Below are 288358 nucleotides of genomic sequence, written 5' to 3' on the forward strand. Positions count from 1 at the left end.
AAAAGTGGGGACTTTATTTTCTCTCTGAGAACACTGCCAGTAACAGCTACCCTGTGACGTAGAAACTGTGTGGTAGAAGATAGCAGCCTTCCCTAAGACTCATCTGTTTTGCATTTAATGGCTCGCGGATGCAGAGACACTGAGGTTTCGTCCCTTTGTCCCAATGTGGCATTATTCAGAATGGCCATGTCAGCTTTCGAATACCTCATGATTGCTGAAGCTGTTCTTAGGGTATCATACCCCAACTTTCCTTGCCTTTGTCCTGCTTCTATCTCTTGCCTCAAAACATACTGCAAGTTCAAAGATGCTCCCAGATAAAAACTTGTATACAATTTTATCTTAGTCACCTTCCTTGTGGACCCCTTCTATAGTAAATTACATTTGAGCCCAGGGAGTGGCAGCATCAGTGGAGCCAACATAGAATTAAAAACAAACAATCATACGTTAAGTAGAAACAGAGATCGATCATTCAGCATCGGATGCAAGAGGGAGGCCAGATCGTGACTTCACTACAGGCATCTGTTCAGTGGAGGACTGGGAAGCCAATGGTACATCCATTAAGATGAATAATAGTAAGAGCATAGTTTGAGGAAGAAAAATGACCAGATGCTTTTTAAACATTTTCATTGTGTACACAGCAAAAAATACAACAGCATAATATATGCGAAGTTATTTAGCTAAATCATATGAAATTGCTGTTTTATAGGTCAAAATAGTTAAATATTTGCAAATTCAAAAGAATTGGTCTAATAATTAAATATTGGCTTCTTCATGGGAAAATTTACTATTTTTATTAAGACATATATAGGCCATATAAGATTTTAGAAAGGTAATATCTGTCAGATTCAAAAGATAGTCTTTTGGCTAATGGTAGATCATTTATATTTAAGCAAGAGCAGAAGTCACATATTATTGCTTTAAGACACATTAGGGGATCTTGATGAGACTGGGAACTTTGATTTACATCAATTTTCTTGTAGAAGTTGAGACATAATTGCCCTAAGTAGACCACGGAAAGGTCACAGACAGCTTAATTTCTATGCCAAAGCTTTCTAAAATATGCCATTATCTGTCATAGGGGAAATTCTAGGACAAATTTGGTTTCCTGGTAGGACTCATTGTCTATCAACAGGCTCATTTGCAGAACTCTAAATGTCTGTCTGCAGGTCTTAGGTGTCTAGCCAGCCAGCATCCTACAGCTTTACCAGGAGCAGAATGTATACCTGGCATAACATGTTGGCTTACTGTCCCATGGTTGTAGCATGTATCTCTGCTACTATAGGAATACAAACATGGATTTAAGGTTTCATTTTGAAGGGCTGGTACTAGAAGAGACTGTTCTGAACCTAAAAGAATTGTTTCCATTCTTTTAAATAGAGTTACAGTCACTAGATAAATATTTGTGTAACCAAAGTAAGGTAAATTGTCACACTGGTAATACGTCAAACTCCTGACACGGAGAGATAGAACACACAACATGAAATCAACCACCACTGTCTTTGAAGGGTAGTGTAAGGCCCAGGATAGAGGCTGGGACATCATGCCTCAGAGATGTGGGGACAACTATTGATCCAGGTAGCAGGTGGAGAGGTAGGTTATTCTGAAGTAACAACAAAAGCAATAACAAAACAAAGCGAAACAAGAACTTAAAAATCATCACGGCTTAGAGCCACAAAGTTTCAGCTCACATTGTAGGTCCATTGCACCAGGATAAGGTTCTGCTCCCTCAGGTGTTCACTTAGGGATCAGCCAGCCAAGGGGAGTAGACAGGGTGATGAGTTTATACACGGACTGCTAGTATTCAGGCACTTACAGGGGTCTGCCCTCCGGTACCGAGAGACCAGAGACAATAGGACACGTTGGCGCAGCAGTCAAGATGCAAGACTGCAGTCATTGCTGCCACAAGATGCACACTATGTGCATGCGCTTTATCCTCCTGGAAAACAGCCTCAGGTATTCCCGGGTGGTCTCTAACCCAAGTACTAACCAGGCACGACCCTGTTTAACTTTCGAGATCAGATGAGATCAGGTGTGTTCAGGGCGCTTACGGGCTTCTAAACGACCTTTGCAGTCGAATCTGACCCAGATACCCCTTAGATAATCGATCTAAGTGCCCACCTACTGGCACCCTAGATACCAACACCTTACAGGGCCTTTACAACTTTGGCCAGGGATCAGGTAAGTGGGAGGAGGTCCTCTTTGTTCAAGCTTTCTCTTATCTTCGCTTAGAATGGTCCCTCTGTTCTTCCTGTTCCCCCACTCTGCTCCCGGGAGCTATGAAGTCTGAACCAGAGGAACCCCCTACTACACTGGCCCTTTGCTAAGAAGACCTCAACATTCAACTCCTCTTCTTACAACTTCTTGGTCTCTTCGACCTCTCCAGGACCAGGCCACTCTACCTATCCCTCTCTAGCTCCAATTTCACTCCACCAATAGCCTTCAACAATCTCCCCCCAGCTCCCCCTCCACAGTGGGACCCACTTTATCCCAGGCCTAATCCTGTTGTCACAGTTCTCCCTCTATTGGGGGTTGCTGGGGCGGACCTGCTGGTCAAGGTCCAGGGCCCGTTTTCATGAAGAAAACTCTCTCTCTTCCTTCAGCTCTTGCTCAGAGGCCCCCTCTGCACAGCCCTGCTCCAGTAAACCTCTCACATGAGCCCTGTTGCGTGGTGTGACTTCGTGATGCTCCTTGGCTCCAACCCTCCAAAGTACCTTCCACTGTCAAACTGGTACACTGATCTCTTGGGTATAAGGAAGTCCACAATAACACCCGTCCAACTCAGGCTTATCTGGCGCAAGTTTAACGTCATGGACAATTCCAAGAGGAATGAGAAATCACAAATGAACAAACACCCAGAGTAAGCAAAATGGGAATGCAAAGAGGCACTCACAACAAACCAGGGTGCCGGCTTCCTAATGTGTATTGAGATAAAATAACGGCAGTGTTGGAAGAAGTACCTGCAGAAATGAAAGCAGTCGTGGATAGAGTACATGACATAGTGACTCTAGTCAGAGGAAGGATGTGAATAAAGAGTTGAAGTTCCGGGTGCACAGCAGGTTTTTTTTTTTTCCTGGAAATATAAGAGGAAACCATTTTTCAGCATAGAAGCATAACTTCTCAGGTTTTGCTATACACCTAACTTTTAAAAAAAGTATCTACAGTATATTTTAATAGCGATGTACAGCTAACACCTCGTTAAGGAGAAGAAACACGAGTGTAGGATGAAAAGTAGTCAGCATCTTGGAAAACAATGATTCGTCAAATCCCTGCTTCTTGGTAATGCCGAGTAACTCCCAGGGTTTTCACTTTTCTCCAGTGAGCCTCCTTTGACTAATGTATTGCCAGGAGCTACCCACTGATTAAGACAGAATTTCAAAATATGCAAAAATTTACTTGTGTTCTGATCTTTGCTCAAAGTTCTACTTTTGTATTAATTCTGTATTTCTGTTGACTTTTTCTAGAGTCTATACTCATGGCTATGATTTATTAAAACAATTATACAGTCAATTTTTGGGCAAGATATTAATTTGTATGGATTTGGTGTATCAGGATGTCAGCTGCCACAAAGAAACAGACTTGGAAGGTACAAGTGAATGTAGGTACTGTGAGGAAGCTGTGGGGGGTGATCCCTCTGCAGGATGCTGTGTGTGTGGGGTAATCCCTGTGCAGGATGCTGTGGGAGGGGATGATCCCTCTGCAGGATGCTGTTGGGGGGATGATCCCTCTGCAGGAAGCTGGGGGGGGGGTGATCCCTCTTCAGGAAGCTGTGTGTGTGTGTGGTCATTCCAATGCATGATGCCGTGGGAGGAATGAACCCTCTGCAGGAAGCTGAGATTGGGGTGACCACTCTGCTGGGGGGGAGGGTGACCATTCTGCAGGAAGCTGTGCGAGCGCGCGCGCGCGCGCGCGCGCGCGTGTGTGTGTGTGTGTGTGTGTGTGTGTGTGTAGGATGATCACTCTAGGAAGCTGACCACGCTTCAGCTTCCTATTTAAAAATTGTCACAAAATAAGAAGCATTTTATGTTTCCTTCAGGTTTAAATTTGATTTATGAATAGGAATTTTCAGAAGCAAAATTATCGATATGATTATTAAATCCTGGAGTGCTACATTTAGGTGTACTTGTAAAACAGATTATTAAAATTTGGTTGATAAATGTTCCGACGAAAGCCAAGTCTAAGATATCTACTAAAAAATCAAATTAGGTATTTCTTAAATAAAATAAACAAACATTGTCATGCCCTTTAGTGCTTCCTTCAAATCTCAAGCCCAACAGCAGCTTCCTTGCTTTATTTCTTTACCCAGAGACACTGTCTCCCTGCATACTTGAGGCTGGGCGGCCAGCAGAAGTCACTGTGAAGAGTCACGCCCTTTTCTCAGCCTCCCAAGGGTTAGAATGACAGGTGGCACCAACAAGCCCAGATAAACTAAATGTTTGTAACTTAAACATCCAACATGTCCATGATACAGGTAACAGTGAAGACATATCTTAATGTGGGAAAGTGGATGGCTGTTTTCTTCCTCACAGTAACTGTGTGAAATTTGTCAATGAAAGACAGGAAGTCGGGCAGTGGTGGTGCACGCCTTTAACTCAGGAGGCAGAGGCAGACAGGCAGATCTCTGTGAGTTCGAGGCCAGCCTGGTCTACAGAGTGAGTTCCAGGACAGCCAGGGCTGTTACAACAGAGAAACCTTGTCTTGAAAAACCAAAGCAGGGAGGGAGTAAGACAGGAAAGAAGACAGGGACAGAGAAAGAGACTTTTTATAGTCTGAATTATTCCTGTTTCTAAAACGCCATGTTGTACATATTCAGTCCTGAATATGTGACAGGAAGAATTGAGCTCAGAGTTAAGGAATACATATAAAATCTAATATAAATTATTATACTTATTTAACTTATTTAATTGAAAAAAATTAAACTTAATTGGTCATTTTAAGCTTTTCATTTTTTTAAAAAGACATTTTTTTCTTTGATTTATTTTACGTATGTGTGTGTGTGTGTCTGTGTGTGTGTCCACATGTGCTATCCAAAAGCCCAGTGTTGCAACTCTCTCTTGAGAGGTCAGAGCTTCCTTTCAAATGTATACTTGCGACCTGTAATAAAGCAGTCCTAACCTTTCCTCACTCTGATTTCTTTTTCTGGAGGTTCCAGGCACCTAGAAACACTCTGCTCTAGCTCTGAGACTTCAGCCAGGAGCTTAACTTCTACCTTCCCTGACATATGTTCTAGATAGACCCAGGTAATTCAGACATGTACAGAATATAAGCAAGCATCAACTCTAGTTACAGGTAGAGTTCATTTTTGTTGTGTTTAAAGTACTTTTGAGCTCTCCTTGTTTCTTCAAAGACTCATAGGATATTTGGAAGGGTGTTATTTAACTTCAAAATATGGGTTTTGCTCTTGATTTCTAATTTGATTTTATTATATTCAGTGAATAAGGTCTATTCAATTGTAATTCTTAATTTAGACAATCCTTAATTTAAACAATAAGAATTGTTTAATGAATCCATTTATGGTCCAGCTTGGTGAATGTTCCCTTTATGCTTGAAAATAATGTTTCCTATGGTATTGTTAAGTGAATTGTCATATAAATGTCATGGATCTAGTGCAGAGTACTCGCCAAATCTTTGATGTCTTCCTGGTTTTATGTCTTCTGTGACCTGGGAAGAACTGCAGAAAATCAAAAGGTGAGAGTTGATGGCCCCATCATATCTCCACTAAATTCACCATTTTGACTCCTAGACAACACATCTGGGTATATTAAAGTAGAGCAGCATAAACTCAACCATGTAGTCCAAGTAGTCACAAAACCTAAGAGATTAAGGCTCAGAACTTAAGAGCACTAGTTACTCTTTCAAAGAATCTGGGTTCAATCTCCAGAACCCATATGGCTGTTCATGAATGTACCTCCAGTTCTAGGGAATTAGATACTCTTTTCTGGCTTTCAAGGTCACCAGGAATACACATGGTGCTGCCTTACATGAGACAAAACACCCATACATGTAAAACAAAATAGAATGGTAGTTGTTATTTCAAATCTTTATTAGAGTATACTAATATACTCTGGGTATATGAGATAAAATCTATTCTAGAAAATATATCCTGCGGTTGTGGGGACGAGGCAGAAATCCTTAATAAATAAATAAATTTAAAAAAAAATCTCTATTAGGCCTGGGTGTGGTGGTGCATGCCTTTAATCTCAGCACTCAGGAGGCAGGTGGCTCTCTGTGAGTTTGAGGCTACCATGGACTACATAGCAAGCTCCAGGACAGCTAGGACTACATAGTGAAATATTGTTACGACAAAAGAGAACAAATCTCTATCAGAAAAGAGGATCAGTGCTGTGGAATATTTGTACACTCTGTAAAGATATATTTCAGTGAATGATTTAATAAAGAGCTGAACGGCCAATAGTTAGACAGGAGGTACATGCAGTACTTCTGTGTAGAGAGAAGAAATAGGAAGAGATAATTGAGAGGCAGAGGAGGCACCAAGGAAACATGGATGGAGTTGGACATACAGCATGAAAGAAGGTTAAAAAGTCATATGATATAATGGAGATTAATAAAAGCAGATTAATTTAAGTTATAAGAGCTAGTGAGACCTGTAGTAATAGGGGCGGCGGGGCTGTGTCCCCAGCACCCCAGCCGCCCGCACGGCTAGCTTATGCCCGAAATAACAACACACAAACTGTATTCATTTAAACACTGCTTGGCCCATTCTCTTCTAGGCTAATTCTCACATATTAATTTAGCCCATTTCTAATCATCTGTGTATGGCACCCCAAGGTGCGCCTACCAGGAAGATTCTAGCCTATGTCCATCCTGGGTCGGAGCTTCATCCCGAGAGCGGGGCATGGCGTCTCTCTCAGGCGTCTGCTCCCGAGAGGAGAGCTGTCGAGACTGAGCTCACTTCCTCTTCCTCCCAGCGTTCTGTTCTGTTTACTCCTCCCACCTATCCTCTAACCAATAAAATGGGCCAAGGCAGTTCCTTTATTAGCCAATGACCTTCCTCCATCAGAGACCAATTGAGCCAATCCTGTTAGTGAAGGTGTGGGTAAGCCAGTCCCCAAGATATGAGCATGGGAGAGCTGCCACATTTCTCATCTTTCTTAAGGCAGCACGGTGGGGGAAGGAAGCCCTTCCTCCCATCCACCCATCAATGCTTCAGGCAGGTGGGGGAATTGACCTGTTGTCAAGTGTTGGAGAGCCATCCCTGACCTCCGCTAGCTGCAACACTCAGGAGAGCATGTCCTGCATCTCACTTGGGCAGCACATCTGAACTAACACTGTTGGTGCAGGTGTGAGAGAGCCATCCCCAAAACTGTGACCATGGGAGAGTTGTCCCAATTACCTATCTGTCTTGTGTCTGCATCAGCAGGAGAGAAGTGCTCCCCCATCAACACTGGAGGCAGCTGGAAGAGAGGGCCCTGTGGTCATAAGAGTGGGAATGCTTCTCCCACCTGCCTCAGGTGTTGATGGGCAGGGGAGCAACTCATCTCTGCCCATGCCACCACAAGGCATTTCTGTAATGGGGACAGCTGTCTCATGCTCATGATTTGGGGTCTGGCTCATCCATACCTCGCTAACAGGCTCTGTTGTGCTGCCCTCGAGAGGTGCAGGACCTGCTCTCCCAAGTTTTGAAATTGGTAGGGGTCAGAGACAGCTCTCCCTCTCTTATGACCACAAAGCCAGCTCTTCCACCTGTACCAAGCATTGATGGGCATGCAGGTAAGGGGAAAGTAGGTCTTCCCTTCCTGTCCATGTCACCACAGGACAGATGGGTAATGGAGACAGCTCTCCCTTGTTCACATCTTCAGAACTGGCTCACCCACACCTGTGCTAACAGGGTTGGCTTTCTTGTGCTGCCCTGCCAACTCATCCCTGACCCCCAGCAGCTGCAACACTTGGGAGAGCAGGCTCTGCACCTTGTTAGGGCAGCACAATGGAGCTAACACAGTGAGTAGTGAGTGCAGGTATAGGTGAGTCAGCCCCAAAATCATGACCATGGGAGAGCTGTCCCCATTTCCCATCTGGCAGGTCAACCCTACCACGTCCATGCCCAGACATAGGGTTGTGACTTGAGGGGCCACAACATCTACCCCATCTATGATCTCCTGGAGCATGTGAGCAAAGCTTCAGGATCTGCACATCACAGGCACCAGTACAATGTCCATGAAGTGTCCTAGTGGGATCCCAGCATTTAAAATGTAGTGAAGAACAGGGACCTCTAACTATACCAATGACTTTTTTCAATGAACACTTGCAAGTCAAGAGATATGAACAAAGAGGTATATGACATGACTTGTTCTGTTGCACTGAAGCTTCCATGATGAGATTTTTAATTCCTTCTTTTTAAAAATTTCTTCCTAATTTTTTCTTTATTTTTCTCATTTTATTTTCTTCAGTTTTTTTCTTTAGTTTTCTTGAATTTTGTTTCATTTGGGGAAGGAGTACAGCGACAGAGGGCAGATATGAAGGGACAGGGAATGAATGGGCTCAAAATACATGATGTGAAAGACACTGAGAATAAATAAGTTGATTAATTTAAAAAAGGGCTAGTGGAACAAGCCTAAGCTAAGGCTGAGCTTTCATCATTAATTAAAAATAGGTCTCCATGTTAATATTTGGGAGTTGGATGGCAGGAAAGAGAATGACTCATTACATATCAAAAACAGTTTTTTATTCATGGGATTAACCTCTATGACTTTGTTTCATATCTTAGGTCAGCAATTTGTTTTTATTGGGGGCAGGTACTGAGGAGCAAATACAGATTCTCCTGTATGCCATGCTGTTGAAAGGAGATCTCTTGTTTGTTTCCCAGCCACCAGACTCCTGAAATAATGACACATAACCATATTATTTAAATCACTGCTTGGCCCATTTGTTCTAGCTTCTTATTTGCTAATTTAACCCATCTCCACTAATCTGTGTATCACCATGTTGCAGTGGCTTACTGGCAAAGTTTTGGCATGTCTGTCTCTGGTGGCAGCTCCATGGCTTCTCCCTGACTCTGTTCTTCTTTCTCCCAGCATACAGTTTAGTTTTCCCCACTTACCTAAGCTCTGCCCTGCTATAGGTCCAAAGCAGAAATCACAGCATACAGAGGGGAATCCCACATCACCATGCAAACACCCTTAGCATCTATTATATCCACAGCTACTAGCTTAACCTTTATATATCCTAGCACATTTTCTGGACAGACATGGAAAGGTGAATACACTGGAACTACACATTAGTACCCTGCATTTCTGGCATTGTATTGTTTCAACCAGATCATCCAAAAGTAATGAGGTCAGTGCACTAGAAGAATAGGTAAGACATGTTGGGGTGTAGCTGAATGGTAAACCACATGCTTAGTATTTGTAAGACTACTGGTTTAATAACTTGCTCATATATATTTTTAAAAAAGCAAACATGTCCTAGAGCTCAGATTGTTTTGAAAAAATTTATTGTTTGATTTTTTTCTACTACCATTCCTTGGCATGCATAAAGTTAATGTGTCTTCATATTATATTGTTTTAGAATGATTGATTTTTAAAAATTCCTGTTTGAGTTGCTGACTTCCATTTCACACACACACACACACACACACACACACACACACACAATCTTTAAGGTTAGAGAGATGATTCATCAATTAAGAGCATTTGTTGCTCTGCAGGGACTCAGATTCCGTTCCCAGCACCCTCTTGGAGGTTTACAGCCATCTAGAACTCTAGTTCCAGGGCATCCAGTACTCACTTATGGCCTCTGAGGACACTAGGCATATATGCAATATACACACATGTAGACAAAACACTTATGCACATAAAATACTTTTTAAAGAAGTATCAAATGGATTTTTAAATGGGATTAGAACAGAATTTTCAACAATTTCTGAGATCTTCCTAAACATACTTCTGCCATATTGTATCACATATTTAGGAGAAGTGGCATTCTCAGTGTTGACTATTATAAAATCAAAATATCAGTCAATTAAAAAAAAGACAAAGATGCTCTATGTCCGAAAGTATGAAATAGTCAGCCAAAATTAATTATTTATGTAAAAATAAACAAACACATCAGCCTTATAAAATTTGTTCTTGTCTTTAATAAAGGGCAAAACTATATGTATATCAAAAAATTAACTTAAAATAGATTTCTTTATTTTGTATCATCAGTAAATGTTTTATTTGTAAATAATTCTATTTTTGTATACTACCAGTAGAGAACTCTTAAGAAGCCCTGCTCTCGAGGACCCAGAAAAAGACAGAGGAAAGCCTAAAGGGGTTGACTGCCTCCTCTGTCATCCATGCAACCTGGGCATCAAGCTTGGGTTGTCAGGCGCCTTCACCAGCTGAGCCATCTCACTCTCTGTCAAAAAGAGGTTGTTTATAGAGGTTGAGGACATGCTCCTTAAATTCTCAGAACACATAAGCGACTTCCAGGAATCTTAATAAGCACATGACTTTTCAGGCTCTCAATGGAAAACCTGAAAAGAGTAAAGATTTTCACAAAGAGCCTCATTAGTCAAGGTGTGACATGTTAGACAAGGCGTGGAAACACCGAGGAGATTTGCAGAAAATCCACAGAATTTTGAGAAACTGCGTCAGCACAAAAATATTGCCACAGGTATTGTTGCGTTTGCCTGTTTCCCCCAGATTTCAATCCTAAAGGCAAGAGGATTAGTAATTTCAAGATAATCTTTGGCTATGTAATGAGTTTGAGGCCAGCAAACAAAGGAGAAGTCAGTGAGATGGCTCAGTGGACAAAGCTGCTTTTGATCAAGTCTGATAACTTGAGTTCAAATTCTGACACCAACATCATTCAAGGAGAGAACCAACTCCCAAATGTTGTTCTCTGACCTTCATACATGTGCCATGGCATGTGTATGCTTAAGTGTACAATAAATTCAATAAAAATTAAAACAAACTGTTAGCAACCAACCAACCACTTAAAAGCTCAAATTAAAATAATGTTACCAACAAGAATGGGAACAGACAAAAGATCAGTATAAAATCCATCTTGACCCAGATTTTTCCCTTTTGAAATATGAATATTTATGATACCTTATGTCTACTTTGCAACTGTTTTGGGAGTGTATGGGGGTGAGACAGACAGCCTTTTGGGGGATAAACAAGCACACAGACATAGAAGAAAAGTATTCCTGCAATTGTTCGTAAGACACTATAGTCATAGGATCAAGACTGTTCATCTATATTTGGATACCAAGTGAGAAGATGCTTGGCTTTGATCTGATGCTGTTCTCCTACTTTTTTCTTTTAATCTTAGCAGTGATCAACTGTAAAGGCTACAGAATAGAGTTCAGAAGGATCATCCAAAAGTATGCTTCCATAGTTGAACCAACTATGAGTATGTGTGGTCTATGCTATCACTCAGAGTGTCCCCATGTAGTTTATCGAGCTATAGGGGATTACCTTGATTAAATTAATTGAGATGGGTGAAACCACCCACTGTGGGTGGCCATCTGAAAAGGAGAATTTGAGTTTAGCACAAGTATTCATAACACTCTGATTTTTGACTCAGGGTGTACATTGATAAACTACCTTAGTTTCCTAATGCTGTGATTTCCCCACCATTATGGACTTTACCCTTGAACTGAGTCAAATAAACCATTCTTCTAAACTTGGTTTTGTCATAGCGTTTTATTGCAAAACATAAAAATAACTAAGACACTAGTATAAAAGATAACACTGTACAACTGGAGGCCATCTGTCCAAGAGCTCCTCTCATTGAATCATAATGATGGCCAAGTACATTGTGCAGGTTCATGTTATATTTATATGATTAATGGTATCTTTACGGTTAAAAAAATTTAAGACAAAGAAGGAAATAATAAAATAAAGACTTTTCAATACTGAGATGTTTCATTATCCTTTCAAACAGTGGGAAATCCTTCAAAGGTCCCTAAATAGAAGGATTGGGGACCAGCTAATGAAAGCCACTTATTTATGTAGTCGGCAGTTGAAAACTTACTTTTAAAAGTTCATTTTTGGCACTTCAGCCAGGGAAGCAGGAAGCCTAACAGATGATCTTCACCTCTTCCTCCTGTCCTCCAAATCCAATGCCCCAGTCTCACCCCGGCTTTGTAGCAGACCCTCTGCTGTGGCCTCCCCCGTCTTCTCTGCCCCCATCTCCAGTGGACCACTCCGATCTTCTCCTCCAACCTTCAGCAGGAGTTCTTTGGGAACCAGTCAGCCAAGCCTGCCAGAGAAACAAGTAGGACAGAGAACCAGGAAGGCTAGCTTTACGTCTTCATTCTCCCTCCTCTCCTCCATATCCAGTCCCTAGTCTCATCCCAAGCTTTGCAGCAGACTACTGGTTATGACCGCCCCCTCTCTCTACTTTCTCACTGTCTTTTAACCAAGAGACTGAACAGATTTTGGTGCAAAACCCTATTTTCCTCTCTCCTGTGGAGTCTCTCAGCCCCTGACTCCTAGCGCATCCTCAGAAAAGTGTCAGCTCCCAATCCTTAGAAACACATCTTACTCAGAACCCCTAGTGACCACATCTATAGGATACCTGGAAGAATTTCCTACCAGATTCCTAGGCTCCAGCATAAAAACACAATAGCAGCCACAGTCAGATAATACATCTCCACTAGAGTTCAGAGACCATACCATGTTGGCCCTAAATATTCAACATAGCTGAAGCACAAGACAAAGACCTTATAATAGCCTTTATGAACATGAAACAGGTCCTTAAGAAGGAAATAAATAAATCTCTTAAAGAAATCTATGAAACACAAGCAGCCGAAGGAAATAAATAAAACTGTCCAAGATCTGAAAGTGGGAAAGCAATCAAAACAGGAAACTCAAACTAAGGGAGATCTGGAAGTGAAAATTTTAGGTGCTCCAACAGGAAACTCAGAGGCAAGTGTCAACAACAGAATGCAAGAGATGGAAGAGGGAATCCTGGTGTGGGAGGTCCTCCTGTATATGTATCGCTTTATTGGTTAATGAATAAAGAAGCTGGCTTGGCTCTAACCAAATAACTATGTGCCTACATAAACAAATTGGTTAGATCTCATACTAGGAACTTAACAGCACATCTAATGGCTGTAGAATACAAGGAAGAAATTACACCCAAAAAAGAGCAGATATCAAGAAATAATCAACTTAGGGCTGAAATCAATAGAATATAAATAAATGAACATACAAAAAGTCATTGAAACAAAGAGTTAGTTCTTTGAGAAAATCAGTAAGATTAAATCATTATCCAAATAAACTAAAAAGAGAGAGAAAATCCAAATTAACAAAACTACAAATGAAGAGAGATACATAATGCAAGACACCAAGGAAATCCAGAGAATTATAAGGACAAACTTTAAAAATATGCACATCACCAAATTAGAAAATCTTAAAGAAACTTATAATTTTTTCAATACATATCACTTACTAAAGTTAAATCAAGATCAGATAAGCAATTTAAATAAACCTATAATACCCAGTGAAATAGAAGCAGTCCTTAAAAATCTCTCAGCCAAAAAGAAGCCCAGGGACAGATGGTATTAGTGTAGAATTTGATCAGAATTTCAAAGAAGAGTTAATGCTAATATTCTTCAAATTATTCCACAAAATAGAAACTGAAGAATCATTGTCCAATTCATTTTATGAGACCATAGTTATCCTGATACCCAAACCAAATAAACACCCAACCAAAAAAAAAAAAACAGAATTACAAATTTTCCTTATGAACATAGAAACAAAACTTCTCAATAAAATCCTTGAAAACAGAATCCAAGAACACATCAAAAAGATCATTTACCATGATCAAGTAGGTATGCTTCATCCCAGGGATTTGGGGATGGTTCACCTTAAGTAAATTGTTAAATACACCATATAAACAAACTGAAAGAAAAAAATAAAAACTAAGATGGTCTTATTAGATATAGAAATAGACCTTGACACCCCTTCATGATAAAAGTCCTGGAGATATTAACAATATAGGGAACATGCTTTGACATAAATAAAGGCAATATACAGCAAACCCATAGCTAACATCAACTTACATGGAAAGAAAGAAACTCAAAGAAATTCCAATAAAATCATGAACAAGAAAGACAAGATTGTCCATTTACTTGCTTTGTTATAGTTACTCCAAAATAATTTATATTATTTATATATATAAATATATAATTTATATTATAATATTTATATAAATATTATAATATAAATTATATATTTATATTATTATAAATATAATAATTTATATTATAATATTTATATATATTGAGAAAGGTGTTGTTTCCTTGATTACTTTCTTAGTCTGTCATTTTCTTACCAAAGGGCTGTTGATAATTTTGTATCCAGCTACTTTCCTGAAAGTAAAACAAACAAACACAATTGACAGCTCATGCTGGTGAGGAGGTAGAATAAGGTGAACACTCATCCCCTACTGTTGGGACTGCAAACTTGTACAGTCACTATATAAATCAGTGTGGCAGTTCCTCAGAAAAATGGAAATTGATCTACCTTAAGACCCAACTAGCCAGGAGGTGGTGGCACACGTCTTTAATCCCAGCACTCAGGAAGCAAAAGCAGGAATATCTCTGTGAGTTCAAGGTCATCCTGGGTCTACACAGCTACTTCCAGGACAACTAGGACTATTACAAAGAGAAACCCTGTCCTCAAAAAACAGAAAATAAACCAGATAATAATACCATTCTTGGGCATACACCCAAAGGATGCTTCATCCCACCACAGAGACACTTGCTCAGCCATGTTTCATGTTGCTCTTTTCATAAATAGCAACCAAAATACTCAGCCACTAAAAATTGAAATCATGAAATTTACAGGTAAATGAATGGAACTAGAAAAAAATCATCCTGAGGGAGGTAGCCCACACCCAGAATGACAAATATGGGTTGTGGATATGGGATGTTGATATTATATGTGGATAACTCATGATAGCCAAACTAAAACTCACAGAACTTCAGAGGTTAGGTCTAGAATAAGGGACTAGGAAGACAGATAGATTTCCTTAGGAAAAGGAAATAGATTAGATTAGTTAGGGGTAGCTGGGGCTGGGATGGGAGGAAAAAAGTGGAGAGGAAGTCCAAGTAAGAATGATGGGGAGAGACAGTTAAAATTAAGAACCTTTTTAGGGGTAGTATGGAAACCTAATACAGTAGAAGTTTCCTAAAATATATATGTATATGAAGGTAATCTAAATAAAATTGCCAAATTTTGGGGGAGATGGAACCCCAACTGAGGAAGGATAGATACTTAAAAGAAATCCCACACTAACTCAGAATTAAGTATAATAGAGAGTTATTTATTTAGGGGTAGATACACAGATCACATTCCTCTGCTGAAACGGTGAACAGCAACCGAATCCCACAGCTGGAAAAGAGGCCAGACATGTGCTTTACATTGGCATATATAGTATAAGAGGCTGTGCCCAAGTGGATGGGTAACTTAAAGGCTACTGTTGGTAGGAATTCCTACCAGCACCTCCCCATTTTGTTTAAATCCCCTCTGTATGTTGTTAATATCATTGATTAATAAACAACTGCTTTGGGCGTATAGCAGAGCTATAGGGGAACAGAGCTAGGTAGGAAAACTAAACAGAATGCTGGGAGAGAGGAGGAGAAGTTAGAGAGAAGCCATGTAGCCCCAACAGACAGAACTTAGGTGGTAATCTACAGCCACATGGAGATACACAGATTAATAAAAAATGGGTTAAATTAAGATGTAAGAGTTAGCCAATAAGAAGCTAAAGGTAATGGGCCAAGCATTGATTTGAATAATATGGTTTCTGTGTGATTATTTCAGTTCTGGGCAACCAGAATGAACAAACAGCCTCCTTACTACACCCAACTGGACAGCCCATCACCAAATGAAACTTCTAGGATTGGATTACATTTAAATGAATTGTTGACCAAATGAATCCTGTGGGAACACCCAAACAACCCAAGTTGTTCCAAAGACTATAGGTTGCTGTCCACAAACAGACTGCAAGGGCCCATTACTGACAACAACACCTATACAACTCAATGGACATGTAGAAGTTGAGCTGGTGCCTACATAGAGCCTTTACCTGTATGTGCTAGAGCCCTTAGTACAGGCAGGTTGACTGCATGCTACCAAAGGAAAAATATAAACCACAAACCCAGCTAAAATCTCTTTTGATCTACAATGGTGTCCTGCCTGCAAGACATGCTTGTGCAGGGGTGGCACAAAGCTTGTGGGAATAACCAAACAATGTCTGATTTGACTTAAGGTCCACTCCACAAGATGAAACATATTGGATACAACTTGTGTGACCAAGAACCCGAGGCTGGATAGTCTAAGGACCTAGGGTAAATTCAAATACTACTCTTCCAAAAACAAACAAGCAAGTAAACACACAACCTAAACCAAAAATGCAGCTATAAAATGGCTCCTAATGACATTCTGCTATACTCATAGATCAGTGCCTTTCTCAACCATCAATCAACAGAGAAGTTTCCTCCTGCAGCAGGTGAGAAACAAATACAGAGAACCACAGCCAGACATGATGTAGAGAGTGAGAGACCTGGGAACACTTAGCCTCAAAAGAAATGTCTCCATCAAATCCCTCTCCTCAGAGCTAAGGGAATCCCATAAAAGAGGAGGCAGAAAGAGTGTAGGATCAGGAGAGGAAAGAGAACACCAGGAAATCAAGGCCCTCTGAATCCACATGAGCAAAGCTTGTATGAACTCACAAAGGCTGAGGCAGCACGCATAGGGCCTGCCACGGTCCGCACTAAGTGGGTTTCTAGAGCTGAAAGGAGAAGTAGACACATGTCCCCAACCCTAACCCAGAAGCATCTACCACTGACAACCATTCACAAATGAAAATCTGCTTTCCTCTAAGGGAGTCACACCAAGGAAACAAACTACCCTTAAGGTAGGCCCCATGTCCAACAGTAGATGGCCAACTGAAAGCAAACACTACATCATCTTTGGAAGTTCCTTGTTTCACAATGTCTTAGAAAGCCTATTTGTATTGTAAAAAAAAAATTTATCTTATGTTTTTAGTTTATTTTGTTTACATATGTCTTTTTTAATTCTCTCTCTTTTACCCTACATGTCCTTTGAATAGTTATTATGGCTTCCAGTTAGTGTTTGTATGACATTCCTGCGTTTGCAAATGAGTAGGTCTCTGTTTCTTGTACCATCTCTTGGTCTCTTTTCCTTCTGTTTGTTTTGTGCAATTCCAATGTATTAGTTTTCGCTTTATCTAATAATATTTTACTTTATTATAACTTTATTTTGCTTTTATCTCTTAGAAGCCTTTGGTTTTCTAAGGAGAGACAGAAAGGGTGTGGATCTGAATGTAAGGTGAGGTCAAGAGGAACTGGGAAGAGTGCAGTAAGGGGAAACCACATTCAGAATCTATTATGTGCGAAAAACTTTTCAATAAAAGGGAAAAAATCTTTTTTGCAATTGCCTTCTGAAGTGGCTTGTGAGCTCCAAGAGAAAAGCAAGCTGATGACTGTCCCTTGCCTCATTTCTGAAACCCAAACAGTATAATCCAATTTAACCAACTGCTTTATTCATTCGTCTAGACTTTTGGCAAACTCCAAGAAAAAAAAAATCAAATCCCTTGTCAAAGGATGGAGATTTGTCACTATTGAAGATAGTCAAAAAAATTAGCTTCAGGCTCTGAAAGCAATTTCAGGAGAACTTCTCAAACTACGTTAAACAACAGCTCTGCTGTTGGAATAAGTGTGTCTCCTGTCAGGGTAGCTACTTGGAAAAGATACAGCAATTTGGATCTGTAATTTCTGCTTTGTTTCTTGAACAGTGGAAGCACATTATACATCAAGTGTGCAAGAAATAATGGCCATCTATTCGGCAAACAACCATAACAATAAAAACTTAAATAGTTTCAGTCAGTATACTGATCTTTGCACACCAATCGACACCCAAGATTTTGGATGGAGTTCTACTGCTCCTGTTAATGGCTATTTCAGGCTATCTCACCCTTAACAACAGTTCCCTTGGTAACTATCAATTTCTTTAATAGTATACTTTAATATAATAGTACATATAAATTAAACTCACAGTTACATGGACTATCATCTTTCCAGCCCAATCATTAGGTCATTCCGTATATTTCAGGTTTTTTTCCACGTTCATACACGTTCATTTATATTTGCATTGTAACCATTTGAGTTTTATAGAATTGATTCTGAATTTTAAATAAAACTTTAAGTCTGGGCATGGTAGCACACACCTTTAATCCCAGCACTCAGGAGGCAGAGGCAGGCAGATCTCTGTGACTTTGAGGCCAGCCTGGTCTACATAGCAAGTTCTAGGACAGTCCAGACTAAACATGGAGAAAGCCTGTCTTAAAAGCCAACCAAACAAAAATGCTCCAGTTCCTTGTCCACCTTGCTCATTTTTTTAAATTTATTTATTTATTAAAGATTTCTGTCTCTTCCCCACCACCGCCTCCCATTTTCCTTCCCCTCCCCCAATCAAGTCCCCCTCCCTAGTCAGCCCAAAGAGCAATCAGGGTTCCCTGCCCTGTGGGAAGTCCAAGGACCATCCACCTCCATTCAGGTCTAGTAAGGTGAGCATCCAAACTGCCTAGGCTCCCACAAAGCCAGTACTTGCAGTAGAATCAAAAACCCATTGTCATTGTTCTTGAGTTCTCAGTAGTCCTCATTGTCCGCTATGTTCAGCGAGTCCAGTTTTATCCCATGCTTTTTCAGACCCAGGCCAGCTGGCCTTGGTGAGTTCCCGATAGAACATCCCCATTGTCTCAGTGTGTGGGTGCACCCCTCTCGGTCCTGAGTTCCTTGCTCATGCTCTCTCTCCTTCTGCTCCTGATTTGGACCTGAGATTTCTGTCTGGTGCTCCAATGTGGGTCTCTGTCTCTGTCTCCTTTCATCGCCTGATGAAGGTTAATATTCAGGAGGATGCCTACTTTGCTCATTTTTTGTGGTTACCTGGGGCACAAATTTTGAGGTAGATTCCATGACTTCATATGGACTAAGTGGGAAAGAATTCCATGCTGTTCTATGTTGTCATGATCAAAAGAATAGTATTTCATATTTTATTACTGCTTTGATATTTTTGTAATACAAATTCCTCTAGGCTGGTTAATGATCATCATTTTTATCTAGGGAAATAAAGGATTCCTGCATTGTGTGGGGAGAGAGCACAAAGGGCTGAGTTTATATTATGAATGGGACAGGTTATCAGAGGAGAAAAGAAAGCAGAATTATGGCAAATATGGACAGGAGTACCACATGTCTGTTGTATCCCGACTCAGTCCTAGTTGCTTTTAAATGTGTCTTTAGGTTCTGTCATTATCTCTTCTCACTGTAATGGACTTTATAAAAACGGAAACATCCATATTACCATTTTTATGTTCTTTGAGTACTGGTTCCATTGTGCTAAACCAAGTTTTTTCTGAAGTTATCATTTGCCTGGGGTAAAGGGGCACATTTATCATAGTCATAGCACATGACAGACACCCTTAGCAAAAGGATTTTATGATACTGCTAGATGTTGACTTAGGAAGTAATATTACACTATTGTATCTTGCTCATGTCTCTGGTCAGTATTCCATCTGTGGTTCCATTATTTCCCTTCCCCTGCCTAGATAGAGACACTAGAAACAGGACAAGACTTCTTTCTCTTAATTGTTGTGTTTGCTGTGAACACGAAAGTAAGCAGGGAAGAGCCAATGCAGATGTACTACAACCCGGAGTCAGCTCATAGTCTCCTAGGTTGACTCTAATGCCACTCCTTCCTCCATTCACCCCTTCCCCCTCTTTCAAAAGGTTTCTCTCTCTCTGAACCTTCTCTTGCTGTTCCTGTCTTTGTCTTGTTTTTCTATATCACTTAGATGTAGTCATTCAGAACTAAATAGAGTGCCAACCTCTGAACTAATCTATAGTATATTGCTGTGACCTGAATCCTATTTTCTCAGTTACCAATAAATTGAAATTCATTCCTCACAGCTTCCCGACATAACCTCTGACTGGTTCATACTAAATCTTTGCTGTATCCCAGAAATATAACCTGATTTAGATGCTGGTTCACTTTCATGGTAATTCAATAAGCCTCTCTAGGCGGAGCTATCCAAGGTGGTATTATCTAAAGTTTTCTTAAAGTTTAAGACAATATTCCAAAAATAACTTGAAAAGCACCAAAGTATGTAAATTTTCACAATTCAAGACTTTGCTTTGGTGTGTTTATGCTTTTATGAACCCTTTGTGTGAGAAGTAATTGGATGTGTACCTAAGAGAAATCACAGTTCAAATCAGCCACTAGGCGCATACCAACTGACGTGGCTAAAATATAACTAATGGATTAATGATAGAGCTTCAAAAATAAGTTTGGAAAAGTGAGGTGGGAAAAAAATCTCAGCTGAACACATCACTGCTTATTCAGTGTGTCAACTTGTTTGTGTAATTGAATATTTGTCAGTGATACAACACAATTGCACTTATATAACAGACGGGAGACTTTGTGCTGTGAAATATTACTTCACACCATGCTCACAACCGGCCACCACCAATGAGAGCAACTTTTCTCTTAAAAATAGAAAGCTTGCTCTTAATTTTATGTAACGATGCTAGTTACAGGGATTGATGAAGATCTCAGGTAGAAGACAGGTTATAAATTACCTGGGTTGGGAATGGAAGACAAAGACCAGTGGATAGCTCATTTCCACACAATTCTGGGCTAGCATAACAAATTGGTATTATATATATACGTCTCCAACAAGTTAGCTCTGGTGGAAAGTCTTTGTTAGCCAGTTGTCTTTTCCCAGGGATTCTCAATTAGTGCGCATTTTTAAAATAGTTGCTTGACTAGGAAAAGCTTAAAGACCTTCCAAAGTGGACTTTCTGTCTGCCCATTGAATACTAGTATGCTTTAAAGTGGATAATGAAATAAATATTCTGGAGGGTAAAGACAGAGCCTAGAAAGCCCACTGTACCTTTCTTTGAGCAAGACGGTCTTGGCTAAGGGAAGTAGACCCAATTGCCGGGGAGAAAATTAGGATCTTGGGGGTGGGGTGGGATGGGGGTAAGGGGAGATGGGGAGAGAAAAGGTAGAAGGGAAGGAGGGGGGACTTGGGGAATCAGGAGAATTGGGATAAAGGAAAGGTGGATAGGGGAGCACGGAACCACAATTCTTAGTTAAGGGAACCACTTTAGGGTGAGCAAGAGATTTGACCCTAGAGGGGCTCCCAAGTGCCCAACATGAGGTTCCCAGTTAGTTCCTTGGGTAGCTGAGGATTGGGAACCTGAAATGACCCTATCCGAGAGCAATACTGACGAATATCTTGCATATCATCATAGAACCTTCATCTGGTGATGGATGGAGACAGAGACAGAGACCCACACTGGAGCACTGGACTGAGCTCCCAAGGTCCCAATGAGGAGCAGAAGGAGGGAGAACATGAGCAAAGAAGTCGGGACCACGAGGCGTGCACCCACCCACTGAGACAGTGGAGCTGATCTACTGGGAGCTCACCAAGGCCAGCTGGACTGTGACCGAAAAAGCATGGGATAAAACCGGACTCTCTGAACATGGCGAACAATGAGGGCTGATGAGACGCCAAGGACAATGGCACGGGGTTTTGATCCTACTTAATGTGCTGGCTTTGTGGAAGCCTAGCCAGTTTGGATGTTCACCTTCCTAGATATGGACGGAGGGGGGAGGACCTAGGACTTACCACAGGGCAGGGAACCTGGACTGCTCTGTGGACTGGAGAGTGAGGGGGAGAGGAGTGGGGGGAGGGGTAGAAGGGTGGGAGGAGGGGGAGAAGGGTGGGAGGAGGGGGAGGGAAATGGGAGGCTGGGAGGAGGTGGAAACTTGTTTTTTGTTTATGTTTTTTTTCTTCTTTTCTTAATAAAAAAAATATGGATTAATGGAAAAAAAAAAGACGGTCTAAGTGGTCACATCGTGTCCATTTACACTGAGAATGAGAGCCATTGGAAGAAAAATCTAAACAGGAAAGCAAGGCATAACAAGCACAATCAAAGAGCAAATACCAAACAGCACGGGGAAAACCTGCAGACATAGCAGAAATAGCACAGAAGACACAGACTATCCAAAAACTAATAAATAATTAAAACAAGTGGGCAACAGAAGTAAATGTGTTAATATAATAGGCGGCAATTTTAGAGAATCAGAGTAACAACCAAAAATCAAGCAAACATACAAGGATTTATACAAGAGATGACAAATGCCCAGAGAGAGTGATTCTGTACCAACACTATGATAGTGTAAAAAGCACATGTGTCATAACAGGGATATGAATATAGATAAAAGCTCTTATAAAACTGGGTGGATGGTTTAAGAGAAGGGATGAAGTAGGGTTTGGTGAGAGAAGTTGAAACAAAGTAGGTGTAGAGAAACTCAAGTGCCTTCGGACAATGTCCAGTTAGATTCATGATAACTTGCGCCCTTAACACACACCTTCTAGAGCTAGTGAATTTCAATTATTCCAGTTCTAGGAAGCCCAGTTTTGAAGACACATGCTGAATATTTGACCCAGGGGGGTATGAGTCACATCTCTAGCTCTTCTTCCTTTGTTAGGCATCTCTTTGATCCCTCTCTTCAACTGTGTGCCTCAAAGACAAGGAAGGAATGTCCACCTTTCTTTTTACAAATAAACCGTAAAGAAGTTCTAATTGGATTTCCTTAAGCCCTGTATTTTGATGCTGTGTTTTAAATGCTGAACACTCTCCAAAGTTGTCATACAAACCCTTGGGCTCCAGAGTGCTGAGGCTGGGAAGTGTTGTATACCTTTAAGAGGTGGGGTCTAGTGGGAAGTTCTTGAATCCACTTAGAGAGACTCTTCCCTCCCTCTCATCTGCCCTCCCCCCTCCTCTCCCTCTCCCTTCCTGCTCCTGTTTCAGATCTGATCACTTGGTCCTGCACACATTTTCTGTTTCTGTTCTTTGTTTTTTTTTTTTTTTCTATTTGGTGGCCAAATAATCTATGAATTTTACCAATTTTTAATCCCTCTTGTTTATTTGTGTGTGGATTTTCTTAGGTTATTTTCTCCTCTCATGCATACTTGTTACTTTTTGTGCAGAACAGTTCAGAATAGACATAATCCTAAGCCTTGATATCTTTGTTTTTCTCTCACTGTCTATCTAAGATATGGTCTCATAGCAACTGTAGCAACTGTAATAAAAACCCAGAGACAGAAATTGGGGTTCAACCTGAAAACCAGAAAAGCAAAGCAACCACACCACTTGAGAAGTCTTACCTCCACCATGACTGGGCCACCACACACCAACCAGACTAATCAGACTAAGCAGCCTAAGCTTCTCCCTCCTCCCATTGCATATTCCCTCTTGTGCTGGGATTAAAACAGTACGACTCCGACTCCCTAGGACTGGGATAAAAGGTGTGAGCCATCACCACCTGGGTGTGTTTCTGCATTGATCTTGTGTAGCCCAGGATGACCTTGAATTTACAGAGATCCACCTGCCTCTGCCTCTCAAATACTGGGATTAAAGGTGTGTGCCACCACTAACTAACCTCTAGTAGCTTAGCTTTGCCCTTCTGATCTTTAGGCAAGCCTTATTTATTAAAACATAAATAGAATATTACTATAGTCAACAGATAAGTCTACCCCTCTCTCTGAATGGTAGTCAAATAAGGTTTGATTTTTTTGTTGTTTTTATTTTATTAATAGTTAAGCTAGCACACAAAATAGTGGATTTCATTATAAGACTTTTTCATAGATACCAGTGTATCTTGCTCATATCTGCAACACCCCAACACCCTCTGACATTCCACTTTAAAAAAACTAAGTTTATGTATCGTAAAAGCATTGCCATTTGCACAGTCTGAATCATGAAGAACTTGAAAACAAAAATTACTGTCTATGAAGTTTGGATCAATATCTTTCATTTCTCATATCTCTAACTGAGATATTTTAAACTGAGTCTGGAATGGGATTGTAAACAGCCACTACAAGGCCATTTCTTTTTGTCTCTCATAAGGGTTGCTATATAAGGATTTTATTAAGTTCTGAACTAATCAGTCAGCGCTGCTGAGAATCCAGCCACCAGTAGCTCTCCGCATCATATTTCCTCATTTTACCTCCCTGTCTTTAAAAACAAACAGGGTTGAGGACGAAGAGTTCAGCAATACCGTGCTTCCCTAGCTGGGGTGAGGCCCTTGATTCAATCTTGACATCACAACAGACAACAACAACAAACACTACATGAGTGAAACCTTCATGCTTTATTTTTAGAATACCTTGAACATGTTTGTCTGGGAATTTATTTTTCTCACAGAGGACTCTCAAGTAAAGAAAGTTTCAGGACCGTATGGTTTCTGTGAGTTAATCCGATGGGATTTGAGAATCCAGTTGCCTACTCCTGGGGTGTGTTAGCTGGGGAATTAGGGCAGTGGGAATGATTTAAAAGCCTGCTTTTAATTAGATGATTGAAAACTGCTTTGTTATCACCTGGACATACACAGATGTTACAACTGATAAAGAATAAAGACTAATGACCTCCTTTCCCATACAGGTGTAATGAAACTGCTGGAATTACTGTCTAGACTAGGGGATGGGCCTTCAGAAATTGACAGATCCTGCTAACATAGAATCACATCAGTGGAAAGAATTACCACAAGGAGAGGCTGAGGCAAGGAGGAGGAAGATTTAATGCAGGATTTGGCAACATCACAGAATAAAATAACTGTGTATGTATTTAAATTCTCTTGACAAATCAAAAGTTGTTCACCATAAGATTTTTTTTCCTCCAAGAAATGGCTTCTCTGTGTAGCCTTGCCTGTCCTGGAACTAGTTTTGTAGACCAGACTAACCTCACAGAGATCTAGCTGCCTCTGTCTCCCAAGTGCTGGTATTAAAGGGGTGTGCCACCACCACCCAATCATAAGATACTTATTAAATTATTTTCAATATAAAAAGACAAATGAAGAACCCCAGTTTAATATAGTATTGTTTGAGATAGGGTGAGATGTAGCTGTAGGTGTAATAGTTTCAATGTAATTGGCCCCCATAAGCTCATAGGGAGTGAGGAGTGGCATTATTAGGAGGTGTCACTTTGCTGCAGTAAATATGGCCTTTTTAGAGGAAGTATGTCACTATGGAGGTGGCCTTTGCAGTCTCTGAGTGTGGGACAGTACACTTCTTGCTGGCTGCAGATCATGATGTAGAACTCTCAGCAAGTTCTCCAGCATGATGTCTGCCTGCATGCTGCCCTGACCTACCGTGATGATATTGGACTGAATCTCTGAAACTGTCAGCCATCCCAATTAAAAACATCTAATTCCTTATAAGAGTTACCACTGGTCATGGCATCTCTTTTTAGCAACAGAAGCCCTACCTAAGACAGTGGGTGAAGTATTTGCCTCTCAAGCCTGATGATGACTTGAGTGTGATACCTGGATTCACATAAATTTCAAAAGATTAAAAAAAAGACTTAATACAATTGCTTTCTGACCTTCACAATACACTTAAGCATGCTCATGGCCCCATCACACACACACATACACACACACACACACACACACACACACACACATAATAATAATAATAATGATACAATTTTTCAAAAATTAAAAAGAAGATAAAAGGGGGAAGATTTAGAATTGGTGTTGTAATGAAGGTCATATCTCAATATCTTTAAAACTTTGTAGAGAAAAAATTGGCAAACTCTGCACTTTTCACATGCCGGGAGATGGCTAAAGTGTAGGAATTAATCATAACTGAGAGTCACTCTAAGGAACAAATGGGAGTCAATATTAAAGACTGATGTAATTATTATTCAGATGGAACCTTTGGAGTAGGAAGGAAGCTAAATGTTCCTCAGTGTGGTTATGGGACTGGGGAAATACCAGGGGCATTGTGGCAACTATGAATGTCACGATCAGTCCCCAACTTAAGGTTGTTTTTGGAGGGAGTACCATTTCACAATGGTGTTAAAGCAATACGTATTCGATAGAAACTGTGTATGAATTTTAATTTAACTTAAAATTTGAATTTTTGTCTTTTCTCAAGGGAGTAGCATATCGTACCTGCTCCCTTGTGATGACCCTGGGCAGTGGCAACAAGCACAGCTCCCCAGCCATGCCACCACCGTGTGAGGAAATGACAGTGATCTGCAGTGCTTTGAGTTGCTAAGGTATTCTGTAAGCTAGGTGGCAGTGGACGTTGAGTTTTCCTGGGGAGATGGAAAAAACATCCATTCACTTACAGCTGAAAGAAATAATCCTGACCCAGTGTAGCCAGGTGAGCCACTGAGTTTACTGGGTTACCCAGAGGAGCATGGGTGATTCAAAGGCAGATGTATCACTAGGAGGTCCCCTGAGCCACAGGCAGCTGGGCCGTGGAAAATTCTCCCCATAGGATGGATAACTCACGAAGAGCTGTGGCACTAGAGGCCCTGGGCAACTAATGGTCTCTATACAACAGTCTTTTCCCACCATTGCTTACCACTTATATAACCTAGGGGAAATAGGGAGCTTGTGAGTTTCATCAGGATCCTGAGTCTTGTGAATCCTTAAAGCCCATGAGATTCTTGACTCTGATAGACCTCCTTCATTCCCCAACTAGGGAATCTTCATAGCATCCGGCAAGGGTGATCACAGCTGCTGGTTCAAGATATTCTAACCCCTGAGAAACAACTACAAAGCTGGTATATTAAGTGTCTTTTCAATTTATAGTATTTTCAATGTATAAGTTTATCAAAATGTAACTCGCAACTTGAAACTTGAAGATCCTACTTTTTAAAAATTATCAAATATGCTAAAAGAACATTAGACTAGGAGGAGGAACTATTTGGGAAGGCAAAGTGGAGAAGGGGAGAGTGGGGACAAGACACCATAATGGTAGGAAGAGATGTGACCAAAGTACATGCTGTATGTGTGAAAATGCTACAACAAACACAGTCCTAAAAAATATCAGGCGTGTGGTTGGGAAGTGTAATGGGTGGCCCTGTATTAAGGCTTGCACCAAAGTTCATATGATTAAAAAAAATGGTTAAATATAAAATATACTTAATTTCAAAATCCTATTTTCAATCTTGTACAAAAAGAGAACATCTGGAGGTATCACCATCCTGTATTTCAAAAAAAAAAAAAACAAAAACAAAAAACAAACAAACCCTTATGGTACTGGCATTAACCCAGACAGGTTAATCAGTGGAATTGAATTATTGAAGACCCAGATACAAATTCACACACCTATGGACACTTGGTTTTTGATAAAGAATCCAGAAATACACAATGGAAAAAAGAAAGTATCTTCAGCAAATAGTGCCTGTATTACTGGATGTCTGCATGCAGAAGAATGCAAATATGTCTATGTCTATCACCCTACACAAAACTCAAGTCCAAGTGGATCAAATACCTCAACTTAATCCAGTCACACTGAACCTGATAGAGAATGTGGAAAATAGTTTTGAATGCATTGGCACGGGAGACAAAGTCCTAAACAGAATACCAGTATCACCAAAACTGAGATCAAAAGTAAATAAACATGAACTCACGAAACCGAAAAGCTCCTGTGAGGCAAAGGACACCATCAATAGGACAAAAAGGCAGTCGACAGAATGGAAAAAGATTTCTACCAACCTCACAACTGACGGAGGGCTAATCTCCAAAATATATAAAGACTTCAAGAAACTAGACATCAACAAACCAAATAATACAATCAAAAAATGGGGTAAAAATATAAACAGAGAATACTCAATAGAGGAATCTCAAATGGCTAAGAATGTTGAACATTCTCAGCCATCAGAGAAATGCAAATTAAAACTACTTTGAGAGTCCATTTTACACTCATCAGAATGGCTAAGTTAAAAAATACAAGTGACAGCTCATGAAGATGAGGATGCAGAGCAAGGGGAACACTCCTCCATTGCTGCTGGGAGAGCAAACTTGTAAAGCCAATATGGAAATCAGCATGGGGGCTCCTCTAAGACTGGGAATAGATCTACCTCAAGACCCAGCTATTCTTTTGGGTATATACCCAAAGAACGTTCCCTCTTACCAAACAGTTGATAAAATAATTCCTAATTATATTCTGCTATACTCATAGATTGGTGCCTAGCCCAGTCATCATCAAAGAAGCTTCATCCAGCAAATGATGGGAGCAGATGCAGACACCCACAGCCAGACATTATGTGGAACATAGGAGCCCTTAGGAAGAGTGGGAGGAAGGATCGTAGGAAATAGAGGGTTTAAAAACACAGTCCACAGAATCAACTAAGCAGGGCTCATAGAGACTGAAGCAACACTGACAGAGCCTGCATGGGTCTGCTAGGCCCTCTGCATTTATGTTAGAGTTGTACAGCTTGGTCCTTTTGTGGAACTCCTAACAGTGGAAGTGTAGGTATCTCTGACTCATTTGCCTGCTCTTGGGACCCTTTGTCCCCTATCGGGTTGTCTCATCCAGCCTTGATATGAGGGTTTGTGTGTAATCTTACTGTAACTGGTTATACTGGGTTCAGCTGATATCCTTGGGAAGTCTACTCTCTTCTGAAAGAAAATGGAAGAGGAGTGGATCTGAGGAAGAGGGGAGGTGGGGGTAAACTGGGAGGAGTGGAAAAAGGGGAAACTGTAATCAGGATGTAATGTATGAGAGAAGAATAAAATAAGTAAATAAACAAATCCTGTTATCATTTGCTGTGCCCAGTTGAATACATGTGAATGATATTTGGCCTCTTCCAGGTTTTAAAATTGGTATACACATGTCAATTCAGATTTCTGAAGAAAGAGAAAGGTGTGAGAAACCCACATTCCTGCAAAACATCAGCAGTTGGAGATGTAAACCAACTGTGCCTTCTGCAAAAGTACACATATTCATTCCACTTTACCATGGTCTCCAGTGGCTCCCATCTCCCACCACCAGTGACACCTGTCTTAGTTACTTTTCTATTGCTGTGACGAGACACCACAACCTAAGGCAACGCATATAAGAAAGCATTTACTGGGGCTGATGATTCTAGAAGGTGAGAGTCTGTGATCATCATGGTGGAGACAATGGCAGCAGGCAGGCAGACAGGCATGGCACAGGAGCAGTGGCTGAGACCTGACATCGATCCACAAGTAGGAGACAGAGTTAGAAAGAGAGCTAACTGGAAATGATGTGGACTGTTTGAAACCTTGAAGCCCACCTTCAGTGGCACACCTCCTCCAAAAAGCTATGCCTTCTAATCTTTCCCAAATAGTACCAATAACTTGGGGACAAACATTCAAATATATGAGCCCATAAAGGCCCTTCTCATTCAAACCACCACAACACCATTCATTACTTCCTTGAAGTCTGAAAACTTCAATACATGGTTCTCATTTCAGAGTGCCATATTTTTCCCAAGTTGAACAGTTTTTATTGGATATGTATGTCATTCAAACATTCTTTAATTATAACGATCACCTCAACTGCAACACAAACCTGTAAAAATACTGACTCCTGACCCCTCTTGTGAAATGTTCCCAAGCCTTAGGTGCAGGAGTGTTTTGTAGGTGTACCCACCGGTACTGAGCTCCACAACCCTGCCTTTTGTGGGTTACGGTCCCCATCTGTAGTAAAGGGAAGTTTCCCTGATGAGGGGTGAGGGATGCACTTATATGTGGGCATAAAGATGAATATTGAGAATGTAGTTATGGATTGTACTGGTTTAGCAAAGTGGTTGTAGGTTCTTCTCAATCTCATGACTTCAAGCCTACAAAAAGAGCTACAGGTAACCAAGGAATGCTCAGAGTAGGAGAAATATTTTTTTTTTAGGGATGTGCACAGCAACTGGTAATCCAATGTCAAATGGCCAACCTTGAAAACACACACACACTTGTAACATTATGCAGACTGAGTAGGTTATATTTAGAAATATATAAGCATATACATATATGCATGCAAAACAATTAATGAAAAAAGAGGTCATGTATTTGAAAGAGCAAGAAGAGGTATATGAAAAGGTTTAGAGGGAGGGAAGGGTAATGGTATAATTATATTATAATATCAGAAGTAAAAATAAATAATAACAGCACAACACAATCCTGAATTCAAGGACATTGCTTACCACTAGCAATGGCTCAGAGCTGTCCTTCCTCACCTATTCCACGAGGTAAGTAGCTGCCTGTTTCACTGATCATCCTGTCACAAATCCTGGGCCTGCTGTTCCATTTCAAGCTTCGGATATGGAAGTTTATTTTCAGGCAAGGAGAATGGATTTAGTGAGAGATGGGATGATCATTGGAGCCAAGTGGAAGAGTTCAGACAGGTGCTGGGGAGGCTGGAGCTGGGGGCATAATGCAGCAAGAAGGTACCCTTGAGGTGCCCTCCTTTGAAAGGCACAACACTTAGATATGCCTTCTCTTTCAATACTTGTACATGACCCACTGCCATTGATGCTGAACTTCCCTACTGAAATCACCCTAAGCTTCTTTTTTTTCCCATTTTTTTTTATTGAGAAAAGGAGGAAAAAAAAGTTTCCACCTCCTCCCAGCCTCCCATTTCCCTCCCCCTCCTCCCACCCTTCTCCCCCTCCTCCCACCCTTCTCTCCCTCCCCCCACTCCTCTCTCCCTCCCTCTCCAGTCCAAAGAGCAGTCAGGGTTCCCTGCCCTGTGGTAAGTCCTAGGTCCTCCCCTCTCCGTCCATTCCTAGGAAGGTGAACATCCAAACTGGCTAGGCTCCCACAAAGCCAGCACATTACGTAGGTTCAAAACCCTGTGCCATTGTCCTTGGATTCTCATCAGCCCTCATTTTTCTCCATGCTCAGAGAGTCCGGTTTTATCCCATGCTTTTTCAGTCACAGTCCAGCTGGCCTTGGTGAACTCCCAATAGATCAGCTCCACTGTCTCAGTGGGTGGGTGCACCCCTCATGGTCCTGACTTCTTTCCTCATGTTCTCCCTCCTTCTGCTCCTCATTGGGACCTTGGGAGCTCAGTCCAGTGCTCCAGTGTTGGTCTCTGTCTCTATCTCCATCCATCACCAGATGAAGGTTCTATGATGATATGCAAGATATTCGTCAGTATTGCTATAGGATAGTGTCATTTCAGGTTCCCTATCCTCAGCTGCCCAAGGAACTAACTGGCGACCTTGGCTTGGGCATCTGGGAGCCACTCTAGGTTCAAGTCTCTTGCCAACTCTAAGGTGGCTCCCTTAACTAAGAATTGTGCTTCCGTGCTCCCCTATCCAACCTTCCTTTATCCCAATCCTCCTTTTTCCCCAAGCTCCCCCCATTCTCCCCTTCTCCCTTTTCTCTCCCCATCTCCCCTTACCCCCATCCCACCCCACCCCCAAGATCTCAATTTTCTCCCCGGCAATTTTGTCTACTTCCCATAGCCAAGAGGACAACTATATGTTTTTCCTTTGGTTCACCTTCTTACTTAGCTTCTTCGGGATCACCAATTGTAGACTCCGTGACCCTTGTTTATGGCTAGAAACCAATTATGAGTGAGTACATCCCATATTCATCTTTTTGGGTCTGGGTTACCTCACTCAGGATAGTGTTTTCTATTTCCATCCATTTGCATGCAAAATTTGAGAAGTCATTGTTTTTTACCGCAGCATAGTACTCTAATGTGTAGATATTCCACACTTTCTTCGTCCATTCTTCCATTGAAGGGCATCTAGGTTGTTTCCAGGTTCTGGCTATTACAAATAATACTGCTATGAACATAGTTGAACAAATGCTCTTGTCATATGATCGGGCATCTCTTGGGTATATTCCCAGGAGTGGTATTGCTGGGTCCAGGGGTAGGTTGATCCCGAATTTCCTGAGAAACCGAAACACCGATTTCCAAAGTGGTTGCACAAGATTGCAGTCCCACCAGCAATGGATGAGGGTACCCCTAAGCTTCTTATTAAGAACATTTTTGTTTGTCTGAAGACCTGGTGTGCTAATCTCAAGGCTCTTTTTACTCTACACATCTCTAGCATCATTGAAGAGGAAGCTGTTCCGGCTGTCAGCTCGCTGTACGACAACCTGTTCCAAAGTAGAAGGCCACATAATAACAAGCATGTTTGTGCCTGCAGATCTGGCAATTGGACAAGACCTCTGCAGGGATGGCTGATGGGTTAGGGCCGAGAGCTGGGGCAGTCAAGCTTGTCTGTCTCTCTCTCTCTCACGGTCTCACAGGCTCTGTAAGTGTTCCTCTCACAGAGTCTGCCAGCAGAACGGCCTCTGGGATGTCAAGATTTTTACACGGAAGCTATGACTATGAGAGCGGAGTACTAAGCTTCTTATATCCCCACCTTAGGAATTCTAAAATGTCATTTCTGCCACAGCCTCTTATTTAATAAGTCTCTAAGGCCAGTGTGCATTGAGCAGTAGAGGTATTAAATCATGTCTCTCAATGAGAGAGGTAACAAACCATTTGTGGAAATACGTGACCCTTCACTGTGACCTTCTGAGCTCACTGGGTGTACCAGGACACAGATTTCAGGACTTTGCTGGCATTTCAGAAGGGCAGCTAGAAACTCTGAGGGATGATTTGCAGCATGACATGGTAACTCTGAAGGGAGAGCATTCAACGGAGACAGCAGGAATAGACTTCAAACATTCCTAAAAGGGAAAAACACGCTGCCACCAGGCTGGGGATAGGAGGAAGGCTGAGTCAGTTCCATGAGACTGCTGAATGGAAAGCAGGGAATACATTGAAATAATGTCAACATCACACTGCACTGACAACTCTTAATTAGCTTGCTCCACCATATGGCACAACACTGAATACAGCTGATATGACTTCAGCACAGCCAAAATAGCAGTAGAAGGTCTAAACATTCAACATTATCTGCTTATTCATAAGAGGGCCAGCCTGGCCTGGCTCAGAGCACATTCCCTTTTACCTGACACACCATTAGAAGAAATGCAGTTTGTGGTGTTTCAGCAGATAATACATTGAATAATCAATTCTTAGAAATGGAGATGTAGCTAGAGGTGAGTCCGTGACAATGCTAAGAAGTAACTCAGCTGGTAAGCCAAACAGCTTGCAGACCCCATTAGCTCTCTCCCCTTTTCCACAGTCTATTATTTCCCACTGTGCAAATCCCCAAAGCCAGCTGGTATTTCTCTGCAAGTTCAGCTTCACTACCAATTCTTAGGCCAATAGAAACTTAAAAACCTTACGCAAACACCTTCTGAGGTTCAGCGTTTTGCCATCTTCACAGTGGATCTGACGCTGAAGTTTTTTCTTGAATTATATGGGACCTTCTCTTCCTTGAGGTCCTCCCCAAATTTTCTAATTCCTAATACTTGATTTCATGATCAAGTTCTGTTTTTAGAGACCTCATTTTGCTACCTTATGTCTAAAACCTTCCTAATCAAAGTCCAGGGTAGTAGTAAGTTGTTGGATATGCACATGAAATCGGCGGGCTCTGTGCCCTATTTTGTGTGGGATCATTTATAATGCTAAACTCTTACATGGCCCTAATCCAACTTATCTGCATGCCAGGATGACCTGCTCCTTCATAGTTAAACTACATTGCCAATTGTCTGGGCCATATCTGCGGTACTCAGAGCCTGGCCACTTCTTAATTGCTTCTGTGCTTGACACTGTGTCGGCCTCTGTATCTCCCCTTAGTAATAGTCTCATGCTGATGACAAAGGTCACTTTCCTCTCCCTGCCTACCCATCTTGCATCAAATGATTGGCTTATATCCATATCCTGTAAATGCCCAAGTTAAGACCTTCAGAACCTCCAAATTAAAAAGGAAGAAAATAAATACCTATGAAACAAACACAAAATTAAAGAAAAAAGATTTTGCTAATAGTGATAACAATAACACTTTTGGGTACATTTCTAAACATTTTACATATACAAACTCATTTCACCCCATGTCAATTTGGTAATCTGGCTCATTCTGTGGATAAGGTTATCTAGTTTTATTCAAATTTTCATTGCTTTAGCAACATACCTGAGTTAATATTCATGAAAAGAGGAAGAGTTGGTTTTGGCTCACTATTTCACAGGCTCTAGTCTGAGTTGACTTTGGGGGCTCAGTGAGGGAACACATTATAATAGGTGAGTCTTCTAGATTAACCCCCTCACCTCATGGTGCCTCGGAAGCCCAGAGATGCAGAGGAGGGTCTAAAGTCCCATATCTACTTCAAGGTTACACCCCCAGTGGCCTAGTTTTATTTTATTTGGTCCCAACTTCTAAAGATTTTACCATTTCACCTTCGTATTGTGAGTGGGAACCAGACCTTCAGTCATTGGGGGCTATTTAACATCCACACATAGCAGACAGAAAGAGGAGGGTGACTAGCCCAGGCTGTGCAGGTGGGTAAGTAGGAGATTAAATTATAAATATCACAGTTTTGTCCAAGTATCCTCCATCAAATTGATTCTCAAAGTTTTCTTCAGATGTTAGTGTGTCAAAAAAACAAAAAAACAAAAAACACCATAGCAATGGTAATGCAGTTCTTTCTTGCAGACATAAGGCTATTGTTGTTTTCACTACATTTATTTAACATATGAATCATAGTTAAGGTAATCACTTTTCAATTGCTGTGATATAAAACACCACAACCACTGCAGCTTATAGAAGAAAGAGTCTTTGGGGGTTTACAGTTTCAGAGGGTGAGTTCGTGAACACCATGGCAGGCAGCATGGCAATAAACAGTGGCTGAGAGTTTGCATTTTATCTGCGAGTAGGAGGCTGAGAACAAGAGCCTGAGAACGACACTCGCTTTTGCAACCTCAAAGTCCACCCCTAAGGACACACCTCCTCCACCATGGCCACACCTCCTAATCCTTTCCAAACAGTTCTATCAACTGGAAAGTAAGTAAGTTTCAAATACATGAGGCCTATGGGGGCAATTTTCAGTCAAACCACCACAAGGGCTCAATTTTGATTTTAATGCAAATCTTAATGTTTCTCAAATATAGCAGGAACACTTTAATTCATGGATTAACACATTTCATACCATGTATACCTTTTCAAAGTTACAGTCAAGAATCATTATAAACAGTGTATTAAGTCCATATTTAAAAGACAACAAACCCCCCAAATGAAAATAACTTATATATTTCCCCTTAAAATAGATATAGGATTTAAATGCAATTAGTGATTTCATTTTAATAAAAGTTTATCCAGGTGACTAAAAATAATTCTGTCTTCTATATTACATTTCTTTTAAAAAAGTAAATTTCATTTACCTTCCAATTAAGGCACAGTTAGCTTGTTACAGGTCATGATTTAATTGCATCAGTCTGCAGTTTATTGCCAAATTATCTTGTTAGCATTCTGAGCCTTTAGGCCTCTAGAAGTCTAACTAAACAAAACATGTTGTCATAAATCCCTACTTAGAAGGGACAAACAAGGGTATTAAAGCCACATAAAAATAAAGAAAGAATCAAGACATCCAACTGTTTCTTCTTAAGAAATACTCAGTCTTAGCCAGGCGAGGAGGTGTGCACCTGTAATCTTAACATATGAGGCCAGCATGGGCCATATAGAGAGCAAGGCAGTAAGCTACCTAAAAACAACAAACAAAACAGAAAACAAAAACAAGCAAGGAAACAAACACCAGATGCTGGAGCAAGCAGTAGCTCACCAGTTTGGTGGAGTGGTTACTTCAGAGGACCTGGGTTTAATTCTCAGCACCCCTGTGGCAGTTCACAACCCTCTGTTAACTCCAGTTCTGGGGAACCTGATGCCCTCTTTGGGTTTCTGTGGGAACTGCAGGAACATGGCACCCATACACACAATGCAATTCATACATGTAAAATAAATAAAAAATAAAACAGTTTAATTTTTTTGAAAAGTATTTACTTATCAGGTAAGAACTACATTGCCATTGCTATGGTGTTTTTTTTGTTTGTTTGTTTGTTTTTTTGCCAATGCTATAAAGGCCATGTAATATGTGGGAAGCATTTCTCTGCCACAGCATGAGCTGAGAATAGCCAGACTTTTTGACAAATACTATATTCAGACTCTACTTCAGTGGCTACATGATGCTTAGGGAGTTGGTCATGGACTTACAAACACTTAAAAACTCCAGAAAATTCAGTTGTTGCAGAACGTTGAAAAGGTAATCTAGGGTAGGCACTATCTCACAGGGCTGACGACTTGACCACTTTGTAAACGAAGTTTTCTTCCCCTTTCATTAAGAAGAGATTTTTCTCTCACGTAATATATGTCAATTATGGTTTCCTCTCCTCTACTCCACCCAGACCCTCTTCACCTCACTTCCTGTCCAGATCCACCCCTTTTCAATATCTCAATAGAAGACAAAAAGACTTCTAGGGGCTAATAATAATAAAAAAAAAACCTTACACATCTGAACTGGACAAAACAAACAAACAGAAGGAAGAGAGACAAAAAGAAGGCACAAGAAATAGAACCACTTGTTTGAAGACTCAGGAATCCCATAACAACGCTAAACTGGAAGCCATAATGTGTACACAAAGGGCTACCAGGGTAAAAAGAGAGAAGAAAAATATATAGATAAATAAAAAGGAAAAGCCCCCCAGTAAACTCCATAGATCTCACTGAGTTCACTTTCTGTTGGCTAACTATGGCTGGGCATGCAGCCTACCCTTAAGGGTAGCTTGTTTCCCCAGCGAGACTTCCTTGAAGGAAAGTAAATGTTCATTTGCAACTGGTTATCAGCTAGAGACAGCTTCTGGGTAGGCATGGCGGCATGTGTTCACGTCTCCTTTCAGCTCTAGGACCATATGGTGCAGACCCATAGGGGCCCTACAGATGTTGCCTCAGTGTCTTGTGAGTTTGTATGTGTGCCCATCTTTGGATCCAGAGGGCTCCCTCCTTAGTGTCCTCTATCCTCTAGTTCTTACACTCCTTGTGATTCTTCTTCCGTGGTGTTCCCTGAGCCCCGAGGAGAAGGATTTGATGGAGACATCACACTTAGGAATGAGAGCTCCGAGGTCTCTCACACTCTGTATAACATCTGACTGTGGGTCTCTGTATTTGTTCCTGTCTGCTGCAGGAGGAGCCTTCCTTGATGATGGCTGAGAAAGACACTGATCTATGTGTGAGCGTAGCAGAATGCCATTAGGCGTCATCTTAGGACTACTTTTGCTTGGTTGGTTTTAGAACAGTTTTAGTTGGTTTGCATTGCCAGGCTATCTAGTCTCAGGTTCATGGGCATCCAAGCAGTGTTGGGTGTCCATGGAGTGAACCTTAAGTGAAGTCAAATAGTGGTTGTTAACTCCTACAACCTTTGTGCCGCCATTGCACTAGCATATCTGGCAGGCAGAACACCATTGTAGGTCAAAAGGTTTGTTGCTTGACTGGTGTTTATGTTTCTCCTTTGGTAGTGTGCAGAGAACCTTCCTGTGCCAAAGACACTAGCAAGTATGGTGAAGTCTCTATGTAGGCATTAGCTCGACTTCTCTCATCTCTTCTGAAAGAACAGAACCTCAACTGCGGAAAAAAAACAGTGCTTTCATAAGGCCCAGCTGTAAGGCATTTTTTAGATTATTGATTGATGGGGGAAGACCCAACCTATTGTGGGTGGTGCCATCCCTGGACTGGTGGCCCTAGATTCTATAAGAATCTAGGCTGAGCTATGGGGAGGAAGCCAGTAAGCAGCACTCCTCCATGGCCTTTGCATCAGCCTCCATGTTCCTGCTCTGTTTGAGTTCCTGTCCTGGCTTCTTTCAATGATAAACAGTGATATGGAAGTATAAGCCAAGTAATCCCTTTGCTTCCCAACTTGCCTTTTGGTCATGTGTTTTATCACAGCAATAGAAAGCCCAAGTAAGTCTGGGTGGCAGAGGCACACACCTCTAATCCCAGCACTTGGAAGACAGAGGTAGCCAGATCTCTGTGAGTCTGAGGCCAGCCTGGTCTATAAGAGCTAGTTCCAGGACAGGCTCCAAAGCTACAGAGAAACTCTGTCTCAAAAAAAATAGAAAGAAGAAAAGAAAAGGAAAAAGAAAAGAAAGCCCAACTAAGGCACTTACTCTATGCTTAACTTCTGTGGTTCTATGAATTGTAGCTTGGTTATTATCAACTGAGTAGCTAATATTTATATATAAGTGGATATATACCATATTTGTCTTTTTGGATCTGGGTTACCTCACTAAGAATAATTTATTTTAGTTCCATCCATTTACTTGTGAATTTCATTTTTTAAAACACAATAATACTGCATTTTGTAAAAGTATCACATTTTCTTTATCCGTTCATCTCTTGAGGGCTATCTAGGTTGTTTCCAATTTCTGTCTATTCTGAATAGAGCAGAAATGAATATTGCAGATCCAATGTCTGTGTGAAAGGATGAAGCATCCTGCAGGTACATGCCCAGGAGTGGCATAGCTGAACCTTGAGGTGGATCGATTCCCATCTTTCGGAGGATCTGCCACGCTGCTCTCCACGGTGCTATACAAGTTTGCAATGCCACCAGCAATGAAAGAATGTTCCCTTACTCCATATTCTCACCAGCATGAGCTGGCACTTGTTTTATTGTTCCTATTTATTCTGATGGGTGTAACATGAGGTAGATAAAGTTTTAGAGGAATACAGCCAAACTGTAATTATTTAAATTTACCCCCAAGAATGGGATAGTTGAGATGGAAAAGAACAGATATGAGAGCAAGGAAAGAGTTATTTTGATTGAGGGAGCCATTATGGAGTTAACAAGAAACCTGGCTCTAGAAAAATGCCCACGAACTCACAGGGATGACCCCAGCTAAGACCTTAGCTTAGCAGTGGAGGAGAGGGTGTCTGAACTGACCTTACCTTATAGTCAAACTGATGATTATCTTAAATAGCACCTTAAAACCTTCATCCAACAACAGATGGGAACAAAGGCAATGACCCACATTGGAGCACTGGACTGAACTCCCAAGGTCCAGTTGAAGAGTGGAAGGAGTAAGAATATGAGCAAGGAATTCAAGACCATGAGGGGGGTCAGCCACTGAGACAGTTTGCTTGAGATAATGGGAGCTAACCAACTCCAACTGGACTGGGAGTGAATGAGCATGGGAACATCCAAGCCCCCCTGAAGGGGATTGACAGCTGGGGCAGACTGAGGGGCCACTGATAATGACACTGGGTATTTCTCTACTGCAGATTCTGGCTTCATGGGATCCTATTCTCTTTGGATGTAAACCTTGCTCAACCTAGATGTAGTAGGGAGGGCCTTGGACTTTCCACAGGGTGGGGTGCATGGCACTCCCTTAGGGTTGGAGGAGTAGGGGAAGGGTCTATGGAGGGATAGGGAGGGGACTGGGAAGAGGAAAGGGGATGGGAGGAGGAAAGGGGATGGGAATTTGGACAGGTAACTTTTTAAGTAATAATAATAATTAATAAATAATTATACCCCCAAATTTATAGCCTCTGTGGACACCAAACATATATTCATAGCTGCCGAAAGCTTAGACAATACTGATTATTAGACAAAGTGTTGAGTGTTCTTTAAGGATTTGGGTATCAGCATACTGTAGAGAACAAAGATCTTTCAACAAGCCAGGTGAGTTTAGCACTGAAGACTCAGGCATACCGCTTTCTACCACCAACCTTTTGCATGACATCTACTGCCACCATTTGATTTGTGTTCTTGTGTCTTTGTGTCTTTCCTCCACATTCACCTATCCGTTTGTTCCCATAGCAACTTCCTCCCTCTACCCTTTAGGACTGAGAACACATAGACCCCATTGCAAAGTCAGCATAGCCCACTCTTTGTTCAGAAGGCAGAGGGAATGGCGTTTAAGGCAATGGAATAAAAAGTGCTTTTCTCCTGTAATCTCTTTCAACTTAGCTTGATACTTTTATTTGCCATTTAATGTTTTAAATGGATAACATTAAAAAACTTTAATTATTAGGCCAAATGTTGCCATCTATTTTTATAATGTAAAATACCAGCTTTAAATGTAAATTTTTAAATTGCAGAAAGGCCAGAATTATGAGCTCTGTATTTTATGACCCGTACAAGCACAGAAGCTTCATAAAACCAAGTCAGCTGCTTGTATGTCACTTCTCGGTATGCATATATACCGCTAGCACTGTAGTGGTTGAGCTAATGTGTGCGCTCCCCCATCATTTCCTACACACTATGGAAAGGTGGCATAACTGAGAGGGACAAACCTGGCTCCCTGGACCTTCTTTTCTTTCTTTAATTTTATTGATTTTTATTGAGCTCTACATTTTTCTCTGCTCCCCTCCTTGTCTCTCCCCTTTCCCTTCAACCCTTTCCCCAAGGTCCCCATGCTCCCAATTTACTCAGGAGATCTTGTCTTTTTCTACTTCCCATGTAGATTAGATCTATGTAAGTCTCTCTTAGTGTCCTCATTGTTGTCTAAGTTCTCTGGGATTTGAAAACATCATATTGAGTGAGGTAACCCAGACACAGAAAGACAATTATCACATGCACTCACTCATAAGCAGTTTTTAAACATAAAGCAGAGAAAACCAGTCCACAAACCACAATACCAGAAGACCTTATTTTCTTTAGACACTAGGGTCTACTTTTCTTCTTTTGAAGCAGCTCTGCTCTTGAGAAACAAAACCCAAGCCTCTGAGGGCAATCACATGTGTAGAAATTGCATACTCTGTGAGTGCTTTGAGTCATGCCCCGTCCTGAATACTGTATGTACACAGTCCAGCAGACACAGAGTCTGTAGTGTTTCAGGATGCCTTTCTCTCAGTTACCATATGCTTCTGAGATTCACACATTCTACACATACCAGAGTTTCAATTCTTGTACTCCCAAGTAGGATTCTAAATACAGATGTGCCCCATTCTGTTGAGTCCATTCAAGGACTGAAGAAGAGTTGGTTCCAGTCGTTTGCGGTTTGGGGCTATTTGGGTTGTGTTTTATGAACATTTGCACATGAAGCTTCTTATTGGCATGTTTTCATTTTCTTAGGCAGTTAACTAGAAGTGAAATTGATGAGTCGTGTTTTGAGTTAATGTTTAACTTTCAAATAAACTTTCAAATGGTTTTCCAAACAGTTTTGTATTTCTATCTGTGTGTGTGAGAATTAATAATTGTTCTATGTCCTCATATTTTACATTTTAATTATATTTGCCCCTCTAGCAGTCTGGCTATGATTCTTTAATTTATGTTTTCCTAATGATTAATGACAGTCTGTTTACTTTTGTCATAATACTTTCAAGTTCTTGTAGAACATGCATCTTCCTGTACATCCTCTAATAACAGAAACTGTCTTTCTCTCTCTCCCTCTTTCCTTTCTTCCACTATTTCTATCTTTTGAACTTCTGTATCACCATTATCTTTGTTATTTTCTTTAAAAAAATATCTTAGTGCAATATTTCAAAAGCAACCAAAAAAATGAGTCACAAAATCTCAGGAACTAACTACCCATGTGTAACATTTTTTTTTTTCGAGACAGGGTTTCTCTGTAGCTTTGGGGCCCATCCTGGAACTAGCTCTTGTAGACCAGGCTGGTCTCGAACTCACAGAGATCCGCCTGCCTCTGCCTCCCGAGTGCTGGGATTAAAGGTGTGCACCACCACCGCCCAGCACAAATTTTTTTTTAAAAAAAATCCTTCAGGTTTTCTCTAGTAACAGTTCCTAATCTACCCCACACTCACATGGGTTAATTTAATTTTATTTCGTCTTATTTAGTTTTGTTTTACTTTTGGTTTTGTGAAACAGGTTTTCGGCCAGGCTGGTGTCAAACATGCAATCCTCCTGAGTGTTGGGGTTTACAGACCTGTGCCATCATATTAAAGCAAGTCTGGGACTGTATGTTTCTTACTATATATATATATATATATATATATATATATATATATATATATATATAATTTTAGTGATCGGAGACATGTCCAAAATGTGAGGGGTATGTGATATTTAGTGAATGACCAAATATTCCATTTATATGCAAATTATTTTATGTTCTTATGGCTTAGATAAACTATTGCTTTGAGTGACCTAATAAATGAATTCAAGTTTTGTGGTCAATTTAAATATGAATATCATAAGCAATTCCAAAAACTATCAATTTGGCTTTTATATCTGTTGTCAGTGGGAGAGTAGGAGCCCAGAAACACTAAAATAAAATTTTTCTAAAGCTGAATATCTTTTGATTGGTTTCTGGGATTCTTTGGTCATGAAGCAATATCTATGGATAAATCAGCCATGAGAATGGCATTCAACTATGGTAGATTTCTAACCCTTAGAAGCTGTTTACTAAAATCTATCTTAGGCTGAATACTAAAAAGTCCATCACACCCATAATGGGCTAGAACAGAATTGCATGACTCTGGTTCAATGCTACTTTAATACACGAGTCATAAAACTGGCTGTCAAGGTGGAATATACAATCAGGGTAGCCCGTAGCATAAAAACATTCACAGCCTGGTGATCGGGAGAAAGTAAAGCAGATATAAGTCAGTTTCTGGAGCCCACTTTTCTAAGGCACATTTCCAACTGTAGAGAGCCTCCAAGAAACTAGTTTGAAGAAGTAAGAGACAAATAAGACTGCCCGAGAAGCCAGGCAGGTAAATATTCCTCCCACATTGACCCACCTTGCTCCTATAGCAAATTAATTCTGAAACTAAAATGAGTCTGAAACTTCTGGGAGTTTTGTTAGACTAAATGCCGGAGAGAAAGACATGTTTGCACAAGTACGGTTGTTGTCCAATGGTTACAGCTTTGTTTTCTCCGAGAAGCGCAGTCACATGAGTCAAAAAGCTCGATGAAGAGGTGACATGTGTTCGTGACTTTCAGTTCGTTTCTGAGTTTCCCCATCAAGGTGATTCAGCTAATGTAAGTTGTGTGTGCATTTGTTGACACAATTCTCTTACACAGCTGGCTTTTCCTGCCACTAGCTGAGGAATACATCACACAACAGTATTATATTAAAAAAAAAACAGCAGTTTAACTATTTTGGTTAATCCTTATGTTGTGGTTAGATGCCAAAGCTCCAAGAAGGTTACAGTTTAAAATAGCAATTATTTTAAAGTATATCTCTTTTGTGCACCACAAGTAAATTGGATTATGTTTTCTGAGCCTCCCAGGAGCATTAGCCAAGCTTTTTCAGTATTATAAATCATCTTTATAGGCTCACAGATATTTTATAATAAAGGTCGGGATTTCCCTAATCTTTTTAATGTGAAAATCATGTTTCTTTCTCTCCATTAATCCTTATCCCATTTCTATGACTCCACTCACACAATCAATTTATCTAGGCTATCACCCAAAGTGGAACACTTGTTTACTTCCTTCTGAAAGCCAGTCTCTTTATCCAGGTTGCTCATGGTAGAGTAGCCCTCTATTCTGACCTTGGTGCACAAACAGCCAGGTAACCTGCTACTGTGGACTGGGAGTAGGTGATAGGCTCCTTGGGCATTATCTGTGTGGGTTGCTGGGTAAACCGAAGAATGTTTTTTCCAGAAGCACATGCTAAAGAGAAATAACATCAGAATTTTTTATGTATCTGAACTGAGCCAGAGGGTAACGTTAAGTGGCACTGGACAAACAATGTAATCACTGGCACTCTGTAGTTTGTACTATTGGATTTATGCCTTTCCTATTGCACACTATATTAATTAAGCTAGGGCTGGATGACAGGAGATTTTAACGCTGAGCTCTATTTGACATCATAGATGGCCCTCTCTCCCTACCCACGTCCCTCCCCAGCAATAACAAAATCCAAGCAAATAACCCAATTCCCTTCTACAAGGAGCAAATGTTATTAGATTCTGAGTCTATTTAAATAAGATTCTTCACATAAATCTAGAAAGATAATCATCATTTCAGAAGTTCCTTATTGTTTAAGTAAGAAAATATTCCCCATTCAAATACATAACAGAATTTTAGGTCAATATTCTTTGCTATGGATATAGTTCTGTGATACCTATCAGTTAATATGGAGAGTTTTCTACTGTATGTTTTTGGGAAGAAGTAATAGAAAACAGCTTAGTTGACTCAGCAAAACCATCACCTTATCCTAAAAGAATCCTAAAGATATGTTTTCAGGATTTGTTCAACAGAGTAATGACATCATAGTGGATTCAGGTCTGTCTGTATTGCCGCTCTCAACCCTTAGAGTTCTGATTCTTGGCTTCACTTAATCTCTTGGTTCTAAGAGTGCATTTGTAGCTTAGGTGTGACACGTAGAAATGACATTGTCTGCCAAGAAAGATGGAAAGTTTCCCGCTACATCTTAGCAGAACAGAAAACTTTGCTCAGAAGCTGTCTAGCAGACTCTCATGTGGATCTCTTTTACTAGAACTGGGTCACATGCCTATGGCTACCTGCAAGGAAAGTTAAGAATATGCTGTGTGACATTTTGTCAGTTTTTAGCAGAATGATATCTGGGCCAGGAAGGAAAATTTGGTAAAAATGGAAAATATAACAGTTGAGGACAATGACAGCTGCCAGTCAATAATTTATAATACATTTTAAAAATTTATTTTTAAATTTTGGATGTGTGTGTGTGTGAGTGTGAGTTTGTGTGCATGAGTACAATGTACAAGGAAGCCAGGAGACAGCATTAGCTTTCCTGTAACTGAAGTTACTGCAGTTATGAGCTTCCCAAGATGGAGTTCTGGGAACCAAATTCAGGTCTTTTGCAAGAGTAGTATCCATTCTTCACCTCTGATATATCTTGCCAACCTCTTATAACATATTTTTTTCACAGTTTTGGTGTGTGTTAGTCAGTTGTCATGAAAACAAATGCCCAAGATAATAAATTACAAAGAGGAAACAAAAATTATTTGGGCTCTTGGCTTTAGAGATTTGTAGCTTGAATTCTAATTGATCTTAAAAATAAAAACCAGAATTCAGGTATTAGGGGATGAGAGCTGAAAGATCAGAGAAACAGAGCCAGCCACTAGAGTTCTTACCTCTAGGAAATCTCGGACCGAATGGGGGAGATCCATTCTCTATGAATCCTCAGACTGAATGGGCCTGATCCTGTCTCTATGAATTCCCTGATTGAAGAGGAGTGTGTGTCAAATCCTCAGACAGAATGGGCCTGAGATCCTGTCTCTATCTGCCTTATATTTCTGTTTCCACCTCCCTAGTGCTGGGATTAAAGGCGTGAGCCCCTCAAGTATTGGGATCAAAAGCTTGAGATCAAAGTTGTTCTGTTTCTCTTTAGACTGGTTCAATCTTGTGGCCCAGAGTGGCCTTGAACTCCTGATCCTCCTACTTCCTCCTCCCAAGTGCCTGGCCTCTAACTAGTGGCTAACCCTCTGATCTTCAGGCAAGCTTTATTTGTTAGAGCACAAACCAAATATCACCATAGAGATTGCAGTATGTGATTGGGTGGTATAATTATTTAGGGGCAATTGTCAGTGGGTCACATCTGAAGAGGAATACAGAATAAAGCAAAATAATGTACTACATGGCCAGAGAGAGAGAGAGAGAGAGAGAGAGAAAGAGAGAGAGAGAGAGAGAGAGAGAGAGAGAAATAGGTGATAGGTAGGTAGATAGGTAGATAGATAAATAGATAGATGATAGATGATAGATAGATAGATAGATAGATGCATGAATGCATACATACATATTAAGATTAGCTGTCTATTATACCCTTAAAGGACATGTCCCCAGTGAGATTCTACTCTCCACCTGCTAAAGGTTCTACCACCTCCTGGCAGCAACATCAGGTGGGAACCAAGACATTAGCACGTGGTCTCCTTGAATATGTTGCATATACAAACCATAGAAGAGTAAGACAAAATTACTCAGGATTAAGTATAATTTTGTGTAAAATAAACTTTTACTTGATTTTTGAAAGGAATTTGAATCATTAAGTGACAGATAGGGTTTGCGGAAGATTCATGGTTTAATTCTAATTAAACCTTTTGAATTCCTCTAAAATGTTAGATCCCCTTTAAACATTCTTAGACAAAGAAACCATATTGTGATATTACAATTCCAAATAATAAAAACAATAAGATGTGATGAATTGAAAAACTAAATCACATTCTTTCAATGGGACGTGGCAAAGACCAAATGACTAGTAAAATGATGAGGATACAAGACCTCAACACAGACAAAGGCACAATGGGAACCAATCAGAGGGAAGAGACAATCAATGCTGTAATTATATTCCTCATCAGACATAGAACTGAAAACATCGGTGCACCTGTTTTGCACAAGCGAAAGCTAGATTTGATGGACACAGTTGCAGAGGCAGAGGGCAACAGAAAAGAATCTCTCTTCATTTGCCTTGATTCACTCGAGAGGCAAGTTAGATTTTCCCAGAGTGGGACAATTCCATTCAGGGAAAAGTAACAACACAAGTGAATCAAATAATAGCAAAACAAAAAAATATTCCCTCTTCCGAATCTCCCCTTGCTGAAATTTTCCGAAAGCTTATTTCTTTGGTCATGGGCTTCTAGTTTTATTCTAAAAGAATACAGATATTCTATCCCAAACAAACACACTTAATGTCAGTCAACAGCATTGTATCAACAGGGATTCGAAGATTTCTTATTTTGTTGTTTATATCTTTTGACCAGAAAGGAAACAATTCTGAGAGTCGGGAAAGACTTAAGTTCGCTTAGAAAGTGCCTAACTAAAGGGACAGAAACCTAAAACTGTCTATATTTTCTCCATAGACGGGGAATTGTCAAAGTTTCCCCAAAGTACCCAAATACCAGCATCCCAGCTGTATTTAATTGAGGATTAATAGAGAGCATAGAGCTTAGAGTACACAGTTTAGGATCCATTCCACCTACTGAAAGAAAAGAGGCTTTGCCCATCAGAACAAGCACAGTGCTTCAAAATTTATTTTAAAAAGAAAAACCATCCTAATGAATATAGGGAAATGCCATTTTATTAATCTATTAATTTTTCAAGAATAAAGGCTCTTAATATTCTTCATTATGCTGAGTCAAAATCTCCATTTCAATGGAGCATTTTTAAGGGAAGATGAGGGAAGTTCTCATGAATATTTATGTCTAAATCCACCTAGATTTCCTTGGCGACAGGACACAGAGCCTTTTTATATGCTTTCAAACACCATGTGGAGCCAAACATGTTAAACCAAGATGGAAATAGTGTTCAAGTGACTGGAGTTGGATGCATCCCAACAGGACATTCCAGAGCTCTTAAGGCAATCACTATTTATCATGGGGACAAATGATCTCCCTCTAAGACACAATATAATCAAGCTGTACGTATTGTATTGTAGCATAATTGAGCTGGATGTATTTGCTTTAAGCCTTTGAACCATTGAAGTCAGCACCAGTCATTAAGAATACAGCCATTGGTTACTCCATATGTTAGTCAGTAAGTAAGCAAATGTTTATTGAACACCTACCGTATACTCGTGGAAATTGGAACACCAGTAGTGAACTGGTTGGAGTTTCTGCTCTCAACTTCCAATCATTTTTCTCTCTTTTATCATTTTCTTTAGGGCCCAGTGGAGAATTCTGAAAACTGTTTTGTGAAAGATTCTCCAGTGATGCTGATAAACTGAGAAAAAGATGCATACCACATAGATATGTACAGTTGCTGTCAGTTTCATCCTAAGTGTGACTTCATGTCGGGGTTAGTTTGGAGCATCCAACATCACTTACTTTAGTTAAATTCCATGGAGTCTCATTTTTAAAAATATTAGCTGCCTCTTTAAGGCCTTCATCCATTTTGAGTTGACTTTTTAAGATTCATTTTATGTGTATAGCTGCTTTGTTTGCCTGCAAATCTGATCACCATGTATGTGCCTATTGCCCAAATTGGTCAGGAGAGGGTTTTGAAACCCCTGGGACAGGGGTTACATAGTGTTGTAAGCAGTCAGGAAGGTGCTGGGAATCACACTCTGGTCATCTGGAGCAGCAGACAGTGTTGTTGACTGCCTAGCCTTCTCTCTGGTCTTTCTCCTCAGGTTTGTTATTTTTGTAGGTATGATGCCGTCAGGACAGTGTTGTCTAGGGTTGTAAGAAAGAAGAGAGAGAGAGAGAGAGAGAGAGAGAGAGAGAGAGAGAAAGGAGGAGAGACAGAGAGAGAATACTATTTACCTTAAAAACAGCACCCTTCCATCTATGACAATCTGAATGAGGGCAGACATAATGCTTAGGGAAATCAGCAGGTGCGAAGACAAAATACAGCATGATTTTGCTTATATGCGGACTCTGCAGCTTTGACACTTGCAGGCACAGGAAGGAGCCCAGGAGTTACCAGAGGGTGTGAATGAGGGTGGGAGGAGTGGGGAGATGAAAGGTACAAAGACTTTGCTTGGTGCAATAAGTTTTTGAGGTCTCCCGAACAACATGGTGATGAGTTAGTAAAGTGTATCTCAAAAATCGTTAGTAGAGTACATTTCATACATTACCCCCACAAAAATATAAATTTATGATGAGATGTCTAATTAGATTCATTGACTCATCCATTTTATGCATATATTAAAGCATCCCATTGTATACCATAACTATACAAAAAACATAATTTATCAATTAAACATAAAAAATTTAAAACAATGTCTCCAATCATTTAACATCAGTAGAAAAGATAAGAAAAGAAGTAATCCAGTTGGAATCTACCTCCAATCCACATATGTGCCTATCAATCTCGGAATGACCTTATTTGTTATTCTTATTGCCATTCACTTAGATATCATTGTTTTCACATGCAGGCAGTGGAGTGACCTGAGAGGAATTCAGTCTCTATTGGAATGGGTATAAAGGAATGGGAATATAGAAAATGGTTTCTCTATTCTATGAAAAATGACAATGGGTGGACGATGATGTATGTGTTTATCTAACAAATCAGATTAGAGTACTTGTCTAGGCAACATTCTAAGAACTGGGTACACTGTGATCCATAGAGAGGGGTTAAGGAGATGGCTCCTTCAGCAGTGTACCAGCTGCACAAGCGTGAGGACCTGAAATCAGATCTCTAGCACCTATGTAAAACCTCCACAGAAGGTACAGACACAATGGAGTACTACACAGCAGAAAAAAAAATAACGACATCTTGAATTTGGCAGGAAAATTGATGGAGCTAGAAAGCATCATATTGAGTGAGGTAACCCAGACACAGAAAGACAATTATCACATGTACTCACTCATAGGTGGTTTTTAAACCTAAAGCAAAGAAACCAGACTACAAACCACAATCCAAGTGAATTTAGACAAAAATGAGAACACTCATAGATCTAATCTACATGGGAAGTAGAAAAAGACAAGATCTCCTGAGTAAATTGGGAAGGCTGAAGTGGAGAGGGGAGGGCCATGGAGGGGAGCAGAAAAAAATGTAGAGCTCAATAAAAAGTAGTATAAAAAATAATTTAAAAAAGAGGCTACCCAGGGCTGGCCAGCCAGTTTATCTTATCTGTGAAGATAACTAAATCTATTCTGTGAGCTCCCAGGTTCAGTGAGAAATCCTGTCTCAAAAACAAAAGTGTTGGGGTCAAACCCCAACATAAATTATCTCTCTGGACCAGCGAGGAGATGCAGGAATAATTGTGAAGGGAGTCTCAGGGTACATTCAAATCCTGAAGATCACCCGCGTTTATTCCCAAAACAGCTTTTATATCCAAAAGTAAACCGAGGGGCAAGCTCATTAGTATTCTGGTTCTGGGGTAGCAGGACAAAAGTCAGCTCCTCAACTATGGCTGCTCTGTCACATAGCTTGGATTTACACCTCTTCCCAGGTCATCTCCATAATTACAAGGAAGGGAGCAGAACAACATTAGCATATCCTGATCCTGGAGACAGCCTGTGGGTAAGCACTAGGTGACCACCTCAGGTGCGACCTATGTATGGCTTGAGAACCTGGCCGCCATACAATGTAGAAATATGCGGCCTGTATAATATTGCCCAACAAAAAAGTAAATAAGTGATTGAGGAAACCACATGTATATACAAGCACACCTACTGAGGAGGTTTGAATAAGAACGGATCCCATAGGCTCACTTGTTTGAATGCTTCATCATCAGATAGAAGGGGACTAGGAGGTGTGGCATCATTGAAGGAAGTGTGTCACTGGGGGTGAGCTTTAGGTTTCAAAAGCTCAAGCCAGGCCCAATGGTTCTCTGTCTTTTTGTTGCCTATGGATCCAGATGTAGAACTCCCAGCTTCTTCTCCAACACCATGTCTGCCTGCTTGCCACCATGCTTACCAACATGATACCAATGAACAAAACCTCTGAAGCTGTATCCAAGTCCCAATTAAATGCTTTCAGTTATAGAGTTACTGTGGTCATGGTATCTCTTCAAAGCAATAGAACACTAAGATACCTACCCACACATGTAGGCTCTTCACCCTCCCCAAAGAACACACAAGAATTAACAGGCAAACTAGAAGTACGAAAGGTACCTTCAGAAAATGATAAACCTCAAGGAAACAGGAAGGAGCAATATTGGCTAAAAAGCTGCCAGCTTTTGGGAACTAGGGAGTTCCTCTGTCTGAATGATGAGAAACAGCCTCACAAAACCTGACGCTTGTCATCAGGGTTGGGTGAAACTCAAGCTTTGAAGCAAGCAGTGGCCCTGAACTTCTGCAGGCTCCTTCCATTTATCCTGGCATTGGGAAAAGTAGTGGTGGCCTATATGACTGTACAGGAGAAGTTGAAAATGAGGTCTTAATGAAAACTTTCCTTCTAAATGTTCACACATAAAATATAGGGCATTTGCCAGCCGATACTACACCACTAGGAACTATGTCAGAGTTCTGGATGAGGGTGCAGTAACACCAAGGCTCTGGAGTTTTCTTCTGCTCTAGATAATCTTAAAGATAGTCTGATAAAATATCACAGACCAAAATGTTTAAAGCTAACACTGGCATAATGTCTGTCTCTCCCAGAGGTGATATTTACCATCTAACCAGTACTTTCAGGAATATGACCAGTATGTCACACTGGAAAGAATTATTCAACTCTCACCCCTCAGGTTGTGACTATAGGACTCTTTCACTCCCCTCCTAGGAATACTCAATAATACAAATTGGTTAAGATTATTCAGAGACTTTATTATGGGTTACGTTATGGGTATATTTAGGAAAGTGATCATTTCTCAATTATAGCCCTTCTCTGTCCGAAATGAAAATAAATGGGAGGAAGGGATGTGCAAATGGTAGACACTGGTTCTCCAATTTAATAAAGGAGTAATCCACTCTATAGCTATTGTTTAACTACTCTAAAAAAATAAATTTAAGCATATGCTTTATGGCAAAAGAAGATAATAATTGAATGTAGGAAGGCTCCTTTGGAAGTTCAAGTCATTTCTCCATCACTTCTTTATCCAGCTTCACAGAGCAGCATAAATGTCAGACTTTGGCTATGATCCCAGGGGAAACCATGCACACTGTGCTAATGCTCCACTTCTCCTGAGAGTCTTTGTTTCTACCCCCGAAACCAGGGCATCCCAAGCGAGTCTCTATTTACTCTTACAGACAAGAGCTACATGTTTGTACAATTAAGAACCTTCTCCGAGCCATTTGACCAAGCTGTTTTTCCCTTTAAGTGTAAAACATTTTAGATCCACACATGCTGATGAAAAATGTGTCGCATCATAAAACATGCTAAGTGGTGGAATATTTTAGAATTTCTTAAAAATAATTAGGTAATAGCTATCCAAAAAAAAAAAAATTCTTGGACCAAGGAGATGACTCAGCATGTAAAGACGCTTGAATCCAAGTCCGACAATCTGAGTTGAATCCAAGTCCGACAATCTGAGTTCAATCCCTTGGATCTCCAATCCCAGTCCCACAAGTTGTCCTCAGACTCCCACTTGCCAATGGTGACACTTGACTTGTGTGTTCATACACAGTCACAAGCACACACGAGTAAATAATAAAAAATAAAAGAGGAAGGCTATTTACACGTTTAGGATTTATACTGTATTTATTTTAAAACATAGCCAAAGGTCTTATTGCAGAAAGGAATTATCTTCCACAGAACAAATCTCAGCAAGGAGTCATGGCTGCGAGAAAAGGCCATCAGGTCGTTTTTGGTGCTAAAGTCAGCATGGTGACACTGGTGACGGAGGCAAGAAATCAAGCCTCCCATGTGGTAGCATGAACTTGGGATATGAACCAGCTCCCTTTGAATTAAGCATCTGAGCGTCTGCTGCAAGACATAAACAGTTATGAAAAACACACTTAACTCAACGGTTTTCCACAGGTCTAGTTTATTTGTTATAATTTCTTATCTTTCCTTTTTTGTCCTCTCTGGCCAGTCCTCTGGGCAGGAGAGGTGCATACTGTTTTAGCCCCCTATTTATATCCTGGATTCAAACCATTCAGAAATTACCTGTGCCATGTTTCATTTTTTTTCCTTTGAAAGTCTTGATGAATGTTATGTTGTCTGAAGAGGTTAAAGCACGTAATATTGACTCTGGGAGAAAAGTACTTTCTGCATAGACTTTGCTTTCTGAGAAACCGGAGAAAACTGTTTGTTCTTGAACAATGGCATTTGACCTCCCCCTTAAATGTCTATTTGGAGACATAATAAACCGCAAGCTGTTCTTTCTGCAAGATGAGCTTGTTCTGGGTTAGGTGGCAGTTCAGGGAGGGATGTGTGCAGACCATTTGGGCAGATGGGGATCCTGGAGGGTGTGAGCTTGTTCTGGGTTAGGTGACAGTTCAGGGAGGGATGTGTGCAGACCATTTGGGCAGATGGGGATCCTGGAGGGTGTGAGCTTGTTCTGGGTTAGGTGACAGTTCAGGGAGGGATGTGTGCAGACCATTTGGGCAGATGGGGATCCTGGAGGGTGTGAGCTTGTTCTGGGTTAGGTGACAGTTCAGGGCGGGATGTGTGCAGACCATTTGGGCAGATGGGGATCCTGGAGGGTGTGAGCTTGTTCTGGGTTAGGTGGCAGTTCAGGGAGGGATGTGTGCAGACCATTTGGGCAGATGGGGATTCTGGAGGGTGTGAGCTTGTTCTGGGTTAGGTGGTAGTTCAGGGAGGGATGTGTGCAGACCATTTGGGCAGATGGGGATTCTGGAGGGTGTGAGCTTGTTCTGGGTTAGGTGGTAGTTCAGGGAGGGATCTGTGCAGACCATTTGGGCAGATGGGGATTCTGGAGGGTGTGAGCTTGTTCTGGGTTAGGTGGTAGTTCAGGGAGGGATCAGTGCAGACCATTTGGGCAGATGGAGATCCTGGAGGGTGTGAGCTTGCGCGCCAAAATGCAGTTGCCAGGCACATTTGGGTCTTTCTGGGGAAGCAGAAAGGACTTGTTCTGGTTGCTGGGAATATACCTTGATTTTTCTTTAGTCACTTAAAGCAATCAGGACAGGAAGATTGCTCAAATGGTAAAGATGCTTACTGTTGTCAACCCTAGTAACCTGTGTTTGGTCCAGACACACAGTGGGGGAAAGGAGAACCAACTTCCATGGCACAGAAGGGAATTCCGTTTTCTTCTTTCTGTGCACTTTCTAGTAGTAATGACCTTTTCTCCTGAAAATGTTCCCATCAACTCCAAGCTGTCCATCCTGTCCCTATCAAAGGAATAACTAACAATGCATTCAGCACACACATGGCCAATAGTCATGGGCTATTGAGAATCATATAATTTCTGACAACACAGTTCAAAATTAAGGTACATTTTATGGGCTGTGATTGATGCCATTAATATTTTATGACATATTTTACTGCCCTTTAAGCAGTGTAAACAAAATAATTTTAAGATGTGTGAGGTAAATGACTAACATTGTATGTCCTCTATGGTCCTGTTACTAAATGACTGACCATGTATCGTTGAGATCATTATTATTCACTATTGAACTTGGCCCGGCCTCTGAAGCACTTGCTCAAGATGAAGGCTCCTGAGCTGACAAAGCCAATTTCTCCTATCTTTGTAGGCTATAAAGAGTTCAAACAACAAATAAAAATAGTCAGTGTCCCTTTTTGAAATAGAGAAACCCCATGTAGTTAAGGTTTCCATAATAATCCTCCAGTACACACACATCTGCACATTATCTCCATCATGGCTTCACCAAAGCAGGGGAATGCTGAAGGAATGATTTACTAATCCAGATTTCAGACATAAGCAAAGATCCAGCCTCAGAGTCAAATACTTTAGATCAATCATCCATTCTATATTAATTCTGATTATTGAAGCTGAAAGGTAAAGAAGTTTTAACCCAGCAAAGGAGATTCAACAAACATTTGCTAAGTGATAGGAAAAAAGAAGGTTCATGTCACAAATATTAAGTCAAAAGCAAATAAATAAATAAATATATGGCCCAGCATGGTGGTGCATGCCTGTAATACCAGCATTTGGTAGAGGCAGGAGTATCTTTGATCTATATATTGAGGTCCATACCAGGCCAGCAGAGCAACATAGTTTTCTCAACACACACACACACACACACACACACACACACACACACACACACACGAACATTAAAAATAAAATAAGCAGGAGAAATCCTTGCAGTGCAGTTTGGCACAGTCATTGTTTAAAGCATTTCTTGTGTCTGGCACAGGGTCCAATAAACCCAAGCAAGGTCAAGTCCATCTTCTACACCTATGAGTAGCTTATGTAGATTTGACTGAAACCAACTCCCCTTGGCTAAGCCAATGTTTATCACGCAGAACTGGTGACACGGTGGTATCAGATTGGGTCATTTTTAGGAACCCAAAATTTGAGTTTCCAATGAAATATTATAATATGATATATTGACATTTTATTCTTTCTGTAACAGTATAAATGAGCTAAAATTCATTCTTGAGTAGAGTTGTTTTCGGGTAACTATAGTCCTGTTTGTTGAAAATTCTTTAGAGTATATTAGTCCAGTTTTTCACATGTAAACAATGTAGAACTATTAATGGTCTCCTTCAGATATAGTATCTTTTATTGACCAGTATTTCTTTATCTATCAGTTTTAAGATCTGGGGGACCTGATAGTGAAACAAGTCAGGACTTATCTAGCATGTGTGAATTTGAGAGTGGATTAGCATCTTCCTTTGTAGATGAGTGTATACATTAAATGTGTGTAGTGTAGAGGTATGTGTGTGGTGTGTTTGAGTACACACAGTGTACATGTGTGTGTAGTGTACAGGCACATGTATACATGTATATGAGTCCACACAGAAGCCAAAGGACATTGGGTGTCCTGGTCTACCCTTGTTCACTCTATTCTCTTGAGACAGGATCTCTCACTGAGCCTGGAGTTAGGATGGCTGCCAGCAAGTCCCAGTGCTTCTGTCTCCATTTATATCCTGTGTTTATAAACACATATGCTATCATGCCTGGAAGTTTAGACAGTTGCAAGAGATTTGAACTCAGGTCCTCATGCTTACACAGTAAAGCACTCACCTGTTGAACCATCTCCCTACCCCCATAAAATTATTTTTAATAATTATGATTAGTAGCTGAGGAAGTGAATTCTCTTTATTAGAATGTATGACCAAGCTTTGATTCCCCACGAATACAAAAAATATCTTGAAATAAATCTGATAAAATATCTATAAAGTAATAGAAACACTACAGATTTCTTTTTTATTAAATCTTATAGTTATATCAGCTAAAATTAATAAATTTAAATGATAAAATAAATATCACCAACAAGGAAGAAAGCAATGATGCTTAATTACCTTCATCCAGTGTTTAAAAGGAAAATTAACAACTAGATATTGGTCTTTCACTTAGTGAATAACATCAAATAGTTTTCACATTCAAGTCCCCTGCAAATTTGTCAATGACTTTATCATTTTTGCATTTTTAAATTCATTACCATGGATAGATCGATTATTTACTCTATCTTCACTCTTAGTTTATCCAATAACATGTTTTATTAATTTTACTTTCAAAATATTTCTCTGATGCAAAATAACAGTTACACAAATAATAGGAAAAGTTTTAGAAATAAATTTAACTGAGATTTATAAAAATCTCATTTCAAAATAAATTTGGGTATCACAATATTTCTCATGTGTTTCTATCTTTCAGATTGATTGCAGCAGCTTTCAAATGGCTTTGCAATAAAAATGTTAAACACAGAATGCTTCACTAATGTGTGTGAGGTCCTGGGTTCCATCATCAACATCATAAAAATAATTAACTGGAAGCTGAAAAAAAAACTTGGTAGCAGTGCGCCTGCTTAGTATGAAGGAGGCCTTGGGTTTAATTTCCAGTACTATATAGGAATGTGTGTATGTAGGTAGTAGGTAGGTAGATAGATTGATTGATTGATAGCTGATAGATAATTTATGTTACAGTCCAAGACCAGAATTAATTAAATTTGGAATTTATGAATGGCAGGTCTGGGTGGTTTCTTGCTATTTTCTTTTCAATATGACTTACTTTTATAATGAATATGTTGTAAGAGGTATCACATTTATCTCTGTAACAATATATATTATTGTTTCTCAAAACATGGTTTGGTGCAGGCAAGCTAGCAAATTGTCTTGCAAAAAAATAGACTGGATTATTTAAAGAACATATGCACAACATTTTCAGAAAGGAGGAAGTGCAAGAACAAAGAAGTCCTTGGTAAAGAAAGGGAGTTAGGAGTGAGATGCACCTGGTGGCTGCTTGTAGGAGTGGAATGTTCTGCTCCAATGAGAAGCATGGCTCTCAGCAGGAAGGCAACATGATTCAGCAATGTGCACTGGGTCAAAAGTTTAAATGGGGTATAGATGTGATTGAAGTTGGATCCCTTATATTCTCTTAGCCTGTGCTTTGGGACACCTCAGTTGCCTTTACCTACCAACTTTAGCTTTTCCAAAGCATCAACAAATATATTAGTAAATCCCAGTAGAAACCATATCAACCTGTCCGAATTTAGCACTGTGAAAGATTGTGTGTCTAGTAACAGTAGTTAGTAGTTGTGGACTTTGTTTAGAATCAAAGACACCTATTGGCATTATTACTATTTTAAAATTTTCTACAATTATTGTGTCTTAATTTTGCCTGCCTGCAATGATAGATCCTACTGCCCAATTTATTTTATAGTGTTTTTATTAGTATAGATTAATTATACAAAATAATGGTTTTCATTATGCCATTTTCCTACATGTATGTAATATACTCACAGCATACACATAACTGCATACAAATAACACACACACGTACACACACACTCATCTTGAGCAACTGAAGAAAGACATAGTAAAGGAAGAGGAAATACAGATGAGGAAGGACTGTCCTGAACACACCTGTCTGCCCCCTACACTGTTGGCTGGTACTATTCCTGTGCGTACATGAGTAAATGTCTACTAACGACGGATAGGATACCAGTGACAGACCAAATTAAGGATTTTCTGGTTCAAATTGGTGAAGCAGTGAGTTTTACTGGGGTTACTTACAAGAGTGCATGAGGAATTGCTTAAAATTACTGGAAGAGAGTTGTATCTCCAAAGCCTACCTCAGAATGAGTGACAGCTCATGAGAGCTGAAAGCCTGAAGCACACAGCACAGCCTGGCTCAGCAAGTTGAAAGAATGTCTTCTCAAGCAGCTCGGGTGGTGTGACCTCATTCAGCAATGCAAACAGTCAGAGTGACTGACCTGATTGTCTCTCCGTTGTCTTCTCTGCTTATATAAACCTGGAGAGGGAAAGGTCTCATGGATCTAGTCAGTTTCAGGGACTTCCTGAAAGCTTTGAGTTGTTTGCTTCTTGAGCTTAATAAGGAACGGAAGATGGAAGGAGGTGAAGAGGGAGCATTAATTGGAGTGGACTCAAACGTCACCTCAATGCTATTTGAAACATGTTAAGTTTTAAGTGAGATTGTATAATAATCAATGATTTGAAACTCAAATATCAACAAAATAACGTATAATGTAAATTTCTGCTATTTTATTCTTTTCAAATATTTTTTGACTTAGCTATATGATTTTGTCTTTATTAAATCATAACTCTGTTGCTGGGCGGTGGTGGCACATGCCTTTAATCCCAGCACTCGGGAAGCAGTGGTAGGCTGATATCTGTAGTTCAAGGCTAGCCTGGTCTACAGATCAAGTTCCCGAACAGGATCTAAAGCTACACAGAAAAACCCTGTCTCAAACTCCTCTCCCCCAAAAAATTCATACTCCCTCAGTTTATATTGTATTCTAATAGTACTTTCATATCATATTATAGTTTTGCTTAAATCAAAAGATACTTAAACTTAAAAAAAGAGAGGTCATTCAAAGTATTGCTTGCTGAAATATGGCAAGGGAATCTCAATTTTTCTGACACCCACAGAAAGAGGCTTGCATGTCTGCGTTGCCACTTTGACTAAAGGCATTGACTTAATAAGAATGCTCTCTCTCTGTGGTAGTCCCTGCTTACTGATGCATCACATAATGCCTTAACGACTTAATTGGATTGCTATGGCAGCTTTACATGATTCACACATGACACCAAGACAAAGCCTCCTCCTCAAGAACAGCGCAACGTGATTCATAGTCTGTATTATATTTTATGAAAGGAAGAAAGAATAGACCACAACTGCAAAGCAGATGGGAGAATCACTTGAGAAGCTGTTTGGGAACCTCAAAGTATTGCAGAACTACCTGACTAGAAAATTTAAACGTGAGGGTTTATCATGATCGTTTTAGCTTTCCTATCTGGGTGAGAGATTGGGCATTGTTCTGAAAACAATGACTAGGAGGGGAATCATCTGTTTCTTTCTGTTGTGTTTGGCAGTTGAGTCTGTTTTTCAGCATTAGTTTTTAAAAATGGTTACAAATATAAAGGGTAAAGGATAATTTGATTTTTACATTGTTTAGAATCATTATTTGATTTCTCTAAAAGCTCTTTCTTTTTCTAGCTGCAATTTGGTGGATGATTATAATATAAGTTTTCGTGGGATCTGTATGGAGGCAAAGCAATTTATAATTCAATCGGTAAAACCAAAGTCCAACACATTTAATAAGGCTCTGGAGTTGCATATTGCTTTTGAACTTAAGTTTTTGGTAAGATGACAGAGCTGTGGTTTTCAGCATTGGCTACTCATTACAAACACCTGGGAACTTCAAAAGCCTTTGCTTTCATGCCACGTTGTTAGTAATTATTTAATATACGTATAAAAATAATTATATTTTTAAAAGAGTGAAACAGACCAGTGTAATTTCTCCAATTAATTTCAATGTGTATCCAGAATTCTAATACAGAAAAATGCTATAATGGGGGCCAGAGATATGACCCAGCTTTTGGTCCTTGAGAAGACTAGGGTTCAGTTCCCGGCATCCACAGTTTTCAGCTTCTAACTCTAGCCTTGTAAGGATTGGGTACCTTCTTCTGCTCTTCAAGAGCACCTATATGTAGATGCACATACCCATGTACAGACACATAAATATATATAAATAACAAAATAAATCTTGTTTTTTAAAAAAGAAAATGCTATACTTCAGGAAGGATGCCTGAAATAAAGTTCTTCCCCTTATAAAATACAAATATAAAATATAATATTGTGAAGTTCCAACTCAGATTTTGTGGAAAGGAAGGTTGGATAGGTCTCTTGGGAATTGTTTTATTTATTATTTATTCACCTCTAATTTAGGTGGAAATTTGCTCAGTTCAAGCACTCCCTGCATTAGGCTGAGTCAGTGTGTCTAGTTTTTGTCTATGGTTTTGTTTTGCTACAGAGCTTTTGGTTTATTCTGTCCGTATGATGTCACAGGAATAGAGACTGTTCCCAATAGCACTTTGTGTTAGCTGACGAACTCACTAATCATTAAGCTGTTCACTGTTTCAGTGGCTAAATACGATCATCAATCCTTTACCAATTCCAGTAACGTTAATGGGTTTCATGGAAGCCTTCTATTCCTATATAGAGTAATGCATCATTTGCCAGGAGCATGTCAGCTTAAATTTTAAATACTTAAACTTGATTGAAGTTTGGTTTGCTAGAATGTTTGTCTAGCATGCCCAATGCCCCAAGTCTTATCACAGGCACCATATAAAGCTGAATGTGGTGGTACATACTTGTACTCCCCTCAGGAAAATCAGAACTTGAAGGGCACCCTCAGCTACAAGTTCATTGCCAGCTGGTGTAGGAGGTCCTTCTGCATTTTGTTGCTTTCATTGGTTTAATAAAGAGACTGCCTTGGATTTTTGATAGGGCAGCCCTTAGGTGGGCGGAGTAGACAGAACAGGATGCTGGGAAGAAAGCAGGGTCAGAGAGCCACCATGGAGTCAGCCGCCAGGTCAGACATGCTGAATCTTTCCCGGTAAGCCACGAACACGTGGTGAACCCGGATTATTAGAAATGGGTTAATCAAGGTGTGAGATTTAGCCAATAAGAGGCTAGAAATAATGGGCCAGGCAGTAATTTAGTTAATACAATATCCGTGTGGTTATTTTGGGGACTAAACTAGCTGGGCGGAGGGATGTAGCCTGTACCTCACACAAGAGCCAGCCTGTGCAGCATGACCCTCTTTCAAAATACATGCTCAAACAACACAAGTAAAGTTAGGTAAAATTAAATATGCCAGTTTGTATGCTAGTGGTTGTTTTGTTAAACAACATACAGACATAGAATACGTCTATCATGCCAGAAGAAACACACAGGATAGTGTTGTTACAAAGTTTGCCAATTTATATGTCCCAGAGACTGGATAATTTTATTAAATCAGCACTTAGCCCGAGTTTATACTTTTGAGGCAGGGAGTATAGGGAAAAGATAAGCAGCCTGGTCTCCACTTGGTTTGGACTATACACATTCATGTTTTATGAATACAGTTGTTGGCTTCAGATTCTTACCTGCATGTGCTATTTACCCACATCTCTTTGAGAACAATGCACTCAACAACCTATTATCAACCCAGAACTCCCACCTGTATTGAGCTACATGCATACCCCACAACAATGAAATATGGTTTTTTTTCTCCCCTTAATGAATAAACACAGACAGTTTTGATCCTATGCTTCATTATACCCGGGTATGAAGGTAGAAGGTCTACACCAGGGTGCATGTGCAATTAAGTGAGCTATGTCCTCTAAGTAAAGTTTTATTTTTTAAGTAAGTGTGTGTGTGTGTTTGTGTGTGTGTGTGCTCGCACACGTGTGAGTGTAGATGCCCTCAGAATCCCAGAGAGGGTTTTGATCTCCCAGAGCTAGAGTTTCAAGTTGTTTTGCGTCACCTGATGTAGTTTCTAGAAACCAAACTCAGACCATTGCAAGAGCAGCAAGTGTTTCCAATTGCTGAGCCATCCTGTCTTGTATCGGTGTAAATAATTGCAAAGGCAGATATTAAAGGATATAATATATATATATATATTTAATATATAAACAAACTTACAGAACCGAGGTTCCAGCGTGGAGCCGTTTTCCCAGGAGGCAGAAAAAAAGGGAGGGCGCAGCCTCGCGTGCTCGATTTATCCGTCAACAAACGCCCAAGGCAAACCCCCCCCCCCCAAAGGGGCTGACTTAACCCTACACTGTCTTCCATAGTAAAATTTGGCTTCAGGAGGTTTCTTTGGTAAAATTTTAATTTTATTATTATTTTATTTACTATTTGGATGTGTGTGCACACACATGTATGCAGGCTCTGTGACATGTGTGTGGTGGTCAGAGGACACTTCCACTGTGGGCTCAATTGATAGAACCCAAGCCATCAGCTTTGTGTGACAAACACTCTTTGACTGACTGGACCATCTCACAGCTCAGATTTTTCTTTAGGAAAACCCTATGCAATGATGATGTTAGTTCTGCATCCATTATTAGCTCGCTGAAACCAAGCCATGACACAACAAGGTTAAAGACGACTATCATTACACAGAATTTCCCATCAGGCCACACTGAAGCACTTTTGACATTCATTCAATCCTCTTCAAAACAAAACAAACAAAACAAAAACATAATAACTCATGAGAGAGATATTAGCATTTATTCTCATGCAAAAAAAGGAAGAAATTGGCTAGAGTGATATTGAGGAGAGAGCAACACTGACATGTCCGAGCATTTGTTGGAAATACAGAATCCTGGGTTCCATCCCAGTCTTATGACCAATACCTTCATTTTAATAAGATTTCTAGGTGATGTGTGCGTACTCTTGTTTGAGAAGCAGTTTTCTAAACCCCTGCTTTCTGATGCCCCTCTGGTAAGACATAATCAACCTTTTGAGTGCTCCCAAAAGTGGGGTTGAAATGAGTGTTCATGTGGGAGAGATGTTGGCCACAGTGGAGCACAGACACAAGGCTCATCCAATTGTTCTGTAAACAAGGCTTCTTTAATCCCCTTGAAGGCAGAAACTCTGAGATTCTTGCCAAGAAAACAATTTATTCCCCGATCGCCAACTGACTAAGTCAGAAGCTGTAGGCATGTAAGCATGTATGTATGTATGAATGTATGTATTTATACGTATTTTAAAGAAGGGGCCCTAAATGATTCCTAGATGAGGGAAGTCTGGAAACACCGCATTGAGTTAAGCATGAAAAACAATAAATAATGAAGACAGAAAATCACTCCACCTGAAAAACTATATCTTAATGCAAACTGCTATATTATCATACTTAAAAGAAATAAGTGCCATCAAAAAGAGGTTTGTTGGGGCTGGAGAGATGGCTCAGAGGTTAAGAGCATCTTGAGTTCAATTCCCAGCAACCACATAGTGGCTCACAACCATCTGTAAAAAGGTCTGGTGTCCTCTTCTACCCTGCAGGCATATATGCAAACAGAATATTGTATCCATAATAAATAAATGTTTTTTTTTTAAAAAGAGGTTTGTTGGCCAGAGAGACAGCGAAAAAGATTGCTGTGGTTACAAAGTTTGGTGGAGCTGGAGGTCCACTCAGTGGTGACAAGAGATTTCCCAAGGATGAGCTGGGGTCTGGTGACAGGTTATACTAACTGGTTAATGCAGGAAAGGTCTACCTAGGTGACCTACCATAGCCTACCTCTTGTGATGCTGTTGTCAAGCAAGGATGCTCTAGTGCAGTGGTCCTCAACCTTCCTAATGCTGCGACTCTCTAACGTACTTCCTCATATTGTATGATCCCCAAACATGAAATTACTTTCACTGCTTCTTCATAACTGTAATTTTGTTACTGTTCTGAATCTTAATGTAAATGTCTGATATGTAGGATATCTGGTATGTGAACTTTGTGAAAAGGTTATTGTTTGACATCCCCAAAGGGGTCGTGACCCACAGTTTGAGAACCACTACTCTAGAAGAATACAGATAAAATAAGTACATGTTTATTAGACTGGCTTAACCAATGTGAGCTGTGTGACCCAACAACTGGTCTCTATCTACACGGAAGAGGCTGAGAACCCAACAGTTGCTCATTCCATAGGTTGGATAGCACAGTAGTCACAATATACTACTGAAGGCTTGGAAGATTTTTCAGTCTATGTTGGAAGGCCAAAGAAACTGGACTCTTGTGTAAGTGAAGGATGACAAAAAGCAGCAATAGAGTAGATCCATCCACTAGCAAGACACTTAGTTCATCATGTGAAAAGCAGCTGTTTATCCTTCCTACCTCGTTATACCTGAGCTCACACTGGAAGGAAATGTCTACTCTGTGAGGAGAGTCTTCTTCCCTCAGTTATTTCCCCCAGGTAAAACCCACAGACTCACACGGACGTATGACTCTTAGTTTTTTGCAGATCGAGTCAAGTGAACTATAAGACTAACCATCTAGATGAGTAGCTGTTTTCTCCCGATTAAAACACTCTCTCCTGAAGAAAAGATGAAGGCTACTAGACTAAAAACCTTAGCAGACCCACAAGTCCTCTTCTTGATCTTGTTTAAGCAGCAAGCAGTTGTTGTAGATGCCTACAACACAAAGGGCTTGATGATGCAACTTTCATGAGCTGTCATTCTGCCATAGTTGGCTTTTAGTAACATAGTTGCCCAAGTCATCCATACTCCTGTAAGTAGTCTCAACACTCTCCATGTTTCACCAAGCTGGTTTGGACAGAACCATGTTTTTGGTCTGTTGGTGTCTTACATGGGTGAATTGTCATTTCTTCACATCTTGTCAGGAAATATGGTACAGCAGATACTTTTGCTCACCTGCTTTTTTAATTATGTAGCCCAAGACATTTATCCGTGACACGTTAAAAAGTCCAGAAATAATAGAAGAAGAGGTCAGGTAACTGGAAAATTTCCAGGAAAAAAAAACAAAGAGGAAATCACCAAGGTAATTCATATTTGCTTATGACAAACATTATTAACAATATGCATCAGGGAGACAATTATGAAGGCTGAAGTGCTGGCTGAAGAATTTCTGTGAGGTACTGGAGAGATGTCTCACTGATTATAAGCACATAACCCAAGTCCAGTTCACAGCACCCACATAGGCCAGCACATACTTGCCTGTAACTCCTGCTCCTGTACCTCATCTTCCTTTTCCTCTGACCTCCATAGGCACCACACACACACACACACACACACACACACACACACACACACACACACACGTGTACCAACACACACAGGTGCACATGTGTGCAGACAACATAGCTACTTCTGATTTTTTTTTAAAAATTGATTTCAAATTCTTTGGTTAATTTCTTGTTTTTTTTTCCCACATACTCCTTGTAGTAAATTAATCATCTAGCTCAGGAAACTGTAAGAATGATCTCAAGATTCCTAACTGTATCTAGAGGTCAGCTTGAGAACCTTTCTTCAAATATCTGCTTCACTGTATCCCATTTACAAAGAAATGTGAAGCGGCTTTCTGTGTTCAACTCTGCTTCTCCTTCACAGAAGGAGGTGGCGCAGGGAAAGCCCATGTGTTCCCTCTTCTGGGTCTTTAAGCACAGGGGTAGCTAATAGGGTCTGGATGGACACAGTACTACTTTTTATGTTGGGGACTTTGATGTGAAAATATGTGGCCCGCTATGTTAAGCAGGTGTCAAAGGAGTTTACTGCAAAAGGAGAGCTACTCTCCAGCGCTCTAGGGTATGACACAGAAAAAACAAACTGAACTCCACAAGATGAAACAAGAAGGGAGGCCTGGGGCTTCCACCAAGCTGCCTGCAGTTGAGCAGACCATGGTCACTGACTTGAAAGGAGATCCGTCACAGTACACCTTCTGGCAGAATTAGGCGACCTCTGAGGTAAGTGTGAGCCATCATGCCCATGGGAGAAGGGGAAAGTGTAACAAATATCCAATAGAGATCTGGAATCAACTGGGAAAAAAGCCAAAAAAGAGAACAAATTGTAATTATGTCAGTCCAGACTTGAGTCATTCATGGGAGAGAAGACAGACCAAGGGAGAGCGGGCATTGTCTACCCCCAAATGAACCAGAGACAGAGGATATTATGTCTGGCAAACCTGATCATTTTCTGCCTAAACTAGAACAAGTAAGATCCCTTTTCCATTAGTTCCACTACCATCCCACAACATCACTCCCTCTCCATTGAAGAAGCCTGTTATGCACTTCGTTTCCCTCTCTGTCCAAATTTTTACTGAATTCATCCCAAAAATTTTCTTCTTATGATTTCACAGAAACTTCTCGAGCCAAGGTCACTCCTGAATATGTCAAACTCAGTGGTCAATTTTTCAGCCTTTTTTTTAATCTCACAAAAGCAGCTGTCTAGACAAGGTCAGCCACTCCCACCCTTTTAAAGCCATTTCTTTCCTTGCTTTACATTTTACACATACTTTCTGGACGTCCCTTCTCCACCCCAGAGAGACTCTCTTTGGCCTCTCCCTTTCAATTGTCTCTCTGCTATGGTCATGCTTGACTTTCTAAGTAATTTCATCTAGATTGTGGCTTTTGTTTCGTGTTTTCTTCAGAAGGGAACTTTACCAAAATTCTAAAGATACAGACCAATGGCTCACTCAACGTTTCCTTGAGAATGTCTGATCAGCATTAAAACTTAATGGACTTTAAACACAGCCCTCCATCTCTCTTTGCGTCTCCTGTAGTCTCATTCTCCTGTTAGTGACATTTTCTTCTATCCAATTGTTCAAGTCTCAACTTTTGTATTCATTCTCTTTACCCTTAACTTACACGTTCCTCACTAATTTGGCAGCAAATCCCATTGGCTTTAGCTTCACAGTATACCAGGACTTGACTACTCTCCACCACATCCGTAGCTACTACCTTCTGCCACACTGTCTTCCTAGATTGCCATGACTTATCTCAACTCTCTACCCTCTTTGGCTGCTAGAGCAGACCTACAGGCTTGATGGATTCTATAGTCAAAGAACAATGACAGAGCCGGGTGGTGGTGGCACACGCCTTTAATCCCAGCACTCGGGAGGCAGAGACAGGCAGATCTCTGTGAGTTAGAGACCAGCTTGGTCTACAAGAGCTAGTTCCAGGACTGGAACCAAAAGAGCTATGGAAAAACCCTGTCTCAAAAATTAAAAGAAAAAAAAATGGACAAAGACAAAACCACCAGGACCATTGGACTTTCTGCTTTGCTTCTTTTGCTTGGCTTTCCTAATTATGCAAACTCGTTGTGTGTTCTTGATGAGATGGAAACTAGAAACTCTAGACTCATCTTCTCCTTGGTTAGCAATTCCAGGAGGAAATGTCTTTTCTGACATTTCAGGGATGAACGGCTAACTTGGCATGTATCAGTCTCTAAGCTAGTTGAAGTGGTCAGGAGAAATAGGACAGACATTATTACCGTGTTGGGTCAGATGCCTACTTCAGTTTCTGGGATGGGGAGACACTACCATGACTGACAGTATCAAGCTAGCCTATCATAGGAACGAGGCAACTCCAGACATCAGGAAAGAGGAAGACTAAGAAATAACTTGGAGTGGATAAAAATATGACCATCATAATCTAACACATTTTATGTATTGTTTTCACTTGTTTAGTTTCTTTGACCCTGTTTCCCTTTTCAGGGATAATACTTTATAGCATTAAGTTGAGGTTAAAGTGATTGTGGATGTGTAGGTGTTTTTGAAAAAGTTAATTCACTATGTTGCCTATTAAATGCATGTTGTCTATTGTAAAATCTAGATTGTTCCATTAATAGCTGATGAAATATGGATAGACACAAACTGTGTTCTATATATTTCATGATAACAATGAAGATGTGGGTGAAAGGTAGCCAAAGATGACTTGAATATGTATTCAACATATTACTGGAAATTCTAGTTGGAGAAATAGACAAGGAAGAAAAATAAATATCATGAAAATTAAAAAAGAGAGAGATATAATGACCTTTTCTGAGGGATATTCTAATAAGTGTAGAAATCCTAAATATTCTATAAGAAAAATGTTGGAATTATTAGATCAATTCATCAACCCATAGACATGAATTACTATCCTATAAACTAATGATGGAACAATCCAAAGAGAAAGTGAAACAATTGCATTTAGAATAGAATCTGCTAGGGTTGGAATCCCCAGTGGGTAGGATACCTTACAGGTGCTTACATCGTAGGAACAAAGTCGTTGAGAATCAGGGCTTTGGGTCAGAGTGATCCTAGAAGAGAGCTATGGAATGCTTCTACTTCCCTCCCACAATGTCCTTCACTCCTGAAGGCTATTCCACAGAGAACAGTGGAAGCCAGAACACAAGCAGTATGAGCAGCACCAGAGACGTCCATGCCAGCCGCACAGGCACAGTTACAGCTCATCACTAAAGTGTGGAGAAATCACAAACATTCAAGTTAATGTATTCAGCAATAAATATTTGTAACATTTTAATAGATATAACACATATGACCCAGCATTACACATGTAAAAAATCACTAGTAAGTAGTCGATATGGTTGCTTTAATTATATATCTCTTTTTTACTTTAGATTTTTTTCCCACTTGTCCAAATGAGTATGAATTTATAGCAAGTAGCCACTAGATCAACTGTGTCAAAGAAAACACTATTTTTTTTTCTTTTAACTTGCTGTGTTACGTTGAAAAGTTTTGGTTAGTGAATCAAGTAGGCCCCTGAGTTCGGGTAGAAGTAAAAGGGTAGCAGCCTGCTCCATCTTCCCCACCCTCACCCCACCCAGGACATACTCACCCATTTTTGGGGGGAGTGAATTAGAAAAGCAGAGGACATTTTGGGAAAAGACTGTGTATATATCATCTTCCAATTTTTTCTTATTTTGTATTCAATGTTTTGCTATCATGAAAATTTAGTTTTGTAGATGAACTGAAAATTGCCGCAATACTCAGAGGTAATACAAATAACTCATGGAAAGAAGGGAGATTCTGTACATTTTATCAAGAGTGGAGAATCCTCCTCGGAGGGTTGGGAATTCTGAAAACACTTGCTCTGTTGTGGAGAGGCCCACAGGAATACAGAATTAAGTAAATTTTCATATGCGTCCCTTATTTTTATGTGAAAAGGGAACCGTGAAGCCCTTATGTGGTCTACCCCAATAAAAGAAGAGATAAATGTGCAACAATCTATGAAAACATGGCATTAGAATTCTGATTTCAAAGATGTTATCCAAGCCCGCCCATCCCAGAAGATTTACTGTAATATGGCAGAAAACATCGTTCTTTTCTCCCTTTGTCTGAATAAGCTATCTCATGGGAAACTGCATTTCAGAAATTTAAACAGATTCAGGATGTGTGGTTTCCATGCCAACCACACCAGCTCCTCTTTTGTTTCTTATTCATTTATTTATTCATATCACCAACACATACGTACTAAACACCATAACGCTTCTTCTATGTGCAGGTAGGTGGTGAGAGTGTTAGGAAGATCAAAACAGATTCTGTCTTCACTGAGTTTCAAGTCTATTAAGAGACACGAGTACCAAACACTTAGGTGAATGTGCAGTTGGAGGAGAGGCCAGGTAAGAACCACCAAAGTGCAGATTCAGTTGGCAGGAACTGCTAACCCATGCCCTAAGATGGTTAAAAACTCCAGTCAGCACATGCCCCCTTGTCTTTTATTTTTCTTTAGGCTCTTCATTCTCTGTGAAGGCACCTCATCAAAGAAGGGGTTGACATATCCATTCCTTAGTTTCCGCATTCATTCATATAAAGCATTTGTGAATGTGGTTAGTTTTAATGAAGATGTAATGTTAATGGGGCCAGTCTACAATGAAGCTGCCCAGTGAATGGATGTGAAAAAAATTAGAATTTTCTTCATTCTAAAGGACCATTTAAAGCTTTGATTCCCTCCCTACCATTTCTTAGAAACAATCAAGCAAGCAAGAAACCTACCACAAAAAGGGCAATTTCCAGTAGTAAATTTTTTTTTTATTTTTCATGGAATCTGGGACTGAAGACTCCCATGCCCTCAGAATTAAAGTTTCTATTCTAAAAGATTATAAATGTATCATTTTATAATATAAATAAAAGAATATGTATGTATATATAGACAGATATAGGTGTCCATATATAGCCATTTTTTTTAATATGGACTGTATCCAGGGACTCGTATGTAGTGAGTACTTGTTCTAGTATTGAGTTAATTCCTTTGTATTTGTTTATGAGATAAGGACTCACTATGTACTTCATGCTGGCCTTTGAATTACAAGGTAGCCCCAGTTGTCCTTGAACTCATGATCACCCTACCTCTACCTTCTGAACTCTGGGATCATAAGCATTCCTGGCTTTTAAGGACATTTTACATTTCCTAAAATTGTGTTACTATCTGTTAAAAGACATATCGAAAGCCTAGATACATGACAAATTATGATACAAGCTTTCACACAAAAGTGGAGTGGCAATGTAGTATTAGAATGGAGGAATCAGATGTACGCTGAAAAAGCAAGGCGGTAAAGCTTCCCTGGGAAAGTGTAACATTGCTCAAGACTGTCAGATGGACACAGTCAGTGGAGACCAAGCATTTGAATTAATGGGTCATTAAGTGAAAAGCTTCAGACATGGGAAGGAGTGTAGAGCATCATGGGAACGGCAAGAGACCAACAGGACTCAATCCTAAACAAGAAGGGGAGATGGATGCTGATGAGAGTGACAAAGGAAGCAGGGGTCAGGTCACATGGAACCTCATAGGCCATGTGTCTCCTAACTGCGGTCCCTGGCTCTTCCCTAGCAAACAAAATGGCATCATTAATAGCTTCTTTTAAACTTTGAATTTATTGGTCATTGAAACAGAACAGTTGTGTCAAAGCTGGCAAACGTACACACACACACACACACACACACACATTCAAAGGGTATGTAACTTGGCATTATCAAGTAGTCTATCTTGTAATCATAGATATAATTCCAAGTCAACCAGAGAGATAGTAAGCTGAAAAAAATATTTCCATATTAATTTTTCTTTCACAGCAAGGTTTCCTGTGTAGAAACTAGAATTGTGAAGGTTTCTGGAAGAGCTTTAAAAATGTTGCCTGCCAGCAGCATGTGAGTTCTCTACGGTTTCCAGGATCTGCCCAGCTGACACACCTGTCTCCTCTCAATAAGCAAGAAGCGTCTACTCCGTGTGCCTTACATTGGCCAGGCACAACTGGAATGGATCTAAGTTTGGTTTACCACCAGGGTAAACTGGTGTCTCATTGTATTCTTACCCTAAGGCACATTGCGGGGCTCACCATGGCCCCATGTATTCACCGGCACTGAAACTAACACGCACCTCCTATAGTGACTGTGCTCACTGCTTTCTGTCAATGTTGATCCAGTCCTTAGCACTTTACACAAAATACTAGATTCATGGGTTAATGCTATTTTCTAGAAATAAGTTATTTTGTTTGAGCACCTAACTGTCTCCCCTCATCCACCTTACTTTTCTTCTCTGGCCTTACTTTTTCAACTACTAATACCCATGTTTTTTAAGCTGCCCTTTTATTGAAAGTAATAAATTAAGACATCCATCGTGAGGTTGACCATTTGCATAAGGATCACCGGCATAAACATTGCATGCTCACTGTGTTGAGTACAGGGCTATTGTTTCGGGAGCAATAACATTTGCTGGTATCCATTTTAATTTGTCAGTCTCATGCTGTGCACTTGTGTGCAGCATAACACTTTTAAAGGAAGAGATGTTTTAAAAATGGAGTCCTCTTGGAAAGGCATCCATCAGGCATTTGCTGAAGTTGAATCTGCTGCTGCAGGTGCTAAGACTCTCTCTGGCCATCCTGTGAGTCAATGCTTATGGAGGAACCATGGCTGCTGGTATCGACATTTTCATAGGATTTTTGGTCTTTGGCAAAGTTGATGAAAACCTGAGTTTTTTAAGGGAATGAAAGACATTAGTGCCAGGTAAATAAAAGAAATAAGGCTCTCTCTCTCTCTCTCTCTCTCTCTCTCTCTCTCTCTCTCTCCTCTCTCTCCTCCCCTCATCTCTCTCTGCCTGTCTCTCCATTCCACTCTCTCTTGCTTTCCCTCCTTCACTACCTCCCTTTTTTCCTCTCACACACTTAAAGTTAAGAAAAGATTTCTCCAGGACATGCTCATAGGCTTGCATGTGCATCCTCCCTAGAAGTCCATTTATTCAGCCAACTTCAACTAGACTTTAAAATGTATGCTCGTTTCTGTGACTATGAGTACATTTTTGCCATAGTCTAAATTTAAATCTATGGTTAAGGATCTATAGCCATGCATCTATAATCCACATGATCCCCACTGAAACCTTCATCACATATGATAAGGATCCCAGCCTGATCCCCTATCAAATGTTTAAATAGAAATATCAAGAGAGAATTCACTAGTTTCAGCAGGTAATACACAGAATAAAATTTGTGCAGAAAACTCCCATTATGTTAAGTTTGCCAATTATCTAGCAGGAAGACCTTTTTATGTGATTAAAATCAATAAACTTATTAATTGTAAATTTGATCTCAATGTCACTGAGGATCTAGTTTTCCTATTCATGTTGTTCAATGTTGGTCAAATAAGTCTAAGAATAAGTAGGTCCTCAGTGTTAGCAAAACCATAATTGACTTAAGTCCCTATAAAACATTAATCCATAAAATTCAGGACAATCCATTGTCTTACTCTCCAGCTTACTTCAAAGTCAAGCATAAAGTTTGTTTTTTGTACGTTGCGTTGGCTGAGCTGTATAACACTCAGTGGAGAGATGGTGGGTGGATGACTTAGGGAGCTGCCTTCCACTCTGGAGTGGAAAGGTAATTAAGATGTGTAAGGAAGAGGAAGAAATTCTCCGTTTGCTGTATTAAGTGTGTGAATTTAATGAATGTAAGTGAGGGTCTGTACACTCTCGGTCTCTCGTCCCGCACACGCTAATTCAGGAAACTGAGTAATGGAAACCTTCGTTATAAAACCCACCCAGAAGAAAGAAGAGGAAGCATTAACAGTTAATTATTTCGTAGGTGACGAGAATGGTTTCCTGCTCCATGCACACGTAAACATTTATGGAAGTAGATGTCATTTACACTGGAAAAAATAACTTCATTTCTCCACTAAAAATAGCTACGAATGCTTTTCATATCTATTTTTTAATATCTAAAATGCAGTTAGAAATAAATTAGGCTCTTTGCTAAGGTTTTCAGGTGCAAGATTAGATACTGACTTAATTAAAAGTAAATTAAATGTCATTAAAAAGAAATAAGCAGGATGCATAATAACTAATGTGTGACACTTGCTATGGATTATGGCATGCATTTTACCTCTTCCAGAGTGGTCTGGCTCACGAGGAAATTTGTGATATTTAAAGCAGTCTTGTTGGTTTCCAGAAGGTCAAAAATGTTTGCTACTCCTCCTGCTGTGACCGGCACATGGTATTCTAGCATGCTAAGATGCTGATCCTGCAGGAACCAAAGGGAAAGACCTGTTTGACAATGGCAAGGTAACATCGACTTGATCAGATTTCACTTTATGGACAGCTGGGGAAAATGCTGGAAGTTTTTTCCTGGGAGAAACAGTGCCATGGTGTAAATAATGGGCAAATTTTGAAAGTAGCAGCTTATAGAGATGAAATGAGAAGTTTTACGGACATCAGAGAGAAAACAAATCAGAAAGTGAGTGAAAGTTCCAAAGCATCCTGGGCCCATGAGCATTTCCAAAGTTACCATCTCATCTGGGGGCAGGGGGACCCTGTAGGATGCATCCCATATGCTCATCTTGTGGGTCAATTTTAACTGATTTGCTGTTCAGCTGATATGAGTTTAGGATGGCTAGGCTTCAGTAGTGTTGAAGTTGTCTAGAAACCATTGGCTACTTTTCTCGACTCACCTTAAAACCTGACAAGGCTTTTCAGTTCTTAGGCTTTAACCATTAGGATCGTGTACTTCATAACCCAGTGCCATTTTCTTGGAGTGTCTCTAACACCCGCTCTTCTCAATGTTTTGCCTAGGTTTTTTTTTTTTGGGGGGGGGGGGGCGGTTGGTTTTCTTTAACGCATCTCTCTTTAAGATGGGAACTTAAGGAATGTTGACCTTTCCTCTCTGTGAGCTCCCTTCACACAACTGACTTGATGCTCCTTCCTCCACAAATGAGTTACTGCAGCAGGCTCCTTGGAAGCCTAGGAACCAGACATGCTGATTCATTCTGCCACAAAGCAGCTAGAGAAGCTGAATGCTAGCTTGGTCAGATGTTGTCTCGTTGCGGGATCTACTTCTGCGGTGTTTGTAGCACTATCAAGTTGGTGCGTCTCAGCTTATTTTCCAGACTTTCTCTTTCTCCCCTCCTTGTCTGGAACCTGCCCCCCCCCCCGATAACCTTTTACTCTCATTGACCCTGTTCCTGTAATCTGATTGTCTTGCATGTTTAATTCTGATCGGCGCAGGTATTTTCCATTTGAAGAGATATAGACATTATTGCAAAAGTATAAAGGTACTCTCTTGGGGAGAAATGGACTTTATCATCAGCTCATTTACTTTGGGTAGCTTTTGCCCCAGGAGGCAAACACCAGGGAAAATGGAATCTTGACTCAGTAAATGAACATTACAACCAAGCAACTGACTCCTTGTGTAAGACGAACACCATTTGTAGAAGAAAGATGGGCTTTGACAAGAGACTTGAAAGCTAATATTCCTAGAGAAATTATGCGAGACCTGGGGAGGCTGAGGCAAAATAGTTTATGAAGGTAAAACAATTATTTTCAAAATGTGTTCCTTTGCTATCTAATATTCTCGCACGTTAATATTATGCCCTATAGTTTGTGAAGACACCAGACGTTTTCCATGCCTGTTGTGTAAAGTAGGTGTTTAGTCTTGCTTACAAATAAGAGAAACGAAGTTCAGAGTTCTTACATGACTCCTTGGATATCTCCTCCACACGGGCAGGCTCAACTCTCAGCTTTCCAATTTCTTTTCATGATTCTATTTGATTTCCTTTTAACAACAATTATTTGTCATCCTCAATTTGTACAAATGACCTGTCTGTCAAAGATGTTATTCTGATGATTTTTCTGCTAAGTACATTAAATATGTGAGACACAAATGTGCACATCCCTGTGTGTCCATCTGGTCGGTTTTACTGCATAAGCAAGAAGGAACCAGCTTTAAGACACTTCAATCATTTTGTGAGCAGAGGATTGCTCAGACCTTTGTGGGCTTACTTTTCAAAGGAGAGGAACAAAGCAGATAAAAATCTCCCAGCTGCAGAATTCTGAGTCCACTATTTTTTTTCTGTAAGTAATGCCGTTGGTCATATAATGCCTGTCAATCCTTGGCTCCCTAACGTGTGTATGTGATTATTAAGCTGGCAATGTATACATCTTGAAAACAAATTCAGTAGATTATAAAGACTTTGTAAGGAAGAAATTAATATGCAGGTATAAAATAACTACATTAATTTAAAATACCTACAACATTATATAATCTGGAGGCTTTATTTATTTGTATAAAGTTGACATCTTGAACTAATTGGTTAGGATGAATAACAACACTGTGATCCACTAAGAAATAGCAAACATCCACTTTGTTATTACTCGAAAAGCCAGTCAAGGTCAAAAAGCAGAAACATCACTTACTTTTAAGTATGTTTTTGGAAAGTGCAGCTGCATAAACCTTGTGAGGTTTTCCATGCTCACTTTATTATTTTTCAAGTGAACCTTGACAGTAAATCCACGTCCAAACCTAAAAGTGCAAAAATACAGTGCGAATTACATTTTGCCAAAATAGCTCCTTTGGAATTCTAGATAATGAAATATGTCCCAGGCTGACCATTACAGCCCCTTATCATATATAAAGACTCATTTTGCTATAAAAGTTCAGCTCATGCTGCAAACTGGACAGTTCAATGCCATGTTTTATTTTTATGTTTGTTTTTAATTTCTACCTCTAACTGTTTCAGAATCTTGGAGCAAAAGCAACACTGAAATGAAAGCACACAATCTTGGTTTTCTTTGACAGTCGTCAAGTGACAATGATAGATGCCAACTTTTGGAGTTAAATTCTTTCTAAGTTAGATCAAGGTCTTGAGAGGCAGGACATTGGAGATTTGATGACAGTCACGAAGGTTAAAGACACTGGGATTCCAACACTAAGTATGCAGTCAATCAGTATCCTGGTGTTAACTCTGCTAAGAGCAGAGTTCATGCACAAGTTATGACACCCTACAAGCATCTCAATATCTCTGTCATCATTTTGTCTTTATCTCACATAATACTATTTTGATAAGACAATTAATTTTCTGTATGGAAATATATAAAGTATCATGCTGTAGTTTAGAGATTCACACACACACCTACATATATACATAACTTGGGAATATAAATTAATAATTTAATTTTAATGTGATGCTAATATCATATTTATGCATCTTTCCCCAGTGTATTCTTGATTCAAAGGCCTTGAATGTGGTGAAAATGTTAAATAGCTTACAGAAAGCTTGAGCAAATGGCAAACAACATGGTAGATTTAAAAATCCATGCCTTCACGTACTTGTCAAGTCTAATTTGTTATTGGGTATACTTGTGAAACTACTTCCTGGGAGTATTTTGGTTGTAAATGATTTATTATTATGACTATGAGGAGCTTCAAACTTTCTAAGACTTGGAGGTTTTTAACTAAAAATACAATAAACCTTTAATAAAATAATTAAAATTTCAGGTGGGTTAATGACTACTTCCAATGAGGAGAGTCTTCTCAGGTTTTCTATCCATTGCACAGTGAAGACTGGGGTAAGCAACAGGCATAACTGCTGGAACAATTCCCCTACACAATGTGCAAAGCCGTATCTATTGGTTACCTGCTCTTTATGTGCTGCAAAGATCCAATGCACTGGAACCTTCCATTCACCATAATGGCCAGCCGGGTACAAAGGGCTTCACATTCTTCCATGCTAAAAGAGAAGGCAGATTACTACTAACATCCAGGACACAGAAACCGGGCTAAAGTGGTAAGCATACGTGTAACTAGTTTAATATGGTACTGGAGCCATCTCCCTTGAGGGTTCCTGTTGAAGGATAGACTAGACTCACAAACAAAATGACAAGAACTCTCTCTTGAAAAAGAACAAAAAAAGTCTTGAAATATAAAGTAAGCATATTCAGACGGGGTTTATTCCTGTCCTCTTACACTCAAGGACATCTTTCCTGTCTAGACCATCTACTGTCCAACCCAACAGTCCTTCCCAGCTCACACAAGCTCTAACTCAAGACCTACATTTTTCCAAAACCACCCAGAGCATCTTCCTTGCTATCTCATACTCTAGTTGGCTTTCTTTGGGGTTTGTACCTGATGACAAGCTCTCTCGTTTTCTGGGTGATGGTACCTAGAGGGAGTCCCAGTTATCACCCTGTTCAAGCCATGCAGAAGTCCATGGGAGTGCAATGATTAGCTTCAGGGTGACAGGCTCCATGTTGGCATACACACAACTCTCAGAATAAACACATCTAATTATTTTCTGCTGTGCGATCGTTATAATGAAAGGTGAACTTAATCCAAATCGTAACAATAGGCCAATGTCGTCAAAGAGGCATAGATAAAATGCTTCAGTGTCTTCGTACTTAGAGCCAGAGGGCTAAGATATGCTAGAGAGCAGTGTGGGTGGACTGACGAGGTGAGGACCTGCAAGGAGTTGGTGGTGACTACTTCAGGAAGAAAACATACGTAAAGAGATGCATGGAGACAGAACATCCGGCGAGGGGGTGCAGAGTCAAGAGGCACTCAGCCTGACTAATACGAGGAGGAGACTAAGGAGTGTGAAACCGTTTGAAAGGCAGTTGGGAACAATAACCAAGGATAAGTCATGAGAGCTTCACAGTAAAAATGTCTGCTGAGACCCTGTGCCCTGTCCTACCACACTATCGTCACTGTGAAACCCAGTCTTGACTCACTACAAACATACAATACTCCAACTGGGCTGATGGGAGGGCTCAGTTGATAAAGGCACCTGCTTCCAACCTGACTACCTGAGTCTGCTCTGTGAGACCCTCATGTAGAAGTACACTGACTTTCTCAAATTGTCCTCTGACCTCTTCAAGCAAACAGATCTCTCTCTGTCTCTGTCTCTCTCTGTCTCTGTCTCTCTGTCTCTCTGTCTCTCTCTCTCTCTCTCTCTCTCTCTCTCTCTCTCTCTCACACACACACACACACACACACAATTAAAAAGAAAATACTCTGAGCACTGATGAGTACTCATGTTCTATATGCGTCACAGCAGAGTCCCCAGGGCCCTGACTCGGTTTACCTGTGAGATGTGAGGATGACAGAGCACTTGTTCTGCACCTCTTCTGAAATGATCCTCCAGAGGTGTCGTTTTGACTTGGGATCCATCCCAGAGCTCGGCTCGTCCTTAATAGAGAGTTAGCAGAAAAAAATGTATCAAATAATGTTTGATGAGGCTCTCTATAAGAATCACCACTTCTCAACTCCCTGGGAGCAGAAAGCACTTTTCGAGGTCCTGTGACTAACTTGTTTTATACATGTATATGTTTTATAAATAATAAGCTTTTTTTCTGCTGCTGTCAAAATCTCAAAATTAAGTATTTAAAATTGTCAGTCTGTTTAAAGAAGTGTTTCGGTGAAGCTGACATCCTGTTACTTTATATCCGCCTCTTAGCTTTCCTTGGGAAAAAAAAAATCTACTTCAATTACCAGAGAAGCAGAGTTTTTACATTTAATTCTACGTTCTCACATATGTATTTGAAGCTCCATCAACGAGATTGCCATCTTCCCCCTGCAAGTGGGATTGTGGCTGCCAGCGATCCTGTGCCGTGCGAAGCAGAAGACAACACAACTTGACATCTCCGTGACTATGCTCTGCATGTACTTTTAGTGTTTTGTTATTAATAAAAATTTAAGACTCTTTGGGAAAATAAAAATGAGATTTGTAGAAGTCGCCAAAGTGGAAAAATCCACAATAGTCTTCAAAGTCAATGAGATTTCTATAGATTCAGACAGAAGATACTTTTAAAAACGAAATAACAGATAATGTAAATAAGCAGTAATGGATCCCAACAGGTGGATAAATGAAAAAAAAATATAGGTCACAATTAAATAAAAATTTTCAAAACGTATGTGCAATGGAATAAATGAGAACACCAGAAGTTCATCATGCGTAGCAGTACGCTGAATCTAAATAAAGCGGTGAGAGCTACTTTGAGGAGATGACAAAGGAGGTATTGTCACTGCTTCTATTTTATGGAGAAAATGTAATGAATATGCAGTGTATTCATACGGCAGGGCCTTCAGCTTGTAGCCTGTATTTCCTCAGCTCATTACTACATGCATTTACATGGTACTTTTTCATGCAAACGGCTCTTCATCTATTATCTCACAAGGGGGCCCCAGGATTGCTTTGTTCAGCTTAAGGGATGCTTACACAATAGGCTTCCATTATAAACACTGACTGGCAGCGATGTAATGCATTAGAAGCTTCCGGTATTCTGGAAATATGGTCTGTCTAGGCAGCTTAAATGATTGGATCCACTGTGTGACTTAATCCCTGGAATAATGTGCTGATTTATAGCTGGGTTTTACTGCATGCAGTTAAAGTTCTTTTTAAACTCAGAGGTTCTTGAATGAAGGCAATCTTCCAAAATAGGGACACGTTTATTTCTCTGGAATAAAGGCCCTTTTGCTTTGGTGGGCCTCGGGAGCAGAATACTATATCACTAGTGTGGGCAATTTGCATTTTCAGGTGATCAATTAAATTTTGCAGCTCTTAACCAAATATAAATGTGGAATGTATTTTTTGGTCCTTTACCAAATGCATATGAAGCAACACAGTGTTTTTTCCATAACTTCACATTTTTAAGCTACAAAGGAATATAGTTGTAGCTCAACACTGTTCTAAAATGCACCTCTTTCCACAGTAAAAAATTGGACACTGCTAGTTCACTTGATCAGGACCTAACAGGAAGATGATTTCATCAATAAGTGGGAATTAAATCTGAACCTCTTCTAAAACATATTTGAACCCCTGAGTTTTTTTTTGGAGCTATTTCCCAATCACACGCTGAGTGCTTTCTCTGGAGTCTCCTGCGTCATTGCTTCAGACACATCTGTTTTTCTGAGGACCCTGACACGATCATAAATTATTTGTTAATACAAATTCTCATTATGCCGTAGTCCTCGTGCTTTGACAGTGATTGGCACACAGTGAGACTTCACTAGATGCTGGTGGCGCTGCCGGTGGAACAACTATTCCACACAAGCCTGGATATCTTGCTCTGATCCTTTAGAGTTTGATTTCCAATGCCTCTCTTACCAGCAGGAGGATGGATGGTTTCCCTATTAAGGCCAGGGCAGTGGACAGCTTTCTCTTTGTGCCATAACTGCACATGGAGGTAGATCTGTCCTTGTAGGGCATCAAGTGAAGTCTCCTAAGGAGTTTATGAACTGTCTGTGGATAAGAAGAAGAGGAATTAGGCAACCCACCCCTGAGTCAAGACCTTAAGGCACCAAAACATGCCAGTGCCAAGAAATGTTTCTAGGGGAGAATACAGGTCTGGAAGAAATGAAAATATTTAAATTCAACACAGATTTCATTTTCATCTTTAAAAGATTGATTATAAATCAACACTTCATCAAAAAGAGAAAAACAATTTCCTGGAGGTGTGTTTTCAAATGTTTGTATGTGCTTACAATTACAGACTACCTTATGCTGGTACCCCAGCATTCTCCTGCAATGCTTAAAAGCCAGAGACCTAAGGCAGAGGGGTTCAAAGGCCAGTTTCCTGTTGATTGCCATCCCACTTCATCCTTAGTTTTTACCGAGCTGTGAGTTGCCAGAAAGACTTTAAGGCTATTGAAAACTGACCTGCTATCAAAACTGCCATGCATTAGGAACCCTGGATTCTTGCAGTTATTTCTGCAGTAAAGCAACCCTAGCAAATGATGAAATCCTAGTTGGATATTCCCATCAATTCTCTGGAATTGGAAGAACAAAGGAATGCCTTTCAAGTGTTTAGTCAGTCCATTACAAATAATAAATTGTTGAGTGGTACACAGAGTTACAGAATAAAAGTCAAAGTTGATATTACAACTTAGTGGTAGGTTATATACTCAGCATGTATGAAGCCTTGAGTTCAATTCCATGCAGTGATAAGTAAAAAATAAAGAATAGAAAAAGAAGTAGAAATGGAAGCTCTTCTATTTCACTTGGAGATTTTGCAGAGAATCGTGTATACCAACATTTATTTGAACAGTTAAACAATTACTAACATCACCAATCAAGGTTCAACTTGGAGTCAAACACGGTGTGAATATCTACTTACTAAGAGAGCTGAACAAAGTAAGGCCAAGGCACTTCTAAAGCTTCGCTCTTAGGCAAGTTTGGATATAGAATATACAATCAAGCCTAGTTGGGTCACTGATTAGAAGGGCATGTTATGGTTTCCTGCATGGCGCATTGGCTTTTCCAGGCATACCGTGAGAGAAGGGGTAGAGATAGCAGTGGTCTTCAGAGTAAGCTGCTTTCCGTATGTGTACTCACTTCTTTGATGTCTTTCTCTGGAATTCCATGCACCCTAGCGTAGAAATACAAGTGTTCTTCCACAGTTACCAGGTCATCCAAGGCATCCTCCTGAGGGCAGTAGCCAACCAATGAGCTGTGAGAGTCCACGTGACCCAGGGATCTAAATGGAGACGATCAGCACACATGAGTTTCTAACAGAGTGGGTCACTAGTATTGGGTTAGTCACTTTGTCTTGGTTAATATAGAGAGAATTTTGATAAAAGAGGGAAAACTTTTACTACCAGAGTCATAGTTAAGGTTTAAAATAAACTTCAGTCACTTTAGTGATTCCCCTCCTTAGGTCACAAAGACGTCATAATGCAACCATGAAACTACATAAAAGCTTGTTAAAACTGTGCTGTGCTCAGTAAGTGTAAGTATCCATTTGTACCCGCTCTTGTTCCTGATCAGGATGTTCCCACTCGAAGGAATTACGTCTCCAGTCAGCATCTTAAATATAGTAGTTTTCCCTGCTCCGTTCACACCGAGGAGACCAAAGCACTAAGACGGGGAGAGAAAGAAAACAGATGTGAGCTATAGAGACATGCTGCTATTGTAACTCCCTCCTCCTCCCTGGGTGAGACACCTTTCCGGAAGAATATATCACTAGAATTATATCTGGATAATATACTGCTCCACTGGCATTTGGTAGGAGTTTCTCTTCTAAAAAAAATGGGGGGTATTATGTGCTTTCTTTCCTCTAAGCACCAGAGCACCTGTAGATAGAGACACTCTGCTTTACATGTGCTGTGGTACCCCTTATGTGACATGATAAACTACCCCTCAAGTAAGATGTGCTAACTCAAAGAAGTAATTACAGTTATAGATTTCACATACTTTACACAAAATCACAACATTGCTGAAAGAGCCACTGATGAAATAATTTATGTCATTGAATGAATTGATGCTTGCACTCTCCAGCTCTGCTCAGCAAACTAAAAAGAGGCAGCCATATTCTTTTCCTTCTTGCAAAGCTACCTCAATTTCATGTCGGTGGAAAACTTAAGAACAGAAGTGAATTCATGCTAAGATGTCCCTCTGAGAACAGCTGTATTTCTGAAGGACTTTGAATGAGAGATGTCAGACAGCATCTTCAAGGATGATAGTCCTGCCAATGGTCCATCCCAGAGACAGCAACAGTGGAAACAGGCATTTAGGACTTTCTGTGTTCTGGGGGTAAATCTTCCCTGACAACAAAACCAAATATTTATACAGCACACACACACACACACACACACACACACACACACACACACCCACCCCCCACACACACACACGCACGCATGCACACAGATACTCGGGGCTTGAGTTTTCTATTACTAGAAGACTAAAACCATGGTCCCTACCTCTCCAGCGGGTATCCCAAGGCTAATGTTATTAACAGCTATTATCTTTTTGTGGATAAGTTGGTAGGTCTTTGTGAGACGACGGAGTTGGACCAGGTCAAACTCAGCAGCACCACTTTCAACTCTCAATCTCTCAGCCTGTACGTCTTCATCTTCATCTACTGTCTCCATGATAGGTGAGGATACAAATTTTCTGAAGAAGAGCCTAAAAACCAAACCCAGTGATTTTATGCAATAGATTCTGAAATGACGCCACTCAGCCTGCAAATTTCAATGCTTTCACTTCTCTTGGAGCATGCTGCCTACGATAAGGCTGCTCTTATATTTGTTACGTTATCCTGTTAAAATGACTTAAGTGGCAACAGTGGTGCTCTTTCCATATTCTATACAATGAGTGTAAACAGTGTTTACTTTCCATGTATAAAATGCTTACAGATCCACTGTTAAAATTCAAAATACTAATTTCAGTAACAATAAGATGGATTTCTGAAAGTCAGCTTCTAACAAGGAGTTCAGAATCTTTATTAAACTCAACAGATGTAAGCCCAAGATCATCCATCACCTTATCACTATAACAACTGTCTACTGCTCCCTCCCCTCCACCCCTCCCTTCTTTTTTCTCTTGCTCCTTTTCTTTCTTCAATTCACCTTCCTCCTCCTGTTTACTGTGATAAGTCTAAAGTGAGATATATACTCAACAATATTCTCTTTTCTTTCCTTATCTTTTCAAGGGGAGGGAGATAGAACCCAGCTCAGTACTGCTGTCGATTGGCAAGTCTCTCCTCTTCAGATCATCTGTAATTCAAGTGTTACTTATTCTGTATTCTGTTTACAGCTAATCTCTCAACTAAAATCTAATCTAAATCCCACTCTTGCAATCAGTCTCCAAACATTAAAAATGCCTTGGAACTCTCGGTCATGGACCATTTTTCTGCCTGTTTCTATCTCTATGATAAGCTTCAGTCTTATCAGTAACCTCAACTACTCCTGTGTCTCTGACTCTTGCATTCTAGTCTGCACTGCTCTGTCAAAATTATACCTGTTAACCCATCATGCAATCACAGTGTTCTCTGGTTACTAGCTATTATTAGATTGCCATTAGTTTCTCAGATAAAGTCCAAACCAGATCTCCCTACTAAGTATTCAAGAGATACCATAACCTTCCAACTGTACAATAAAGTTAAATGACCTACTATTTCATTACATTTATTCTATCTTCTAATCAAATTGTATTTTTTCCTTAAGAAGTCTACAATATTTTTACTCTTTTGTCTTCTTTTCTTTTATTATTACTTAATTAAAACTTTATTTTAAATAGGTAATATAGGTATATATTAAAGTCTACATGGTACCAGAAAATAGAATATGAAAAACAATCAAAATACAAACAATACTGACAATAAAGATAATCTACTATAAGAAGGTAAACTTGTTTGTAACTCACATGGTAATATATCATATTCATTTCTTAACCTTTTACTTTTATTTAATAAATATTAGAACAGATATTACGTAGATAACTGGATCATTCTTCTCTGTGTGCATGTTTTAATTTGTGTGCGTATTTGATTATACATGTGCAAGTACACTTGACCATGCACACTTACGCAGAAAAGGATGTTGAGTATCCTGCTCTTTCATCACTCTACACCTTATCCTTTGAGGCAGAGTCTCTCACTGAAGCCAAGGTCTGCAGCTTTGGTTAGAGTGGATGGCCAGCAAGCCCTAGGGATCTATCTGTCTCACCCTGTGCCCAACAATGGTGGGGTTATATTTACTTCCCTATGGTCAGCTTTTCATGCAAGTCCTAGGCATCTGAATTCAGGTCCTCATGCTTACATAGCAAGCATTCTTCTTCACCTCCCCAGCCCCTGGATCATTTTTCCTAATGGCTCAATAGTGTTACACTTACGAATGTATGTATATAAATTAAGCAATCCCTAAATAATGGAACGCTGGTTGTTTCCACTCTGTCATTATTAGAAATGGTTAATATGGTTAATAACTTTGCATATGCAAGTCTGGGTTTGTGGTATTATCTTTTGGAACACTACCCAGGAAGACAGTGCTGGATTGGAGCAAATATATTCATCTGTGTCCCTTTTTTGATGCTCTCATCACTTCATCCCAGTCATCATTTTTGAGACTCACTGCCCATGCTACACACTCAAACCTGCTTCACTTTGGGCCTTCAACGTTTCCTTTTTATCTTCCTTTACTTGATATTTCTGTTTATATTCATATCCTCTCTCCATCACTGACTTTTAGTCTCTTTATACTTATTTAATTTTGTCTTTTATTCCAAACAAACACTTACATGATTTGGGATTCCCCTCTATATGCTGTGAATACCATTGGTATTCACAATAAAAAATCTGTTTTGACCAGTGGCTTAGCAGAACAGAGTTAGGCAGGGAAAACTAAACTGAATGCTGGGAGAAAGAAGGTAGAGTGAGAGAGAAGCCATGGAGCCACTGCTAGAGACAGACATGCTTTCGAAACTTTGCCAGCAAGCCGTGGTCACGTGGCGATACACAGATTAATGGAGATGGGTTAGTTTAGGATATAAGAGTTAGCCAGAAATACACTTAAGCTATTGGCCAAACAGTACTGCAAATAATATGGTTTCTGTGTGATTATTTCAGTTCTGGGCAGCCGGAAACAAACAAGTTGGCCTTTCTACTACATTTACAGACCCATAAAAAGGCTGTTTACTAGGACAACTATATACTATGGTTAAATGAATGACATCATGTTACCTTGTATTAAAAGGTTTTAATGTTGATTTTCTCATGTTACTAGAGGAAACACCACAATTACTGCTCATCCCTGAACATTCTGGCTCTAATATCATGGAGGGCAAATGCTGTTTACAGGTGGCTTACCTGAGCTTCTTTATCAGCCACTCATTGATTAGTAGGCGCAACAGGAAAAACATGGTGCCCTGAGAGACCAAAGCCACGAACATTGCGCCTAGTTTATCCATTTCAAAGGTTTCACTTGGGTAGTCCACACCGTACGCCTTTAAGAAATCCAGGACTGCCTGCTGCTGCGAGAGTTCAATCAAACCATAGCCAAAACAGAACTGAGGGAATATCAGGAATATTCGTTTGAGGGTTTCAGAAATAAGTTCTAGAGTCTGAAAGAAGAGAAATAACAAAATTTAGTTTTAGGATTCCAACAACTTGACAAAAATTTAAAACCAGACAAAGACAGATGGGGAAGCCTGAGCAGATTGGCAATTACTTCTCATGCAAGGCAGAAGTGCATATTCCATTTGCTGTACAAATGGCAGAATTTGTCATCAAAATACAAGTAAAAAAATGTTTTTCTCAAAGTGGCCAAAGGTATCAGACCCAATCCTGGAGGAAAAGTCATTTGCATTAGATTAGAGGGAGGTAAGCCCCTCAGGAATGATGGGATCCAGAACAGCATCAGGGGGTTCTTGAGTGAAAGAGGGCTCAGGAAAGCTTGCAGCCTTAGGGAATCTCTCCTGGGGAGAGACTGACAAGGTGAACCGAGGTAGAAGAAGAGACAACGGATATCAAAGAGGCGCAAATGGCTCCTTTTCACATTATTCACACTTGAGACCAGTGACTTCCACCTCTTGATTTCCCTTCCTCCCCTGGAGTGTCCTTGTCTGTTCCTCACCTCTCTTCATCTCTATTCTTTTCCGTCCAATTGCCTGGCACTGTTAGTGCTTCTCTTTCATTAATCATAATTGTTAGCTCTGAATGGAGAGTCTTGCTTACAATGAAGTAGATTCCAATACATGATTGAAAGGGAATGGATTGGGTTTTTCCTCTATGAGTGTTCAAATGAATCCTAACTCACGTCATATAACCAAGCCATTCTTATCACCACTGCACTTGAGAAATTTGTTAGTGAGTAAAATGCTTAACTGACCAATTGGTGCCATACCATCTACCGATTTCTTATCTATCGGTTTACTCAAGCCCTAGAAAAAGTCAGTATTATTAACCTTCAGTAATACAATAAAAAGCATTAGCCTAGATAGAGCTTAATTTTTTAGGACATAGTTTCTTCTTTCCTAAATTTAATAAAATCAAATGATATCCTTTTCTATTTAAATACAGAATAAAGAAAATCTTTCCGTACGGAATGTTCATTTGCTGAAGTTTAACCGACAAATGGAGGACCTTACCGGATCATTGGGCTTTTCCTTGGAAAGAAAGTACACCACCGACAAGGAGACAATGGAATTGATGCCGAAGAACAAGTTGACACAGACATAAGTGATGAAGGCCATTCCTGTTTCATGGAAGAGACCAGCCAGCAAATACATCCAGGAAAACGTTGCATAGCTGTAGGATAATAATACTAAAAGTTAGACTTATGCCTCGGTTATTCTGCTCTGTGAGACAATAAAATAAAACTCAGACAGGTTTTCACAGGAAAAGCAAACGTGAGTGATGAGCGGCGAAGCCCTGGAGCTAGGTCTCTATTCCATCCCTCATCTTGACAAAGGATCCTCAAAGATGTTTTTGAAAATGACAGCAAGAAACCTATCTCTAAAAAATCCTCAGATAGCTTCCCATCATCACAACTATAAATTAATCCTCTGCAGGGAACAGTGTTACCCTGTCCGGGCAAGATTTCTGTTGCTCAGAAATCGGAGTTCAACCTGAATAAATCTTATCATTTAAAAGAGAGGAAAGATAATGACATCATTGTAGGTTGCTAGGCAGTCAAGATTGGTTAGAAGACAGGTGGTCTAGGTTGAGCAAAGATGAGAACATGTAGTTTTAAATAGATCTAGAGACAGAAAGGCCCTATAGTTGCCCCAGATTTTAACTAAAAGGTATTAACCCACGCTTTTACAGTATAATCAGCTTTTCCACTGAATGTTAGTTACCTTACACAACCTGTATTACTCTAATACAGAATCAACAGTATGTATGCCCATAGGCATCTCTAAAAGACAAATAAACAGAAATAAACTTACACATATTTTATAAAGCCATATATAGGCAATACCCATACACATTCATATGTTTCTGGTCATTCTAAAATGTCCATTTTACATGTAATTCAGATTTTGTGTGTAAGTTGGTGCAATATGTGGTACCCAGTCGTGCCTGTTAATGATAACGTTAATTTTCAGCAGTATGGTACTTACTTACAGGCTGTGGACTAGCAATGTAATATATTGCTAGTCATCCCTCGCATTAAATGACCCCAAGACAACTGTAAATTTGCTAATGAGACTAAGGTCCTATGTATCTTGGAGTGCTTACTTCTGTTAATTCTTTTTTCATCGCTTCATCAGCAACTTACCCAAACAGCAAAAGGAGAAGTGATACAGCTCCTAGATTGTTTTCACTGTAGAAGGCGGGTAGCTTGAAAATTGCAATGACGCCGATTGAAAATGCTACAGGCACCAAGTAGAAGACCTATGGATATAGACAAAACAATGTTTACTATATGGTGAGCATTCGTTTTAAATCAATCAGTCATCTAATTTAAAGCTGCGGTAAGTTGGCCCAGAAAAACTCCGAAGGGACGAATTTCTATTTATCTTCCTGTTGCATGTAACATTCAGCTTAGTTTACATTTATTTCACTTTAGAATTTGTCTTCTCTGATACGAGGTCAAGGCAGTTTCCATCTATATAGATATACAAGAAATCCCTGGTGTTTCCGCCTCAAGACTTAGGACTTGGGATCAGTCAGTTACAGAGGCTCTGGGAGACAGGTAAGAAGCCAGGATCCTTGATATTAGAGTCGGTCCTTAAAGTATTGATTTCATTTTATGCTGCTTCTCTCTCACACGGCTGCTTTCTGAGGTTCAGTTATCGGGGTTAGGCATCCCATGAAAAACAGCAGGGCAACAGTTCGCCCAAATTCTTGAAATCACAGGTACATGAACAAAACCCTCAGTATTCTGTTGACAAGTAAAGGCATTAAAGGTTGAAGAGTTTACAACAAGAAGCAGGCAGTGTAGGCACTGGTGCCACAATTTGTAGGTCGTGGTTAGAGGAATTTTGTGAATTGCAATGAGCATCAGTATTCAGACAGCAGGATTCCAGTACCAATCCTTCATGGGGCACACACTGAAGCTTCCTTAACATTTAAGCTCCCATAAAGTCCAGAGCAGTCATTACCATTCTTTTAGACTTGGCTTCTACAACAAGCACATTTCAGAGCTCACTGGATGCATTAACAAAATGGATCTGTGGTTAATTACTCTCCAACTCTTCAAGCCAATGATCGTGACAACAGCTCAGACAATAGCCTCAATCATGAGCAAATGCACACTTATCTGGGCTCTTGGCCAACATGGGTACATTGGGAGTCAAGACTGATCATCTGAACTTGGGGAGCCCTTCACATAAAGGAGAGTGCTATCAAAGGAATACATCCTTCCTTGTCTCCGGCAGTCTTCTCTAGTGTGTCATTCAGTGGAAGCTACTACTTGGAACTTTTCACTATTAGTTGATCAAATATTTATAAGCTTGATTATTTGGTGCAACGGGGTAAAATGCTGATAGGCTTCTATTTTGCCGCAGTAGTGGTTCTCAGACTTCAGTGTGTTTAAAAATCACCTGGGGGATGTTGTTTGAAATGCAATTTTGCCACACTCCATTTCCCAAGATACAGATTGAACAGACCTGGAGAGGGTCCCAGGAATCTGCGTGTTAACGTGCACTCTGGGAATCCGATATTTCAGAGATAAGCGGAGGCAAGTTTCTTTTCCCTCCAACCCATCGGATGGCTATAAGCCAGACTCGATTGATTTTTCTTAATTTGCTGTCCTTGCAGTAGTAATTTGAATAATTAAAGCAAATAGCACTTGAATGTAAAACCGGTCGACGTCTGTTCAAATTGATCCTGTCTCTCTGGTGATGACAAACGTTACTCACCATGTCATAGATGAAATTTGTCACCCAGTAGCACGTCACACCGATGCCGGAAATGTGTTGCAATTGCTTGGCTTTGGTCTGATGCTCCCTGACAATGTAGGTGACAAAGCTGGCGGTGGTGACAGAGTAGCCCATCAGGATGGACAGCGCCACTAAAATATCGATTAAACTGCTGATTCTATCATGAGCAATAGGGGGAGGAAAGGACACATAAGTTTCTGGAACTCTTCTCCTTTCAGGAAGATTCATGGCTAAGACTATCAACAAAACAGTACAAGAGCCGGCTGCGACAATCACAAATAAGGCTTCCTGCAAGGCAGCCAGATACTATCTTTGACACGACTCTGCTGTGACCCTGGAATAAATGTAATGCCAGTGCAACTGAATTGGCTGGGGATGTGTGATAGAAAAGCCTCGGTCTCCAGGGGTTACAGAGTATGTAAGGGATATATAGATCTTGAGCAAAGAAACAGTACTTAAATGCTACGCAGGGAAGTCAAAATGATGGAGTACGTGTGCACTTGACTCATCAAAGCTGCAGACTCAGTGAAGCTGCAGTCAACAAGCCCCACTTGGCAGCCCTTCTCCACACCCTCCCAGAGGCTTCCTTTTTTCCCGGCCAGTGACTTATGTTACCAGCAATCCTAGATTGACATTCATTTGGATATCACTGTGATTTTCAATTACTGCACATTATACAGAAGCTCAGCTTTGCCCGTGAGAAAGGAGTCATGCCAAGGCAAGAGATGTGGCTTACGTGGCTTGTTCCTGGTCTTGCACCCCTGGATAAGGGTGGCTGTACATCATGATCCCTGGAAGAGGAGAAAGTCCTGCTGTCAGAGGGTGATTGGTTAATCAGGAACACCAACTTTTATATGGATGATACACAATGCTCTGTTTCTTACAGGATGAGCCAAGGAATTGTACTTGGAGGATTCTCATTTATAGGAAAATGCTTTGGACCCCTTAATCCCACTAAGTTCCTGTGAATATTGGTGTTCTCTTAATAAGAAAAGAAACACAATCTAGTTATGGAGCCTTCTGGAAAGAGACAAGAACATACATTTCTTACACAGCATGTGCCATACTCGGGAGTACATTCAAACCATTACTTCCCACGTTCTTCTGTCTGGTCATGCCAATTTGCATTTCAGCTGTACTTCAGAAATGTAATACATTTAAATAAACAACTCAGATGGGCGTCCATTATATGAGCCCCTCCAGAGAGTAGGTATCACTCAACCTTCCTTCCTGAGCTAGTCAGAGTGGTCGGGAAGTGTGGTCCCCCAAGAAGTTGGCCCCTCCTCTTTTACAGCTTCTAAGAGTCTTACTGTTTGAAAATCCTGCTGGAGTAGGAATTGGGAACCTCACCGTGTTCCATTCCATAAAAGCCCAAGGAGCTTCTAGCTGCCTCCACATTAAATTAGTAACCATTTAATTCCACCACAACCACAAATTATTGGATTCTCACAGAGTTGGCTATGCTGAGTTGGAAGCAAAGCTCTTCTCTCTCTCTCTCTCTCTCTCTCTCTCTCTCTCTCTCTCTCTCTTAAGGATCTGGCTTAGCCAGAGTCAAAAGTGGACATTCCAGTTTCCCAAAGACCTATACACAATGTGAAGGCAGAAGCCGTACTGTCTAGATAAATGTGGGAAGGGAGAGCAAAGTGTGAGTCTTCTCTAAGAAGCTCTAACCCGAGCGAGACCTGTTGTGCTTACTGCTTGTACAGTGTATGTTCGGACATTTGGGTGCAATGTTTGCAGCAGTTCTTTAGGAAACTTTGTAACTTCTAATAAGAAGAAGGTGACACTTTAAGTTATGTTCCTCAACAGTAGTGTGCTGCCTAGTTTACATATAAACAGGCTCCTGTCATCTGAGGAGGGAACCTCAACTGAGAAAATGCCCTACAAGCTTTCCTAAAGCGAGCTGTAGACGGGCTTGTAGGGCACTTTCTTAATTAACGACTGATGTGGGAGGAGCCAGGTAAATGTGGGTGGAGCCATCTGTGGGCTGGTGGTGCTGGGTTCTGTAAGAAAGCAGGCTGAGCAAGCCATGAGGAGCAAGCCAGTAAGCAGAACCCCTCCATGGTGTCTGCACCAGCTCCTTCCTTCAAGTCCCTGCCCTGTTTGAAATCTTGCCCTAACTTCTTTCCACAATGAACAGTGATATGGAACTGAAATCCAGAAACACCCTTTCTTCCTCAAGTTGTTTGGGTCATAGTGTTTTGTCACAGAAATATTAACACTAACTAAGGCAAATAGTGTGTTGAAGAAAATATAGCTTTTTTTAAAAAAAGACAAAAACAAAAACAAAGAAAACAACAAAATACCACTTTAATATCTGATTTTAATCACCTTATAGGAGAATTTACTCTTCTTATCTTCTGTGAAGATTAATGGTCCCTGTTTTGTTTTTAATTAATTTCTATCTTTTAAACATGCTCTCGCTGTGTTGTGCTGGTTGACTTGGAATCCACTACATAGACCAGGCTGGCCTTGAATTTACAGAGATGAACATACCTCTGATTTTCTCCTGAGGACTGGGCTGGGATTAAAGGTGTTGACCAGTATTATGGCCTATTGCTTTTTTTTTTTAAACCAAGGGTCTATTTTTCTCTTAGCCTTTCTTAAAGCCTGCTAAATTATAATACAGACAGGAAATTTTTGTCTTTTATTTATACTATCTATTTAAGAAATCAAAAATATTTTTATTTAACCAGAGGAATCTTTGCAGATACAATTTTGTCGACTGTGCAAAACACTATGGAATCAGCTGTTCTCACGAGCATCTATTGGAAGATGAAGTCATGCATCAGGACTGGACCCCTGTATCAGGAACCTCCCCGCAGTCTCTACAACATCCGGCACAACGTTTTAAGTATATGACTGACCAGTGGATGATTATTAAAGCAAATCAAACATTAAAATTCCAATTAATATCTTCCTCACAAGCACCCTATATCAAAGGAGGCATTTGCTGTGGTCCCTATGGGCACCAAGCTAAAAGAAATTGCTTCTTTCCTGTTGGCCATTGCGGCCAAGGCAACAAAGGCTAAGACCAAACAGCTGGGTAGGAGGAGCGAACAGCCGTATGACATTTCTCAGAGAAAACACGTAAACCAGTGTTCTTTGGAACAAGACAGAATTTCCACATGAAGTTAACCACTAGAGGGAACCACATGAATATAACAGTTATTGGCATTGCCAATGAAAGCTAATTAAAATATTTTATTAGCATATTGGGCTTCAGAGTAAATGAATTTTACCGCTCAAGTAAAGGCCCAGTTCACTTGTTCCCTACCAAAGAGGTCTTCAAACAAATACAGGATGCCTGGGAAGAGGTGGTGAGGGCAAACAGGTTGAAATTCACAGACAAACTCTCTTGCAGTGGGAGAGCCCATGTTCACGCAGTGTGAAACAATACATTTTAATACATTTGTAAGAGTGGCATAGATCTCTTCTTTGGACGGAACGAAATGTCTAAGCGAGAGGTTAGAATGCTGCCACTTTTCGTAAGTTTGAATAATAAAAATTAATAAGGGATAGAAGACACCTACTCTTAATTTATATATAACTTCATTTTAGCTATATTTTTAAATTGAAAAATAAACTTCATTTTAGGGTCAGTTTAAGTTTTATGCTTCCCAAGTCTATTATCCTCTGTCACTGAAAACACAATAGCCAGTGCCAAAAACATGCCCTGGAGCCTAGGAAACACAATGGCAGTGCCGACAGCATGCCTGGAGCCTAGGAAACACAATGGCAGTGCCGACAGCATGCCTGGAGCCTAGGAAACACAATGGCCGGTGCTGAAAACATGCCCTGGAGCCTAGGAAACACAATGGCAGTGCCAACAGCATGCCTGGAGCCTAGGACGGCTCCAGTTGCTTTAGTCTTAGTAATGTACACTAATTAAAGGAAACCAGGACTCAGGTTTCCGGAAGCCACCCCTCCCGTTCTGTATCTGTGAGACTTTTCCCTAGCTATTCTGGTGGCTGCTGTGCTCTCATTATCTGTCACAACAACAACTGTCCTTTGCTCTGAATGACACCCCGCAGAAGGGTTTGCAACTGTGTTTCAATCCAGGTTACACTCATCTGGATTAATCACCATTTTACGACTTTTGACTTTGCCCGGCTGCGAGGGGGGGGGGGGGGGGACACACGACACAATTGGGGGAAAACATTATTTCCCCTGAAAAAAAGATCCCTGAAGACTCTGCCTCTGGTACGCATGTCTGACACTAGTGTTTCCTTGCACAATTAACAGCATGTTAGCAGACACCAGAATGCATGAGGGTGAGGGTGACGAAAGAAAAAGGTGGGGTCAATTTTTATATAAAACATAGTCGGTACCATTTATCCTTCCTAACAGGCTGTTTATTAGCCTGGGTCCCGGCCAGCAAATGTATTACTTCATTTTTCTCCCTCCTTATTATTTTTTTTAGCATCATATGAAAAAATAATTTGAGTAAGGCTCAAGGAGATGAAATGGTCTGATGAACAGTAATTGAATTAGAAAAAAAATAAATCAACTTCTTTTAAATCCCTGCCCTGTTTAAAAACTGAGGTGGAGGACTTTGGGGAAAGAAAACCGAAGTAAAACTGACTGAGGCTGGATAAACGGCCAGGGGCATCAGCGAAAGGAACAGACAGAGAGCCCCAAGTTCAAACCTTACTTTAGCAAACCAGTGAAAACACGAGTGTAAGTCACAATGCTAACCCCAAAGGAAGCTGTAAGGACCAGCAATATTTTACACAGCAAATGTCTCAGTTAAAAAATGTCTTGTGCAGCCGGGCGGTGGTGGCACACACCTTTAATCACAGCACTCGGGAGGCAGAGGCAGGCGGATCTCTGTGAGTTCGAGGCCAGCCTGGTCTACAAGAGCTAGTTCCAGGACAGGAACCAAAAAAGCTACGGAGAAACCCTGTCTCAAAAATCCAAAAAAAAAAAAAAAAAAGAAAAGAAAAGAAAAAGAAAAATGCCTTGTGCATGGTAGCATTTGGGGTACAGTACAGAAGTTTGTGTTTTAAAAGGTTTCGTCTTCGTAACACAATGAGGTAGTGTATAACTTTAATCCCAGCACTCAGGAGGCAGAGGCAGGAAGATCTCTACTGATTTCAAGCCAGTCAGACCTACAAAGTGAGAACTCATCATTAAATAAAATTATCTGCACACGTGTGTGTGTGTGTGTGTGTGTGTGTGTGTGTGTGTGTGGATAGATATGACTATTAACCAGTAAGTTCTTGTCTTCAGACCAATAAGTAGTTCTGAAATGTTTTCCACGAGGCATAAGGACTAGCTCTGAGAGCGGAGTGCTAAGAAGTTCGGGTAACCATCCCGACTTGATAAATGAGGAAACTAAATTACTGTGAAGCTAAGGGGGTTATGCAGAATGTTCCATCTGGAAGGAGTTACTATTTCCAAATGTTTCCTGAGGACCTGCAATTGAGATGCCGTAAAACACCCACAACACGGGGCAGCAGATACAGAGAGCATGTTCCCATGGAAGGCTGTAGAAAAGACTTAGAGGTGACACCGCACAGTGACCCTACCGTGCCGGGCAGCATCGTACTCCGACATGTTAACTCTCAAGAGGAAATTGTTGAGGCTATTGAGGTAAGCTGGGAGGGAGTGGTAGCCTTCTGGGTCATACCACACCTGTCAAATGCAAAAGGAGACAAGATCAGGATTGTATTTGAGTGAATTAGGCTCGCTTAACATCTGATACTTTATTTGAAAAAGAGCATCAATTTGCCAACGATTTATTCTATCCTTGAAAATAGTTAGATACCTCTAGAGTGTTGATTATAGACGGATCCATGGGTTTTCGATTTACAGGAAGACAGAAACTGGGGAGCCAGCTATACTGAGTGATAGGACTGACTTACCAGTTGCTCTAGAACAGCAGTGCTCAAACTGAGGGTCACCACCCTTTGGGGAGGTAAACAACCCTTTCAAACTACACACATCAGATATTTACATCCTGATTCAGAACAGTAGCAAGATTACAGCTAAGAAAATAATTTTATGGCTGAGGGTCACCACGACACTAGGGACTGTATTAAAGGGCAGCAGCTTTAGGGAGGTTGCGAGACACTGCTCTAGATTCTTCCACAGGCAAAGCCTGAAATGGACTAGAAAGGCATTGTGTCTCTGCAGCACATCATAGAGATTCTGAGACGAGAATGAAGATGCAAGAGCAGGAATAAAAACAGACGCCAAAGGAGCGGAGCAGAGAACGGATTTGAAAAGTTATGCTAGCATTGGGTCCTTAACTGCAAAATTGACAGTGTTTTTAAACTTATAATTGCCTTTTAATTATAAATAACTTAAAGGTTTGTCTTAAAACACTTTTTAACAGTAATCATGCATATAAAAAAGGTTTTTTAATGACTATGTTGTGTTTTTTGGTGTTGTTTTCGCTTTTAGGGATGGATGGGAAATGTGATCAGGATGGGAAAAATTAAGTAGTTAATAGAAAATGAAAAAAATTTAAATAGTTTTAAAACCCCCCACTAACACTCTGTGCCTAGTGAGGGGAAAGTAACCCACAGGATTGGGTGGCTTGGCACTTCCAAACCAAGGAGTTTAAAATGTCTCCATTTAAACGGCCTGAATCTGAATCAGCATCCTTACTGAGAGTTCATGTAAGAAACTCCGTCAGTTAGGAAAGGACATCCTCGGTGTGCGGAGAGAGGAGAGGAAGAAAAGGACGTCGAAGTCCCAGGATTCTTATTTTCCACACAGCTTTGTGACAATCCAACCCAGCAGTGAACGGGACTGCTCTAGAGTGGGATTCGTTTTTCTATAAGGCGACAATACTGCATGGCATAGAGCAGTCGCTAAATGAACACTAATTGTTCCACTTTCTCCCTGACTGGATGTGTCTCTCACTACCCAAGCAGAAATGTTCAGAGGATATTAGAGTTTTCTGTGGCTAAATTAAGCAAACAGATCAAATCTCTATAATTGCTGTTTATCATCTGAGTAGTCATATGTCTTTGACTTATCTCAAAGCATTGGTGCTATCTGGCAGAAGAAGAAAAAATCATCAGGATTATTTATCTCCAGTAATTAGCTATTATTCCAGGTTTGGAGAGAAGTAAGGCTAAATACGCACACTCCCAATCTCTAAAAGATTGTGTCGCGTACGTAGAGAGGAGTGCATGAAGTGCATAGCCACAGTGGGACAAAAAAAAAAAAGTGTAAGGAACACACATATTAATCCACCACGCACTGAAACAATCTCCGAAATGCTGAGCCCCTCCCTGATCTTTCCCATTCCAGATCATAGCACTGACCTTTGCTCCTTAAGAGGCATGGTTGAGTTTTCGCTACCCTATAAATTTACAGAAAGGAGAACATGGCACTTCTCTCTCTCTCTCTCTCTCTCTCTCTCTCTCTCTCTCTCTCCTTATCAATGATTTTCAGGAGATTCAGCATGCTTGCTATTCAGAGTGGAGTGTTTTCAGCTTTTATTTTTATTTCCGAAAGTTCAACTCAATGAATGAATGAATGAATATGTGTTTATTCTATTTCAGATGGAACTGTGTTTGGGCTACTCCGAGAAGCACCGCTCTGTACTGTGTTCACATGTCTTCTGACTCTTATGCATACATGTCTCCTTAAAGTACATGTATGCATTACACAGAATTGATTTTATATGCTTTGTGTTTCTCACATGAAAATGCTTAGACATATCAATTTCACACCCATATTTATCTGCCCTCCCAAAAGAAAGACCTAGATTTACCTTAGCAAGGGTTCTATTGACGGGAACTGCTGCTATATCAAAACGAAGGTCGTTAGTCAAAGTCAGCCCAAAACTCCAGCCTCCATATCTACACAAAACAACAAAATTTATGCTTGCTTTACTGAACAAAATCTTCTGAAGTTGATCTAAAATCCTTAAGTAGGAGCTTACTTTTTCCTTTCCATCCAGAAACAAAACAAAGTGAAATAGATGCAGCATGATAAACACTTTCTACCGATCCTTCTTATCATATTTTAACTCTAGCACACATCATAATTAAAGTCCTCTGTCTAGGGTGGTGGCTCATGCCTGTGACTTCAGCACTCAGGGAAAGAGGGGAGAGCTGCCATGAGCTTCAAGGCAGCCTGAGCTATAGTATGAGATCCTGAATAAACAATGATAACAACATTAAACAATTGTGTATATGCAATGATCATTCTGAAAAGGAATGATATAATCTGAAAATTCAACATTATAGTACTTAGATGTTTTTTAAACAATTAATACAAAAATGTTATAATTTGATATCTTTTTTTTTTTCAAATTAATTTGTAGTCTGAACCATTTTTCTCTCTAGCTTATTGGGTTGTTCCTACTTTTTTTTTTCCTAAGAAGCCTAAATGTGAGTTTGGCATGCCGGTTTATGGTCTTCATAAAAATTGACTTTAAAATCCAAGTGATAATTTTCAAAAAAGACCAATTTAGGTACTTGCCAAATTAGATTCAACTTAAATAATGGGGCAGTGCAATTTACACTTCAATAGCTTCATCCAAGATGTGATGGCACAGAGATAAAATTTTAACATGTGAATGATACCATAGCTTGTTTTTAAATGGGGTGTTTTAGACTAGTTTTTTCATAATGAATCCTTTTTATTTACGATAAAATACTTGACTATATGAAACACAATGTACCTGAATATAGAAAATAATTGTATGTTCCTAAGCCCATGTCTGTGGGGAATATCTATTTGTATACCTGTGATGGGACTCTCAGGAGAGAAAAATAGCAAAATATTAATGGTGTCATATATGGGTAAAAAAATCATGCTTTTTCTCTTCTTTTGCTTATCTTTAGCTTAACAACACTTCACAGTGAATGTGAAGAATTTGTGTCCACTGGGAAATGAAGGAGACATGGAAGGAAGGAGAAATGTTGACCGAGTTCATGGCTTTCTCATCAGGGCAAATGTGCGGGGGACTGGGGGACAAGGCCTTGCCACACGTAGAACACTTTGTCCACTCACAGACACAATCTGTGTTTGAAGAAATTATTATTGCAACTCGGGCCATCTGTCACCAAAAGCCATGCTTTGAAGCTCCGAGTACATACAGGAGTGTCAACAACTCCTCTATACTTTGAGATTAAAAATAAGTACAGATTCAACCGTACAGACTAAGACTTTAAAAAGCCACTGATTTTCAGTTTGCTCAAAAAAAAAATCTTAATTTAGTCATTATTTAAATTTCAATTCATAGAACTATGTATACAGAACAAAATACTGAACCATATAAGTAACTGTATCAATGATAAGATCAATCATCAACCAATCAAATCAAAACATTGATTAATTTAACCATATAAAGAATTTGCAACTATTCTCTTTACTGTCTCAAAAAAGTCTGTTATCATAAAGATCAGAAATCAATTAAATATGCTATAGACAGAATATTTTACCTTTTTTGCACAAAACGATTTGCAGTTGATATAAGATAATTTTCCATATGGTTCCCAGTGAGGTTATAAATAATTTGGGAAGAGTAAGTTCTTCTATGAGGAGGAGAATAGTTAAATTTAGGGCATTCCTGGAAAAAGAGAAAATCAAATTAAGGTCTTCCGTCTTGTCCTGTGTGAGTTATACAGTGCTGATGTCTCCTGATTTGGTCATTGTTGCTGCAAAGGCTCAGGTGACATCAAGTTGCTCTTTAACTCCCAACAACTTTGGAGGAAAACTTGCCTACTGCCATGAAATTGGAACATTAATTACTTATGTAGAATATACGCATGTGTTTAGGTCTCACCTAAAGCAAATATGGGATCTTTCTTGTATTGTAATGACAAGGTAAACTTTTTTTGGAAACAGAAATATCTCAAGAATTTACAGAGGACGAGAAAGGGATCTGTCTCAAATTTAAAAACAGCATTGGGAGAAGAAACTCTTCAAAATGATAGCAGTGATTTGAAAGGTTCACAACACGTTAGCTTTAGCTACCTAACCTAAGAGTAAGAACTTCATCAAGTTGGTTTACATATAAAGATTTCACATTAGTTTATGTATATGAGTATTGGTTACTTATGAACTAACTTTAGACTGACAGATTAGCCAACATAGTAGTGAGTGTTCTAGTGCCTCTTTGGATCATAGGAACATCTTAGCATAAAGATTACAGTTCTATTTATTTATTTACTTATATGGGATTTTAAGACAAGATATCTAGCTCAGACTGTCCTCAAGCTTACTAGGTAGCCGAGGATTCCACTGAACTTGCGATCCTCCTGCTCCCACCTCCCAAGGGCAAAGATTACAGGTGTCCACCTCTCTGCCCAGCTGTGGAGCTTATGTTTGCACACTTATTTTTACACTTGCCTTTCTACACTTCTTAACCACCTGGTTCTCACTTGGCTCCTGAAGTTTCATTGTCATGATTTTAATCTGAAGAAAGTCTAGCACAAGGCAGTTCTTTCTTTTGTCATTCACACCAAGCCCCAGAACACATGAGCAGTGCAGAGTTGCTGATTCCTCCGAAATGACAAAACTGGACATCACAGTACATCAAGTTGCATCTACCCAAAGATCAAACTTCAGAATGGCATGGCTTCTAAGTTAATCACAGGAAGATGCCTCCATGTTGACGGTACAGGTTTGAAGTTAATTTTTTTATCAAATTGTATTATACATGTAAAGAAACACATGTATTATGAAATTTGATGAATTTTGACAAAGTGAACACACCCACATAATTAGCAACTAAGGCAGAAGAGAGAACCCCATTAGTTTAAAAGCCTCCTCCTCCTCGCAAATTGAAACCATCCCTCAAAGAATATAGATGAGGTCTTAGCCACTTAATTTTTTTTAGCTAACACACAAAATAATGGGTTTGTTGCTGTTGTTAAATTATAAAAGGGAATAAACTCTTTAAATGGTGGGTGAGACTAGTATTTAAAACTGAAAGGTTCCAGAGACCTTTGTTAGACACTAGTTCTTGTTGTTAGGCACTGTCTTGCATGAGAATGCTCACTGAAATACGTTCACTGTAAAGTGTAGGACTAAGGACAGGGCACAGCCTTCTTACACTTGGAGAAATCACTGGGAAAGAAAGCAGCTCTTCCTGCATGAGAGAAGTTGGTGACATGGCAATCCTTGGAGACCAGTAGTGACTTTTCTTCCATAAATATTTTATTTCACATTTTTAATTGAGCACATCAATTGCTTAAGTTTACCAGTCCAGTGTTATTTGATTTCATTTAAATCCTGACTACACCTTCGCTCCTCTAGGATGCTTGCTTTGATACATGGTAAGTGTGTGATACATATGTAGTGATTTAAAGAGAAATATGGAAGTAGCTTTGTTCTTCTGAGAGTTTAGTGAACTGAAAGCTTTAGAAAATGAAGTTCTATATTCATAGAATAAAGATAAAGTGATTATGGGATGAATTTTTTCATTTTCAGGAATTGAATTTTGATGCAAAAACCTTTGCAGAGGTTGCTTGGGAACACTGGAACTCCTCTCTAGACTGGCAGGTGACGGACTTCCCATCTGACAGCTGTGGTGGCTTGCCCTCTCTAGACTGGCAGGTGATGGACATCCCATCTGACCGCTGCAATGGCATGCCCACTGTATTTTCAGATATGACAGCTACGGCCACTTTTTGTGCTGTGAAACTGAGCTCCTCAGCTAATGAAATTGAGATCAAAGATTCATTCTCAGTTGGTTTCCATAAAGACCATCTTCTACCTCTAGAAATTTGTCTTTATTCAGATTTAAAACAGTGACCTGAAGTTCAAAGTCAATATTCTTTGAGCTGCCTAGGCCCATATCTTTGAGCTAGTAGCTTCTATAAAATGAAATTTTACTGACTCTTTGGTAACCTGAATAGATCTTTCAAGTTTTGCTATTTGTTCTCTTCTTTTTTCCCTTACTCTACTGAAACTGAATTCGCTTTACCTGGACATTGTCTGAACAGGAGCAAACACCAAAGTTGTCAATAGCTTCTCCACTCGTGTTCCACTTTCCCAGACCGTCTCTTTTAAAACACTGTCTGTAAATAAAAATGATACCAAAGTGAGATACACACGTGTTTTCATATGCATGTTCTCATGTTGTGGGGGACTATACACATAAGTAGTTGGTGTTGAACTCAGGTATGTAGACCCAGGTATGATCGACTGATGTTTCTTAAGTTGATTATGCATTGCAATGGTGTTTTTGATGTGGCATTTAGTGAGGGTAAGGATTACAGGACAGCATCAGTTGACTAAACAGAGTTGAAGTCAGTGTATTTTCTCACTGTGGCAGGTCAGGGTTTGGTACTCCCTTTGTTCATTTTGTGCTTCTCATCTTGTCTGCTGATGCACTAAAGTCAGGTTAATAAATGTTTTGTGTTAGCCTGATAGTTTAAACAAGATATGCCAGAAGTAGAGTCAGGAGCCTTGGATTTGAAATTAACTATGTGTTGTAAATTCTAGACCTCCTTAGACATATATATGAGTCCCTATGGCCCCTAGTTTCTTCGTCTGTGAAGAGATTAATGGGGCTGGAGATGGTTTAGTGGTTAAGATAACTTGCTGCTCTTGCCAATGGCCTTGGTTTGGTTCCGAGCATCTACATTAAATTCTCATACCACCTGTAACTCCAGTTCGAATGCATCCAACACCCCCTTCTGGCCTCTGTGGGCACAAGGTGTGCATGTGGTGCACAGATATACATGCAGGTGCTCACGCATACACATAAAAGAAAAGTAAGTGAATCTTTAAAAAACAATAAAATGCGATTAACAGCATGATTCTAGTGTTATAATTGTAAAATGTATGAATATAAGAGAAACAAATACATGAGGAATCTAATGTTTATCATTATGGTAGAATATTGCCAAAGAATGAATGAAAACAGACTTTCTATCAAGATATTATCCTTTTTCAGCAAAATCACACACATGTACCTCATGCGTTCGCACACACACTCACACAAACTGGAATGCTGGAAAGAGGTGGAAAGGAGAACAACTTACGAGGCATTGGTGTTCAAACACACGTTGTCGATGCCAGGGTAGTTCCACAGTGCTGAGACCAAGGCATCTGTGCTTGGATCAAAATTCCTGCAGGACCAAGCGACAGGGACCCATCACTAAACTTACATTCACTCATAACTTTAAGACATGCATGACGCTGTCTACAAGACTGCTTTCTGCTCTGCTTTTCGATAGCCCCCCTCCCTCCCTTTCTACGTCTCCGCCTCCCCCATTCTCCTCCCTTTCTCTTTGTTTGGGTGTGAACTCAAAGTCTCCACACATGCCAGCCATGAGTGGAGGTATATCCATCCAATAGGTGAGAAGGTCTGTGAAAGATGCAGGGATTCCTGCCCTGGTGTTCTCCTATGATGGGAATGTAGCAATGACATATGATTAAAGTCTAACCATTGAAAGGAAACATCCACTCTATTTATATATACATGTAAATCCTCTTAAGAACCTATTTTTTCCCGATAGAACATCCCCATTGTCAAGGCTGGCCTAGGTCTGAAAAAGCATGGGATAAATCCGGACTAGCTGAACATAGCAGACAATGAGGAACTCAAGAACAATCACAGTGGGTTTTTGATCCTACTGCACGTACTGGCTTTGGGGGAGCCTAGGCAGTTTGGATGCTCACCTTACTAGACCTGGATGGAGGTGGGGGTTCCTTGGACTTCCCACAGGTCAGGGAACCCTGATTGCTCTTCGAGCAGATGAGGGAGAGGGACTTGATCGGGGGAGGGGGAGGGAAGTGGGAAGCGGTTGCGGGGAGGAGGCAGAAATCCTTAATAAATAAATAAATAAATAAATAAATAAATAAATAAATAAAATAAAAAATAAAATAAAATAAAAAGAACCTATTTTTTAGGGATAGAAGTAGCATGTTTCCTTAGCAGAATTAAGCACTGGAGTTTTTTTTTACTCAGATTCTTTCTGGAATCACTGTGGAAACAATCTTATCAGAAAGTAACTCACGCATAGAAGGCTGTCTGTTCAGAGGTCCCATAGATGGATGGAGAGATCAGAATCTCGGGGTAACTGTTGCTGGAATCTCTCAGTGTGCCCAGGCCCATGGCAGTGGCTACAAAGACGATGGGGAGGATGACCTGAGCAATGAGACCTTTCCAGTTCCTGCGGGTGTGGTGGAACCTCTTGATGAGAATAGCCATTATCTTCTTCAGTAGCAGCCCAAAGCCATCCAGCTTCTCAGTTCTTGTCAGGACTTTGTCTGAGTAAGGACAAGAGATTTGATGGGGTTCCAAGTAACCACAAACCATAAAAGAAGAATGACATCATGTTGTAGCCTGGGATAAAATTCTGATTTTAATATTCAGACTGAAGGTTCAGCAATCCATTCCTAATATTGCTGTAAATCAAGGAACCACTATATGTGTGCCTCATATATAGCTGAATATGAGTGTTATGAAAATTATGACTTGCTACCACCAATTATAATACATATGTGTAGTAATTTTACATGGAGAAGTTAAAGATTCAGAATTCTATAAATGAACCCTATTCCCTACTCCAAAGTCTCAAGGCAGGCTCAAAATGAAATTAATAATTTTGAATATATATAAAATAGTCTTATCAAGGTTGAATTGAAATAGTATAAATAAAACACCAGTTTAATGTAAGAACTGGTTCCTACTGTAGCAGATACTGTTAGTTCTGTTGCCTCTATTACTAACATGAAGTCCAATGAACTCACTCTAAATGAGAAAAGGAAACTCTCATTCCACATGTACTCATTCCACTCTCATTAGATAGTTGGAATGATTGTGGCCTTTAGAGACTCTGCCTTTGGCACTAGAGCCTCCAGAAAAGAATCATTGAAACTTATCTACTCATCACCCCACTACAGAATGCTTTCCAAGACATGAGAAAATTGCCATCGCCTTTGAGAACCAGGGAAGCCATGGTGGCTCAGGCTGCAACGTGGGGCTCTTAGGTCTAACCACGGCATCAGCTTTCCCCCAGAGCAGATTTGAGTCAACCTGCCACCAGCTGTTTTCACACGTGATAAGACAATGGCATTCGTCAGCCCTGTATACGCTTAAAATTCTCCATCACAAATCACGCAGCACAAAAATCACGATCTTCATTTAGCTGATAAGGAAAAATACAAAGCTGCTTAATTTAAAATGAATTCCAATTAAGCAGGGCGAACGAGCTTAAATGCAAACTCATATCTCTGCAGAAGGGAATTGGACAAGGAGCTGCATATTTTGAGTTAATTAGTATTCTCTTCTGTTTCTTGAGAAATTTCATGTGGATGACTTACAGGTGTATCAAAACGGAGTAAATGTGCTTCCTGAAAGATAATGTCAATGAGTGGAGCGTTCCGAATGAAGAATAATTTGGAATTATGAGAAAAAGGCAGAGGCAAATATACAGAAGCAGATGACCACTTTCCAATCAAAGCCCTCAATTTCTCAGACTCGCCAGCAGCAGATAAATGGGAAGTGTGACAGAAGACAGATGAGTCAGATTCTAGGAGTACACAAACATCAGAGATGATCTTCCCTGACTTGCAGACACGAGCAAATGTGTAATTAAAAATTCTGCTCCTAGAGATGGCGCCCACTTTAAGCAAACTGTTGAAATGACTGTTCCATAATTCATGTATCATTTTACTACATGCTTCCTTAAGTAAATCATGCTGGCGGGGTATAAATTAACTGTCAGAAAGAGACCTAGTGACAATAAAAGCGACTTTTAAAGGAACTCAACTCCTCAAAGTTGTGTCAAACTGTGATTTTTCAAACACATCCTGTGTGAAGAGCTGAAGGCGAAGCGTTTTAATACAGACATTAACCTTCAGGTCAGACCAACTCAAAGACTTCGTCCCAAACAAAGCATTTCCTTGACCCCTGAGTGAATCAGAGTTGGAAGGAGATAGACACCTTGCCTAGTGAGAGATGATTCAAAACAAAACAAAAAACCCAACAGCTCTATTTTAGATGACTTTGCTCGACACGCGTGAACCCAATGATAGAGAGTTTCTGATAAGACAGCCACGCCCATTCCTGCACAGCCCTGATTGCAGGAAGAACCGTAACCTGTGAAGCACACTTCTGAAGTTATGGAGAGCGAGTACACTCCCATAATCACTTCTGATGAGCAGAGAGCACCCCCTCACCACCTGTCAAGGGATTTCCCACGCTCACCTCACTTTCATAGTCATTTCACTTTTGAAAGGGAGAATTTGACCCGCCACCATGGATATTTTGTGTAGTGAAAGGATGCTTTTATGTGTTAGGATTATTAATTTAAAAAGAAACTTTAAAGTTGAATTTTAAAGGAGAGTCAAAATCTGTGCCTCTATTTTCTCAGTTACCGTCTACGAAAGGTAAGAAAAGGAAGGATGCGCATTGGGTCTGTACCGTCTCTGTCTGTGAAGTTGCTACTGCTCACAGACAAGTCATCAGGGGTTGAGGTGCCATTGGCACTGGGGTTCCCAACTTTCCTCTGCGTTAGGTGTTCAAGACTCATATTGCCACTTTTTTGTGAATCTTTTGTCAAGTTCAGGAAGACCTAAAAAAAAAGAAGCCAGATCACATGATTAACATAAGGAGTACACATCTCTTAGGGCCTTGATTTTGAATTATTACAACGTTTATTAAGACAACTATTTCCCAACCTACATTAAGGGGATATTTTTACATGTAAAAATGATCATTCTCATTTTTTTGGATGTAAAATGTTGAAAACCATTTTCTCTTGGAAACCAATCTTCTGTTAGAATGGTATCGAGAATTTTAAATTTTTATGATTTTGTGACATATGTTTAAAAATACTTTTCCCTTTAGTTAGAAAAAAACCTTCATATATTTCTGTAAGGACAGAGAAAGTCATATGAGCACCCAATAAATAAAGTAGTGGTGGAGGAACTGGAGGTAGAGAGACAGCCCAGTCAGTATTGGGAGCTGGATTTCCATCCCTAGAACCCACAGAAGTCAGATTCACAATGTGCGGTTGCCATCTCAGCACCAGGAAGGTGAACATTGATGGATCTTTGGCGTTCAGAAAACAGCCAGTCTAGTTTACTTGCTGAGATCTAGGCCAATGAGTGACCTTGTCTCAAAAAGCGAAGTAGACAGCTCCAAAGAAATGATTCTCCGGGCTGTCCAATGACAATTGTTGGCATGCGGACAGGAATGGGTGTGAACTCCTGCACCTACACACAGAGAGATGCACACAGTGTGTACCTACACACAGAGAGATACACAGATATGTGGTACAGATAAAGTCCAGAGGTACAGCAGCTGCCTGTCTTGGGTTTGATTGCCAGCCCTTTAAATAACAAATAATAAAGAAAGAAATGGAGCAAGCAGTAAGGAGCTGGCCACATACCTCTTCCACAGTGGTGTCGGAAATGCCATAGCAGCCGATGTTGAGTTTACCCATGCCCTTGTCCAGTGCTCTCAGGAGTGACAGGTAAGCACCTGAGACCTTAGTGCTAAATGGGGGGAGCACGTACACAAGCTCTCCCCCGATATCCTCCTTGAGGTAGGCTTCCGGGAGGTGTGACTGGATCATTGCTGTCACTGACGCTGTGTCACAGATGGCACTTGTGTCAAGATTTGGACTCTGGGGACACAAAGGAAATTTAAGCGGACTCTCCCGGGTCAGTTCACACGCCGTCCTCCTTGCCATCCCCGCTCCACATGGGGATTTACAAGTCACTGTCCCCCCAGCTGCGTTCTTCCCCCACCACCCACCTTCCTCTCCCTTGCTTTAGTGCAATGTCAGCTCCGCCCACTACTGTACACCAGACCATGGTGCACGCCCTCCTCAAGGTCTCTGCACCCAGAGGACCAACATGCCCCTTTCTTACACCAGCTCGAGCCCATGGTTTAACTGACACTTCTTTCCCCATTCCTGGCTTTTTTCTCTCTAGATTTATAGGAATAAGTAATCCATGTAATTTATCATTTACTAACCGCTACCATGTTAAATAGTTTACATATTGAGTATAGCACCTGAATTTTTCACATTCCATCAGACACAGAGTTCATGAAGCCAGACTATGGAGTTCATATCATGAATTCACTGATTCATGTGCCTAGACCAAGGCTTTCATACATCATGCAGTATAAGATCCCTTAATATGTGAATTTCTAAATATAATGATGAATTTTGCTATTTTTTTTTGTTTTTGAAGCTCAAGGATAATTTTGTTAGAGTTTAAAAGAAACTACAGTACAGATTAGATGAAAATGTCAGCCATCACTTGGAGGGGGATGGGAAAAATCATGCCCTTTTAGTTAGGCATGGCATAGAAATAGACAGCTTATTAAGGAAGAAAATTTTATTAAGAGACTCCTAATGACTTACTACTATGCCCATAAGTCACTGCATGTCACAGGCCTTCTCTTAAAAACTTTGTACAGAAGATGCCTATTAGTAGAGACCCTCACCTGGTCAACATGCAGAAAAAAAGAGACTATAGAATGCTCAATCATAGATGGAACATATGTATCATATCTTCCCCCAAAAGGCTCAGGGAACTTCAAGGAAGAGAGGCAGAAAGATTGTAAGGGCCAGAGGTAGTGGATGACTTCAAGAAAACTGTTTTCTGGACACAACAGGGCACATATGGACTCATAGTAGTTGGGACAGCATGACAAGATTCTAGCTCCAGTCAATCACAGTCTCAGCATGGAGCTGGGTAGACGAGAACGGACTCTCATCACCAGCTGAGAAGAAAATGGTGTTTACTGCTGGGAGAGTCGGTTTTGTTCAATGACGTGACCACTAGTAGGTTGAGTGGCAGGTCCCTACTCCTCAAAGTTGTTGAGCATCACAAACTAGACTTGACTTGGGTGGCTGTGGAGAAGGAAACCCAATCTGGGCAGCAGGAAGGTAAAAGACGAAGAGAGTGGGTGTGGGAGGAGTTTGGGGATGATACGATCAAACTGCACCATATGAACTTCTCCAAGAATTAATATAAATATTACTTATGAAAAAGAGTATAGCACTCATTGGGCGGAAGTAGGAGAGTAAATCTAAGGGAAGAGTCCCCCCCACCCCCAACCAAGCCTGGATTACTTTGTGTGTTTCGGAAGTCATGCCAAGACAACTCAGATACGGAGTTTTCCAAAAGATGACCCAAGTCAGTTTTCCTCTGCACTCTAACTCTTGTGTCCCCAAGTAAAGACATGGATTCATTTGTTTCCTCTAGGCCAAAAATTTAAATTCAAGTTTCTCTGCAGTCTGAAATGTTATGGGGAAAAAAGACTGGCGGACCATGAGTAATCTTTAGAAGGGCATCACTGGTAGCACATGGGAAATTACCAGAAGTTCAGAAATTCTAGGGTGTCCGACAGTGACAGATACTCTTGAGACAGGAGAGACAAAGGCAGAAATCTGTTGTTTTTTAAGCAACACACTTGCTGAGATTTAAGAACCACATAAGGGAATATATTGCTGAATTGTAGGAATGAGTCAAGTTGGAGAGAGCTGGTCTACACTTCCCAGAAATACTTAACTTATCACCCCATGAGACAGTGCACGTCCCCTCTTACAGACCTTCTTCTTGGTGAGTGTGAGATGGTAGCCATCCCCAAAAGCTTCCTTGAGGTAAAATGGTGATCCACAGCATCGGAGCCCACCCTGTTCCAGGAAGGCAATGCGGTCACTCAACACCTCTGCCTCATCCAAGTGGTGTGTTGACAGAATGATTGTTCTGGCTTAAAAACACAGTTGAGGACATGATAGAGTGAAAAACGAGGATACAGGCTCCACGAGACAGAATTAGCAAGAGTAAATTCTGGGATTTCTGAGAGCAAGAGAGGTATTAGCTGAGGTGAGTGAGTCTCCATAGCAATCAAGGGAAAAATCAGAAGGTTGCTGTTAGAGCTACAGGAGGGTTCCTATATATAGGTTAGCAGCAAGCAGGTCCTTACTAAGCGTTAGAGCTAATGTCCATCATTTATATGCATCAGTAACTCTCTTTTGTCAGGGTTTTGGTCCATTGTCTCAGTGTGCACTTCCTTCCCCTCTCCTTCTACCTCTCTTTCCTTCCTTCACTATGAAAACACAGCATTTTAAAGACTTTTTGAATATTCCTCTCTGATTGATCCACTCCAGGCTGATTACTTCTCTGCATCACACCCTGTTAGCACTTAGTCTGCTTTCAGTTTATTTTCATTTGTGTATGTTTGCTATTTCTAATTAGATTCCATGCTCCTCTAAGCAGACTTTGTAACTGCCGTTGAATCTACATGATCCCCAAAAGCACTAAGTTCCACTCACAGTGAGTACTAGATAGTTAATGACTAATTGACTCAGAAATCTCACCGAGAAATCTTAGGAAAAGAAAGAGCCCATCTCAACATTTGAGGGTATTGTATTATACACAGAAAAACCTCCACTGATTTTTGCATAACCCTGAAGGTAAACTTATGACTGCTCTGTGGAGAAGTTATGAAAAAATACTCATACCAGTTTTGTTCTTGGAAATGACATCCCATATACTTCGACGAGAACATGGGTCAACTCCAGTGGATGGTTCATCTAGAATCACTACCCTTGATCCACCAATGAGAGCTATGGATATGGACAATTTCCTCTTCATTCCTCCGGACAATGTTCCAACTCTTTTATGGCGATGGCTATACAGTCCAGTGTCTTTTAAAGTCCTTCAAAACAATTAATGGTGCTATTGTGTTAACTAATCAATGAGTATGTCTTTAATGATCAGTATAATACAGCACTGATAACACAAAATAGTTTATTATCATTTACCATCATATTATCATTATAAAAATGATTACTAAGAAAAAGCATATAGTTCATGCATTTGACAAATGGTTAGAACATTTTTCTCTTTAGTGGTAGATTATGTCATAAGTCCTAGAGAAAAGCAATGAACAGACAAAAAAACTTGTTCATAAAGAAATTATGAATGCATATGTCCAAAATGTGAAGAAAATCTATTAGATAATCATAATCTCAAGAAAGTTTGTAATATGCCAAGTGGTAATCAACATACAATTAATAAAATAAGAAACACAAGAGAAAGAGTGCCCAGAACAGACTGTTTTAGGACTACATATATAATAGTCACTCTCAGAAAAAGGGAGATGAGCAAAGACAGAAAAAGTGGTCACCTGGCCAAGAGTATGTCAAATGTCTCTCGGGAAGGGTGTGGTAGGTTGGTGAAGATCAAGGAGAAAGACTTGAGGGAGTCAGTTGTGTACAGTCAAGGCTGTGAGTACAGTTATGTTCACAGAGCAGAGGGAATAGAGAAGATGAAAGGAAATAGACATGAGACAGAGGACAGGTCATGCAGGGTCTGGTAGGTCTTGCTAATGACATTATGGAATGTTATGCTAGGTGTGGCAAAAGACTCTTCAGGTTATGCAGGAATGGCATTGTCTGATTTGCAGTTGACCAAGTTAAGAAATCTCTGACAGCTCCTTAATAAGAACAGATGAGATAGGGGAAAGGGAGTAGCTGGAAGTCTAGTTAAAAGGCTTTGGGGTGTAGTACCCCCATGTAGAAGTGAAACAAAGGACCAGGGCACATGCGAGGCCCTGAGGAAGAGTTGAACAATTGGTGTATAACCAGCTGGAGATGATAACATGCTAAGTATGTTACCAGATAAATAGAAAGCAAAGCAAATGTTCATGAGACAACATTTCCTATTGTTATTACCACCAGAGTTTGACCAGAAGGGTAAATATTCTTGGGAGAGATTACCAAGCCATGCCCTTGTTTGTGGCTTAACTCACCTTTTAACCTCCTCGTGGAGCTGCTTTTTGGTCCAGTGAGGGACTTTGATGGAGCCGTATAAGAGGAGGTGCTCCTTGGTGGTGAGGTAACTGAACAAGACATCATGCTGCATGCAAACTCCCATGTTCTTTCGAACAGTGTTGAGGTCTGTCTTGATATCTTTCCCATATACAAAAATAGTACCTGCTGAGGCACCAAACAGCCCAGTCAGCATGGAGCTGGAAATGAAGATGGAATAAATTAGGTATGGACCAATCACTCAAACTAGATACCAAAACTGAATATATCCCATACATTAGGAAAAAATGCTAGAGTGTATCTCTTTAAGTAAAGGCAAGCTGTGAAACAAAAGGGATTAAGTGGGAGTAAAAAACTAAAAATGACTTTTAAGCTTTTGGTTATTTCGGGTGTTGTGTAAACGCTGCATGATGGTGGTGGTGGCAATAGCATTGGAACTGAGGATGCTTTTTAGTTGAAAGTTTCCTTGGGATACTATTTATAGCCCGGCAAACCTCCAGTTCATGTCTCCAGACTAGAGTCTATCCCTTAATCCCAAACTTGTCTTAAGAATCCAAGAGATGATGCTACATCTTCATAAGACATCATATAACCATGGTTCTCAATCTGTAGGGTCACATATCAGATATTTACTTTAGGAATCATAACAATAGCAAAATTACAGTTTTGAAGTAGCAACAAAATAATTTTATGGTTGGGGTCACCACAGCATGAGGAACTGTATTAAAGGGTCACAGCCTTAGGAACATTGAGAACCACTGTCTTAAAGGTCATTAGACCAATTATGATCTTAACCGTGATACCATATCTTCTTGCCTCTTTCACTGAGTGATGAACTCATACACAGTTTGCCCAAAACTGTATTTCAGAAGTCATATTTACACCTTTTTGGTCTCTTGGGCCCCTAACTGCCAACATCTGCTACCACCAGGGGGCAGAAGGCATCACCGCATGCCTGCTCATGAAATAACCCTAGCCCTCTTCAGTCCCATTCTCTGTATTATGGCCAAAGCATTTCACCGAGAAAATGCTCAACAGCTTTCAAGTGCTGAGTCAGTAACAAAATCTCCAGGAGCTCTAGAGAAGTTCTCTCCTGTCTCTCATAGTACTAAATAATGAATCAGGATAAGAGCAATTCCTCATAACATCCACTGAAACACAGATAACGTGATATATATATATATATATAGTTATATATATAGTTTATATATATATATATAGTTATATATATATATAGTTTATATCTAGAGCAATAAAATAGGGCATTCTCAGCCAAAATTAGTCTCTTCAAACACCTTTGCTATCTCTTTCCTCCCCTGACTCTTATTTCCCATCGGGAAACTATGCTTTAGAAGTATTCGTTCTAAGTGTTGTGTTCCAGAAACCTTGGCTTTTAACAGGTCATACTAATAAGAGGCTGCATGTTTACTCTTATCCAAACCCTCACTTGTCTCCAGTTATTTAGAAAGAAACATTGATGCCAGCATTTGAGACATTGCTGGACTGGCTCAAGATAATTAAAAATAGAATGCAGAGCTTTCCTTGGGAAAGCGAGGCATTTCCTTAAGAGCTAAAATCCAGTGAGAGGTTAGCACTGACAGTGAGTATGTGAAGATGGAGCCCTGGAGGTAAACAGGCAAGCAATAAAAGTAACCTAGGAATCTTGGGATCCCAATCCTCTCTCTAGCTTGACACAGCATGGTCAGTAGAGAGAAAGAACAGTCCATATGCTGTTCCTGACCTTGACCTGTGTGAGATGTTGGTTTAAGTTTCTTTATGAATCAAGGCAAACGCTTCCTGTGATAGAGAAGATGGGGTGGTGTGTCCATACTAGGATGTGCAAGCTCAGACTTAAACCTGGCCTGGAGAGAAATACAAATAAAAGGGACAGACTGACAGATATAGTGGTATGGATCTGAGACAAGGGATCAAGCTGAGAACACATTCATGTCAAACAGAACAACACTAGTGAAGCTTCACCTACAGCCCCTGTCTCAATATGCACACACTTAGAACCCTACGGCAGTGCTTCTCTGCCTGGAGGTCTTGACCCTCTTGGGGGGGGGCACATATCAGATATTCTAAATTCCAGATATTTGCTCCATGATTCTTAACAGCAACAAAATTACAGTTGTAAAATAACAAGGAAACAATCTTAGGGTTGGGGTCCCCACAACATGAAAAACTGTTTTAAAGGGTTGCAACATCAAGAAGGCTGAGAACCACTGATCTAAGACATGGCAAGAAAATTGACTGTTATTTGGAATTTGCACTGAATTAAAAATTTTAAGCCACACGGAATGGGACAGCACTATGTCACACAAATAAGTTTGTCTCAGTGGCCTAAGATGGCCTTAGAGCTCACAGTTCAGAGCCTCTGGTTTACATTGCATTCTCCCAAGGAAAAGTTGATCCATCTGGAAGACAGAATAGCTCTACTTTCTTCTTAGTTCAGGATCTCAGTTTATAAAAAGCTATCATTAATAATATCCTTATTTGACATTTAGTTGAAAAATAACATACATGGTTGTGGTCTTTCCAGCTCCATTTGGCCCCAGCAATGATGTAATGTGCCCTTCGTAAAAGTTCAGATTGAGGTTTTGAACAGCCATCTTTGAGCCATACATCTTTGTGACCCCATGAAGGGCAACTCCAACTTGGAGATCTTTAGGTTCAGGTTCAATGTTGGAGGGAAATGCACAGTCAGGACCTGGAGGGAAACCAAGAGGAGAGTTGGAAGCTCATCAGTAAGTAATGGAACTGGGTTAGACTTTCCTTTGAAAATAGGAGATTATGTAAATATAATCTTTAAATTTAAAAAGGCCAGAAGCAACTGATTTATTATATTCTCTAGCTTCCTTCTGACCTGCTTATAGAATGAGCAAGAGTACGAAACCACATTCTCTAGGGTTTAGTATATTAGCCTTCTCTGTTGGAAAAAGCAGTTCCTGCATACAGTATTATAATTTTACAGTTTCTTTTTTTTATATATAAAAAAAAGATCTTAAATATTCAAAAGACAACCCAGAAGGGTTACTCTCTGATTGGGAAGGACGACATCATTTTCTGAAATAAATGTTTGCAAGATGTAGTTTTACAGTAACAGCGTTTCCTCGGATCTGTGGCTGATAGAATCCAGCTAATTTTCCTATCTATACCTTCTTCAGGCATCACCACCGCACCCCTTACAGAGGGCAGCTTCTCAGATAGACAGTAACATTCACCCCATGCCAAGAGGCATGAGCTTTGTTCTATTTTTCTCAGCATCAGCTGAGGGTTATGCTACATTACCCATTTTTGATTCTTGGTTACTCCTATGAATGATAGCAGATGGCTAGAGTAAGGGATGCAGGCTGTGGGCAAGGAACAAAGGGATATCCCATTCTTGACTTAATTAGCAGCATATGCTAACCAACTGAGCTAATGAGCCCAGGAGAAGGCACAATTCAATGCCTGTGAGAGTGTAAACACATATGCGTAGACATACTCATGCATGACTAAAGGGATGATAATTTTATCATTTAGAAAAATGTAATTAAACCCACCAGCCATGCAGCTTTTGGTGCCGTTTCTCTTATAATGATGCATGCTATTGACTTACTGGTCTTATTGGCGGAAGGGTTGGTGTTCTGCATCATGATGTTGGTAAACATAAGGCCGTTGCTTTTCTCGCGCTTCACTTCTGCGCATCCAAATCGCTCTTTCCAATAAGAAGGAAGGATGGGGAAATACCATGGAGCTGCCATGCCATATGTCCCTGTATGCATGAGGAAGAAGGAAGTGAGGTGGAACACTATGAGTGGTTTAGGAAATTGCTTCATTGTAGAAGACTATACAAACTAAAGAGTGAGTTCAGTTTACAAAACAAGACCAAAAGATCATCTCTTTTTAAAACCCATGTCAGTGAAGTACAATTATATTATACATTTACTCATTTTAAGTGTGCAGTGGATGGTTTTTGCTCACGTACTAATTCAAGCATCACCACAGTCTAGTGTTTAAACTCATTCTGCAACTCCACAGAGTTCTCACAGGGTCCCTTTGTATGTTCCACAGTCCTATTCCAAGTGCCAGAGAAGCACGGATAAGCTTTTTGTCTCAGGACAGTTTTAAGGTTTTAGTATACTGCTTTGAAGACTGTATTTGAGAAGCCAACTATTGGAGCATATGTGTTAGCTGACTTACAGTGATGAAAGCCAGAAGAAGGATGCATCTAGGGAACTCAGGTTCCTACCTGGGAAGACATTCCTGACGTACCAGGCAATAAAGAAATAAATGAAAGAGTCGGCTAGAATTAGACAGCACAGCCAACCAAATGAGGTGGTATCGTCCTGCACAGGGGACTTGTACATATTTTCCCACTGAAGACCTAGAAATTGAACACAGCTATTTAATCCTCTTTGACACATATCACAGAGATAAACTCCTGTTAAAAGAAATTGAACCTACCCACGCCTTGTTCTTCATAGCGTGCGATATATTGACTTGCATAGCTGAACGCTGTTGGGGACAGCAGGCTCTGGGAAGAAAATGAACAGTGGTGACAGTGCCAGCAGATTTCACCTACAGGGTCTCCAAGTGCTTAAACTGTTAGATAGATAGAAAAAGCTTGAAGCTCATTCTCTAAGTCTATTTTAAAATACCAAAATCTCTTACCAAAAATACTGCAATGAGAGAGCGAGAAAGACAGATGAAAGACTAGAGAGAGCAGAGAGACAGAGAAAAAGAGAGAGGCAATGAACTTGGAGAATGCTTTTTTAAGGTTCTAAAATATGTATTGAAGCTTATCAAATATTGCTCAGAAATTTGTAAGGTAGAAAATGACAGAGTAATAGAGTGTGAAGATTCAAATTAACTGACATCGGGGCCAGAAAATGCTTCTAAATTTATTTCAGGTGATAGAATTATGAATGAGACTACATTAAAATATTTATTGGTTGGATATTGATAATCACTACAAATTATAAATTTAAGTTTTAGAGTTAAAGTTATTCATCAAATCTATGTCTATGAACAGTAAAGCCTTAATAGGAGGGGAAGTGCCCTTGCTTTCTGGATTTTAAATTCCGTCATATTCTTCTTCAATTTAGTGTTTCTGAATTAGGAAAAGCAGAAGAAAAGATTCAAACTGGAGTACATGCTGTCAATGTATCCATGACTACTCCTTTAGGTTAGGTTAGGTGTTACTCATGAAAACCAGAAGTACTTTTCATACACGAGAATGGTTCTAGCATGAGACAAACTGAGGTGTTTAAGGATCCGAACCAGAGAAGACAGAATTCTCGTGATCTCTAAAACATGGCAGGTAATACTTTAACTGGTCAAGAACTATATATAGCTTATCAGCATTACTAGTCGTTTAGAGTCTGTGGGAAGATATGTTTCCTTTCAGAGCAGACCCCAATTAGAGAGCTCTATCTTTAGAAGAGTTAAGTTAATTTTTCTATCACTTATTTTTTAATTATGTAAGTGAACTTTTGATTTGAAATTCTTTTCATGAACGAAGGGAGGGAGGCATTTATATCATGCAAGGGCACATTTCAACAATTAACTTACCATGAATACTTTTATAACATAGCTCAACTCATCCTCAACTGTCACCAGAACAATAAATGGGAAAAAGGCAATGACGTAGATGAGGCTTCCAATGAGAGCTGCAATGTTGGTGTTATTGAAGAAAACACTGATGAGATAGCTCATGGCAATCACTGAGAAGCTGTAGTCCGAAAAGTACAGGAACAAAATGAAGCCATTTGTTTTGGGAAGTATATTGCCAAACTTGAGTATAACGATGAGGATCACAATAGTAACCAGTAAAAATCCAACACTTTCTATAAGCCAGGCAAAGAAATGGCTGCAGGAGTTCACGCCCATCATCTTCATGTACTAGAAGAAGAAGGGAGAGTTAGGTGCTTCTTTGGCTGATGAATTCCTAAGTGGCAATTACTTCTGTATGGTGACAAATGTTCAAGAGTCTCCTCATATGTAAAAATAAACATTTGAACAATGTATGTGAATTCTTTCTGATTGCTAAGACTTTGTACCAGATCCTCTTGGATTTTAAGTTCTCAATGTGGCACCCCAACAGAGATAATGCTTCTGTTGGAGACCTTTCTTGTGAATAAAAACATACATTTTTATGACCAGTGTGATAACACGGGGTAGAGGCTCTTCATTGCAGACTTGATGACCTGGATTCGATACCAGATCTCAGATGATGACAAAAAACACAGACTCCTGAAAGTTGTCTTCTAATTTCAAATACACGTGAAATGGTATATACATGCCAGCTTTGTCTTTCTGTCTCTGCCTTTATCTCTGTCCAGTTTTTTCTCTCTCATTCAGAAGATAGATAAATAACTGAGTATAGAACTCCTGCTTAGCTGTAGAGGTCCTTTGTTCAATCTCTAGCAACACACACACATCTGCACGCACATCTAGATTTGAAATTATCTAGCTAACTTCTCTAGATTAAAGATTTTCACAGCATGAACTTGACATTTGCTTAGGAATAAGTATTTCAGTCTGGGAAAAAGCCACCACAGTTTAACTTCAGTCCCAATGTAGAAACTGAAATAATAAAAGTCCATATGTTCTTTTTTTTTTTTTTTTTTTTGTTTTTCAAGGCAGGGTTTCTATGTGGTTTTGGAGCCTGTCCTGGACCTAGCTCTTGTAGACCAGGCTGGTCTCAAACTCACAGAGATGCGCCTGCCTCTGCCTCCCAAGTGCTGGGATTTGGATTATTATTCAAAATATGGCAGTTTGGAGCATGACCTTCTGCCTTTTGTGATGACCTCATCATCACTAACATCAATGGCTAGTCTGTGTCAGTTTTGGCCTCTTATTTTACAAAAAGGTATTCATATACCCACAATGGACTCAGGTATCTGAGATACTATAGGTCAGTTTCTCAGCTAATACTCTTTTTCTTACTCAGTGATATCCCCAGGGCCAAAACATTTCAACACAGTATCATGGCTGTTCATGCAAAAATGCAAAAGAGACTGATGACCACACCCCCTTCAACTCCAGTTGTCTTAATGTTGGTACAAGTGGGACACTTAGGGAACCTAGATATTCCAATTTCTATCTTTGACAATTTATGATTAAGATTAGGCTTATAAAGTTAATATTCCATTTTTAAAGTAATAAAAAATGTTTCACTAACAGCTATATAGTTCAGTATTCTATAGAATAAATAATTTTTAATGTCTCTCTCCTTATCCTGTCTAGAAAAACAATAACAGCAACAATACTAATATTATACTGGGTATTTTATTCTACAAGCCAAAAACAGCACATTTTGCTTACTGTTTTTTTCCAGCTTATCACATTTGATAACTCTGCTTGCTCTTGTTACCATGGAGACAGCTACCTGCCTGCTAACAGTCTAAGCAGTGGGCCTTAAGCTAATCACCACTGAGAAAACGTCGGCGACTTCTCCTCTTAGCGTTGTCCTCCCCTGCACCTTCTTCTAGTGCTCCTGCTTGGGCCCAGCCCTCCTACAATGAAGACTCCGTCTATGTTTCCATGGGAATAGGAGGAGGGGTCAAAGTGAAGCAACTGCACTGAACAGAGATTCACCATGGAAAGTTTCCCATAGTTGCAAGTCTTGTCTTTATTGAAAACAAAATTACATCATGATTTCTTTTAATAAGCAATACTCAATGATTTTTCTCTGAAAATTCTTCCCATATTCCTCACTCAGTTGAAGAAAATTGTTGTGTCATTTATGACGACTGCACCTCAGAAATACTCATCAATTCCCATGTGATTCTGACGTGCAAACTCTTTTATCCATCCCCGGGTGTTTTTTGCATTTAAGATTTAATTGCTTATGGATGCTTGGGCATAAGCAATTGGCACACATATATCACTAAACTATTTAATCTTTTGTGGCCTATAAAAAAAGTCACAAGTTCTCTCCAACTGTGATGCACATTAGTAATGAACAATGCTGATATATTATTTAAGGTGACTGTCACACATCTAGGCTACATCAAGACCACAAAATAAAGTGTACGTTACGTGTTTAAACATAACTTTTCTCCCCTGGTGACCGGCAACTCCAGTTTAAAGTCTTCGTGCATCTAGAACCCTCTCCATCCGTAGATTTATTAAATGACAATTTGGCAGGCCTCATAATTAACAGTGAAGGTGCTTATCACAGGAATTAGGAGACTTTTAAACTCGAGACATAATTTTTATTGCCAAGAGCTGGTAAAACTTTGAGTTTGGTTATTTCAGTTTTCACTGGAACAGGCTGAGCTGGGTTCTCCCTGAAGAATTCACAATCGAACATGAAAGTTCAGTGCAGAAGTCCAGGCTTTTACGCCATGAGGACAGCTGTACTCATAACGAGGAAGAGCTCTGAGAGACAGGTCATCTATATATCATTGTGAGTTGTGTCGACTCTGTGGTGACAAAGGACACTGAAGTTGTGGAGGAAGACGGCCCACAGAGAATGACTGGCTGCGCTTTCTTGATGCTATTGTTTCCTCCTCAAAGTGGCAGATGTCAGGTGCCTGCTTTGTAATCAAAGAGTCACTTGTCCCAAGCCTCCCTAACCTGCCAGAGCAATTCATCAATATCTGGTAACCGGAAAAGCCTTGGTACACAGTGGTCCAAGCTGGCCTAGTTTACAGCCGTCGCTAAAAAAGAGGTTCCAGAAGAATTTGCAGGAACATGTTGCCACATTCCTAAGAGGCTTCTGTTCAGAGGCAAACACTGATGTAGGAAGAGAAACCACAAATATTCATATATTTCCTTGACAGCAGTGTTATCCAGTTCAACAGTAGGCCAAACACTAAGTCATTAGGAATAATGACATCTTTTATTTCAATTGTTAAAATTAATCTTCTTAACAAAAATTATATTAATTTTTAAAAAGTTTTGTGAGATTGAAAATGATGGTGTGGTTATTATTAGGTATGCCCCAAAATCCTGCTAGCAAGGAATTATGTGTGCTATGAAAGCACATAGAGTCTTAGATCAGCTAGTTGCAACTAGCTCATAAAACATTTAAAAATAAGATTTTTTTTCTGTTATAAAAAACCAACATTTTAGAGCTGTAATATTTTAATTGTTAAAAGCACAGAATGTAGAACAAAACTCATGAAGGCCATTTTAAAAAGCGTTTTAAGGCTTAATTTCAAAAATAGGCTTATTGGTTATTAATATTTGTACGCTTCCAAAGGTAAAGAGACTTCTTAGTAGTATATTACAACAGGGTCAAATATTAATGACTTCATTGAGATACAGTCAAATAGGTTTTCTTGCCCCAAATTAAAACTAGTTATAAAAAGGAAAAAGTAAATTTTTTTAACCTTTGTGTTTTAATCTGAATGAAAAAGAAGTAGGATATGGGCACTTTTATGCTTTAACTGAGTATAAAATTATGGCATCAAAAAGCAATTTCAAGTTTCTGGTAACCAAAGAGATTGACCATCATCATTCTGGAAACGTCCTAAAAGTCTGCCTCACTGAAGGAAAGCAGCTATGATTTAGCAAAGGGTTGGATCGAGGTCAAGACACTCATGATCGTGATTAACTAGGTTCCTAGTCTTCCCCAGGTCCCTCTCTCTTCCTGGGCACACATAGCCGTCTCCTTTCTGAAAAGGACATAGCTGTGAACTAAGGGCAGTGGAGAGGCCAAGCCTGTGTCCTTGGGTACCCGCCACTCATGCCACACCTCCTGCAAACTCACTCCCCAGCTCTACTCTATTCCTTTGAGTTTAGGAGCTCATTGTTTTTAAGATGTGACATTAATTTACATGCCAACAAAAAAAGAAAAATTACTGCTGAATAACTCATGCCACTGTGTCCAATGCATCCTAATTTCAGAGGCTTTTTAAATAAAGAACTGATATCTTCGATAAAGATAATGGAGGTAATCGAACACATTCTCTGTTATGAGCCATCTCCATCCTATAATACTGTGCTAAGTCAAGACTAGAAAAAAAAGAGATACTGAGTTTAGGGACTAAGCTCAAGCAAACACAACCAGCAGAACCCAAAGTCTCAAAGCCTCAAGCTCTGATTCCAAGTTCAGTATATTTTTTCACTATGTAACTCTGACCCTATGGACGTGTGGTTAAACTTTGAAGGTGGAAGTGAAGACATTGAGCTAGCACACAGAAATGGCTCACTGTTAAAAATATGTCTTTCATCTCTTCTATCAAAAAAGGGCCGCATTGTGCTATGATATTTTGGGTGCCATAAACAGCTGCATTCAAACAGCATCATGTTCTAACATAAAACAAAGTGATGAGTGTGAAATATACTACATACGTGTGCACATAAACCCACAAGTGTATATATAGACACACACGTACAATTGTGCTTGTTGTTTCTATCATGAGTAACATATTTAAGGCAGGTATCTGTTTTGAAGTAGAAAATAGCTCAGGGTCTACTACAGTTTTCTACTTCAAAGTCATCCTTTAATCTTTAAAGACCTACTTTTGAGGATTGGAAACCAGAGACATACAAGGTAGAAAGGACCAAGCAACCCAATTAAGGTTTGAAGTGTGAATTCAAACTTTCAGACTGTTATCTGGAAACCATGACATATAGTCTGGAAGACAGCCAGGCTTAAATCAGTTCATAAAACATGTAGCAAATTGCAACTGAAAGATAATTGCAAGAGACAAAGTATACTGGAAAGGGAATTTGTTTTAGAAAAGCAAAATAAACTTCATGCCAGTATCCACGTCTGCATCTGTACCTAAGAGGAGCTTGCTTGGTTATCATGTCAGAATCTTTCTGCCTTGAGAGTGTCAGTATCTAATTTGATAATCCTTGTCAGTGTCTACATCCTATAGGTAATTACTCTGAAAAATATTACTGTGGGAATCATAATTATATTCATATTTTATTCAATATTGTTCTGATTTTGTCTTCTCAGAAACACCCATCAAATGTCCTTTTTGTCACTTTTTGTGAAAACAAAATAATGACTACCTTTGTGATTTGTAAAATGTTTGTCTTTCTCTTTAATTTGCAAGGTGTGGGCTATGCTGACCGAGTCTGAATAGGCATGAAAGTCACAGTAACTAGCCATTCTATGACTAGGACCTATTCACAACAAGAGAAGATTCTCAACATACCTCATGGAGCCGAAGGTCCTTCTCATACACAAGCTTTTTAACAAAGGCAGCTATAAACACAACCCAGGCGACCATGAGCACGATCGGAAGGGAGTAGGAGACACTGGTGAGGAAGCTGTGGAGCAAAACAGAGGATCCAGGCATCAAAATAAATGGCGGCCTGCAGGCTGCAAGGTGCAAGAAGCCCACACCTGCGCATGCGGAGATTACACTTGCATTAGGGAGCTCAGAATAAATATTAACATGGCTCCGCTATTTATGAGCTGGGGAATATTAACTTTTAAGGAAGTTCATAAATATTGTTAAACTAAATTTCCCCTAGTTAAATAACACAAAATCTAGAAAATTTAATTTAAAATACGAAGAATTTGGATTTTTCAAAGATGTTTCATAGATGATATAGAAATGCCTTTTTTGGCAATAAATTGAAGTTGAGGGACCTTGAAAGCCCACCAACCTTACATGTATCCCCGAGTTGCCAGTTATAATGTCTAAAAGATCTTATTTGATGTGGCCTCATGTTGGCCGCATAGCAGAAACACCCTTCAACCTTATAAAACAGAGTCATGGTCCCAACCTGAAACCTACTCATTTATTTTAATGGAAAGACCAGGATTGTGCTTGTGAACAGCTTCCCAGATGCTGATGGTGGTGGTACCCAGGAGACCATGGTTCTGACAATCACAGCCTTCCAATGGGAGAGGCAAAGGCAGCCCTTCACAGTGAGCTTCCGCATTAATCTGTTTTGTATCTTGGGCTGGTCTTTCTTTAGAAGAAGGTCCCAAGACCATTCTTAGACACTCATGAAAAATGCAAATTATTAATGGACCATGAGGTCACTAGCACTTGCTATCACTTTAGTGTGCAGAAATGCATTGCTACTGAGAAGGATGCTTTTCAGGGGGGAATGGAAATACATAGTTTGTTTCCTGGGGCAGATGTTTATAACAGAACATTTGTTAAATGAGTTTTATCTTGGACCAGGTCCATTCCTGTTACAGTTTCTGGCTGTAGAATTAGGTAAGGGCTCCTATTTGTTAGTAACAGTGTTCTTGTAATGTTTCTTCCAAATGTGTTTTTAGGTCTGGTCGAGTACTGAGAAAATGTGGGTACCGTCATCAGATGGCCCAGGGCCGGATCAGCCACAGGTCTTAGTCAAGTGACTCAGGCTCTCTCGTATCATTTTTATCTGAAAACTGTGGGCAATGATACTGCTTCCATTTAACTGAATAGGGACAGAGGAGGAACAAATGAAATACCATATGGGAAAGAGAGTTTAGATTTATATACAAGGCATTTTGATCTTATTCTCCCACAAGATGCAAAAAACATCCCTTAAAGAAACATCCAGGGATGCTCTGTTTTAGGTTCTAAACATATGGCAAAGGCTCAGTAAATGTCTTCCCTCTGTTTGATATTTCAAGGCATAAGGGAGTAGTCCTTGAAGTGGGTTTGACCTCGAGCAAGGCATGCAGGTCTGCTCACTTACTTATCTTTCATGAAGCAGGGGTAGGGAACCGCTTGAACCTGGACGGCAACTTCCTGGGAGTTCCTTCCTGTTTGCAATTCAATGATCGCCCTTTCAATACTATCCTGCAAATAAATGAAAGCCCGGCCATAGATCTGATTGTGCGATGGAGAATTGTGTGGCCCCGGGGCCCAAATCTTGGTTCTGATGCTCCTCGTGGTCTGTGCAGTCTTCAGACTCATGCGGATGGTGTATTTTACGATAGGAGGAAGAGAGACATTTTCAGAGTTGTAGCCTCCATATGAGCTTCTGTTAGATGGAAGCTTAAAAATGACACCTAAAAATAAACCAGCAACAACAGCACAAGAGTTACTCCATGGGCAGCGTCACTCGCTGGTCAGAGGGCACACTAGGGAGCAGCCAGACTACTGAGTTAGTAACAGGACAGTGGATTCAGGCTCTTGGTTTAGGAGGATGGTTCCTAAGAGGTGTCAGTCTCAAGGGTTCAAAGCTGGAGTTAAGAATATCGTCACAAAGGAAGTGACAGATTAAATATATCACTGTAAATGACAAAAAAATCTTCTTAGATAGACAACCTTGACTGGTAATGAGGCTAGGCTAAACTTCACCCTTAAATGCAATGCTTTCCACTCTTAAGTTTTCTGAAGTGAGATAAGATATTTGTTGAAGGTTTCTTGTACTTTGACGGTGTAGCGTATTGACTAAATGAAGGGTTCTCATTTATACTGACATCAGAAAGGGCACCAATCCTCAGGCTACGCTCTTTTGAGTTCTGGATGAAAGAGGTTAGAAAAGAATGTCGCCCGTTATATTACAGAGAGACTCTCTAATCCAGCGGGACAACACTTACTTCCGAAAAGTTCATTGCTTTTGTAGAGCTTTTCAGCAACCGTCTCCATTTCCTCCACAGTGTCTGCTGCCTGAATGCGGTCATACAGTACACAGGAGGAAATGTTCACTGTCAAGGAAGACAGTGTGTTAAGCTGGTCAATGATGTCAATGTTGTTCTCCAGTTTCAGCCTGAGAACATCTAAAGAAGCAGAGAGAGAGAGAGAGAGAGAGAGAGAGAGAGAGAGAGAGATATTATTATCTTTATTCCAGAAGTAGTAACAAAATATTGAGGGCATTTATTTATTTATTTATTTATTTATTTATTTATTGCAAATGGTACCCATTAAACTAAATTGTAACAATCAGGTAGCACTGTAGAATTTTCTTTGAAAATATCTAGAGTTCTATGCTGATGAAAATGTTGCCAGTTCTGCAGAAATTCCTTGAGGAGAATGTTAAGCTAGTTACAAATACAGTCAGCCAGGCTCAAAGAGATGCAAGATAGTGCAGAAATATAACGAAGGACTAAGAATGAGCACGTCCTGAAGATTTATACTGATAGAGGCTGGGGAGCTGGAACAGTAGGCAAACTACTTAGCAGGCAAGCAGAGGGACACTGAGTTTGAATGCTCAGCACCCATGTGAAAGTCAGGCATGGCAGTGCCTGCATTGGCAGGGGTTGGAGTAGAGACAGAAACAGGTAACACCCTGAGGCCTGCTGGCCAGACAGTCCAGCTGAATTGACAAGCTCCATTTTCAGTGAGAGACCTTGTCTCAAAAACAAAACAAAAAAAAAAAGGATGAAGATCTCCCAGTCAGTGGGTTGCCTTTTTGTCTTAGTGACAGTGTCCTTTGCTTTACAGAAGCTTCTCAGTTTCAGAAGGTCCCATTTATTCAATGTTGTCCTTAATGTCTGTGCTGCTGGGGATATGCGGAGGACGTGATCTCCTGTGCCCATATGTTGTAGAGTACTTCCCACTTTCTCTTCTGTCAGGTTCAGTGTGTTCGGACTGATATTGAGGTCTTTAATCCATTTGGACTTGAGTTTTGTACATGGAGATAGGGGGAATGGGATGGTTGGGATAAAGGAAGGGTGGACATGGGAGCAGAGAAATATATATCCTAATTAAGGGAGCCATCTTAGGGTTGGCAAGAGACTTGACTCTAGAGGGGCTCGCAGGTGTCCAGAGAGATGTCCCCTTGAGCAACTGAGGATAGGGAACCTGAAATAACCCTATCCTTTAGCCATACTGATGAATATCTTGCATATCACCTTAGAACCTTCATCTGGCGATGGATCGAGATAGAGACAGAGACCCAGATTGGAGCACCGGACTAAGCTCTTAAGATCCAAATGAGGAGCAGAAGGAAGGAGAACATGAGCAGAGAAGTTGGGACCGCGAGGGGTGCACCCACCCACTGTGACAGTGGAACTGATCTATTGGGAGCTCACCAAGGCCAGTAGGATTGAGACTGAATAAGCATGGGATGAAACCGGACTTTCTGAATGTGGCGGACAATGAAGGCTGATGAGAAGCCAAGGACAATGGCACTAGGTTTTGATCCTAATACATGAACTGGATTTGTGGGAGCCTAGCCTGTTTGGATGCTCTCCCTCTTGGACCTGGATAGAAGTGGGAGGACTTTGGACTTCCCGCAGGGCAGGGAATCTGGACTGCTCTTCATTCTCGAGAAGGAGGGGGAATGGAGTGGGGGGGAGGGGGAGAGGGGTAGGGGAGTGGAGAGAGGGGGCGATGTGTGCTAGGAGGGGGAGGGAAATGGGAAACAGGGAGGAGGCGGGAATTTTTTTTTTTGCAACAACTAAAAAAATTTTTAAGAAAAGGATGGAGAGGAGAGAAAGTTATTATTGATCTCCATATGTATGTACACGCACATGAACGTTATATGCATATACTACACACAGAAAAAGTAAATATATCATATAGGAAATAAGCTATGTGCTAACTATCACTGTTTTAAATAAACTAAACAAAAATGCTTCCTTATGACAAAACTCCAGCTCCAGGGGGTCTGACACCGGCTTTAGACAACGTGGGTACCTGGACTAGCACCCTCACAGAGGCATACAGATAGCCACACAGTTTAAAATAGAACAAAATAAAATAAAAGCCGCAATATCGAAAATCTAAGAAAGATGGTGGTCTATATTAGATACTTGCCACTTTCTTATATTATTATTAGACAACTTTGGGGGCAGAGTTCAATGATACAGCACTTGTCTTGCACGCACCAAGTCTGGGATTTGATTCCTGCTACCACCACTGTGAATAAACAGTAAAGTCTTATGTGACTCCTCTCTATTCGTGTCTAAATTAACCCAGACAAAAAGATCAAGATTTAATATTAAGTAATTACTCCAGAAGAAAGAGGGTTTAATTATTCTGCAATTGCAGGATTCCTTGTGAGGAAAGCAGTAGGGACCAAGGGTAAATATGAAATCACGAGTTAACAAATCATTTGACCAATTAAGTTTTTATTAATTTGCTCATCATGAAGTCTGAGCTGCAACTGTCATAAATCCTTTCTAAACAGATTCCTCACCTTATCCAAAATCAGTCCTTGTTCCTCAAAGAGGGCAGCTTCCTAAATACCTTTCTCAATACATTTAAAAGTAAAAGCCTTTACTTGATGGGAGATGCTGAAAGAGAGAGCTATACTGCTGTTGAACACTGTGGCCTCCAGCGGATACTGGGAGTCAACATAACAAAAAAGGAGTCTCTAGACCTGTTGGTACTTGAACTCAAGGAAAAGCTTTGGAGAGGCAGTAACAGCTCCCAGGTCTAACTGTATAATCATTTACCTATGTAATTATAATACAAGTCTCATTGACAAACATATATGTGTGTGTGTGCTTGTGTGTGTATATGCATGTATGTATGCACATGTGTTTGCATATTTGCAATCAGTTTTGAGCATCAAACTCAGGCCTTCAAATGTATTATGCTTACTGCTGTACTTATTTTAATCTGATTTTAAATTCAAAGCCTCATCTCCTATTTTAAAAGTTAGGGATGATAAAATTTATTTAAGAACTTTATAGTTTATCTCTGATATTTTATCAAATGGTGACTTACCATTTACTTTTGGAAAACAAATCCCCTAATACCTCTCTTTAACCAAATTAGCTTGGTTATCATCATTGGCATGCAATTATACATCATATGGCTACCTGCAAATATAGACATAATTCTTCCCTACCGGCTTGCTACCTAAGTCATATGTGTCCCAGAGGTGCTGGGGAGGAAGAGGGTATTTGCTCTGCTGCTGCCAATTTCTGATGCTCTCAATCCCTTCTTCATCCTTGTGGTTGCATAGCAACAGTGAATCAGACACAGCCTGAATTAGATGTCTTGCATCTTTAGGTTGAAGGTGGGGACTTGGCAGAGGGAATATGTAAGTTCAGACTTCTGCCTTTGATTCTCTGCAGCTTCTTCCATTTAAATGACCTTGAGAGGAAGATCCGACCTTGAATACTTATTTAGGCTTATTTTCTTTTGAGTCTCCTCATTTGCCTTTGTTAACTCGATAGCCTTTTCCAGTTACATCTTGGTGATGCCAAGGCCAGCGGAGATCAAACATTAAATGCTGCCAGAAACCGTCTCACCTTCCCACACTTGTGAGGACTGACTTTTCATTGAGTTATCAAGGAAGGGAAAAAAGTCAAATGTGCTACCTTACTTCTGCCTTCCCATGATGAAGGTAAAAGTTGGGATTACACAATGTACCTTGCTGCAGAATCACTGAAATGAATGATGACAAGAAGTGTTTACAACACCACTACTCCTAATTAACGGAAAACATCGTAGACACGTCTAGGGTCCCACGCTTCTTCCCGGAGGCAATAAAAAACTAAATGCAGAAGAAAAGGGAAGTTCTCTCACGGGTACAGGGCACTAGGTCTCTTCCCCCTTTCTGAAATTCCACTGTGCGACGGGACTCACCAAGGTCGTCAATCTGCTTCAGGAGTTCAACAGCATCCAGACCCACGGAGAACTTTACAAAAACTTGCACAAAGGGGTTCCTTAGAGTATTCTAAAATTAATAATAAGAGCCAGTTTCAATATGAGAAGAAAACATGTTTAATCATTGCCACTCTACGCACGACCTTGGAATAGTAAAGCAGCCACCACCAGGCGTTGTTAAGGCGCCTGCTTGTGGGCTCATACACAAAGATTTGAAAGAATGAGCGTCTGTTTTTCACACAAATTGCTCAGGTTTCTAAAAGTGTCCAGAGGGAACCAAAATTATTTTTAACATCAGAGAATTATGCTCAATGTAACAGAATTTTTCTCAGTGCTAATAAATTACTTCCTTTTAAAGATATGCTATAAATAATGTGGTTCAGGGTGTATTTCGTTCTCCTGAGATGAATAAAAGCCACTGCTGACATTTGCAAAGTCTGCATGACATTTGAACTCTCATCCCCAGCTGTGAGGTGCCTCCTTCCTGGCTCCATGTTGTCTTTCTAAAGTGGAGGACAAACGACTCATCAGAGAAGTCAGTGTCTATTATTATAGAACCGCTCTGTATTGAACAACAACTATATGGTCATGGGAAAAAAATCAGTAAAACCAGCCTCCACTCCGCTGAAACACTGATAGTTTAAAGTAATAATTTACTTAAAATATTAAAGCTTCTATTGTTATTTTCCAATCTAACAGACATAGCTCCTACCCTGACAACATCACTAGCTCTTTCATAGTGAGCTAGGCACTACTATGCAGATTTTTTAACACACCTCAAAGAGAATAACATTCTGACCATTTTCCTTGTATCTTTTGTGTGTGTGTGTGTGTGTGTGTGTGTGTGTGTGTGTGCATTGCAGTGAGCCCAGAGCCTCAGCACTGTGGAGCAAGCACTATACCGCTATGCGAGTCATCAGTTAATGCCTCAAATGTCAAACTCCCTGTGAATTTACAAAACTGAGTTTTTCCTCAAGAACTGAGAGTAGCAATTTATCTTTTTCTGGAGTAGAGATGCTTCAGTTATTTGATAGTCTCACTGCGAAGATGGCCACAGAGGTTCTAATAAATTCAGCACTTTGGAACTATTATGTACAACATATGTTCTTTGGTAATTCAGCACTTTAACCAACAAAAAAAATTTCCCTAATAAAATAATGTGTGTGGACTACTTTTTTCCCTCTCCATAGATAACAAATTTTTAGGAGAAAAGAGCAGTCTTCTATTTAGGAGACTACATAGGGCAATAACATTCTATTCAAGAAACTTTGTTATATGAGACTCACTAGAAAAGATCCACTACAAACGAGTATTCTTTAGCTTAGGATAGTTAAATTGGACAGTACATTTTGGGGGACATGTTTCATGGAAAATACCCTTCATTTTATACTTATTAAACATATTGATGGTTTATATTTATTTTCTAATTCATACTAGAAATGTAACTATCTATGCACTCACTGTTAGTCAAAACAAACTGAAGAAAGCAGCTTCTAGGTACAATTTTCCTGAAAACTTAAATGAAACAAATGAGTCATCCTGGCTTTAATTTATTTGCATGGTGATAAAAACAGGCAATATGTATATGTATGTACATATAACACATGCATTGTATATTCCACATATCATATATAATAAACACATACAATACATTATATATAATACGTATAACATATGTATAATGCATAGTATATTTAAGTGTTATATATTACAAACCAAGAATATTTTAGAAATATATATAACCAAATATATATATATATATATATATATATATATATATATATATATATATATACCTTCCCTCCAGAGACAGTGTGACAGTGTCTTGGACAGAATATTTGGATATATATATATCCAAAATATTCTTGGGCTCCGTCGATTTTATGGGGGTCATCTCTTTTCAATGCAAACCACTTTCTCCTGAGTACCACCATTATTATCATTACTGACATACTTTTCTCCAGCTGATAACAGGTTAGCTCTGCTGCTTGCTCTTTAGTTGTCAAAAGTTCTGTTTGTGATTGGACCACTTCCCTAAACTGTTATAAGTATTTTCAGAAAAGCCTGCATCTTTTTTTACAGGAATCACAAATCATACTTTTCAAACTGATGTCCGCATAGTTGCACCATCAAACCTGTAACTATACTGGCATGATCATCACGAGTGGCTGAGTGAGGACTAAATTTAGAAGGGACCGATTTATTAGAACATTTTTCTGGGTGTGATTTTTGATTCATTATGACAGCACCTGTGTGCAATTTATGCCACATGCATCAACTAAAGAACCCCTGACGTTGGATGCCTTCTAGAACATTAATACTCCAGAAATTCTAAAACCAATTAGTATCACAGAATAATTTAAAAGAGAGATAGCTTGAACACATCCATGCCATACTAATTAAAGTTGTTAAGTAAGTGATTATAGCACTAGCTATAGTTACATCGGTGTGTAAAAATTCTCACCTCTAAGGTGGTAGAGAGACAGGAAGGTCTAGAAGGAAGGAAGGAGCTACAAACGTGAATGAGAAATCTGCTATTCTGTTTCTGATGCTATCTCTGGAGGAAGGCTATCCTAATCATTTGAAAATGGATGCTAAGTTACAATCTTCACATAATAAAGGTGATTAAAATATCAAAGAACTGTATTTCCCAGGGAGGTGTACGGCAGAGAGATCTAGTACCTGGAGCATTGGAATTGTCTGGTTTAGCAGGTGGAAGGAATTCATGAAGATTGGTGACTTATCCATCCACTCCTGAGATTTTTCTCTTAATTCCGCCAACTGCCTCAGAGTTACATTGGACTTAAAAACAAAGAAACAAGAGAGATCTGGTCAATTAGTATCTTTCATGTATTTCAATACAATATACAACTTTTGGTATATAAAAATAGCATTAAAAGGTAAAGATTGTTAAAAAAAAAAGAAAGAAACAAAAAGAAAGCCATTGTCAGATCTTTCCTATGTGTTCAAAAGTTTCAAGTGATATAGCTTACAAAGATCAAGATCATTTATAAAAATTCTGGAAATTTTAGGGCTTGCTTGATGTCCAACACGAATTTATAATAAAAATGGAAGCCTTCCCAGAGTCCTTACAAATTTTCCTTTCTACCAATGTTAAACTTCAAATCACTAACTAAAGTGAGTTCACAGACATAGGAAGGAGTTTCTTATTCAATTAAATTTTTTAAGTTAGAAGGCAAAGTAAAGATGCTCTTGTTTCTTGTTCCTGGGAACAGGTACACCACAGCCTTTTAGGAAGCCAATCTGGAAAGAACTATCCAAATGAAGCACAGCCAAGCATGGTGGTGCATGCCTGCAACCCTAGCACGTGGGAGGCGGAGGCAGGAGGATCCTGAACTCTCAAGGATAGCATGAGCTGCATAGCAAGACCCTATTTCAATAAGACAAATTAAAACAGAGCAACAAAATGTCCTAAAACCCTTCAATTCTAGACATTAGCCATACTGAAATAAAATACCAATTTCACAAAATGCATGCGCATGTGTTTTGTTGGCCACAGTGTTTATATTAGCACAAACCCAAAACCATATGCCAGAAATAAAATGAATCTTTTCATAAGCATTTGATTATGAGACATGAGAATATGAGAATAAAATAAATGCATTTCATGCCATTAAAAATCTCTTTAACATCTGTAAAAATGAAAGAATTTAGCTAGCTCTATTGAGTTAAAGGACTTCTTACCACAAGAAAGATTGGGGACTAGGTTTTTAAAAACATTAAAAGGGTGAGGGGATCTATGATTGACCAGTGAGAGTGACATCATTTACATGAAATCTGGGATGTATACACCCAGAAGATGAGTAAGGTATTAAGTCACAAACACTCAAAGCAACAACACTCAGTGGTAATTTCCTGTTCATTTTCTGTAATCTCAAAGTAATGTCAGACTCCCATCACCTATAATTTAATGACCAGGCGACACTAAGGCAAATTTTCTTTTCACATTCACTCTTTAGCTTTTAGAAGAATAGGTGTATAATTCAAATATTTGAAGCTATTTTTTTTTTAGAGCGGGGAGGTGGGGGTTCAACCTCCAAAGCCTCCTGTCTCAGCCTCTAAGACACTAGGACTATGGCCGTGCTCTACATGCCTGTCTTCAAGCCAAGCTTACTGGTATTTTCTTTTCTTTTCAGTGGTGTGCACTGAGCCCAGGGCCCTTTGCATCTCAGCCAAGCATTCTACCATGGAACACCATGTCCACCCTTAAAGCCAACTTAAAAGTGAGGGGAAGTAATTACTGTAAAATGCTAAGTATGGGTCCTGATGATATTGTTTATTTCAACATGTATCTTTGATATAATTTAAAAATATTAAATCATACAACCAATTATGAAGTCAATAATCTATACTTTAAGAACTAATTTTTATTTGAAGGAGTTAAACAATCACACATTTTTAATATGATTTTTATATATACTTTGAACATTTGACATTAATTGAAAACTTTTTGGCTTTCTTAGATACACTAAAAAGTCTGGGGTCTAGCTGTACCTAATTTCATTCCTAAGTGTCAAGGTGGTTGATTTCACCAGAAGCTCCCACTTGGCATAACTTATACCCTACCCCATTCACAACTACCTAGGGCCAAAGTAAAGAGTTATCAAAGTTTTCAAACACCAAAGGCAATGATGATGGTAGAGAAGACATAAGTCAGAATCCCCTAAAATAAATTTAGAAGTTGGCTACTTTAGAACAGAAACAGTATACCACATAGAAACATTGAGTTTGACAGCCAAACCTTTTCCATAATGGCCTTTGTAGCTGGGTTATATGGTGCATATAAAATCTTCCCCAACAACATTGGTTTCAAGAATGCCCAAATTACAGGTCCAGCAGGCATGTTGATGATGTCTTTGTAAAGGGAGAAGCAAAATGGTGCTGGAAATTAAAAACAAAATGAAATCAGCCAATTATTAGGCACAATTGTTATGCATCATTCATTATGATTTAGAAGAAAACAAAAAAATCATTTCTAGATACATTCCATATCTATTTATTTATAGAGAATTGGTTCAGCTTATATTGCCTAAAATTTATGTCTTCGAACTTCCTAGAGTGATAACAGATATGAGGCATCTGGTGTTGAAAGCAGAGTAGCAATTGTTTTTTTAGGTGGGAAAAGTAGAAGCTAATAAGCAAGCCCAGAATAAATGGTGGCATTTTGCCAAGGAGAAACACAAAGATTTCAAATCATATTTCAGACTTGCTTCTAACAGATCCATTTTGCCAGCCCTTAATTTTCCAAAAATACACAAAACCCTACTCCCGGGACGGTCCCAGATACGTGAGAGCCATTCACAGCTTTTTGGTGAATGAATAAAAAGATGAATGAATGAGTCAACCCAATTGCTATCCTAAACTCCATATATAACCTGGAAGAGCTCCTAAGATCACATTTTGAATCTCAAAGTTTATATATCAAGTAAATGGTTTTGATATGCGATAAACAGTTACACTCGGCTGCACACACGCAGGTCTGCCATATGCCATATAAACGTCTAATGCTAGAAAGTTCGGGGAAAATATTGATCTGAGAACATTTAAAAAAAGCTTTTGCATTTTCTACTGGCAAGAGTTCCTAGTTATGACCCTCAGATGCTAACCGCAGAGCAGTGTAGGTTAACAACAATGTGATCATTGATGGGCTGCATGGATGACGGAGTCCTACACCGCAGCATCACCTGCTGATGTGCCGGCTGGCTTGTCTAGTTTGTCTATGATCCCACGATGACCAAGGCACCTAATGACACATTTCTCAGGGCACATGTCTATTGTTAAAGCGATCTCTATGACTGTACACTCTGTCATGTAGAGAGCCCAACAGCTCTGAGACCTCCAAGTTCAGTGACCTTGGGCAAGTTATTCAGTATCTTTACACCTCTATTGCCGTCATTAAGATGCAACCATGTAGACATTACCTCATGGGGCGGCTGTGGCGAAGGCATGAGTTAAAAGGCAGGATACGCAGCAAGAACTGCATAAGTGTGTTCTATTTTTATTCTGAGATAAAATTAATGCTTCATTTACCATCAGACGTGGTGACAGAACATGCAATGCTCTTGTCATTAAAAATAATTATCATACTTATTGTAAGATACACTCACTAGCATTTAAGGGAATTCCGTATTTTGCAGCAATCTCTTCTTTAGTCAATTTATAAGTTAGAAAATCTTTGGTGTGGTTGCCTTTTGGCTTCTGGGAAGAAGGCAGCATGGAGGTTAAATACTCCGTGGTAATCCCTTGGGAACAGAGCGCTTGGGAGATGGTACTGAACGACCCTGCTGGCGTGTTCATCCGGGTGCTTCTGTCCATGGCCTGGGAGACAATGTCCAAGAGTTATTAATGTTACCTGAGCCACATGTGCTCTGGAAGACAACACAGAGAGAAAAAGTGGTAAGGTTGTAAGTTTTCATAATTTCTTTAAGCATGAATGGCAAACCTAAATACAGAATGATAAGCCTCATTGGTTTACGCACCAAACATGACCAAAGTGGGAGTTTTCCTCTAGTGAGTTTCTGTCTTAAAGGTGCTATGTTGAGAGCTGAATTTATTGTCCCCAATCTTAAATAAAAGTCAGCATAGCAAGAAGAATTTCTCGGGAAGAATATTACCGAGTGACTCTTCTACCTGTGTTAATGGAACACTCCTGGACAGATGCATTTGTTTCAGGGATCTCATTCTGTCTAGCAGGGGATGTGCGCCAGACGCCAACTGATTGAGGGTCTTTTTCAGCTTTATGAAAAGCTCCATCATCCTTTCCACTGGCTTCTGGTCTTTCCTTGGGAAAAACACCTAATGGGAAAAGAACGAAAGTGACTGATTGATATGGAAGTACTAGAACCTCATGGATGGGTGGCAAGATTATAAAACAGAATGGCCTCTATGAAAAATGTTTCTAAAAAGTCTATTGAGCAGGTAAATAGAGATTTTCCATACCAAACATCCCATTTCTAGATATTTACCAAAGCAAAGGGGATCCAAAGAAAGGGGATCCACTGGTACATGGACAGTTATAGGCTTTGCTTAGCAGAATTTATCCTTAAATGCAATATAATATGGGCATACAAAAAAGGAAAATATTATACTACATACACAGACCAGTTACTGTGTGATTGATTTAACTGCTGCAAAAGGCAAAGAAATAATTTGAGATCAGCCAGCTCTTCAGCTCTTCTTGTGAACTGTGCCTTGGGGCGATACCACACTACCACATGGGCCTAAGGACAGCTAAGGAAACGGTGATTCCAGGTGGGGCATATGTGCAGATAATGAGGCCCTGGTATAGGATTGGGGGTTTTCCTAGAAAAAAAAAAAAAAAGGAAACCACTGGAAAGTTATAAGTCGAGTCATGGCATAAAGTGACGTGTTCTCAAAGGTCGCTTTGCTGCTTGGTGGGTGCTGGGATGGGATGCTGGTGTTCTTTTGGGGCAACATCAGGGGCAAGGGTGAAAAGAAGAGAGGGCTCTAAGTAGGGTTAACTGTAACTAACCCAAAACATCTTTATCCCCTCAGCGTCTGGAGTTTCTAATTTTTAAGAGGGAGGAAAAGCAAGTTTCTCTGCTTTTAAGAATACGCACATGATTTTGGCCCGGGTATAGACTTTGCTGAACATTGTGTTTAATCTTCTGGTTTGCCCTTTTCTGTCCGCTGTGCACTGAGTAACTTGCTAGAGCACCGGCTCACGGCTGTGGAGCTCTGTTCACTTTGCTCCATGCCAAAATGACCATAAATAATGGCCGTTTCTTACTCAATTGACAAAAGAATAAAAACATTCTCATTTTGAAAACACCCCCCAAAAGAACACTACATGCTTTCACATTTGAAAATTCTTCTCAGTGTGTTTAATTTCCAAGACTTTTTAAAACAATATTTCTTTTTAAAAAATTAACCTTTCTTTTTATCTTTATTTTTTAATTTAATTTTTATGTGTATAAATATTTTCCTGCCTGTACATCTACGTACCAGTGCCTGCAGAAGGCAGAAGGCATCAGACCCTGCAGGACAGGAACTACAGATGATAATGAACTGCCATGTAGATGGTGGGAATTAAACCCAGGGCCCCTGAAAGAGTAGCTGTTGTTCCTAACCACTGAGCTATCTCTCCAGTCCCCACTCTTTATTTTCGTTGCACTAAATTAATGCTTATTCACTGTAAGAAATGATAAGAGAGTTTATTTTTTAAATAATGGTAGTCATATATTAATCTTATCTCTGTTCTTAGATATAAAAACTAAGAATTGATAAATCTGGGACATTAGTTTCTTCGTCTTAGTTGGTTCTAAAATAGTGTGATAATTCCAGAAGCCGTATAGATGAGTCTTATCCCTTATGGTATTGGAAAGCATCTGGCAACTTGCCTTGTATGTGAAATTATAGATGTCTAAGTAGTGTAGAAGGGTAAGTCCGATGAGGTAGGACTGGTGTGATCTCTCTGGAAGGGGCAGCTTGCAGAATTCCTTCATGGCGTCTTCCAGTTTGGGGTTCGTGACATTTGCATCACATGAATGCAACCAGAACACACGAGAAATTATCTGTGAGTCAGAAGAAGAAAACTATTTTATCTGTGAATCGTTTGAGTATCTTCTGTTCAACTTAAGCAAGTTTCAAAATACGACAAGTTGTCCCCAGGAATGAAATTCATCTTTCAAAGCCTCTATCATGATATTTCTTCTTTATCTATTTTCCTGGTTATGTGTGGTATGCTTGTCACTGTGCATGCATCTTTCTATTTGTGTGGGCACACATAGTGAGAGTGAGTGCTGTGCATGGGTGCCCACGCATATAGGGGCCCAAGAATGTCAGAAATCATCCCCATCACTCTTCCATCTTACTCAATAAGGTAAGGTCTGTCAATCAAAATCAGACCTCACTGATAAATACAGTTGCTTGCCAACCAGATTTCTTTGAGACGCCCCAGTTTCCACCTTCTGATGCTGGAATTATAGGCAGAACACATACACTCAGGGCATTCTGGGGATTTGAACTCCGGTTCTCGACTTTGTGCACAAGTGCTTAACCACTGGTACATCTCCCCGGTAGTGTAAGGCACCAATGACTATTAATAAAACAACAGAGAACCTATACTCACTGGAAGGCAAAAGAAGAGTGATGGGGAAGGCAGGCAAGTAGGGATTCGGGAGGAAAAACGGAATTTTTCTAGAACAATCAGGTATAAAATAACAGAAGAAAAGGTACAAAAAAATTAGTAGAAAATAATAGTAGAAAAGGGAGTCAGTCTGGGTGGGGATGACTACTTTAAGACTCGTGTTTGTTTTAAGCATTTACCTTTCCTTAGTTTGAGGTACAGTTCATTGCTGATGATCATTGAAAGTTATAGTCTTACATCACATCCTCTACAGCTTCAAGAAGCTACAGAGCAAAGAAGGGGAGACAAAGAGGAGGAGGAAGTGGTAGTCCAGAATCACAGCTTATGTGAACTGCTGTTCCTAGCGAGTAATGTGCAGCCACAGAAGTGTGCAAGGGGAAGGTTGAAACAAAGAGGAAAGCCCATGACAATGGCAGTCGCAGAACATCTCCTTTCTTAAAAGCTGGGCATATACCCAAAGGATGCACACTCATACCACAAGGACACTTGCTCATCTATGTTCACAGCAGCATTATGTGTAATAGCCAGAACCTGGAAACAACCTAGATGCCCCTCAACCAAAGAATAAAGACAATATGGATAAAAAGAATGGTACATTTACACAACGGAGTTTTAATCGGTGGGGGCGGGGGAAATAATGGCATCATGAAATTTGCAGGCAAATGGATATGGAGCTAGAAAACTCTTCCTCAGCAAGGTAACCCATACCCAGAAAGATAAACACAGTATGTACTCACTCAAAGTGGATACTAGCCTGGGGAGATGGCTCAGCCATTAGAGGCTAGGCTTACAACCAAAAATAAGTGGACATTAGATGTAAAGCCTATGATACCCAGGCTACACTCCTCAGCCCCAGAGAAGCTAGGTAACACAGAGGACCCTATGAGGGATTCATGGGTCACTGGGAAGAGGAAATAGATAAGATATCCTCGATAAACTGCGATTGGTGAGTGGTAGAGGGGAGGGGAAGGGATGATGGGAACATGAGGGATCTGGAAGGTTGAGTTGGAGGCAGGATGGAGGGGGAAAGTAATGAAAAAAGATCTCTTGATACAGAGGACTACTGTGGGGTTAGGGAGAAGCCTGGTGTCAGAGAAACTCCAAGGAACCCGCAAGGATGGCCTCTAGACAAGAGTGGAGAGGGTGCCTGAACTGGCCTTTTCCTCTACCCTAATTGTTAACACAGAGCCTTCATCCATTTACAGATGGAAGCAGATGTGGAGATCCATAGTCAAACACCGAACTGGGAGTGCAGTTGAAGATAAGGAGGAGGGATTGTATGAGCAGAGGGGTTCAAGATGAGGATGGAGAAACCTACAGAGACAGCTGACCTGAGCCTGTGGGAGTTCACAGACTCTGGACCGACAACTAGGGAGCCTGCATTGACGGACCTAGGCTCTCTGCATCAGGATGACAGCTATGCAGTTTGATCTTTTGTGGGGTTTTTAGCAGTGGGACCAGGACCTGTTCCTGGTGCAGGAGCTGGCTCTTTGGAACCTATTCCCTATGGTGGGATGCTCTGTCCAGCCTTGATGCAAGGGGGAGGAGCTTGATCCTGCCTCAGCTTTATATGCATGATTTGTTAACTCTGAAGGGAGGCCTTACCCTTCTGAAGGGAGACAAAGGAGGGGGATAGAAAGGAGGTGGGAAGAGGAAACGGGAGGGGAAACTGTGGTTGGTATGTAAAACACATAAATTTAAAAAGACAAAATTAGCAATCAGACTGTGTGCCCTCCTTTCTTCACAAAGGTGGCTTCCAAAGCCAAGTACCTGGTGACAAAGTGATGGCTTTGAACCAAATGAGCAAAAGGCGAGATCAAGAGGAAGGAAGAAAGCAAAGCAAGGCAGTTGTAAGTTTTGCATAGGGAAAAAAATAAATAAACAAAAAGTTTTGCATAGAGAACCAACCACAAGGACACCAGCAGCTTTAAAGTCTGTCGGAGGGAACTTTCCATGAACTTTATCTTGCTGTGCTTAGTGACAGAGCTGTGCTTAGAAATGACACACTCTGTCACACGGGGCCTTAAGCTGCACAGCTCTTTTGGAAAATTTCCATGATACTTCCAGACAATGGACTTGGAAAGAGGATAAAAGACAAGATATTTTGAGTGGAAAACTATATTATCTGCTAAGAAGAAAATAACATTATTTTCACAGGGAAAAAAAAAAGTTTGCTATCACCACAAACGTTTCCGTGATTCCACTGATGACATCTATGGAATATGCTAGCCCTCTTCCGGGGGCTTTAACCAAATAGAAGTGAATAACCTGCTTTAGTTATTGCGACAAAGAGTAGACGTCTGTGTGCCTAACCCGGATGTCCCTTAGGATACCAGATACTGTTATTATAGCAGTAGATACCATTACTGCTGGTTTAAGAAAACTTTGTGAGGAGGAAAGGAAAAGCGGGGAACAAAAAAGTGAGAGAAAGGGTAAACAGAAATCAATGAAAGGGAAACAGAGTGACATTTCTTCAGAGTTTCTCTTCTAAGGCTGGGAATATAGCTTAGTGGTAGTCCAGTCTCCAGTATGACACACACACACATGCACATACACACGTGCACACACACACACACACACACACACACACACACACACACACGGGCAGGATATCTCTCCAAACTTCACTTAAGATTTAGGTTTCTTTTAGCATTTGTATGGAAATTTGATCCGATTCCCATGCAACTTCCTGATGCCTTATATAGAAGCACTTTGCTACCTCCACCTCTACCAACTGCCCTTATGTCCAAACGAACCCTTACCTCCGCTCTGTTGTCTGGGATGGGAATGGCCAGCAGCTTGTCAATACTCGTGTTGGACATCCCTATTGCCCTCAGTTCTTCTTTCAGCTCTTCGATGTGTTTAAACATTTCTATTAATTGGCCTGTAAGGCAAGCACACACACTCACATACCTCGGTTGTAATGCCACTCTTTTTAGGTACAGTAACATAGCTTCTAGACTAAAATGTACTGAACGTACATGCCTTGCCGGAAACAGATGTTGTCTCCTAGTTTTGGCAAGCTTGGCGTCTTTGAGATCTATCTCTGTCTGATTTAGACTTGCTCGGATTATGATGCTGTTAACTTGAGTCAACAGATTGCTCTAAGGTTATAAATTTCCCTGTGATGTCTGCAACCCAAGGTTGATCCAAGGAAAATAGGGTTTCGTCACAGACTTTGATCACATAAGCCACTAAGTAAGTATGTCTCCAATTGATTTACCATCACATCATTTCCAAATGCATGGTAGCCTAGGGTCATATGATATGTCAATTTGGGAATAAATTTGATAAATACACTACATGACATTTGTCTTTAATTGTGCCCAGAACATGATAGTTCATAAATGGTCTATACTTGAATGTGCAATTTCAAGCTCTTTTAGGATGGCAATTAAAATTATTTCACAGTTGGACCTAATAAGGCATGGTAAACAATATTTTTATTTTTTGAAGATTATAATCTCTGGAAATGCCTTTTGTTTTTGTTTTTTATGGTTTTATTTTACTTATTTTTATTTTATGTGTATAAGTATTTTGCCTGCATGGATGTCCGTGTACCACGTGAGTGTAGTGGCCAGACAGTTCAGAAGAGTGTCAGATACTCTAGGAATTAAGTTATAAATGTTTATGAAATGCCATGTAGGTGCTGGGAACCAAACCCAGGTCCTCTGGACAAGCATTGTGTGTTTAACATCTGAGCCATCTCTCCAGCTCTGATATTTTTAATGCTAAGTGGCCCTCATACTTTCTTTATTTTTAGACTTTATGTCTTTCCAATTTTGTGCCTGACTGTTGTCTAAAATTCAGAATGTCTTTCTCTCTAGTATTTAGGTATTATGCAAAGAAGGAATGTATTGCCTGGTGTATCACACTCAGAATACCAATAGAGAGTTCTCACTTGAGATTTCTGCACACATCTGTGCATCCTTTCCCAGGTTTTTTCTTTTTATCAGATTATTCTATAGAAGGAAACATGCCTCACCCTCCTTCCTACAGTCGACTCTAACACACTTTGCTATATCTAAAAACCACAGGTAAATGTTGTAACTCGCTAAATTTTGGAAATCTTTTTGCTATAACGTTGTTTCAGATTTCAGTCCCTGCAAGCTCACTGTGTCTGTTTTAGACAAGCAGCCAAATTTGAAAGCTTCGGATTTCCTATTGTCAGGGCAGAGAGAAGAGCAGGTTTGGTTAGAAAGTTTGAAAGAGCCTTTCTTAGACTAAGGCCCGGCGAGCACAGGCATCCTAATAAGCCTTTAGAATCCAGCGGGGAAACACCTGGTTGCTCAGAAGATTCCGCGCTGGTGTTGGCGTGCAGCATGGCCTCTACAGTTGGTATTAACTGTGTGATATTCTCCAAGTAATTCATTTGCAACACCTGTTCCAGGAGCCTGGGACAAAACAGAAGGATACGTTCAAGTAGGCATAACGGGTTTTGGAGACAGGATTTTATCAAGGAAGAAGAGGATGGGAAAACTTACCAGTCCATATTTAGATCAATTTTGCTGGCATCTCCAGTAAGCAAATCCCTCAGTTTCGCGGATACTATATTGTCGTGGTACAGAAAGCCAGTAACAATATCAGTGCCCAGCTCCGCTGCTTCAATCAGCTGCACGTGAAAAGCGTGGTCTTTACACAGCCTGCCGAAGCTTATGTTAGAGAGCTGGCAGGATCCCTCTATTGCACTGAACGTTTCTGATTCACAGAGGAGTTCTGTCAAGTTTCGAAGCTGAGACAGCTTTCCAGAAAGGGGAAAGAAGAGAAGATAGATTAGTCATCTTTACTCTGCATTTTCAGCAATTGGCACTAAGTAACCAAATTTGATTTGCAACAGCTATTTCTGCCTATGCATTAGTTAGCTGGTGTTGAGCTGTGCGCTATAAGGAAGCACTGCCTTCTGCTGCTGTGTGTATTGTTCTTTCCTAAGAATTTTGTGAAAACCTTGGAACCTACTAAGCTTGTTTTCTCAACGGTAAAGACCTGCAGGTTTTCCAAATATAGTTTTAAAAATTAAGGGGGATAGTGAGATGACTCAGTAGTTTAGAGATCTTGCTGCAAAATACTCAAGGCTGCAGTTCATATCCAAGTAACTGTGTAAGAAGCCAGGTGTCCAGCAAACTCCTGCTTTAAGGTGTCAGACCCTCTATGGGCTTTGGCAGGTACAAGATACATAACCCACGCATACATGTGCTCTCCCCCTCCCCAAAGACAAATAAATAAATAAAAACCAAAATAAATCTTTAAAATTTAGAAGAAAAATAATTTTATAGTTATATTTTAAATCTCAATAACTTCAACAATTTTTTTATTTAATTTGTATTTTATACCATGTAAGGACAGAGAGAAGGCAGATTTGGTTTGAGCCTTTGAAAAGCCCTTTCTTCCTCATATCCATCATGGAGGCTATGATACATAGAACAAACCAGAACGGGAAAATAGCAAGTGTGGTGGGGGTGTTCAGGCATTACAAGCCTGGTGGACTGCTGCAGGAGCGGAGATGCTGCAACTTGTATGGAAAACAGTATTGTTCTTCCTCACAACTCAGAAATAAAACAAGCATGTGAGCCATTTCTTGATCTACACTTCAGAGAACCGAAAATAGTACAAAGATGGAGTATTTGTATACTAATGTGCGCAGAAACCTACTTATAATAGCCAAGAAATAGGAACAACTCAAGGGATGAATGGATGACCAGAATACACATAAAAGTGAAGCAATGTCTAAGGACACACACACACCAATAGGTAAGGGTGTACTGTTGCAACGTGGATGAACCTTGAAGATGCTATGCTAAATGGAATTAGTCACTCACAAAGACCTTGTGATTCCATATGTGAGTGACCTAGAGGAGTGCTGTCCGTAAACACAGGAAGTCAAAGAGAGGCTGTGAACGTACAGAGCTTGGAGGAGGGAGAAGTGAGGGGCTGGTTAATAGAAAAGATTTCGATTTCACATGATGAAAGGGATCCTGGAGGCTGGTTACTGAGCAATACGGATGCCATGAACCTAACTGCACCCTACAGCTGATAATGGCTACGGTCTGAATATTATGGTATGATGTCTATGACAATTAAAGTTGAATTTTAAAATTTAATCAACATTTTTTAAGTCTTTAAGCTGTAGCATGCATAAGCAACTCCATGGCAATAGACCTGGTTTTCAGATGTCTGCTTTGTTATTCCCCTTGTCTTCTGCCTTGTGATCTGTTTAGAAAAACTAAGCACCTTTGTTTCATGGAGATATCCAAAAGAACTTCAACTCCCAAGCCCAGAAGAATAACAGACCCAGGAACTCTAACGACCTAAGCTCTCCAGTATATTTCTGAACCTCATTCACTACGCTCCATGTGTCCTCAGGATATGCTCCCAGTTTATCCATCCTGAGGGAGAAAAGAATTCACCTGTGGGAACTCCAGTTCAGCTGTGTGCTGAAGCTAGCCCAGAGATATTCGTTTTAAGAAGCAAAAAGAGTCGGTGTCATTCACTGTAGCTCAGTTTCCAGTCAGAAGTCACAATTTTAACAGAAATGAACTCTTGCCCGACAGGAGCATAGGTTTGCTAGCCTTTTGCCTCATACATCAAAAGGAAGAAAGGCTGGCGTGTCTTTAGCCAGAGGTTGGCAGTAAGCACAGGAAGGCCACAGAAGCCAATCATTTGACCATCCCAAAGAACCAATATCACTGACCCATTTTTCATAGTTATTGAATAGCATAATTGACTTGTGACTTTGAAAATTCTGACGTGACTTCATAATGTATGCAAATTCCACTTCCTGGCCTTATTGCTATGAGAAAATTCCCATTCTGGAACAGACCCAATCATTCTGCACACTGCAACTACATGCTTGCCATGCTGTTCTTAACTTTAATTCCCCGACTACTAGATATGTTTAAACCTCTAATGGACGGAGCCATGTGTCTGTGAACTATCGCTACCACCTGCACTTTGATGCTTTATAAAAATCTAAAGTTTATTATTTGCTAATTAAAAATATTTTATGTGTATTGGTGTTTTACTTATATGCTTGTTTGTGCACCATATGTGTGCCTGGGGCCCGCAAAGGCCAGAAGAGGGTGCCAAATACCCTAGAACTGGAGTATAGAGGGTTATGAGCTTTCTGAGGATTGAACTTGTATTAAGAGCCACCTCTTTGGCCTCCTTTTTGAGGCTTTCTTAAGTAAAGGATAAATAATGTTTGGTCAATGCATTCTTAGCTGAGTTTTGAGAGGCAACAAGCTTCAGCAACTTTCACTGTGTAGAAGCTGAGAACGGTTTTGAGCTGCAAGGTCAGTATCCATGTGTGGGGAACCAATAAACGTCTATAGAGTATAGTCAATAAACGTCTATAGAGTATAGTCAATAAACATCTATAGAGTATAGTCAATAAACGTCTATAGAGTATAGTCAATAAACGTCTATAGAGTATAGTCAATATACGTCTATAGAGTATAGTCAATAAACGTCTATAGAGTATAGTCAATAAACGTCTATAGAGGATAGTCATGATGGATGAGATACAGGTTGTAGAAAGAGAAATCTGACATTTAGCTACATTGCTGAAGTTGGTCTGGTTCTTTGAAACAAGAATGTAGATCAGGATGGCTAGTACAGGGGCGCTGAGAAGCATCCAGTCACCAAGGAGGAATCCCCAGATTTTCACAGGGGCCGTAGCTTTATTCTAGGAGCAATACAGAAACTGCACTTGCAGAAACGTTATGGATTATTGTAGCTTCTTTTCACTCTTTTACTCTTGGGGGCCCGCCACCCAACTACCAAATAAACACACGGAGTCTTATTCTTTCTTATGAATGCCCAGCCTTAGCTTGGCTTGTTTCTAGACAGCATTTCTTAACTTAAATTAACCCACCTCTGAACATTTATTTTTCTCTAGTTCTGTCTTCCTTTTCTTTCCTTCTTACTCCATAGCTTGCTGTGTAGCTAGGTGGCTGGCCCTTTCTTTTTTCACTCCTCCATCTCTCCTTTCAGTTTCCTTCTCCTATTAATTCTCTTTGCCTGCCAGCCCTACCTATCCTTTCTCTTGTCTTGCGATTGGTTGTCCAGCTCTTTATTAGACAAATCAGGCGTTTTAGACAGGCACAGTAAGACAGCCTCACAGAGTTAAACAAATGCAATATAAAAGAATGTAACATATCTTTACATCATTAAATAAATGTTCCACAGCATAAACAATTTAACACATCTTAAAATAATATTCTACAACAGAGCATAAACAATAAAAAATCCAGTAATAACAATCTTCTTTTAAAGGATGTGTCAGTGGCGCTCTAGCAATGGCTCAGTCTATAAGGTTGTAGATAAGCTTTAGGATCTAAGACTGAATCCACAACACTCACTGGCTACTCACGCCCACATCCCAGACAGAAAATCCTAAGAGCTTGTTTCCAGCTCACTGAGAGACCCTGATGAAAAGCAGCAAGGTGGAGGGCAGTAGAGGAAGACACCAGAGGTTCTGTTTTGGCTTTTGTGTGTGTGCACATGGGCAAGTGAGGACACAAACTCCCATGTTTGCAATTCATACACACACACACACACACACACAGAGAGAGAGAGAGAGAGAGAGAGAGAGAGAGAGTAATTGTTAGTAAAACTAGATGTGGTGGCGCATGCTTATAATCCCAGCACTCAAGAAGCAGAGTGGGTTTTAAGTCCAGTGTGTGCTACAGAGAAAGTTCAGGCCATCCAGTGCTACAGAGTGAGGTGTTGTCTTAAGGAAAGTATGCAGTAAGCTCAGATTACTGATTTTTCAAAGTTGTAGTAGAGCTTCTATTTCCTTCATCTCAGACAGAGGTTCAGGCCTATAGCTGGACCATGATCCACAACTAACTCCACTTTCAGCTACGATGGGTTTCCTGTGGCCCAGTGGCTCCCAAAGCAACTGAATGAGAATTTTAATTAACATGACCATGAAGACTCTGTAATACCAAGGACATAGTGATAAATCCACAACACTCCTGAGCCCCTGGATGATAAATAGAGGTGGAGAGGAAATCTGTTTCAACATTTACAAGTGTTATCTGCATTCCTCCCACTATAGGAGCTTCATCTTGTGCAGAGGTAGTTCCCCTTTCTGTAAAGGGGCCTGAGTAAAAGGGGAGGTGAACAGAATGCGTAGGCGAGAGCAGAATGCTGGGGAACAGAAGGACATGTCATTAATGGGCAGACAGTTGGTGTTTTGGATGGTTCACCCTGCTGGAAGGAATGTTGTGAATAAAGTTCGAGACTCATGGACGGCAAATGCATGCCACGTTGGGGACAGCAGGCAGTAATAGCCTCCCTACTTATAACCCTATAGGAGACCAGGCTAATTCTTTCATGGACATGTGCTGAGAGGCAGCTCAGAGAACACAGCGCAGTTGTTGGCATTCTAGCTTAAGAACCCCGTTTGTACACTCATGAGTCAAACCCTTAGTTTTAGAGATGAGATGAAGAAGGTCTGATTTTGACAGAGTTTCTACTCTAGTAAAGCGATACCCCACATATAAAGTGAATTATAATTCTACATAGCAAGTTCCAAAGGCAGAAGTCCCAGTCCCAGGGCTCCTGCTTCCCTGTGTCCTGCCTTACCTTGACTTCCTGAACTGAGCCTGGCTGCCTTACCTTGACTTCCTGAACTGAGCCTGGAAACTGCCTCCCATCTGTTCTCTCTACTGACACCACACAGAGGCAGTGCTGTTTTTTGGGGGTGGGGGTGGTTTGTTTAGATTATTTCAGACACGGCCCACTTAACTTTCTTCCAATCTAGTCTCTTTCTAAAATGCAAAATTTGCCTTCTTCATATTTGATGCTTTCAAGACCAAACTCAAACTCCTTTACTAACACAACAGTCTTCAGGACCTGGGCAAGGCCTCCCTCCAAAGCACCTCTCCTGCCTTTCCCATAGTTATCTTCACCTTCCTGTGACTCCAAGTAACCTCTGCCTGTCTCTGAGGCTCATGCCTCTGGCTTTTGAGAAACCCAAGTTTCTGTGTCTGCAATGTTTGAATGTGACCTCCTCCCACATAGCCTTCAAGCTCAGAGTAAGTATTATATTCTTGGCCAAGTTTCTTCCTTCCACCTCTGTAGCCCACAATCTGAGCTAGATGATAGCCCATCTGTACACAAAACCCCGTTCGTCTGCATACCACATCACTTATCGCATTGTGTTGCAACTGTGACTCTGCCTTCCTACCACTCCTCTGGCTGGATTATAAGAATTCCGGGGATAATGGGAACTCACTAACTCTAGCTGAACAGGGAAAGAGCCAGCATAGGACCAAACTAGATCCTCAGAATGTGGTGACAGTTGTATGACTAGGGAGGACTGTGGAGCTACTGGCAGTGGCACCAGGATTTATCCCTATTGCTTGTATTGGCTTTTTGGAAACCCATTCTCTTTGGATGGATTCCTTGCTCAGCCTAGATATAGTAAGGAAGGCCTTGGATCTTCCTCAAAGCAATATGCCTTATCATCTCTGAGGAGTGGATGAGGGTGAGGTGGGGGTAAGACAGAAGGAATGGGAGGAGGAGAGGGAGTGGGAACAGGGGTTAGTATGTAAAATGAAAAAAAGATAATTTGTTTTCTTCTTTTAAAAAAATAAAATAAAATAAATCAGATTTAAAAAAAAAAGAATTCCGGGGAAAGAGATTATGTCTTATAAATAAAAGATGAAGTTGTTCTCAGGGAGCCATTTCAAAGGAAAAGGAGAGATTCCTAAAGTGGATCGTGGATAGTAGAAGTCTTACATGGGCTGCAGAAGAGGGAGGAAGGACCCACTTTGTATGAATCACAAGGTTATTTGTTGAGCACATCTGAAAGGGACTTTTACCCAGACTTATCACTGAGAGTGATATCATAGTTCAATATAAATAAATATAAAATGAATGAAGGCGGCATAGATGTCTGGAAAACAAAGGAAAGGTGATCATCTAAAGTTGCAGAAGTGACATTTACGTTGATTCTTGAAAGTTGAGCAAGAGCTTTCTGGGTAAATGTGTGACTTTTTCTCATTTGCATAAATTAAGATAATGCTAAATTAAGTACATTAGAAAATTTGATTCATGTAGAATACTGGGGCTAAAAGGTAGGTAGTCTAATGAGCATGTTTATCTGTAATATACATGGACATAATGTTTCGCATGCCTGCCTAATTACAGCTTGTTTACCGCACAGCAAATCACTTGCTTGCCCTAAATAAACCACTTCTAATTTAACTTTATCCCAGGCTACATAAATCCAATTAAACTGCAGATCTTACTAGGAAAACTGTTTTCAAAACTCACTAGAGTTGCTTTAGAAATAAAGTTTGTGATAATCTGCACACTGTGTGAGTAGATGAAGGAGCACGATCTGGTTTAAGCTTAAAATATCTATGTTTTTGGTCCTTTTTCCCTCTTTAGGGTCATGCATTTTAATATGACTTATTAGTTTCTAATCTGATGACAAGAAAAACAGATCAGTTAACTTTTGAGACTTTTGTGCACCAGCAGGTCGGAATACAAAAGTAGATTTAATAGCTAACAATGGAACAAAATAAAAAGATACAACAAACTCCCAAGTCATAAAGCTCAATAAGACATGGTCATGGGCGAGCATTAACACCACGACTGGGCTCTTGTGGATCACTTTACGTTGAGGCAATACTGAGAATCATTACATAAAGCCAAACCCCCTTGTCACTGTGTGACCAGAACGGGCATGCAGGGAAGCAAGGTCATGTGCAATGATCAGATATTTTAACTTAATCTTCCTAGCGTGTCACAGAGAGTGTTGCGATTGGTTTATTAACTATTTCCTTCCATGCTTACCTTGGATTTCAGGACCTCGGGAAGTGGAGGGAAGTCATCCTCATAGGAGCCATTTCGAAGAGAATGTTTCCTAAAGCGAATGGTGGACTGCAGAAGTCTTAGATTCTCTGCAGGGGCGGGAGGGAGAGCCACTTTGTGAGAATCACAGGGTCACAGGGTGACTTGGGGAACACATCTGCAAGAGACTTTTCTCTTGACTTATCAGTAAGGATTTTTTAGGATAATACAGTAGCTGAATATAAATGTAAAATGAGAGAAGATTAGCCTTTCCTTGAACCGTGTGGACTATCGAGTTCGTTATTTCTAAAATAGTCACAGATACGCTGCTTAGAGGTAAAAAATGTTTCTAGGAAAGCAGCTGCACAGCTTTGGGTTTTTGTGAATTAAATAATATTTTTATTTCTGGCTCACTGGAGATTGGAATATGTGGAAGGGGAACTGTATAATCACTGCATCCATGTGTCTGTTTTCACCCATAATTGATTAATGTCTGGGAAACAAACTCCAGGCCTAGATGTTTATTGTAATGTTTACTTGGTACTGTGTTTCATAAACTATTTGGGTGTACGAAAAATAATGTATGTGAGAATAGTGGGAAACATTTGATTTGCTTACAGTCTTTACGGTTGCTTACATAAGGTTTAAAAAATTGAAAATTAAACGTGTGAAGGCAGGGAGTAATCCTCCACATGGAAGCCTTTGTTCATGTAATATGTGAGAACTTTGGAACTCTTGAGTATCAATCTCAATCTTTCAACAGCTTCGGAGCACAAAGGACACAGAAAATGTCGCCAAGGATTGAATGAGCTCTCAAAGACTCTGGGATCTTGGGAAGTTCATCCAGGTTCCCGTCATCACATTGTCTAGTCTGAGACCATTCTACCAAAAGTGGTTCAGGTGACCACGGGGTTAAAGTAGCAGAAAGGGATAGCATAATGATATTAGGAATTCTATCTTAATATTAAATAACTTAACTAAAACGAGTAAAAATATGAAAAGATGTTTGAAGAACTCTTCCTTCAATCAGCTCGTGTCTTAACTCTTTAGAACAGAAGCAGGAAACGTGACAAGTTGAAAGTATCACCTGGTGACCCCCTGGCCAAGTCATCAGTCATATTTCTTATGCAAGCCAAGTAGGGAGTATATGGACTACTTGATGATATGTTTAGGATGGCGTCTTCAAAATTTTCCAGTATCAGGAGCCTGTAAATTAGAAGAGAATATAGAACTAAGCAAAGTCATTTAAACTGTGATTTGCTTGCTTGAGGATCCTGCTGTCTAAAGGCAGGACACTTCTGAGTGCATGCTTGGGTGTGTGTGCATGAATGTGTGCATGTGAGTGCGTGTGTGTGCGTGAGTGAGTGAGTGAGTGAGTGAGTGAGTGAGTGAGTGAATGTGTGTGTCTAGTCCTTCCCACGTCAGCCATCAAACTCCATCTCTATTTTGTGGCTTCTTCCATTACTGTTACATTTCAAGTAAGAAAGAAAGGATAGATGTGAGTACCTGTTTCAAAGACCTGTGCTTTGAATTACACTGAACAATAGGCAAAGCAACTAATAACAAGTTCTGCCACGTGTTAACTTACATTTTATCAAAACACTAGTGGATGAGACTTCTCCTAACACCACTAATGAGGTAAGAAAGTGAACTAATTAAAGAACTGTTTAAACGTGGGATAACAACTCTGGATCCAGAAGGAACACTAAAAAGAAATAACCCAATGCTAGGAAATCTCCAACCTGGCAGGAAGAACACACTTAATTGGTCATATGGTTGACTCTCATTTATTAATAATTCATGTCTTACACAGTTTTCTTTTTTTAGTTTTTTTTTTTTTTTTGTCTTGAGATAGAGACTGAACCCAAGTCCTCCTGCATGCCAGGCAAAGCTCTACCACTGAGATACTTGCCCAGGCTCTTTAAAAATTACATTTATTTATTGTGCGGGAGTAACAGGTGTATAGTCCACAAAACATGGGTGGACATGGGGAAAATATTGGTTGGAGTTGGTTCTCTCTGTCCACCATCTAGGTCCCAGAGATGGGATTCAGGTCATCAGGTTGTGTAGCAGGTGTCTTTACCCACTGCGTCATCGCACTGGATCACAAAGCTTTGTCTTAAAGCTGTTGTTCTCAGAACTCTTGTTTAGGCATCTCCTTGACTACAGACTGTGGAAAATGCCGTGCTTGCGCACCTTAGATCTTTAAGCTTTAGACAGTTTGCTTCATCATTTATTCAAGCCTCCTTGTAGGTAATCAATGCCATCTATCAATTTACAAATAAAAGATGGCTTAAATAAAAGGAAACATCTATTAGGAAGATTTCCAAAGCTAATCACCTTATAACTAATAATAACCCTACAGGAATAGAATGGCTAACAATACCAACTTCACTGTAGAGGTTAGCCATAGAATGCCAAGCTATCCCTGCATGCAGATAAGTTGAATGTTCTGTCACTCAACCCATGGTATGAGCAGTCAGGATTCTAAGATTAGTGAAGAAAAAAAGAAATAATAATCAGAAGGAAGGAAGGAAAGAGAGATACTGGGTGAAGAAAGGAAAGGACTCGGAGCCATCGTTTTGGAATATATGTAGCATTAGTGGAAATGGGAAGCTGTGTTAGAAGATGCTAAGGACAAATTAAAAGACAAGATTTATAGACACAAAATGCCAAAAAAGAGACAAACAAAATTATGGAAGTATCTGTAAATATAGGGCATCTGTCATTTGGTGGTGGCAGTGGTGGTGAATAATCCATTTATTTTACTCCTTTATAGTAGCAAGTACAGATTCCAAGATCAATGTGTCTCTTGTGCACACCTTGAAGGAATGAGCCATCTAATATGATACTCCACCCTTTGTTTATCCTGTAGTATCCACATCACAGAACAGCAAACATTTACAGTTTTCTGCATCTCCGAGTAGATGCATTCATCTGCAAAGGAGATGAAGGGAGCTGCGGAGATATTGGCCATTACACCTGATTGCCATGACTCCGTGTGAACTGGATCCAGTAAGAAGGTTCTTATGGTTCTACCCATTCTGCACCTTCCTTCCCCATGTTTCCCGTTGCTGGAGGTACAACACTATAGATCCAGCTTCGCCAGGCAGCACTGTTCAATAGCAAAATGTGACCTAACCTTCCAGGTGGAGAACAAGAGACTCACCATGTATCTTCAAGCTCAGAAAAGAGAACAGCTGAGTTTGAAGTGAACCAGAAGTATCATGTAAGCCCCTTCCTTATGTCTGCAGAGAGCACTGGTGACAACTTTTTCAATTAATTTAATATATTCAAAATTTAGAGCACATGGTTTTGTCTTAAACACCCCAATTGTCCTTTAAGCCACCAATTTAAGATCCTTTATATAAGATTCTATCTTTTTCACTAAGGTATTTACAATAAAAGGTACGTTATGAATACACACATGTGCGTGTGCACACATGCACAGGTGTATGCACACACACATAAATTTAAAAAGACATTAGATCAGGAATAATAATGGAGAAATATAAGAGTAATATGAGGTAGCTGTTGTTAGAGAAAACTAAACCAAAGCTTCTCTTTTGCCACTGGTGCCGTGGTGCAATTATTGTAAAATGGAAATGGAAAGTTCAAAGACACTCCTTGATTTCATCAATCATGACAAGAATCATCGTACAGGTATTGAATTCCTTCTAATGAACTGACAGCAACCGCTGATGAATCTGTAAGACGGAAGTGCAAAGTATTTATTGTCCGTGTCTGTGGGCTCTGTTGGGATACCTAGCATCAGCAATAAGCATCTACAGTATCAATTTAAAGGGCTTTCGTAAAAGAAAAGAATTTTGTATGATGACTACCTAGGAAGTATATCAAAAGACCTAGATACCTGCAACATGACAGCTGAGTTACACTGAGGCTGCCCGGGAACTGTATAAGGGGAGCACCGATGTCAGCCAGCACGGATGAGGGAAGTGAGGGCAGAAGAAACAGGATGTGGGTTTTGCCCAGAATTTACTTTTGATTAGAGACCTTTCCAGAAAATTCTATCTTAGAAAAAAATGATTAAGATAAGTACTTTTGTTGCTAACTTAGCTTGTGTGCTGTAAAATCAGAAAGTATTCATGTTTATGAGATACAATATAGTGTTTTAATATGTACCCTTTACATAATGTTTAAAAGAGTTTGGGCATGTCTGTCCTCTCATCATTTATTATTTCTTCATGGCAAAAGCATTCAAGATTCCTTTTTCCTAGCTTTTAAAAATATTTTATTTATGCTAGGTGGGCGATAGTGCAAACCTTTTAATCCTAGCACTCTGGAGCTAGAATAAGGCAAATCTCCATGAGTTCAAGGCCAGCCTGGTCTAAACAGAGAGCTACAGGCCAGCCAAGGCTACACAATGAGACCTGTCTCATTTTTAAAAATTTTGTTTTATGTGTATAGGTGGTTTGCATGCACTAGGCCTTTACACCACGTGTGTATAATTCTGGTGGCAGCCAGAACAATGGATTCCTGGGATTGGTGGAACAGGTGGCTGTCGGCTGCCCTAGGGGTGCTGGGAATGGAATTTGGGTCCTCTGAATGAAGAGCCAGTGTTCTTCACCGCTGAGCCATCTTTTCAGCCCCTTTTCTTGTTCTTTGAAACATGGAGCCCCATCACGGCTCTACCTATTCACCGTCTCTAGTTTCTATGGCACAACCGTGTGGAAGTTCTCTCACTGTGGACTACTGAGGAACTTCTCCTTGCCTTTTCATTCTTTAAAAGGCTTCATTTGTGCAAATTTCCACTACGACAGACATGTGTTTGGGGTGTCTAGATTCTGATACTAAGGTGACCAAGCCTGATACTCCAGGGAACTGCTTGCTTTCCCTGTCCTAATTATGAGTTCTTTCAAACCCTGCTCACGTTTGTGATCCTTAGACCCCACGGCGACAGCTGTCATTTCCAGGCAAGTTCAAAATGAAATGATTTGCAATCTTTTTCTTATGTGAATATTACCAAAAGTAGAAAAATTTTGCGTTATCTTGATTAGGCTTTAAAGTATCTTGACTCTTTAAAACTCCAAAGAACTTGCACTGTAAAAACCTGGATTTTGCTTTGGTCTGAGTGTGTCGAATTCTATATGTTGACATTCTAATTGCCAGGCTGATGATGACTTCAGAAGGTGTGGTCTTTGAGAGCGAAGCTCTTGTGTACAGGATGGGTGACCTATAAAAGCAGTCTTGGAAAGGTGACCTTCATGACCCGGGAAGCAGGCTCTCCTCAGACACCAAATCTGCTCCCACCATGATGCTTGGTTCACCCCAAAATCTGAAAAACAAGCCTCCATCATTTGCAAGCTGCACTGACTACAGTATTCTGCTGCAGGAGCTGAACAGGCTAAGACAGATGCTTATATATTTTTCATAGGGAAAGTCCTTATGAACCTGGAAACAAGTTCCTACGAGACTCTCCTCACAAGCACTGAGTGAGCCTTCCAGACATGGCAGGTTCCATCAGTCTACAGACTTAGAAACAAAAAGAGTTCTCCATGCTGTGTCATCCAAAGTCTACTGAATAACACGTCCAGATTAGTTCCAACCTCACTGCAGCTTGATAATGTCCTTTGGTTCTGGTGCTGCATGGTTTTCCATGCTGATAGGACAATGGGGTAAACAAAGAATTTTGTTTCCTCAGCCAGGTAAGCCATGGATAGACACACAACTTACTGCGCGGCCAGACTGCTCGGAGACAGGATCTGTTCATCGCCATCATCACTCCACACGCGCGTTGAGTTGTCACCTACAGCAACAATGCATAGATAAACAGAACGCTTTTGTTCAAACACACAACTCCTCACCCCCCCCCCAAATTATCCCAAGTCGAATTAATAATGGGAAAAATAATTTTACAAACTATATTCCTGTTCTTTTTGCTGGGAACATTTAAGGTGTTCGTAGGAAATGATGCTTTTTGATTAAAATAATCCCAGCCTATGAGATTTCTAACCGCTTTCTCTGTTCGCTTTTTGTCCCGAGACCTCTTTTCATAGGTAATATTCAGACACCATAATTAAGATGGTGAACCAAGCATTTGTTAGTCAAATGAAACCGCTTTCAGTCGAATGTATCACTGGATGGTTTTCTTCTGCCCTGTCCCCAATTTAGGCGCTTCAGATGTAGATCCAGGAATCAGTTGCCATCACTAAACTGGACTTTCTTTCCAAAAGCAGCCAGTGATCACTGGACCCAACTATGAACGAGCATTGACCAGTGTAAACAGGATTGTGTCGTGATCTCAAACAAGAAGGTGCAGAGCATGGGGGGAAACTAAAACTGGACCTAATGAAACCAAATGTGAAGAAAACTGTCCCCCCACCACGAGGTTAAAGAGGACTCTGCTTGTTACGGAAGTGGAATTGTAAAGGGGAAGCAGGTTAGAAACAACGTGAAAAACCTGGAAATGCAAAATTCTTTTTTTTTTTTTAAATTAAGACAGGGTTTCTCTGTAGCTTTGGTGCCTGTCCCGGAACTAGCTCTGTAGACCAGGCTGGCCCCGAACTCCCAGAAATCCACCTGCCTCTGCCTCCCGAGTGCTGGGATTAAAGGTGTGTGCCACCACTGCCAGGTGAAATGCAAAATTCTTTAAGCAGTCATGGTAAAAATGAAAACACTAAGTCCAGGGCTTTAAGCCACCTAGCTTAGGAAGGGCATCAGTGGCATCTCCAGATGCTGCTCACAGGGGCCAGCACACCTGGATGCTGCCCTTCTTACAGGGGCGTCACAAGCGGCCAGCACGCCTGCATGCTGTGGTTCTTACAGGGTCCTCACAAGCGGCCAGCACGCCTGGATGCCGCCGTTCTTACTGGGTCCTCACAAGCAGCCAGCACGCCTGGATGCCGCCGTTCTTACGGGGTCCTCACAAGCGGCCAGCACGCCTGGATGCTGCCCTTCTTACGGGGTCCTCACAAGCGGCTAGCACGCCTGGATACCGCCGTTCTTACGGGGTCCTCACTGTCGTCAGCAGGACCTTAAGTCTGCAGATCTCCTGGCTCTCCCAGTTTCCAGGCCATGTGCCCTACAGTTGTGTGATAATGTCCCTGTGCAAAGTTCTGCAGACACCATAAGCTTTTGATGTTTTCTGTTTTAGTGAAATAAATGTGTATATATAAGAATATTCCAGAATTTAACCCCACCTCCATCCAACTTCTGTATCATTCATTCATGTCTAAGTAGGCTTGGCCTCTGGCAACTGTCAGAGTGGCCAGTTTTCCTGTTCAGTGGAGTGAATTTTTCTGAGATTTATCAAAGGGCAATTGGATATTATTGTCCTATGTATAGAACATGTATCATCGAGTTAAAACACCAGCAACAAAGACACTCAGAATAAATCACCCAATCAGTAATGGTAATACTACTACGTACGGATACCTATATACTGAAAAATTAAGGGCAGAGATCTATTGAGATGTATGGGTTTTTTTTTCCTATGAAAAGGTATTCAATGCCATTTCCCAAGGTCTGTTTTGCTTTGAAGTTTGAACTTCTGTGTGAGGCTCTCAGGAGCATTGTTAGCATTTGTGTATTCTCTGGTTATGGAGTTTCTCTTTTTCATTGAGTTAGTAAAATGAATAACTGATAAATTAGCTTCACGGTATCAGTGAGACTTAAACTCAAATGTAAACAGAAACTTTTTCCTCTATCTACTAAGGGCTATAAAGTACTTTGAAAAAAAAATACTCTTACCAGTATATAAACAGACCAAAATGGATGGGGACGTGTTAAAACCATTATATAGCAAGATTTTACTTATATGGCTTTTAGAGAATTGGGCATGGCTAAATGGGGCCCACAGACAACGAGATAAGCGCGCTGCATCAGTAGGAGTTTTTTTTTTTTAATTATTATTAATTTGGGAGGTGGCATACAAAGAAATGGGTTTCACTGTGACATTTTCTACTTTTCCATTTATTTGTTTGTTTGTTTATATTTCTCATGCGTACTGAGGTATGAGGGTTGAGATTAGAAGTCAGCTTTGAGAATCGGATTTCTACTGGTGGGTCCCAGGCAGAACCCAGGTCATTTTGTCAGCAGGCACCCATTCAGCCATCTGCTGCCCTGCTCTGGGACATTTCCAGGTGTGTGTGTGTGTGTGTGTGTGTGTGTGTGTGTGTGTACACATGCCTAGCAGTAGTGTAGATATTTATGTACATACGTATATCATTATACTTTGTACCTGTTTACCCTCCACTGCCTTGCTTCACTCTCCTCTCTCTGGCTTGCTGAACCCCTCCAGCTTTCCAATAGCACCCTTCTGCTTCCGTGACACACATCCCACTGCTCTCTTGTTTTCCCCGCCCCTTTAGATTCTTTCTCCTTTCCATGGCCTCCTTTCTAATTTGCTTTCTATCTTTCCATCTGTCTAATTATCTATCTGTCTGTCTGTCTCATATTTATCTACCTAAACTAAAATACAGGCTCCATATAAAATGGTAATTGTGAGATTTGTCTTTCTGAGCCTTGCTTATTTAACTTAACATAATGCTCCCTTGATATAAGTGTCGTAGTTTCTTTATGCATTCTTGCATTGATGGACATAAAACCTGTTTCCATATCCTGGGTATTAAGAATAATGTAAGAGTAAACATGGATATGTAAAGACATCTGTGCTGTGCTGACTAGAAGCCAGGAAGGATTATTTTGCTTTAATAGCCAACTTTTTGTTTATTTATTATTGCATATGTTACAGTATGTGTGTGTATGTGGGTATGTGTCATAACACACATGGGGATGTCATCAGGCTTTTGAGGCAAGGACTTCCCCCAAAGCAGTCTTGCCCACCCTGTTTTCTATAGTAAAATATTGTTTCCCTGGATTTATGACTTTGCAGAAGAGCACATGCCCATGGTTCACACAAGTGACCTCTGCTCCTAAAATTCACTCTTCATAAAAGGGACTGCAAGAGCTCGGTATCCAGGATCTAAGGACTGTGGATTGGACAGAGCACAGAATTAGACCCCTTAAAATAAAGAGAGGAGGCAAGAGCATCCCTGTGTCTTCACGGCTGATGTAGAGGCTGCTAAAAATGCCCTAAGTGTCCTTCCAGTTCAGGCTGGATGAGTGACAAGCCATAGGTAATGGGAAGTGAGATATCAGGATATGTAGGCCAGATACACAAGGCGATGGCTGGGAAGTATGTCATGTGGGAAGAAGCGTGGCAAGGCATGTCACACCCCATCAGTGGCAGGAGATAAGAGCAGTCCTTCCTGGTGTGGCCCCAGGAGAGTGTCTGTGTCTGAGAATGGAAGCATGCGTCCAGTCATAAATATATTAAAAGTTAAAGGGACCTGGCTTTGGGCACACATAGGTCCAGGGTCTGCTCTCAGATTGGCCTCTTTCTGGCACATACAAAGCCCGTGTCTTTTGCTGGGACATGGGGTAATATTTCCGAATGGTTTTGCTAATAAAATCACTTAGTGCAGACACAGATAGCACACACATCTTCTTCATTTGAAATAGTGCTGCCCGTGAGAGCCACAGGATCCAACAGCTCGACCATGAGTCACTTTCTGCCTTGAGCAAAGCCCACGTAACGAGCACATGCCCTTCAAATATACAGCTAGAAGCCATGAAGACCCAACACGAGGTGACCTGATTGTGCTGGCAAGTGTCTGAATTACAGTCAGAGACTCTCGTGTAGACGAATTAGCCTCCCTGGTTTGAATCCGAGTTTCCTGAAGACTCTCTAGAAATACCTCCTGTGGAAACTTACAAAGGCCATGGCATTTCTGTTCAAGCAGGTAGGGACCTGGAATTAATGACTAGGGAAATAGAATTGAATGCATTGCTCTGCTACCCAGACTGAGGCCTCACAAGTGCATAGATTTAATAACAAAGAGGGGTTAAGCACATCCAATTTTGGAGGTAAAAATGCCCTTTCTGGTCACATTTTCTTGTCACCTTGACCATCCAATAGCATGCTTTAATACTTTTGAAGGTCATTGGCATAGTCATAGATATAAATCTTGGACATTGCTAAATATAGAAATATAGAAAACCGAATTACATCATTCACCAGGAAAGGGTTTTTGCTGTCACATTAGTTAGAAGTATTGTTTACTTCTGGCTTTGAAAACATGGATAAGCTTTTGGCTCTGGGGAAAAGAAATTTTAACTTGATCACTCTGATTTATATTATTATTAATTATGTTATTAGTAGCAGTAATAGTAATTCTAAGTTGTAAGTCTGGAAGGAGAATAAGAGAGAATGGTCAGAGAAATGTGACATTCTCAAGTCTTTAAAATGCAAGTATTAAAAACAAAAGAGAAAACAATTAGCACCCTGCCTAGTCCTCCAGCACAGATTTTGTAGAGAGCAAACCTCTTCCGGTGTTCATAAAAACATTAACATTAAAAACAATCCTGCTCCAACCTTCCAAGCAAGGTGCTAGTTCTGAAGCTGTAGATGGAAATCGTCTCTTTCCCAACAGAAAGAAACTGGTAGCTAAGCATGTGCGAGTCTGCACTGAGAATTCTTCACGGGCCTCGAAAGCCTGCTTTTTATGAGGCACCTGAGAAAATGTGAGGAGCAGTCGGCTTTTCATCTGAGGCTGGCAGGATGCTTACTTTAGAATCCAAAAGCAGAAGCCTACTTGTTTAAAAACTGGCAAATGCAGACAAGAAAGCATATTTCTGAATTCATTCAGAAGAGGTAAATGTTAACCTGTGTTTGTTCACACAGTGGGGATTTGCTCCTTGCAGCTCTAGACCTTTGTGTGTGCCTGTGTGTGTCCACCCAACTGTCTCCATGTGATTCCTAGGTAATGACATTCTATATATTCAAAGGTGACATTTTCTGACTATGTTGCAACATGCTACATTTGTCCTACTGGGGTGATTGACTTTTCTTGATAAATTATTTATGCTCTGGTACCTACTATGTATTCTCAAGAGGTTGGATGAGTGTGTATTTTTACTATTGAAAGGTTCTTTTTGATTTTTTTTAAATCCAAGTTAAGAAATGAGGTCACATGCCAGGTATGGTGGCCAATGCCCTTAATCTTAGCACTTGGAAGACAGGGGAGGCAGATCTCTGTGAATTCAAGGCCAACTTAGTAGTCTACATAGTGATTTCCAGGGCAGTCCAGAGTGACATGGTGATACTCCGTCTCAAAAACAAAAACAAAAACAAAAAAAGGACACAAATCTTCTAATTTAGTTTAGCCTTTTGTTCTAAAGAGCAATGATAGAAATCTATTTGTTGATGCTATTTGATATTCATTTTCTTTCGAGAGCATAAAAATAAGTTTACAAGGTAGGAGAACTTGCTTTTACATAAAGAAAGCTGCTGGAAACTTATTCTTTTTTGGACCATGGCTGCCTTTCACATTTCAACTCTAGACATGGACTTATAGGAAGCATAAATCCTTATCTAGGAATAACACTGTATATACATGATCACATCAGTTATATTCTGCTTCATTTTTCTCATGGGCTTTCTGATGCTGCATTTAATTCAGGAAAACGAGGATACGATACCTTGTGCCGGGGAGTCCAGGGTGTTCAGCAGATGTTTAACAGACTTGTGGAGGCTGCTGAACCCTTCATCAGTTTGAACACGTGGGTAAGCCTTCTGCACTGCCAGCAGCACCCTAATGAGGGGAGAGGCAAATGAAAGCAGATTGTGTGGCAGGGCTTACAGACAGAAACAAAAGGTTATTCAAGGAGAAAATGGCTACAGTATAGAAAATGATTCTTATAAAAGACAAGATGCCGCTTTTGTAATTTAATTACTTCATTGTCTATTCATGCACAAAATCCCCCAACATTGTTCTTGAACCAGAACAGAGAACTTGATGTTTCCAGAACTGTAAAGACTTGTACTCAAGGACCTTGGAGTAAGGGAGCAAAGGTCTTGTCAGGTGTTTGATTTTCCTGTCAAGAATCATAAACAAGCAGTTAGAAAAAAAGCAACCCACACTGAAATGAAATCTTTTAATTAAAGGGAGAATTAAATACTAGAAGCTATTTCTATTAGAAGTCAAGCCTAGATCTAGTTTGAGACGTAATTATTATATAATCAGGTCATATATTTACGAATATTCTGCTAGAGAAATGATGATGGCTTTTAAAAAGCAGAACTTGTACTAACTAAGACTGTATTCTGTCCCCTAAATGGCCCACAGGCACTACTCCAAACTAGCTCAAAATTAATCTCAAAACACCCAGCACTGGCTCTCCATGAGTTATGTAACTAATAAGATGGGCAGTTCACACTGGGCACAGACAAAATCAGAAATCCACTTTCGCTTGAGTTTGTTCCTGGTTTCCAAGGAACAACTAATTATTCAAGAAATGTCCTTTTTTCCCCTCTACGGTCATCAGTGCATTCCAAAAAGAGATGGGGCTCTTCAGTGGGGATGTCTGACTCTCACAAACATTGTGATTTTTTTTAAATTTATTTATTTATTAAGGATTTCTGCCTCGTCCCCACAACCGCTTCCCATTTCCCTCCCCCTCCCCCGATCAAGTCCCCCCCCCCCCTCATCTGCTCGAAGAGCAATCAGGGTTCCCTGACCTGTGGGAAGCCCAAGGACTGCCCACCTCTATCCAGGTCTCGTAAGGTGAGCTTTCAAACTGCCTAGGCTCCCACAAAGCCAGTACGTGCAGTAGGATCAAAAACCCACTGCAATTGTTCTTGAATTCTCAGTATTCCTCATTGTCCGCTATGTTCAGCAAACACATAGGCATCCTCAGGAATATTAACCTTCATCAGGCGATGAAAGGAGACAGAGACAGAGACCCACACAGGAGCACCGGACAGAAATCTCAAGGTCCAAATCAGGAGCAGAAGGAGACGGAGCACGAGCAAGGAACTCAGGACCACGAGGGGTGCACCCACACACTAAGACAATGGGGATGTTCTATTGGGATCTCACCAAGGCCAGCTGGCCTAGGTCTGAAAAAGCATGGGATAAATCCGGACTAGCTGAACATAGCGGACAATGAGGAAACATTGTGATTTTTATACCAACAGTCAGCTGAGCCAGTATTTTAACTTGAGCGGCAAGTGCCTTTACCCCTGAGCCATCTTGCTGGCCCCCAGTGCTTTGTATATTAACCAAAACAAAACACTACTGTCAAGCATTTGCCACTGAAGAGCAGATACAGCACAAATCAGCCGCTAGTTTCTCTTCAAGAAGGTCAGCGGTAGGCTGGAAGCCTTCTGCAGCACTGATCCAGTGTCTTTAACATTTTAAAACTAAGATAGTTTAGTCTTAGCCCCCTAGATATGAATGAAAGCTAACTTGTAAGTATCTCTTAGGAAATTTCTAGCATAATATATAAACATGCTATATAAACATGCATATGAATATGTATATATGTGTATATGTGTATTAGGTACGTTATATAAGCATACATAAGCATGCTTATATAACGTACCTAATACAGATATACATAACTTATGTGTTTATGTATTTTTAAAATTTGGAGAACTGATGCTTCCCTCAAGCTAATTTGATATGCCTTACATTGCAGATGGATACAATTTAAAAACTTTAATAACTCACCGAGGTTATCTGGCTAGTAATAGGCAGAGCTGGCTTGGCTAATGTCAAAGTCTGTAAATAGAGGTCTGTAGCATAGAAACTACATCAACATGGAGGGAAGGAGAGAGGTAAAATATTTCATGCACAGAACGACAGAAACTGCCAGCTTAGTATCCGAGGTGTGCTCAGAATGTCCGGTCACCGGAGTATGGCTGTATTCTGTCCTCGTCTGCCTTTTCTGTCTCACAGTCATCCTTTGGACAGCGTCATGATTGTCCCCAGCACCGTGCAGCTTGCACTGAGGCTTCAGTAGTATAATTCTAGTCTGCTAAGAGTCTCCTGAGTATTCATCTTTGAGTTGTCTCTAAACGCTGGTAACCATGGACACCAGATGAACGGGCTTCATGTTATAAATTTCAGCTAATTTATACCCAGTCTCGCTACTTGGTCTAACATGCCTGACCTACTGTTTTAAACTGAACGAATGGAAGTTTGGCAATATCATGACAGCCAGCAACACTGTTAACATGTTACTAGTAAACAGTTCGTTGGCCAGAAGACTAAATTTATTTCTAGCAAATTCAAATAGTAGTGATGCTGGCTCTCATCCTCTCTGAAGTGCTTTGAACCACAAATCAATATATATATTTATTTTATTCAATAATTTTTCCCCATTACTTATCATATAAAATGAAAATTATTCAAAGAAAGTCACTTTCTACATAAAGGAAAAACTTTTTAAAAGTTCCTGACTTGTATCCCAGCATGATCTTTCTCTCATAAGAGCTGGGAATCACATGTAACTTCTCATATATGCTTCTGAGACTGCTCATTTATGCTAATTACTGCCTTAATCTTAACAACCTAATCTGATTTTGAAGATTGCTAATATACAATTTACAGCTCAAAAAAACAGAGATATAAAAAGAAATGAACTTTCCATGGGGCCACCTGTCCCCTTAATTTGTGCAACAAAGAGCAAAATAAGGTAATAAGATGATAACATGATGATAAAAAATTTGAGTAAAATGTGGCTTTTAGTGACATTGTCAATTTAATAGTAACAATAAATATTTTATTTAAAATGGCATTTGAATAAAAATCTGAGATATTTAATTTTAAATTTTCTAATAATCACATTTCAAAAAGCTAGGAGAAACAAATTTAAGTTTAATACAGATTTCTATTTAACTGATAGCATAAAACTTCATCTCCTAGTATTCAATATAAAAATTAATAAAAACATGAGCCAGGTAGTGGTAGCACATGCCTTTAATCCCAGCACTCAGGAGGTAGAGGCAGGTGGGTCTCTGTGAGTTCGAGGCCAGCCTGGTCTACAAGAGCTAGTTCCAGGACAGGCTCCAAAGCCACAGAGAAACCCTGTCTCGAAAAATAAAAAAAAAATTAAAATCTTTTATTGTATTGCATCTTCAAGCTTCACATGTGTTTTAAACCAAAAGAGAAAGCATCTTAGTGCTGACTCACTATTAGCACAAATCTTTGCATCATATTCTTTTTCAATTTTCAAGTAAAAGTATTTATTTTGAAAAATCAGGTCATGAGTGAAGTCCAAGGCATTGCTTCTGTACAAATGATTGTGTGTGTGGTGTGCATGAAAGAGACAAAGTGAGAGGACCCGTGTATAATTTTACTGCATGAGTGTAAGAACATACATAGAGATGGGGACCAGAGGAGGACATTAGGATGTTTTCCTCTGTCATCTCTACCGTATTTCACTGAAACAAGACCTCTTAGCGAACTGAACTGAGCCAGCCTGACTCTTGGAATCCTCTATCTCCTTCCTGAGTGATGGGATCGCAGGTATGCACAGCCATGTCAAAATAATTACGTTAGGGATTTGAACTCAGGTCTTTATTCTTGTGTAGCAAGTGTTCTTTACCACTGATTCCTCTCCATAGACTTGAAAATAAAGGTTTTTTTTTTTTAAAAAAAATAATTTAGTGTAGGGATGAATTAAGAGTTTTCTAACACAATTTAAGGGTGATTAGCTTTGATGCCTCCTACTGGCCACATAGAACTGCTAAAACTTAAAGTGTTGGTATTCCCTTTTGAAGATTTATTTTTAAGTATGTGTCTGAGAGGGTATTAGGCACACATTAGTGAAGATGTCCCCAGAGACCAGAGGAATGTGTGGGATCCTCTCGAATAGGAGTTATAAGTGGTTGTGAACTGCCAGATGGAGTTCCGGGAAGCAAACTCAGGACCTCTGGAAGAGCAGTTTGTACTCTTAATCTCTGAGCCGTATCCCCAGCCCCAAACTATTGGCATTTTTGATTGAGATACTTTACCCTGCTTTCATTAAACTTAGAAATTTTGAAAAAAAAATTTACCCATTCAAGATGTTCCCAACTTATTTAAAAGTTTTGTAATGACTAAGTTAAGCACAAGTTTTAAATTCTTTAATTAAGGCTGAGTTGTCAGTTACTCTGTCACCTTAACACAAGCCAACTCTTCAAAAACTCACACCAATTAGGATACCATATTAGAAATAGCAACTATATAAATTGATAGAAATTTCCTAGATCATTAAGGTAGCAATGTTGTTTAATTGGATAAAATTCAAATGCCACTCTCTTATCAAAGCAACGAACAGAGTGGGAGGAAATATTTACAAACCATAATATATGGTTAAAGACTTTCCTCCAAAATATATGAGTAACTCCTACTGTGAAGTGTTGAAACTTCAAGATGGCCAGGGATTTAAAAAGATATTTCTTTCAAGAGAGAATTCAAATGTTTATTGAATAAATGAAAGGCAAGAAGTATTGGAGAGCATAAAGAGGAAGTGAAGCCCTGTCACATTGTTTGTGGGAGCACTAAATAGTGCAGCAAACTCTATAGAAAATGCTATGGAGGCTTCTCAAAATATTAATCATAAAACTATTATATGATGGAACAATTTCTCTTCTGAGTCTTTATCCAAAGGAATTAAAACCAGTAACAAGTTCTCTAGTGTTCAGTTCAGTACTACTTATATTTATCAAATGGGAAGTCGTGTAAATGATCATTGATATATGAGACAACTCCTTACTATATAGCACGGGCTGATCTTGAACTCACCACCCTCCTACCTCAACTTCTCATGCAGTATCTTTTAAGTCTACATTCTCTTGACAGTGTAGTATTTAATCTTTCCTTGACATTGTGTGGCTCTAAATCTCTTTTTACTGGATTTCAAAAAAACTATTTTGCTCACTCATTCTTTGTATAGATATTTGTTTTCCCTTCAACTTTTAGCTCTTACAAATATTGAGAAAAAGGCATCATATAAACAGGCCTTCATTTTCTAAAAAAAACTAAGAACAAAATTAGTTCTTCATTGGAATATGTGATGCTGTTTGTGTGTCAATTTGACACAAACTGGAGTTATTTGAAAGGAGGGACCCTCAACAGAGAAAATGCGTCCATGAGATCTGGCTGTGGACAAGCCTGTAAGCCATTTCTTAATTAGTAAGTAATCAGGGAGAACCCATTCCATTGTGGTGGTGCCATCTTGGGCTGGTGGTCCTAGGTTCTATAACAAAGCAGTCTGAGTAAGCCATGAGGAGCAAGCCAGTAAGCAGCATCCTTCCATGGCCTCTGCATCAGCTCCTGCATCCAAGCTCCTGCCTTACTTCAGTTCTTGTCCTGACTTGGCTTGGTGATTAACAATGATGTGGAAGTGTAAGCTGAATAAACCCTTTTCTCCCCAACTTGCTCTTGGTCGTAGTGTTTCATCACAGCAATAATAACCCTAAGACACCATCTGTTGACTTAGAAAGACCATTTATGAGGGAAGTCAGTCCCATTTAGGTGACTAGAGCAAACTTGAACCAACAAGGCTGTTTTATATTGAATGGTACAAAGCAAACCCCATGGAGACATTTATTCTTAGTTAACTTAGTGACATGTGGACAGAGCTCAGGTTGTCCCAAAATGATCTCATGTTACTGATCCAAGTTGGTTCTGCTCTCTGCCTCATTCTTGGAAACCCCAGGACACAAAATAATGTGTACTTCTCTGGTGAGTGATCCTCCTACCTTTCATGGGTGCCTGCTGACCTCAATGAGCAAATACAATGTGTCTTTCTTCTTTACTCAGCTGACACACTCACCTCCATTGCTGAAATCTGCAGCAGGATGCTCAAGGCTGCTTTCCCAGTGTTTAAAGGACCTACCTGACAGTCCTTCTCACAGGAACTATTTTTTCAAAGACTTCTTTGTGAACAATTGCATTCCATTTAACATTCCATTAACTCACCTGTTTGCCTTTTGAAGGACGCCAAACAGACCGCTCAGTGAGGTATCATTCTGAAACACATCTGGGAAACTTGACAGGAGTTGCCAGACCTCTCTTCGCTGCTGTACTAGGGAGAAAAAGGACAGCACCTGGGAAAGCCCCTGGAACACTCTCTTCTGGTTGGCAGGGTCGCTTGACATCTTCAGAAGCCAAACAACAGAGAAAAGAAAATGATGTTTTAGCATTTGGAGTTGCGTGGCTTACTGTCTCTGAAAAGTTTTTTCAAAACTGTATTTCTACATTCACAATTGTTTTTCAAATCTTCACTCGCTTCTCTTCCATGGAAAAGCTGTCACCATCTCTCAACATCATTGGCTTTTTCCCCATCTAGAGTTCCATCTATTAGCATATTTAAAGTTTGATTGACAAAATTATGTTGGTATAAAACATTTTAAATTAAATATTCAGAAATGAAAGTCAGCTTTCTAAAACCAAGTTAATTTCTGAATGTCTTTTCTTTTTGTTATTTTATTAGTTCTTTGGAAATTTAATACAATGTGTTTTGATCAATATCCATCAATACCTCCCACATCCACTACCCATTCACTGTCCACCCAAATTTGTGTCTCCTCTTTTGTTTTCATCCATCAAGTCCAATTTGTGGTACCTCTATATTCTCAGATGTGTGGTCTTCCACTGGAATGTAGTCCAACTTACCAGGAACCCTACTCTTAAAGCAAACTGAATCTCCTCCTCCCAGCATCCATCAGCTGTCAATACCTCCCTGACTAAGAGTCAGACAGCACTTCCTCCTCTCCTCTCCGTGCTGGCATTTGGTCTGGCATGAGCTTGCACAAGTCTCATGCACTCTGCCACAACCACTGTGAGCTCGTATGTGCCACTACCCTTCTGTGTTCGGACAACCCTGAGTATGCTCTTTTTATTTTCCTTAGTACATTTCCTGGGAGATGCAGGCATATTGCCCCCATATCTTTCACTAGGATGTCTGTTTTGGATGGAGATCCCTCAAAACTAATTATGTGGAAAAGTAAATGAAATATATTATGCATATATTCATGGCACATGTAGAACTATGTTCACCAAAGTGCTTGTTATTAAGCTTATACATGGTAGAATAGGGGGTTTCCAGATTCCATCCCAAAGCTATGGGCATTGGTTGTTTTTTTTTTTGTTTTGTTTTTTTTTTTTTTGTTTTGTTTTGTTTTGTTTTCTTTTTCTTTTTTTTTTTTTTTTTGGTTTTTTGAGACAGGGTTTCTCTATGGTTTTGGAGCCTGTCCTGGAACTAGCTCTTGTAGACCAGGCTGGTCTCGAACTCACAGAGATCCGCCTGCCTCTGCCTCCCGAGTGCTGGGATTAAAGGCATGCGCCACCACCGCCCGGCTGGGCATTGGTTGTTATGGGCAATGGTTAACTGAGTGAATCTACCTGACGACACACACCTGTGATATCCACAAACCAGAAAAACTATGGCTTTGGAACCACATGATCCAGCTACGTCTTTCAGAAGGATTTCATCATGTTCTTGTCCAGAACAATTCTCTCCATAACCCCATTCATACCAGTCAAGTTAATCTTCCGTCTGTCTTAATTTGATTGACTTTGAAGAGTATAGGTTTGGACACTCGGGCTACTCTATCTAATGGACGAATATAAGTGAGAATGATTTTCCCTAGTACTGGGGATTCAGGGCAAGCATTCGACCACTGAGCGACATGTCCAGCCATTGAAAAAATTCAAGAAAGATGAGAGCTTCATGTTCTAATTTGAGCCATTAAAATGTTGTCCTTAAACCTGGCCCTTTTGGAAACCAGATTACTAGAAGATACATTTTAAAAATTAAAAATTACTTTCAATATAATTTAGAGAACCAAGGGGGAAATGTTAAAGTAAGCATGCTATATTTATTCCCATTTATAAAATCAGTGAGTAATTCTGAATTTTTAAAATTTTCATTGCATGTGGGTTTCATTACATTTAGGTATTGGCCTCTTGTTTTTTTTTTTTTCTTCATCACTTGAGACTAGACTGGAGCATGAACAGATGGTAGTGGGTACTGTTATCAAAATAACATCAGCTCTACTGGGTAAAATTCGAGGGTCAGGGATAAATGATTTCATCAAAAATCAGCAAATGAAGTATGATGCCATGAGAAAAATAAAAAGACATTACCTATTTTTTGTAACTCCTGACAAGAGTATTACACTTATAGTTGACTTATTAAACTTGCATTCTGTCCTGTGCAATCACAGTTCTCAGCAAAAACACCCCTCCTTGTAGAGCCAAGCTGCAGTTTATCTGAGGTGCATGCACACAGGCGATATTTCAAGTTCCATATCACATCACTGTGATCCTGCACATTTCAATGGTGAATAGCTGCTACTTAACATCAAACACTGTATGTAAATGTTTATGTGGGAGGAAATTATGCTAAAGGTCTACAAATATTCCAGTCAATATTTTCAAGTTCAAGTGGGTTGCAGATTTTCTAATAACTCAGAGTTATTAGAACCCCAAATGGAAGCATGACCCTTCTAATTGTGCATAAGATTTTGGATGCATATATGTATATATATACACACACTACACACACATCATATATAGCATCTGCACTCACCTGAGAGACCTGATATTTTAGTTCCTGGAGAGAAGACTCTAAAAGTGTCATGTTTGAGCGGCAAAATTTGTTAAAAACATTTTTCCCTAGAGTGAGCCAAGAGAAGGTGTAGTCTGCCGTGTATCCTGGGTAGGTCTCACACAGCTCTCTTCGTATCTCTTCTTGAGTTGAATTTTGCTTCAACAGCTAAAAGTACATGGGAGAATAGAAAAGTGATATTAAAAAACAGACAGAGGAAGAGATTGTCATCTTCAAGGTAACTGGCCTATCTTTGCAACTGCTATTTTTAAAGCTCTGCTTTACAAAAAAAAAATAATTAAAAAGAAATAAAATAAGCAAATTTATTCATGTGGAGTTGTGGAGGGAGAGTATACATAAAGATGTAAATTCTTGTGGTTTTGATGTAAATGGTTTACATTTGATTTGTAGAACCAAACTGGCTTATCTCTGACCAGAGGACTGAAAAGCACCAAATGTTTCTAACAAACATCTTTCTAAATAAAAACCATATTCATTTTTTTGGGGTGGGGGGAGCCTTGAGCAGAAGAAGCTCAGGTGCCTTTTAACTCTTTGTGGTTTCTTGTAAAAATTGGTCGTATTCTTTCAAAGACTTCAGAAAACAAAAGGTCCTACTCTCAGGACCAATTGTACTATTTACAAGAGTGGATTGGTGGATTGTGTTGCCTTTAAGTCTGTGTACAGAAAGATAGAAAAAGGAAAAATATGAAAATGCTTTTTAAATAGATAAGTCAAGATAATTGCAACAATAATGGAAAATAATTTCCTTAATGGAATCATTGTAACTGGCCAATGTATTCCATTGTACAGCTGCATTGTAGATGAAACACTGCTTCAGTCATAATACTGATCACCAGAAGAGCTTATGTATTTACAATGTTAACTGCATTTAATTGTAATACTCAAGGGGTTCCTTCCAGTAGCTAACTCATATAACCCTATGAGGTAAAGGCCAACTCTATTCTCCCCTTAAGTTTACATCTCAAAATTTATCCTCTGCTTTCCAGCAACTGAACGTCTCAGTATAATGGAACAAGACAGGATCCACTTATCTAGGAGGCTCTGCAAATGCTGGAATGTCTGGCCCTTCATTCACGGCTCTGATCTAACGTTACACATAAACTCACTCCGAAGTGATTTCTCTACTCATTCCTGCAAGGGTTGCAGAAAGCAGCAAGGAGAAAGAAAGGAATCTGGGAGATGCTGACGTAGGCATTGCTATGTCATCTTAATTCTTAGATCCCTGCCTTGTTCCAGCCACTCCAAAAATATGTATCCATCCACAAAGAATTCACTTGAGGCTTATATCTCTAGAATATGTGACTCTGTGCTACTTTACAAAATTCTAAAATCCCATTCCATATAAGAAAGAGAATTTGGGAGTTCCAGAACAGTAAAGCGGCAATTCTGAGAACAGTGATTCTATTCTACACATTCAAAAAATTGTCTGACCCTTAAGCAAACTCTCTGCAGGAAGCAAGAGAGAGTGCTTATGGCTGCCAGCCCACACCGCTTATAAAACTGTGTTTAACGCCTTTCAATCAGAGCAATCATAAAGTAGATGATCTCGGGAAACAGAAAATTCCACGAGTAAGCTTTCTAAAACATGTTAAGAAAAAAGATTTTCCTACTTAGGGGAGAGATTTCTACACCTCTGATTGGTACAAAGGTATTATTGTGGATGAGACAGCAAATGTGAAGAGCATCACAGCTTCATTTATTTCCTTGCTTCATAAAATTGAAAGATCACATAAAACGCTATATTATTTCTTAGTAAGTGAAGACTGTAAGTTCAATTAGGGGACTTACCAGGGCAGTAAATAAATGCCCCCGTCTTAAGGAGTTTGCAGTGTCTTAAAATGAAACCATGATTGGAAAGGACCTAAGAAAAAAATCTGCCTAAGATAGTATTTAAATTGGAAACACACTGTAAGCCCCTTCTTGTTTGGGAGATCTACCTACCAATGTAAAGTCTATTTGTTCAAATTCTTCATTAAATGTTCATTGCAAAACTAAATGAAATTACCTTTTCCAAATCAAGGATGCGTGTGAGCACTTGGCTGCCATTGAAAATTTCTGAGCCCATACCTTCCAAATCAGAGCTTGGTCTGGGAGGTAGTGTGGCTATGACAGAAGAAAGAGCATATTAGAATTTGAAACATACACTTACCCACATGCTTGCAAATGGGGATAGTCACAGAAGATTTCATCGCCCTGCTCTGTGACCTCATGTGCCTCACAGCAAGAATGTGCTAATATATGTCTATCCCATGAACATTTCAGGCTGGCAAAAAGGACAGATTTTGAAGGCTTTTCTTTCCACATAAAATTGCCATGACTTTAGTCCCCTCTTCTTTATTTTCCCCAATCATTTTGATGCCATTTGCATTCATTCCAGTTTCTGTCATTAAACTTCATCACCAGTATTATCATCGCCCAATAAACAGAATCATTTCTGTGCAGGCTTAGAGGATTGAGGTGCCCTGACCAGCTCCATAGATCCATCATCTCCAACATCTGTTCCAAGGATCAGCCACTGCACATCTGGTGATAATGGTCTTTCTTTTTAATTACCCAACTGGGATGTGAAATATGCTTAGGATCATAAATCCCTTCTCCTTAAAGTGGCTTCCGAATGATATTTTAGATCAAATAAATGGGATGAAGTGATGACTTTAGACTACAACATTTCCTAATTAAGAAGTTCCCAAAGTGGCCTTGTCTAAGACTACTTACAATGTGGTACAAGTTTCTGAGTACTGAGTATAAGTTAACTAGAAGTATAACTTCATATATATACCATGGATAGAAAGGAAGCTGATTTTTATAAATATTGGGCACAAGTATTTGTTATCCTCACAATAGAAAATCTCAGCATTTAAAGATGCCGGTAACATACTTCAGGAGGACCTTCATTTCAGTGCCTATAGGACTGAAAAATTTGCCATCTGATTCCTCTAGACTTAAGCAATCTATTTATGAGATAAATAGTCAGGAAGAGAAGCATAGCCTATAGCTACTGAGTAAGGCAGAGCTTACTGGACTGTGAGACTGTGAACTTATTTCAGTTGTGCCTTAATCTACTCAACCAGATATCCGCAGATCACTCATGTCTTAACTCCTAAAAACAAGGGCCAGCATGTTCCTATGACATCAACCCTACACTTACTTGACATCATAGTTTTAGATATTCAAATATTTAAAGTTTTATTTAATTCTTTATACACATACAAATTTATTAAATTTAAATAACATTTAAATTTTTAAATATTTAAATAAAGATGCTTCTTCTTTCCCCCAAAGGAACAATCAAGTTTTAATACACAAGGAGCATTGTTTTATTCACTAAAATGTACCCGGTCTCTAAGTCACTGAGTGCAAGCTAGCACATAACCAATCCATGTTTGCCAAAAAATGTAAAACAGTCCAATGGTTTGAGAGTTCTAATCAGTGTTTCCTTAAGGCACCAGCATTACTTGTGTAAAAACTTGAAATCTTGTGCTTTTATAACATAACTCAGAGAGTTTGAGGCACATACACATTTGAAGGAGTCTGGCCTTATGTGAAGCATTGTCAAGCCACTTTAAAACCAGGTGTTTTAAGCAGGAAAGAGAAGCATCCATCAAATGCCTGTTCATTTATGGGTGTCTGCTTAAACTCACCTGGCATCCTAATCTTCATCTGTTAAATGGAAAGTTTGGATAAATCTCTGAAGTTCTTGCCAATAATTTTTGTTCCTGGAAATTCTGTCCACCCTGATTCCACTTATCTTGCAGGTGAGGGCCCAACTCTCTTCTGGGATACAGTGCAATCCTCAACATCTAGACTTTCCTACGCAGCATTTCAGGAAGAACTCAATTTCTCATCATTCTGAAGAAGTTTGCATTGCTCTACTGCCACAAACAGGCAGCCATGGGGAGTCCTTGGGTCCCTTGGGGGCAATCTAAGCATTTCATCTTTATTTGAAAATCTGAAGTGTAAAACTTTTAAAGATTAGCCCTTTCCTAGCTGTTCCAAAGGTCTATTCTAAGCCTTACAGGAGAGAGCTGGCTTACCCAGTGGTGCGTGACTTCTTTCTGGAACTTGGGTGCTCTGGAGTGATAAATTGCTGTCCCTCTTTGGGTTGGATGACTTTTTCGGAATTTCACTAGAGGAAGAAAAAGCAAGAACTCTCTAACTTTGTCCACATTAATTCCAGTTAACTAAAGCAATTTATTATGCAGAAGATTCAGGGTCTCTAAGGATTTGCAAAGTTTTCGACTATTTCCTCGGATATTAAAGGATGGATTCACCTACCCAGTGCACCAATAAACACATAAGGCTTCTTGCCAGGTAAACTTTTGCTCAGTGGTAATGAACTAGATGAGATTTTAAAGCAGTCATTATTCCTTTAATCTTGAAAAAAGAATTTACTTGAATAAAGCATTATGGGCGAACACTAAACATACTTATGGTGTTCTTTTCCTATTGAAAATCTGGCAGGGCCTAAATAAGGAGTTGTGTTTTGAAAAGGGAAAACAAGACCTGCTTGTTTGTCAACAGTTAAAAAAATACTTAATTGTATTTAATTACGGATGTCAGATTGCTTCAAAGGGAACTAGTATTTACAGCCAGATTCAGAGGAAAAGAAAAGAATAAACCCTCAAGAAGATCTAGTAGGGGCCAGGGACATACTGTGATTGATGCCATTGTAGGTGGATGGCATTAGACCACATTTCCAATTCTACCAAATGTGCCAGAGTGATGACAAAAGCACTGTGAGGCCAGGGATTCCCATGCCGTGTAGCCCTGCTAGCTTTCGGAAAAAATAATACTGAATTTTCCCAAATTTAGAAGCCATCGTTTAAAAAGTGCACTCTCTACATTGATGACTTACAGGACTAAGATGCAAAAACAACAACAAGCATATTTTCTCCCACTTTTTCAGTAGCAAAGATTGAACACCAGGCCATATTTGGTCAGTGAGCCATCTCTCCAGTCCCCAAAGTGGAAACAATTCTATTTTCTTGAAAATTAGATACAACTAGAAATGAGGGCCTAGAATAGATTGTCTATTCTACAAACAGACTACGTGGATTGAAACAACTTTCAGAATTCTAGGAAGTTGGTGAATTTTGTATAGTTGTTTTAAAAACATAATTATGATACCTAAAGATGGCAAGGAATTCTACTTATAATTGTGCTTCAGCCAGACTCCTGCTTTATAAAGTAGATCTTAGCAATTTATAATTGGGAACATTTGTTCAGTGGTGGCTTTTGTTTTGGAGGCTTCTTTTTATAAAAATGATGAGAAGAGGTAACATTTGTTTCTATTCCCCAGTGTTTTTCCAGTATTCTCCTTAAAATGCAGTGGTTGCTCCAAAAGGTCTGTATTCTTAATGTACACTTGAATTATTCATGACCATGACTATATTCCCCTAAATCTTTTTACATTCCTTATGCTGACTATTTGGATGGAAAAGCCATTCAGATGAAAATAAGAACTGACCTGAACCTTTTCCTTCTCAAGAAAAAAAAGTATTGGAAAGTTGGGAAAAGTTAGGTTTACTTTTTTTCCTTGACATTTTTTCCCAGTCCAGTTTGTAACTCTCTAAGGAAGACTACTGAGTATAAACACACACACACACACACACACACACACACACACACACACACACAGAGAGAGAGAGAGAGAGAGAGAGAGAGAGAGAGAGAGAGATGCCTTCATAAAAATGTTAAAGACCGGAGACAGCAAAAAAAAAATCAGAGGAGGATGAGGAAGATCAAAACAGCAATGAAGAGGCAAGGAACAATATACTGAACATTAAGTAAGAGGGGGAAAGGAGAGGAAGGTGGGTCTTGGGGAAAAAATTGGGGTCTTGGGGAAGCAAGGCTACTTTTGTCACACATAACCAGGCTACCCAACTTCTTCTGTCAGTTAATAAAACCTGATACTATTTCTGCTGTAACATGGAGGGCCTGCTTGTTGGGGTTTCTGTCCCACCCGATACCCCACAGCCGGCAAACCCCAAAGAAAATCACACAGAGATCTACATAAGTTATAAAACTGATTGGCCCATTAGCTCAGGCTACTTATTAGCTCTTGTAGCTTATATTAACCCATTGTTCTTATCTATGTTAGCCACATGGCTCAGTACCTTTCTTAGCTGCTTCTTTGGTGGTCTGCTCAGGAGTGAGAGGAATGGGCTTCCTCCTTTCCAGCATTCTCCTGTTCTCATCGTCCCGCCTCTACTTCCTGTCTGGTTGACCCACCTATACTTCCTGCCTGACCAATCAGCGTTTTATTGAAATACATGATTGACAGAATACAGATAATTCTCCTGCACCATTCTGCCAAGAGATCAGCTCCTTCCCTTCCCAGGCATCAGCACAGTGAAGGTTACAGACAAGGAGCTGGGGAGGTTCTAATTCTAGGAGGCTCTTTCCTAGACCAGGAAGTAATGCATCCACTCACTCCCTTCTATGAAGCTGTGCTGTGGGAATGTGGAGTTGGAATACCAAATGTGCTTACTATTCATCCTCTGGAAAAATATCCCCAATTTTATTTCATGTTGAGATTATAAGGAGAAATACAGTTTCTGTCAAAAAAGATAATTTTATTACCCCTTTAGCAAACCGCTAAAGTAGGCAAAAAAAAAAAAAAAGCCAGTCTTCCTGAGTTGGTGGAATTCTGAACTTTCTAATGAGCTTGATTAGAGCAACAGGAGAGAAACAGTGCCCTTTCTGTTACTTTGCATAATTGATTTGTGCATATTTATATGCAGCAGCTTCTCCATTTTAGGCTGTGACATCTTGGATGGCTAGGAGCCATCACCATGTCTCATACACCTCTACATTCTAGGATCTAACACCGTTCACCTAGCACTGGACTGTTCGATCTGGTGGCTGATTAAACAAAGAGGCAATATTACTGGGATGTGAACCAAATGCACTGGTGTTAGAGGAAACTCTAGAAATTCTGATTCCGTTTCTTCCTAAAAGATCTCCGACATTGCTTCCCTAGGTGCATGCGAGGGGCATGAATAACTTGCAGTAGGTGACATGCGTATCTGTGGGAACTCTTGTTGTAGGCATCCAAGTCTGCAGGTCTCACTGGGGAAGGAAATACCCAGCAGTGGCATGGCAGACATAGCACATATTCACAGTCCTCACCAGCCGTGCTCATCACCAGCTCAAGAACATTTATTAAATTTGTTCTGTATAAATCTTAATGGAAAAGTCAAATAGGAAAGATCAAGAGTTTCAATACATTCATGGGAGGGCTAAGCAAGGACAGGCATAGGGGATGATAAGAAAATGAGACGGGGCTACTAAATTGGAGCGATCATTGGTCACATTTGTGGAGCACGGCCCTTAGATTCACAACCTTAATCTGTGCCCTTGTTACCTGAATTTTTTCCTTCACTGTTTCACTACCCCACTGGCTGTCATGCAAGAATGCCTTTACTTGCCTCCCTCAGAGGGTGTTTGACAATACAGTGACGGGAGACATAGTTAATTGTCACAGCTGCAGACAGGATGATGCACTTGGTGCTTAGTAGGCAGAGGCTCGTGGTGATGCTAAACACCCTCCAATACACAGCCCAACCATGACTTATCTGTCATAAGTATCAGTTGTGCCAAAGCTGCGAGACGCTGAAGAAGGCTGTGACAACTGAGTGTGATTACTCATGGATAACTCATTTCCATTTACACTACCCAGAACCAACTTAGGAGGCTTAAAGTCCCCATTCAGGAGCTCTGAATAAGTGTAATGAACTTGTCTGAAATCTATCTCGTGTTGGGTATCCCTGGGACTATATGAAAGCACTGTGCAAAATGTAGATGGCCTCTGGATTTGACACATAGGGCCATCTGATTGGAGAAAATTCACTCTTGGAAGTGAGCCAAGAATGTCAGGCTCACATTGGCCAAGTGGCCACGGCATTATTTAATGGACTTTCATTGGTCCGAGCTGCGTGTACAAATACCAAAGAGTTGGTTAAAGACTTTTCTTCTAGCTTGCCAGAGAAGAGGACTTTGCTTCTGTCAGATTTATGAAGATCTCTTGAGAGCAGAGCTCAGTAAGAGAAATATTTTGTATTAAAAATTCCACTCAGTTATGATGAAAACTTAACTCAGAATAGATTTGACTTCTCAGATGTGTCTGCCAGCAGCTACATTTGGGAAATGCCACATAGATATGTGACATCATAAGAGGACTTCTGTACTTACACCAGGTGTCAGCGCTTCCTGTGAGAGGGACCAACTACCTGGATAGGTAATGTCTGTGTGCTGTAGTGAAGGCTGTCTATAAAAAGCACTCCTACTAGGAAAGAGACATATGGCCCATCCTGGAAAGAAGATTCTGACTTTCTTTTTTTATCTCTAAGGGTTAGTTAAAATTTTATAAGGATTTTTCATCGCTTCTTCAGAATCATAATCGTATGTAGTGACATCTGGAATGAAAACGTGCTGTAAGCCTGCATCTGATCCCCGTTCCACCTGTCATTCATCACCGACTTAACTGCAAACAAGGACTCTAGACAATAACAGCCATGGAGTCATTCACGGTTACTCGATGTGATTGCCCTTCCTGGCTACCCATGAATAGAAGCCATTCCCAGAAAAATTTTAATTGTTTTAATTATCTCTCTAAATTTATTCTGACCCTCATTCTTCAAGGGTCATCCATGCTTCAGGTATAAACACTGCTTGTACTCTGAAACCTTTTTCTTCTAGGTCAGGCAGTTATAATCAAGATTTATAATTCCTTAATATGCTGAGCTGTCCTAGGGTTTTAATAGTCATTGAAAAGACTTTGTGTTTGTAATATGTAACTAGAGTAAGTATATGCCTAATAGCTTTTAAAGGCCCAATGTTGAGTAGATGAGGAAACATGCAAGAGACAGAGAAGGGTTGGAAGCATGGGGATAAGAGCAGGAGGAAGCGTCAGTGTCTTTACAAGGACAACACTCAGAGAATCCTACCTAGACACAAAATAGATGGATTCATTTGGCACCACCGTGAGAAAATTCATGAAAATCACAGTCAAAAGCAAAGCCATTTGCTTACCTCTCCATGATGGATAACGCATGCTTCTATTTTTTTTTTCTCACAAATGTGTTTGCTCTCACGCACGCATGCGTGCGCAGGCGCATATGTGTTGTAATGAAGCTTGAGTCAAGGACATTGATTAGTCAAAAGCTGAGCTGCACCCTCTGCGCCTGAAGATAGATCCTCAAGGATTGCTTAGAGAAGTCTCCTGGCATCTCCCTACCAAAATCTACTTCTACTCTAATGATACATTCAACAGCAATATTCATATTCCTCAAGCACAGCATGTTAAGAAAGTTGTGTGACTGGTCACCATTTCTATCTAATGTTTCGGGCATAGTGAGACCTGAGAACAAATATATCATCGCATTTACCATGTTATGTGATCATTTCACTGTTATTTTGTCTCCCTGTCTCTTTCCTCATGGCTTCTAAATTCTTGAGTTGTGAAATGAGCATAATTCATCTCGGCATCTGCAGCAACTTCTATTGTCTGGAGCACATTTTGTGTTCTCGGTGTATTTAATTTAGATGAATAACCGGCCTAGGTGGCAGCTAATGCATCCTTCTAGTTTGTTCTTAGAGAAATGAATTTTAACCTTTATTTTAACATCAATTCCACTTAAAGTGGCTATAGTTTGAAATTAAAACAACATAAGAACTATACATCCTATTTCATCTCTACAGTCAAATGGGGACAGCTATGTGTTCTTACCTTATATTCTAAGTGTCCTCAGGTTCATTTCAAAACTTTGTTACATTTTCTAACACACACACACATACACACACACACACACACACACACACACCCTGAATAAATTGCATTAGCTATTTTTTTCAGTTCTGCAGGAGCCTTCCAATAAGATCAAGGGCATGAATTCACAAGCCACAGGTCATGGAAAAGTATGATTAGTAACAGTGGTGGAATCTCTAAAGGCAGCTCTCCCCTCCCCAGTGTCCCCAGGAATGCTGAATCATTACTCCAAATAATGACCCTGTGGGCTCCAAGGGGGTGATCTCTGCCCTTCGCCAACTGTGTGAGCAATGACAAGGGTCAGGGGTTCCCACTGCGTGATATATTCTTAGATGCTGCACAGGGAGGAAGGACAAGGATAAGCCCTGTGATGTCAAGCTATCTATAGTGCTAGAGAGCAGGAAAGCCATGAAGGCAGCCATCTCTTTTGCCAGACAGCTTGTTACAGCTGATGCTGAGTTCAGCATCTTTGTTGCTCTTGTTGGGGTTGCTGTTGGGTTTTCTTTTCCTTTCATTGTGAAGATAATGCCTGGAGGAATATGAATTTAATAACAGAATACTAGTGCCAAAATCAAAATCACATCAAAACACTAGGCCAGGCAGCAGCGACTGCGGTGTGATTATAGTTTTCAGAAGAGCATCTATTAAAGGCGACATCGCGGGCTTCCTTTGATGCCACCAAAGGTGTCCTTCCTTTCCTCACTCTGAGAACAGAAGAGCAAGACTGTTTGGTGTTTTAATGAGGTATTGCTGGTGAGTCTTCCTTCACCAAAGGGAAGCAATTCAAGGGTTTACCCAGTAACCAGGTGCCAGTTTCATTGCATGGCTGGATAAAACATAAAAGTTAATAGCATGCTGAGAAATATCATTAATGCAATTTTATTATTGTACATAACTTCCTAAATTAAGCTCTAATTAACTGATAGTTTAGAAAAATACTGAATGCACAGCAATATGCGGTGAAGTAGATAAATCTGGGGGTCAGAATGTTATTTTAAACATCCAACATGACTGATTGTCATGTCGTTTGACCAGCTCACCATTCCTGCAGTGCTCCGGCTGTATCAGTTGACTTTCTCCTCCTCTAAATGTCCTGTTTTCCCTACCTCAGCATCCCTTGCTGTGGCTCTTCTTGAAACCATACCTTCCAGATGTTTACATCTGTATTCTTCCTCCCTTGCTCTTGGTGGTCTCAACCCAAATAGCTCTTTGTAGCGGATGCCTTCTCTTGTTACACAACTCAACCCCTACTTCTCAACTTCTACTATTATCTACTTCATTTTGGGGCAGGGTTTCTTTTCTCTGTTAAAAATTTCTTAATACAATCTTTTCTAATTTTATATAGCTATCTCCATTGCCGCTCCCTCCCTCCTCCTGCTTCCTCCACCTTCTATCCACTCCACATCCCCATCCACTCCTCAGAACGGGTGAGAAGGTTTCCCTTGGGGAGTCAACAAAGTCTTACTCTTCATTTTGAGGCAAAACCAAGGCCCTCCCCCCATGTCTAGCCTGAGCAAGGTATCCCTCCAAAAAGAATGTGTACCTGAGACCAGCCCAAGGGAGGGAGGAGGAGTAATATGAGCAGAAGGGTCTAGACCATGATGGTGATACCCACAGAAACAGCTGAGAGTCCACCGACTCTGGAATGATAGCGGGTGAACCTGCATAGGTCCAGATTAGGCCCACTGATTGTGGGAGGCCTTTTGTGAGGCTTGGACTGTCTACTTCATGTTCTTGCTGATACACTTATTATTAAGCTAATGCCAGTCATTTTTTTCGTTGTCCACCGTTTGCTTCTCCTGTACATTGAATGCAAGGAGCAGAAGGGCTTTGTCTTCTCTACCTCTGCATCACCTGGAAAGGTATCTGGCCTGAGAAGTACCGGTGTCATTATTTGTTGAATAAATTAATGAACAAGTGAGAATAACAGAGTTGTTCTAAGCATCAAATCTGATCAACTTATTATACCAAAAAAATCAGGGATAATTACCAACCCAAAGCAACAAGTGTATGTTATATGTTACACATTGTTCCTCATAACAATTTTTGACATATTTACAGTTTATGCTAAAAAGGTTAATCTTTTTAAAAATATCAGTCATCTTATAGTATAGCCCAAATCATGTGACCATTAAAGGAGAAACTGTGCTATGTGCCAAGAATTTAATACTCACATCTGAGAACCAAATATCTCTAATCTTTTCTCCAGTGAACATTTTTTTAATCTGTAACGTGATTCAAAATTACAATATTGTTTGCAGTTCTATTGACAGGTAGGCTCCTGGGCATCTCTTTAAGATTAGATTTCCAGGAAGAAAAGCTTAGGCTGTAGATGATAATGCTGTAAACGGTCTCTATTGTTTATCTCCATTCTTCACCTGCTTCTCACATCATAAGACGGAACATGAATTGACCCCATTTAAAGGTTATTGCTTAGTTACTGTACGTTCAACATTATTCCTTTGCACTTTTAGTTCTTCAACTTTCTCATTTGCTCTTCCTGGTTTTCACTATAACGGGAAGGATCACGTCAGGTAAGATAAATGTGTAGGTCTTCCTGGAGATGAGTGCCCTGCTATCAACTTCTACTATTATCTACTTCATTTTGGGGCAGGGTTTCTTTTCTCTATTAAAAATTTCTTAATACAATCTTTTCTAATTTTACATAGCCTGTGATTGAGTCTTATGACAAGGTGTCCCTGACAAGGGAAGGAGGAACAAAAAATCTGTGAGGCCAGAAAAATAGAACTTGCTCAGCCATTCATCTTAAAATGGGAAGTCTGAGTAACTAACTGACTCAAAATAAACAGACTGTGCTCAATTTTTCATAATGATGGGACTTCACTCATGCTCACTTTTCTCTTCCGCCCTCATGTCCACTAACATAGAAAGCAAGCTTTCACGCATTTTTAGGACGTTATTTCAGAAACCCTCAGCCTGCTTAAGGAGTGCCGTACCTGTCTTTAAACAGCGTCTCATCAATGCCCTTCCGGCGGAGCAGATCTCGCGGCCCATAGGGTGTGTCTTTGCATTTAGAGTCAGTGTCACAGAGGAGGGTTTGTAGGAATGGGAAGAATCCAGCACTTGGAAGGTTTCGAGGTGCAAGGTAACCTGAAATTAAAAAGAAAAAAAAATGACATCACCGACATAGACATACCTGGGGAAGGAAAGAAGAATAGTAACAGCTCATTTTGTTAAAACTAGCTTTACAGTATGACTGCCTGGGACCTTGACACTAGTCCCACCTCAGCAAATGACCCTGGCCTAGAGAGGTTTTTTTTTTTAATTTAACTTGATTTTTTCTAGATATCTTAAAAGGAATCAAAGGACTTAAAAATGCTTGTTGACCCATGGGCTCTTCTACCTAGAGTTCATCCTAAAGAAACACTTTTTAAAAAAGATTTGCTCTGTTATTTTTAATGGTGTGTATATGTATTCTTGCATGTGTGGGATGTGCATATGGATACAGGGACCTGCAGAAGCCAGAAGAGGGGATCAGGAGCTGGAGTTACAGGCAGTCATGAGTCACCCAAGGTGGGTGCTAGAAACCCAACTCAGATCTTCTGGAAGAGCAGAAAGTGTTTTTAACCACTGAGCCACTCCAGCTCCCCTGAAATAATACTGGAAGGTAGCTTTAATAGAACTTGCTAGAGTGGTTTGAAACAATTCTGTGTATGATAAAAAGATTGAGCGACCATTGAGCACGCCAATTCCTAGAAGGAAAGATTGTAACTCATTCCAGAGGAACAGATAACAAACTAGATTTATAAAATGAAGTTTAATATAAAATACTTTAAAGTATTACAAACAGAATATTAAAAGACCCTTTAAATACATAATCATTTATGTATCAGAAACTTGACAGATCAGACAAAAATGTTAAGGCCTTTTAAAATGGGGCGATCTGTCTCACGGGCATTTCCTTCCCTCTTTCTGACTGTTATGTCAGCTTTCCCAAGACACGAAAGTCCAGTTTTGTGATCAAATGAATCAGATGTCACTAACTTTGCAGATGCTAAGGAGCGCTTCATTCTCCTCTCATTTTGGCATTCTGATTATTATATATAACGTTCTTTTCCTCCTGTTCAAAAACCCGGTAGTAAAATTATTAACAGACAGCTTACAGAATAGGAGAAAAGTGACCCCTCAGATGGGGGTTAATACACAGGAAATGTAAAGGACTGCAAAAATTAAACACTGAAAACATAAAATTGCCAATCAACGCATGGCTAATGAAGTGAAAAGATAGTTCTTTTCACTATGACTAGCAAATATAGATATGTTCATATATATTCATACATTCATATAAATAAAAATGCATTCAATATCCTTTAGCTGTCGAAGAATGCGGATTGAACCCCCTTTGTGACCCTCTCTTGCCTAAATCAGAATGGCCACTGTCAAGACAACAGAGAGTAACAAGTTCCGGTGAGGGTGTGGGAAGAGAGCTTCTCCTGCGGCTGCTGGAGTGTAGACCAGTGCAGCCACTGTAGGAATCAGCAGGAGAGTCCTCCGGAAACTAAAGACAGAACTGCAATCGTGCCCAGCTGTGCCGCTCTTGGGCAAATTCCCAAAGGACTCTGTACCCCACCACAGAGCCGCTTGTGCTTCCGCGTTTGCCGTTGCACTATTTGTAAAAGCAACACCACGTGACCAGCCTAAGTGCCCGCCCACAGAAGAGTGGGTGAGGGAAATGCGGTTTATATACACAAAGGGATTTTATTCAGCTGTTAATAAAAATGAAAGTTGCGGATGGAACTAGAAAGCCTTATGTGAAGAGACATCGCCCTGTCTCAAAAGGACAAGCTTCACGTTATATTTTATATGTGGATTCTAACTTTGAATGTGTATAAATGAGAGGTTATACTAACATGTAATGACCACGAAATTAGATAGGAGACCATGAGAAGGAACCAAGTTTGTCTAGAGGGTGGACCAAAGGGCGTGCGTATCTTGAAAGAAGCAATGTATTGGGGGCAGGAGGGTAGGAGAAGAAGTCAGGGAAGAAAAGTAATAAAAACATAAATCTTTTTGAAGAATTTCACCATGAAACCTAATTCTATGTAAAGTAATAAAAGCATAAGTAAGTGACTTGATCCCCCTTCAAGTCAGCCGTGAGCTATAGCGGTGAAGAGTTGATTTTAACAACTGCTTTACAAAATGTGCTGGCTGCCAAGGCAGCTGGCCAGCTGTAGAACACAAGTCCTTTACAGGTAGGCTTGATAGTAAAACCTAGATTCTTCCTGTGGGAGAAGACAGTAGACCACGACCTTCAAAAACAAGACAGGTTTTATAACTATAAGGGAAACTCCAAACTGGAGACTGGAAAACAAAACCTTAATTTCCTCATGAATCTGTTCAAAGGGAGTGTCAGAGAAAGTTTATTTTCATTTTAAAGAGAAAGAAAGGAGCTTCGTGGTGAGCTCACCATGGACAGGCATTTATATGAGAGCAGAGAAAGGCATGTGCCCACATGTGATTTAATGACCTGAAGACTGATCAGAAGGAAGAAAGAAATAGAAACAACACAACGGGGAATGAAGGAAGAAGGGGGAAAAAAAGAGATTTTTTGGAAAAGCTGTATTGTTGACTTGGCAGATGAAGATTCCAGGGGTGAGCTGTCTACAGAAGTTAGAAAAGGCCAGAAAGCCAATTCTCCCACAGACAGTCTGAGGGACATGAAGGCCTGCTCACAAGTTTATCTTTTTTTTTTATCCATCATCATTAACCAAACATTATGATTTATTTGTATTTTGTACTTCTGTATTTTCTGTTTCGTATTTCATTCAGAGTGTTACATTGCACACTAAACTTCTTGAAACAATGACAAGAAGCCTTGGGAGTGTTCTTGGAAAGACCAGAGACGCTTTTTTTTCTACAATATCAAGAGGAAATACTATCGGGATGAAAATTCACTGCTGATTTTAATCTCAGTCATCTGTCAGAGGTAGGCATTTGCTGGATTTCTCCCTTGAAGTATGGTTTTTCCTTTTTCTTTAACACATTATTGGGGAGCAAATCCATCTGTAGTGTACACTTATGGGGTAGATAGTTATTCCTTATCTTCTTGAGCAGGAAGAATCTTGTTATAATAGTTGCATTTTTTCCATGTGGGAGATTTTCTAATTAATTTACTAAATTTGCTAGCTATTTGAGAAAGGTTTTATGTCACGCGTTTATCTTAAGAACACTGAAATTCAGTTCTGGATTTTTTCTCTAACCTTTCTTTTCTTTTCTTTAAAAAGATTTATTTATTTATTTATTATGTATACAGTGCTCTACCTGCATGCCAGAAGAGGACAGCAGATCTCATTACCAATGGGTGTGAGTCACCATGTGGTTGCTGGGAATTGAACTCAGGACCTCTGGAAGAGCATCCAGTGCTCTTAGCCTCTGAGCCATCTCTACTGCCCCAGTTCTGTATTTCTGATCTCCAGACTATAAAGTAATACATTTCTATTATTTCTAATGAACTCAGTTGATAGTTATTTATCATAGTACATGAAGATAAATGGTGAAGAAACAAACACCAATAGTTTTCAAAACTAGTAGCAGGAGTTTGGGAAGTTTTGAAACCCGGAAGAGGTTCCAGAGCACTTGAGCTCACCCAACTGCCCACGAGCACCATGTAAGCAGGCCCAGCTGCTGATGAGAAAGATTCCTCCTACTAAACCCAAGTGAATGAACAATTCCCGCCTGAGTCTTCCTCAGGGGATCAGCTACAGGGAACTTTGCCTGGGTGAACTTCAGGCAAGACCTACACACATATACAGTGCAAGTTCATTGTTAATGGTCGTCTCCCTCCTTACGTAGATCCCAGATGTAGCTGCTCTTCCAGATTCAGTTGATTCTGCCGATGGGCATGGTCCCGTTCCATCTCAAGCACACACAAACACTGATTTGAAAAGTACATTAGGGACTGGAGAGGTGGCTCAGCGGTTGCTAGCTGCTCTTCCAGAGGACCTGGGAGCAATTCTCAACACCCACAGAAGGAGTCTCAAGTATCTGTAACTCCAGTTACCTGGGATTCACTGCCCTCGTTTAGCCTCTCTTGGCACTACTGCACACATGCGGCACACAGACGTACACATGCAGACATAACACCTATACACATAACATATAATAAATTTTGCAAAAGAAGCAGAGAGGAAGCAAATGAATGGTAGTAGAAACAGGACCAGCAGGCCCCAATGCTCGGTACCATTTGTCAGTATGGAAGAATGGTTGAGAAGGGCAGTGGTAAGATCAGCAAAAGTACACAAGGGCCATTCTATAACCTGAAGAGGGGAAAGGGGGAAGAAGTCGTGGGAAGAAGGGTGCTTTGCATCCGGTTTTACCTTTCCTGACTTTAACTTGCAAATTTGCTTGAGAAGAGTTAGAAAGAGTTTAACCTCACAACAGTCCTCAGTTAAAAAGGATGGACCTACTTTATAGGAAAACTCACTGCAAGATTTCTTCAAAAACGAGCTCCCAGAAAATCAAAAGTAGAGATGACAACCCTGTGCCTAGACTTTTGGTAAGTGACATTTAAGCTGTAGCATAAAGGAACCATGCGAAAGAAGAATGGGTTCCGTTTTGCCCGAGTGCTCACTGGGTGTGTGCTGCCTGCAAGACAGGCTTGGCCTTGTCTTTGAGGTGAGGTCTGTGCACTCACCAAGATGGGGGGCCTGCTTCAGGAGCCGCTCTGCTGCTGGACAGAGCACCCCCTGGTCCCTCCTAGTCCTGTGCTAGGCATGCAACATGCACTCTGCCACTTGTCCCTACTTCATGGTCATGGTTTCTTTTCCCTTAAATACCAACTTGTCACAGAACATGGACCCTCTCTAAAGCTGGAAAATAAGAATCTAGTGGGATTAAACTCTTGTTGCTTTCTTGTAAAAGAAAAATGGATTTTCCTGTCTTCCATCCGTCTCTGTTATCTGTTCAAGGAAGTAACTCCTCAGAGTCAGGCATCAACAAACAGCCGCGAGTTCTGAAGAGCGGCTAATTTTAACTTGAACTTATTCTACTCTAAAGGTGTCTCTGTGGTGTTCAGATTTTAAAATAATGTTTCCTTTTATATCCCTAAATGTCAGGGTAAAGGAAATAGAGAAATAGCTCCCTATCTTTCCCAGAGCTTCTAAACTGCATGCATACTTAGAATAAAGTTTAATGACCCTGTCCTCAACCAGAGCTCAGGTCGAAGGAAACAAACAGAGGAAGGCCGTGACTAAGCAAACCCAACTGGAGCAAACTGGCAGGTAAACTCAGATCTCAGAGTCAGGATATCAGGCTGGATAAAACCCTTGCTATCAGGGCACCTAAAGATTCCACACTCAAAAGAACACCTAAGCCTGTCATTGGGAGAAAAGTTGTGGTGAGGAGGGGGTAAATCTGTTTCTCACTCAGTCTAGAAGTGGAGAGAGGAGGGCAGTAATGAAAATGCCAAGTCACCATTGGCTCAGTCTCCCAGGGGCACCAGGCAAAGACAGTGACCAACCATAAGTGGGAGGGTTATTCCCTTAAGATAGATAAAGTCCACTCCTGACAGTCCTATGATAACTTCAACACAGCTCAAAGTTGTCTTTGAGAGTTAAATCAAACCCAACTATAGGACAACATTAGAAATGAATGTAACCTAAATCAAATTTAGTAAAACTGGAATTACAAAAAGATTCAGGTCTAAGAGTTTTTAAGAGCACATGTTTGTATAGTGATGTCAGCATTCTGTACATCTATGATTACTGAGAGGAAAGATCAGGTTTTCTTTTCCTTTCAGAACACCATCTGTAAGCCATCATGTGAAGATCAAGGACCACAGTCTCAGCAGCATCACCTGGGGCCTTGTTAGAACTGGACATTTCCAAGATTAGGAATGCAGTGTAGTGATAGGGTAGCTGCTTCTCATACATAGGATACCCTGGGTTCAACTCCCACCAAGACAAGGGAAGGCATAAGTTCTACTTCCAACTCAAAAGTTCTACTTAGGGTCAATCAGCATCTCTGGGGGCAGGGTTCAGCAGTCTGTGCTCATAATCACTTTAAGTAGTTCTGGCATACACTCAACACAGGCTTAGATGGTGGTCCTTTACTTAAAAGTCAGATAAGAAATGTTTTAGCTTTGTAGACTGTACCCACACCATCACAATTACTTCATTCTGTAACTTCTATTTTGAAAGAAGCTACAGACATTCTGTAGCTCAGTGAGTTTCTTTGTGTTCCACAAAACCTTAATTTACAAAGACAGGCAGTTAGCTAGAATTGGCTGTGGATTATAGTTTGCTGTGCCATGGAAGGGTGAGCCTTCCTAGTTCTTTCTCTCTCTCTCTCTCTCTCTCTCTCTCCCTCCTACACACACACTTCATTTCTTCCACTCATTTCCTCTTTTCTTCTTTCATTATTGCATTCGATTTCCTCCATATACTCCTGTCCTGTGTTTCCTAATTTTTCTTCTTCACTTTCCACGACTCTGTTTCTCTGTTTCTCTCACCATCTTCCACGTCTTCATCTTTTTGCTTACTTTTGTGGCCTAGAATTTTTCTTTTTCTTTTTTTTTTGTCTACTTCCATTACTTTCATAGTAAATTCAGAATCATGTTGCTCACTGGCACTGCCTAGAAACCACTCTTTTCTGTTTATTATATTGTCTAAAACAGAAATGTCAGTCTTTATTGTAATAAAGTGTTCTCCACATGAAACAATTAGGCCAGGAGGTATTTGGAAAGCTGGTTTGGTGACATTAATAGATATTATAATAATGACAGAATTCACAAACTTCCATTGTGTTTGTTTCAAAATAGGTCATAACCCAACCAACATGGTAGTTTTATACTTCCAGGTGAAAAGAAATTAATCTTTATTCTGATGAAGAGATGCATTATGTCTTAGAAAAATTTGACCTAGAAACATAATGAATTGCTCATTAAGGGTGTTACATTTTCCTTAAGTTTTTGGACAGAGGGTCCTATTGTCAGAATAAGTAGAAGGCCTTTGGATCACACACATGGTGGTTCTTTTTGTTAAGCAACTCTAGGACAACAGTAAATACGACAAGCAGATCCAAAAGCATCATCTGCAAGCAATTAAATATTCAAATATAAATAAAACAATACAGGTTCTCAAAAGTATTTTTGTAACAATTTATTAAAGTAAAATTTTACTGTAGTAGTTTTCAAGCAAATTTTGTTCTTAATTACATAGTTGAACTGTGGAGGATATAAGGCTGTCTTTTCAAGTCATTTCAATGACATCTGAGAGACCCGGAGGACTGCCCCTGCTTTCCTTCATGGGAACCTCCCACCAGGTTGTGCCCGAACCGCAAGGTCTGCTGGCCTCCTGCTGGTTAAGATGACTGCATTTGCTCTTCTTTATCCCAGACCCTCTGAAAAGGGGCTTCAGCACCCATACGGCACTGTATGACAACCTAGGAGAAAACCTGATAGGACTTCAAGCACTCAAATCGAAAAAAATCAGCAAAAAGTGCTGTTTTTCAAGACTGGATAAATAATAAGTCAGTTGAGAGAAAGAAATTCCTTAGCATGATGCTCAACACTTTGCAATCGACAATGACATGTATTTGAATTAATAATTGGCTACAAGTCCCAAGGTCACAGGAATGCTGCATGTAACACCGACCTTCCTGTGACTGCTACACCAGAGTGTCAGCTTTTTCCCAGGGTTGAAGTCAACACAACAGATGTGGCACCTTCATTAGATAGTATTGCATTGTAGTCTCAGGTCATAAAAATGGGTAGCCTCAGTTATTCATAATAACCAAAGATGTTTATTCTTATAGGCTCCATAAGTATCGGTGCTTCTAGAAATCTAGCGAATACCTGACATCTGTAATACCAACCCCCCCACATCGTGCGGTCATCCATCTTCTACTCAGAGAATATTACTAAAATACTTTGTATATGGCACCAGATAAGGGGATTAAGAAAGTTTCATCCTTATAGTTAAAAAAATACATTTTAAAATAAAAAAGGTATTATGAAAACAGGAGACAGAGGGTTGATAAAGGGATGAGAAACTGGGTGTGGACTTGCCTCATTTTAAATATCATAATGTTTATTAAATAAAATGCATCTAGAAGTCTTTATTTCCCTGAATTGCCAGAAAAATTAGATATAAGAAACATATATTTTAAAAATAGACACAAAAGAGTTTCGTCTTAAAAAAAATCTCCTATTCTGATCATTTTTGTTCTTCTCATTTTAGCTTGTGTGCTTGTTGGTCAACCTGACCCAAGATAGAGTTATCTGGGGGGGGGGGGGGGGGGCTCAATCAAGAACGTGCCTCAATCGGACTGGCTTATGAGATATTTTCTTGGTCAATGATTGATGTGGGCAAGGCCAGCTCACTGTGGGTGGTGCCATTCCTCGGCAGGTGGTCCCGGCCAGGATAAGAAAGCAAATCCAGTAAGCCAGAGGAGCAAGCCAGTAAGCAGCACTCCTCCATGACCTCTGCTTCAGATTCTGCCCTGCTTGACTGAGTTCCTGCTTTGTCTTCCCTCAGTGGAGAACTGTACGCAGGACATGTAGGCCAAATGAATCCTCCCCTCCCCAGCCGCTCTTTCCACAGCATTTATCATAGCTCAGAAAGTTAGCTCAGACAATATCATAACTACTAAAGGAATGTAGCATATCTCATGTCTCATGAGCCGCATGACAATCCTAAAGGACAGGCTGGACAGGTCTGACATTCATTTGGCAGCTCAAGCAAGGTTACATTCGGATGAAAGCAACGCGTCAGAAGGCAACTGTAGAATATTGATAATGAAAACATTTTGTTCAACTGCACTTTAGAATCTTGGAGTGAACATTCTGAGAATTTGAGAATTTGGAAGAACAGGTACATTTGTGGATTTTGCTGTTGAGTTCCTGAATAGGGGAGGGCAGTAGATTAACCTTCTAAACCTATTTCCACATCTATAAAATTAAGGATAATGTGCTGTGCTGCCTCACAGCACACAGGAAGATCAATTAGACAAAGCTTATGAAAGACATTATGAACACTGGAGCAGGCAGTGAGCTACTTTGCTTAGCTGTCTCTGTTACGCCACTTTTTTTTTAACCGCTCAGTGACTGTGGGTTTGTTGTTTAACCCAGTCTTCCATCTCTGTGCCCCGAGCCAATGAATGCTTAAGAGTATTGCATAATGCTTCTTTCTACCTAGTAATTCATAATATATACTTGTATCAACTGGCATAGTGTTTCAATTAGTGCATGCTCAGTGGGTGTGGTACCATGACACATTCTGCCTAATTGCCCCAGGCAAGTCTTGCTCCATAATGTGGATGGTTTTCTAAGTTCAAATTCATTAACAAGGTGTATATTACAGCTGACAGTGAGAGGTAGGTGTGATGTTCAATCCTTAAAGAAGTGGGCAACGACATCCCATGTTCAACTGGTTGGCAACCGATACACTACAGCTCAGTTGGAGAGTATTTGTTTAGAACATGTAAGACCTTGAATTTAGTATTTAGCAAGCAAAACAGATGCTAAGTTAGCATCTGCATAAGTCACTGGTTGCCACCACTAAGAATAAGAATAGACTTTGGACTATCTGGGCTAGTGCTGGGATGGTTAACAAACACCAACACCCCTCAAAGTTGCTACCAGTTATAGAGACAGGAAGACAGATTCAGAAGGTGCAAAACTGCCCTTGAAGATAATTTTGGAACTGGATATAAACAAGGTCAAATAGGAAAAGATTGCTGCATCTTTACAATTTTGACTTTTATTCATTGGTTCTTAAATAACGTGATATGTTTTAGGAATGCCGTCTGGACTTGGCACCTTATTGCTCCTCTGGCTCTTGTGTACAGTTGAGTTGATGCCCAGAAGGCTCCAGAATCCCACTTCACTGAGTGTCCATAACAGAATATGCCTCCCTTTTCCCTAAAGAAGGTGGGGAGTTCCCACATCCATGCCCTGACCTATTTGAATTTTTTAAAAAAATTCTTCATTTGAGCTTAGGAGACAACAGAAACAGGTACATGGCAGAAGAAACTCCCATGTGGGTTGTAACAGGGAAAATTTAAAAATAAGAATCTCAGCCACACTGTTGAAAATATTCCCACGGGGCAAACATGTTGAGGTCCATGCCTTATCTTAGAGGCTCTGTGGATCTTCCAGACAAGCGCAACAGTAACTAACAGGGTTGCTTTTCTGAAACTTCTTTTTTGGTAGCAAAGGTTCAGTTTCATTTTCTGGTGGGAAAAAAAATCTCTCTGCCTTTCTCACCATCTGTAAACAATCTTAAGTAACTATTTGTCCTCTCCACAGCTAAATTAGAGTTTTAAGAAAAAAATGAAGCCTAGATTCTCCCTTCCTTCCTGGTGAGATATCCTCTCCTTATAATTTAGTACCTCTATTCTCTTGGGCCTACTAAGTTAGGAGCCTCTATTGGCCTGAGGGAGGGGCTGAATTAGGCTGGATGACCATCGGTCTCTGTCTCTCATACACAGCTGTATGGAGTCTCTGTCCCTCTCTACAGATCTAGCAACTGATAGAGGAAGGTCATTGGTTAATTAATAAACAAACTGCTTGGCCTCATAGGTTAAAACATAGGTGGGTGGAGTAAACAGAACAGAATGCTGGGAGGAAGAGGAAGTGAGCTCAGACTCCATAGCTCTGCTCTCTGGGGCAGATGAAATGAAGCTCTGACCCAGGATGGACGTAGGCTAGAATCTCCCGGTAAGCGCACCTCCGTGCTACACACATTAATAGACATGGGCCAGGCAGTGTTTAAATGAATACAGTTTCCGTGTAATTATTTCAGATAAAGCTAGCCATGCGGGAGCCAGGGCAGCCAGAACACAGCCCTGCCGCTCCTTCAACAAGCAACCCCATCTGACCTCATCAAAAGAGGGGGCACGCTAGAGAGGGCGTTCTTTCAAAGGACCCAGGGCATCTACTCTTACGAGTGAGCAAAATGCTGCATGAATGGTTATCTGCATTGTGGTGCGCCCAGGGCTCCAGGCAGCTGAAGCACAGGGCCTGCGCCTGACTGAGCTGGGAGGATTTTAAGGCCCCTCTGCTACTCTGATCTCAGATGTGATGTTGAGTTTAGGGGAGTGGGGAGTGGAGGCGCATCAGAGATTTTCATAATCCAGGCTCTTGGGCGCAAAGAGTTTAAGAAACTAAACTCCTGCTCCTGTTCTGGGAAAAACAGAATATATTTGCATATTAAAGACTTTAAAAAGTTTAGCAGACAAATACAAAGACACACACACACACCCCTGGATAAGCAACTTTAATTTATTTCATACTTATAGATGAGTGTACACAGGACTTCCCCCCCTTCTTTCCCTCCTTTTTTTTTTAGGTACTGAATGATGAAAAAGGAGGTACTGAATGATGTCCTACAAGTAAATATTCCACCGGGCGGGGAGGGACTTAATCTGTGATCTCTCGCATGCTTGCTGAAAAGCACCTGCAATTAGGAACACCTTTCCACTTGGTTTTACCTCAGTCTTTAAAACTCGCCTGTGAGTTGACACCCCACTAATGTAGCTTCACTTTGGTGAGTCAGGAAGCATTTCAGATACGGGCATTGCTGTCCGGCAGTCCCTCAATAAAACCCACCCGAGACATTGCTTAAAGACGGGGGTTTTTATGCTGGAAGAATTTGACGAGGCTCTAAAGGTAAACACTCCACAATGAGGAAAAGCAATAAAGTCATGAGGAAATCAGAAGTGCAAACGAGGGTCAGAAAGCAAAGCCCCCCCTTCCCCCTCACCCCCTCCCCCACATAGTGACGCCGGAGGTCACATGCTGGCCAATGTGCGACAGACTTTGACCTAAATGGCCTATGATGTCAAGGAACTACAGAAATGTGACGCAGTTTACAGCATCCATAAAGTAAAATACAAATAAATAAATATGTTGGGAATGTGGATGGTTTCTTCCTCTAGGAAAGAATCCTGCCTTACAGGTATCAAGGCTTCATTCCAGGGACTCCTAATGAATTTATCTTCAGGCCGGCACAGGAAGGTCACTAAACGTACCGTACCTCAGGATTCTTGGTGGGGATGGAAATAACGAAAGTGTTTGCTACGAGCTTGGAAGACTGCCTGGAGAGACGGCTTACTCAGTAAAGTGCTTGCCGTGAAAGAATGAGAACGCGAGTTCAATCCTCAGCACCCATGTCAAAGCCAGGTGCAGTGACTCATGCCTGCAACCCTGGTGCTGCTGGGGGACAGGAGGATCCCTCAAGTTTGAAGCTTGCTCACAAGCCAATTCGCCTTCAGGTTCAAACACAGATACTGCTTTTTAAAAAAATGTCAAGCATGATTGAGGAAGATACCCAGTGTAGACCTCTGGTCTACTCTCTGTGTCTCTCTGTGTCTCTGTCTCTGTCTGTCTGTCTGTCTCTCTCTCTGTCTCTCTCTCTCTCTCACACACACACACACACAGAGAGAGAGAGAGGGAGGGAGGGAAGGAGGGAGGGAGGGAGAGAGAGAGAGAGAGAGAGAGAGAGAGAGAGAGAGAGAGGAGAGTTATTCTCCCTTCATTACTTAGAAGGGAAGGCTGGCAAGTATCGGCATCTTCAGACCAGCAGGCAGAATTCTGAACAAGATAATGGAATAAGGGATATTCAGGAAAAAAGGAGTCCACTCCAGCTTTTCTCCACCAAACCTTTTCCTTTTGGATAAACTGAGTTATGGGTTGTTTCCTGAACATATTGACAAAAATTTCACAAACTATTCTAGGTGAGTGAAATACCTGGTGGGAATGGGAGTTAGAAAACATCTTTCAAGTCCTAGCTCTGCAATGATTTATTACGTAATGATGACCCTCTTTCTCAAGTCAAATTCCTTACCTATGCAAGAAAAAAAATCTGAACTACCTATCCATCATATTATTAAAAGAATCTCCTGTAAAACAAGATTGGTATGTGGAAATGTTATTCACGAAAATTGTGCTTGGAAATTAAAATGTGATTTCTAGAAGCCTTTGGGAAGAAAGATTTTTGAGGAAAGACATATGCCCCAAAGAGGGATGTTCCTGATGGTGACATTTTGGAAATTTGAGCCAGTTGTTAGTTATCACAGGGAATTCTGTGTCATATACTGTAAAGTAAGAACTGAGGGCAAACACCGCTAGCATTGCTGTACAGAGAAAAAAAAATCAAAATCCCACAAAAGCACAAGCTTAGTGCTTTTCTAATCTACAGATGGTCTCTTCACTGGGGAAACTCATGCTTTGGTTAGGGGTCCCATCATCCACATCAGCCTTAGGTCTTTGATATTCAGATATTGTCTGTTTACAAATGATACATGTCACAACCTGCCAGGGGAAAATGTGTGTCGCTATCTTTTCTGTCAAGTGGCACTGTTGGCAGGTAGCAAGCCCATCTTGTCAGACCCAGCCCTTCTGCTAAACCATGTAGCCCCTTACCAAGGCCCCTGCCAATCAGAAGAGACAATGCTTGTGATCTTTGGCCTGCTTTGTAACCCTCAACACATCACTGGCCATCTCCCCAGCTCTGCCAATGCTACATTTTGTCAAATCCCTGCTCTCATCAAAGGTGGGGTGGGGGTATAGAGTGAAATTCTTTACTGGCAATTTTGTAAGTTGTATGGTTCAAAACATCTCAATTTAAAAATTAGCATAACAATGAATGTTTTTTATATTTCCCTAAGAAATATTTCTGCTGAAAAGGGAGGACTTTACAGAAATTAAAACCAAGAGATTCATTTTACACCAACCATCTTGGATGACAATAATCTGACACCACAAAGAATTAGAGAGTTAAGAGAGCAACAGGTCCTCTCATTCTATTCTGTGAAAAAAATAAATTGGTGAAGTTACTATTTCTATAGTAATATACTATACTTGGCCACACTCAACAATGATTGAAATATGCTTAATTCTAAGAACAGATTCTAGTGAAAAGAAAGACACCTGAAAGAATGCCCATCACATTGGTGTTGAAAATAAATTGCAGACAATGTAAATACTCTTCTGAAGAGTGAAGATAGACTGGGAAATATCTGGGCAGATAACATGGGTAAATATCATTAGAGCCAAGTCTATAAAATGAGATGCTGAGCAAAGCGTGATTTTGAGCCTACGAGGCACTATGGAAAGAAATGAACAAGTGGAATACCATTTCTATGAAGTTTAGGAAACTGCAGAAAAAAATGGATAACATAGCCAAATACAGCACGAGCCTAGTGTGAGAATATTGCATATGAAATCATTGATCATAATTTCTTCAGTAATCAAAGGAGGGAGCAAGGAGGGAAGGGATAAAATGAGATCTGGAAGGTTTTCACAGGAGCCTCAATGAGCATGCTCATTTTCTGTTAAACATCCACAGAAATAAGTACTTAGTACAATATAGCATGAAAATGGATATCTGTACAGCATTTCTATTTTTGCCCATGTGCTGTGAATATTTCACGCTTTTCTTGATGATGATATACTAGAGTTGCATCCAACTATAATGAGAAGGTTTTAGTTAGAGAAGAACTTGAGAAGGCTCTCATTAGAAGGCAATCTTACCTTCAAGCCAATTCAAAAAGAGCTTTATTACAATGCCCTCTAAGTTAATAAACTCCATCCCCTTTGTGCAAATCTTGTGAAGAACTCATTGACCTAGGCATTTTGATTTTGTTTTCCTACCATCCTCCTTGCCCTGTTTATTATAATATTAGCTAGGATCTGTGTTCCTAAGAGGAACGGCTAATTCAGAGCTCATTACGTGCAGGACTCCAAACTGTTCATTACACATTACCTCCATCTTTTCCCACCGCGCATGGAGTGCCTTTGTGTTTACCCATTACCAGGCTTAATTAAGTCCTTTAAGAGTTTCTCCTAATCCTGAAAACTTTGTGTTGTTGGTAAATATGTACCATTCATTTGCACTGCTTCTGAATTATTAATGAATGTATTTTTACTTGTTTCTAAAAGCCAACTCACTACTCAATCTGAACGCCCATTTCAACCAGCTTTTGAAAATCTCCTAGTTTTAGGTCTTTTATCTACTATTAGAAATATCCCGGATTACTTTAGGGGGTGTTTGGCACATTATTATGGGACAATCACAAAATATTGACAATGGCTGCAAATATTCAATTCATTTTATGAAGTATTTTATCCAGCTAGGAAAACACAATTTGATTTATTACCGCTGACCCAAGTGGGCTACCTGGCTCGTCATTGCTCTTTTCTGGTAAAGGAAAAATGCATCCTATCCTTGAATGAATTCCTATAATCTCTCTCTCCTCACATTTTATTCAACAGACTCATCACTAGTCAGCTGGTGTCCTCAAAGATACTCTTACAAACAATAATAAATGTTATGGATTTTTTAGTGTTCTGGTTTTCATCCTGAAACTTCAACCAAATTTTAAAAAGCAAAAATCAAGTAAAGCAACGGCATCTCCTGGCCCCTAGATTCCTGTAGCTTCCATTGGGAAATTTAAATCAGTGGTCTCCATCATTCCGTGGAAAAATGTAATGCAAAATGGTGCATCATCATGTTGATCTTTGTCCTCCTACACTGTCAGTTTGAGAGGATGCAGATATTATAGACTCATGCAATTTCATCATGTGTATGACACCATTGATTTCTTGCTATGATCATGGGAAAGTCTGCCTTTGAATCCTTTCAGACTTCAAAAAAGAATTCTAGATCATATGAAATCACATGTGGCAGATAACTCCTTTGTTGTCCTTCCCTCGCTAGAGGTTGTCCCCATTTCTGGGCCATATCACAAATACAGCATCATTATGCATTTACCCATTGAATCAATGCATTTGTTTGAAGAAAATCTTTTATATCCTTAACATGGAGCTATCTGGAAAAGAGAATTATAAGAAGACAGCAAAGTAAATCCTAGTCATCAGCTTTTGATTGGGGCTATGAATACTTAAGAGTTATGCCTAACTAACACAGTATCACTCAGACAGTGGCCCTTCCTTTTTTATTTTAGAACTTCCTTCTAGGAATAGACTTCTGTAAAGTAGCAATAAAATGAAATCTTACTCACAAATAGAGTGATTGAAAGAAACCTCTGTGTGAATTGGCAAGTAAACAAAATGAGTCATGTGCTGTCCTTCCTTCTTGTGTTCTTCCTGTCTACCCAGTTGCCATTGGGGCAGTCTAAATCATAGTCAAGTAGATGCTGTTTTTCTCTTAAACTAATGATGTAAGGATGAACACCAGGTTGTGAAGATGTCTTCCAATGGCCCATCTTCAGAGATATTAGACATTAAAATTTCTCCCTATGCCATCTTCCCTTCCAAGCTCAATATTGGTGATAGGTGAAAGAAGTAGAGCATTGTGCTATAACACAGAAGCAAATCTTGGGATAGTTTCTTTAAAAAAAGAGGAGGAGGAGGAGGAGGAGGAGGAGGAGGAGGAGGAGGAGGAGGAGGAGGAAGAAGAAGAAGAGGAAGAAGAAGAAGAAGAAGAAGAAGAAGAAGAAGAAGAAGAAGAAGAGACAGCCTACATGAAACTAAAACATTAAAACTTGAAAATCAATATACTTCCTTTCTGGCTCTGAGAGAGTAAGTAGTTAACTGACTGAAAGAGCTCACTAAATAATCAATACCTGATGTCAGATCCTCAGGGTCAGCCCTGGAGAATGATGATAAATAAAAGAAATGAGGCAGGGAAGGTATCTCAAAGCTCAATCTGCTCTCCACTTTTCAAACACCTCAATTGGAGCAACTTCATCAATGCCTTTCCAGAATGCTTAAAGGCAGAAGGAAGTCAGGGTAAAACCATTGCAGTTATCCAGATGGACTTCACCCCTCCCTCTCCACTGCCCTTCTTGCTCTTTATCACTCAAGCCTACAAAATGCACTGCCAGCTTTCGCCCATTGTTTCCCAAAACACCACAGGTTTGTCCATAAGCACTGGACTATTTTCATTATCTCCTTTGCTGAGACTGTACCGTTCAGTATTCTGTTAATGCTCAGGGAAATGGAGAAAAAGCTTTAAGTTCAAGCCAAGTGGCTTTCAACATTAAATATGGTGATAGAACTTGGTAAGGCACAAAAAGTTGAAAAGCTAAATTTGGATATGTCAATAGAATTCATACCAAAATACTGATTGTGGACAGATACACTGATCATAGTATTTATTGTATTCTTAAGACATATCCCCATAGATGACATATGTCTTTCATTTGTGGCACAGCTTTGCTAGGTGGGTTTTCTTTCTGCCGCTTATGGTAATTAGGAGAATCTGGCATGTATTTGAAGGGTCCATTTTATATTTTCAGCCCAACATTGTTTCCCTGCTTCTTCACAGGAAAATGTGGCCATGAATAATTACTTATTCTTCAATATAGTTATTTAAAATTCCTTTTAAAATGTAAAGAGGATACTTCTTTTAGTCAAAAATTTATGAGAATTTATCATAGGATAAACACAAATTTTTATTAATGTTCCAAAATGTTTTACCTACACAGGGTTATAAATATAAGAATTGCCCTCATCTTTTTAAAAAAGAAAATTTACTTGTTTAGTCATTGTAGATTAGAAAAGTGTGGGCTACTGATTGAACACAGGAGTAAGTGGCATCCAGGGGGCAGGCTAAAGAGTGGCCATGGTGGCAGTCACATGCATTCTCATCTTTCCTGGGGCTAATGCACTGAGAAGTTGGGATTGCCTTACCTGTTTCGATTCTATCCTCTCCTTTCTTCTTGTTTAAGTAGTTGCAGCTTTATACAAACCATACTGAAAGTGCCAGCAACTGGGAGATGAGTTCTAAGTCAAGCTCTTTTTTTGCTCACCCTCAGAACTATATTTTCCAGCTTTTCTGGACCCATGCATGGGAACTCCTTTGTTGGCCAATCAATGAATTGAGAATCACTTGGTCTTTCATGAAGTTTTGCTTCCTGAGTTAAGTCTGATTTTATGGTGCCAGTTTCTGGCTAGGAAAAAAGATGCCAATTGCCTTGAGTTTTATGTTGTACATATTTGTATTCCAAAACTCCAGTTAAGTTTTATCTTGAATCTGCTTACCTTCACTTCTCAGAAAAACAAACTAACAGATAAAGCAAGAGTCAGGGTTTAGATTTGGCTTTCCCCTCTAAATAACATTACTTTTGAATGCTGGTATTTTCTGATACATGCCACATGTCTTATAGCTTATCACAGAGTGGGCACAGGTTGTACATGTCTTTAGAAAGTCCATGAGCTTGCAAGAAATGATGCTGGGGCAGGGGATAGAAAGATGCTCAGAAAACCAAGGTTCACAGTGGAGTTTTATATTTATATAATAGAGGATTTTGAAGGTTCTAACCCAAAACCAACATGAAAAGGGCATTGGATAATTTCTTATTCTTAGACTATCAGAAATATCCTTGCTAAGAATGCTACACAACTTATTGGTACTCTTCCATAAAGTAGTACATTGGCATAACTTTTTAAGAGTGTTATCCAAAAGTGCGGACAAAAGCATGTTTTTCACATCACAACCCACATGCACTTGTGTCTGGCATAGGCATTGCACTGGAACTGCTCGGTTTTTCCTGGCACATTAATTAACTCTTTCCTAAGCGACCCTCTCATATTTAGGATATAATCAAAGTTTAGCATTGAGTAAGATTCCTGCCAGTCTCCATTCCTCAACTATTTTCCAACTGCAGACTGTCTCTCTCACCTACTAAGATAAATCATTTTGTTTGTATAATAACACTTTTATAATTGTGCTCCAGAACTCACAGGAACTTAGGCCCCTGACAATCAATATTCCTCATTCAAGCAGTCGCCTTTATTTTCAAAACAGCTTCCTGCCTATTAGCTTCAAGACTGGCCTGGTGTGAAGAGAGCCCAAGCATGTCATCGAAGAGGCTGTTACATCAATGCTCAAGTGTCTGACCTATTCATTGTTCCACACACATTGCTAATGCCAGTATTCTTGTAGCTTTCCTGAATGCCTGGAATCCGTCGCTAAAGGCATCTCTTTCATTCTGTAGAATTATGCGTATCTATCTGTAACTACAGTGTGCCTTAATGCTTTTTTTTTTTTTTTTTTTTTGGATTTTCGAGACAGGGTTTCTCCTTAGCTTTTGGTTCCTGTCCTGGAACTAGCTCCTCTAGACCAGGATGGCCTTGAACTCACAGAGATCTGCCTGCCTCTGCCTTCCGAGTGCTGGAATTAAAGGCGTGCACCACCACCACCCAGCTGCCTTAATGTTTTTAAGGTGTTCTCACAAACAGCATTGCATGTAGGTCTTATTCAGGTAACTATGGGAGATAAGCATTATTTCCTTATTTATGGGTTAGGTAACAAATCTCAGTGATGTTTGTCGGTAATATTGTTGAAACGTAACATTTTCATTTCATATCATTTATACATGTGTGTGTGCCTGCTTGTCTGTGTGCCACACATATACAATGTCCTCAGAGGCCAGAAGAGTACACCAGATCCCCTGGGACTGGAGTTACAGGTGGCTGCAAGCTGCCATGTGGTTCGACCTGAATCTTAGTCCTCTCTGATAGCAACAAATGCTTTTAACCCCTGAGCAATCTCTCCAGCCCCAAACTGGAACTGTAAACAGGATTTGCTCTCCAACCTCATTTTCTTCCTATTGTATCATTGTGGGAGACTGGGTAATATGGGGGCTGACGTAAATTATCCATCATTAAAATTCTCTTCCTAGTTTGAACATACGGCAGCTATTCCTGTTATTGATAACACTGCAGAGGATTAAGCAGAGTAACAGAGGTTTGAGATATTGGATATGGATGAATCCATAGAGAATGCCACCATTTGCCATAACACCTAGGCTCTCCAAAAAGAAGAAAAAAATTTAGTGACAGACTATGGAATGTCAAAGTTTGATAAGGAAAGGAGGAAACTGATGATAAGGTTTTTCTGGGTGGGACATTAGAGAGAGTTTAGGGACCAGAGTTCCAACAAAACCATGACTGAAGGCTTGAGTCATTCCAGGAAAAAAGTAGCAAGCTAGGAGTGTTTTGTGGTCTGAAGGCCTTGATTGCATTTGGCCTCAGAGAGATTGTATGACAATATTCCTTTACGATAAGCAATGAGGAAAGAGCAAGAAAAAAAATCACACTCAACTGTCATTAGAATGAGCACAATACTGCTTTCTTCACTCTGTCTAGATACTTGCTGGCTGTCCTGAGCACTTCATCATCATAATGTCCTGTTGGGGACCATGGGACCAAAATCATAGCTCACCTGTAGCAGAGTAGTCCACATGACATTTGAGAATGTCTTTATTATGAATATTCAGCCCAGTGACAAAGGTTGGGTTATGACTTACTGAATTAATTGTTCTCTATTGCCTTGACAGAACACTATGACCAAGGCAATTTATAAAAGAAAGCATTTAATTTGGGGGCTCACAGTTGCAGAAGGTTAGAGTCCATTAACATTCTAGTGGCGAGCATGGATACAGGCAGGAAGACATGGTGCGGAGCAGTAGCTGAGAGTTTACATGTTGAAACAACAACCATGAAGCAGAGAGTGGGAGAATAGGGAACGGTATGGGGTTTTGAATTCTCAAAGACAACCCCAGTGACACACCTCCTCCAACAAGGCCACACCTCCTAATCCTTCCTAAACAGTTCCACCAGCTGGACACCAAGTAGTCAAGCATATAAGTCTATGGGGAGGCATTCTCTTTCAAACCACCACACACACACTGAGTGTCTAAGGTTTAAATTTTAGACATATTTTTCCTTTAAAAACATCCCATAGCAAAATGGAAAGTTTATTGGTATGGCTGGCCTTTGTAATTTCCATGTTTGTTATGAGATTTCTATCCTTTGTCTTTTCTACAAAGTATACTTTTGATCTACACCCCAGATGGCAATCTTTACACATGAACCATACTTTGTTACGTCAGAATCCATAAGCACAATGTCCCTTTATTTATTGAATGTCAACCCAAGTCACAGCATTTGTGTGTCATGTGATACAAATTAAGCAAAACAGCTACAGTTGTTTTCTAGAATTCTTTAAAAACAACCATGGAGAATGATTTACAGATGTTAATGCCAAAGACAGCCTTCTGTCAACTTGAGTGGCTGTGGCCAGAAACATCTCAGCTTGTAAGACTACATAGACACCTCAGTCATCAGAAAAGGAAGCGTTGCTGGGAGCTTCTCATCACCATTTACCTCCAGCTGCATGAAGATTGATACTGTCATTTCACCCCTGGATCCTGTGGATAGTGACAACTCTCCATGAAGGTCAATTTGCCTTTCTCACAAAGCCTTCGATGTCTATCATGCTATGGATAGGTCTGTCACTATATGACTGGAGAAGGAACTCAGAAAGTTACAGTGGGGTGGCCAAAGGAACACATGAATGAGTGGTGTGGTTGAGTGGTGTGGTGCTGCGTGCTCATCAAAGAAGCCTGGGATCCGACATCCAGATGTCAATTATAACTTACTTCCCACGCCTTCCATGTACTGGACAGACACTGCTTTAAAGACAAATTGAAAATAAGTGAACCGGCTCAAGATTTCAAAATGCTTTTGGCAATGGGCTATGATGGAGACATGTGTGGTGTTTTCTCAGACTTGGACTCTCAGCCTGTTCCAACCTTACCACTAAGTGGCCTTGCCCAGCTGCTTGTGAGTTTTGGCTTCCTTAGGAGCAGAAAAAGGGCAAGAGCATCTTCCCATAGCAATATTTTGGAGATCAAATGGAATGTTGTATGTATAGGATACATAGTAGTTATTTACAGTGCTTGGCCTGTAAATTTTAATTTGAGCAACAATTTTTTTTAATAATTGTGTTCGTTTCAGCAAGTCCTGACCTAAATTGATGTGTTTATACATGTAACATCCTATCTTTTTTATTAGTTTTGGATACATGAGGGTAAGATTCTCCAGCTGGTCACTTGGGTGGTCATGTGTTCACAAGAGACATTGTAGCTCATTATATTTACCAGTAACCATGACCCAGTTAGTAGGACAAGGGAGGAAGGAATAAGAAAACCGTAAGATTGGGAATGTTCCCAAACAGCCCAATTGTTTACTTCCACAAGGACAGTACACATATAAGTGCTAGAGAATGCGAGCCATGTTAGCAATTACCAGATCCCAAATGTAGTGATAGGACCAGCATGTGGTACTTACAGAAAGCATAAAAAGGCAGCACACAGTGATAGAAGATGGAAGGCTGAACCATGAGAGGGGGATGCTTACAGGGTGAGTCCTGGGAGAGGGAGATGAAGGGCAAATACTAAATGGATTCAAGCCAGAAGAGAACATTCTTGGTTCAGCTAATCAAGCATCCTGGCCGGCATCCTTTGCTGTCGGCAGCCTTTTCAAAGGTTCATCCATAGGAAGGAGTTGGCAAGCACTCATGACGACCAGCCAGGGGATCCAAGATATCAGCGACTTATTTTAAAATGCCTCACGTGCTGTGGGCTAGACACATTTAGTTAATTTAAATCTACCACCCAGAACTTATCAGTTAACATTCTAGTTACCTGTAGTCCACAATCTACAGGGGATGTTTGAAGCTCCCATATCAGGAAGACAGACATGCAGGGATACTCTTGTCTAAATAAATGTGAACCAGGATGGCACTCTGCAAGGAAATGCTTCTCCTCCCCAAACTTCAGTCAGGCCTACAATGTGTTCAGCGACACAGATGGGTTTATAAGTAAGTTCTCATCAGCGATTAAGTGTTGTACAAGCTGACATTATAAAGGCCTTTTCCCCATTGCACAGACAAGGTCTAAGAATCAGCAAGCCCAGGGGTCTAGGCTACTCTAGAGCACATGTAGAAGGAGGCAAATCCCAGAACTGAGGCTTTCTGCTGCCAGAAACCTGCTGTACAGCCTCTGCTAGACTTTGCCATTAGTGTAGTTGTTTGACCACCTACAAGGAAAAGTAGCTGGGAATTCATTCAGCTTCATGAAAAGCGTCACGTGACGGCGTTGGTGCATGCTGGTTAATAAACGTTTTCATCATGTGGCCAACTGTGAGGCTTGCTTTCACTGTAAATACACCGACTGCCAGAAGACTGTGGGGGATGAGACGCACACAGTTCACCTGTCTCTAATTAGTGGCTAATTATTAATACCGTCTATGGAGAAGAGTCTAACGATCAATCGTGAGTGCCCAGATTGGCTTGGGCTGTGCTAAGCAGGCTCGGAAGCACTGCCAGATGCTGGCTTTCATGGCTTAGTGTACACACAGATCTTCAGTGTCCATGTGGACCACAAATTCCTGCCCGCCTGCAAGTAGAATAGATTGTACAGTGGGGTGATGGGGTTCAGGAAGGATGCATATAAACTATTACTATTGAAATAATGGGTCTATGATGATAGACTTGTACCCATGATTTTACATAAAATATGAAATCTGGGCTCAATGCCATTTGGTGACACAGAATAGAGTGGGGTGGAGGCTGGTATTGGAGAGAACAGGACCTGCTGTGAGTTTTGAAGGACAACTTGGTGCTAGCTGAGAGAATGACAATGATGGGGACAATACTGTATTCAGAGGCATGAATTTAAGAAAACCCTGGAGGAGCCTATAGTACAATGACACCCCATGGTAATGCATTAACTTGAATTCAGATGTAAAGCAATTGGCTCACCTGGTCATTTCATTACCCTTGCAAAATAGGCTACTGCATTGTACCTGACCGAATTGTTCTAGATCCCATTTATAGCATCAGGGCAGCATTTCCTTTATTTGGTTGACTAATGTGACATATGCAGCTATAACAGGACGGGGATTGTGGAAAGAGGTGGTCCACTCATGGAAGGTCTAAAGCAGTCTATGACAGCACCCGACAGCTGTGTGGAATCAGAAGGTACCATACAGGGAAACAGTGTTTGTAGATTCAGACTCAGGAACATAATTGATATCAGTATAACAGGTCAACAGAAGAAACCTAAGTTGAGGGATAGAAACCAGACAAAACGCCATTGTACCATGACAGATAGGGTAAGATGCGAACTGTGGCAACAGAAATGGAGGCAGAGCTTCGAGGGACATTTGGTTGGAAAAACTGACAAAATCTGGTGACTGAAAGATGGAGGGCTAGAGAAAAGCCTGTCTGGCATCTTATTATTTAGGATGATTTAGTGTGTTGTGGCTTGTCCCCTAATATATCATTCAGTGGCTAGTTTTGGGTAAAGGAAGATAATGGGTTTATCATTAGGTGTGTTGAGCATTTGCAACAAACCCATATACCCTTAATTGTTTTACCTTGGGTTTTGCAAGAAGTCAGTCTGACATAATAGAAAGCCATTAGGTCACAATAGCTGGAAGTAAGCAGGATTCGATTCGTTTTCTATGAGTTGACTGGAAGATTGGAAATGAAGCTGTCAGTGGCTTGGGTTGGAGTTATTTATCATCAGCTCAAATCAGGATTTTAATAAATGGGAAGAGGCAAAATTGATTGTATTAAGGAAAGGAAAATGAGGATGGAGACTCCCATTTCTGTGGAGAAAAGACGGTCCAATCTTAGTATAATCTTACATTCATCATGTTTTCACTCAGCGAGGGGCTGGATCACCATAGCTCCTCAAATGAGCTTTGTGGGGGAAAGAGAAGCTGGGGTTTGTTTTGAAACTTCACTGATTCATTGACTTAAACATTCCATAAATTATTCCTATAAATATCTATATGTCCATCTCTTCATCTGTCCAATTATTCAACAAATATTTATTGATTATCTGCTCTAGAATAGGAAAGCCTGAGGAATTTTCTTAAAAAAAAAAACATACTAAATCATGGTCAGAGCACTGAAGAGAGTTTCAATACTTCAAATTTCCACTTTCAAGTACAGACCCTGATACATAAGACAGAAAGAACCAAAGAAGATTAACATCTGCACTCAGATGGAATCATTCTGCCTGTGGTCCAGGTTTACTCCTGCTAGCATGACTAATTTAGAATCGAGAGAGTACTTTTTCAGAATTCTTGGCACAGTTGCACATATGTTACCTGGTATATAAGTACAGAAAACAAAGAACAATTTGTGTCCTTTCTAAAACTCTTAGGATAATTCAGATTGGTGGACTTAAAGTAAGAAACATTTTTTTTTCAACACCAGACCAGTGGTAGTTTTAGAGCATGATTTGCAAAAGTAAATATATAAGTTTTAAAATAGGGGGAGAACCTTTGGGCAGTAAACAATGAATCTTCCCAGTTCTCTACTCCCATTGTAGCAACATGCCATATATGAATGCATCCACAGAACTGGGTCCGAAGCAGAGGGTTGCTACTTGCCTACCACCTGGCTAATCTAGGACAAGTTACCGACTCAAGATAACTACTTATCAAGTACATACTACATGCACAGATAGGCTGCCTTGTTGGCATAACATGAATTATCGTATTAGATGCCATTGTTGAAGTCCCTTATTTAACCACCCCTGCAATGCTTGAAGAAGGGAATCTGGTTATCTCTGAAGCTAAGATTTTCCAAGGTAACAAATACTGACTGGTAATTAATTTGAGTACTGTGACCAAGCACTCACAGGTATGACAAGTATCCCACACTTTCTTCTTTAAAAATCTTGATTTGTTCATCCATACAGTAAAAACCGCAATAACGAATCTCTCAGGATTGTTACAAGAGTTGAAACTCAATCTACCCAAGATCACTGTTACAGTTATTTCTGCTTTGTTTCTTCCCACTCCTGTGTAAAAACCAGAGCCTGCTTTCATTTCTTCCTGTCCTTTTGTCCTCAGAACCCAACCTCCACCGTATGTATCCTACTACTGCTCCATCGCCCATTTTCTCCATTTTTCATCTCCCAATTTATAGCAGTGAGAATGCTCACTGATTTTTATGATTTAAGTAACTGCATGATTACGTTTTCGCTCTGGCCTTTCCTTATCCTGTTCCAGTCTTCTCATCAGATCTGATTAATCTGCACAGAAAACCAGATCTTGTCCTCATTTTCATTGTTAGAAAAAGATTTCCTATTACTTTCACTCTTATGGTTGGGGTTCGAGATCGCTTGGTCATATTTTACATGTATAAATGTGTTTCCTGGTGGTATCTAATGGAACCAGGCTGCATTTATTGGTCAGTGATATGCTCACAAACACCGCTGAGGAGTTAAGGTAGAGAAGACCCTTTGGTATAGACCTTGTTAATGAGAAACCAGAGAAATACCCATTAAACAAATCTGCGTGTATTCCGTTGGTTATAATTGTAGGGAAGGGGTGGGGAAAGAGTAAAAACATCATGCCTAGGGTCAGAAATGCAACACCACTCCTCCTTTAGTAATCCTGATTCTATGCCATGCAAACCCAAGGACTGCTGTTCCTCATGTCTTGTTCAGAATGTTAGGTTTTACCTAATTTGCTTAGACTCAAAGAACTCATTATTATTGTTTTTAATCTTAGGGCAGTTTTGTTTCTTTCTTTCTGCTGACAGAAGATTATGGATTTTTCTATTTAACCTGAACTGATCATGGACATTTTCATCTAGGAACTCTATGCTCTCCTTCAGATCCCACATAGCGCCACACAGAAGAGTGCTTCACTAAGAGTAGCTGAATGAGGGCTGGAGAGATGACCCAGTGGTTGAGAGTACATTCTGCTCTCCCAGAGAACCTCAGCTCAGACCCTAGTGCCCTTGTCAAATTCTCACGGCCTGTCACTCCAGCTCCAGGAATTCTACTGCCCTCTTCTGGCCTTCACAGTTACTGACACACGGTTACACGTGTGTGTGTGTGTGCGCACACACACACACAAACACACACACACAAATAAAATGAGCAGTTTTTGACTGTCCAGACATTGACAAAGACAGAAATCTATATAACAAAACAGGGGTTGAAGTCATGGCTCGAATGCCATAAGCACTCTTCTTTAAGCTTCAAATGTGTCTAATTCTATTCTTGTTCATTTGCTTTAGGCATCAGGGAGCTAAAGTTTAATACCCATTTCGGAAACTTGATCACTGCTTGTTCTGGAGGTTTGGATACATTACCTGTGCTAACATGGCTTTGATCATAATGGCAAACAACCTGTCTGTGCACTGCATTTGGTCCTGTGGATTACCTTCTGGATTACACACTTAATACACCATTTCCACATAAAACCAAAGATAAATCAACAAAATAATGACATTAAACTGCAGCTTTTGGTCTGCCTTTGGAAAGCTTATAATCCAGGTCACAAAACCATGTTCTTTGCCCCCTAGTTTTTGAGCTCTGCTTAAAATAAAGCCTAGAAACAACATGCTAAAGCAAACATGAACGTGAAGGAAGTTCACAGAACGTGAGGGAAGTTTTCACAGTAGTTAGGTTCAATTTTAGCACATTTTTTCCAGAATAATTCATGGTAGAGTTGCATAGAGAGGTATATGTGAGCCAAAACCCAGCATCTGGTTTTCTTGGTGGGTTAAATGTCAATGCTAATGACTCTTCCAGAGGAATCACATCTGCTCATGCTTGTACACCCTACACACCCACAGACACAGACACACACATGTACACACACACACAAACACATCCCGTCTACTCTTGAAAAGTCTATCTGGGCATTGTGGTACACACCTTTAGAGCAACAGTCAGAAAGCAGAGCCAGGTGGATCTGTGAGTTCAAGACCAGCCTGGCTATATAGCAAGTGCCAGGACAGCTAAGCCTACATAGTGATACCCTGTCTCAAAATTGTTATTATTACTAATAATGATGATATAATAATAATAAAAAAACAACTGTGTCTAGAACAGAACAAGGCTGTTGTGATACAAAGTTCATTTGCCATAAAGTACTTACTCGAAGTCATCATAACACTTCTCAAAATATATAGCTTCTTATTTGTATTTTTAGTGTGTGACTCCTGAAGTAGAAACACGATATCCTTTCAGTGATCCCCACACAAAAAGCAAGCACTCTTAGCTGCATGCCTTAGTTTTCCATTAACTTGTGAGCAGATTTGAACAGCCTTCTTTATACCACTGGCCTCAGTTATTGTGCACCGAACTCATCCACTCGTTCAGCAAATCTTTGGCAGGTGACTACTAAATAGCAGGCAGTTTTCCAGAGAATGGTTCTATTAGCTGTGCCAACAGCAAGGTGAGCATATCTAACTGTCGTGAGTGACTCTCCCTGACAGATAACACACTGAACGGAGAGAAGGTGTGCACAGGAAAACTGAGTTCAATCTGGGCTTCAACACTTGGTGAGGTCAGTCAGTACCATCTCTAAAAATATTTATCTTTATCTATAAAGCGGTTATAGTTCAGAAATTATATAATGAAGACCTCGATGTATAGGTATTGTGCTATACATTAGAAAATCGGATAAGGACTTGACCATGGCAGGCTGTGCATCTCAAGCTCATGGGGTTTGTGCATGTTCTTACTGCACCATTGAACCTGATTAGCGTTGTGTTCACAAATTCTGTTCCTGGGATCTTTGGAACTTTTTCTTCAAAGAGTGGAGCATTGTTCCCTTGCTCCTGGATACAGGTTGGACCTGTCTCTAACATAACAGAGTGTGGCAGAAGTGAAGTTGGTAAAGGCAAGTGATAAAAATCCAAGTTTCTGAAGCTGGAAAAATGAGATGACTCAATGCTAAGAGTTCTGTTCTTGCCGAAGACCCGCATTTCCTTCTGGTGACCTCCCAACAGCTTGCAATAGTTCCAGGGAGATCTGATGCCCTCCTTTGGCGTTTGAGGGTGCCAGGCACACACACTGTGCACAACTGCAGGAGCACACTCCTATACATAAAATAAGTTTTCATGAAAGAAAGTGCCAAGTTTGTACCTGGCTATCTCTTGGGTTGTTGGTTCTGGGGAAATCCAGCTGCCAACTATGAAGACACTTGAGCAACCTATGAGAGAGGACTCTCAGGAAGAAACCGAGACCGCCCACCAACTAATAACAGCTTGTCAGTCATGGGAGCCATCTGCCTCAGAATGAGATCCAGTTAGTTAAGTCTTGAGATCGCAGCAGCCCTCGCCAAAATCTTGACTCAAGATTATGAGACATTCTGAGTCACACCCACAGCAAAGCCTCTCCCTAAATTTTAAACCATGGGAGTCAATGGACAAGGTCATTGCTGCTTCTATGAAAATTTTGGGAGTGGGGAATGAGTACCAGGTAGTCGACGTAGCTATTGACAGAAACCTCTGTCCAGATATTAATATAAACAATTCTGGCAGAAAATTCTTTTCTAATTTCCTTTAGTTTATTGCTCACGTTGAAAGATGAAAAATTAGATAACTCCCACACTTCTTCTGTGTCCGTATAGGATAAAACCCATACTTCCAGGTCTAGTATTCAAAGCACTACAGCTCCAGCTCCACCTAGCTGCCCCCCTTTCCTTTCCAGTATGGCGCCGTGCTCCGGGCAGATGTGTCTTCTTTTCATTAACCAGTTGCTTCTAGTACTCCTGTCTCCAAAAATCTGAAATTTTCTTGTTCCATATTAATGCTTTCCCTTCCAAAAATCATTTAATTTTATCCTAACTCTAAAGCAATGTCTCTTTTAACTTTCAGTAGACTTCATTGTTAATGTCACTTCATTGGTACTTGAATACGAATACTTAGTGCTTATACTACTATTCCATAGTCCTATTCATAAATAAACATGTGAGTGTCTTGCCATGTGCACAGTGCTATACAAATGCTGTTATTTGGTTATATTTAACTTTCTTATTTTTAATCTATAATGGCAGGCAGCGTACATTTCTCCACTCTTCAATTAGGTTGTAGGCAACTTGAGGATGAAGGCACCCTATTCACAAGGCACACCATATACATCAAAATCCACAAAGACATCATTGTAGTATTTCTATACAGGGCAGCAATTTCAAAATATTAAGGAGATGTTGACATTTCTCATTGTTCTTAGTGCACAGCCCAGAGTCATCTGCCAGTGAGTGAAGCACTTTTTCATGGGAAACTTGATTCCTCTGAGCTCGTTAACTTAGCTACAATGGCATCTTAGGGGAACACCTGCTCAGGAAGCTGTGAACAATTCTATCCCTTGTCACCACCCTGCAGGGAGTCTTTGAGAAAAGAGAAAACAAAAAAGAAAAATACTAAGAGCATATGACAACTGCCTTCTTTTCTCTTTAGTTAATGTACTTCCAGTCCTCCTATCTGTCATTAATTGTATCAGTTTCTTTTGGACAGCTTGAAGCTAGAAAGCAAGGCAAAACCTTCTATTGAAAGTTTCTAGGCTATAAAGAATAATTACCTGCTTTTCAAAAATATGAAAAACGCAGGATAGAAGAAAGTGGTGTTAGAAAAAATGGAGAGGTAACTGTGGTAGAGAGGTCTTCAGACATTGCAGACATGTAACGTTTGCAATCAAGAGATTGGGAGGAAAGAGCTTCCAAACTAGACCATTTCCAACTGGTCACCTGTACCTACACTTCTGAGGCACGCCCCTCCTGCTGTAACAGCACATCTGAGCCTCAAGGTCTGAAATTGGTTGTACATGTGCTGTGTAAGAGTGTGTACTGTGTGAGAGTGTGTGTGCATGTGTGTGTGCTCTGTACATGTGTGTGTGTGCTGTGTGAGAGTGTGTGTGCATTGTGAGAGAGTGTGTGCATGTGTGTGCATTGTGAGAGTGTGTGTGCATGTGTGTGCATTGTGAGAGTGTGTGCATTGTGAGAGTGTGTGTGCATTGTGAGAGTGTGTGTGCATTGTGAGTGTGTGTGCATTGTGAGAGTGTGTGTGCATTGTGAGAGTGTGTGCATTGTGAGAGTGTGTGTGCATTGTGAGAGTGTGTGCATTGTGAGTGTGCATTGTGAGAGTGTGTGCATTGTGAGTGTGTGTGCATTGTGAGTGTGTGTGTGCGTTGTGAGAGTGTGTGTGCATTGTGAGAGTGTGTGCATGTGTGTGCATTGTGAGTGTGTGTGCATGTGAGAGTGTGTGTGCATTGTGAGAGTGTGTGCATTGTGAGAGTGTGTGTGCATTGTGAGTGTGTGTGCATTGTGAGTGTGTGTGTGCATTGTGAGAGTGTGTGTGCATGTGTGTGCATTGTGAGTGTGTGTGCATTGTGAGAGTGTGTGTGCATTGTGAGAGTGTGTGTGCATTGTGAGAGTGTGTGTGCATTGTGAGTGTGTGTGCATTGTGAGTGTGCATTGTGAGAGTGTGTGTGCATTGTGAGTGTGTGTGCATTGTGAGAGTGTGTGTGCATTGTGAGAGTGTGTGTGCATTGTGAGAGTGTGTGCATGTGTGTGCATTGTGAGTGTGTGTGCATGTGAGAGTGTGTGTGCATTGTGAGAGTGTGTGCATTGTGAGTGTGTGTGCATTGTGAGAGTGTGTGCATTGTTAGAGTGTGTGCATTGTGAGTGTGTGTGCATGTGAGAGTGTGTGTGCATTGTGAGTGTGTGTGCATTGTGAGAGTGTGTGTGCTGTGTGCTTTGTCAGAAACTGCACAGTGAAATCTTAGCAGTGCTCTTTAGAATAATGAGGACTTTTGTATTTTACAATACAAATATATTCGATTAATCAAGGAGCTTGAGCAGAAAAATATTCAAATGGTGTAAAATAAAATAAATTAAGTTAAAAAAATTCCACTGACTTCCCACCCCCTTCCAAACAAAGAAGAACACTTTGAGTTCCATCACCTACACCTTTAATAAGCACCCTCCTTAGACAATAGACTTCAAATTCCTACCCTGTGGCCCCACCCATGACAGCTGGTATCTGTAAGGTATGTAGAGATGCTCATTGCTAGCTCACAAACTCCTACGGTCCCTCAAGATGTCTGCTAAGACATAGCTACAAAGCAAAGGCTTTCTGGGTATTTTCAGCTGGGTCCTATGGGGGCCAGAGCAGAGTCTTCAGCAAAAGAGAACTCAGTAATGGCATTCTGATTTTACCTTAAATTCTGATACTTTGTCCATTGTTGAGATTTTGCATTAATTTCTAAAATAATTGAATTAAAATAGAATTGATCTTGAATCCTAAGCTTTTTTTCCCCAACTCCTTGAATTTGAGTTGTTTCTGCCTTGCTGCCCCAGTCCAGGTCCTAGGCAATGTCACCAATTTCATCTCGCTTGCTGCCTTTGTTTCTGGACCTACCTGGATTACCATGGGATGAACGTGGCTGCTTTAGCATGTCTGAAGTACTTAGTATGTTCCTCTAGAGATGATGTTGTGAGTGCGCCTGGCTATTCTCAGTGCTCTAGATATGTAAGAGGTGCCCTTTAAATAGGTGGTAACAGCAAGAATATGTGCTGGGAAATTTCAATCAAGTCCTCCCCATCTCTCGATAATGACTAGACACTAGAACATTTTAATGGCGGTCAATAACTGAAGCTATGGTTTCTATGTACAATTTTATAAAAAATAATGTCTATAATTAAATCTGTTATACCTTGAGAACAGGCACTTAAGTATTTAGGAATTATAAACTTGGTTAATTTACACAGTCACTGCATAAAGTATATGTCATTATACAGCACCTGTACACAAATGTGGAAACTGCAGCCCAGAGCATCCTATAGTGCTGCCCAAGATGGGTTTAAACAGGCGATCTCAATTGAATCTGTGATTTCAACCTCTAATTGCCTCTCACAATGATAGAAATTTTATTCTGATTATAAATATATGAGGATAGAGCTAAAGCAAGTGTAAGTCTCATATTTTAAAAGGTGAAAATGTTATAGGGCATTCTTATATTAATCCACAATGGAATTCCAGTTTGACCAGAAAGACAGAGAATAATATTGTGGCATTTCTTCCACATGGGCTACTTCACTCTAAAAATACACTGGTTCATTCATCAAAGACAAAGGACATGATGTGACCTAATCAGAAACAATGACAAACTTAAACAGCAAAAGCAGCATGGGTGACTTAAGTTTGGTAGGCCAGGTTCCCTGAGTGTTGCTAGGGAGGGAGTTTTAATGAACAGTCACTTGGGAAGAGGTAGTCAGCCAACCGTGTCTCTGGTCCCTCATCCATGAACCAGTCTGGGCTGTCTGCTCTCCAGTAAGTGAAAGAGAACTGGAAGGATATTCTTCACTCTGGATCGTGGTTTTGAACAGATATTGAAGAAAGAGACTAAGATTGGTGGGCTCAGAAGGTGGTGTTACTATTCTTATAAGAGCATTTAAAACAATTATTCAGTTATTCTTGCCCATAGATGTGGATATTCGTGTCCCTGTGTTAGAGTAGCAGGAGGGGAGGTTCTCTGCTTATTTTTGAAGGGAGAGCAAGTATAAAGTGTGAAAAAGACAAGACATGGGTAACTTCCATATCAAACTCCAGTGTAGCCCTTTGAGAAGTTTGTCAGACAAAGCTCTCAAAGTGGGGGCAATACAGGAAGGATAGAGAGTAAAATAACACAGCTACCCACTCTCCTCGTTCTCTACTTGATAAACCAAGTTTTCTTGTACGGTGAAGGCATTTCTGGTTATCTGATGTAACTTTGTGTACCTAGCTCAAGAGAACATGAGTTGAGAAACCTTTTCATCACACTGCCTGGCATTAGGGTGTGACCGTCTATGCTGCAAGAGAGTCAAGGCTGGAGCTAAGGAAGTGGGCAACTGAGAGCCGGGCCCACAGCCTGCTGGGTAGGAGTGGGGGCAGAGCTATGCTCACAGTAGCCTCCGCTTGCTTACTTCAAACAGCTCTGAGAAGAAAGTCAAGGGGAACAGGGTCCAACGTAAGCTCTACCTTGTTTCTATGTGTCTCACACAGTTCATCTTCATGTCGTCATGGAAAGTGTCAGCAAAGCTTTCAAAGCATTCATTAATGTGATTTAAAAATGAAGGACTGGGTACAAAATTCAGAAACAATCCCAGAATTATTTTTAAATTTCTTAAGCAATGTACAGACTATTAACTTTCCTACATAAAAATATCAATGACTTCCATAGATTTAAATTTTTAAAATATCTGTAATAGAAATTTCCAGACAGACCTAGTTTAGAATGAGTAATGAGACTCTAATTTTTTTTTTCAGTGTAAGCACTATAGACATTTTGGCATTTTAATTTTTTTATTCTTTTCTCTCTTTTTAACTTTTAAAATAAAGATATGATTACATCCTTTCCCCCTTTCTTTCTGCCCATTCCTTCTATGTACGCTCTCTTTTCTGATAGCACAGATATTCAACCATATCTGACAAGTAAAACTTCAAAGCCAGGGGAGCTGTTTGCTGCTCACTCACGACTCATTTACAGAGTGTTTTTACCAGCATCTGGGGGTGAGTTTTCTATCCAGTTTCCCAGAACAATCTAAATTGTATTCTCTCTTGACTTGCTGAGTCTCTATTTGTTCCTTATGCTAAAAGCTGAGCTGTATCTGATATGACTCTGAGGTTAAAAGGTGGTCGCTGCTGCCAACGTACTTCCTGTCTGATAAATGAGTTAAGGTTGTCAAGAGTCATGCAAATACAACCATCAGTCAATACATCAATGACAGGCGTAGTGAAAGTGGTTAGAATTTAAGGAATTGTTAGGGGCTAATATGTGCATCTATGTTCTAATAGGCTTTGAGGATGTGAAAGAAACAACCAAATAAGAAAGAACATGGAATGAGAAGGGCATTCGGATGCTTTTTCTTCAAGCATGGGTACCCTACCTCAGAACAGAAAGGTCAAGTTGAGAAAATTCTGACTATAAAGGTCTTGAACCCAGAGGATTTCATGATATGAGGGAAAAGAAAGAACTAGGGCATGACCCCACCCCTCTCAGCGACGGAATCAATCCAGGCATGAGATGACTGGACTTTTATGCCCGAGTGAAACAGGAAGGATAGAACCATGCAGGTAACTCCAGGGCACATTTCATAAGACAGATTCTGACGTGAGAGCTACAGGTTCTGGGAGGTGATAAAAGAGAGAAGTCCAAGATGACTTAAATGTTTCTAAACTGAGAGACTGGCTGCTGGTGCAGGGACAGATGAGAATGGAGAAATCAGATGGGGCAATGCCCAGCAAGTGATGAATAATACTGAGCCCTGAGCTGCCCAGAGCAACTCCTTTCATCCCAGATACAGCAGTCTGTATGGACCCCACAAACCACCGAGTGAGCAAGAATTTCACCTTTCCTTCTAATTTTCCCTAGACCCACTAACAGAGAAAGAGTTCACCATCATGGCCAAGACCAACCCATAAATTTCAAGCCAATTAAAAGAGTTGGGGAAATGATGAGCCCTGGGTCTCTCAATACTTCCACTGACTCATGTTAGTGCCAGAGAACAAAATTGCCTGAAAATCCAGTACACAAGACCTTACCTTCCCTACCTGGGATGACAACATCCCAGGCAAAATCAGCAGGAAAAAATGCCTCATCTTCCTGCCTTTCTCAACTCTCACCCACAAGAGATGCCTCATAGCCTAAGATGACTCAAGAGCTTCTGCTTAACAACCGGGCGTCATAGCTAAACCAACTTGCATGGATCCCGTAGACCTGCCATTGTTCAATAATTTCAGTCTTCCTCAAAACATTGTTTCCTCAAGCTGCTGATTGGTAGAAAAACCAATTGAGGTCACTTTTCAATCTATAACAATGCTGATAGATGATGGGCAGAAGAAAGCAAAGACTGAGCCAAGCCTCGGGATCTCAATAGTTGGTATCAACAAACTAAATAAATGCCCAGATTTGTAGTGGGGAAACTGGGTAAAATTCCAGGCCTGTACTTGTGAGCCCTAGTGAGTTCTTAACATTTGTGGAGTTTCATTTTCTTTTCTTTTTTTTTTTTTGAATTTCAAAATATCTCAAAGAGGCAATGTATTGACTGAGATAATATGAGCACAGGCCCCAGCATCTGTCTTCCGCATAGTGTTATCTAGTAAATACTCCCTGGTGTCATTTTCCTGGGTCCCTGCATATAAAAGCTATGCTTGGTGGTCAAAATACAGGCTGGAAATGCTACCCGAGCTTGCATTCATCCAGTCTATGAAGTTATATCTGGACAGACAGAATTCAGTGTAACCCTATGATAGCACAGACTGATGTAATTCAGCTGACCCTACTCTGCTACCAGCTCGCTTCAGTTCTGACGTGTGAGGTCGATGCATTTGCTACTCTGTTAGGAAGCAGGTGTAGTAGGAAATGATAGCTTTTAACACATTTGTCTTTTAATTCAGTATGTGGTAATATTTATATAATATACTTTTCATCATACTATTAGTAATATTTTCAACCACATGAAAATAGTTATTAAAATCATACACAAGAAAATACAATGTCTTGTTTTTCAGGACTACATTCTCTGGCATCTGCTTGTCTCAGTCCGACAAGAACTTACTAGTCTTATTAATAGTCCCGCAGCGGCCAGCATGCTGTGGACCTTCTGAATATGTGTATAATAAAAGAAGAAAACTCCGTGGTATATTATAGCTGAGCTTTATCTGAGTGTGTGCTGGAGAGGTTTGCTCTGTTTGTTTCACTTTGCTCCGTAGCATGGAGTCTGCACTTTGAAGTTCATCTCTTGACAAGTTCCTGCATGTGGAGATTGCAAGAGGTTGGACTGACTTCAAAGTTGGTGCCATAGCCGCTTTCTGCTGGAACGAAGGAGAGGCATGAGCGCCTGCCTACCAGGTTTGGGAGGTTTCCTCTTCCTGAGATTTGCAATATGCAAGAGCTGTTTGTTGTAACAGGAAAGGTTGAAAGAAGGCAGAGGGTAGCAAGAATAAGCCCGCCCAGGCTGCCACAGCATCACAGTCTACACTGGCTTCCTCACTCACCCCAAATCCAAACTTCTTTAGTGCCAAGGCTTCAAAAATACTACAGAGGGAGTCTTTTGAGTTACTTATTATATTCTTCCGAGTGGTTTACAGAATCCTCCGGGCCTGCCAAGCTATTCTGAGAGCAGAATGCGGCCGTGCGATTACAAACGCCGTTCTCATCATGACCAAGTTTCATCAAAGGGTGTAGTCTAACGCCTCATCTTTATTATTCCATTGCCCAACCAGTAGTGTAGCCCAGAAAGGGTTTTGCCTCTTTAAATCAGGATCTGATTTTCTGTGATACTAAAGTCACAGTGATGCAGCGTGAGTCAGAGCATGCTGCACTGAATACTAATATGAAGAAAGACTCCTAGTGCACACCTCAGAGCCTTTCTTCTGGTTTCCCGATTTCGTGACAGAAGAGCTTACATTTTTAACCCTGGGTGCTTAGTCCTCTTTTACTGATGTAAGTGATGTGATCTGAAAACCAAGCACTAGCTAGGAGATGTAAGAATCATGAGTGTTTGTAGCTTAATACCAGAGTCTAAAGCCAGGCTGCCTCAGTCTGGCTCCCCCGCTCATCATTTCAATCTTAGTTCAGCTTCTCGGCTCTTGTGTGAATCAGTTTTCTCACTTACTAAATGGATAATCGAGTCATCGCCTCCTTGGGTGCCTGCCAAGGAGTATGAGATCAATAACTATTTATTATTATCTTCTTTTCTAATTGATCTTTCCATACTATAAATAAACGTGAGACCCAAAGCAAGTACAACCAAAACAACAACAACATAAAAACACCTAAATCCAAACTTCCATCGAAGAGTTGCACTTCTTACAATCAGAGTGAGTGCGGGATGGGCAACCCGTTCTACATTCGTCTCCAGATCAACACTTTCAATAGTATAATTAGGCATTCTTTTCTTTCTATTAGTTATGAGTTAAAATCCTGAGCATCATTTTCTTTGATTCTTATTTACCCAGATCCAGAGAGGGTTAATTGTTTAAGAGACTTCACATAGGTTCAAAATCTCAAAAATAAACAGCAGGCAAAGATTACTGGTTTCCTTTACCTTCTTCTTATGTTCACATGATTCAATTTTGTCAAATCGCAATCTCTCCGGGTACTGCGAGTCTCATGTGTAATAACAAACCAATCAGCTATTTTTCTTTTTTCTTTATGACAAGGCTCGAGTGGTCTAAGAGGCTAGCAAACACACGTCCAGTGTTTGGACTCTCCACGTCCAGACAAGTTCACTTTATATCCCGTTATTACTACAGGGTGCTAACAGTTATACAATACAGTGATTCTCTCCTCCTCTCTGGTTCTATGTTTCTCTGAGAACCCTCCAGATCAGGCCTGGAGGCAGTGCTCACACTTCTGTTTTCCACTAGTTCAGTGGAAGGCTGAGGTCTCTGCATGGTTTCCTCCATTCATTTCTAACTCCTACCGGTTTAAGACCGTTCAATCCCAAATTTTAAATTTCTCTCCTGAAAATTTCACAAGAGAATTTTAGGTATCTGGGAAAAAAAACTTTTAAAACAAGACAATAGGGAAAATGGATTGAAAGGAGCTAATGAACTGTCACTATCAGTATCCAGCCCACTGCATCTTAAAGTTCTCGACTCAATTGTCAGTCCACACTGATTGTATTATTGCTAGAGTTCATGTTTTCCTTCTTAAATCTTATATACCGAAGATGTAAAGGACCCATAAACTTCAATAAATATGCCACCAATCTGCTACCAATAGCTAATGCACACAATGCAGAAAGTGAAATCATGCTCTTGTAAACAACTTAATTAGTTCTCATTGACAACTTTTTATAAAGGGCTATGGGAAAATCCTTCAGGAAAAAGGGTGCTATTAGGATGTAAGGAATTGCTTATTCTAGCAGCAAAGGTTTAAATGCTTTACACTAACGGACTTGGTATTTTCTGAACTGTCCTAGGGTGCATGATCGAAACAGATTCCACGGGGTTCTCCTCCTACATCTCCTGACCAGATGACTGAAAACTGACCGTGCTCATTCTAAAGTCAGTAGCCTATCACTGTTACTCGTCCAAAATTAATTCAACTTTGTATTCTGGTACACCCCTAGCTATTGTAATTATTTGAAGATGGTTCAGTAGAGTTATTTTATAAGGATCTTTTGAGTAAGTAACTACTTTGAAACATCTGTCTAGTCTTTTCCTCCCAAACTGAAAAAAAAACTAATCCCCAAAAGAAATAAACACCAAGAGCAATCCACTAGAAGCAACAAAGCCAGATAATTGAGGTTCAAAACTCCCCCTCTGATGCTAAGGACTTCCTGAGTTCTTCCTGCATCTCTGTGTCAGGTCCAAACAAAGATAGTGGAATGAGTTAGGCAGTGTGTCCACTTTATAACTGAGCAGTGACTTCACTGAAGAGAAACAGCCCTAATTGGGAAACAACCTTCTTTCAAACAAAATGCATTGACTCGTTTGCGCTGCTCAGCTCTCACCAGAAGGACAGAAGAGGTGTCTGTAGGTGTTTACAGCCAGAATTTTGTTTGTTCGATTGATCAAATATGCGTCTGTGTTTTCTATTAAAGGAGTGAAGAATAATGGAGCCTATGGTGCCTGCTCTGTGTTGCCCCTTGGTAAAACAGCTCATGCTGTCTCTCCGTGTCTCATATTTTTTCTAAATAACTGTGTAGATACAAAATTGTAGGGTTGTTTTTTTTTCTTTAAGTTAATGTCTTGCTGTGAAGTCTGGGCTGCTATCTAACTCAAAATTCTCCTCTCTCAGTCTTCCAAGTGCAGGATTATAAACATGAATCGCCACATCTGGCTCAGGTTCAACATTTTTGTTGCTTGAGAATTTTAAGCATGTATATAATGTGTTTTTATCACCCTCTGTTGCTGCCCCCAAGTATTTCCTTTATCCTCCTATCTGGACCACTTTTTCCACCCAGCCTCTTGTGTTCTTTTCTCCCCAGAGTCCACTCTTTGATTTGAAGAACTTGGAGGGAAACCCACACAAATGTTTAATGCAGCTACTGCAAAGAAGAAATGTCATTAAAAAATAGAGTTTAGAATTGAGCATTGACATGCCACTAGAATAAATTTTAAGTAGAATACAAACATTAGGGAAACAGCTATTTACTTACAAGTTGGTTTTGCTGTTGGTGGAAATTTGGTCCGGGTAATAGCCAGAATTATGAAAATAATGACTGGCCATAAGATCAAGACAAGTGTCCAAAGCTGCAAAGCAACAACAGAGAAATGTTACAGTACTGACAGTAAATTATATACATATATATATATATATATATATATATATCAAACAAAAAACCTACTGAATACCAAAAGACTGTCAAACCACAATATTCCAGTACAGGCTAGATATGGTACTATCTGTATTATCAACAGAAAAATAATGAATTTCATAAATGCAGGCAACTTAATAAGAATGTTTTTTTCAGATCTAGTCTTCAAGTGTTCATTCGAGCTTCCCTCTCTGGTTACCAATCCTGACTGTCCCAAGAGTGATTATTTTAAACCTCAAATAACATCAGCAATAACAAAACAATAAATAAAAAATATTTTAGTATTTTCTATTTGTCTGTTGGGTAAGGCTCAGTGTCCTAAGTAGGGCATATGAAATATGGCATAATTTCAACTTGGACACATCTTACTTTTTCCAGTGTCAGCATTCTAGACTCTGCTACAAAGACTAGCATGTAACACTGAGTAACGGCCCAATAAATACTGTTGAATGAAGTAGTGAATGAATGAGCCAAGAGAATGAATGGTTGAGTCAGAGAGTGAACTGTAGCTCTTTGCCACCCCAGAGTAAAGTACTGTGTGCTTCCATTGTAGAGCCTAAGTTATTGTTACGGTTGCCTGGTTCCCAGAAAGAACCAATAGCTCATTTATGGGGAAGACAGAGTTGTATTCATTCTTTAATTTTCATACCTGGTGTAAAATAGGCTCCCAAGGAATATGTGCTGCCCTGAAACTTCTATGGGAGAGTTTCTCTCTCGGGCACAGAGACAGCTGCTTCCTTTCCCAATTCAGACACACAGGGAGATAGACCAACCCCAGTGGGTAAAAATCCTTGCCATGTGAGGCTAGTAACTGAGTTCCAGAACACATAGAAAGCAGCAAAGGGAGACTTGCTTCCACACGGCTGCCCTCTGACCGCCACACACACGCTGTGATATATGCACTTTCCCACGCACATCATAAACATACACATACACAAATAACGATAATAATAACAATAATAGTAATAGTAAAGATTTCTGAAGTTACAATTGAGCCGGGCGGCACAGGTCTGTATTCGAACTGCTCAGAAGGCCAAGGCAAAAAGAAGACATGTTCAAATGCTGCCTGTGCCGCTGAGTGATTTTACCTTGATCCTGGGCAATTCAGTGAGACGACTGCCTCAAAATAAAAAGAGGCCTTGTCTAATTTGTTTAAGGCCCTGGGTTCAATCCTTAGGACCGGGAAAAACATTAGCTCACTTTTCAGGCCTGTAATACTGCCTCCTCAGCAGTGAGAATGACGTATTCACAAAAACCATAAACTGTACTGTTCAAATAGCCGTGCTGCTCAAGTCGGCACAGAGCACAGACTTTGCTTGTGTTCGACTCAATTAAACGTGGACCCCTCTTTTGGCCTGGTTACACTGTCAGGGTTCGATTGTTTCTCACCACTTCTCAGAGCAAATCTTAAATTTTCTCCCTGAGGCTCTTCAGGGTTGCAAAACCAATCCAAAACCAATCGGTTATTGATCCCCGATTATCAATCCTTCAGTAACTCCCAACTGGCAGCTGCACCAAAATCTCTGCTGAAAATCTAAGAACGTGATTCTCCCCACTGGTAGGTAGGTAGGTAGACTTTGGGTATAAGGGTGAGTTTTGGTTTTGTTTTTTAAGATTGCAGACATCCTTTTAGCTCCGAGATATCTGACGTTTGGTTTGATGGGAGCTGAGATGCACCCGGACAGCTGGAACAGCTTCCTGTAAAGCGACAGCTCTCAGACAGTGATGAGCAGACTGCCTTGCCTGGGGATCTCACAAACATTCCCATGTGGGCTTGGTAGATGGGAAAGGCATCCTGAGGGCCTGCATGTCGAAGGCTCCCAGGTAGGTGGCATTGATGGTCCACAGACTACACCCTGCGCAGACAGGAGTTAGGGGCACAGAGTTGTCTATTGGGGCTTATAACATTTTTGCTGGAAAGTTTCCTTGAGAGCATCTGATGGATAGAATTCCAGGGGCATTTTAGAGTTTAAATGTGAGGAAACATTACATTTTTATTTTCTGTCACTTGTAATTAAAATTTCCAATAATAATGCATGTAGATGAGGGACTCAGACGCCATTCAGTCTATGGCTTTAGCAGCATCGGAACTCATGGATGTTTGAAAACCACATTAGGATTGTTGGAGCCGCCCCAAGTACTATTCCTATTGATTAGCGTGTTGAAAAGGTGCTTCTGTGGAGTTGCCACTAGACCTTTTATTTAATGCTGTTATTTAAAAAAAAAATACACGTTACCATGTAACAAACTCTCTTTTGACACTTTAATAACAATTTTGATACAGTTGGCCTTGTTTACAATCCTATTTATTCCATTTCTTTTTGTTTTGTGAATTGTAAAGCATCACGGTTAGAAGAGCCAAGGACTACCACAGACTGCCAAACACAAGAAAAGCACCAAAGATGCTAAGGACTCTTAATCTGATATAGCTCGGGTCTTCTCCTTACCAAACGCTAGCAGAACTTGGCCAAATCATACACTCGGTGGGTAAACTGGTTGTGAGCATGGGTGTGAACCTCAAAATACATAGGACAGAAAAATGTAGTATAATTATTGCACTGTTTTAAGGATTGAATCATTGCAGAAAGCAGACTGGAAAAAAGGTATCAGTGCCACAGAATTATAAACTGTGTTGTTATTTTTACCTAATCCTTGAATAGCAGACAAATTGGAGTCTGGTTTTCAAACATTCTGGATACAAAATACCTTTATACTTTATGTGACTCATTTGAAATATGGACTATAGGGAATTGAGCTTTGTTTTTTTTTTTTAAAAAAAAAAGATTTAAAGAGAATATTCTTTTGGAATAGGAGGTGTGGAATCCATTAGTTGCTTTTCAAAGTATCTATTTGTTCTTTCCAGTAACCTCATGAGAATCAGCAACTGAGATAAACTATTCCAGACATCCACTTTCAAATGAGGGACTTGCTCCAAGCATTTCTTAAAGTTCTCTTTTTGATTGATCTAATTGGATGATTTTTTTTTACAAGGGTGTTTTGGTAAAATTTGAAATTAATTTTAGAGCTATTTTAAACTCAGACAAAAATATGTTTTAAGTCAGGGATATATATTTAAGTCAGTTTAGGCTGTGTTAAAGCAAAAAAACTATCGCAAAACCTATAAGCAAATCCATTATCCCAGACTTTTCCTAGGATTTTAGCTCCCAGAAGGTTTGAGGACATTGTTGTATACTGCATCTCAATGGGATAACTACTAAGCCTTCTGGACTATGGTCTTGGGGATGTTAAAGATGACAAATTAATCACAAAAGCAGGAAATAAAGTTTAATTTTTTATAACAGTGGGGTTGCTTTCAGTCTATTTTGAGTATTATCATAAGCAATCAGAAAGCAAAGATGGTGTCAAATCTAAACACTGAACCGGTGAGCTGTGACTTCTGTTTGTTTGGCTAAAGGCGAATGTATTGATTTTACACGTAGTCACAGGTACTACTTATCACTCTGCGAAAAGCCATTCCTGAAGGTTGTGTATTCTGTTGGTGTTTTAATTGTCTCAGCCTGTCTCTGTAAGTCATTTGTACTTCATCACCCTGAGTCTTGACATCTAAAGGCATGTGCACACTAGGTTACTAATTCCTTGGCAGGAGATGGTATTTCTGTTCCTCAAATCATTCACGATTTGTTTTCTATCTGAAATGCCCTGTTCTGTTACATCTTCCTCCATGCATTCCTCAACAATTCAGCTTTATAACTCCTTGGATAAAGTCCTTCCACACTAGGACTGAAGAAGTCACAGTGGTCAAGTGAGAGAAATGGTTAATGGGGACCCAAGTGCTGAGATAGGGCAGGGTGGGACAACAGAACTCCAGTGGACTGAAGAGCGCAGTTCAGGGACAGAAGAGGCAGTGGCAAGTGACTGATTTCATATGGCGAAACTAACAAAATTTTCCCCATCAGGGGGAATCCAAATTCTCACTATTGAGCAGGGGAATTATAAGCATGAAAAAGAAAGGACCTAGAATAAATTCAGTAGTGGTGGATCAGAATTATTAGCATGAGCATAAACTTAGGGTGGCTAATTCTACTTGTCAACTTGACACACCCTAAAAGAGGGAATCTCAACTGAATGGGGCTGCTTCCATCAGAAAGCCTGCGCACATGTCTGTGGGGACACTTCCTTGGTGGCAAACTGATAAAGGAGGACCCAGCCCACTGTGGGCGGCACCACTCCTAGGCAGGTGGTTCTGAGAGCAAGTCGGGAAGAACCACTCCTCCGTGGTTTCTGCTTCAGTCTTCTGCCTTGAGTTTTTGCCTTGGTTTTACTTAATTTTGAACTGTAACTTATAAGCTGAAATGAACCCTTTCCTCACCAAAGTTGATTTTGGTCTGAGTGGTTTAATATAGCAGCAGAGAATCAAGTTAAGACACTCTTCACTTCCAAAACGTATCGTAAAAAGTCATGATGGTCCTGAGTTCAATTCCCAGCAACCACGTGGTGGCTCACAACCATCTGTAATGGGGTCTGGTGCCCCTTTTGGCCATACACACAGACAGAATACTGTATACATAATAAATAAATAAATAAATATTTTTTTTTTAAAAAAAGTCATGATGGCATATCCATTAACGCCAGCACTAGAGAGGCAGGTAGATATCTGTGACTTTAAAGCCAGTCTGGGCTACATAGCAAGTCAAACAAAAAATTCTCAAAATAACAAATGATAGGTATAAATATGTATTACATATTTCCTGCTTTTCTACTTTATGATTCCAAAGTTCTCCATGCCCCATTGTTATATCATCCTCTCAGTCCTAGAAACAAAAGCTTTTTCAAGAAATCTTAGCTTCTTCCTGTTGACATTTGAAGCTATCAGTGATCATTGCTAGTTAACTACCACTATTTCCAGGCATGGACATAGAAAATACATGTGAAAAAGATAAAGAGAGATCTATTCATCAAGCAATCACTAAATAGATAGATATAGGTAGATGGAAGAAATGTAATAGTCATGCTATTCAGAAACTGTCAAATAATGAGAGCAGACACGGGACACAAGTACCAGCCCGTGAGAATACAAGCTTCAAATTTGATCCTATAAGCCAAATTTAAACATTAAAATTCAGTGTGGTAACAAAATACCTAGGGGTCACTGATTTAAATAAACATGAGCAAGCAAACAATAAATCAATAGAAGGCTTAGAAGAAATGGAATGCATGTGTGCATTTCCCACAAGGGGGGAAGTTGGCATCGTGCACTACCAATAAAAGGCAATGGCAGAAGAGAGAACAGCATCCTTGAGTTTCTTGCCCAAGATAATCAACTGCTGTAAAACTGAGGAAATGACCAATGCCAAAAAGAACAACTCATGCTGAGGTTCAGAGAATAAGGGTGACGGGTGACAAGGGCAGACTGAGACACAGTTTCAGGCTGAAGGAAATGCGAACTGTGAAAACTTCATGCAGCTAGCTGGACAGGACCCTTTGTTCTAAAGGATGCAGTTCAAACAGCTGCCAAAGCTTGAAATGAGCCTAGGAATCTGATGGCATTTACATTATATAGAGAAAGAAAGAATGTAGGAATATATGGAAATAAGAACAAAGTACCTAGGAATCGGATGGTGTTTTACATCTGTATGTATAAACCCATGCTAGCCTCAAACAGTTGTAGGTCCCAGGGACTTTTCTTTTAATTTGACATGATTTCAAAGTGACCATCTAGAAATTATTTTAAAGATCTCTATATCTCTTCTTCAAAAACTCCAGATCCAATTTGAAAGCAGAAGCATAAAGATGAAGCAATAGCGAAAGAGATAACAAAGAAAGACACTTCACAGGCAGAAATCCTGTCTACCCAGGCAAAAAGTTGTTAAACATGGAGGATACTTTTAAGCTTTGGGATAAATTTGAGTGCAACATGAAAAGTCTATTCATGGGCTAGCAATGATCAGTAGGTCAACCATTCCTATGAAGTGGGGAGAAAGTGAACAGGATGGAGGGAGGATAAGAGAATGGGAGGGAGGTGAGGATGTTGAATGGGGTGCTGAGTAAGGGTATTGAGTGGGAGTGTTGAGTGTAGTTTATATACAACTGCTAATGTGAAGGAAGATACATGTGTTTCATTTTTCATAGCTAATCGCGTGGTAAGCAAGTATTCTACCACTGAACAGCATCTAGCCCCATGATGTGTTGTTTTTGTGTGTTTTGTTTTTAATTAGTTTTTAGTTGGTGCACAAAACAAAGGATTTCATTACGACATTTCACACACATATATCTTGGTGTAATTTGATCATATTCGCCTTCAAGTTGGGGGAATTGAGGGCACTACTAGGCCTCATTTCCATTAACTACACTCAGCAAAGTCATCACACATAAAAAAGACATCAATCAAATGTAAACTCAGCCCATAATTTCCATTAAGAGTTGATCTGCAGTATCTAGCAACTAGAATAAATTACCAGTCTCGTTTACATCTGTAAGAGCTATTTTTACAAATCTTCGAGAAATTTCAAAGACTGGTTTTCTGGAAGAAGAAAAAAAGAAGAAGAAGCTTATGGTCTCAATATTCTGAATTCTGCTACCTTGTCAGAATTGTTCATTCTAATTCCTTATATCCACCTGATTCTATTTGTTTTTGACATTGTTACTATCTTCTAATTATTTTACTAATGTGTAAGGTTTTTTTTTAAAAAAAAGGTTAACTTTTAATACCGATTTTAAAACTTGAGAAAATGACTTTTTCACTTAGAGACATTTGCCCTAGAGCGGAGACGGACTAGGGGTAGATGGACTAAATTAGACTCGCGGTAGGGTTGTATCCATTGCACATAGATTGCTGTTAATGAGGTTCAAATTCCTTAAAGTAGAGCATATGATCCCTGTCTCATTATCATTGTACTACCTTCTCCTTCTTTACTCTTTGTGTATTTCACACAGTCACACCATTGCCTTGCCCTTCAGGATGTTGGTGTCTCTTGTACCACAGGGATTTGAAGTATGTTACATTATAAACAAATAGTACTCGGTATCAGTACTGAGTTTAGTTAGGGAAATTTTGCCTAAATAAAACCAGAATGACTAGCATGGCAGTCTTTTCTACTTTACCACAGTCTTGGAGACTCTTAAGGACTCTTAGACTAGAACATCCAAAGCAATAACGATTTACAAAAACTTTGTGTGTTCGTTAGTATGACAAAATTTGTTGAGTGCCTACTGCATGCCATGTCATGAGGATAAACAAATTAAAATTTTCAGTCTTTTGAGGAGAGGACACTTCAAAAAAAAAAAAGCAAATATCAAGTGAATTCAATGAACAAGGCCTTGGTGTAGGAAGGAGGGTGTATGGAGGTAACACAATTAAAGGAAAGATCATTAAAAAACCTCAGAGATGGAAAGGGGGCCAATCAGAAGAAAGGACAGAGCAGGGGAAAGAAATCTTTCAAGCAGAGGGAACCATTGGGTTATGTTAACAGGTGGGAAAAGGGAAGACTATTCCAGGAACACACAAAATGACTCAGAGCCTGAACTGGCCATCTCCTGTGACCAGTCAAGACTTCAAGCAGGGGGAGTGGGCAACCAACCCAACCACATAACCTTTGGCCTACAGTCTGTCCTGCCAATGGGTTGTGCTATAACTGAGTGCCTAGCCCAATTGTCATCAGAGAGAGTCATCCAGAAACTGATGGAAACAGATGCAGACCTATGGCAACAATAGGCAGAGCTTGGGGATCCTGCAGAAGAAGGAGAGAATTGTAGGAACCAGAGATGTCAGGGATACCACAAGAAAACTCACAGAATCAAATAACCTGAGCTCACAGGGGCTCAGAGAGACGGAACTGACAACCAGGGAGCCTGCATGGGACTGATCTAGGGCCTCTGCTTGTATGTTCCAGATGTGTAGCTTGGTCCTCCTGTGGGACCCCAAGCAGTTGGAACAGGGGCTGTCTCCAACTCTCTAACAAGCTTTTAGGACCCTACTTCTCATACTGGGTTGCCTTGCCCAGCCTTAATACATGGGGAGGTGCTTAGTCTTAGTGCAATTCGATACGCCATGTTCATTTGATGTTCATGGGAGACCTGTCCTTTCCTAAACAGAAACAGAGGAGGAGTGATTTTGGGGTGGAAACAGAGGGGAGGTGGGGGAAGGGACTGGGAGGAGAAGGAGGAGGAGAAACTGTGACTGAGATGTAAAATAAATAAATGAATTTTCAAAAAGAGAGTTAGAGCGAACATCCTGATTTGTGGTTGTTCAGCCTCAATCCGAATGCTTCTAATGACAGCAAGACCACTGCCCTGTGAGACTACATTATTGGACAACACATTTTGTCCTTAATTTTTGCTTATAATAATGTTAAATCCTTCCTTCCTTTGCTCGCCATTCACTTAGCTTAGTTTGGCCTGTCTGCATTTGAGAACTCTCCAAATATCTGAAGAGAGAAGAGACCTCTTTGCTCTCAGGGACTCTTCAACAATTCTCTACTAAACCTTATTTCAAAATAAGAAATATTTCCAGATGGCTCAGTAGAAAAAGGCCTTGCCACCATGCTTGACAGCCTGAGTCTGATCCCTGGACCCCACATGACAGAAGGAAAGAACTGACCCTTGCGAGTTGTCCTCTAACCACTACACATGTATCTCTGTGCACACGCGCACACACGTGCACACACACGCGCACACGTGCTCACACATGTACACAAACACATCTATACAAATAAATTAGTAATTTAAAAAGTATATCTTTCCCAGAATAAAATATTGTAGTTAGGTCGTCTTTTTATAATTAGTGTCAAAATTTCTTATAGAATCCTGAAGTATGACAGCTACTATGGATTGGCTGCCTAGAACACGTGCATGCTATTGCATAGCTAGCTTGTGTATCTCACTTAGCATAGCAAGCTCATTTCCTCTTGCAGACAGAGAAACATAGGAAGACTACGTCTTTCTGTAAGCCATCAAGCCAGAGAGCTGATGCTTGAACCTAGGATCTGGCTTCAGCATCAGTGCAATTAGCCACTAAGCTGTAGAGATTAAACACTACAGAACAGAACTCTGGCTCACTTTGATTTGAATATTATATTTTTATTAGTTCATCCTTTAGACTAATAAAAGAGTTTTTATTATTTCAAAGCTAGAGAGCATTGAAAGTCATTTAAAGGTCTTCCTATAATCTAGAATCATAACTTTTTATTACAAACTTGAAAATAAAAGTTGTCCAACCTTCCATAACATAAAATACATTGCCTCTTTCTTCCCCTATCCCCTTCATTTTGCATTTCCCTGTAAGACAGGAATGACTGTTACTAGAAACAGAAAAGGATTCCAAGATTTTCATTCAAAATAAGAGCTCACTATCTTAAATCTGGTAAAATCTTTCGTTCTGCTTCCTAAATAAGGCATTAAAGCTGCCATGAACTCCTTAGTGAGCCGGGCTTTCTGATAGTCAAGACTGCCATCCATATAAATAACTTAGCTAAAAACTAGCAATAAGTCATTTTTCTGGATTCTATACTCACAGAGTACAATGCCTTTCAGAAATTGGTAAATGTTCTGTGATGTAGATAGAAACAACATACTCTGTTGGGTTGGTAATAAATGGTTTTTTAATTAATATTTAAAGCTAGCATACAAGGTCGTGGGTTTCATGATGGTGTTTTCTTACATATATGTTATAGTGTGAAGCAACGCATTTGTTGGACATTAAGCAAACTTCTACTGCCCCAATTTCTAAAGCAACTTGAGATCTCATTTGCTTTATATTTATTGGTAAAATTTAAACATGCATGTCTGCTGTGTATCAGGTTCCATAGTAGCACACATACCCTTTATTGTTCTATTCAGGGGGAAAAGAACAAACAAACAATGACATCTTGAATTTTGCATGCAAATGGATGGAAATAGAAAACACTTTACTGAGTGAGATAACCCAGACCCAAAAAAAGGAATATGGTATGTACTCACTCATAAGTGGATTCTAGCCATAAACAAAGGGCATTGAACCTATAGTTCGTGATCCTAGAGAAACTAAATAAGAAGGTGAACCCAAAGAAACACATATAGTTGTCCTCCTGGATATTGGAAGCAGACAAGATCGCTGGGCAAAAGTTGGGAGCAGGGTGTTGGGGTGCTTTGGGGGGAAGGGGAGATGGTGAGAAAGAGGGAGAAGGGGGGATTGGGGAGAGCTTGGGGGAATGGGATAATTGAGATGGAGGAAGGGTGGATATGGAAGCTGGAAAGTAGATATCTTAATTAAGGGAGCCATTTTAGGGTTGACAAGAGACTTGACTCTAGAGGGATTCCCAGGTGTCCAAGGAGATGTCCCCAGCTTGTTTCTTGGACAGCTGAGGAGAGGGTGCCTGAACTGGCCCTATCCTATAGCCACACTGATGAATATCTTGCATATCACCATAGAACCTTCATTTGGCGATGGATGGAGATAGAGACAGAGACCCACATTGGAGCACTGGACTGAGCTCCCAAGGCCCACATGAAGAGCAGAAGGAAGGAGAACATGAGCAAGGAAGTCAGGACAGCGAGGGGTGTGTCCACCCACTGAGACAGTGGGGCTGATCTAATGGGAGCTCACCAAGGCCAGCTGGATTGGGACTGAATGAGCATGTGATCAGACCGAACTCTCTGAATGTGGCTGACAATGAGGGCTGACTGAGAAGCCAAGGACAATGGTACTGGGTTTTGATTCTACTGCATGTACTGGCTTTGTGGGAGTCTAGTCTGTGTGGATGCTCACCTTCCTAGACCTGGATGGAGGGGGGAGGACCTTGGACTTCCCACAGGGCAGGGAACCCTGACTGCACTTTGGACTGGAGAGTGAGTGAGAGGGGATGGGGGGGGGGAGGGGGTAATGGGAGGAGGGGAGGAGGTGGAAATTTTTAATAAAAAATAAAAAAAAATTTTTAAAAAGAGTTTCATAGCATATATTCATAGGAGGTAGGGGCAAAAAGGATTGGAAACAGGCAGAAAAAAATCCAACTCTGAGTGATGATGACTGGAATAAAAAAATGAATGATTAAAAAAAAAAGAAATATCTTAGGATGGATGGGGGGGCTTGGACTTCCCACAGGGCAGGGCACCCTGACTGCTCTTAGGACTGTAGAGTGAGAGGAAGGGGGAGAGGGGAGGGGGAGGGAAATCGGAGGATGGGAGGAGGTGGAAATTTTAAATAAATTAATTAATTAAAAAAAAGAAAATGATAACTCTATATGGTAATACTATAATGATAATTATAATTGATTCATGGTAGTAATATATTGAAATGATGCTATAATAACTTTAAATTAGACTATTAGTGTAATATTCTTATATTTTTATGTTTATTGAAAAGATCCACCATTAAACATGTAGAGGTAGGTTTTTTGGTTAAAAAAAGGAAAGGAAAGGAAAGGAAAGGAAAGGAAAAGAACATTTCTGAGCAGTTAAAAGAAAGGAAGCGCATCAGTGGCCCCAGCTCCATGCGGTGAAAAAACTGGAGCCTTGGCTCACACAGGTCCTGCCTTATATTAAACTGATGTAGACTTCAACCGGGAGGACCACTTCATTCCGACTGGTTTTAAAGTAAAAAAAAATTAATCCACAGACCAATCTTCTTAGGGTTTCCCCTCTCTTCCTCTAGTCACTCTGAAGAGAAAGACGGACAGAAAGGGCAGAGTTGAGGGAGTAAGGGTCAAATGTGGGAATGCCCATAGGAGTCACTTCTGTCAGGAACTGAACTGGAGTAGGATTCCCTCGTTAAGCACTTGAAGCAGAAAGCAATCAACTGGCGTTAATTTTTTCCTCTTCAGGTGGGAAGTTTGAAATTAGAATCCACTCCTGACAAGACCTGAAGGCCCTATTTAGGACGGATCTTACCCTGTTTAACCGTCTGTCAGCACGCAGCTCTCCACTGTCCCATGCCTGCTTCCTGTCACTGAGTGAGTGACGAGTGTCCCTGCTGCTGTGCATCCTTCTGGAACTCATCTTCAGGTCCCCATTATGTTCTAATTGCAAACTCAGCAAAGTAACAACCGCATCTAATCGATCCTCTTTGCTCCCTAGCGTTTCTAGTGCCACCTAATACATTTTTCTCTTCTTGTAGAATACATTTTCCCAAAATAACTGAGAATTATATTCCCAAAATTCTTTTAAATAGATAGCAATAGCTATACCCTGCACCGTAGATATGATCTTTTCTTTGGTGGACTGAACTCTGAGCAAAGATCAGAGAAAATAGGGTAAGTAAGCAAAGAAGAAACAGAGAAATGGTAATACAGAGAGCAAAGTCCTCACTGGGGAAATCTGATCTTGATCCTTGAATTCATGGTATGACCTTGAATAAGTCCCTTGAACTCTCTGGAACTCTGCAAAATTGTCAGTTACATAACCCTGAATATTTTAAAATTCTCATCTTTGGCTTTCTAAGTAAGAATAAAATTTATTTCAAGTATGGTTTTAAGAGAGAGGCTGACACCCAGAATTATACCCCAACTGAATATTTAGATTATATCCTATCCTCATGCTCTTTCTCAAACCATATAGTTGTCTGTAACCCTGGTGGCATTTTTCTGTGCTGGTATAAGCACTCGTGTTCCACAACAGTGCTCTAAATACGTTGTACGTCTAAATATGTGTCTAAATATGTTGTACGTCTGTCCTTTCCTTCTTCTGCCTATGTTTCTGCATTCATACACTCCGTTATCTTCCTTTAAAAGCTTTCCTTCCCACAATCTTGCTTTGTGATGAAGCTTCTTTTAAGAATTAAAGAAGGTTGAAGGGGTAACAACGCTAGAATTTTCTTTGACGTGCAGAAGGGCTGTAGCACACTCATCAATTTGAATTTTCTTAAGTATAAAAGTCCAGTCTTGGAATGCCATATTCAGAATTAATACACAGATAAAGATACTTGCATTTTAAAAAATTGATTAAGGAAAAGAATATTCACTGGAAATCTTGGTGTGTGTCTTGGAGAACTGGAGGTAAATGATTAAATTTTTAGAATCTGCAAGGAAATGTGTTATCAACAGTGCACCAGCTTCCACTTCCTTTTTGGCTTTTGTTTCTAATGACTGAATTCTCATTAGCTCCATACCTTATGTAAATTCTTCTTTCCATTCACTGTTCCCATGGATTTGCTTTCATCATTAATTTGAATAAAACAAGATGTCCAAATTGTTCACCTCCCTCCGTAGTTTAGATTCATTAGAAAGCAATTGGGTATCTATGTCCACACTGGTATCTTTCCACACTCTAGGATTTGTCTGGCAGACATTGTGCCCATTTTGTAAGTGAGAAAACCAGTGCTCGGGTGTTAGATGCTGTGTCATCACGGGAGGAGTCCCAGCTCATGCTTGAGACATCCTCATGCCCAGGACTGTGCTACCTGGCTGAATGACACCCAAAATCACCCACGTGGAAAGTATGGGAATTTTTTTTGTGCTGTTTTTACAGTTAACAAACAAAAAGTTAACAACTTTATCATTTTATGTCTATCACACTCATGCAATCATATGATTTAAATTTATGATTTAAACCCCTGCCTATCAAATTCACTAAAGTGTGTAAGCATCTAACTAATTCCTTCTTTTAACGCATACATTAGGATGCTGGGATTCTGGCTCAGCAAGCCAGTATACCGTGAGATAAAGCGCCTGGACAAACTGTTGGGGTTTATGATGCATTTTATTTGTATGTCTGCATTACACAACTGAGGTCAGAGCGGCTGCACTAAAGTGAAATGGATTCAGTGTGGTTTGGGATTCCCCTAGTTCTCACACATCTTTTCGAGTACGTAATTCACAGAAACGTGTCCCTCCTGCCACCTTCCATATCCTATCTGATGAAGTTCTCAGTAGCGGACTTTGTAATTTAAAAAGTATGAATGTAAGAGCTCTAAAGAGATGTGAAAAGTACAACAAAGTGACTCAGTGATATTCTTAAAAGAATATATATATATATGACACATACGCACGCACGCACGCAAGCAAGCAAGCCAGCACACATAATCTCACATCCAATAAATGAGTTTTATATACTTGAATTCCTTTGGAAGTTTTGCCACACTAGCAGCTTTCAACTTACTATCCTACTTTTCAACCAAGTTCCCATCATTTTTCACTTTCTGCCGTATCTCTTCCCATCTCCAATGCACTCAAATGGAGCGTTCATTCGTCCCAGTGGAAATTCCCACCCCATTTCTAATGGCATTAAGAAAAATTCTGAAAGCACGTTGGCTTCAATTCAGAATTCCACGCCAGTTTCAGTCCGTCCAGTAACAAGGTACAGCCTTTGCTTTGCCCTAGAATTGTCCTGATTTACTCCTTTAATTCACTCAAATCAAAGGGCTGCTTTGGGGGCATGTTAAGACTCGCCCCATTAGCTGAAAGACAGAGGCAAGCGTTCTAAGTATCTTGCTTCTGCTTTGAAAAAAATGCCTTTAAGCTCTCCTCTGTCTACCTCTCATTGACATCACATGTTAGCACTGCCTGGAGTATTGCTCCGTGTCCCCCACCCTCCCACTTTAGACAAAACAACCACAACAAAATAAAATAAACGAATCCTCACCGGCTGTCTTTTGACACCTAGCCAGTTTTTCCACACCAGGATCCGAAGCTGATGAAACTGGGAAGCCATCCTTCAGACACGCTGAACAAGAAAATCCCTGTCTCTTCCTTCAAGCCTCAAGAGAAGAAGCGGTGTCCCGTCCAACTTGCTCTGTGCCAATGGGTTGGGAGCCTTTTCAAGGCATAGCTTCGCAGGGCCTGGGGCAGGAGACCCACAGCTCGTCTCTTCCCAGTGAGTTTGCTTTTCCTGTCAGTAAATCCTTAACCAAGAAGCTCTTCCCAAGCAAAACTGTCTTCAGAAACGAGGCACCAGCTCTGTGTGCCTCTCAGTGGCTGGTGCTTACAGTAAAATAATGGCCAGTTGCTGCCTCCTGTGCGAAGTCCACACCACAGAGAATGAGTATCATTCAGATAATGCCCCACTGTAAAACAAACAAAAGGTGAGCCCACACCTCCTACTCTCCAGAAATTAGCCGGCTATCCACACCTCAGAGAACATGTCACCTGCACGAGGCGTGTCACAGGAATTAGGCGGGACCCTGGACGGGCCAGTAGGACTTGTCCTACATCCCCTTGCTTCTTCTGTATACACAGTGCTTGCTGTGGCAGGGACAGGGCACTAAGGATTTTACAGGTTCCAGAACCCAGTGAGTGACTCCTGGAGTATTTGAAGTGTTGCTGAGATGTTTTAAGTCACTCAAAGCAGCGCTCAGATGCAAAGCAGTAATCTCAGCCCATCATTAGATGATAGATTACAAAACCTCCACACTTTAGCCTAAAATTTAATGCTTTGGCTTGGGGGCTGGGACTATTGCTGGCTGAGTCCGGTTTCTATCACAGAGTTAAGCATAATGCCAAAAAATTTGAAAATAAAAATTGGTGGTCAGCTAAAAGTAACAAAAACGACACAGTGTGGGTCCCTTTGTTTGGGTAGTCACAGTTAAAGGGGACACAAAGTGACCCAGAGTATTTCTGCTATCCTCTCTGCCTGGAATGGTCTCGGAATTGTCTCTACGGTGACATCTTCCACAAACACCTTTTAAATGATCTCATCAGATGTATCTATCCCTCTTTATAGTTCATCACAATTCTTTGTTACTATTTCTCTCCAATGATTTATATCTTGGCTATATTGTTATTTTGAATATTTCAATTAGATTAAAAATTCTATGAGGGCACGAATGGTTGTATATCTCAGTGATTAACATATTATCATTACAGGATATCACTACAGGATAAAAAAGACCATTTAAGCCAATCAAATTCATAAATGATTCTTACTCCTTGACCTGATTGATTGAGACTCTGCTTGTGAAATCAGTTAAAGAATTGTTTGAGTTCTTGCTTCAAACCAGAAGTAAATCCTGGTTCAGTTGCCTGGTCTCCATGCGGACTGTGGGAGCTTGATGAGAGCCAGCCTGAGGCAGACTGGAGCCTTGATAGAGCATGCTCATTACCTCAGCTTAGGCTCACCTTGCTGTGAAATCTCTCCAGACCCAGTCCACCAAGCAGGCAGTCCTGGATATCTGGAATGCTGGCCCTAGGGCTTTTTCTTCCAGACAAGATTACAGACAAAGTATTCTTTGAATGCTAGAAAATCTCTGAAATAGTGTGCTCCTTCAACTCGTCTTGGGCGCAGGGCTAAAGTTTCTTTGGCTACCACAGTTCCGTTGTCATCTTTAACTCCTGTCACAATCCACAAGTCAGAAATGGTTCACAAATAAACATTGCCATTTAGGAAGACATAATGGGGTTGGATTGTGATTCTAAGTATTGGGGGACATTGCAGGCACAGTGGCTTTACTTAGTCAGGTAACCTCAGGTCAGAAGGACCTGACTCACCCTATGACTGATGCAGGCATGTGAGAGATGAGTTGAAAATATACCATGCGGCTTCCAAGAAGCTGTTTGTCCATTCTACAGGATCATTCCAGAATTATGCTGTTTCATGGCCTCTGTCCTTTTGATTGGAAACTTTTCTTTACTATCTCTAACTTTCCAATGAAGGAAATGCATTTTATTACAACCTATGACCACCTGGGAGCTCTGTTTCTTCAAAGTTATTTCCCAGCTATACAGACATGTTCTGTACATGTATAAACATATATAGCATATAGTCTTTTGCATGGGAAAGAACATTGTAATTGTTCCAAATATCACAAATATTTCCTTGGAGGCTGGGCAGTCCTTTGTAATATATAATTTGCAGTAGTTTAATTAAGTTGGAGCACATTGACAATAAGGGCTTTTTTTTTAGTTTTAATTTATTTATTTATTAAGGATTTCTGCCTCGTCCCCACAACCGCTTCCCATTTCCCTCCCCCTCCCCCGATTAAGTCCCCCTCCCTCATCTGCTCGAAGAGCAATCAGGGTTCCCTGACCTGTGGGAAGCCCAAGGACTGCCCACCTCTATCCAGGTCTCCTAAGGTGAGCATTCAAACTGCCTAGGCTCCCACAAAGCTAGTACGTGCAGTAGGGTCAAAAACCCACTGCAATTGTTCTTGAATTCTCAGTATTCCTCATTGTCTGCTATGTTCAGCTAGTCCGGATTTATCCCATGCTTTTTCAGACCTAGGCCGGCAAAAAGAGGAACATGGGATGTACTCACTCATATTTGGTTTCTAGCCATAAATAAAGGACATTGAGCTTATAATTCATGTTCCTAGAGAAGCTAAATAAGGTGAATCCAAAGACAAACACATAGGCATCCTCAGGAATATTAACCTTCATCAGGCGATGAAAGGAGACAGAGACAGAGACCCACACGGGAGCACCGGACAGAAATCTCAAGGTCCAAATCAGGAGCAGAAGGAGACGGAGCACGAGCAAGGAACTCAGGACCACGAGGGGTGCACCCACACACTAAGACAATGGGGATGTTCTATTGGAACAATAAGGGCTTTGAACTTTGCCCAGCTCTGAATATCTTGGCGTTAGCATCCACGTGGATCATATCTGTTCCTATTGCTTTTCCTTAGGCTTGTGAATTTCTTTGAAGAAGAGATTTTCAAGGATAAATTTTTGAAATCTGACATTTTTAATATGAATAATTACTTTTTAACTGACACTTAAAATGTAGAGTTATGTTGCTGTATTGTGACATTTTTTTATTTAATTAACATTTTTTCATTTATTTTATATACCAACCATATTTTTCCCTCCTGTTTCCTCCCCCTGACTCCCATCTACCCCTCCTCTCCATCTACTCCCCCTCCATCTCCATTCAGAAAGGGGCAGGCCTCCCATGTTAACTTTTTTTTTTTCAAAAGCCTAACATTAAGCTTGGAAGGTATAGCTCCCATAAATTAAGAATCATGATCTTTACACAGATAAAAATTTAAAATGATTATAAGGATGAACAAGAAGACACAAGAGAAAAATTATTCAGGAAATTAGACATAGCTATCTTGCTGGGAGAATGAAACAATGTACCCCAGTCTTGACTATAGGTGAAGGTGTTGCTGACATATAGCTTTAAATTTTCCCAGAGGGAGGAGAAAGTGATTGTTAACCAAAGAAAACCTGCACCAAAATATGCGGTTGCTAAAAATTATTTTAAAGAAATATATACATGTGTGTGTATGTATATGTATATATGTGTGTGTGTATATATATATAAACATAAAATGAAGAGCAAACAAACACAGGAAAAGTTAGAATAACATGACATAAGAAAAATGAAAAGCAATCTTGTTTAGACAGGCATTTGTAAATGCACCTGTAATTCCAGCACTCATTGTGAGTTCAAGGCCAACCTGGGCTCCATATGAGGTTCTAAGATAGTTAAGACAACAGAGTGAGAACCTCTCTCAAACAAACTAACAACAAACAGATAAGACAAACAAAAGCAAAGCATTCTTAGCCAGTCCACTACTGCAAACATCGCACATAGGGTGGTTCTGAAGAGTTAGGCTCACTCATGGTGATAACCTGCCGTATACTTCTGTCTACAGACTCAAGCTGTCTTTAAGAATGATTTCCATCACAGCTACCTCATCTCCCTTCATTTTCTGTTGTTGTCTCTGCTCCTTAGAGATCAGCAGGTTTCCCCCTTGATCAAGCAAAGGACCATTCCGTCTGCTCACCTTCTGAAGTATGAGTTTGTACTTCTTCATATCACCAACAGTAAATACGATTTTATCACAGAATATGAGGATCCCAGAGTTCTGCCTTCCCAAGATTATTGATTGCAAGTTTTAGGAAAAGCACAGCCAACCTACAGTTGACTAATCTAAGACCAGAACTCATTGGGGGAGGGCTTGACCATCTTTCTGAATTTGTTCATATCTAAAACCATGAGGGAACACTCTGTCTGCAGAACATAGCTTGAATGATGTGGCTACCTAGGCTGCATGGTGATGTGAATTCAGGATCTGTATGAACATGGGACATTGAAGCTCCTGTCAGTCAGCCAGTCCTGTAGCACACTCCACAACTGGATGAGAAATCAATCAGTACAATCAGAAAGGGTATTGACTTGGCTAGAACACACTTTGTTTTAATGGGATTTATTAAAGCTATTTCTTATATAATAATAGCAGTAATAAAAATAAGCCACCTGACTACAAAGCTTCAGCCTGCGTAGCCTGTTACCACATAATAGGAATCCAACAAAGGAACTGCTCCACAATAAAGGTCAATTATTGCTTAGTAAACGATGACCAGCAAGCACTAACTAAGCCGTTACAGAATCATCAAGTGAGCCCTCCTATATTGAAATGTCACCATTCTTCTTTGCAAAGAAGAAAGTGGCATGTGGAGGTGCCATAGTTTGTATTAGCTGACCCAGCTGTAAGTAGAACTAGTGAGAATGGCAGGCAGGAAACCATGTTGTATGTCCATACTGTTAGCCTTTACACTATTGTCTGGACTCAAATGGAAAGGCAAAAAGAAAAAAAAGGAGCAACAGAGGGTTTTCTGGTTTACTAGGTTACTAGGGATCTAGAAAATACTTTAAAGATTGTTAGCCGGTCGATCCCACCTTTAATCCCAAGACTAAGGAGGCAGAGAAAAGAGGATTTCTGTGAGTTTGAGGCCAGCCTGGTCTACAAGAACTAATTCCAGGACAGGTACCAGAGCTACCCAAAGAAACCCTGTCTCAAAAAACCAATACATACATGCATGTGTGTGTGTGTGTGTGTGTGTGTGTGTGTGTGTGTGTGTGTATCCTTTAGGAATTGCTTTTAAAAGTACATACAGGAAAAATTTTTACTCAATGTGTTCTCAAGAATAATTGATCCAAGAATCAAAGGAGAAGGCTCTGCTGTCGGGTTTCTTGATTGAGCACCAAACACTTCACAGGCAGCTCTTGCCAGTTCTATCAGCACATCTGATTCTTGCAGCCATCCCTCCTGCCATCTGCCATGGTGACGCAGATGAGGACTGCTCATTTTCAGACTTTGTCATCTGCTTCTTCTACCCAAAACAAAACTGTGTTCATTCTTAAAGGTACTGATTCAAGTGTGCCTCCTCTCTGAGACCTTCCCCAGCCCTTCCACCCACCACACCCTGCTTCTGGCTGAGTTCATTACTCCTTCAGCAGCTTTCCCATAAACTTTGGTTTATAAAGATAGCCATCTCCTCATTACCCTGTGTTATATAGCCAGTCGGGTTCCATCTACACTCTGATCTCCCAGGATACAGAGACCATGTCTTTGGGAATACAGATGATTGAAGATGGATTCTGTTACCAGAGACTGTGAAGAACTATGACTCTATTACATACACAATATTAAAGAGCTTGTTTGAAGTAGGTGACAAAGAAGGGGAGCTGGGCACCTACTACCAAAAAGCAGATGGTGACAAACGGAAAATGTAGAATGAGAGGCTCCGAGCAACTCTTCCACAAAGACGGTGGAGTAGAATTGATGCTGTGGGAATGACGTAGTCCTTGAAGTTGAAATCTGAAAACCCTCATTTCAAATTTACAAACTACAAGTTAACAATGAAATAAAATACTGCAGAAATTTTAATGGCAATCAAAACTACAAATTTACTCCTTTACTACCAAACTGGCTTTTGACCAGTTAGCATCAATGATGAGCTGCATGGTTTTTTTGTTTTGTTTTATGGTTTTTGTTTTGTTTTGTTTGAGACAGGGTTTCTTCATGTAGCCTTGGATATCCTGGAATTCATGCTGTAGGCCAAGATGAACTCAAACTCAGAGATTCACCTGCCTCTGCCTCCTGAGTGCTGGGAATAAAGGTGTGTGCCACCACTGCCTAGCAACTAGTTGCTTTGTAAAGATACTTATTTTGTCCATTCAGCTGCTGTGGTGTGCTAATCTCGCACAGGATCTAATCTGCATGACAAACCTGTAGAAGCAGCAGCACAGGGCAAGATGCTTTTCTGGGTCACACAGCTAATGGTCGTCAGAGAAGTGATTCTGTCTATAAGACCTGCTTGCTAACTGCCCCTCATAAAGCAAACCCAAGCAAGAAGCTATCCAAGTGCACACATTAAGCCCAGGAGGAGAGACACCATAAATTGGGAAACTGAAGTTAACTCACAGTAAAAATAACAACAGCGTCCTGCTTTTACAAGGAGGAGAGACACCACCCAAGGATTAACATAATGAGGCACCAATTGCTAATACCCCATTACCTAAGACCAGCCTGCAGTGCCAGGAGCTGATAGCCAATGCTATGAATCAGGTGGCTAGGAGGAAGTGATCAGATTCAAGGTGATCAGCTATCCTGTCCCCACTGCGCCATTCCTTTGTCGGCAGGACAGCTGATTCAAAAGTCAACTAGAAAGAAATCTGGTCTATTAAATCATAAAGAGAACGATGATTGGGAAGAGGCGAAACCAGACTCACTATAAGCCAAGTAGGGCCTCCACGACACAGGCTTCCCCATCACAAATGACACAGTCATGGCAGCGCAGCCAATTTGATAAAGCAGCTGATTATCTTAGCATACGAGTATGGGAATTTCAAGGTAGTTCACAATCTTGCAAGAAATTACTCGCCCACGCACTCAGAGTGAGTAATAACTGGGTTGGTTAGACAGGTAGAGTATGTGGAATTAGCATGTTTTACTCTAGGTACTACCACCGCCGTCCTGTGAGAAGTAACCAAAGGCTTTGAGAGTTGGTATGCCCTCCAAGAGGTGGGAGGGAAGGGAGAAAAGATTTGAGATAAGGTATCAAGAAAGATTATCCTCCTTTGATAGTGTAAGTTTCACCAATTCTTTATATTTAATGGCAAAAGACAATCAAAGTGAAAATGGAAAACATAGTTTTCCCCTCAATTTAAGTTTCCATTCCCTAACACCTATCCTCACTGGAACCAAAAGAATTTCACAAATATTGGAGAAGTCCAGATTTAACTAGAACCATAGGTTCTCCTCAAGACAAGAGAAACTGTCTTGGAAAAGAGATTTCTAGGCTAGAAAATGGTCCTTCCTATGGTTTTAATATTCCAACTTTCAATATATAAAAATACATCTTATATAAATAAGATACTGTCTTATCCCCTCAACCTTGAAGAGCATACCATTTTTCTACATACAGTTACTACTTGGAAAGGATCAATCTAGAAAGGGGTGAGTAGCCAAAGATTTCTATTTAAACCAGTAAAAACATATTTCGGTCAAAAAGTCTGGCAGTAATTGGCCAGTACATAGAGAAATAAGATCTTTGTTTTTATGTCTCTACATGTGCCTCATTAAGTAGCACCCCTCTTTTATCAAGTGTCTGGCAAGCATTATATTTGAAACCAGAGGAGAAAGAAAAAATCAGGAAAAAATTAAACAAACGCATGAGTGGTTGCCATCGTATCGAGGTGTCTGATAGTTTGCCTTCTAAGCATGAGAAGGTCCTTTTTAATTAAGATAGAAAAAATGAACAGAACCACACTCAGAACTATGCATCTTAACGTGATTCTATCTCTATAAGCATGTATCTGTATACACTTCTCTAGCTAAATAGATAGAGAACAGTCACAAATTTCAGTCACCATGTAGCTATACAGAGATTGTAAACGTGAAGAAAATAGAATGCAATAAAAACAAAACATCTGGCTCCCTGGCTATGCATCTTAATGAGTATTTTAATGACAGTGGGAGAAAAACAGAACATATGGCTATCATGTTGAGAAAGTTTGCAATAGAGAACTGAGAACCTATTTTGAAGGAAATTTTGTAACAGGTTCAACCCCAGGATTTTCTTAAAAAATTAATTCAAACTAAGCTAAATTAAGTAACTGTACATTCACTTATTTTTGTTATGACTGTGAATATTGGGTTTCAATCTTATTGCTTTGTCAATAGGAAGGCATTCGTGTGTAATACAAATAAATGTAATTCAATTGAGAATAATTTAAATGGTGGGAATAACGCTGTCTTGTCCATGGTATTATCACCTTTGCTTGCCTTCTGGATCATGGGGTTGTTTAGAAAGTTTATTGTTATCTATATATAGACCATAATTAAAAACGAAATCTATCCAAAGTTCTCCAAGAAGCTAACGTGAACTTTTCTACCACGAAGGCTCTTCTGGGAAGCAATCTGTTTCTCAGCTACAGTTTGACCCTTAACTCTTCAGCCTCCTGCAATAATAAAAGTTCACTGCTTATAGCAAACAACAAGACTTCAGCATAGCACCAGGAGTCCAGGAAATGAGTTCTGTTGACATGATGGTTCCTCGGCCTCCAGAGATCACTGGCAAGATGCCAATTTGTTATAGCAACTTCATTCCCTAAACTAGAGGTCACGTGAGAAATGTCAAATGATGTTGACATAGCAGGCACTAATTTACTGCAAAATGCTGGCGTTTTCCCAGGGCATATTTGAAGTCTCGCTTTGACAAATGAGCCAAGAATGGGAGGAACTGAGCAGAGACACCTCGGTGATGATATTTGGACAGGTTTAGGTATCTCTATCATTTTCCATCAGGTTGGTTCGTGAGGCTTAGTTGCTTTCCCTAGAAAAATGCAGTAATCATGTTCTTAGTCCATAGACATGCTGTTATTTTAAAAGATCAAACAAATCTGAATAATCAAAGTGTCCCAAAGTCTTTCTGTCCCGAGTTCATGTGTCTAAGTATCTACAGATACAGCCACAATGTTTTCTAAACACAAATTCAAGCCATCCTTATCGCAGAACTGTAAATTTAGATTTTTTTAGTGACTCAGAATATCAGGTTGCTATATTAGCCCTCTTTCTATGAAGTCCTTACTTGTAATCCAAAATAAAAAATGGAAACATTGGAACTCAACTCATGGGAACTGAAGCTCAACACACCTGGGGTATATAAAAATGAAAACAAAGAGGAAATTAAAACATACACATTAAGTACTTGGTGAGTTTAGTACCCTCACTGTCTTGCTGCTAGGACCTACTGTGTTCTTGTTCTTCGTCCACATTTTGCTTGTTTCTGCTCCATTCTTTGTCTTCCTTTCTGGGGCCTGACCCCTCTCTTTTTCCTACGTATCTCTAAACTCTTCTGTGACCCCTTGGTTCCAGCTGACCTCCAGGCTCCAGAGAGGACCTTGATTGCCCATATTTCAGAGAAGATCTTGGACACCCAAATTTCTTAGTCACCAAAAGAAAGATGCTCTAATTTTTTTCTAAGAGGAAAGCAGTTCCTAAAGAAGGAAAGTCTCACAACTAACTGCTATTAAGTGAAATAATGCTTTATCACTTGGAAGCTCCAAGCAATGATGATCAAGGAAGACGACAATATTAATGTCACATCAAACATTTCAAACTCAAAGCCATGTGCAGTTCTACATCAGGACATATGAAATAGGCTCACTTTCTACTTTTTCCCATACTTCAGGCAGTTTGAGTAGACCCCTCTGTGGAACTGTGATATATTGTCAGGACTCTACCAATTCTTTTTGAAGATTTAATATTTTGGTGTTTTTATTTTTGCAATACCTTTGATGTTTATGGTAACCTCTGATACTAAAATTTGTGACACCATTTGACAACCTATGATATTTCTGGATACCCTTTGATAATACTCATATTTACGATGTCTTTTGATATATATGTCCTTTGATAACATAATATTTATGGCATCTTTTATAACTTTGATAGTCTATGATATCCTTTGATATGTCTTGTTATCTTTAATTTTTATGATACCTTTGAAAAATTAAAGAAGCCCATTTTACTTTCTCCAGAAACTTAGATAAACAATTAAGTAGGAAGTGATCCTGTATAATAAAAATGTTTAAACTTTCAATGAATTAACATTACCTAGTTTCTTATATTCTGATATAAAACTGAGAGCAATTGATTTATATCTGCTGATACATCTGAAATGCAAAAGAATTATAAGATTTCTTTACAAATTGTAAAAGTCATACTCCTCTTTATAATATTATATAATTGGATTTTAAAGTTTTATATACAAATGTATTGTATATAAACATATATGTGTTAATAGACATATATGTAGAGAGACTCAAGACATTCTTATTGTAGAACTGTACATTCATCCATTTCATAAATGATTCAGAATATCAATATATACCTTTTTCCAGTGTTTCTGATGGAAAAGGTGCTTGTCCTTAATAATGTTTTATTTTATTTTTATTTATTTATCTTTTTTCTTTTTTTTATTGAGAAAAAAATTTCCTCCTCCCCCCTCCCCCCACTCCTCTCCCCCTCCCCCCACTCCTCTCCCCCTCCCTCTCAAGTCTGAAGAGCAGTCAGAGTTCCCTGCCCTGTGGAAAGTCCAAAGTCCTCCCCGCTCTGTCCTGGTCTAGGAAGGTGTACATCCAAACTGGCTAGGCTCCCACAAAGCCAGAACATGTAGTAGGATCAAAACCCAGTACCATTGTCCTTGGCTTCTCAGCAGCCCTCATTGTTCGCCATGCTCAGAGAGTCCGGTTTTATCCCATGCTTTTTCAGTCACAGTCCAGCTGGCCTTGGTGAGCTCCCAATAGATCAGCCCCACTGTCTCTGTCGGTGGGTGCACCCCTCTTGGTCCTGTCTTCCTTGCTCATCTTCTCCCTCCTTCTGTTCCTCATTGGGACTTTGGGAGCTCAGTCCAGTGCTCCAGTGTGGGTCTTTGTCTCTATCTCCATCCATTGCCAGATGAAGGTTCTATGGTGATATGCAAAATATTCATCAGTATGGCTATAGGATAGGATCATTTCAGGTTCCCTATCTTCAGCTGCCCCAGGAACTAACTGGGGACCTCGCCTTGGGCACCTGGAAGCCCCTCTAGGTCCAAATCTCTTCCCCACCCTAAGATGGCTCCCTTAATTAAGATATGTGCTTCCCTGCTCCCTTATCCAACCTTCCTTTATCCCAATCATCCCGTTGCCCCAAGTTCTCCCCATCCTACCCTTCTCACTTTTCTCTCCCCATCTCCCCTTACCCCCCTCCCACCCACCCTTAAGATCCCGATTTTTTGCCCGGCAATCTTGTCTACTTCCCCTACCCAGGAGGATAGCTATATGTTTTTCTTTGGGTTCAACTTCTTATTTAGCTTCTTTAGGATATCAAATTATAGACTCACTGACCTTTATTTATGGCTAGAAACCAATTATGAGTGAGTACATCCCATGTTCATCTTTTTGGGTCTGGGTTACCTCACTCAAGATAGTATTTTCTATTTCCATCCATTTGCATGCAAAATTTGAGAAGTCATTGTTTTTTACCGCTGAGTAGTACTCTAATGTGTATATATTCCACACTTTCTTCATCCATTCTTCCATTGAAGGACATCTCGGTTGTTTCCAGGTTCTGGCTATTACAAATAATGCTGCTATGAACATAGTTGAACAAATGCCCTTGTCATATGATCGGGCATCACTTGGGTATATTCCCAATGTTTTAAATGGAACCTACATCTCATAAAACTGAGAATTTCTTCAAACATTTACTGGAAACTTTAGTTAATAATAAAGAGGCTGTAATCAAGAGAAACTTCAAAACAAATGGCTCCTGGCAAGCAGCTATTAATCATAGATGTCAAGAAGATGCCCAACCATGAGACAGAATTATCTTAGGGATCTTAAGTTCGTTGTATAGACACTGTTGAGGAGGCCAGTGAAGAAGCAGGATGATTTAGGATCTGTGACCTTGCTATTTCATGAATCACAGAGGCCCCTTGACATCTTCACAGTCACAGAACCACCTCCCTCGATAGCCACCATCATGCTATCTCAGAGAGGATCATGTGAGCTGAAATGTAAAATATCAAGCACTTACCCCAACGAAGCACTAGACCATTACAGAAAAGTTATTTTTGTATGACCAGAACAATGATGGATTAGAGACCCCATCCCTTCCTGCATTTCCACGAACCTGAAACATTTTCAGATGTACAGTTGCAGGAAGAATCCGGTCAGACAGAAAGTCAGCAAGTGGCAGCTATGAACAGTTACCAGGGGAAACTGTTAACTGCAGGTTTCTAGAGGCCCTCATGAACCTCGGCATACAGCACACAGTAAAGGAAAGGGAAATGAAGGAAAACAGCAGGCCAAGTGAGCCAGACAATGCCAAAGGTTATGGGCATTTATGCAAGGTCCCTGAACACAGGACTTAGGCCAAGCAGAAGAGACCCACTGCATTTAACTTCCTAGGGGTTCAGCAAAGAGAAGCCATGAAACAATTTTCAGTTGAGCATCTTGGTTTTGAAAGTAAATAAGCTTCCATTTCTATATTTCCAAACCTCAAAGCACACCTCTTCCTGCCTGTGTGCACTCTCCCCCTCCCCCTCCCTCACACACACACACACCACTGAGCATTGCACCTTTTGTATCATGAGAGCCTGTGTATCACAGATGGAAAAGCGGCTGTGCTTATTCTCATGCTCACAAATACATTCCAGCAAAGAGACAGAAAGTATGGACCAGACTTCTCAAGGAAGTCAAACCTGAAGACAAAACTAGCTACCCCCCACCCCACCCAGAGCTGCCTACATCCAGTAAGACAATGTTTTAGTCAAGTTTCTCAAAAGAAACAAAATCAAAGAGATAAAAATATTTATCAATGTGTTAAGTTAGTCTAAAAACAGTAACCACTGCCAAATCACCCCAGAGCCACTGAGAACCCAGTACTCAATCCTTACGACTAGGTGCCTCAATAATTGGAATAATCTTAGAATAGCAGTCCTTCATTGGGGGGCAATGACAGAATGTCACTCAGTCCACAAGGCAGGGTACATTAGTAGTCTGATGGTCTCCAGGAGCTGGGAAAATTTCTGGAGAGCTGCTGGTTCATATTCCAAAATAAACATTCAGAAACCCTGGTTCTGCCAATCAATGAAGGACTCTGCTAAAGTGTCATCAATGGGGCAAATCAACTTATAGCAAGGGGGGAGGCCACACGAGTAAATGGAAGAATAAACTTCCTTCTGAAACCCCCTTTTTGTTTGAACTGCTTCCAGAAATGCCTCTCAGAGCCGGGGTGCACTTGCCCATATTAATCAAGGCAATCGGGACAATTCTTCAGGAGAGGCTCCCTAACGAGGCGATTCTAATTTGTGGCAAGTTGACATTAAAGCCGACCATAATAGACAACACCATCTAATCATGAATGTAATATGTATTGGGCTTCTCTTTGATCTGTGGACAAGATACTACAGTAAGAAAAAGTAAGTCAGTGGTGGTGTCAAAGAGCGAGCACACCCAACAGTCACTGCGAACCAGAAGCTCTTAGTGCCAGAGTCCATGCACTGAGAGGAAGAGATAACAGGGATAGAAACAGCAGGTAGAGTGGTGTTCCTCCTAAGACTCAACCTGACAAGGACAGAATATAGCAAACATCCCTCTCCGGTCTTAACATTTTGTAGCCCAGACAAACAGATGACATCCTCCCTAGAGAAGGAACTCCAGAAAATAGCCTACGGGTGAAAACACACCCATCTCTGAGTACCGAAAACATCCTAGCTGATGTATCATTTTTATCCTTTTTCATTCAATAGTTTCATTCCTTCTCTTGGCTCAGTTTGGTTCTGCTCAGCCTGCTCTGTATATACTATGGTCCCCTCGGTCACTGTAACCTTTGATGTCTTCCTCCCAAACACATTTTTGCCTATCCCTAACTTGATTTCTCCTTTTCTTTTCTTTTTTTTTCTTTCCAAGACTCCTCTTTTTACTGTATGAATGTTTAATACCTTAATATTAATTATTTTTGAACTCTTAGCTTGTCAACTTAGTAGCTTATTTAACCTTTTCATTTTTAACTTTATTGATAATGTTTGTGAACTACCTAATTGCTTTCTACGTCATTTAAACCTCGTCTGTAATGGGCTGGAGATATGGCTCAGTCATCAAAGGCTAGATTTACAAGCAAAACGTGTCTCAGTGCACTGTTTTCGCTAGAGATACCTACTTTATCCCCGCCAAAGAGTAGTGGCAAACAAGCCAAAGAGGAGACTATCCACATAAAATAAATATAAATAAACAAACAAATAAGAAGAAAAGAAGTGAGACAGATCCATCACAAAAATATGCACAAATCACAGTATAGAAAAGAAATAAAATAGCAAATAAGCCAATATTACCCTTCTGGGATCTCACAAACTTTCTACAACTAAAACTGAAGATAGAGATATGGTTGAAGTACTGAAAGAAGAATTCAATAGGCTATTTTTTTTAAAGGATGGATAATCTCAAAGAAGATTCCAAAGAACTGATGAAGTGTTAGTAGTCTTCCCAGTGGGAAGTGTTAGTAGGCTAGACCAAGGAAAAGAAAGGACATCGAGATTTGAGGACAACTTGAAGAAAATAGCACATTAAGACAGAAGTAAAGGAAGAATTTAAACCACAACATTCAAAACCTCTGGGACATATCCAACAAACTAATCCCAGGAACTCATGAGGTAGATGAATAAAGAACTAAATTGTGAACTAAAGCACAGAAAGCTTACTCAATAAATTATAGCAGAAATTTTCCAACCCTGGGAAAATACATAGATATTTGCATACTAGAAGACTCACTTAGAACTCCTGATATGATCAGAAACCTCTCCACATATTATAACTTAAATGCATAGACTGCAAAGAAACATTATTAAAAGCTACATGGAAAAATGCAAACTTTAAGGCAAACTCATCAGAAAAGCAACAGCAGGAGTTTCTCTTTTATTTAGCTAAAACCCTAAAAGCAAAGGAAACATGAAATGTTATTATCTAAGCCCTAAAAGCATGAATCTTCCAAATAATGTAACTGTGTCCAGAAAAGCTATTATTCTGTCAAAAAAAAATCAATTAGAGAAACTTCGGGGTTAAGTTGCATCATCCAGCAAACAGACTTAGCAGTCATCTACAGATTATTCCATGCAACAATTGCAGAAAACGTATTTTTCTAGTCAACCAACAAAAGTTATCCAAAATAAATAGCATTCAACACAGTAAAGCAAGTCTTATCAAGCAAGAGTTAAAATTATTTTTGTTATTTCAATTAGAAACAGTAACAAAAAAAAACTACTGAAATCACACAAACACAAAGAGTGATAGAAAAATATTCTTCCTTGGATAATCTCTGTCATTGAAGAAATAAGGAAAGAAATTTTGAAATTTTAAAAATCTAGAAAAATTAAAAATACTACTATAAAAATATGTGGGATATAGTTAAGGCAGTTCTAATGAGATGTAAATATCAAAAAATAAATACTAATAATCAATAAATAATACATAACATAATAAACCATTGAAAGAAAGACTTTTAAAAAGTAATAAGAGGGATTACCTATCTCCAGAACTTAGAGAGAAGGTGAGTATGTCACATAACAAGAGCAAATCTAACCCAAAGCTCATAGATGGAAAGAAATAAAAGTCAGGGTGAATATAAATAAAATGGAGAATGAATGAACAATGCAAGGACTCAACGCAAGTGTTTCTTTTATAGGAAAAACAAGGTCAACAGAACATTAGATAAATTAACCCAAAGAGAGAGGGCATTCAAATTAAGAAAATCAGAAATGCAATGGATACACTGTAATAGATAATCAAGGAAATCTTGAAGGTCATGAGCCAATATATAGAAAATAAACTCCTTAGTGGATTTTATCTGGAACATCTCCCTAAATGCTGAAATGCTTGGTTAGAGCAACAAGGAAAAAGAAAACTTAAAGGGAAACAAATTGGAAAGGAAAAACCTCAAATGATGCCTTCCCATAGATTATATTATTCTATATATAAAAGACAGAAACAAAACAAACAAGCAAACAGCAAAACTGTACCAGAAAATTCTGGAGTAGATCTCATAAACACTTTCAGTAAAATAGCAGACTACAACATCAATGTATGGAAACAAGTGTCTGCTAAGAAATAGACCTGCAGAGTAATCTCACTCACCACAGTCTAAAAATATCTAGGAACAAACCTAACCAAGGAGATGAAAGACCTCTACTTATAGGCTATGAAATATCAAAGAAAGAAATTAAAGACACTAAAAGTTAGAAAGACATTATCTCATGTTTGTGGGCAGAAAAAGATGGAGCTTAACTCAGGATTCACTGAGGGGTTTATGTAGTGGAAATGTCTTGAAATTTGATCTCATTATTTGACCCAAATCTGTGCAGTGGCCTCGGCCACTGAAAGGTAAGTTAAATACCAAGGAGAATGACATTTCAGACACCCTAAACCTGTATATGATTAATGATTTTGTCATCATGCTTGATAGCATCATCCCTAAGTAGAACTGCACTGTGAGTGACAAGAATAAGGCAAGTACTATGAATTTGTTATTACTAACTGGATTGTTCTTTTAAATATTGTGAAAATTCAAGATAGAGTGAAGTAAACACTTATTATGTACTTGTGTTGAAATTCTATGCCATTTAAACAAAAAAAACTATATTTATGACAACAATAAAATGTTGCTCAAATGGAAAGCCTTGAAAGCTGTTAATTTGATGGACAAGAACAATTATTAAAAGTTTTAAAATATCTAAGTAGAAAACTATATTGATAATTAATGTGACTGTTAAGCAAAAATGTATGACCTTAACAGTTGAAAAGACGAATGCAGTTCCAGTGGAAAAGTTGATCAATAATTACTACAAATACTAATGGAAAAATATAACCTTGACATATACATTGGGACAAGCCTCCAAGGTGACAATATTCCTCCACACCTACACTCACGCTCTTCTGCTGTGCTTTACCACACTGAAGAGAACTGAGAAGAGTAGTTGCGTGCATACTGCTTCTACGAACGAAAGGACTTATTTGGCGTATAAGTTACAGTCCTTCATTGAGGGAAGTAAAGGCAGGAACTGCAGCAGAGACTATGGGGGAACACTGACTACTAACTTGTTTTCCATGATTTGTACAACTTGTTTTCTTATCTAATCCAGGATCACCAGTCCATGCCCCTAGTTACCTGGACTCTTTCTCCTTTCTACGTTAGTTAAGAATCAAGAAATTACCCTACAGCAGTACCCATAGGGAAATCAATAAAGGTTCTCTCTTCTTGGAGGACTCAGTTTGAGTCAACTTGGCAAAAGAAGAAGGGGAAGATGGAGAAGGAAGGAAAATGAAGAAGGAGGAGGAGGAGGAGGAGGAGGAGAAGGAGGAGGAGGAGAGAAAGAAAAAGGAGGGGGGAAAGCTCAGAAATGTTAGTTGATGTGGCAGTCCCTTCTGTGTGCTATGGTTACTATTAATGAATAAAGAAACAGTGAAACTGCTTTGGACCTACAGCAAGGCAGAATTTAGGTAGGCAGGGAAAGCTAGGCTGAATGCTGGGAGGAAGAAGGGCAGAGTCAGAGAGACACCATGGATCCACCAGAGACAGACGCTGGTCAGAACTTTGCCGGTAAGCCATGTGGCAATACACAGATTAATAGAAATGGGTTAAATTAATATGTAAGAGTTAGCCAATAAGAAGCTAGAGATAATGGGCCAAGCAGTGATTTAATTAATACAGCATCTGTGTGGTTATTTCGGGGCTGAGCAGGCAGGAACCAACAAGCAGCCCCCTCTAGCATTAAGTTTTTAATCTGCAAAAACTGTGAGGCTACTTAATGCTTAATGCTGTTGTTTCTGCAATGTTAAGGGGTTTGAGAGATTGTTCAATGGTTAAGAGCAGTTGTTGTTCAACCGTGAGACCAGACATCAGATCCCAGAAGCCACCTAACAACCCAGGCATGACACAAAAACCTGGAACTCCAGTTCCAAGGGATTGAATGGGCTACTTTGGGCTATTCATATACACAAATACATGTACCCACACATATAAATACAAATACACTCATGCACACACACATGAATAAAGTACATATTTTTAAAAATTAAGTTTTGGTACAACTTCTAATACAGTAATCTACCACTATTATAAATGTAATACTTTCAAACCTAGCTTAAGTAATAATATAAATGAAAAGAACTGTGGTCAGATCATCAAAAATATTATTTAGAACTACCTAATGTGATATACTTATTAAATAATATAAATTTTAAGAAATGCACTTAACATTTCATTATTTAGTTACACTTAGTTCTTGAATAATTTAAAAAAAAACAATATCTTAGTTTGGAATAATTTATATTCTGAGCAGAGGAAATCAAATCAAAGCCCCAACTTGACTTCCTCCAACCTGCAGCGGAAGAAAAGCTTCTCAAATTGTGTCTAAAAATATCCATGATAAATTATCCTTGATCCAGGCACAATGAAAGCCTTGAAAAAAGGAAAGTATTAAAGAAAAATGAGATCCCCAACACATTGCTTTGTCATTAATCAAACTAGAGGACAATGGGATTTATAAAGACTTTGGACAAAAACTTCTCTGCACTCCAAAGACTAAAGTGAAAACAAACCGCTAGAGACTCGTGAACACTTATTTGAAGGCGCATACTGAGATCTGGCAAGCTAAACCCTTCAAATAAAGCTGATTTATAGAAAACATGCTGCTGAATTAGATCATCTCATTAGGTTATAATAAATTTTTCTGGGTTATATTGTTAATTTTACAAAGACTAAAGGACTTAATCCATTGGTTATGCTGTTGAATTGTCCTGTGTATGTTAGAAATTAGTCAGTACTATGTGATACAACAAGACCACAGGCCACAAAGACAGAGTTCCATGGGGGCATACACGAGGTAATATTCTCTACAGATAGCATAGCATTGCCATGTTTTTACATAAGATGGTCAAACAAAGGAAACTGCACATGTACATAAAAAGCCAGTCCAGGCGGAAGAGAGCACTGTCTCATATTCTGGCATTTGTCCCAGGATGGGTTTCATCACAAACTAACCACAAAAAAGGGAGTTGTTAGAAAATGCTAGGGAGTTCTTAAGGGAGATTGACCCTTGCTTCAAATAGAATGGGCACATGCTGCTTGATACCCCAGTGGGTCACAGGTCATCCCTGCAAACAATCTGCCTCAAACCTGCATGCTGTCTGAGTCTTAACATTTTTTTGTCTTTCCTTCCACCGCTCTTTTGCAGACACTAGTCTAACTTCAAAGTCAATTTGCCCTAACGTTCAACCACACCTCCCTCCTTCCTGTTCTCCCTCCCTCCCTCCCTCCCCACTACTCCCACTCCCACTACTCCTCTCTGATTTAAATGGCTGAGCCTGCCCACTTTCTGGACCACCATTTCAGAAGCTTGACATTCTCTTCCTTAGGATGCATGTTATTTTTCTCCCAAACTTCAAAATTGTCCTCAACTTTCCTCCTTTTATCTATGAGACTAAGAGCCCACAAAAGGGACCCAGTGTTCCCTGGCAACAACATAAGAGGGATGCGTGATGCCAAGCTATCAGAAGCCCTTAATGATGATGGCATCTGACTGTTCCCCACTGTACTTTGAGATGTATGTATCCTCTTCCTCCTTTGGACTTTCTGTGCTAATTTTAGCATCCCTTTGTGAATCTTGTCTGAAGTAATTATTACTGCAGTGTTGGAGTGGTTCTATATTTACCACCTTCCTTCTGCAGATACTAATTTCAATTTTCTAAAAGAGAGTTCTACACCTTGTCTTCCACTGTATTCTTATTCAGTTATTCATTCTTTTTTTAATTTATTTATTTATTAAAGATTTCTGTCTCCTCCCCGCCAACGCCTCCCATTTCCCTCCCCCTCCCCCTCCCCCTCCACCAATCAGTTATTCATTCTTATCATACATCGATACTCAATTTGTGCTTCTTTGCACTTTTATTTATCTATTTTTTTATTTGTTTATTTATATAACAAGGGCAAGGAGGCCACTTGTTTGTTCCCAGCTGTTCAGTCCCAAAATAACCACACAGAAACTGTATTAATTAGATCACAACTTGGCCAATCATCATAGCATATGCATAGCAATGCCTTACATATTAAATTAATTAATTTCTATTATTTTATATTTTACCATGAGGCACAGGGCCTTCCAGCTAGTAACTCACGTCTTTCCCCTCTAGCAGGTACATAGCTTCTCCTGATTCTGCCTTCTTTCTCCCAGCATTCAGTTTAGTTTTCCCTGCCTCGTTCTGTTCTGCCCTGCTCTGTTATAGGCTCAAAACAGTTTTTTTTATTAACCAATGGTATTCACAGCATACAGAGGGGAGTCCCATATCACCTCCCCTTTTCTGTTTAAATAAAAAAGGTTTTAACTTTAACATAGTAAAATTACATATAACAAGATAAGTATTAAGCAAGAATTACAGTTGAAATATTTATATCTACTTTATCTTTTATCATAACTAAGGAAAACTATAACCTTAATTATCTATTCGTCAACTCCATGAAAGACTCTAGACAGATATAATATTACCTAAGTAAATAGGAAGTGCATTGTAAGTAACTTCCAAAACTCTAGAATTGACAGAGTCATCTTGCTTCCTGGACAATCACCCAAAGTTCTTCTGTACCATTGGGGCATCCATCTTCAGCCTAGAAGTCCATAGTATCCAGCAGAATTTTCCATGAAGCAGGAAATTTCAAAGACAGTTCTGCCTATATATATACTGGCAGTTTGTTGACACTTTCTTCTGTGTCCTGCAAAATGTCTGGCAAACTCTTTCATGAAACAAGAACCCCAAAGAATCATCTCATCTTTAGGCAAGTTCAGCAACCATCTCTCCGTGGGTCTCGCATGCCCAGCTCATACAGTATAACATCAAGCAATCCAGACAAGAGCAGTTTCTTGCTCAAATTGCTAATAAACTCCATAAGGAGCCTCTTCAATGCCCATCTCCCTCTTGAAATAATTGATGTTGTCATGAGCAGATGTCATTGTCATGAAAAGTCCTAAGTTATTAAAACATTTTAAATGTCATATTCTAAAGTTCTCTGAAAGGTTTGAAGAATCCCTATCCATCTTAAATATATCTCTGTATATCTAGAAAACCTAACTAACATGACTACAAGTGTGACTATTATAGATGACTCTCTACTGATATTTCTTAATTATACATTGCAATTTTAAATGAGCTGCACAAATATAATACATTAATCAAGAGCAGAAATATACATATAACAAAATTGACCTTAAATTTGTATCACTAAACCAAGATTCATACCAGTGCAAATCTCTATAGCATATCTCCCTTTATAAACAAACATTTATAAACAAACATTTAGGGAATTTTGGCACAGTTCTCTCAAAACTGGTTCCTGCTTTTTTTTTGGGCAAAGTATTTATGAGGGGGGTGTTCACAAAGATCTTTCAAGAGGTCTATCAAACTATATTAGGTTGGAAGAAAAACACAGGTTCCCATCCTCTTTAGAAACAAAGGCAGAACCTCTTTCCCAAAGCAACATATCCTTATATGCAAATTCTGAAGTCAAGATACCTTTATGTTGATTTATCTTAGCAGCCCATACAATGAAATGTCTCTCTGTACTTAGTTTCTTCACAGCCAAAATATTAAAAAAAAAACACTATAATATATGTAATCCAGACTCTTTGTGTATTTTCCATATTTACATGGCTTATTTTTCTTTACTCCTTTTAACCTATGACTGTCTGTACTCTGTTTCTTTAAAGACTTTGTTTTAGTTTTTTTAAATCATTTACTTCCTTTTATAACTATCTATATTTTTATATTCTTTTCTTCTCTCTCCCAAGCCTATGCACATTTATCCAACACTGTGACCCATTTGGAGGTCCTTTTTATCTGAATCTGTCTTTGTTGTGCATCTGTAATTATTTTCTGAACAGGACAGCTTTTTAAAATGTAAAGCAGCTAAGTGTTCTCACTAAGGATGCTTTCTTTGCCTTTTGGCTCTGCACATTCCAACATGGCAAAGCAGTGGTCTGTTTAGCATGAGCCATGTTCACAGCCCCATTTTCAGGCACACAGCGGGTCTATGTTGCCACTAAGCAAGTTGTAGCACTCTGCTCACAAACCCCACTTTAATGCTCTGTAGTCAGACCTCCTAAAAGAGTCAATTTATGCCAGGAAGCCATCCTTTCAAAAACACATGTTTTTTTTCTGCTACTGCTGAATCAGGAAGACCTCTCTTAAAGTAGATGCAGCATGCCGCCAGCAAGTAGAACCTATCTGGAAAAAAATTAAGGCTAACCTTTGTTTTTCAGTGTCTAGAATTTCTTTCCAAGTTTACTCAGGTTTTACATGGATATAGCTAGCACACATTGGAGTGCCAATTTAGTGTAAGAGGCCGATTATTTGTTCCCAGCTGCTTAGCCCCAAAATAACCATACAGACACTGTATTAATTAAATCACTGCTTGGCCAATCACTATAGGATATTCCTAGCAAGCTTTTACATATTAAATTGACCCATTTCTACTATTTTATATTGTACCACAAGGATCGTGGTCTACTGGCAAGGTTCCAGCTGATAGCTCACATCTTTTCCCTCTGGTGGCTACATGGCTTCTCTTGACTCCAGCTTCTTTCTCCCAACTTTCAGTTTAGTTTTTCCTGCCTCATTCTATTCTGCCCTGCTCTGCTATAGGCTCAAAGCAGTTTCTTTTTTAACCAATGGTATTCACAACATACAGAGGGGAATCCCACGTCATTTTTTATTTTTTATGCCCACAATACTCCATGTTTTGCCTACCCATCTCCTCCCACCCTACAGTCCCTGGCAACCAGTGATCTTGGAATCGTCACAATATTGCCATTACTAGGACAGACATATAGTCAGAATCGTAGGTCTGTACCTTTTCAGATTCACTTCTTCCATAGACCATTCAGTTGAATTTCTTCCATCCTTTTTCATAGCTCATTCATACTGGACACAGAATATTTTATTGTCTGGATATGTCACCGCTATTTGTTTGGTCACCTACTGATGGACACATTGATTCTTTTTAAATTCTCACAATTATAACTAATGCTAATGTTACTATGGCTTTTTCTTCTAAGCATCTCTTAGCTAGCTTTAAATATAACCTTGACCCTGTAGCCATGACAATGAAACAAGGGGAACACTACAGAGATCAGAGATAGCTAGTTCTATAGTGATAAGAATGGAGCCATTACACTCCATAGGATGAGGAAGAGGGGTTGTCACTGGACTCTCATCTGGCTCACCTGGGATTCCAACCATTATTCCCTCTTGCTACCCATTCAGCTGCAAGCAATCTTGGAAGAGGGTACATGCAATGTGCAAAATAAACTAGAAATAAGACTCTATGGCACAGCCTTTTCTGGAGGTGGTAATCCATGATGAGGTGAGACTTAACAGTGGCACAGCTGGTTTTGAATCACTTCTGCTCCTGTCAATGTGCTTGTGGGTCCAATAAACTCACTGGTTTGCCAAGCTGGGCTTGGATGGAATATTGATTTTGTTCTGTCATCAGTGCTTTATAATGAGAGTGAAAAGAAGTTTGCTCATCTCTCCCCATGAAAAGTTAACAGCTTCTATGAACATCTGTGGGTGGAGTTTTGTGCAGATATAAATTTTAAGATCTTTGAGGGAAAACCAAGGCATGCAACTACTAGATTGTATGCTGAGAATATGTTTATTTCCATAGACAATTGCCAAACTACCTCCAAAGTGACTGTAACACTGCATTTCCTTCAGGGATGGGTGGAAGTCTCTGTGATTCCAAACCATCACCAATATTGGTCACTAACAGGGATGTCACTGTTCTAGGCTGTAGACATTCAACAAGAGTTTAATCATTTATCACTGCTGTTTCCACATGCTTTTCCCTGGTGACAAATCATGTGTAAAATATCTTTATCTTCATTCATTTTATTTAGTAAGCTGTCTTCTTAGCTTTCATTCTGTTTTTCGAAGCAAGTTATGTCCTCACTGTTATGTTTTCAGAATTATTTATGTCTTTTATAACAGTACTTTATCACAGATAAATTTTACAAATATTTTCTCTCAATTAGTGGCTTCTCCTGATCATGTCTTTGGCAGAGCAGGAATTCTGATTTTAATGAAGCCCAGCTTGTCCATTTTTTCTTTCACAGATCCTGTCTTTGGCCTTGTCTGAAAACCTACTAATAAATCTAAGATTCATGATATTTTTGTTGTCCTATTATCTTCTAAGATACTTACTGGTTTTGTTTTTGCCATAAACTCATTCAGTTTATTTTTGTGAAGGGTGAGAAGTAATATATATATATATATATATATATATATATATATATATATATATTCATTCCCAAGAGACACAGTTATATCTAACAAAACCCCAACAGTAAGCATTAGAAGGCCCTTTTTGAATTGTTGGTTATGGTTGTCCAAGAGACTCTTAAAACATTACAGGCTATTGTTGTTGCCCTTGGTTGCCTTGCAGAAGTGGAAGATGAGTGTGTATTGATGAAAATACCATGCACTTCAGATACAGGACCTAGAGGACCTGATCTAAATCTGACCTGAAAGCCTCCTCCCCGAAGACGAGCTTTCTTGGTACCTGAAGGTACCACACCAGCTTCTAAGGAAGAGAAGTAACAGAAAGTAAGGATACCTATGAGCTACAACAATAGCCAGTATGGCATGATAATTCTAAAAGTGCAACAGTGGCATGCATGCCTTAGCAGAAACCAACAGCTCTCTAATTAGTCTTCAAGTCTTACTCACAAGAAAGAAAACAAGCCTGGTTGGTACAAGATACCTAGCCAAATACCTGGAGCTACTGAAGTCATGGAACTTGGAGGAGATCCTACAACTGCCACATTACTAAGCCAGCAAAATTTCTAACTTCATTCTAATTGTTTATCTTTATACCCACAGATATCTGTAGTCCTCAGCCCTCATCAAGGAAACTTCACTTTGCAACAAATTAAGATGATTACAGAAAATCAGAATCATTCAAAATGCAGAGAACAAGGTGGCAAGTTTCACTGATACAGCTATAGCACAATTTCTATGCCTAAGGCTCAGAGATAAGTGAGGCAGAGGGAGCAGAAAGATTTTAAGATCCAGAGGAATAGGAAGTTGCCTATGTGATTTTTGCCTCCTAGAAATCAGAGAGGTAACATCCATGAAGTCTCATCAACATAGCTAGCTAAAAGACGACCTGAACAATGACAACATCAATGATCATGTTAACATGGAAGGAGAAAAGTTCATGGGGTGGCAACCCTAGACAAAGAATTACAAGCAACTGGAAGATGCTGAGAGCAGGAGAAATAGTCTTCACCAGGAATGAACCCCCACACATACAGCTGGTTATACAATATCAAGTGGTCAGGCCCTTGGACCTTATAGTACAAGTAACATTATACAGACTGAGCAGGTTGTATTTATGTATTTAGGTGTGTGTGTGTGTGTGTGTGTGTGTGTGTGTGTGTGTCACAATTAGAGTAAAAGAGGCCTTAATTTTTAGAGGACAATGGGGCATGGAAGAAAAGGGAATGAGGGAGAATGATGTAAATATATTATCGTTTCAAAACACTAAAAAAAATGCCTGTACTGGAAAACCCTGCATGAATGTTTAAATCAAAATTCTGACACCCTTCTTGATCCCAATTATGTAATGACATTTTTGAAGTATTTTGTTAAAAGTGTGTGTGTGTGTGTGTGTGTGTTGTCTTCTATATAGACTTGCTTACTGATGTTCAATAAGTGTCAAATGAATTAGCCATTGGACATTGCTGAATACTTATTAAGTAGACAAGACATAATAGTAACTATGTCAAGTAAAGACTATGCCCCTGCCAATAAATCTTATGGAAATTGCATTTATCAGGCCTGTATTCCATTGAAAGTGAATAAGAGCAAAGAACATGATGCTTTTCTTTATAATACAATGTTGACATCATCATCATATCATTATCTCAAGATGGCACTCTTTGTTGTGATCCTATGTGTTTGTGTATTCTCATGTGTGCACAACTGCAGTCATTTGTGTGGGGGTGTAAAGACCAAAAGAGGGTTTTGGAGTCCACAAGGCTGGACTTACAGACATTTGCATAATTCCTAGCTTATTATGTAGGTGTTAGGATCCAAACTCATATCTTTATGATTATACAAGTGCCCTTAACCAACAAGTCAACTCTCCCACCCTTCCAAATGTTAATCTTGAGACCTTTGTTGAAACATGGTCCTCCAGTTTCATTACTGCAAACTGACTACTTGGGTATATACCACACAAATACTTTGTCTTTTTTAAAGCTTGTACCCATAATATTACCCACTAGGTCAGACTTTTAAAATTAAAAGCACAAAACACTTTGGATACGTAATAGCAAAACTAGAAATATGTATAGGGAAAAAAGTACATAAGAATATGTGTCTATAATTTCAATAACTTCCAAGACTTCTTTCTGTTGCGTTAATGTTTTAATTAAATACTAATGTCCAGGCATGCTGTCTACTCACGATAATGAAACAAGAGGATGAGAAATTCAAGGCCAACCTATGCTATATGGTGATCTCAAGGCTTGCCTAGCCACAATAAACTACTAAAACTGCTTTTTTTCTTTTTCTCTGAGTGCTGTATTTGCATTGTTTCCACCAATCTCTCTCCCTCTTCTAACTCCTTTTAACCCACTTCTCAAATTCATGACCTCTTCTGTAGTTATTGCTATTACATATGCATATATATTTATATGTATATGTGTATATGTGCATGAATGAAACCTCCATTCATGCACTTAGTGTTGCTTATATGTGTTTAGGGATGTCTTGGAACTAGCTAACCTGTGAGGGAGTTTGTTCCTAAAGAAAATTGATTCTGCCCCTCAGAAGCCATTGACTGCTTATATAGCTCTGTATCTGGAGGTGGGACCTTGTGAAAGTCCTCTGATCCATTCTGACACGACCAATGGTGTTGTCTTATGCAAGTCTTGTTTAGGCAGCCATATTATTGAGATTTCATGGGTGTGGCATCCCTGTCATATCCAAATGGCATCCTGCTTTTCTTAGTCTTATGATCTTTTTACCCCCTCTTCCATGATGCTCCCTGAGCTTTAGGGGTGCATTGCAGATGTACCTGTTGATGCTGTACACCCCACGATCACTTACCATTTGTAATTTCACAAATTTTAGATCACTTTAATAATCTCTTTCTGTTTCTGCCAAAACAAACCTCTTTGGTGAGAGCTACATTTTAAAAAGTTTGGGATGTAACTCAGTAGCAGAATGCTTATCTAACTAACATTTTTTTAAAAAAACAGTCCTGGCTTTGCTCCCCAGGATGTAAAATGCTTTTCCTAAATTTATCTTGATACTCATAAGTTAAACAAGACATAAGATGTATGTTTTGCCAACAATCTAAAGATGAATTTCAGTATCTATTAAAATATCTTTTCACAATATGAAGCATTTTCTTCTCTACTCATTTTGAAATCCTGTAGATGATAAAATCATCCTGAAGTCTTTCCTTTGTGCAATTTTTTAAAAGCAATGAAAACCCTCGAATTCTAATGGTAAACCAGAAGTTATGCTGAGAGGAGAGAAAAGGCTGTGAAAGATTTCCATTAATTTTTGTTTTTAAATAGCCAATCATGTATGAGTTTGTAGAGAGCAGGTTGTATAACATAAATAAGCCTAGCTTTGAATTTGTGACCTTCCTGTTTCATTCTTCCAAGTGCTAGGATTAAAGGCATGCAATACCATGCCAAAGTATCTTCATTACTACTCCACTGTTATGAGGCGACACCATGACCAAGGCAACTTACAAAAGGAATTATTTAATTTGGGGGCTTGTTTACAGTTTTTAGAAGGTTAGTCCACGATCATCATGACAGGAAGCAGACAGGCATGGTGCTGTAGCAGTAGCTAAGAACTTCTCTTCCAGATCCACAGGCAGCAGGTGGAGAAAGACACTGGGCCTAGAGTGGGCTCTTGAAACCTCAAATCCCACCCCCAGTGACACAGCTCCTCCAACAAGGACACATGTCTCAAACCTTCCCAAATAATCCATCAACTGGGGATTAAGCATGCAAATATATGAGCCTATGGGGATCATTTTGATTTAAACCACCAAGCTAATATTCAGGAATTTTAAAGTATCGTACACTTTTTTGAATATTTTTATTTTATTGTGCATTGTTTGAGTACACTCCATAGCATAAAGAAAAAAAAATTAGTATCTTTTGAGGTAGCAGTAGCTTCCATTTATATATGCATATTCTTTTCTTTTTATTTTTAAAACAATCTTATTTTGCATACCAATCCCAGTTCCCTCTCCCTCCCCTTCTCCCACTCCCCCTATCTCCCCCTTACCCTACCTCCATCCACTTCTCAGAGAGGGGTAAGTCTTTCCATGAGGAGTCAACAAAGTCTGTCATATCACTTGAGGCAGGACCAAGGCCCTGCCCCCTGTATCTGGGCTGAACAAGGTATTCCTCCAAAGGGAATGGGCTCCAAAGAGCCAGTTCATGCACTAGGGATAAATACTGGTTCCACTGCTAGTGGCCCCACAAACTCCCCACGCCACACCACTGTCACCCACATTCAGAAGACCTAGTTCAGTATTATGCTGGTTCCCTAGCTATCAGTCCCGGGTCAGTGAGCTCCCACTAGTGCCGGTCAGCTGTTTTGTGGATATACCTATCATGGCCTTGACCCCTTTGCTAATAATATTACTCTTCCTGCTCTATGACTGGACCATAGGAGTCTATCCAGGTACTTAGCTGTGGATCTCTGCATTTGCTTCCATCAATTACAGATGAAGGTTCCTTGATGACAATCAAGGTAGTCATCAATCTGATGGGAAGGACAGTTTAGGTACCCTCTCCACTATTGCTTAGGTTTTTAGCTGGGGTCACCCTTGTAGATTCCTGGGAGTTTCCCAAGTCCCTGGTTTCTCGCTAACCCCAAAATGGCTCACTCTTTCAAGGTATCTCTTTCCTTGCCCCATCTTTATCCTTTGCCCAACTCAATCTTACTTATTGCTCATGTTCTCCTCCTTGCTCCCCTGCTCTCCTTCCTGCTCTTCTACCACCCTCTCCTCCCCCCGCCATGCTGCCAATTAACTATGGAGATCTTGTCTACTTCCTCTTCCCAGGGGGATCCATGTACATCTGTCTTAGGGTTCTCCTTGTCTCCTCTTTTCTCTGGGGTTGTGGACTGTAGGCTGCTTATCCTTTGCTTTATGTCTAATATCATCTTATGAGTGAATACATTCCATATTTGTCTTTCTGGGTCTGGGGTGCCTCACACAGAATTTTTTTTCTAGTTCTACCCATTTGCTTGCAAATTTCAAGATGTCATTGTTTTTCACCACTGAGTAGTACACCATTGTGTAAATGTATCACATTTTCTTTATCCATTCTTTGGTTGAGGGGCAGCTAGGTTGTTTCCAGATTCTGGCTATTATGAATAATACTGCTATAAACATAGATAATGACTAATCAATATTAGAAATAGATATCAAACAAGTGATACTGGTTAACATCAATACCTATGACAGAATATTACTGTTACCAAGAATTTTTTAAAACAATTTATAAACATTTATGTCATCTAAGAAAAGGAAAACTGGCATTAGAAGGGTAAAGGTGACATATATCATTTCTCACAGGATGAAGATGTATCAGCTCTGAAGATCCTACCATGTACATCGAGTAAGATATACAAATCTTGGCTCAATCAGTGTGGGGTGTGGCTGGAAATGTAATGAACCCACCTCTGCTCATAAGCTGCTATTTATAAAAAAGCTAATTTGGAGGGCTGACAAGTAGCATTGAGGAGTTGGTGAAATTAAGCTTAAAATTCACAAAGTATGCATTTTAGATGTCAACCACGAGGTCAAGAATATAGCTTGATGCCTAGAATAACCTTAGGAGATACCCAATATGAGACAGCTGAGAAATTATCCTTTACTTCGATCCTAGTGTTAAATTCTCAAAGATATTTTCAGACCAATGCAGTCATGTGGATGATGCTTGGAACTGAAGCATGAGAAGAAAGTGAAGAAGAACCACAGACCTTCGATTTTGTCACATCCTACAGCCAAGCACTGGGTCTCTCTGCATCAGACTCTAAACTCCACATCTGCAAAACTGAAATGATGCCAGCTTACTTCTCTGTGTGGTGCCAAGAGTGATGGCCTTTTGCAATTCTCCATAGGTTCTCCTGTAATAAAGTCAAACGTCAGGATCTGTTCCCAAGCGATACGGTGGATTTTTCTCTTCTGGGAGCTTTATGAACTCATTTGTCCTCAGAGTTTTCTGCACTTCCTGCTCTGAGAGGAGAACATTTGATTGCTTTTCTTGACATTCTGTTCAGGTGTACTCTCTCTTATATTAAATGCTGCTCTCAGGCAGCAGTGATGGCGAATTCAGCTTTGTCTGCTCTTGCCTTTCTCAATTTTTCTCTAGGTTACAGCCAAAATCCCTTTTCCTCCCCCTCCTCCCCCTCCTTCCCCTCCTCATCCTTCCTCCTCTGAGAGAGGCTCTCCCAATGCAGTCTAGGTTTGCTTCAAAGTCAGTATCCTCCTGTCTTAGCTGAAACAAAACTGTCTTTTGAAAGCACTGATCTAAAAACACCACCTGTTTTTATGACCTTGAATAGTTTCTCCTTCTGTTAGGAACAAAGCAGAGATGCTTGATGACTCACAGACCCTTCTATGGTGTGACCCTACCTATAGATTCTTTTACACACACATCCCTCCTATCTTCTCCAAGTTCTTGCATTTTCTGGGAATGAGTTTCTTAAAAATGTTCATCTTAACTAATGAGGGCTATCGAGGGCCAGGTTCAGTGCCCTCACAGGCTCAGATTAGAAGCCACATGAAGCAAAAAAAGGCTTTTTTCCTTTGGTTATCTGAGGGCAAAAGAACAAACTTTCTCACGTGTGCTTTTCCAAACCAGTCTCTTTATTCTTCTGCTTCTATCCTAATTCTCCTGTCCTACTTCCAACCTCTCCAAGCTTCTTGTCCTAGCCTTCAAACTCTCTTTCCCAGGAAACTTGAAATAATAAAGAAAATGCAAAAGTTGTCTCTCATTAGTCAAATGCATATTCCTAGGGCAAGTGGTATAGAGTTCATCCATTGCCATGGAAACACAAGGATCCAAGGTTATAGAAGTGAGATTATGGCCAGAGGGTGGGGGTGCAGTGAGAAGCTTTGAAACATACATTTTTGTAAACAGACTGGCAAGCAAAGAATTGTCATGCTTTTCTTAGTAACCTTGGTTGGACATCTGCAGCTCGGACCTTGAGCACAGCTGCAAAATTCCAAACCTATGATCTATTTACAAAAAGCCTTTAGTCTAGTTTGAACTTGCTTTGAGGTGAAAGTGAGCCAATTGTGTGCATTTAGTCTGAGCCAAAAGGACAAAACAGACTTTTAAATGTCTACAGTCCTCATGGGACAAATAGAGCCAGTTATGAAGCATGTCCCAGGATATATTCTATATATCAAAACTGTATAGCTAAATGAAGAGTCATCTTTCTGACCACCCATAGATATATGTGCCCATAAGATTGAGATGCAGTCATGAGATTGCACATACAAATTACATAAGACACTACAGTGCAGGAATTGTGGAGACACAAAGATGCTTTAGCAAAATTGAGCAACCGTTTCCGGAGTCGACGATCCTATAGACCTGCCTGGACAGGATTAGCGTCCATCAGATAACCATTCCTCTGACGGATTGACATCTGAACACTAGTTGTCACCTGTTGTAACTCTCATGGTCCTCGACACTTAACATCACTCACAGTGCTGATCTTAAGTTCTTGATAAGAGTCACCTCTAGTTGTGTGATAGTTCACTGCTCTCGGTCTCCCTCCACTGGACTGTAAACAGAGAAATCGTTATATATTGGGGTTACATTTTGTCTCCTGGGCCTAGACTGTGCCTGATACATAGAAGATCCTCTATAAGTTTTGTTAAATGAATAATAGTTATTTAATTATTTTTCATAGAGAGTGAAGATATCAGGTGACTATGGGCATGAAGAAGCCCCCCCCCTTGGGAGTATCAATATCCACACAAACAAATACATGGGTAATAACATTGATGACTAGACAAGATCTTTTATTTTTTTTCAAAAAAGTTAATTTAAAAAAATCAGCAACTTCTTTTTGAGCATCATCTGTCTTTGAGCCAGGCATCTCTTTTGAGAATACAAACTGCCCTGCTCTCCAAAATACAAACATAGAAACTATCAGCAGCCATTGTCCAAATGCATTAGTAGGTCTCAGGGCCACCCTTCAACATGCAAAAATGCACCCAGGACAAGATTAGCCTCATTTCCATCCTGTGAGATCGAGCAGCAGTGCTTGCCTCTAGTCCCAGAGGGTTAACACTTGGAGCTTTAGCTTCTTACTGCCAGGGTCCTTTGGGCAACTGTTTTTTTTTTAATTAATTAATTTATTTATTAAAGATTTCTGCCTCCTCCCCGCCACCACCTCCCATTTCCCTCCCCCTCCCCTGAACAAGACCCCCTCCCTCATCAGCTCGAAGAGCAATCAGGGTTCCCTGAAACTGGTTTCTTAAGAGCAACAGAAAACTGCTAAAATGTTCATCAGGGGACTACTGGGTGGCATCCGCTTCCGGTACCTGTGAAAATAAAACCTATCCTTCAATTTTAGCACCTCCTTAAAAAACAATGAGCAAAGACCCCTCCTCTCCGGGGGATTGTATTAAAGGATGTCCAGACAGTTTTCAGAAGCAGAGCAAGAACAAAGGGAGAATTGCTCTAGACACACCAGGGAGGAAGGGGTGCTAGATTCTCACTCACCCCAGGAAAGATGTATTTCTGCCCTTGGGAGAAATAGCTTCCTTGAATCTGTTATTGTCATTGCTATTATGGGCATCATTCTCCATTTTATCCTATATTTTCCCTCAGATTTTCAGTGTATTAGATTTTCATGTATCTCTTGTTAAATATGAGCTCCTTGAAAGTTGGGTTTTATTCAAAGCAAACTCTTTCTTAACAAGGCATGAAAATTAATAGGTCCATAAAGCAATGGCAAATTGTTGCTAACTATATTTGTGACAACAGTTTCTATGGCAGGAACTAACTAAAATGTTTTCTTGGTGTGCTAAGTACTTCACCTTCTGACTGGTAGCTGCAGGCTCAGCACTACCCTCCCTGAAACAAGCTCTAGACCCCTGCTCATGTTAGCCCTGATATAAAATAGAATAACAAACACTTGAGTCAAGCTGCGCCTCTTCCTAGCACAGCAGGCAAAACACCCAGTGCAAGAGCTCCTGGGCTCATTCTCCTTGACGCTCCAGTATTGAAGAAGTATGTTGCTCCACTCCTTGATCCTCTCACTAGCTGTTCTGCCCTGCTTGACTCCCCAAATACTCGCTGTCAATCATATATCCTCAGGCAGTAGAACAGAGAGTTCCTTCACAAATTGATAAACTACATCTAGAAACAGAGCTCCAAAGCGGATTTTCTTTCTAAACAAGCGATTGGAGATAACCAGGCAACTGAGGGATGATTCTTTAACATGGAACACAAGATCATACAAGTCAGAAACAGGATTACAGACCACCTAAGTGGAGGATACGAAAGAACACTATAAGACATGTAAATTGATTTCATTTGGAAGCAAATCTCACATGCTGTAGTAACCAAAAAGGAAGATCGGTTGTCATGAAAGAGGAAAGAATTCAGCTCTGAATATTTCTTGAAAAGCATGAGAACAAACAGAACTCTTGAAAAAATGATAGAATAAGGAATACATACTTCAACAGACAATCAGGAAAACAAAATAGATAGCAAAAGTAAATTCCAAAGCCATTGAAAACTGAGGGGAATTTTTGTTTATTTAAGATGTTAGATCCAAAAAAAAAAAAATAATCATCTAAATGGTAATAGTCACAGAAGCAGGGAACAGAAAAAATAAGAGAGATTAACAAAGAATAAAGCAAGACTCTGCTAAAAAGGCATTTCTGGGTATAAGGGGACTCCGTATAGATCTACATCAGCCATAATGTACAAAATTTATGAGTAATAGAGACTGTGGACAGATTTTAAAAGTCATCACAATGTTTAAAACAGCTTCACATTGACGCAAAAGCCCAGCAATCAGTATAAACAAATCACTCAATAAAGTTGTTACTAAAGAAAGAAAAGAAATGACAGCATCAAACTTCCTCATGGCAAAACCAAAACTTGTCAAGCTAATAAGTATGAAAACAGAATAAACATGCTGCAGAAAAATGTTTCCTTAAAATAGGAGAAAAAAACAGAAAAGAGAAAGATACACAATGTGGGGAGCAGAGTCCCCAAATGAGAGAAGTAGATAGTCACTAGGATAGTGGTTTTGTCATAGCCAGAACCTGGAAACAATCTAAGTGCCCTCGACCAAAGAATGGATAAGGAAAATATGGTACATTTACACAATGGAGTACTACACAGCAGAAAAAAAAATAATGACATCTTGAAATTTTTGAGTAAAAGGATATATCTAGATAATATCATATTGAGTGAGGTAACCCATACCCAGAAAGACAAATATCACATGTACTCACTCATAAGTGGTTTCTAGACATAAACAAACCAACAACAAAAAAAAAGCAATCTACAATTCACAATCCTAGAGTGATGGCGGAGCGATCGGACGTTTAAAAGAAATCCCACACTAGCTCAGAACTGAGAGATAGATGGTTATTTAGGGGGAAAACATACAAATAAGGATTCTCTGAACGGTGAACGGAGATGGGATCCAAACAATTCAAACAAGCAAACGGAAACCAGGAGGAAAGAGAGAAGAGACAGGATTCTGCAGAGGCATCCAGGTATATAGTGAAAGAGGCCACGCTCCAGTAGGTGGGTAATTAATTATAAGCTGTAAACCTTCCTGCAGCACCAGAGAACATAGACAATAATGAGGACCCTAAGAGAGACATACATGGATCTAATCTACATGAGAAGTAGAAAAAGACAAGATCTCCTGAGTAAATTGGGAACATGGGAACCATGGGAGAGGGTTGAAGGAGAGAGGAGAGGCAGGGAGGGGAGCAGAGAAAAATGTAGAGCTCAATAAAATCAATTAAAAAAATAAAACGCGCGCACACACACACACACACACACACACACACACACACACACTTCTAGGAACCAGGAAAAAAATTAGATTGTTCTCAAGTTAACCAATCATATGCATAGTTCTTTTATTTTATTTTTATTTTAAAAAAATCTTTTTCATTATACATACCAATCCAAGTTCCCATTCCCTCCACTTAGCCGCCCCCTCCCCTTCCATTCCTCAGAGAGGGTAAGGCACATTGCTTTGGGGAAGGTCCAAGGTCCTCCCTACTGTATCTAGACTGAGCAAGGTATCCATCCAAAGAGAATAGGTTCTCAAAAGCCAGTACAAACAGTAGGGATAAATCCTGGTGCCACTGCCAGTGGCCCCTCAGTCTGCCCCAGCCAACCACATTCAGAGGGACTAGTTTGGACCTATGCTTGTTCATTTCCTTTCCTTCTGGAGTTGGTAAGCCCCCATTAGCTATGATAGACTGTTCCAGTGGTTGTTTTGACCTCTTTGCTCATGTTCTCACTCCTCCCACTCTTCAACTGGACTTTGGGGAATCAATCCAGTGCTCCAATTATAGTCTCTGCCTCTGTTTCCATCATTTGCTGGAAAAAGGTTCTATGGTGATATTTAAGATATTCATCAGTCTGACTACAGGGCAAGGCCAGTTCAGGCACCAGAGGGGTATATTTACAAGCTTATATGCATATATATAGCAATTACAATTAAAGAATAAGCAGCCATGGATTTGAGAAGGGGTGAGAAGAACATGGGAGAATTAAGGAGGGAGAAGGAGGGTAGAGTGAAGAATTTCATAGATGAAATTCTCAAAAACAATTTAAAATAAAGAAATCAACACCATAAAGATGAATACCTAAATAATTAAACAAATAAATATTTTAAAAAATTGCGAAGTTAAAATGGTTGCCTCCGAATAGCAGAAAATGGGAAGTTTGCATTATAAATCAAATATTACTTTTATTTTAAATTATGTCTCATTTTATCGTATTAGTTGTTATAAAACGGCACTAGAGAGAAGGCTGGTGAGAGACAGACATGCCTTGAAGACAGCACTCAAGTGGAGGGTTTCTTCATTGGGGGAAAGAAAAGAGAATAGGTTCTCAAAAGCCAGTACAAACAGTAGGGATAAATCCTGGTGCCACTGCCAGTGGCCCCTCGGTCTGCCCCAGCCAACCACATTCAGAGGGACTAGTTTGGACCTATGCTTGTTCATTTCCTTTCCTTCTGGAGTTGGTAAGCCCCCATTAGCTATGATAGAAAGGGAGCACAGAGAGGCCTCATGGGGTGAGAGATACAGAGATGCAGAGAGACAGAGAGATAGAGAAGAGAGGCAGAGAGAGAGAGAGAGAGAGATGGGCGGGGACTGAGGAGAGGTGATGGAGGAAGGTCATTGGCCAATAAAGAAACTGCTTGGCCCTGTGGGTGGAGTAAACAGAACAAAGTGCTGGGAGGAAGAGGAAGTGAGGTCAGAGTCTCGACAGCTCTGCTCTTCAGAGCAGACGCCTCAGCAGAGACGCCATGCCCTGCTCCCTGGCAGACACACGTGATGAAGCTGGGACCCAGGATGGACTAGGCTAGAATCTCCCCGGTAAGCGCACCTTGGGGTGCTACACACAGATGATTAGGAATGGGCTAAATTAATATGTGAGAATTAGCCTAGAAGAGAATGGGCCAAGCAGTGATTAAAAGAATACAGTTTGTGTGTTGTTATTTCGGAGCATAAGCTAGCCATGTGGGCGGCCGGGTGTGGGGGATGCAGCCCTGCCGCCCCATATTACTACATTTGGCGCCCAGACGTGTGAACAACTAAACCCACTTAAAAAACCTGAGAAGGCTTAAAAATAAGGGAAAGAGAGTTTAACACAGATTTTTGCTGTTTGTTGGTGGCGTGCTGTAGAGAGATTTCCTGATTCAGCAACAGTAGCAGAAAAAAGGCTGTGTCATTTTAAAGCGCAACTTCCTGGGGCTGTGCCGCCATTGTGATCTCTGTCTGGCTCCTGCGGGAGACAGAGCTTTTGAATAGAGCATTTGGAGTAAAGTGCTATGATTTGTTTGATGGCAACTAGACTCGCTGTGTTCTCGGGTCTGCTCTGCTTGCTAGAGGCAAGCGGGTACCTCATCTAAGAGAGGCTTCCTGACTCAGCTTTAGCTGCAAAAGCCTGCAGCTCATTAAGAGGTCCTGCCACAAAACACTTAAACGGTTAAAGCTGAACGCATGCTTTTCGGTTTTCAGCCGTAGCAGGAAAAAAGCTGTGCCATTTAAAAATGCCAGCTTTCTGGGCTGTCCTGCCAGGGCAAACTCTGACTATTTGAGGCAGGAGGGCCGGCTACCAAGAGAGGACTTGAGTGTTGTCTGTTGTAGCTCACTTGCTGGCAGGGACCTTGAAATGCCATACAGTTGTTGCAGTAAACATGGCTACAGCCTGTATATCCGCCATGAGCCTGGGAAGCTAAGGAATGGACTGGATCTAGCTGGCAAAGCCACGCCTTTAATCCTACTGATATTGCTTGGTAAATTAAAGACTCATGTGGTCAGAAAAAGAGAGATGTACAGTAAAGAGCGATTCAAAGACAAAGAAAATTTTTAAATGGTTTACAGTGTGTTAAAAATATATGCAGACTAAAAGTTGAAGTTCTTAAAGTAAAAAACATAAAAAAAGGAAGAGAGTTGTTGTGTGTGGTAGCACACGCCTTTAATCCCAGTGCCTAGAAGGCAGAGGCAAACAGATCTCTGTGAGTTCAAGGTGTACTAGTTTACACCTTTAATCCCAATGCCTGGGAGGCAGAGACAGGCGGATCTCTGAGAGTTCAAAGACAGCCTGGTCTACAGAGTTACTTCAGGTCAAAGATACAGAGAACCTGTCTCAAAAAGCAAAGAGTTAAAAGTAAAAATAAACAAAATAGAGGTTAAAACAAAGCTGTACAAAGATGGAAAATAAACAGAGAATTTTGATACTGTATGCTATTATGCTCTCTTTAAATTGTTTGAATGCTGAGGAAGGAGCAACAGCTGCTAAAAGATATTTATTTATAAATGCTGCTGAACTAATCCAACATAGATATTTTGATGCCTTGAATTTGAAATTTGGATCTAAGGACATGATGCTTTGGAAAGGAGTTTCTTATTTTGTTTTCACAGAGGATGAGACGCTGTTCATTTCTTCTATTCCGATTTGGTATGATGGACCACGCCCTCCTGAAGGGTTGGTGTGAAGGCCTTCAGAAAATTGCTTCGCTCAACTGCCAACTGAGATAAAACTAGCACACAGGTTATACTATGAAAGACCTAATTAACGACGCCCCCATTCAGCAGGAAGCAGTTTGGAGAGAAAAAACTGCTCCCATGTTCCCAAATATGGTTTATAAACGTCCTTTTACATTTAAAGGGGGATGTGATATAGATCTGAATAATTTGCATTAGTATAGATTTTACTTTATTGATAGAGATTTAAGGTCAATTTTGTTATATGTATAAGTGTTTCTGATTTTGATTAAGGTATTGTGATTGTGTAGTTCATTTAAATATGTACTGTATAATTAAGAAATATAGGTTGTTAATGGATAATCATCAATAATAGTAAAGCTTGTAGTCATGTTAGTTAGATTTTCTAGATATATAGAGATATATTTTAGATAGACATTCTTCATGTCTTTCAAAGATTACAGAATAGGACATTTAATGTTTTAATAACTGAGGACTTTTCATGACAATGAGACACTCTGCTCCTGGCAGCACCAATCTACTTCAAGAGGAAGATGGGCATCGAAGAGGATCCTTATGGAGTTTGATAGCCATTTGGGCAAAAAACTGCTCTTGCCTGGACTATTGCATAAACTGGACACAGAGAACCCGCAGAGAGAGGACTACTGAACTTGCCTAAGGCGAGATGATCTTTCGGGGTTCCTGATTCATGAAAGAGTCTGAGAGACATTCTGCAGGACACAACAGATAGTGACTGAACTGACTTTGAATTTTCCTGCTTTATGGAAATGTCTGCTGGATACCATGGGCCTGAAGGCTGAAGATGGATGCCCCAACGGTACAGAGGAACTTTGGGTGACTGTCCAGGCAGCGAGATGTCTCTGTCATTTCTAGAGTTTTAAAAGTTGCTTTTTTCTTGTTTGCTTAGGTAGTATTGTATCTTTCTGGAGTCTTTGATGGAGTTAAGAATAGTTAGTTATAGTTTTCCTTAGTTATGATAAAGATTATTGTAACTTTTACTTGATAACTGTTTTGTTATATGTAATTTTGCTATGTTAAAGCCTTTTTTTTTTTGTTTAAACCGAAAAAGGGGAAATGATGGAGGAAGGTCATTGGCCAATAAAGAAACTGCTTGGCCCTGTGGGTGGAGTAAACAGAACAAAGTGCTGGGAGGAAGAGGAAGTGAGGTCAGAGTCTCGACAGCTCTGCTCTTCAGAGCAGACGCCTCAGCAGAGACGCCATGCCCTGCTCCCTGGCAGACACACGTGATGAAGCTGGGACCCAGGATGGACTAGGCTAGAATCTCCCCGGTAAGCGCACCTTGGGGTGCTACACACAGATGATTAGGAATGGGCTAAATTAATATGTGAGAATTAGCCTAGAAGAGAATGGGCCAAGCAGTGATTAAAAGAATACAGTTTGTGTGTTGTTATTTCGGAGCATAAGCTAGCCATGTGGGCAGCCGGGTGTGGGGGATGCAGCCCTGCCGCCCCATATTACTACAGAGAGGGGAAGAGAGTAAAGAAGAAGAGGAAGAAAGGAAGACGACATGAGGTGTCTGTCTCCTGCTGGGTCTCTCTAGCACCATTTATTTAACTACTATGATAAAATGATATATAATTTAAAATAAAAGTAATATTGATTTATACTGCAAGATAAGGCAGGTGGAATTCCGTGTTTTAGAGGGAAGGGCGCAGTGCATGTGTACAGAGATCACACAGCAAACAAGTCAGGGCACTGCCTGTGTACTAGGCATGCACGCAGAGGTACCATACTCTGCCAAGTCTCCAAGGGGGAGGCCAGGTGTGTCTGAATGCTAACTTTAGTGAAAAAAAAAAAATTAACAGATACACAGGAGTAAAGGAATCTGAAAAGAGCTGGTTTGCTCTGGCCTCTAAATGCTATTCCAGACCTTGTTGTATTTATAACCTTCACCTGTTACAACACTCTTGAAGGCTCAAAACTTAATTTTACACACACACACACACACACAGGCACACACACACAGGCACACACACACACACACACAGGTCATTATCTAGGAGAAGCAGGAAAGCTGCATTACTTGTATGTGTGTGAAGAGTACTAACTGAGGAAAGACCTCATGCAAGCCTTTGTTAGTATTTCCACGTCTTCATCAGTGATCCGATCTTTTCTGTGGAGAAGCCCAGGCCCTGGCAGCTGTGTTTTCCATAAGAAATGGGTGGAGGATCCTGAGGTCTCTACCAGTCAAAATATCCCTCTAGTACCTGGAAAGCTAAGTAACTGTGACCAGAGGCCGCCGACCTGGAATCAAAACAAAAGGAAGTCAATGACGTGAAGGTTTAGTGGCCTAGTCTTGGACTGTTCCAGCAATTCCGCAAGATGCTGTCACTCTCTGTTGCCTGGATCGTTCCAGCAATTCCGCAAGATGGTGTCACTCTCTGCTGCCTGGATCTTCAGAATATTCTCCTCTCCTGAGAAGAAAAATTTGATGGTCAGAAACGTAAATGATTTACTCAAAGTCACAGTTAACAGGGACTTGAATTATTTGTCTTTGTTGTAATATTTCTGTCCCAACACACTAACTTTCAAAATAGACATGAGAACAGGAGACCCAAGGTCTAAGTCTACTTTGTTCTATTTTACTATGATCAGACTTTTAACAAATTCATCTTCCAAATACAGAGTATTAAAAATGAACAAAGGGAGGGCATTGAATATTTAATGAATGCCTATCATACAAGGCTTTATGTTAGCAATTTTTCAAATTCCTGCCTGCCTAGTTTTGCATAGTTAATTAGATGCATTTACAAGTCATTATCTGTTTTTATATGCTGTTGTTTACTACATAGAATTACTCATTATTTTCCATTATTAACGAGACTTGGAAATTTGTCTTGCCAGTTTGGGGGGACATCATTGGTGTTTTTACTCTTAAAACTTGATTGTGTAAAAACATGCCCAAAAGGTCTAATGCATCTCCAATGAGTAATGCCATGGTCATTTCAGAAAATGAAAATTGAAGTAATAACACATCGTATTCTATTACTATGTTGCTCTACAGCCAGATTTTAATGATCCCAGCTCTATAATCTTCCTGAGCATTTATAGAGCTCAGGAGGGGCACTCTCACCGCAGCTCCCGGCTAGGAGAAAAAGAGAATGCCTCTCTCGCATACAAGGGCAGTAGGGATATGGCTGTTCTGTGGTCAGCCTTGTCATTTGTATCACTTGCAGAGGGCAGTGCCTGGGGCTGGTCAAGTGTGAGATGAGACATTAAAAAGCATGTAAAAACATCCAATTTCCTCTATCTCATTGTGAAGAAACAGAAAAGAATCCAGTGATTAGCTACTCCACCGTCAGACAGCAAAGTTACATTGACAACACCAATCACATTTTTACGCTAGGAATTCAACTTATTTATACCTGGGGAAGATGAAGAAAATAATGGAAAAGAAAGGAAAGATAACAATTAAGAAGGTGCCAGAAAGCCCACCTGCTACACCTCTCAGTATACTGTGTGTATGCCCACAATGCATGAGTGTGGGAGACAGGAGCCTGTTCTCTCAGCTTGGCTCAGTTCCTCCCTGCCTCTCCTGTGTGAGAGTCAGACACCCTAAACAGACTCCTGGCATTCGGATGCTGAATATGATTCTCTTACCACATGGCCCTGGCACACAAGCCAACTCCTTCATCTGCGGCTCAACTGAAGAAAAAGCCACTATTCCAAAGCTGCGGGGGGAGCTGGCAGAGCTGGGTTCAGCTGCAAGATGCTGTAGTGGCCTCCAACTTGGCAACAACCTAAGGAATCTGGGAAATAAATTTAATTATAACAACTAGCATTTCCCTTCATACTGATAAAAACTGAACCCTCACTTAAAATATAACCCAACCATTGCCAGTTTTGAACAGGTCCAAGATGAGCAAACCCCAAGTGCTAAGGTTGTGAGATGCTATAAAGATATACACCACAGGAAGGACATCAACTCTTCTAAAGGATGGGTGGACCACCACCAGAGTGATACTCAAAACCACGAGTTACAGGCAGAGGTGATGACACATGCCTGTAAACCCATCACAGGCGGCTGAGGCAGAAGGACTGAAAGTTTGAGCCTGCCTTGGGATATGTAATGAGACTCATTCCCCAAACAAAATAAACAAAGCAAAACAAAATATCTGGAGTTCCATTCATTCGGGAAACTGCAATGGAGAAGAAAACTCCAAGAAAGAAATCAAATGTACTTCTTAAAAACAGAAGTAAAGGTGTTGCCAGCCCTATAACCCAAATAGTCTCTTCTTGTTTTAAATATTCTGAGTAGCATGGTGGCAAATCAAAGGGGCTTTGTTACTTCGGAACAGTTGGTAGTGACTACAGAGCAAGAGAACTAATTTAAATGTGTGCATTTTCTTTCTATTGCTCCTGATGTCAAGTTTGCCATTTAGAGTTTTGTTTTGTATCTGGATCGCATCTCCTTTATCCATCCTTTTGGCCAACCAGATGTAAGGAAATGCCTGCTCAACCAGATGGCTCTGGATTTGGCAATTTAATTCAAATGCAAATGCATGAAAATACAAGGTTAAAAATCTTTGCTTCATAATTTAAATAATGTTGTCTTTTTTTGTTTTTATATTTTCCTACTGGCTTACGGGCATGCAGGCACCATGGGACAGGTTACCACAGTCATTTCTCTGTGTTGGGCTCTGACGACACAAGGTGTCACACTGGGTAGCAGGTGCCTTCAACCTCTGAGCTGTCTCACTAGTCCTGATGCTTTTTCCCCTCCATTTCAGCATTCAGCTTTCATCATCTGGAGAGAGGAGAGGGAGCAAGACGGGCGGTGTGAAGCGATATCTGAGGAGCTCTGTCGTTCTCAGGCATTCCTTAGTGGAGATGTGAAACAGAACAGGCACTCAGTAAATCAGTGGGCATTTTTTAAAAATATGGACAACAAAGGAGCCATATGATCCAGAAATGCCACCCTAAGTACCCATCAGAAATGAAAACTGATATCCATACGAACAGGCTGACATAACTGTTTGTGGCAGCATTGTTTGTAATTGTCCAAAGCTGGAAAAACTTAAATATTTTCAAACAAGTGAGTGAAAGCTAAAGCGTCTACATGGTAGAATAATATTCTGTAATAAAAAGGAACAAATTAATGGAACATGTGTGGATACAAATGACTCTCAAGTACATTATGTAACGTGAAAGAAGCAGACTCCAAAGATTGATACTATTTACTGCTTCGGTGATATGGTCTCTATGAAAATGCAAGGATCAGCATGCAAACCAGTAACTGACAAAGGGTTGTGGGTGGCTGTTAGCTACAAAGGAAATTTAAACATAGGGTGGTGCTGGCTGTGTGCTATGTTTATCAAATTTATATAATGGTACACCAAAAAAAATTTAAGAAAAAGCCAACTATAAACAGAATTTCATTTGGACATGGTTCATACCTATAATCCTACCACTTAGAATGCTGAGGAAGGTGGATTTGAGTTTGAGGCCGGTATAGGCTACAGAGTGAGACCCTGTCTCAAAGTAAATTAATAAACTAATGAACAGTGCACAGAGCCACAAAAAAGACTGGTTTAAAATGAGGCGATTAGCTAAATCCCCTAGTAAAGGGATTTTAAGAGAAAGACTTAAGGGATCAGAAGCCCAGTACCAGTGACAGAAAGATCCCAAAGGAAGAATAAGGATGGATTTTTCTGAGAGGGTCTAAACCTCAGTGTGTAGACCTCAGAGAAGCCCTGGAGGAAAAGGTATTTAAGAATCAGCTTCAAGTAATAAAAAATAAAATCATTTTTGTGCTGTGCATTGGGTTCTGATGTATAAGCATCATGGAACAAGTGCAGGGAGATAGTGAGCAAAGGAAGCAGAGCTGAATTGCTTTGAAAGGATCTTGACACTTTCTTCAGTAGCCCACATAGCCCTCCTATGTAAATATGATTGTAATAAAGATGGAATTCAGACATGAAATTAAAAGGTTAAAGTAAGTTTTTAATGTCTTCCTTCCTCTTCTGTGGATATTTATATAATTCACTGGTGGACAACTGGTCTAGCCAATGCAAAATGGACAAAGAGGGAGTGGGCCAGATCTGAGAAGCCGGTAGTCTCACCTGAGTGGTATGGACTAGTTAAACAAATGAAGACTTTTGCTAGCAGGGCAACATGGAGCTCAGCTAAGAATCCTTCCATCTACATGATGAAAAACAATGTGGCTAAGTGTGTGTGACAGCTTTCTCTAGAGTTGGTATTAAATTCTGCAATCTATATTTCTGACATCCAATCCACTATAGTACACCCCCCACACACAAAATGTTGCTATTTCCAAAAAGGAAGAATACAAATCTAAATGCATAAACAATACATGACAAAACAGGGGGAAATGTGTGTATTGAGGGTATCTTTTTCAAGTGGTAAAATAAAATCCTTTTTAAACAGGGTTCTGTTACTAATGAGTATAATTTTATATTTCAGAACTCACTCCAGTGAGAAAAAATATAATTGAGTCTTTTTCTCTCACCTCCAGTAACAAGAATGTCACATCAGCACCAAGGAAACCAGAAGTGCGGGCACTGTGTCACATTAGCGGGTGTTTCACTGGGTTGAGTCTGCTTTGCTTCTAAGATTTGAAGTCCAGCCTGTGCCTGCTCAATTAACGATGTTATCAAATCTCCACTCTTGATATCATGCATTCATTGCTTCACACAAACCTCCCTCCAAAACCTCCCTTCTCTTCTTTTGGAGAGAAGAGGGGTAAATCCCATCACATGAAGGAAAAGATCAAGGTTACAGAAAGACAGCTCTGCCCTGTGGATACTAACCTTATTGCCTTCAGTTTGCCATACCTGAGGAAATCAAAAATGCTAAAGCTGCAGGAAATGGGGGCAGTAAGGGACTCAGCCCACCTAAAAACCAATACGAATCCTTTCCATATGATGGAGTATTGGAAACCACAGCACATCGCTTTAAAAGGTTTGTAATACATAATTGTGGTCCGTTGACCAAGTGAATCATTGTGGATCAATACAAATACTTCTTTGTGAGCTTTCATGCATGTTTCTGACTTTCTAGAAACCTGCAAGAACAAAGCATGGTGGAAGAATTTAATGTGTACCAGTAAAATAACAGCATTTCTTTCCAGAGGTGCCTGATGACTATCCTTCAGTGAGCACAGAAAATTCAACCTCTGCGTTGTTTATCAAGATACATGCTGGGGGCCTGTGGAGATAGCACAGTCAGTATAGTGTTTATAGCGTAAGCTTGAGGTCTTAAGTTTGAATCTCCCGCCACCTATATAAAAGCTGTGTATGGCTATATGTAAACCTAGCCTCATGTAGGAGGAACACTGGGGCTTACTGGCCAGCTAGTCTAGCCAAAGAGGCAAGGTTCAAGTTCATGAAGGTATCTGTTTCAAAGAATAACGTGGAGAGAGTGCGAATCTGCTGGCCTTCTCAGGCACAGACACAGCACACAAACTTCTACACACGGAGAGAAACACACACACACACACATACCAACAACAGAATTTCTCCACATCTCAATTGTCTCCTTCTAACTCCACATTTTTTAAACAAAATTTTTATTAATACCAATTTCATACCATGTAGTTTGATTTTTCACCCCCTCTTACCCAGCACTTCTCAGATGGATCTTCCTGATGAATCTCCCTGTTCCAATGCATCCATCTTCATGCTCTCTCTCTCTCTCTTTCTCTCTCTCGTGTGTGTGTGTGTGTGTGTGTGTGTGTGTGTGTGTGTGTGTATAATTTTGGGTAATATATATATCACCCAAAGCTCTGGGGTATGGTAAACCTACCATATCTTAAGAGAAAGTGACTCTCCCTTTTCCAGCAGCCACCAAATGCCAACAGCTCCTCAACTATGGGAGACATAACTAAAACGAAAGGCCTTTTTAAAACCTTACGAAAACCTATTACTGTGAAAGCTCCTTAAACCTATACATATATAACTCACACATTTCTGTTAGGAATTCACAGGTGGCATTCCATTGAATAAGGCAGTAATTTGAAGTGACAGATGATATTGAGAAGACAAATTACCTCTGGTGGATGACAGGGAGGAGCTGTCACTGAGGTCCAGAGATGCTTTTACATGTTGCTTTATTTATCTTGTCTGTCTTCCCACAGTAGACTGTGACTACCATAGATGGCATCCTTGTCTGTCTCCTTCACTACCCTGTATCTTCCAGGGTCTGTTGCTTGTGAACTGAAGTTCTTGGGGCGGTGGAGGCCACATCTGAGTTAAACATTCCAAACCTCACTGACTTATTAGGACTTCTGTGACTGTGGGAAGCTAGAATGTTACAGGTTGGGGTCCAACTGGATTTAGCCTCCTAAATTGCCATTTATTGCCAATTTCTATGGATAATAACATCCTTCTGGTGAGGCCTAACCTCCTTGTGACTGTTAGGTAAATCTTTTTCTGATACACAAATAAGACACCTAGCTTCCACCACCCCAAAGGCTAAGAATGCCATCGGAGAACAGCTGAGGCATGGATTTCCCACTGCCCAGTCACCTACCTAGCTGATGCTTCCACGGTGAATTTCAGAAGTGTCTTGTTAACAATTTTCTCTCTTCTGTTACTAGAAAAACTTTCATGAGACTGTTAGTGCTGGGGAAAACAGTATTGGGGATATCCTGAATCTGTGTTTCAGGGCCATGGTCACTCATATTTGGCTCCAGAATAAACTATCTCATGCTCACATTGAGCAGGAAGAGAGAGAGAGAGAGAGAGAGAGAGAGAGAGAGAGAGAGAGAGAGAGAGAAAGAGAGAGAGAGAGGTGTTATAGCAACACAGTAAGTGGTCTTTGTGAGTAGAAATAATAAATTGATCATTAAGGTCAACAGAAATATGGATTTTAATAGCTATATACTTTTTTAAAAACAAAAAGGTTAAGATGTTTATCATAATAGCCAAAAGAAAGGTACGTTATGCCATGTCATTGCAGATGGAACATACTCACCTTTGGAATACACTGTCCCCGCCCCATGGTCTTTAAGACATTGATAACAGCTATCTCTACCCATAATTGTAAGCCTCATGACTCTTTTTAAGTATTGATAGTTTTAAATATAAAACCTCGTTGCATTTTGACAGGAGGCCGCCATGAAATGTGTGTGAATTACACATGCAAACAGACCTGAATTGACAGCAGATGTGGAGAAGACAGGAAGAGGGCAAGAAGAGAATTCTTGCCGGTTGATCATTCAGTACTTTGGGGAAGCACTCTGCTGGAAGACTTTTAATGTTCTTTTTAGAATTCAATCATAGAAGTGTCTGAAGAGGATGTTGTGATTTGGATAATAATTTTCTCAAACACATTTACATCCCTAATTTCTTTTTGAGTTGAGTCAATCAACATGCCATTTGCAATGCACCTGGAGGCAACTTGTGGAAGGTTTCTTTTTTTCTTCCTTTACTTTCTTTGCAGAAAGTAAGAACTACTCAACATCCATTTTCACTTGAACTGCCTGTAAATACCTCCCCAAATCCCCAAGCTCTACAGAGGAAGAACAAAGGGAAAACCTGTCTTTTCCCAGCCTGTGCTTTGACTTCTCTGTATTCTACAGGCTGGAGAACAGAGCGGGGGGGGGGGGGGGGGGGGGGGGACATTCAGCTCTCGGGGTCTCTCTAGGAGGGAAAGAAGAGACTGTTTTCACACGTGCAGCTGCAAGGAGCCCCAGCAGCCATGCTTCAGTGACACGGCCTAATACATGTCCCCCTGGTCCTTCGCTCATGTGGAGATTGAAAAAAATGGAGCAATGCATTTACTCTTTAGTGACTGGTTAGGCATTTAGTCATCAACGTCTCCTGCTGGGTTCTATTTCTTCTCCTTTCTGGTGCACTCTGAGATCCCACAGCTTCCTCGCAGTTCTCATGGCATGACATCATATTCAAAGACTTTGTGAAGCTCAAACTGGATTTGGGGGGAATTCTTGAGGGAGAAAAGGAAGTTAGGTCTCGGGAAGGGGGCGGGGGACGAAAACCAAACAAAATACCTTATTCATTTTATTTCATGCATTTTTTTATGGCTCCTAACACGACACCACAGACTGGATACATTTTAAGAAAACAATTTTGTTTCAACTTAGGGTTCTAGATGTTTGTGATGGTGGTGACCTTTGTTTGCCAGGCGAGAGTGTCAATGAGGGGCTGCCTAGATCAGGCTGGCCCATGACCATGACTGTGGAGGATAGTCTTGACTTAACGCATGGAGAAAGACCCCATTGAAAATGGGCTTGGGGCCCTGGACTAGATAGAGAAAGGTAGCTGGGCTCTGAGCACACATGCATGCATTTCTCTCTGTTCTTGATTGTGGGTGTGACTGACTGGTCCAAGTCCCTTCTTACTTGACGTCTCTATAATAGTGAACAATATCCTGGAAGTGTGAACCAAAATAAACCCTTTCCCTCCTAAGTGGCTTCTGTTGGGGTATTTTACCACAGAAACAGAAATGGAACAAGGAAAAGATGAGGAGACCACTTCTAGTTAGAGCCTTCATGCTACAGGGTCCAGAGGCAGGGTAGGGTACCACACTATACTAACCATGCATTTTTTCCAGTTCTTCTCAGTTTTCAATCATAACAACCTAACCTGATACTTAATGGCCTGAAAAGGCCCATCTCCAAACATAGTTAAGTTTCTTACCCAATGGGAATTTTTGAAGGAAACACAGCCATGCCAAAGCTGTTGTGGTATTCCCTATCACTCCTACTTCCTCTCAAGTATCTGGTGATGTGACCGCTGCCTAGCTTTCTGTCTCGGACACAGACGTGAAGTTTGATGTCCCATCATTCTAGGGCGATTTTTCATTCTAAGGTCGCACTCTTCATTTTCCTCATTGCGCTGCCTAGACTCGTCCCTCTCTGCCCATGGCTCTCTCAGCCTATTCCAATCTTGTCTATACTTAACAAGCAATCTCAAATCAATAACATATTAGCCTTTTGCTTCTGACTCCCACCTAAGTAAAACAAGATGAGCCTTCAATTAATTATCCACACTATCCGAGAAAGCCCCGGACTTAATTCCTTACGATGGCAGGTGATGACCTGGAGATGCAAGCCTGGGAAATAATCAAATGAGAGTGGTTCTACCCTTCCCTGGTGGGAAGAGAGGAAGAAAGAGAGGACGGATGCTGTGAAATGGAGTCACCCCCCCCCCATGGAAACAGCCAGTGGAGATACCTTGTGGCGTGCAGCCAAAGACCAAGAATCAAGAAACTACAGGCCAGGGAGACGGCTCGGTGGCTAAAAGGACTTGCTGTGAAGTCCTGAGCCCACGGGAAGGTGAAAGGAAAGAGCCAACTCTACAGAGTTGTTCTCTGGTCACCACGCATGTGCCATGGTGCATGCACATGTGTCCCACACACACACACCACACTCCAACACACTCGCTATTCTCAAATTCTATTTGCTCTAACTTCAGGCTAGCACCGTTTGTATGATATGAATGTTGCTTGTTGTGTTGAGTACTCTATAGGACCCTGGTAACTTAAACAAACACTAATCTAAGTGCTTCTCTGAAGAACTGTGTTCATTGTGGATAATGTCGACAACTTTATCTATAGGAGTCACTTCATCTATAGTCACTTTGTCTATAGGAGGTTGACTTTCATACCATACCGCAGGTGGGCCTCCACCAATTAGGCAAAGGCACTCCTAGTGTTCAGGGTTTCTTAGAGAAGAGATTCAGTTATAACAGTGTAGTATTAATTTCTTTTTTTTTTTTTGCTATTTCTTTCATGTTTTGTAGTATTAATTTTTGATTGAGTTCTTAGCATATACATAGATATGCACACACATGCATATTCATGTAATAAGTAGATTACACACATGAACAAACTCATTCAGCCAATCTTCATGATTCACAGATGTCATATTCTCTAATTCGTCTACTTGCTAAATTTACCCATAACACCAAAATCAACACAGTGCCTTTGGCAGTTTGTGGCCAAGTGAAAACTTTAAGCTACCTCTCTCCTCTCCCACTCCCTAAGAGAATGAGAAGCCAGGAACAATCAAGGTCCCCTTTTCAGTCATTGGCTAAAGCCTTCCTGGGAGATGTATGTGCCCATGAGGTTTCTATTCTGTGTTGGTTCTAGCAGTGGCTTTAGAAGCCCAAACACTCACTGTCTTCTGAGGAAAAACACAATGACATAAAGACAGGAGTGAGCAGACAAAATCTAGGAGTCCTGAGAACTGACTAATAGGTAGGAAGTCGACAGTCAAAAGAGGACTAGGCCCTTACCTCTGAGAGCTTTCCCTGTGCTCCTAGCCAAAGGCCTGGTGTGTAGCGGTGCTATGCGTACAGGAGACAAGACGCGACTCACCTGTAGCATGAGAAGGGGCGGGGCATCAATCTTCCCATTTCTTCCTGTTGCATTTCTAAGCACATCTGTTCGGAAGTACTCATGAAAGGAAAGAGTTTTGAAAACATTTTTATGTTTCCTTGAAAGACAGTTCCTTTCCTAGAATAACGTGAAAAGTTTAAATCATTGGCCATTTGCCAGAAACTGGGAGCTACTATTCTAATAGTAAGTTGGAGAAATTTTATATTCACTCTAAATAACTTCATGTCAAATTGGAATTCTCCCAGCCCTTTTCTTTCTCTAGTCTCACCTTTTATCAGCCTCTGTCTCTGACTGTCTGTCTGTCTCTCTTTCTCTCTCAATTTCTCTTTCTCCTTATAAATAAATGGATGCACATATACATACAACTACACTTCCTATTAAAAAATAATTCTATACTCACAGCAAAATTCTAACGTAAGTAAATATATATCAGGATGCCAGAAAGACCTAAACTATACTTTTGCTTTCCTGGATTTTGGGTTTTATTTTATTTTATTGTTTTATTTTTTGAAGCATGATCCTGCCATATTGTCTGCACTGGCCTCAAACTTGCAACCTTCCTGCCCTGGCCTCTTAGATAGCTGGAATTACAAGCACGCACTATTGTGCATGGCTAAATTATAGTTGTAAATATCTTCCCACAGATCATCCATCAAATAAGGAAAAATACTTATATGGAAAATATAAAAAAAAGGACATTTGTAGGGCTAAAGTTTAGAAAGGTACTTGCCTTCTGGAAGAATTATTCCAGTCTTACACAGCTTCTAGACCATGAAATACTTGATGCTTTCTTAAATTTCTGTGAATACAGTTTGGTACAGCCAAAAAAGGCTGGGTTACTCCACCAGGCACTTGAAGACTTGCTCAACCTGAGGGAGTAGTCACTATCACTCCCGGGATCAGGCCTTGGCTCCTTGACACATCTCTCAGCTCTTTCAAGCTCACCTCAACCTGTCTCTCCAGCTGTGTTTCCTGCTCCTCCCCCTGAGAACCACTGCAGTGGAACCGCCTGGATTATTCATGCTTCCCCAATGGAATGGGCCCTGCTTTGACTTGTTGGAATAACTTTCCACTTCCTGTTGCTTCTGTTAGGCCTGTCACTGGCCCCTTGTGGCAAACACTTATTCTACAGGAAGCAGCTCACATGGACTGTGGAGAAATCCCCGATCCTCTTGCCCAACGCAAATGAATCAAATTGAGTCTTGTGGTCAGAAAGTTCTGGCATATTCGATCTGGTAGAGCTTTCTCCACACTCTGTTGCCAAGGGGCAGTGTGTGAGCTACCTAGAGAC

General features: G+C 40.2%; 1 protein-coding gene across 1 annotated transcript; it reads right to left on the reverse strand.

Annotated features, from left to right (window-relative positions):
- Positions 1-69645: 69645 nt before the first annotated feature.
- Abca12 (ATP binding cassette subfamily A member 12) lies at positions 69646-236547 on the reverse strand. The gene is made up of 53 exons (XM_041631970.1): positions 236265-236547; positions 221598-221691; positions 181870-182023; positions 173178-173269; positions 171149-171246; positions 169105-169290; positions 166491-166669; positions 160219-160331; positions 154411-154483; positions 149804-149922; positions 148720-148826; positions 141396-141652; positions 141193-141305; positions 139674-139795; positions 136163-136336; positions 134433-134597; positions 133910-134120; positions 132544-132683; positions 130464-130583; positions 127761-127851; positions 123818-123997; positions 122968-123283; positions 121479-121593; positions 115927-116256; positions 114820-114889; positions 114605-114739; positions 113972-114127; positions 112894-113080; positions 110352-110570; positions 109060-109256; positions 108145-108305; positions 105967-106203; positions 104997-105147; positions 102586-102838; positions 101608-101694; positions 100545-100638; positions 98056-98183; positions 96378-96465; positions 94177-94282; positions 89382-89436; positions 88625-88802; positions 87040-87155; positions 85907-86066; positions 84627-84880; positions 81742-81946; positions 80787-80896; positions 80375-80516; positions 79148-79282; positions 77126-77229; positions 75683-75775; positions 74463-74568; positions 72157-72294; positions 69646-70752 (listed from the first exon to the last, which is right to left on the reverse strand). The coding sequence occupies exons 1-53, from the start codon at positions 236331-236333 to the stop codon at positions 70645-70647; spliced, it is 7791 nt and encodes a 2596-aa protein (XP_041487904.1). The 5' UTR covers positions 236334-236547; the 3' UTR covers positions 69646-70644.
- Positions 236548-288358: the final 51811 nt, after the last annotated feature.

This window comes from Microtus oregoni, unplaced genomic scaffold (genome assembly GCF_018167655.1).
Source record: "Microtus oregoni isolate MIOR12 unplaced genomic scaffold, Mior012 000038F_ref0000394, whole genome shotgun sequence".
Taxonomy (NCBI): domain Eukaryota; kingdom Metazoa; phylum Chordata; class Mammalia; order Rodentia; family Cricetidae; genus Microtus; species Microtus oregoni.

Bases quoted from the DNA above. Each gene is read 5' to 3' on its own strand.
- Abca12 (XM_041631970.1), bottom strand. From the start codon at position 236,333: ATGGCTTCCCAGTTTCATCAGCTTCGGATCCTGGTGTGGAAAAACTGG. The intron at 84,881-85,906 runs GTAAGGTCCTCC...CTCTTCTTTCAG, and splicing joins AGGAAAAGCCCAATGATCCG to ACTCTAGAACTTATTTCTGA. The intron at 77,230-79,147 runs GTAAGAGAGGCA...CTCTCTATTAAG, and splicing joins AACCATCCATCCTCCTGCTG to GACGAGCCGAGCTCTGGGAT.